General features: G+C 42.8%; 5 long non-coding RNA genes across 9 annotated transcripts; all 5 read right to left on the minus strand.

Annotated features, from left to right (window-relative positions):
- Positions 1-47,015: 47,015 nt before the first annotated feature.
- LOC134163766 (uncharacterized) lies at positions 47,016-71,129 on the minus strand. Of its 2 annotated transcripts, XR_009964837.1 has the most exons (4): positions 70,530-71,129; positions 58,692-58,863; positions 49,122-49,198; positions 47,016-47,214 (listed from the first exon to the last, which is right to left on the minus strand). It is a non-coding gene; the product is annotated as an uncharacterized LOC134163766 (long non-coding RNA). The 2 variants fall into 2 exon arrangements; XR_009964836.1 differs by lacking the exon at positions 49,122-49,198.
- A 55,545-nt stretch (positions 71,130-126,674) lies between these two features.
- Positions 126,675-237,563, minus strand: LOC134163791 (uncharacterized). Of its 2 annotated transcripts, XR_009964849.1 has the most exons (4): positions 236,923-237,563; positions 154,520-154,610; positions 141,722-141,902; positions 126,675-126,860 (listed from the first exon to the last, which is right to left on the minus strand). It is a non-coding gene; the product is annotated as an uncharacterized LOC134163791 (long non-coding RNA). The 2 variants fall into 2 exon arrangements; XR_009964848.1 differs by lacking the exon at positions 126,675-126,860 and having other exon boundaries at positions 140,582-141,902.
- Positions 237,564-239,142: 1,579 nt separating this feature from the next.
- Positions 239,143-243,371, minus strand: LOC134163792 (uncharacterized). The gene is made up of 2 exons (XR_009964850.1): positions 241,182-243,371; positions 239,143-240,016 (listed from the first exon to the last, which is right to left on the minus strand). It is a non-coding gene; the product is annotated as an uncharacterized LOC134163792 (long non-coding RNA).
- A 2,222-nt stretch (positions 243,372-245,593) lies between these two features.
- On the minus strand, positions 245,594-272,463 carry LOC134163793 (uncharacterized). Of its 3 annotated transcripts, XR_009964853.1 has the most exons (7): positions 271,349-272,463; positions 259,270-259,380; positions 256,088-256,165; positions 254,678-254,740; positions 248,480-248,642; positions 245,877-245,926; positions 245,594-245,706 (listed from the first exon to the last, which is right to left on the minus strand). It is a non-coding gene; the product is annotated as an uncharacterized LOC134163793 (long non-coding RNA). The 3 variants fall into 3 exon arrangements; XR_009964852.1 differs by lacking the exons at positions 256,088-256,165; positions 259,270-259,380; XR_009964851.1 differs by lacking the exons at positions 256,088-256,165; positions 259,270-259,380 and having other exon boundaries at positions 254,678-254,826.
- A 6,274-nt stretch (positions 272,464-278,737) lies between these two features.
- On the minus strand, positions 278,738-279,725 carry LOC134163767 (uncharacterized). Its single transcript, XR_009964838.1, has 2 exons — positions 279,271-279,725; positions 278,738-279,195 (listed from the first exon to the last, which is right to left on the minus strand). It is a non-coding gene; the product is annotated as an uncharacterized LOC134163767 (long non-coding RNA).
- Positions 279,726-279,935: the final 210 nt, after the last annotated feature.

A 279,935-nucleotide genomic window follows, 5' to 3' on the forward strand; every position in this document is an offset into this window, starting at 1 on the left:
CAAAGGCAGCATCTGCATACATAGTGGGGTACAGGCAGCACCACAGCACTGAATACATGCAACACCCCCTTATGCCTTGACACTTTTTACTTGTAAGGGCCAATGCTCCTGAGAAGTTAACAGCAATTTTAGACTTGTGTCCAAAACCAGATAGGAAACAAGGACTTTGTGGAGGCAGAAAATACTGTCCTACCCTACAGCTTCACTGCTGCTTGTCCCTGAGCACATTGGCTTTGTCATACTTCTCCTCACATCTCTGGAAGACTGTGGTGTTCACCCATGCATATTCACAGCTATGCACTGGTTTTCCTAAATTGTCTTAGAAAGACTGTTTAATTCAAATTAAATTTGTTTAACTAAGTTAACTTTGTTCAGGCCAATGCTGTGTTCTTGTATTCAGTCTTTTTCAAGTGTGGCCAAAGCCTCTGATGCTCTGTAGAAATTGAGTCACTCAGAAATCCCAAGGAACCTTGGAAAAAGCTGAGTCTACATTTGAAACAAACATGCTAAGTAGCTTGCCAAAATATCATGCCCAGTGTTGAAGAGATGTCATGCCTTAGGATTGTACAACATGTGACTGCATAATCACAGGGTAGGACCATAGGTCCTCTGAAGCCCTGAGTCCTACAGGACTCCCATGGGTCCTATAAAAAGCCTGTTTCCCATTCCCATGGCAAGAGCCTGTTGCAAGCCCTGTAGAAAAAACCTTGTCTATAGTCATAACACTTCCATTCTCCCCAGAGATGCAGCTTTAATATTTCTTGTTTTTACAAAACTGTTCACCACGGTAGCTCGCTCTCAAGAGCACCTCATCACCATCAGTTAATTCATCATTTTTGCTGGTCTTGTTAATCTCCCTCTCCCCTTCCACAGATAAACCACATTTAATGGCTGTGTTAAGTAACAAACAGTACGCCAAGGAATATCTTGCATACTTCAGAGGGCTAATGTCCTACCAGATTTATCGGGGTGTTTAAATCCCATTTTTAAAGAGTTCTCAGTTACTGATCTAGTGAATGCAAATTTCATAATGATTTATTTCAGAAGGGAAAAGAATGAATTATTATTACCTACTTTCTCAGTGTTTGTCTGACAGGCTAATATTTTGATTTCAAGTCCTCATAATAGGACTTTCTTCAGGTACAACCCTGCATGTCATCCAAGTATTTGCTCAATAAACATTGCTCTTAATTTCCTGGTTCCAGACATCACCAGCCCAAGTGGAGAGCTCAGCTTACACTTGGCAGAGCCGATGCCAATACACCTCCCTTCCCATCTGCTGTTTGTGCTAGCCCAGCAAAGAGATGATGGTTTCCACCTTGAGGACGGGTGTTGAATGCTGTCCATGCCTGCATGGCCAGGGTCTGCAGCCCTGCAGCCTGTGCTACAGGGGTAGCATGAAGCACACAGTGTCAGGTCCTCACCAAAATCTCACTGTGCCTACCCAGCATGCCCAGGCACTACAGAAACCCCATTTTGTACTTCTTCATTTATTTTTTAAAGCTGAGCCTTTGACCTTCTAGGTAGCAATAATTTTCTAGTCATCAAACCGGCATAAGGAGTGTGGCATGTGCCTGCCACAGACCCAAACCACAACTGAGAGTTTTGAATACCCTCTCTCATTAACCCCAACAGGACATCAAAGCCAGGCTCAAATGCTAAGTTCTCACTGTCTCAGCTAAACTTCTGTATTTTGCTGCTAATTATTTTTCAAGCAGGACAGGATGGCATGGCAGAAGCCAGATGTGGGGATCGGGTGGATCTGCCTGCATCTTTCTCTTAAAGCAAGCCCCCCTAAAATATAGAAGGGCTTTTCCCCTTGAAACCTGGGATTTATTAGGAGATCCTGTCATAGATAGGATGGGAAAATCCACAGCCAGAAGGCAGAATTACTGAAGGATTGTCCCAGAACACAAGCTACGATTAAGAACATACATTTCTCACAAACATGACCCTTTTTTAAATTAATCTCTTTACAGGTTTATTTATTTTTAAGTGCAGGATGTAAGTTCTCAAATTAGGAAGCACAGTGAAGGAAGCACTAAAAAATGTCAGCACAGGAAAATTTGATTTTAAAACTCCGTTACCAAAGTTAATCTGAATTACTTTAGGTTCATATTCAGCAATGTTTATCCAGCCTCCACCATACTTGCTGCTGCCTACTTCTGCCTCCCTCAGATGAACATATCCCAGGGCTATGGGCACTTGCTTTCAGCCATTGTCAATTTGCTTTTTGAGGGGCTGTTTATGTTTCCTGTAAAGAATATTTCTCATAGTGCTGTTAGGCTATTCCATGTCTTGGCACTTTAATGCAATCTTCATAAGCTCTGATCTCTTGCATGCTCTCGTTGAACCACTATTTTGTTCCTCATGCACAGATTTAAAACCCACCCATCACATGCTTCAAACATGAATAAATAAGTGTGTGATGTCTCAGAAACACAGTCTGATGAGAACTTTTGATGTCGAGATGACTGTGCCATCTTCAAGACATTAAAAATAAGGAATTGAACTTTTCTGAAATGGGCTTTTCGTCAAAGCTTTGCAGCATGAAATCATGTCAGGTTTTGCCATGCTCTAGAAGGCTGCCAGCTTCCCATGCTGTGCTCAGGAGAGCCAGAACCTGCAGCAGGGTACTGCTGTCGCTACCCTAGCACACCCCCTGCAATTCGCCACCTGCAATGCACCACCAGTTGCTGAAACAAGACAGAAATCAGGTGGTTTTCAAACACAGAGATTCAACAGACAGTTAAGTCTCCTGTAAAACACGCTAATAATTGTGACAAGCCTTTGTGTCTGCAGCCCCTGCCATTTTCAAACAGGAATCATATACGCCTACTGCAGACCAGAGCAGTCACTGACGATCGGGGTCTGATCTCATTACCCTGCTGTGAATCCAGCATAATTCAGTCACTCACGGCAGGTACTTTGGACTTGCACCAGTGTTACGGTGATCAAACTCTGCCTCTTTGCCTGTTTTAAGAATAATGTTTTGGAAAAGATGCCAAAATATCTTTTCTCCAGCACAGGCACTGGCTAAGAGCATGTCCTTGGTTATTAGAAATACCTCGCCATCTGGTCATTCTGATTTCAAATATTGCCATCAAAATTCGCATTGAGTGCTCCAGGGGGCACAGTGAGACCAAGCACCACAGCAAACACAGTGTTGTTGCCTGCAGAATGTTTTGGTCACTGCTCAGCCTGGATGTTGCCTGAGCCTGCACACAGGGACCCTGGCAAGGCTGGAGAAATGCAGAGCTGAGACAAGCTGTACTTGTCTAGTTTCATGCAGGAATCTCCCCCTTTGGTCTGAGCCGATGCCCTACATAGGCCGATTGCCCTGCCTCCAATAGCGGAATCGGGGCTTTGACTGCCTGTGGGGAAAAATGACACTTTTCCCCAATCCCTTAAAAGTATGGATGGGGTATAGGTAAGCCTAGCTTATATGGCTTTTACAGTTGTTCCTGAGTTAGAGTTAAAACTGCCTCAGTTGACAGGTGGTGGAGACTCAGACCTGCCACTACAGCACACGGTGGGCATGAGTTTTGTCCACCACAACCTTGCACATCTCAGCAAACCACCCTTCCCTTGCAGTCCCTACTCCAGAGACTGACAGCAGACTTCCCAGTGTGTTACTGCTTGAAAGTGCAACTAAGTGAGATCAGATGGGAGTTAAAGGAAGGGAAATAAAAGCTGATACGTCTGCATTCGCATACTGTCTGGAGAGCTAATTAGTCTTGGTTCTAGTAAACACACTTGGGGAGATGACACCAATCAGCCAAATTAACTTGCTATTTCCCTGGAGAATTTCAAGGCATTAAAGAAAAAAAACTGATTAGCATGCAATTCTGACACCAACGCAACTCTGTACATGCTTTCTACACACCATTGCTATTGGCTAATTATGGAAGAAATCAAAAGTGTCTCTGTCTTTCGAAAGCCCCAGGTTCCTGTAATAGTCATGGTCCTGAATCCCCAGGGTGCTTTTCCCTGTGGGATACCAGAAGCCATCAGCATCTGTAATTCGTTTGGGCAGTTTGCCAAAATTAGGACCCTACTCAGTCCTGCTGTGGAAGCAGGAGCCCACAGAAAAGATGGTGCCTCTCAGGGCACAGTCCCAGGGCAGAACAGGTGACGTGAGCTGAGGCAGAAAGAGGCTGAGAGCCAAAACAGCAGACACACAACTTGACCACCATGAAGATTGGTAATAATGCAACAACACCAAGTAGAGGCTCCTTCAATTAGTGACTATTAAAATTTTTTGCTATAAAATGGAGGTTCCTCAATAGTGAAACACCAAGGAGGACAGGAATCTGAGTGTACTGCCAAGTCCAAGGATAAAGATGCTGCAAGGATGCAAGGAAGCCTTGTACCACTGGGGCACATCAAAGGAGCCATGAAGGTCTGCAACACTGAAATGTCCTAAAGACCTAGTGCCATGCAACTAAAGCAGCCCTTTGAGAGCAACTGTTGTAACAGAGTTGGGAAGCCTGGATCAATAGGCAGATCAACAACAAACCTGTAACTAAGATGCCCAGATGTAACTAGAAGCAAACAAAACATTTTAAATAAAACAAGTGAATAAATATTGTAAATATCAGAACAGAAGAGATTAAAGACCTGAGGATAGTGAAAAGGCTGACAAAATGAAGTATAAACTGAAATAGGTGAAGAACCCAGATAGAGTGTTTAATCCTTTCATAAAACAGCACCATAAAAGGTCTTAAGGCAAAGCTGGTCAAATTTTTCCATCAAAACATCTCAATCGACCACTAAAAGGAGTAGTTTTATGTGATCACTGTGTCTAATTTTTTTTCTTTTACCCGCAACAGCTGCTTTCCATGAAAATTTTCAACATTTTGTGGAAACACCAAAAAAAAACCCAACCCTCTGTTTATGGCAACTAAACATTTTCAGACAAAAAAAAAAACAAAACATTTTTGGTGATCATTAAAGTTTTGAGACATAACTAATCCCTTTGTTGCCAGACACTGAATATTTTTTGGTTTTCCAATAAAAAGTCCAAACTTTTCTCTGGGTGATGGGGGGACTTTCCAAACCAGCATCACTTTAAATGTCAAAAGGGAAAATTCAAGCTCAATTCTGGCTTTAAGGAATGGCCAGTACTGAGCTCTTGGTAAAGAAAGAGCATAAGGGTCTGTTCAAAGGGCAAAACCAAGAAGAAAAGGAGCCTAAATCTGGACAGGGTGCAAACAGAAATGGAAAGAAGCAAGAAAATTTGGTGGGTTGGCCCTGTCTGGATGCCAGGTGCCCACCAAAGCTGCTCTATCACTCCCCTCCTCAGCTGGACAGGGGAGAGAAAATATAGCAAAAGGCTCATAGGTCAAGATAAGAACAGGGAGAGATCACTCCACAATTACTGTCATGGGCAAACCAGACTCAACTTAGGGAAATGAGTTTAATTTATTACCAATCAAGTCAGAATAGGATAATGAGAAATAAAACCAAATCTTAAAACACCTTTCCCCACCCCTCCCTTCTTCTCAGGCTTAACTTTACTCCTGATTTTCTTTACTTCCTCCTCTCCAGCAGTGCAGGGGAACAGGGAATGGGGGTTGTGGTTAGTTCATCACGCATTGTCTCTACCAAACCTTCCTCCCCCATGAACCTCCCTGGGCTGCAGAGGTATATCTGCTCCAGCACCTGCAGCACCTCCTCGCCTCCTTCTCCACTGACCTTGCTGTCTGCAGAGTTTCTCTCACATATTCTTGATCCTTTCTCACGCTGTTCTGCACAGTTTTTCTCCCCTTCTTAAATACATTATCCCCGTGGTGCTACCACTGTCACTGATGGGTTCAACCTTGGTGAGCAGCAGATCCCTTTTGGAGCTAACTGGCACTGGCTCTATTGAACACGGGGGAAGCTTCTAGCAACTTCTCATATGAGTCACCCCTATAGCCTCTCCACTACCGAAAGCTTGCTATGCAAACCCTATACAACCAGCAAAAAAAGAAAATCATTGAAGTTTTTAGGATGGGAGACACAGTGACAGATTGGAGAGCTGATTGAGAAGTTTGTTGTGGAAAGTGTCAAAAAGTCGCTTTGGATATTGGAGAAGCAGTTTGTAACTGAGAATCTAATGACTTGGAGACCAAGTGGTCACAGTTGTGAATACTTGGCCAGTCAATGGCTCTGGCTGCCTCAATATCACTGGTTGCTTTATAATGATAGAGAAACAAGTGGTACTTTTTTTATCTGCCTTTTCAGGGCAGGCATTGTCAGGCCAGAAACACTTCTTTAGCCTAGTGAAGTATCGTTCAGTAAAATAAATATATTATTGAAAAAAGTTAAATCAAAATCTAAATTCCTAACATTTATGGCAGGAATTTTATATGGTGCTGTATACTAAAAATGGTCATTTAAGGAAACTGTTCTGTTGGATTGGAGCCAACCCTTGTGTTCTTAGTAATAAAATATTTCATCTCGTTTCACCTCTTAACTTTTGATCTTGCAGCAGGTATCACCAGAAGATGGCAGGGTAAGCCAAGGCAGCTGTAAATGTCGTCATGCATTAGTATAGGACCTGGAAGTAATTCAAACCTATTCATTTCTGTGATTCTCCTACTTTCCTAGCACCTAGAAGCTTAATTTATAAATGCAATAGTAGCCTAGGTTAGATTTTTCTCATGAAATTTCAGGTTTAAGCATGGTGATGTAAATTATTCCCAGCAGCTGACGTGATAATAGAGGCCAAGTAGCCAAATCTTCTATAAAGGATAAAAACCATTCTCCATAGGTCCCCTATGTCCTCAAAAAACTTCACCAAGCCTGAAGAGAGTTAAAACATAACAAATTTCTTGGGATGAGGCTACCTTCTGTTGGGGAAAGGCTCGCTGGAGTTGATGGACAGGTATCAGAGCTATGGTAGAGCAGAAAAGGTAGGAAGAGGCAGAAAAAGGTTCTTGGAAAGAGAAAGACTAAAGTTTTGTATCTCTGCCTGTGTTAAGATGAAAGAGGGAAGCACCCCTTTGCAAAAGCAGAAACCAGGTCACACACGGGATTAAGGTGAATTAATTGTGAGGAAGGGAAGGGAAGGGAAGGGAAGGGAAGGGAAGGGAAGGGAAGGGAAGGGAAGGGGGAAGGAAGGAAGGAAGGAAGGAAGGAAGGAAGGAAGGAAGGAAGGAAGGAAGGAAGGAAGGTCGGTCTTCAGTCTGTTTCTCTTTCAAAATCTTTTCCAAATGGAGACACTATGTCTACTGAAGGATGTGGCTTCTTTGAGGGTAGAAGTTCCAGGTAAGGATGGAGCAAGTTGTACCTGGATGTTGTAAGAGCTCATTTAGGTATGAGTTTGACTTTCTCTTCAGAATCAGTGGAGATGTGATCTGTTCTGCCTGTAAAAAGGCAAAGGGAATCACAGCCGATGATGTCAGAAGATGAAGGTTAAGAACAAGTAGACATGAAGAGAAAAGAGGAAAGCATAGAGGGACACACATGCCTGAGTCCAAGGTTAATGGCAAGGCTATGCAATTCCTGAATTTCCTGTGGGACCAATCCCATTTGATTTACTTTAAAGAAGCCCTTCTTGCTTCAGAGAAGTTACTTCTGGTTCCCATCCTTGTGCATAAAGTATTATGGTCTTTTCATTAAGACTGTGCACAAATTTCACTCCCTTAAGTAAAATCCACGTCAGGCTGAAGTGCTGGCTGCAGGTTGAATTCAACCTTGCAAAATAAGCATTGCTCATTTTTAGTCTCAGTGTAGGGTGAGGAAAACATATAGTTCCTTCTGTTGTTTTGCTGCTTAAAGAAAACTGAAAGACGTTAATGTAAACTGTGAATTATAAAATCTTGAAGTTAATTAATTCTCCTTCACTAGCTTGAATTTTTAGTCACTTTCCCTTAAAGAGCATGACAAATTTAAAAGCCTACTTCCAAACTCATTTGGGCCAGTATAAATAAGGAGTAACTGCTCATGCGAATGGAATACACTAGTGTATAAGTTAGCAAAACCAGATTTAGTTTTACTTAAATTGGTGTTTGATGTACTACATCTAGTTCTACTCGTTCCTTACAGTTACATTGCAAGAGGTGTTGCTGTGCATTGCACACTTGCATAATAAGTAAGACTATTAAATAAACAGGGATATAACAAAAAAATATGAAGTTTCAGAGTATTCAGGAAATCATCATTTCCTGGAGCTGAATAAACATTTTAGAAAAAACTCACCCAGCAGGAAGTGGAGCTATCTGAAGTGGCCAGTAGGTTCAGAGGATGTGGAAAGGGATTTGCTCAGAGGCGTTAAATAAACAGAATAAAATGCCTTGGGAAATAGTTCCTTTTATTTGCTTTCTTGGCTAACAATGTTCATTTTACATTCAGCTTTCAGCAAAAGAGACACAAACAGGCCCCATGCAAGATTACCAGGCTGAGTGTAAACTGATACACAGTCTTCCTGGTTCTGCAGGCATCCTGAAATGATAGCTAAGGGAAATCTCACTGCCCTGCTCAACTCCTGAGCATGCTACCTCTGCAGATTAAGGATTTGACAAGTTAAATATTATCTAATCAACTATTTCACTGCTCTCAAATTTAACAGGTCCACTTATCTTTGGCTGAGCACCAGCTGACCTCTGAGTAACAGGAAATGATACAACCATATGTTGATAGAAAAGCCTGTGGCACATCAAAACCTGCTAACTGGGAGATGACATTAAACCTGAAGTCTAAACATCAGAGCAACACAAAGGAGGAGAATGTGAATAATAGTATTTGTGCTTAGATCTTTAGTCTTCCATCTTATTATACATATATGAAGATGAAACAGCATTTTGTGGATGCCATACTGGAATATCACAGAACACGAGGACTACGCTGCAGTTTTCAGCTCTAGCCATGCCTCAAGAAAACAGGCTTTTCAGTCCAAACCCTTGAGCCAGAATCAGATACAGCACAGTGAGCTCAGACTATAATGTTTCATTGTTTTTTCTCCCCCCGTTCTCTCTCCTTGCCTTAAATTGTGCTGAGCTTATATTCCCCCCATAAGACTGTAGAAAGAAATGGATGGTCTTGAGCTCTGTGTGGCCTTGACCCAGTCACCATGAGCAAAGTTTTCTATGGTTTCTACAGGAACGTCATTCCTATAACCCAGTAAAATCTGTAAGTTAAATAGAATTAGACAGCATGCATAAGGACATCAGGCTGGGGAGAAAATATGTATTCACAACTTTATGTGCCTAAATACCTAGTAAATTTACCCTTATTTTCTCTAATCCTCAGTTTATGATGTGTAAGACGGAGGCTGGAATCCCTTTATGCCTGAGGAACATGTGAGGTCTTCTGAGGCAAGAGCTGTCTTTTACTGCCCAGATACACAGCCTTTGGCACTGTGGGTCCCAGCATTGCTTGTTAATAAAATATTAGCAGGAACAATGCCACTTGAACCTTAATCTCACAGCATCTCTGAGGACTGACAGAGCCGTCTTTTCAAGGGATATGTCCCATGACTGGAATTGTCATTTATGGAGCTTCTGGAGAAGGGATGAAAGTGGGGACATAGAGAGAAAAACATAAGGCTTCTGAAAAATGAAGAGGCAGTGGAGAAGCACAGTGAAGGAAGAGCTAATGGGTGAAATAAAAATAAGGTGAGAGGTTACAGCAAAAGGAAGCCAGAAAAGATACATGAGGGAATTTGAGAAGAAGCAGAAATAAGACTTAAAGGGGTGAGAGACAGTGGACCAAGAGGCACGAGGGGAAAACAATTCCAGCAAGTCTGATAACAGACCTGTGGTGAGGCTTTACATGCTTTAAACAAGGAATATAGGCCCCTCTCCAGCAAAACTGGGCTTCCACTGCCAGCAAAATTGTTTTCACAGCTGAAATTGCACTACCAGTGAATGCCTGCAGTCAGACCATCCAGGTGCTCTGAGATACAGGCAGCATCAGACCCAACCCATCAAAGATGTGGGAATAAATCTGAGGGCCAGGAATGAGTACTTAGGCCCCTGCTTGGCTGCCACTGTGCAGAAACAAGAACATAAGTAGCCAAAAAAAGACTCATTCAAGGTATAAGTCATCAAAAATAAGAAACGGACTTTTTGACAGAAGACATGCTAACAAATCAAGTTCAGAGAGTAAGAATTAGCTATGCTGCGGGACGGACAAGGGCTCTGCAAGCTGCTGTAGAAGTCTGATACGTCAGTTTGCAGAAATGTCGTCTATTTAAATTTTTAAATTGGACTTATGCTAGTGAACTCTCCCATCTGAGCTTTTTACTAATATTGTATGAGCTGCAGCCTGCAGAGAGTCTCCAGTTTTCCTGACTATGTAGTTAATCTCTGGCATCCTCATGAACACCAGCATGATTTCTCCTCTGGGTTCCCAAGATTGGTAGGTGAATTCACCAGCAATAGCATGCACTAGACCACCACCAAGGTGCCATAATGCCTCCTTGATGCTCAGCAGAGCCAAGGGCAGGGTGTTGAGCACTGCTTGTTCTACATGTAGCTGCACTGACCTTGGGGGATTATTAATTCAGTGCAAATAGGGGTATGACAGTTTAGTCTGATGGGAAAGAGAGAAATTATCATCTAAACCTATTTTTCCAAGCATAGTTCCGACGCATGAGTGCATTATACAGCAAGGGTAGGTGAGATTTTCTATAAACAAAACAGTAACCCAAATACTACTGAGCATCTCCCCATGAATCTGTTCCAGCAAATGACAAGACTAGGCTGAAAGATGCCTTTTGGGGGCACCACATTCAACTCGCAGCTGTCGCAAGCAACCATGTCATAGAGTCTTTTTCATAACCCCTAATTCACTTATGTTTATCATAGTGATAACACAGAGTGTTATCTTACAGCCACGTCAAATATTCATCTTTTTATCTTGTCACAGAGGTTTTTGTGAAATAATCCAGGTCTTGGACTGGAGAGGGAACAACATGGCTGCTCATGTTTGTCTTGACCCCTGTCTGGTCTTTGCACAAAACTTTGATGTTCACTACATATAGCTAAACCCACAATCAAAACCTGATATGATTTAAAGTTATGACAGTATTCCACACCAGCAAAACTGAACCAAGTCTTTCTTTGCTGGATGATGATCATTTTAAAGGTAAGCACCCACTTTCCTGGGAGTCTTTCTGCAGTCAACAGCTGAACGACTGTGAGCTAATGTAATCAGGCTCCCATACCGAGCTCAGTGTGTGACCAGGACAATCCTCAACTTCATGTTACATAGGGCAAGACTGAGACATGGAGAAGCTCCCCTCATCAGGAGATGTTGTTTTCTCCATGCCCCCAAAGCATTCCACATGATGCTTATGCTGTTCTCCCTCTGCTAACCCCTTGCTTGAGCTGGGCTCCACTTCAGCTGTGAGGGAAGAGTCCCAGGAAACTGTTTTCACCACTTGCCCTGCCTTGAATTCACTGGCAATTGTGAACTTTCCCAGTTGTGTCAGTGTCGTGGTTTAAACCCAGTCAGGTAGCTTGTTCACTCACTCCCAGTGAGTGGTGCCGAGCTGACAACAATCGAGGTCCGTGTCCGTCTCCCCCCCCTGCCTCCCCTCACCGGGGCTCTCCCCTTCCCCGCTCCCGGAGGAACGGGGAGGAGGCGAGAGAGTGCAACTCCTATGGGTTGAGACAAAAACAGTCCAGCAACAAATCACCACCGCTACTATCAGCTACAACAATGATAAGGGAAAATAACAAGGGAAGAGAATACGATACCACCGGCCAAGAGAAACGAGATCCACCCGGAAACCCCTGTCCTTCCGGGTCACCCCAGTTACCCCTCACCCCGGGCATGACGTGCTGTGGTATGGAATACCTCCCCGGCTAGCCCCAGGCGCCCCGTCTCTGCTTCCTCACAGCCTCCCCTCCTCCCTGGCAGAGCATGAGCCTCACAGAGTCCTTGGTCAGGGTAAACAACTCAACAACCGAGAACATCGGCTTCACCAACACTGTTCTCAAACTGGAAGTCAAAACACAGCACTGTACCAGTTAACACAAAGGAAAAACATGACTGCTACTGCGGAACCCAGGACAGTCAGCATGGTGACAAAGCTGAAAGTCCATGGCATCACCCAGAAGAGGTTAATTCAACCAAACAGCTGGGCAGTTCTAGAGGAGCACCAGGAGGACTGAGTCTCTGAGCAACTCCACCCTGTATTTTCTCAGCCCACCTCTCTAAAACTAGATTTGAAGCTCCCCCAGATAGAAATCACAGATCCCAAAGGGTTCCGCTGACCAGCTAGCATGCTTAAGGTGTGAATCAGACGTGTAGATAAATGCACTTTGCCTGCTTTCAAATGTGCCCAAACACAACATGCAGAGTCAGGCAAGATACCTACTTGACACTGATTTTGCAGCTTTGGTCATTTCAGGCTCCATTAGCTGCTGGCCTCTCTGTGCTCACAGCCCATCGATGCTGCCAACAGCCCTCTGCCCTAGGTGAGGCAGAGTAAAAAAGATGCTCCCATCCAAAGAAGGTGGCGAGATATCTCCCTTTTTTGAAAGCCCAAATGAAAGGCAATGCAAAAGGCAGCAACATTTCTCCTGGGGAAACTCAAATCCCTTGTAAGTAAAGAAAAGAAGAAAAAAAAAGAAAAATCTGCCATGAACTCCCAAATTAGTTATATGCTTCCTGGGAAGAAGACAGCATAATTCTTTTGGTAAACCATTAGTCACCAAAAAACCCACTATTTCAGATTGGCTGATGACTTCTTGAAGTTTGACCAAATTCAACAAACTGGTTTTGTCTAAGCAAATTAAGACTGGTGTGTTTAACAATCAGAAACAGCTTGTTTAGACATTTTCTGAATATAAGCCCTTCATATTTTTGAAATATTTAACTTTCTGAGTACTTATAATCAAAGTCATGTAAATAAAGGTATGTTGGTAGTAGTTAACCTTCCACCCAATATCACAGTACTAATGTCCTCAGCCAAAAAATGAAAGATGCAGGTTTGAATTCTTCCTCTGCTTGAGGAGCTGCACTCATGTCTCAGAAAACTGCATTGGCCATCAGTCAGCGACAGCATGTTTCTGCTTTCATGGGTTCTTGTGGACAGTGCCACAATTTCTATAAACTAAGTGTCCTTTCTGATTAAAAGTCCTGACTTGAACTGAAGTCTTCTACCCCTTTGGAGGACAGTAGCCGCTCAATGTTTGTTGGCCCCTTTCAGTTTTTCCCAGTACTTTGCCAGCCCCTGCAATGCAAGATGCTGAGGATGCTCCAAGGAGGAGAGCACTGCCAGGAGATGATGACCAATGAGCTGGAGGGAGCCCTAGGCAGTGCACGCAGCAGACAGAGCTGCCTGCGCCAGTACACCGCGTGTTCCCTCACAGTCTGGGCAGAGGAATAGCCCATGGGTTCCTTTCAAGTCAAAGAAATGTCCAAGCTGCTGTCAAATTTATTTATCTAGCATTTAATTTTCTTGGTTTTTACTTCAGAACTCCAAGAGTAAAAATTTCTGCAACTTTTTACCCCAAAGTTTTGGTTGTTTTGTTGTTTTGTTGTTTTTCTTTAACTTCTTTACACTTTGGCAAGGAAAAAATCCTGTTGTTGGGAGAACATAACACAGTCTACATTGCAATTATTTATTTCAATTACTTTTCAGATGAGCCAACAAGTGTATTACTTGGTTATTTACACATTCCAGCCTCAGTGCCCTCGTTTCTCCCATTTCCATTTTATTTATATGTTGTCTGAGTAAGACAGGTCACTTGTTACCAAATTATGCCAGGCTTCTCTCTGGCATCTTCTACCTAGCTAGGTCTTTGTCATGGACTTCATCACTGAACTGCAGTCATCAGAGTGCCTGAGAGGGCAAGCTGTCTTTTCTCTTTGGGTAAGGCAGCCAGGAGGCTTAATTTGTCCCCAAGTCCCTGAAAATATTTGAAAACTTAACCTCACTAACCACTAACTTTCAAATTCATTTTGTACATCACCATCTGCATTTCTGGTAGATATAGTGGAAAATAAAGACTACATTTGTTTGGCATAAAAAGATTAACAGCCCAACATAATTTTGCCTTTTGTAACATGCTTCATTGTATAGCTGAGGGTGAAATCAGCTGAATTTCCCTCGTGTCTGACCATATGATCAGGAGGCAGCTACTGTGGGTTCAGTTCTGCAAGAGAACTCTTTTGAAGTCAGAAGTCAAGAAGACATTTGGGGGTTTAAATGCCTTTTTAATGTGGTCTCCTTTCTGTGTGGAGTACAGTCCACACTTAAAGGGCTTTCTATGTGCCTTTGAGAAATATGTTTCTTGAAACTCGTATTTCTTTTCTGCCATACAAAATCTGTGTAAGAGCTCCGACCACTTAGTAGATTCTCACATTCTTCAAAGTGTGTTCATCTTAACCATGGTCCTGTGAGGTCCCAGAAGCACAGGAGTTTAGTCTGGATCACATAATGGTCTAAAGGTCATGGTCTAAAGGCTCAATGCAAACATCTATTATAAATGTAACCAAGACATCTATTATAAAGGTAACCAAGACTTCTTTTTCTCCTTATTCCCTTCAAAGCCAAGGACATCTACTTTGCATTGATTTGATTTTACTTTTCATGGGGTAACCTCATTCTATCTTAATTTTGGAGCCATTGTTCAGTGAGAGCGCTGCATGCCTTGGGCAGGTACCAAGCTCACAGTGGTCAGGCAGGACGAGATCCCTGTACTCCTCCAACTACAGTCTGCAATCCTCAGGGGCAGAACGGGCATCACTGCACTCCAAAAACTGTCTTCTCAAGGAGACACAAGTGGGCATTGCCTCAAAAAGGACAGAGGGGTGCCTAACACTGTAACATTTGCTGCCATCTCTGGTCATGACACATCTCATAGAGCTGGCCTTAGGTGCATAAAGTCTTTGAGTAAGGCTTTGTCTTTTCTCTTATGACGTCACCATGTTTGGAAGATGGCTTCCTTGTGCCAAAATACTCACTAATGATACTTGTGCAAATCTGGTTGGCACCATCAATGAGGCCCACCATGGTAATGGAAATCCAGTGACTGCATGCCCTTTCTTTAAGACTGAGGAACAGGGGAGAGTATGTGTGGGTCTGGAATCACCTATTTCTCTCCCTCCTCAGAGACTTTCCCTCCCAGCATAATGTCTTTGGATGCTGTGTACCCCCAGGCTACAAAGGGGAAAAAAGAAAAAAGGGGAGAAAAGGGACAAAATCCAAACTGTTTCTGTAACAAATTTCAGTTTTAATAGTCCTGCCACACAGTGCGAGTACAACAGTTGAAGTAATTATGCAAGCATTCTAAAATATCACAGTGACATATGAGGGAATGCCACTTTCTGCACAGACTCCTTTGGGAGCTGCCAGGCTGCCACTGCCATCAGCAGTGTGCTAGGAGTGAGCACTCATGCACCTTCATTTTCACAGGGGATCAGGAGCTTCCAGAGTCCAGACAGGATGTCATGACAGAGAAACATCCTTCTGGTGTGAAAGTCCCCTTCATTTTTGGATGATCCTTCAACAAAAAAGATGAATTGCTACTATTCTGATTTGGAAAGATAAAATGTTTGCAATCTGAATGGTTCATAAATCAAGTATTTCAAACTGTGTGTGATATGCTGTTAAAGGATGTTCAGCCATAGAGAAGCATGGAATAAAGCTGGGGCTGAAATGTGTTATAACCTGATTGCTAACCCCTTTCCATGGATTTTGCCTAATATCACCTGAGAGTATCTGAGAAAGCAAATGACATGTCTTCTTTTACTAGACAGAATAGTTGTTATTTTAGCATTTATTTCACAACAAAGTCTGACTAATCCCGCAACCTTATCTTCAACTCATTACAAAACCACACAACACAGCAAGCCCATAACATTCCCCTGGATTAGAGAAGAATGAGAAACTGCCTATCTCCCTCACTGGGTGGGAGTTCATCACCCATATAATCTCTGTCTTTAGCACTGCTATTTCTGCAAATGTGGCCTAGGCTTGAGACGTACATGAACCTCTGAGGATTACCCATGCTTGGGGCATAGGTCAGCAGACCTAACAGGAATGTTTGGCCTTTCCTCTACCCAGTCTGCTTCAATGAACAAGATCTTTGTCCTGTGCAAAGGTGCCAGACGTGTTTAGGTTCTCATAAACAACTCCAAAACTCAGCCTGTGCCTACACCTGGTCATATGCTTGCATGCAAACAGAGAAGCCAGGATGTGGTATTCAGGAAAGACTCATGATTAATAGGCAACATTGACATGCCTGGGGACATAGAAGAGCTGTGCCGCATGAAGGCCCCATTCTCCCAGGGAAATAGAATATTTATAGGTTGGAGAGGACAGACTTGATTATTTACACAATGATATGTGATTCCTCTGACCAAATGTCTCCACAAAGAATAGATGTCCTCAGGCAGGACTGCCTCTTTGGGTCTGCGGTAAGAGAAAAAACATTTCTTGAAACAAGTGAGGAAGAGGATCCAGGCAACTAAAAGACAGACAGTCTTCCCTCAGTTCTTGGGAAAATTGTGGAGCAAGTCTTCATGCAGGTCATTTCACTGCACACAAAGGGAAAGAGAGCAACTTCAAAAAGCCAGCATAGATTAACAAGTATCAGGCAAACTCATAAATAACCTGGACAATGGGACATAATGAGCCCTCAGCAAGTCTGCTGATGACACCAAAATGGAATGTATCAAGAGTGCCTGATACACTGGATGTCACCTAGGGACCCAGATGAGCTTAAGTAATGGGTTAGAAGGAACTTCATGAAATGCAACAATGGAAAGTCCTGCACTGGGGAGGGCTAAACGCCTATGTCAGTACAGAGTAGGGGCCAATCCGATGGGGAGCAGCTCCACAGACAAGGACCCTGCTGAACCCAGCTTCACACTGTGACCTTGCGGAATTGAAGGCAAAGGACATACCAGATGTATTTGCAGAAGTTTGGCAGCAATCTGAGCAAAGTGATTATTCCTCTCTACTCAGGCCTTGTGAAGAAACATCTGGAATAGGGTGTCCTACTTTGGGCCTCTATCAGAAGTGAGGAAAAAGTTTTACAATGTTGGTGGTTGAGCACTGGCAAAAATTGCCCACAGAAACTGTGGCATCTCCATTTCTGGAGATACACAAAGTGTGACTGGACACGACTCTGAGCAACCTGATCTAACTTCAAAGCCAGCCCTGCTTTGAGCTGAAGGTTGGACTATGAGACTGGCGGAGATCCCCTCCAGCCAGAATTCTTCCATAATTCTATGATTTATGATAGCTCTTAGCAAATCCTATTCCATTACTCTGTTGAAAAAAATGGTCTGTACTTCTGTAAGGGGAATGTTTCAAGCAGTATCAGTACTTCCTATTGAAACTTTGGCAACTGCATATGTCAATATTTTTAAAAGGTTTTTTTAACATTGTTACTTTCTTTATTTTCCCAACTTTCAGGAGGAAAACAGATTATTAGTAAATATGAATTTTCTAAAATTACCTCATAAAAATGCTGGCAAAATATCTGTGGAAATACGTTGTAAAACAAGCAGAAAAAGTATCAATTTCAGATCACAAGGAATGGAAAGATTTTCAGAATGTCAAAAATAGTGAAATAATTTAACTAGCGCTATAATTTCTGTAATGCAATAAACATATGCATTACCTGCTGGGTAGAAACCATGAAGACATTTTCCATTTGAATTAAGCGAATTCAATCCCATAATTTCCATTCTTTGGTGCTCATTTTCCTTAAATTATCTCCTGACAGAGTTTCTTGGCAAATATGTTCCCTGGAACAATTCATTTTCAATAAATGTCGCACACATTGCAGAAAAGGCAATTTTCACTTTCATAATTGCCCCACATTCTCACTACAAACTGTAGCATGGGAACAGTAATACTGCATATAACCTATATGCAAGTCTGGACACATAAGTTTCCAGTAACAAATATTTCTGATTATTTCCTCACAAACATCCAGACAGATGAAGCTGGCCCTTCCTTCTTTGTTTATGCTTAGCTATACCTGCAGCACAATGACAACAGTTTCTTCTTGTGGTGTACCTGTCAGCGCTGCCAAAAAGCAAACACTTCATGTAAGAAAGCGATAGTTTTATGGGAGCACCTGGGAATCGAAACTCATCTCTAGCTGAGAAACAAAGAGAGCTCTGGAATATCAGAGTCTGCATCCTTTCCGCCTACATTACTTTGTAGGCCTGTATAAAGTGTTGTTAAGACATAAAGCAACCTAAACTAACTCAAAATTCTCCTGCTTTCTGGGGGTAGTTGGACTGGAGGATCCCTGTAATCTTAATTACTATGTATAATTACATCATATCATGGTGATAAAATGACTGCATTTGAATTGTTTTCTAGAGAGCTCCAGACACTGAGCTGAAGTAATGTCCATGATGACTGATATAGATATGGTACTATGGGTACCATAAAGCAAATGGTTAGCAAATATCAACTTGAGAGCAAACTCTGACCAAAATTGATTTGAGAGCAGAGGCATATCCTCAAGACAGAGTTAATAATCCATATATTCAAACACTTCTGCCAAAATCGTTATCAAGCTGGCCAGAATTGTGTCACTGCCCTTTCATTTTCTCCTTGATTGTCTGCATCTAAAACTTACTTCATCTTGTAGCTTGTAAAAGATTGTTCTTTTTAATTCTACGTACTAAAATATTTTTAGTTATGAGTATTAGGAAGCATGTCACTATGGAATATCAGTACCAAGTAATTCTTTCAGTAGATAGTAGTAAAAGGAAAAGAATGGAAATTCTTTCCACTGAATTAATTTAATTCAAATGGAAACATATACATAGAGGATACAGATTTTTTTTGTCAAGATAATATATATTTATATTATACAAATATATATATAAGATATATATTTATATAATAAAATTGGGTTTAGATCTTTCTTCAAGCAAGCAAAATGGCACTTCTGTTGTCAGGTTTCTTCTTCCTTCTGAATATCAGTATTTTGCTACTTTTTTTCCTGAAAATACCGTATTTGTATTATCACCCAGCTTTTCTCCCTAACTCAGTGTATATTTTTTATTCTTTATTTCCAAATGTTCATAGAGCATATACCATGCTAAATTCATAAAATGTGGTCTTTTCCTGAATTATTAACAAAGTTGGGAAATAATACATGTTTTAGAAACAATCTTTGCAATACCAAAAATCAGTCCAAATTTCTCAGTTTTCTGATCACTTTACCCACGTTTCAGGTTATGTGTGATGTTTAGGAATGATTCCATTTAATTTTTCAGGTAAGACTTTACTAGACTTGGAGAAATGCTGCTCTAAATTATAAATGCTGATCTTCAGCTTGCTTTAATAAGTACAATGAAGTCAATATGGTTATGTCTGCTTTCTCCAGCTGATACTTTGATCTTCAGTATAACATTTACCTCATTTTCTTCATCCACTAATTACTCTGAGCTATAAAAATGGTTTGTCTGACAATATTTAGTTTTGACAAATCAGTGCTAATTATTGATCATGATTTTATTGTCCTGTATGTGTTCAAAGATTATTTTCCTTATCAGATGTTGAGTTTGGGATTAAAGTACTTTAAAAAATGGTAATTACTAAGAACATTCATTTCTTTTGAGGATTACAAGTCTGCTTCTGTTCTTGTTCCAATTATTTCCCAGTGCTCTTATCTTTTAAAAAGTAGCTGACCATGGTTAGGTAAGCCTTTTAGCTGGCTAAGATATAGCTCATGTTGCCAAGCTGTTTTATCTTTACCCTTAACTAACCATGTGATGGAATTATGCAAAATTAGAAACATCTTTATTTTTAGCGAAACACGTTAAAAAGGTATTGTCTTGGTCTCAAATTGTCCATAATTACATACGTGTTCTCAATTCATAATGGACTTTTTCCCTAGGTTTTCCCTAGGTTTATCCTATTCAAGGATACGGATTTTGTTTACTTCATTGATAAAGAAGAGAAAAACTTCTCTTCATAAAGAAGAAAGGAAAATTTAATTCTTTTTCACTTCAATTCTCTTCAACCTCAACGGCTAATTTACACATACACACAAGTTCATCCAGTTTACACTTATCTCACACTAATAACAGTTACTAAATTGTTATAACAGCTTCTGAGTAGTCTTGGCTAGGTTTCATTGCCTTCTGCCTCTGCTGTATATTTTATTACCCTTGCTGTCCCATTGTGATTTGAAGTCACAATCAATGAAACAATCTCTGCTGAGGCTACATGTGCTCTTCAGTCTCTGTTTTGAGGACAGCTACAATCTGCTGTACCTTAATTCTCTTCCACTCATTGCAGAATTACAGAATTGTTGAGCTTGAAAAAGACCTCTCTAAAGCACTTGGTTCAAGCCACCCTGCTCAAAAAGGATCTCCTACAGTGGGCTGCCCAGGACCATTTCCAGACAGCTTTTTAATGCCTCCAAGGATGGAGGCTCCACAACCTCCCTGGCTGACCTGTGCCAGTGCTTGGTCACCCTCTCAGTAAGGAAGCGTTTCATGATATTCAGAGAGAACCTCCTGTGTTTCACTTTGGGCCAATTGCCTCTGGTCCTGTGACTGGGCACCACTGGGAAGAGTCTGGCTCCACCCTTTTTGCCCTTCAGGTATTTATTACACATTGATGAGATCCCTCTGAGCCTTCTCCAGGCTCAACAGTCCCAGCTCTCCCAGCCTTTTCCTCATAGGAGGTGTGCTCTGATATCTTAATCACCTTTTTGGCTCTTTGTTGGACTCTCTCCAGTGTGCTCATGTCTCTCTTGTGCTGAGGGGCCCAGAACTGGACACAGCACTCCAGGAATGGTCTCACCAGTGCTGAGCAGAGGGAAATTATCACCTTCCTTGACCTGCTAGCGACACTCCACTGAATGCCACCCAAGATCCCATTTGCTGTCCTTGCCACAGGGCACCTTGTTGGCTAATGGTTAACCTAGTGCCCACCAGTACCTGCAGGTGCTTTTCTGCCAAGCTGCTTTTCAGCAAGGTGGAACACGGTATATGTTGGTGCCCGGGATTGTTGCTCCCCTCTGCAGGACTTTGCATTTTGCACTTCCCCTTGTTGAACTTTGTAAGGTTCCTGTCAGCCCTTCTCTATAGCTGTTTCTCTCTGTTGGTTTTAAAGCCTCAGTTCTGCATCTGCTAATGCTGGTAGGATTTTCCCTATTCACATCAAAGAGGCCATGAGTAAGCTACTAGTTTCTTAATCAAACTTTTCAGAAACCAGTTATCTATGCACTCCTACAATGAGTAAATCTGTTCTTTGTCCTAATGAATCAGAGTAGCTTTTCATAGCCAGCTTCCCCATTATTCTCAAATACTCATTGAGCAATACAACAAACTCCATTAGAGACAACTAAAAGACTCCTTGTTGATTTCCATTGGTAGTCTTGACCAGGACCCTTCTGGGTAGTACTGCAACTGGTCAGCCTGAACAAAAAAAAAATGTTATACTTTCTTAGATGGATTAGAAACATTTTTTTCATTTCATATGGGAGGATATTTAGATGATTTTTTAAAGCAGTTTTCCTCTACTAGCCCAGTAAAATAAAGCTGCCTGCTGCTCTCATACATTTACCAGATTTAAGTTACTCACCTCTCCAAAGTCCATTAAGAAATTATACATTTTTATTTATTATTTCGCCAGACAGCAAAAATGCAAGCTTTCCTGCACTACTCCATCAATTACTTCATGGCTGGAGTGGAAAGGTTGCTGCATTCAGGGGCCAAAGGGTGACTTATCCTGTGCAATTAGTACAGCTAACAGAATCCTTGGCTTATTCAGCAGAAAGACGGGTATCTGCTAACATAGAGTCAACAAGTTTTGAAAAACTGTCTGTGAAGAAATGACTCACATTTTGGGCAGCACCCAAAAATCATATTTAAAGTGAAGGACACTTCAATTTGAAGAATGTAGCTGCTGTGATGTAACAGCAGCAGTGACTTCAGTAGCAGTTTTGGGAAGTATCAGTTTTCTCGATCACTTTGGGAGATGTGGAAAGTGGATCTTCAGTGAATGCACTGATATAATCTCAAGAAGCTCAGCTATAATCTCAGACAGTTGCTATGAACACCAGCATTGCTTAGTTCCAGAAAGGGGACTACCATCCAGAACTTCCATGCTACGTTAGGGGAAAAACTTCTTGAATTCAACCATTTCTCCCTGCTCTCTCCAAAATTTTCCACTTGATAGTATTTTAAGGTAAATTAACTTAATCCCTTAGAGGTTGTCATAAAGCAGTGCTGGTTGTGCTAAATAGATTGGGCCATTCAAAAATCAGTAGTAAATCCCTACCTCTGGGCTTCCTCACCCCAGATGCTTTGAACTGTGGAAACTGGTTTCAGTAATAAAGCCTTCCCAGGAAGATGCTCAGTAAAGGGAACAAAATGTTCCCATTCAGACCTGGAATGGCTAAAGGTGTCAGAATGAAGACCCACTTAGGTACATATTTCTTATCACACTGGTAGGATCTCTTTAATTGGGTTATTACACAATTGCAGTCCAATTAATATAAAAAAGAGGTAACGGTCTAAAAGAGATTCATCTGCTTACATTCTTATTTAAGGGTTCTGCTGTGGATACAGACATCAGGTTAATACAAAGGTTTCCTAATTTGGTACCAGTCTGATTAACAATATATATATATACTCATCTACTAGCATATTTGATTGCTGACCATGTGCTGAAATAGACTTAAATAACCAATCATTAGACTACCAGGCACAGCCATATATGCACCAATACAAACATTATAGCCTCATCTTATTTCTCCCATGAATATGTCTTACCAGTTCAATTACTACAGGATTTTCCAGGAGGAGCCTCTCAGAAACTGAAATAAAAGGCTGTGCAGCTACAAGCAGGAAGGCTGAGCGATATGACAAAATTTATTTTGCGGGCATGACTGACCCATGGAACTGAGTATATTCTCAAAAGATAATAAACACTAAGATGAAAGAACAGATTACAAACTGCAATATTTTTCTTATTAGCACAGTAAGAAATGCACTGACAAGAACAGACCTCAAAAGCTGCATGAACAATGAGGAATGAAAAACAGTGTTTGAATACAGTATTGGAAAAATATGGGAATGAAGTAACATCAGGGAAAAGATCATTAATAGCAAAATCAAGGACAATTTTCACATAGAGTTTTTCCAAGATGGCAGCTGCACTTAGGAGCTGATCCAAAGCCTACTGAATTCAATGGAAAGATTTAATTTCAATGGACTTGGGATCATTTTAGCTTTTGGCTGAAACAGTTGCATTACTCCAAGTTGAAAGAGAGAAGACTTGGCAAAAGGTAACTGAGGCTTCAGCACATTTAGGGTCAAAAGACCTTAATTGCTGGACCAATTCATCCCAATGTGATTCCACCATACCCAGAGGATATGCAGAGTCAGTTTTTTACTGACTGATGATGCCATGTGTGATTTCCAATGAGTTCAATGTGTAACTTAGGGTAGAATTTGACCTTGTGGATGTGACTGTACTGTAAAGTTTAATTAATTTGAATACAATAGTCCTATTGGTTTAAATAACTGCAGAAGTTTTTCCTAACACATTAAAAGGCTTTATTTTATGACTATACCTTATAGATATGAAATATAGCTCTCCAGTGATATGACTGTGAGATATAACTTTCTTCCCAACAGCTGCTGGTGGGAATTTCACTGTTTCTGAAATAAATATTATATGCATACATACCATACATGAAGGGAAAGAGAGAGCAATAGGAAATACAATGAGCTGACTCAAGATGTGTTATTTATTTGCACACATTATTAATGACCTCATAGCTCAGAAGTGGTGGAGGGAACCTAAGCCACTTGTGAATTACAAAAGGTCATCAGTAACTCATAGCAATATATGACACATCCATTCAGGCCATCCAGACTTACTCCATGCTTGGATCTGTTTATCTAACACCAGTTTTAGTTTAGTCTGTACTGTGTGTTGATTTCATAGTACATCATGTAGCAATGAGACCTCTTGGCTACACTCCCATATAAGATGACTAAGTTTGAAGTATAAGAAAACCTGAAACAAATTTTCAGAGTATCAGTTGATTGAACTGAACCACACATATCTACTTCCAATAACATATGTGATCATTAAGTAAAGTAACATAGATATATCAGATTGGGTGTGTGCACCTGCATCTGTAAAAACACAGTCACATTTCATACAGTTGAAACTCAAAACTTTTCCTTGCGCTTGTTTCTCTCCCTAAGAAACTGAAAGAACAAACATGCAACAGATTACTGTGATAATAATATCATAAGACACCCAAGTACTATAGAGACAAGCATAGTATAGGACTGAAATTAATGACAACCCAGTTTTTCACTGTCTTTAAGCTAAAAACCACTTTTTGTTCTCAGACATATATGTGAAACTGAATAGTTTGGTATAAACCATATAAAGACATGGGTATAATTTACCTCTGCTATTCTTAAAAATTGTACAGGCTACAGTTATATATGTTTTAATTATAGCTGCTTTGAGACAGCTCTCAGACTATAAACCATACTTGAAAATGTTATTCTGAAAAAATATTAGTCTAAAAGGGTTTCGACCAAGGGATCTTAATAAACTAATTGGAAAATACTAAATTCCTCTGCTAGTTCCTCTAATCCTGTTGGTGGTACTCACTATATCAAACTGACCAGGCAGTGCCCGTTATTGACTGACAAAAGTTCATGGCAGTACGCTAGGGCAGAGCTCATTTCTTCCAGCCCGAAGTACCCGTATGTTTGTTACTCGAGCTAATGGAAACTCAGTGTAGGAAATACATGGCACACCACATGGAGCCGTGATGAACACACATTTTAGGCAATGCAGCACACTTATAAGGTGCCTAATGCCAGCACTGTCATCACTACTCACACATGCAACTTCTCAGTATAGATCAGTATCCAAAAGCTATATGGCAAGACACGATGCATTTTAGTGACCTACAGATGTGCTTTTTGGGATGGCTGCAAATATTCAGGCCTTCAGACAGGCATCCACCTGGCTCTCTATCAGCCCAAACTCTACATAAACTGTTTTGTAGTGTTCTTACATCGACTTGGCATGACCAAAAAAAAGTCTCCAGACCAAAATCTCCTGAGCACTTCTCACATCACATGTGCTATTTAAAGCAGACAGACACTGAAGTCATTTATCTGCACAGTTGTTCTCCCATCTGACAAAAAAGCGCAAGCCAAAGGGTCTTTAATATCAAAGAAAAATTAACTCCACACACGCAATTCTTGGTCTTTTCAACTACTTTAGTCAAACTCTCATGGCAAGTGATTTCACATTTTATACAAGAAATAGAACATTTTGTTTATAAACCAGAACATGACACAAACATTGCTTTCATCAGAGCAGAACAGCTCTCAGGCAAGCGGCAATACAAAACAGCACTTTCTAAAAGCTGTTGGGCACTACCGCATCACAAGAGAAACTGAATGTTACCTATTTTCTGCCAGAAAAGGGAAGAAAACATGGTGCTGTCTTTTGCTGGCAAACCCGTCTCTTAGATTAATGGCAAATATGCCTATCTAAAAGTAGTATCATGACACCCTGCAATTAGTTTATGAGTTTTCTTCCTCACTGTTCCTTTTTCCCTTTTAGAAAGTGTCTTGCTTTTTTCCCTTCTTTGACCTCAAAATTGCCTTAAAATAACTGAGTTATCAGGTTACCGTAAAATTTTTTGTTGTTGTTTTTGTTTTTTTTTTTCTCCTTGAAACATGACAGATGATAACTTTCTCAAGGTTAAAGTAAAATCGTTGGTTGTAACATGAGACTTCATATCTTCCCATTGAGCAGGCTTTCCTTTGAGGAGTCTGAAGGAGACTCCTCGACCTGTGCCCAGTTGAGATGTTGTTGTGAATCCTTCTTCTCCACTGTAACACTGCCTGCTACACTGGCAGGATTCATCCTGTGAGTGTAACAGGATGGCAGTGCTGAAGACCTCTGTACAGCAATGCAGGACTCTGCTGAGTCAGACGCTAACACTGTTTGTGAGAAGACAGAGAAATTACTTTTGACTCATATCTGACATATAGACATTATTAGCTATGGTAAAACGTGGAGCCATGGTTCTCTCTGTAGAAGATCACAGAACCATAGAATAGTTTGGATTGGAAGGGACCTTAAAGATCATCTAATTTGAACCCATCTGCCACAGGCAGGGACACCTTCCACTATGGACCAGGTTGCTCTAAGCCAGTCCAACCTGGCCTTAAACACTTCCAGGGATGGGGCAGCCACAGCTTCTCTGGGCAATCTGTTCCATTGCCTCACCACCCTCACAGTAAGGAACTTCTTCCTAATAGCTAATCTAAATCTAACCTCTTTCAGTTTAAAGCCATTACTTCTTATCCTAGCACTACATGTCCTTGTAAAAAGTCCCCCTCCAGACATCTCCAGACAATGGCATCCTTCCCAAAAGGAGAATTTATTTTTCTTTTTAATTATTAGGCCACAGTCACAAGAGTAATCTCCAACTGGCTGAAGATAAAAGACATTGAATAAAAGTAAACAGAAGCCATCAGAAACTGAGGTGAGTGTCAAAACATAACGATGATCCCTATTGCAAATACCCAGAGCTGCAATCCTGCAAGCCCAGACCTGCAAACAGAACCACCAGATTTAAAGCCAGAAGGGGACGGTTAAGATGGACAAGGTGCTATCAGAATGAGCTTTAATACCTGACATGTTTCCGAAAGTGTTAAGCATAGAGTAAAAAAAGAGCATATATGCTCTTGCAACAGGATGCCCACTTGTCCTAAGCATTAAAGCCAGCTCAGAAAACCAGGCTATATTGAAGCTGCCTCTTATCCTGTGAAAGGATGATCTTCTGGGACAAGGGGAGATCATTTACAGAGCTCTAGAGAAACTCACATTTCAGCTACCAGCATTGCTTCTGGCCTGGGAATAAATTGAGGCCTGAAGTCTACAGTGCTTCCCGCAAGATTTCAGATCTTCAGAGCCAGCTGTAAAAAATGTATGTAAAAAAAGGCACTTAGCACTTCTTCCAGTTACTGCATGAGGACACTGGAGTCAGAGCAAATACTAGGAACCTGATTCTGACATCACCACGTTAAATAAATTGCTCTCTGTTAATTTAAATCAAATCACTGCTGATTTATCCTAATATTATATCAGAGTTAGGCCAATGAATTGTTCAATATGACTGCAGAAGTCAGGTGCTCTGCGTACAGTGTTGATAGGTCCTATACATTTACTTGAACACAACAAAATGGAATACACCAGAGCCTGACTAACATGATCCTGGTATGAGACCAGGATCGAAGCCTTCTTTTTCTCATCCATACATCACCACCACATTTTTCAAGTGCCACTGTCATTAAGTTAAAATAAAAAGCAATCCATCATTTAAAGCCATTACATACACATTTTTTGGTCAAAAAGATGACCTTTCACATAACTAGGTCTGAAAAGAGGAGCACCTTCCCAATGTGGCAAAGGGAACTAAGCAGAGGAATGCAGCACACTATCAACAAGTAATTCTATGAGCTTGGTCACTAATTAATTCTGATTTCCACTGGATTTGTGCTTCATGGTTGACTGAGCCTTCAAATAAATCTCAATTATGAACTCATCCTCATATCACCTACAGCCCAACCACAATAACCACAGTTCCCTCATTTTTCCTCACTATAGGACTCCTCAGTCCTTTACCACCACATTCTTATGTCTTTTTTACTCTCTCTTCTGCTACCTGTATCTTTCAACAACTCTGTCTAGCTTGCTGGTAGGCCAGGAGACATCAAGATCTTTGCTAGGACCAGGGCTACATGAACACAGTTTGGCTGGCCAGGACATACATGATGTTTGCTCAACCAGTTGGTCATGTGTCAAACAATTTTCCACAGCCCAGCCCAGCACAGTGCTTGCAGCTTCCCTGTGACAAATTCTGTCCCACATCTCTTTGGGAAGAAGAAGACAAGGCATGGAGGAGGTCAGATATTTGTTGATCCTCATGCTCTTTTACCATACTTCTTAGAGACCTTTTGCAGAAACTTTGTATATTGGAGACTTGATCCTCTGCTCAAATGATGAAATCAGCTAATGAATTGAAACATTATAGTGAGGAAAAGAGCTGACATACACACCTTCAGTGTGACTACATTAACATCATCTCCTTACTCCAAGAAGTACCATTGATATCCCACAAGCACACAAAAAACCCACAGATTTAGCAGAAAGTAGAAATTTTCTCACACAATTTCAAACACTTTCTAGCGTGTATTTTCCACGGAATTGCTCAAAACAGTGAATTAATGCACCATTCAAGCTAACAAATTCTATGAGTGGAAGAGATAGTTAAGTTAGCATTACCCCCCTTCACTGACTAAATCACCTTGGCCGACGGAACAAGATTTTCTTTAGCTACTCTTCATTTGTCAAATCTAAAAATAAAGATGATCAGAGCCACAAAATACCTATGATCTTTCTGAAGCTTCATGCAGTGTTTAGAGGAAGAAGAATTCAGTATGCAGATGCACAATCTTCTGCTAACAATAAAGTTCCAATTCTCTGGCAAGTCCTTTTGTCAATAATTACCCTTCAACTCCAGAAAGGCTGTTCTTTGCTCAGGCTTCTGCTGCTGTAGTAAACAATTGCTCATTCCTTGTTCAAGGCACTGCAACTGCTCCCAACCACTTTGAATTCTAGTCCATATTTTTGACCTTCAGTGTTTTTCTCAATTTAATTTATTTAGGCATTTGTAAGAGATGAGTGAATGACAACAGCTGATAAAGACAACAGCAGAAAGGAACTCCAGCTGAATAAGTTAATTCACAATCCCATTTGAAAATCAGGCTGTTCTGATTATCACCTTCCCCTCCTTTAGTTTCAGCATGATTTTTAGCAACCACACTTCTCACAAACTCCTAGACTCAGCAAATAATATTCTAAAGTAAAACCACTAAAAAATTGAAGCAACAATGTTTTAAACATAGTCTACTGCCCCCATCCTCTAGACAGTTGCTGCTAAAATGTGGATGGTATGGAAGTGGAAAGTGGAGGAATCCATTATTTTTTCATATGCAAATCAATAAGATTCAACAGAAATGCTGTGCATAATTAGAAAATAAGCATTCCAAAGGTGTATAGCATTTGGTCTTGTTCATGGTACTTCATGATGGTGAAGGTTTGGAAATACCTGCCAGCTCTTTTTATCCCAGCAGTCACTAAGGCTCTTAGCCAATATGCCAGGATGCTTTATCACCACTGGGAGCTCAGACTGGTCCACCTGTATTGTTACTTGAAGATGGAGAGTTGTCTTCTGGTAATTAATACAGTTCCACCTCTACGTAATTAGAGACATCCAGTGCATTCATTCTCATTAAAAAAGAAATGTGGAGCTTCACAATTTCTCCAGTTTGGGGCTGTAAAAGAACTTCAAATATCAGAATAATTTTCTAAAAGTAATGAGTTTCCTCATTCTAGTGGGTGCTACAGTCCTGGTAATAAAGCATCTTTGCTAAAAACTGCTTCTGCAGACTGATTCATTCTGGTGGCATGAGAGAGGGATTCAGACTGGGAGAGCTCTGCAGGGAATCTGTGACAGTCTTTCATCAGCTGCATATTCTTGACTTATAAAAACAAAAACAAAGGCATATTGTGAAGATCATGGAGCCTCATTGCTGGGCTGCAGTGTTTTAGCTGAAGATTTCAGACTCACATACAACAGTGTGCTTGAGGAAAGGGTGCCATATAAACTTAGAATGAAGCGGGAGATTTCTGTCTCCATCGCTGTCTGTACAAATCAATGAAATCTCAATTATCGTCCCTTGAGGCATCTTTTCTTTTAACAGACCCACTCTATTTCTTTGAAGTGGCAAGCAGAGACAGTGGCTTGCCTCTCTGGGGTAATATGCATAATGAATGTGTTCACATACAACTACCTCCTTTCTTGGCATATCTGCAGGATACTTGCATCAGATTCTTGTCCAGATCATACCAGTGTAAATCTTGAATAATTCAAACAAGAATCATTATCTTCTTTCAGCTGAGAAGAACAAGTGGCCAGCAGGCTCCAACAGGAGACTGGCCTAAACAAACTCTGCAAGACTTCATCATAGAATCACCTGAGAGAAACATCTTCAGAAGGCAATCCTAGGCCACTGAGCTACTAACTTAGATGACATTGCCTCGCTTTCCAAATTAGTCAGAACTGGGGAAGAGACAGAAGCTTGGGCTACAGCCCACCTTCCCTTTGTTTTGCATCCTCTGACGCTGTGGGGCCTCCTGGGGGGAGATTTTCTGCTCCTTCAAGTGTGGGAACCACAGGCATTTCTGGCACTTTGCATGCAGCACTTTCAATATACTCTCCCCTCTACTCACACCCACATTAAGCATAAAAGACAGTGTTTTCCATCAACACATCAAAATGCCAGTACTCTGAGAAGAAAAACTAAGGGGGGAAGGGGAATTCAGCTGTAGAAAATGAAACCACTGCCGTCAGCCCATTGAAAACTCTCCTAAAAGCTTTTTTCTTCCATATTCCCTACCAGAGTGCCAAACAAACAGTAATTAAAATATATATTATGCTCAAAGCCACAGATTATTCTTCCCACTGGATTTCTTGAGTGGTTCTCTTGTCTTCTTGCATCAGTGTTTCAGACTGTGAGCTCTCTAAGACATGACTTTCATTATCTCTGGGTCATTAGCAGCTCATAACTCACTGTCAGATAATACTGATAAAGAGAGACAAAGGGCAGACCCTTTTCAAATTGTGGAGCCAAATGTATTGCACTGCATTGTGTAAAGTCAAAACTGTATGCATTAGTTACCAAGCAGTGACAGTGCTGGGCACTTGGCTTGTTAAGAAAAGTAGATGGCACAGCACATTGCTTTCAGCAGTGGGATTCACACAGCTGTTCAAAGGCAATCATTGAAGGCCGGGTTGGGTCAAAGATGGGTTGGCTGGGATATTGGTCACCAGAACAGAATCCAGACCCAGAATAGTTCAACTAGGGTAGAGTTATATCCTCAGAAAAATCATCTAAAAATACCCCAAAAACCTCAAACTTTGCACTCCATGATGACCAATAGGAACCACAAGCCACAATGATATGTCTGAACTCTTGCCCCACTTTGGAGATTCTGCACTGAATGTAGGAGATGCCTACAGCTACCCACAGCTTGCAGTGTGCTCATGGGATCTGCTGCGAAAGTTACCTAGGAAAGCAGGCCTGGCCTCAGTCTTTTAATAATATCAGCATCGTGCAATGAAAGTACTTTTAAAAAATCATAATATCCTAGCATCCACTTGGGAAGCAGAAGGCCAGGCTCCATTCTCACCCCAATCTGAAGTCCATCCATGTCTCCTCTTTCTGCCATCAAAATGGTCTCCAAGAGCTATTCTGTCCTGTCAGCATACACACAACAAAACCAGCCAACTTCATCCAGAACAGAACATATGACATGTAACCAAGCAGACAGGCTCTCATGACTATGTCGTTATTGATCCAGGGTCTATCTGAACACAAATTCGTGCATCGTGCATGGAGCACAGGCCAGCCCTCAGATTCACCGCACCAGCTGAACACCCTGACCCTGAGCAGCCTGAGTCATCTTCCCACTTGGTTTTCATTCCAGCCTTATGAATCCTACATTATTTGCAAAACTGTAACACCACTTCAGTAGGAAGATTTGGAAGAGACCTCCCACACAATCTTATTTTCAAGGGCATGATTCGAGTTATTCCCTAGTTCAGTAGTAAATGTGGTTTTAAATGCCCTCAGGCTGATGGCGGTGGTGTACTCAGCTTTGTTGCTCCTTAGGTGTAGCACCTAACTCACAGCCTAGTATGTAAAGGCACTGATGTTGTTGGTTGTTTTGTTGTTGGTTTTTTTTTTAATGAGACAAGAACTCATTTAAAGGCTGATGGTGAGCACACTCTTGTCTCATGTTCACTCTGCGTGGAGCATGCATGAAAAATACTTCTCTAATAGTTGGGGACATGGGGTAGCAAAAAGAACATGTGGTTCTAGTCTTTGATCTAGCCTAGGTGCTTTCTGGGACAAAAAGGACATGGCCAGATGAGGAACCTGCTGAAAGAGCGAGTTTGAATAATCATAGATTTTACTAAACCTGTCAAGGTGACAACCACCTTATTATAGACCTGGCACCATGTGGTTTTGTTGCATTCACCAGACTCTTCCAGGGCATGAGCACTTACCTACAAACCTCACCCAGTCAGCTAATGCACTTCCCTTCACCATCACTGAACTTTTAGCTTGATAGAAACAACCAAAATGCTGACATCAGGGTGTGAAGACCCTCTAGGATAGCCAGTGTCCTAAGAAGCTCAGCTACTGGACTGCACTGAGAGCACCATACATATTTTTGGCTAAAAGGTCTTCAAATGAAATAACTTCTTCCACATGACTTTCAGAACCTTGTTTGGTCAACAGAAAAAAGTTCAATATTGTTACTCAGGAATCTATTTTTTTTTTGTTTATTATCATGCCAATAATTTTTCTTTGAAACTTTTTCTTTCCTTTCTTACCCTGTGAACTCTTATTATGCTTTAAATCCTTCTCAGTTAAAAGAACAAGAAAGCAACTTTCAGTTGTGATCGTAGACAGACACTGCTGAGCCTTGTTTAACTGGTCTGGATTTTGTTGCTAAATATATTTTTAAAATGAATGCCACATCTTTGCAAGGTTGCTGGGGGAAAGAATGGGAATAAAGTATTATACAACCTACTGAAATCTTTTGTTACTGTCGTGTAACATGCCACTGGCATTACATTTTCCCTCTCCCAGTACATATGCATTTGATGCCAGATTGTTTAAAAAATTAGAGAAACTCCTGTTTCTGGAATTAGCCTGCATTTATATAATTTTATGGAGAAAATTATCTGGCAAATTTCTGAGTGAAAGATGGAAGAGTCCAGCAAAGGAAACTAAAAAGGAATGTTAAACTTCTTAATTCAAAGGAGTTAAACTTGCATCTGTCGGAGGTGAGCTTGTCCCAAAGTGGAAGGGAAACAGTACAAAGGGAAAAAAGAATGAGAGTGAAACACATGTATCTAATGGGAAGTCGCTGATCAAGTTTAGAAACAGGGGAGTAGGACTGGTACTTTAATATGTTAAAGGATATAGCCATCTTAACTTAGGCATAGCCTATATGTTTGCGCAGGTAGGTGGCAATTCTACCATTACCTGGTGAAATATGAACAACACAGATTTGTCACCCTGTTTTCAGAACAAGGAAAGTGAATTGCTTCTCTGATGGACACCTGTAACAAAATGGAGGTGCTGATCCCTCCCAGATTTCAACAGGTTCCAGATACTATGAAGCACAGAGTGACAGAGGCAGAGATGGAGACTCTTGAGACTCCAGGGGGAGTTTCATGGGATTAGAGGAAGATTTCAAGTGTGCAGGTTGGCCTGAACATGCTTTGGGTGTCAGGCACTTATAACCAAGAGGGAAGGAAGGGTATCTGAAACAACAGTGCCTTCATTCAGAAAATACACCTTGGATGCTCTGGAAAGAGAAAATTTAAAAAGACAGTTTGAAACCATAGGCCTCCTTTTTCATGATAAGGGTCTGCTGCCATCTCCAGCTCAGTTGTCACCATTGCTAAGAGTCTCACAGCTTCAATCTGGTGAAGTAAACACCATAATATTGACATGCCAAATGGTTCCACCTGCACTGCTGCACTGAGTGACCTGAAGAGTAGCTCTGAGACTAGGACAGCCAGGAGCCTTTACCACTCACCTAGAACAACACCAAACCTGACAGGCTACAGAAACCCCAGTTCTGCTACTCCCTGGGAGGCATTTAATATCTGGCCAGGGTTTACAGTGCCACGCAAGGGCAACTCTACCTGTCACACAGGCAGTTCCCAGGTTTCTTGATGGCCATCTGTCCTTGCAGTTACTGGATCAGGCTGGAAAGGCTTGAAGGCACCTACCATCCTTCCTAAAAGAGTCACGATAGTGCAAAGGTAAGAGGCATGCTCTGACAGCCCAAGCACAGCCTGTGCCACTCAGCCCTGAGACTGAGCACACTGCTGGAGTCAGGATAGGAATAGGTCCCTCACCAAGGAAATACAGCAGCTGCAATCCCTGTCCTTTCTGTAACTACCTCTATGCCCAAACCACTAGTTAAGATATCACATAAGCACATTTTTCCCTCAACAAGCCTTCCCTGTGACTGTAAGGTTATAAAGGACAGATAAACTAATGAACATTTCAGTGCTATTTCTAAACACATTTGTCCCAGACATTTTAAAAATGTGTATGAAGGAAAGAGGTTTGATTATTCCTCCAATGCACACATAACACTACCAGGAATGAAAACAGGGCTCAACAGCACTGCTCTGAAGATTTTTGCAGCTGAATGATCAGACCATGTTTTGTGATTACGGACAACAGGGAGAAAGAAGTTCTTCTTTTTGTTTGTATCATCCACAGTGCTGCTCCTGTGAAAATACAAGTCATGAATGACAGGGGTTGTAAAGCAGGGATGCCATGGGATGGTGTGAAAACGGAGCTGCAGATAGACATTTAATCCTTATATCATTGTTTTCAGTGGGACAAAGCAGAGCCTGGGATTAGAGCATGGAAAGAGAAGGCATGTTTAGGAAGGTCACTATTTCATTTAATCAATTGAGTTCGGGGCAAGGTAGGGCAGCTGGGAAAGAGAAATGGAAAATGTTTTTTAAATGGCTTTATTAATCATGACAGGATCTACTGCTGAGAGGTGGAAGAGAAAAACATTATTCTTTTGACCAGTATTTTAAAACAGTCCCTTCTTCAGATGAACACAGTAAATGAGTATTCCTTCAAACAATGGGTAGGAAGAAAGACTTTAAAATTGATTTCTGGGACATCCATATCTTCTTTCGTGTTTTCCTATGTCCATAACAGAAATAGTAAGGGACACTGAAATGAGTACTAGTAAATTTAGTAGTAAATTAAATATGCCAAGGACCAGTCTCTGGCTCTGATGGCAGCAGGCTGCAAACAGCCCACATCTGTATTACTAACTTCACTTACTCTCCAAAATGGGATGGTCACCACCAAACTGCTCATTTGGAGTTTCTCCTTCCCTGTGCTAACTCCAAACCCACCAGCCAGGAGCAGAGGGTGACAGCTGACTGAAGCCAAACCCATGCTAAGGACTCTGCTAACAGTTTAGCACTATGGGCAATCATTTTCCTGTAGCCAAAGGGGCTGGAAATATGGAGCCACCATTCAGCAGCAGTCAGTAAGAAGGATCCCACTGGACCTCACTTCCAAAACAGCATACCCTACAGACAAACTCCATTTAGCTCAATCATCTTCCCCTTTGCCTATGGTTGAGATGCAGGAGGTGGCAGTCTTCCACCCTGATCATTTTATGCCAGTGGAAACTTCCAGCACAAGGCCCTACCCAAGGTACCTGACAGAGATGTAAATGGCTCTCTGGATCTAAATTTACAGTGCAGACTAGTCAGTCTTCTGGGAGAACAGAAGTGGCTGGCCGGCCCTTGACCTGCCTCTGCTCAGGAGTGGAATCTGGAGGAAATGGGGATGGTGCTCAACCAGTGGGTCTGCAAGTGTGAGAATCACTGACTTCACAAAAAAATCTCCCTTTCAAAGGAGACAGAAGGGTGACAGCTGTTACTGCACCTCAGCAGTTGCATTAGCAGTGCTCCAGTCCCACTGTTAGCGAAAGGACCCTGTCCCAGCCCCACTCCATGGAGCAGGGGCCATTCTCCAACAAAGCCTATTTATTCATCTGTTAAGGGTTTGGCCCTCCATGTTTAATCAAGCAAAGCTTTTGATGAGAGCTTTGCCTGAGAGGGCTCTGCAGGATTTTGGCTTTCCAATTTAATGGTTAACCAGCTCCAAGCCTCGACCTTCAGCAGGACCGAGGAGCTCCGTGCAGATGGGAGACTGCTCCTTCTTTTCTTGTGGTAAAATTAAAAAGAAAAAGAAGCTCATACATCATAAAACGTGACAATTCCCAGAGTAGTTCTTTTGGGGCTCCTTCTACCAGAGTTGTAACACTGCCAGGCAAAAGGAGAAATGATGTTAATCACCCAAACCCTAGGCAAACACTATATCTTTTTTGTGAATCAAGTTTAAACAGAAGTTATGCAGGAAGGACCAAGTCAAAAAACACTTTTTCCAGATGTCAGAAAAATTGAAACACACATGAGGGAAAAAAGCAGTGTTACGAACTTTTAGCTTGATATATCTGGTAGGTGAAAGAACTAATACAGTAAAGAAAATGTTTGCATAGTGCTGCTGAGTCTGCTCTAGACTATAATACTGGTCGAACAGCACTTTCACCAAACTTTTCTTAACCATGCTGCTGTTTGAAAAGCAGAAAACACTGGGAGGGGGAGAAAAAGAAAAATCTAAATGTGAATACAAAGTTCTATTTACTGAGATAAAGATTGAAGAAATAGATATAGATACAGAAAATGCTCCTGAAATATGTTCCTTGTTATAAATAAACCATGTTGCCAGCACTTAAATAAAAAAAAATAAAGTAAAATCCCTGTTGAGAGTCACAGGGGAGCAATACCATGGCCAGAATATCTGCTGATGCAGCTGAACTATGCTTAAGACATCTGCTGAGATGAAACTACTTTGTGAATGGAGGTATTAGGGAAAAAAGAGTTACTTCAACAAAAAAGCAGCCAGTGTGTGAAAACAAAACCACACCAAAATGTAATGGAACGTGTGCTTCTACAACTGTAGCACCACCGTACAGTAGTTATTCCATCAATCTACCTGCCTTAGAAGTGAAGCAAAAGATTGTAAAACAGGCTGATAAATGCAGAAACCTCCCCCACAGCACCGCTTTCTGCAGAAATCTCAGATCCTGAACAGTTGCCAGCTGTTAAAGTGAGAATCAAAAAATAAGTGGGATTCAAAGACCGTTTCTTTGGATTCCTTGTCCAGCTTGCCACCAAAGTGCTGAGTTCAGAGCCCCCGAGCTCTGCCTGTTCCGTTCATTCACACCCAAGTCCATGGGAGCAGCGCAACTCCCAACCAGTGCCCCGGGTCAGAGTTATGCCGCCAGTGGCAGGCAGGAAGCACAGAATGCAGGCAGCCGGCAGGTATGTGTTGTCCGTGCCGGCGTGAGCCGCTTAAGCAAGGGTGTGTTTTCAAAACAAGTTCCTTAACTTGGAGCGGCTTTTACTTTGGTTTGCGAGCGGTTTGATGTTGGCTTCACTGCAGCTGATTCTTTCATGGCTGAAGCTACACCAGGCAAACTGCTTGACCAGAATGGACAGAAGCACCTCATTTTAATGAAACTGGTTTAAAACCCAGCTTCAACAAAACACAAGCAGTTTCTCTGCACAAATCATATCTTGCCTTTTGAGGGCTGCAGCCTTCCATTTAATTTTTACAATGAGTACAATTATGTGCACTTCTGCTGTAAGGAAAGTAGGAATTCACGTTATTTTTCACTTTAATTGCAGTATGAACTCTTTTAACTCCCACTTTGTAAAACACTGCGTAACTATTATTAACAATAGGTCAGGGCTTAACCAACAAAGGACAGACTGGCAGATCTAATGCACACATACACTGGAGATATAATTCAGGAATACTGAGGAATAGGGATCTCCTCCTTCAACCAAACTCTCACTTGGAACAGCAGAGGGTTTCTGTAAGCCCCCTTCTCCCTGAATACCTTTCTCTCTGGTTTCTTCTCTTGACATCTAAAATTATCACAACATAGCTGTTGTCTCAGGTGTCACTCTATAAGCATCTTCACCCTGACTTGCTGTTTTCCCCAGAATTGCCTACCACAAGCACTTAAAAAATAGTTTCCAGCCACCATACGTAGAGTCCCCATGTTCCCCTTTTCTGCCAGTCTAATAATATCTTTTGCCTTGATTCTTGGTTCGTCATGGGTTGAAAATATAAATCAAATCCAAGATTATCTTCCAAGTCTTGCTTGGTACTTGAAATATTTGGTATAATACTGCAGTAGGAGATGCACAACTTTATTCAGGACCAATTTAGCATTCAACTTCTATTCATTGAGCCTCTTACTCATATGTGCCTTGAGTATGCCTTGGACAGACTCCATGCATCTTCCTGGGGTTATAGGTCACCTCAGTCTTTCTTCTTGGTGCTGTTCTGCCATACATAAATCACCAAAAGCTTCACTGTGTAGCAGGGGGGCTTAGATGTGTTTTAATCTTCATGGCACTCTGTGTAGGAAACTGGTGCCAGCAGGAGATGCTCCATTTGCACTTGTGTCACCTAGTGGTGAGGGCACAGCCTGGGGAGGTCAAGATCTTAGTACAACAGGACTAGAGGTGTGTACATGCCATGGCCATAGTATCATAGGATAAAAAAAGCACATTTCCCCTGTTTCCCATTTTGTTTTTCACATCTAGTCCTTTTTCTTCTTTGATTTGCTCATAGAATCATAGAATCATTAGGGCTGGAAAGGACCTTAAGATCATCTAGTTCCAACCCGCCTGCCACAGGCAGGGACACCTTACGCTTAACCATATCACCCAAGGCCTCATCCAACCTGGTCTTGAACACTGCCAGGGATGGAGCATTCACAACCTCCCTGGGCAGCCCATTCCACTGCCTCACCACCCTAACAGGAAAGAATTTCCTTCTTATATCCAACCTAAACTTCCCCTGTTTAAGTTTTAACCCATTACCCCTTGTCCTGTCACTACAGTCTCTAAGGAAGAGTCCCTCTCCAGCATCCCTATAGGCCCCCTTCAGATACTGGAAGGCTGCTATGAGGTCTCCATGCAGCCTTCTCTTCTCCAGGCTGAACAGCCCCAACTTTCTGAGGCTGTCTTCATACGGGAGGTGCTCCAGTCCCCTGATCATCCTCGTGGCCCTCCTCTGGACTTGTTCCAACAGTTCCATGTCCCTTTTATGTTGAGGACACCAGAACTGCACACAATACTGCAAGCAGAGTAGAGGGGCAGGATCACCTCCTTCGACCTGCTGGTCATGCTCCTTTTGATGCAGCCCAGGATACGGTTGGCTTTCTGGGCTGCAAGTGCACACTGAAGCCAGCTCCTGTTCATCAAATGGGGAAATGTCATCTCTTCTTATATGAGATATGCTACTCACTCCAAACCACATCCAGGGATTTACTTCAGCTAGGAAACCTGGGAGAAAATTCCAGGTGAAGCTAAACCAGTTCTATTGCCTGATTTTATTCCTCCAGAGAGACCTAGGTGGCCAATCAAAAACCCAGTTTCTCAAACATTCCAACTGGTACCTTTTTACCTGTACAGAAGGGTGAGGCCCTGGTGTCCCAGGTGTGCTATGCATTGCACAAACCACAAAAGGTCATGAGCTCTCAGAAGGAGGATCCCCCAGATAATTCATCAACCAGTGGCAGCTTTTCTTCTGATGATGCAATATGTGAAACTTAAACTCCCTGCTAGAGCATTTTAGTGAATTAACAGCTCAGAAAATGCTCAAAGTCTCCTGTTTGTGTGGAAAGCAGTTGTAGCCTCTCTGATTTACCTCTGGTCCCTTAAGTAATATTCAGTAACTATGGTAAGCTGCATTACTAAATACTTGACAGACAAAAAAAGGGTAATGACAGTCTTGTCACAGCAAGTCTTGCTATGCCTGTTGCTTTTCCTTACTGCCATTGCCTTCTGGTCCTGTTTGCTGGGAAACCTGGCTCATCTGCTACTTTTGCAGAACAGAGTAATGCAGGGTTGGGGGATTCCCTGCTGGAAGAGCTATTTACAATTTAGTTGTAGTCAGCACAGTTTGTACAGGGTTTTTGCTACATGTATATATGTGTGTACACTCTCTCCTGAACCTAAGGTGGTGCTTATATGGCAGCCTGCAAAACAAAATAGTAAGGACAAAAATAAAGCTTCTATGTGGGTACTTAAATATATCTCTAAGACACAGACTTTTTATCACCTGCTGATGAATATGAACGTAAGAAACATACAGGCAGTTAGAAAAAGTATACCAAAAAGCAGCTAAATGTTAGTCATCCTAAAATTATTGGAAGACAAAAAAGAAGACATTTTGTATTAGGTATACCTTTTTGGTCATAAACAGAGAATAGGTGATAACATTATGCAGATGGTCTGTATCATGTTTTGATAAACACTTAATAGAAATGCTTTCAGTTCTCCTACCACCAAATAAGTGATATGCAGATAGTCTTGGCTTAGTGGCCATTTCAATGGACAAATTCAGTGGGATTCAATGTTATGTTTATCTGTATTGGTTGCTTATCCATGTTCCAGTTCCATATATAGTCCTTTCAAGTATCAAATACCTGCTAACTTAAATGGCAATCCAGAACATAAAAGTTTTGCAACTCAGTCAGGGAGGTTGTACTTAAACCTATTGTAGGAGTGCATTCATATCAAGAATATCTTATGACCTAAGATGACTGTTCCAAGATAAATACCTTCACAACAGACAAGTGATGTCTGACATCAAAATGATAAAAGTATTTTTTCTCCTTTCTAAGAATCACTGTATGTTGCAGAATGACTCTAAGAGCAGGACCATAGAGTTCTGGAGGACTGTGCAAGCAAGGCAGGGGGGTGGCCCCCACAGGTGGCCAGAGACCGGACCTGGGAGGAGAATGTGGAGGAAGCTGTGAGGGGCTAACCAATACTGTTGTGCCAAGAAGGAGTGGCTGAATACCACTCCTATATATGTGTGAACTGCGTCACAAATAAACTAGAAGTTGCTTATCACCCATATTGGGTTGGCCTGTCTGCTTCTCCTCGCCGCTTACAAATGGCGCCCGAACAGGGACGCGGACTACAGGGCCCTGGTCGCTGGGGACCCGGATTACAGGGCCCCGACTAGCGGGGACCCAAATTACAGGGCCCCGGCTAGCGGGGACCCGGATACAGGGCCCCGGCCAACGGGGACCCGGAATACAGGGCCCCGACTAGCGGGGACCTGGGATACAGGTCCTCGGTCGACGGGGACCCGGATACAGGGCCCCGACTAGTGGGGACCCGGGATACAGGGCCCCAACTAGTGGGGACCCGGATACAGGGCCCCGACTAGCGGGGACCCGGATTACAGGGCCCCGACTAGCGGGGACCCGGGATACAGGGCCCCAACTAGTGGGGACCCGGATACAGGGCCCCAACTAGTGGGGACCCGGATACAGGGCCCCCCGACTAGCGGGGACCCGGAATACAGGGCCCCGACTAGCGGGGACCTGGGATACAGGTCCTCGGTCGACGGGGACCCGGATACAGGGCCCCGGCCGACGGGGACCCGGGATACAGGGCCCCGACTAGCGGGGACCCGGGATACAGGGCCCCGACTAGTGGGGACCCGGATACAGGGCCCCGACTAGCGGGGACCCGGATTACAGGGCCCCGACTAGCGGGGACCCGGATACAGGGCCCCGGCCGACGGGGACCCAGATACAGGGCCCCGGCTGACAGGGACCCGGAATGGCGAGTGAGCGGCGCCGGCGGCTGTGGCTGGGAAGCGCTGGCAATGCTGCTGCGGTGGCATGACGGACCCCGGGTGCTTGGACTAACCGAGAGGAATCCGCCGCTGGGGCGAACCAGACACTGCTGCGTCGGGAGGCCGATCCGGAGACCGAGATTACAGGAGGACCCAGAAGAAGACGATCCGGAAAAGGCTGGCCATGAAAATAGACCAAGAGGTAGCCCTGGACTTATTACAGTGGTTTTTATAAAAGCGGGGAACTGAGCCTTGAACTTTTTACAGTGCTTTTTATAAAAGCGGGGAATTGAGCCTGAGACTCTAAAGCAGCTAGCAGGTCTACTGCCTGTAGGGAAGGCTAAGGGATTTTTTTTTTTGCAGATCCTAATACAATATTTGAGGAGAGTGAGTGGCGAAAGTTTGGTGATGAGCTATTTGACTCAGTGCTTAATGATTATAAAAAGGCAAAGAAACTCGGTAAACCACGGAGGGAAGTAATGAACTGTATAAAAAGATACAAGGCAGAAAAGAAAACTGCCGCGGTAGCAACGGAGAAACTAGGAACAGACGTCCCCGGTCGGTTGAAACCGGGGGAAGATTACAACTCGTTCCCCCCCCCCCCAACTCGCGGGAGCACAGGGTTTCCCACCCCGCACCCCCCCTTTTCCTTTTCTCCCCCTCCATCAGAAGGTGCCGTGGAGGAGGTGTAACCCCCTGCTCCCCCACCACCCCAGTTCCGAAAGTAGGGACTTTGAAAAGGACAGAGAAAGTATATTAGAAGGTATACGCATGATAAATGTCGAGGAATCCGAAAGAAAGAGGGCGGTGCCTCGGCGCCGGATCGATTGCGGCGCCACTGTGAAGCACGCAGTAGAAAATAGGGATCATGCACTAGCGGGAGATTTAAAGGAACCGCGAGCCTCTCCAGCCCACTACGCCCTAGAGTGAAAAAATTTTTGACTCAGTCACGGAGGAGCCAGGTCTGCAGATGGCCACATACCGAACGAGATACATCTGATAAGAAAGACACAGCTGCGAGCAACGGAGACCCTGAGTTCGGCGCAGGATCAGCCCCCGAATCCCCTGAATCCGAACCAGATTTATATCCTCTGCTTCCAGACCCTGACTCATTGTCTCCCAGGTCGGTCTGCTCAGATTTACTGGCCCTGGAGATGCTCAGTTGCAACAATGGGTAACAGAAGATGTGATCATTACTGGTGAATTTTCTGCAATGGGCATCTTTGCATATCCTGTGTTTACTACACAGCAGGTGGCTAAAGAGTGGGAAGCTCTTGATCTCAAAATAGTTAAGGAGGCCTGACAAACAGTGACCACGTATGCGTTAAAATCCTCTTATGCTCAAGCTGTATATGTTACGATTTTTTCTTGCAATTGACGGGGGAGCCCATACAGTTTCTCTGTGATACTTATGTACTAGAAGTTATAAGTATGTCCAGGTTTCTACCAACCCTTGGAGACCTCTGTAGATACTGCTGGCCACTTCTTCCAGCACAGGCTGGCCACCTGTGTCGGAATGAGTGTGCATTTTGGTCAGCATTAAAGCCCAAGCCTCATACGATGTGGGGGAGGCGGAGCCTCTGCGGGGACGCCTGCTAAGGTTGAGCCTGCCACCTCGCACTGCAGTGATGCTTCTCGGAGCTGGTTTGCTGTTAGTCTCCCCAGGGTCCTTGTGCCACGTTCTATACGTGGGACTGTAGTGGGAGTAATGATGGCTTTTGAAGGGACTTAAAAGAGGGGGGGAGAGAGAGAGAGTAATGATGTTACATTTAACTTTAACCTGTCTAACCTGTCTACTTCTGAAGAACTGATAACCTGGGGGAGGGGGTATATTTGTGTCCTCCTGCCTACAGGTCCATGGCGGCTGTCTGCAAAGTTTGTGGAGCCCTGCCATGAGCTGGACAGATGAATGGAAAAACCTGATGCCTCAGCTACAGGAGCTGACCGTGATTACCCCAAGCAGAATGAGATAGAGGAGGAGAAAGAACAAATAACTGCAAAACATCACTTGGGGGCAACTGAAAAGTAACATCCTGAATATGTGTGCTTGTAAAATAGCTATTATTAGAGGTTGTGATTTTGTGTATAAAACCACCTGTATTTACTAGCTAGTTGCTAATAAGAAACTGCACCTTGTATTGTATAGATTTGTCACTTGTAAAAGAGATGTTAGAGTATGGAAATTTGCAGTAGCTGCTAGAAAATGCTAAGGCAAAAGCTAGAAAAATTTTAATACAATGGTAGTCTTATAAAGCAGGTGATGGAACAAATTAAGAGGGGGGGAGAATTCCACTGCTAAGAAATTTCTTTGGCTAGTCCCTCACTGCCATCAGCATCTTCAACATGCTGCTGCACCCTGCAATAGTTACTCTGCTAATGTAAATATGTGTGTGCCTTGCTGTAGTAGCGACTTGTTACTGGATGAAGCAGGTGAAACTGTGCATTGACAGCAAGGTGCAAGGACTGAGGCTGACCAAATGCCTGCTACCACAATCAAGGGCAAGACTGGGTTGGCTTCTGTGTTTGCCACCAAGAAGAACCTTTAGCTCCGCTGTTGGCTGCAACCCAGCAGGCGTGGAGCGGTGGGGACACACGCCATGCCAGACCTTGATGTGAAGGAACAGAGAGCTATACAGCCTGTTATCAGAGAGCCGTACAGCAGAAAAAAAAGGGGCAGGCCCAGGCAGCCTCTAGTTGGCGTATGTTGGGGATATAATCTAGCCCAGATCCCCTGCTCAAGTAGGGTCACCCAAACCATATATAAAACATAAAGGGGGAAGATGTGGAGATGTATCATTGATTAGGTTAATCATCGTAGCTATTAGACTTGTTTATAGTTGTGTGATAAAACAGGTGAACAGAATAACCCATAATGCCTTGCTTGCACAAAGAAAAAGGGGGGAATTGTTGCAGAATGACTCTAAGAGCAGGACCATAGAGTTCTGGAGGACTGTGCAAGCAAGGCAGGGGGTGGCCCCCACAGGTAGCCGGAGACCAGACCTGGGAGGAGAATGTGGAGGAAGCTGTGGGGGCTAACCAATACTGTTGTGCCAAGAAGGAGTGGCTGAATACCACTCCTATATATGTGTGAACTGCGTCACAAATAAACCAGAAGTTGCTTATCACCCATATTGGGTTGGCCTGCCTGCTTCTCCTCGCCACTTACAACTGTAGCTAATTTTCAATGCTTAGAAACACTCATGCAGGCAATATGCACTGCGTTCGTTGTGAGTAGGTACATGCTAATCTCTCACATTAGAGAGCACCATGTCCCAGTGGCACATTCTTCACTCACCTAAATGCTTCAGTGAGAAGAGAAGGGCTCTTTATACAGCTCAGTGCTGGAAACTGGAAAAATAAAATCAATCAAGAAATAAAGAAATGATGCAGAGACAGAGATGCTAAGAATTTCCATTAGTATAGGTATGCTGGTCTTTTCCACCCAAACAAGTCTTCATGCTACTGTAACTATTCAACTGATTTTACGTCAAAAGATTCGGCCAGATCTGCAAACATTTTTCACCACATTTTTGTGGTTTTCACTCTTTCAACCCATTTTCTGCTATGGAATTAATTTACAAACAATGTGTCTTGTCCTCCAAGTAATCGTATGTGAAAGATAGATACCCTATGCAGTGAAGCATTTCAGGCCGTTCGTGACACCCAGTCTGCCCCCTGGAGACATGTCCTTCTAAAAACTGTGTTTATGTTTCCATTTTTATATAGTATTTGAAGCTGAGAATTTTCTTATAAATGCTTGGCATAACCTTTTCATTAACCATGGTATACTTCTCACACAAAGTAAGAGGCAAAGAAGAGAAAATTATATGAACTTATTTGTTTATGGTGTTTATGTCATAGAATATCTGGTATTAGCTTTGATTTAAATATCCTTCTGACATGCTAGAATTTGTAAAATTATTTTGATAAAGAGCATTTGGCCTAGACATCTTGATGTGTGTGATAGTAGCACAATAGTTCCTGAGAATTAAAGTATACCATTTTTTGACAGAAGAAAAATTTTTTGGTGGTATTGTAGATGGCGTCTAGTGTCACGTACCTAGGACTAGCAGTACTACCTCTAGTATGACAAAGCTAAAACCATGACACACTTCCACCATTTTAAGCATACTGGCACATGATTTTAGAAGCATTGCTTCAGACTAGGATAAATATAGATACCAGACACAACTCCACATTACTTGTCCTACCTCTATAATGAAATTTAGGGAAAGGCATATTCCCATGCACTCCCAGAAGTTGGTAACAGCCTTCCTGAAGGGTGGGTTTGATCTTCGGAGGCACACGTTTCCATTGCAGCTTTTCTCAGCCTTTTTGCACAGCTCTGTTGGGAAGTGCCTTAGTTGGACCTTCTGAACAAGCTCTTGTTTTCCTGCAATAAATAATCTCTGCTTATTCAGTTCCACAAGAGATTCACAAGCTCGCTCTGCCCTCTTCCTCCTGTTCTGCTTCTGTTCCTGCCACCTGTCCCCAGAGTTATGGCTTTGGCAGCTGAAATCCACCTCTGTCTTCCCCCTCACAGTCAGCCGAGGGCACTGAAAACTGCACCAAACACTTCCTTAGCACCCATGTTACCACGCAAGAGACATGCTGAAAGTTGTAGAAATTATTCAACATATGGTTTAGACTCATGGGGGTTGGTCGGGCACCAAAAGCAGAGATGCCAGTAAGAGAGCAATGCGGTTCAGGTTCAAGGTTCAGACAAGGGAAATAACTAACCTGAGGTAAGGAAAACCAGCCTTTCTTGTGCTATTACTATAGAGGAAGTTTCATGGAGAAGTCTGCTTTTCAAACAGAAGGGAGATCCAGACAGGAAGAAAATTTGCAAGGACAGCTGATAGTGGAAGAGGAAGATGGCATTTAGGATTTGCAAAATCAGCAGGCAGTTTTTGGATACAAGTAGCCCATATGGATGGGAGTATCCCTAACAGTCCAAAAAGAGGAGGTGATGCAATTGCTGGGTGCGTTGCTTGCAACCAGCATTACTGCAACAGAGCCACTCCAGACAAAAGCTCATACATGGTCCTTGCAAGGTCCTTCTTACTTCTTTGTATGGGCTTTCCCCGTCTGCTGCCAGTTGGGCAGAAAAGAAGTCACTGGAAAGCCTCAAGTCAGCTTCAGCAGTATGACAAACGAGATGCTCTTTCTTCTTCCTACTCCTCCCCAGGTCTGGTGTGTGGGGCCCAGGTTTTGGAGGTGTGAGGAGGCCATGCAGGACCCTTGGCCACCCCTGGGCAGGCATGAGGACAGAAACCCCTACCCTGGATGCCCACGGCAAGCTGCGGTGCACCTGACCCGTTCAGTGCCCTCAACCCCAGCATTACAATCAAAGCAGAAAATCAGGAATCTTCATCCATGGCTGAGTTTTTTTTAAGCCTGGGAGTTTCACATTTTCTAGATTTTCTCCATGACCACAACAGTTAAATATGTATTTCCTTTTTAATTTAACCAGTGCTGGACACCTGTCTTCTGAAACTGGGACTTTAATTCCCCCTTGTTCCCAGCTAGTCTCTCCCTTCTGTATCTCCTCCTCCTCCTCTTCCTCCCCTACAGCACCCCAGCACTCATATTTAGGAAGATTTATGCTGGAGCTGTCAGCAATATATTAGGAGCAGAAGGTGGTATTCAAGTAAAGGCCAATGCAGTGCAGAATTGCAGAGCTGGATGCAAGAGCAAACAGAAAGGAAGCACTTACCATAAGGTGCTTTGCATCAGAGCTGGCTGTACATTTTTCATCTAAGCAAATTTTCACTGAAAATTATTCTCTTCTTGGTCAAACTTTTCATGAGAGGTGTCTGCTTTTGCATTTTGACTTCAGATAACTGAAGGCTACAAAACAAAAGATATTCCAATCAGCACAAATTCCAGCTTACAGCCAAATTGTGTTTGACAAAAATCTGTCATTTCTCAGGGAAGAAAAGAACCTTTTTTCATCCAGTACTATTTTATCAGCCTACAGTATACAATGCCTATTGTTTTTAGTGCTGTTAAACCTCTTACCGTATTTCAGTACTGCAGCTGGCCATCATGCTTGTGTTTGTATATTGAATATCTGTGGGGTAGATTACTTCATTGCTTTGTATCAGTTCCCCAATTGGAAAGGGGACATACGTCTTGTCTGCTCAGCTGATAAGCATAGTGACTGCTGTCTCTTACTGCGCTTGGGTACAGTGCCACCTAAAATGGGTCACCAGTTTCAATGGGTGCTAATGTTGTGCTGATGTCATGCAAGCAATAGAAAATAATACTCTTATTAAATGAGTATCTTCTTTCAGCTCCAGAGCAGGCAAAGAAACACATGCTCGGAGTTTTTTTCCCAGAAACAGGCCACATGAAACAAATCTCCCTGGTTTTCTAACAGTGGCTGATGTTCATAAATCTATGTATGTCCATGCTGTTTGCTTAGCACAGTGAGGACAGGGGTATCATGTGAGATTATTTGTGCACTAGTGATAAATATCACATTGGTATGAGGAGAACTCAATACTCATTCCTTCCCATTCCTTTTTTTTTACTCCTTTCTCAAAAGTATTTTATTTTTTCCACTGCTAGTAGGAATCTCCATTATATAGTAGTGCCATTGCATGGTAGCTGCTCTAAACATGCTTCCCATCAGCAGGTCTGAGCTCAAGTTTACCATGCAGAGGAACTGTATTTGCAGGACTATTATCCTTGAGTGCTCTTCCCAGAACAAACCAGTTTAGATTTGCTGTCTTCCCCCAGAGGACAGAGGCTGGCAGAAGAGGTCTGGAGGGGCTCCAGCAGTGCTAGCATGTCCCATCCCCATCATAGCTAGTGCAGGGCAGTAGGAAGTTTCTGCCCAGTCTGCCGTTCATGCATTGACCAAATCCTGAGGTCTCCACAGAGCCACTGTGTAACAGTACCGATGGTACCGAAGTGTGGATGATACTGTCTGCTTGCTTTACTCCTCCTGCCTCTGCTTTCAGGTCCTGAAAAGGCTCTTCCACTGGCTTCCCGCTGAACTTGAACCCTCAGACAATAAGTAATGCAGACCAAGTTCTGGAGGTGTGCAGGAACAGTTTAGCACTCAGATTCGGGACTGAGCTCTAAACAGATTGCAGTAGTTTGGTGCATGTAAGGGTCCTGATAGCAAGGGATGTTACAGTCATACAAAACTTGCTGGCTCCCTTGCGTCTCATGTCTACGTATCTGTTGTAATTGGCTTTGGTTGCATCTCTGAACTTTGCCTAAAGCACGTAACACTCATGAATCTGCAAAATTGGACTGGAAGTCTCCAGAGAAGAGGATTACCCAGGAGAATTTTAGTATTTCCTGCTTCCAATTGGGCTGGAACCAACACAAAACCAGCTATAACAGTATTTGGCTCTTGCACGCCTGGTCCCAGCCAAAAGGCAGGAAATTTAGAGGTATGTAAAGATGAAAAATAAATGATGGGAGATTGGGATGAGGAACAGAGCCAAGGTTTTGAGAAACTAAAGGGGAAAAAAAATCAGTTGGGTCAGTTCTTATTTGTTTCTGAAGCATTTTGCTAACCTGCAGGGCTAGGTCCTCCCCTCTGCATGACACCTGGACTTTCTTACAAAAGAAGAATCCCTAAAAGCTAGATCTGGGGGCTTTGGCACTGTTTTATACCTCCCTGAAACAGAATAAAGCTGCCAAGTCAGACTGGGATCTACCCCAGAGTTTGTATTAATTAAATTATTTATTTAGCTGATAATTACAGGCTCCCTGGGCCTCACTCTCCTTGTACTCACACAAGTACTGTTTGGAGACCTCTGCTGAATTCAGAGGAAAATGTAATCTTCTCACTGTTCTTCAGCAGACCTGGCAACTGTTAGAAAGGCCGTAACAACTCTACATTATTACAGATCCATACATAAACACAGCATTTCAGACAGAAACCACCTATCAAGATGAACAGTGGGAAATTGTTTTGTGTGCATGCCTGGAAATCGAGTGTTTAGATGTAGCACCGCAGTTTTTTGCTGCTTGTGACCTCCCTCACCAGCACAACAAATTGCAATTTGTCAAGGGCAGGGATGGATTTGTACATCTATGGAGCATCAACACAGCCTCTTGGGCTACTGGTTGCATTACATAGTTGCATGCAAAATAGAAAATTGACCCTTTTAATAGCAAGCAAGGACTCCAATAGCAATTACAGGGCATCCCAAGCAGTTTGTACCTAGTTACATTAAGGTGGTGATGCAGATGGCAGGAAGAGCCCTGTGGTTGTGGAGGTACCTGGCAAAGTGCTACACTAGCCTCTCTGGATAAGTTCAGCCCGGCTGGCACCATACTGTCTGCACCTGTCAGGAGAAAGCCTGCTTAAGGACTGCTGCTCTATACTCAGAACTGTCAGTAGCTTCTTCTCCTCTCTTTGATACACTCAGAATTGTATCCTGGCCAAGTAGGCCAGGTTGAAGGGGGCTTCAGGCAACCTGGAACCACATGATCCTTTAGGTCCCTTCCAACCCAAATCATTGTATGATTCTATGATTTATATTCTTAGAGCCAAACCTACATATATTATGTTTTTTTGCCTTTACTCTTGGGCTGGGTAATCCAGTGTAGACTAGGTGCATGAAGGTCTCATGTGCCATTACTATTTGTATAAAACACCCTGACCTACTAATAATAGTTCACACTAGGTGATGAAGGGGCGTCTCTTTGCTTTTAAGCTATCTATATGTGACTGCAAAGTGTGTAAGTGCAGCTCTTCCCCAGAGATAGTGTCAAGCAACCAGCAGCTGAGGCTGCCAAGGAATTTGCTTCTACAGCTGGGAGAGAATGTGGATAAGGATGATAGCTCTGGTCAACACCACTGATAACCCCAGTTGCCTGCTGCATGCTCAGCACCAGGCCATTGGGCAGCATGGGGGTGGTAACTCTGCAAAGATCCTGCTCCTGGGTCTTCCATTTCCACAGCCCTCTGGCAGATGAGAGGACTGATAGCTCTCAGCTGTTTCTGTATTTTGGTATGCAGCTCAGAAATCTGGCTATATCACTCTGTTGAGTCAGACCACGTGTATCTTGATAGCTGGGGATGTTCATCCACTCCTGAAGAGAGGGAATAATCTAATTAGATTCTTGCTAGCCATAAATTTGGAGTAGTCACAAGTAACGTAAATAACTGAATATTTTCAGCTGGGTTTCATATCCCTGGAAGATAACTGTCTAAATGTTTGGGTATTGGTCCTCTAATTAGATACATGTTTTCCTGAATCCATTCTATCATGTGGAAAAAGACTTAAAAAAATTGGTCTTGAGTGATAGCTTGCTTTAGTCTTACAGTACAGTCACCAAATGAAAGTTCTTTTAAAAACTACTCTAGTCCCAGTTTTCATCCAACCAAGAAGGGCCAAGCCCTGTGGGTCTTCGAATACCAGGGGTCAAATTAAAAATGAGACTGCATATTCAAGAAAAAAAAAAGTCTTGGTTTTAGACTTACAAATAAAAGCACAAATACCCTTGGTTTAACCTTCTTGTAACCATTTACTCACAATGTACTTACGTTGTCATCCAAATGCTTAAACAGAAAAGCTTTCCCCCATGGCAGTGACCTTCTCTCTGTTTTCTGAGGTCTTGTTCCCCACATTCACATGTCAGGAGAACATATAACTCCTATAGCATGGGCTACCAGACCACCGCATTCGTAGTTTTACTACATTTCTGTCAAAGAAAATGGGCAATGGCTTTGCCTTCAGCTGTCTCTTTTTACTGGCATCTTAACTTCAACATCTTTCACCACCTGGGGCTTAAGAGGCTTCTTAAAATTGACAAAGGACAAGTCCAGCTCTCTTTTTCCATAAGCCTGTGCTGTGCAGGTCCCACTTGGTTATCAATGGCAGTGTTATGAAAGTTCAGCAAGGCTAAACACTCGTTAACTACTTACAAGCTTTTTTGGCTCAGCAAGTAAATCCTTCAACAGTTCTGCTTGCTTATTCTGCTATCCCATTAGACAGGATAACTTTTGGGCTAAACAAGAAAGGTTTTCACAGCCATGTGCCTTTGCAAGCAGAAAATTCTGACTGCTTAGGGCACATTTCTTGCAGAGCCCAGGTGGCTATTTATACACAACAGGTTTTTCCATTCCAAAATCAGAATGCAACTCTGAGTTGCATAAGGTATCCTAAGGACCACAGCAATACAGATAATAAATAATCATCTCACCCTAACACATACCCTGAGGTCAGGAAAGCAGATTGGTTGTTGTTGCCACTTCTTGGAGAACACCTGCCTCCTTTTCCTTCAGAGTACTGGCAGAACAGGAGTACTGAACTAGATCTACTGATGGCTGGTGTTAAGGGGAAATTCAGCCAGCATCATATTATGATCACTTTGGCCCACCTTAATCTCACTTGAACTCCAGTTAAGTCCCTTGTGAACTTTATGACCAAATCACTTTTGGGGTCCAGCAAGAGCTAGGAAGCCCATGATTTAGAAATGGCAGTGGAATTTAGGTCAAATGATGAGTCTTATTGTCTGTAAAGTTTAGAAGTTAAATCCATACCTGGATGAAGTAAATTGTCATTTACAACAAATATCCATCAGCACTCTTGCTTCGTTTTCAGTCGGGAGCATCCCTGGGCCTGGGTAATAGGTTTGTAAGTTTCTAAGGACATGAAGGAGAGGCTTTCTGCAACCTCAGTAGTACCTGCAGTGTTTCTTTGGCATAGTGAAAGCTGTGAAAATGAAATATTCCTTTTGCTCATTATATTCCACCTTCAGAGTTTACCAGTGCTCCACACAGTCACTAGTCTCTGAAGCAGATCAAAGTCAGAATGTTCAGATCCTTTTCTGTGGCATGCACCCTGACTAATCATTGTACCTATTACTTCTGCAGCTAACTCCCTTTCACTGGAAACTCTCAGCTGAAGTCAAATTCTGTTGAAGATGATCCATGGATCCATACACTTCAGCTTACAAATTTTTGTTTTCTTTCTTCCTCTTCAAGCTGTTCCTACTTTTCAGCAGTTTCTATAATCTTTCTTCCTTCACCCAGTTCCGATCCCTGCTGGCATGTCTAGTAGCCTGTCAACCTCCATTTTCCCTTCTCTCTCCTTCTGTTTCCTTGCGGGACACCCTTTTGTCTCCAAAACCCCTTATATCATCTTTCTACTGATCACTGCTAAATCTTCTCTTCCCCAAACCAGTTCCTCTTAGCTCAGGTTCACATCTTTGATATTGCTTCACTGACATCTTGCCACTCCCTTGGCCTAGCTGGCAAGAGCAGACCCATTTCCCTTCCTGTGCCCTCTTCATTCCTCCAGTCTTTCCTCTGTGTGGAGTTTCTACAGTCTGGACCTTCTTCATCTTCCACATAACCAATAGCCCTATCTTAAGTTTTATACCCAAGTCATCTGAAACTATATCTGTGTTTTCACTCATTAGTCAGGCTTGTGAGAGGTTTGGATTTCATTTACATCTAGAGAATCACAGAAACATAGAATAGTTAGGGTTGGAAACGACCTTAAGGTCATCTAGTTCCAACCCCCTTACCATGGGCAGGAACACCTCACATTAAACCATGTCACCCAAGACTCCATCCAACCTGGCCTTGAACACTGCCAGGGATGGAGCATTCACAACTTCCCTGGGCAACCCATTCCAGTGCCTCATCACCCTCACAATACAGAACTTCTTCCTTATATCTAACCTGAACTTCTCCTGTTTAAGTTTGAACCCAGACTGTATGGGACATTAGTTGCCTCCAAAGCAGTGCTTTGAGGTTAGGTGGCAGGTTAAAGTCTAGCTGCCAGCCCAATGTGGGGAAGAATCCTGCCCTCCTCAGGGTCTGCATTGAGGAGGGAATGTTTGAGAAAGAACCAGGAAGAAGAGCTCTCCAGCCCAACTATATATCAGCAATACTGGAAACACCATGAAGTTGGAGGAAAGTTCACTTGATATAAGGCATTGTTTAAACTGTGAAGGTTATGTATAAAACCAAAGCTCTGGCATGGATGGTATTCCACTTAGAAGTATCTGTGTCCAGCTACTTAGGGTTTTGGAAGAAGTTAAAATGGAGTTAGGAGAAGGGTGCCTTACAGGGTTTAGTTTTGTTACAGTCCTCTGTACTCCCTTCTCATGCCTCTTCAGCCCACTTAGTAGCAGAGCTCACCCTCCTCTTCCACATTCTGTTCATACTCCTTTTCCTCCTTGAGCAGCCACTGTGCTTGCAGGAAAAGCTTGGATAGGATTTCAGAAACTTGGGTAGGATTGGAATTCAAAGGATTCTCTCCTTTGATTTTTGTTCACAGCTTCAAACTCATCCTTTGTATCTTCTAAACTTCTGTCTTTGATTTGGACCCAAAGTACTAGCAGTAGCACCTTTACTGGTTACTTTTCCCTTCTTCTAAAAATGATAGAAAACATAAAAATAATCAAAATATGTAAAAAATAAAAAATTGTATTAACTAAAACTAATTAGCACACTAATTTCAATCCACTTTCTTGGCAAAAACAGTTACATCTAGCATTCTTCTTCATTATTTTCATAATTTCTGCCTCATAAGAGAAGCCACTGATTAATTTCAGTAAAATCAGGCAGATGTAAAGAAACCTCAAAATATTAAGTTCAAACAATTGCTTAATTTTAAGTAGTGCAACTGAAGCTATGAATTCAGTGATTGGGAAATCACCAACTAAAATGAGGAGAAAGACACTAAACAGAACTTCTGCCTATGGAAAAGCTGCAGTAAGAACTGATCATCTCTCAGACTGTATGCTGCTTTAATAATACTTACCTAGGTTTCCATTTCTTACTTTTAAGCCATGTGTTTAATTTGTTGGGGGCTTTCCCTCATTTTCAGGGAAGGCACTGATTTCACTTGTTGTAAGCTTTTATTTTCCCTTTCAAAAGCCAAATATCTGGTCATCCCAACAGTCTTGTGGGGAATTTGTCATGCATCAAGCTGCACAAACTCACAAACTTGGCCTTAATTTTTAGACCATTCACATACTGGTCTATTGTTTCTGCAGGAGTCTGATATCTGGTAATAAATAAAAAATTACATCCAAATGTCACATATTTCTTGGAGCTGAAATAGTTCTGGAACTGATCCATTAGTAAAGTTAACTTTGTGTTATCCTTTTGCATCACAGAGATGAGAGTACTTCCAATACATCATGCCCAATCACATGAAGGAAAGCAGATGCTTGTCATTTTCCTCACCATCTTGCTGGTACATAAATACCGTTCAAGTGTTTGTCTCCCCCTTGTCCTATGTTAGGATAAGGCCTCTAAAATAACCCCGTTTGTCAGGGTGCCATATGTCTGATATTCTCACCATCAGTCCAGTGTAATAACAGTCCAGCTGTGCTGGGGTCACAGACACTTTGTCCAGGAACAAAGGCAAGGCATGAACTAACATGGTGTTTGCAATTGCTCTAGTCAGCTCAGCTAGGAGAGTGAAGTCCTTGACATAAATCAGAGTACCATGTAAACTGCTCTAATCTGGTTAATCTGGTACCTCGCAGCAGTCACATGTATCACTATAATGTTTGCCTATGCTAGAAAACCAGATCATTCAAGAAAAAAGACCTTTAAGAGTTAGGGTTGCTAACACACTGCTAAATACTCAACTCGGGCAGATACCATCATGTTTAGCATTGTGGCAGCTGGTCAGCCCATGGGTTTAACCACAACCAGCTGATGTGATGTTAAACACAGCAGTCCCTGTCTGTGTTCAATGTTTAGCAGCATGTTTAGCATTGTCTTAGTTACCAAGATTCCTTGGGGTTGTGTTTTATCATGATGCAATTTTCCAGTGTGGAAGAGCTCCAAAAGGATAGATTTTACAACCATTGGAAGATAGGTCAGAATATAAAGTGACAAAGAGGAATAGGTGGGTTTAGGCAGTATGCTTGGCTTGTGGCTATTGAAGAGATCTTCCTCCTACACGTGATATTGCCACAGGTACAATCCCGGGAAAAGAGATCCTTTGTTTAAGAAGGAGGCACTGATAGCAGGTATTTTTCCCTGATGGGTCTTCCATTCTGGAGCAGCCTCCACCTTTTTTTAAGAAAAACCTCAAATTAACTGACTTGGGGGCATCCTGGCAGGATGTATCTATTTTCTTAGTTTTTATTGGAAATGACAGGTTGAGCGAATCAAGATGGCAAGTTGAGGGAGCCTCCTGCTTTGGCACAGGAGGCACTTTGTTGCAGTAGAGCAAATCAAGATATCTTGGATTTTTATCCATAGCTGTGTGTATATTTAAAACAATTACCCAAGTGTGTGGAGTCATCCTGATGGGTGCTTTTTAAATAAACATGGAGAAATAGCTGAAGCTAAACACATTACGTCATCATATAACTCCTGTAGTTTGAATAGTCCGCTGAGCCTCTTCCCAGATATTTAAGGAGCAGCAGTATTCTGCCCTCAGATAAACTTTGGAGAAGCTTGGGCCTGGGTTAACAACCAAGTTTTGAATCTTGCCTCCTTTATCTATTAGGAAATAAAGTCAATCTTTGAACAGAACATTCCTGAACTTTGAGAAATTATGAGTATGATTCAAATAGGGTGTTGGACCTTCGTTTCCTCCAATTTTCTTCACTCAGAGTGGTGGGTCCCAAGGTGACAGGTCCTCGATTCTTGAAACAGTTGCAATGCAATGGGTTACAATGGATCCTTAGATTCTTGATGCAGGTTCCTGAATGAACCTTGAAGCTCTTCTGCCAAACACTGCAAAACCTGTCCAGCTTTGCAAAAGTAACCTCTGAACAATATATCTAACTATGCCCTGTGCCCTTCTTTTGCTTAATAAATAATGGAAAATTTTAAGGAAAAGAATTCATGTTCCTGAAACATTAAAATTAACTAAAATATGTAATGTCAGGGAATGTAAACATAAGGCACCTTTTGCTAGTGGCATGTCAGCTCATAAAGGCGATTCAAATTTAAGTGAAAATAAGTTGTCTTAGAGACATGTTTTAGAAAAATAGTTGTTTATTGGAAAAATACTTTCCGCCCTTACATTTACAACCATACTGCCTATGCACAACAGGACAAAGAAAAACAAAATTCCATTGACTGACATTTTCTGGCTTTTGAGTAAAACAGGGCAAACGATAGTTGGTGGCTTGATCCAAAGTGTCATGTGAACGACAGTGGTTCAGATGTAAGACCTTACTATTTTAATACAGTCCCAAGCAAAATATAAATAAATAGTTACCTTAGTACTTACATGGTTTAGGAAATTAGTCTATAAATTGTTATTGCTTACTATTCTCCTAACTCGTCTTTAGGAATAATACAGGGATGTTGTACGGGAGGCTAGGGACCAGGTTAGGAAAGCTAAGGCCCAGTTAGAATTAAACTTGGCTAGGGATGTTAAGGATAACAGGAGGGGATTCTATAGGTACATAGCAAATAAAAGACAGACTAGGGACAAAGTGAGCCCTCTCTGGAAGATCTCAGGAGAACTGGCTACCCTGGATTTAGAGAAGGCTGAGGTTTTGAATGACTTCTTTGCCTCGGCCTTCACTGGCAAAGGCTCTGACCACACCACCCAAGTCTTGGAAGAAAGATGCAGGGACTGTGAGAATGAAGACCCGAGGCCCACTGTAGGAGAGGAACTGGTTCGAGACCATCTTAAAAATCTGAACGTGCACAAGTCCATGGGACCTGATGAAATCCATCCACGAGTCCTGAAGGAGCTGGTGAATGAAGTTGCTAAGCCACTGACCATCATATTTGAGAAATCATGGCAGTCAGGTGAAGTTCCTGACGACTGGAAAAAGGGAAATATAACCCCCATTTTCAAGAAGGGGAAAATGGATGACCCGGGGAATTACAGACCAGTCAGTCTCACCTCTGTGCCTGGCAAAATCTTGGAGCAGATTCTCCTGGAAGGCGTGCTAAGGCCCATGAAAAACAACAAGGTGCTTGATGACAGCCAGCATGGCTTCACTAAGGGGAAATCCTGCCTGACCAATGTGGTGGCCTTCTATGATAGGGCTACAGAACTGATGGACGGGAGTAGAGCAGTTGATGTCATCTACCTGGACTTGGGCAAAGTGTTTGACACTGTCCCACACGACATCCTTGTCTCTAAATTGGAGAGTCATCAATTTGATGGATGGACCACTCAGTGGATAAAGAACTGGCTGGATGGCCGAACGCAAAGAGTTGTGGTCAATGGCTCAATGTCCAGCTGGAGACCAGTAACGAGTGGTGTCCCTCAGGGATCAGTGTTGGGACCGGCCTTGTTTAACATCTTTGTCGCTGACATGGACAGTGGGATTGAGTGCGCCCTCAGCAAGTTTGCCAATGACACCAAGCTGTGTGGTTTGGTTGATACCCTGGAGGGAAGGAATGCCATCCAGAGGGACCTCGACACGCTTGTGAGGTGGGCTGATGCTAACCTCATGAAGTTTAACCATGCCAAGTGCAAGGTCCTACAGCTGGGTCGGAGCAATCCCAGGCACAGCTACAGGCTGGGCAGAGAAGAGATTCAGAGCAGCCCCACGGAGAAGGACTTGAGGTGTTGGTTAATGAGAAAATGAACATGAGCCAGCAGTGCACGCTCACAGACCAGAAAGCCAACCATATCCTGGGCTGCATCAAAAGGAGCGTGACCAGCAGGTCAAAGGAGATGATCCTGCCCCTCTACTCTGCTCTTGTGAGATCTCACTTGCAGTATTGTGTGAAGTTCTGGTGTCCTCAACATAAAAGGGACATGGAACTGTTGGAACAAGTCCAGAGGAGGGCCACGGGGATGATCAGGGGACTGGAGCACCCCCCGTATGAAGATGGGCTGAGAAAGTTGGGGCTGTTCAGCTTGGGGAAGAGAAGGCTGCGTGGAGACCTCATAGCAGCCTTCCAGTATCTGAAGGGGGCCTATAGGGATGCTGGGGAGGGACTCTTCATTAGGGACTGTAGTGATAGGACAAGGGGTAATGGGTTAAAACTTAAACAGGGGAAGTTTAGATTGGATACAAGGAGGAAGTTCCTTACTGTAAGGGTGGTGAGGCACTGGAATGGGTTGCCCAGGGAAGTTGTGAATGCTCCATCCCTGGTGGTGTTCAAGGCCAGGTTGGACAGAACCTTGGGTGACATGGTTTAGTGTGAGGTGTCCCTGCCCATGGCAGGGGGGTTGGAACTTGATGATCTTAAGGTCCTTTCCAACCCTAACTATTCTACGATTCTATGATTCTATGAAGACCACTTCTCGAGTACATCTGTACGTACTGAAAATCTCTTACTTTAGACATTCTTTTTGAAAACCTCGACTGTTGGACAGTCGTCTTGATGCAGATACAGCAAATTATCTGTTCCTGTTTGGTCCTTTTCAGCAAGCCAGCTGCCAGATAAGACTTACCGCAGTGCTTTTGTCACTTGTAGATCTACGTCAATGTGGTTGCAAATTCTGGAAACTCAAGACATGAAGATAAACTCTTGTGTGATGACGTTTCATGCTTTTCAGCAGGGAACAAGTCAGACAGGAGCCAGCTGAGAAAGCCAGCCACCCTTGGTCCTGGCAAGAATAGGTCCTGCAAGGAGACAAAAGGAGTCTGTAGGCAAAGTTCTGGTTTTCTTTTGTTTTGTTTAATTAATGTCCCAGACAATTATGTGAAGACAATATCTGATTTATCAAGCAGTTAGGATATTATCAAGGCTTCCAACACAGCACCGTCATATATACTGTGGTGTACATAAAGGATATCATCTCAGGAGCAGTTTCAGTAAGTGAAAGGGTTGGAAGCTACGTAAGGTAAACAAGGCTGTTGGGAGTTTTTTCCTGGTGTAGCCACACTTACCGTTGCCAAAAAGTAGGCAAACTTTTGCCTCCAAAAATAAAAAGTGATTATACTCTGTCTAACCAAGCCTACTCTTAACTACAGCACTGCCTATCACAAACAGAAGGGCAGATATGTATTATGTGGTATTATTTTTGGAAAGTTTCCATTCAGGAGTTTGCAAGAATAATATGGGTGTGTTGCTGGTGCAGAGCTGAGTGTCTCCATGAGTGTGAACTCATGGTCCTGTAGACCACTGCATTATTATCTTTGCAGCTTTGTATGGGCACTGGACACTGATTTTTTATTCACCAGAGTATCACCCAGCTCCACTGACATCTGTAGATGCTTCTGCACAGACTCCAGTGATGATTCCCGGAATGATGATCTTTGCCTAGCAGATCACATGCAGTCAGCAAGGCAAGAGACTGTGTACTTCCCTCCACATTCAGCTATGTTTACCTATCCTCAGACAGGCCCCTGTGATACTTCTTCTGCATCTGCTCTGCCCAGACTTTTTCTGCATCACTAACAAGGACAAACTTTGGTCCAACTTTCAGTCTTCTGTGCAATCTTGAATAGGGATGATATCATAAGCTCTGTGACAGGAAGAGTGGGAGTCTCAGCATGGCTGGTTTGCTAAGGTATCTTTGGCTGAAGACCAAAATCCTAGCCTGCCTTCATTACATGTGTACATGAGCAGGTCTGATCCCCGTCAAAGGGTGTTTCATGTCTGTTTTTCAAATGGTGAATAAATAGGCTCTTACACCAGGCAATTTTAATCTAATTTTGTCTCTGCTACTGGCATACTGCATGATCTTGCAGAAGTCACTCCATCTCTTCATGCCTCTGTTTCTCTGTTTCTCCTCCCCATCATCCTTCGACACTTTACCAGTTGAGATGCTCAGTTTCAGGTGCTAGGGTATCACAGGGTCCCTAATGTGCTTACAGTATTCAGCCCTGACTATAATTTGGAACTCCTGGCACTTTCATGCCACAAACAACAACAGCCCAGTATGGGTGATTGCAGGTTTTAATTCAACAGTAAATGAAGGGGTCCTGGATGTGTGCTCTCTTTGCACTAGCAGTTGAATTCTTTGTGTGCTGCTTCTGACTCATCCAGATGGGTTTTAAAACCAGAAATTACAAGGTAGGGTGCAAGTTGCTATAATGTGCCTGGATGCACACTCTTAACTTGTATGCTTTACGAAGTATCCTAAGCAAGGGCATGTTGAACTTTTGCCTGTTAGGCACACTGGCAGCTTGTCAGGGTCTCAGCCAATTTGAATTAATTAATTAGCACAGCTACGTTATCCATCTGGGAGCCCTCCAGGCTTCAGGTTCCAATATGCTCTGTTTCATCTTGAGGAGGGGAAACACTGTTTAGTCACGACAGGGCACTGCATTGTGGCATTTGGGCTCCATGGGTTCATCTCAAGAATTAAAATGGGCAAACAGCTGCAGGCTATCACATAGCACTTCCTGGGTGACTGCTTGGTGATGTGCAAGATGCATAGGAGAGATGGCTGGATCTCAGTTTTGTGTTCCCCGGCGTTTCAGTTCCCCACTAGCAAAATGGCAATAGTAACACATAGGCTTCCTGGCTAGTCTGTTATCTGGAGCATCAATTATTTAGAGGAGCGTATGTTTCCAATATTTTTCAGCTGCTAACCAAAACCACTGTAAATCTCTGAGTTTGAGTCAAACACAGAATTTATATAGCAAGTATTCACAACAATGCTTGTAGAGATAGCAAAACACACCCAATTCCAGTAACCTAAAGAGGAGTCACAATTCTAACCCTGGGATAAACTGCAAGTTTCATTTGTTCTCTTTAAGTAAACTTTTCCTGTAATATTTCTACACATTGCAAAGAACAGTCACTTTTCTCAGGAAAAAAAATTCCCTCTTGCTAACAAAATTGTGAGATTTGTTCAGAACAGCCAAGTCAAAAACATGGGAACAAAATTTTTTGAAAAGAGGACTGAAACAACCCCCAAGTCACAGGTACAACTGCTTTGTCCAGCAGCTGTCTGTTGTCTAGAGAGTGTCATATTTCATAAATTAAATACATCTTCCTTGTAAATATGTTAACTGTCTTTTGACAGGCCCCAACTATCTTCCCACAACTGAAGTGCCCCAGGCCATGGCAAAGACACAGCATTTTTTCAAAGTCCCACCTACTCTCATGCTTCTTAGGCATAGCATTGCTTTTTCACTCTGTTTTCCAGGTCACAGATGACACAACACAGTAGTAAAATATTAGCCAGTTATCACAGACAAGAAGTTTTGCCTTGTAAATCCTTTTCCACACTCAGAGTTGCACTGGTTTAATTAAAGGTGTGTTTTAAAATCAAATTAGTTAAGCCAGTGCAAATACTGGAATCTATTTAAAGTAGGTTTGTATTGATTTAGCTTAATCTGATCAGGAAATGACTTAAACTAAATTGACACAGAGCAGATTTAAATCAGTCTGAGTGGCCACATCTTGTGTCAGTTTAACTAAATCATTCTAAAACCAATTTTGTGTGGACCGCTGTTGTGCTACGGAGGATGAGCTAAAGAGGTGACTGAAATAACCAGATAAATGAATGACAATTAGGACCTGATTCAGCACTGCAATACTTCCGTGTAAGTCTGCTGTCACAGTGTTGTAGTTGTCCACAGTTGTAGTAAAACTCGGAATGGAGCATGGTTTGATAGCGCTTCCTCTAGGCATTTTGTAAGGTTTCCAACCTTAAAACGGGACAAGCTATTTTGGCTTTTTTTTAAATAGCCCTGGCAGTAATTCTCAGATACAGTAATTTCCTGAGTCTCATAGTCATTTTTCATTTTTTATTTAAAATTTCTGAAAACTTCAAGCTTAGAGTAAACAATAATATTAAACCTTGCTTGACTCCTTTTAAGAATTATTGCTTTCTAATCGAGGTTGACAGTCTTTCCTTTCTAACACAAATGAGGTAAGCACATTTTCATAAATAGTGCATTTCCATCCAAGATCTGCTTTTTTAATTATGCTTAGGAAAGCAAGGGGGGAGGGGATATCGCATTTTCAAATAAAATTCCCCTAAATGAAATCCTACAGAAGCTTAAGGTCTGAGGTAGGTTTCTTGTGGTGCTTTTATGTTGTAAATACTGAGGTTTTAGATTACTTATTTAGCTTTAGTCACCAGCAGAGCTAGCTTTAAAATAAAATGAGAACACTGAAACAGCTGTAGCAGTGTACATGAGTCACTTGGACCTTGGCAGAGATGTGAACATTAAGGTAGGAGTATCGCTGCTCTGCAAGCTTACCAAGACACCTTGTTGTTGGGTGTACCCCCAGGCAAAAAATGAATGATATCTGCTAGTCTCATAACAAACACCATGCTGCAGAAAACCAAGCAAGGCATATCAGTGATTTTTTTTTTTTTTTAACAGGTGGTCACCAGTGTTTAGGGGTTAAATAGGTCTTCCAGTGCTATTATAGGCAGGCAACAGGAATGGGTATTGCAGAATCAGATGTGCATGTTGGAGGGTCTGTCCTGGTGACCTGCATGAAGAGGGAGGAAAAAGACACTTGTCTAGACGAGCTCAGGCTGTAACAGGGGTGGCAGAAAGATGAATATAACACTGATAAATTGGGTTTTTTGGAGGCTTCACTGAAAATCAGCACAGATGGCTCTTTCACCCACACCCTAGCAAAAATTGTGATTTATGGTTGGAGGCAGCAAGTATGTTGCCATGAATTATGGCAGTTTAAGAAGCTCACATTTGTAATTGGGAGCTGGCAATTATTTACCATGAAATGTGATCATTACTGTCAGGTGACGATGACATTCCCCTGCTTTATGCATTCAGTAACTTTGAAGACTGCATGAACTCTTTGGGGGATGGAAAGAGGAGAGCTGGCTTCTCTCCATCACCGCTACCAAAACGGGTGTGTGTTTTGGCAGTATTTTTGCTTGGAATGTTCAATTCAGATTAATTTCAACCTCTACTGTCCCAAGTGTATGCTGGTGCCACTAAACATACGTTTGCCAACTGTGAAGTGCAGGTCATGTCATTCAGCATGGAAGTGAAGTGATTCTTATCTATCTCCCCTGTGTGTACCTTTCAGATTAGCTCCACTGAGATCAATGGCATTACAAGTGTTTAAAAGCAGCAGTGGTGAGAACTGTTCTATTCTATTCTAACAGTCCCCAGAGAGGCAGTAGATTATCAGGCAATTTGGGGTGAGAAACTGTGATTGTTTGGTCATTTAATAATCATCTTAAATAAAGAGGCAGCATCACATTCTGACTGCAACCGTTCACATAAACATGGAAGCAGCTGGGAGGTACTGGGAAGAAAAGGTCCTTTTCTCTCCAGTCACCGCTCTCCCTACTCAAGGGATCGATTTTGTCTGGAGCTGTGTGAAGCAAGCCCATGTTACAAATTTTGGGATGCAGGTCCTTCTGAGACTGTGTTGTAGCTGGTTTTTCTTTTTATCTAATTCATAGCAAATACATATGACTATCACCAGTATTAATCAGAGATTTCATAGACTTAGATTTCATAGATTTTATTTCCTACTCTTATGAAGTTAACACATTTTATTTTCTACAATAGAAGACAGGCATTTCTATATTTTATATTTTCTTGTGTACCTGGCATCTTAATTGTCCCTTCCATGTGTATATTGTAAATTCAAACTACTTCTGAGAGTTTCTTGATTCCCATAATACCAGCCTCACAGTTGTGTAAGGACAGATGTCTTCTCCATTCTACTAACTGATTGATTGCTTATTTGTTCGCCTGTGACCTTTCAAATTTCACCTCTTTATGAAAACATTTTCAGTCTTAGGAAGAGGAACATCCTGAAAAGAGTATTCATGCCAAGAAAAAGAGACTAATTTTATTTTGCTGAATTATCAAGTCTCTCAGAAAAAAATTACAACCTTCATCCTTCAAGAAAATACAGATGGACAGACCACATAGGGATTTGCTCCTACACAGGTGTAGATTGCCACAGTCTGGTCAGCCCAGAGGTACCATTTTCCTTTCATCTTGGTGCAACCTTCAGTGAAAATCCCTGCTCTTGGGCAATCCTGTTTTACCATCTGCCTTTGCTCCTGAGCAGCCCCATTCAGCCAGACCTCACTCTGACAGGTATGTAAACATTCAGTTAACAGAGATGCTGACCTCTTCAGGATGTAAGTCCCTTACTTGAGTTACTCTTAATTCCCTGCGCCCTGTTTTTGCCTCCCCCAAAACTGGTAGTGCCTTCATGAGACTGTGAAAAAAGCAGAGCTAGGCAGACAGCCCAGGAGATTGGCCCATGGGCTCCCAGTGACTGCACAGCATGCCATTTGCTGGATGGATGCTGTTATACATGTTAATAGATTACTCCTCCGTTGCTGTAATTTTTAAATTTCTCCATCTATATGGAATTTTTCAGGCACATTTCATATCCAGGTGGCTTCCTTTGTGCTTTCACCATAACAAGTACCATGGGGGAGCAGGGAAATAGCTGCATTGCCCCTAAAAGTCTTGATTATTTTCAGACTATAGTTCTTTAAGAAATAGGCTGGTCTATGCATAGTGTGCTAGGAGGTAAATGCACACATGTGAGGGAGGAGAACTAGTATTTAAAACCCATAGAAGAAAGAATTTAGTAACAAAAATAAAATGGGAACTACTTCTAAAAGTAAGTTCTGGATTATTTTGCATTTTTAAGGCATAACAGACTCCATGTCTTTTCTCTTCATGCAATATCTCTAAATTTGCCTTAAAAAGGAATTTAACTGTCAAAAGAATAGCTGGAAAAAAAATCATTTATGCCTGAACAGCTCACAGCAGATATGAAAAACAAGCAAGAAAGAATAGTCTTTGTCCTGCTCATTACTTTGCCATATTGACAAAGTTCTGTGATGTTTCCCTAACAGCCACCCTTTTAATTTTTTCTCAGTGACTTTTTCATGCAAATGCCTGCTTTGGTGCTGTACCAGTGAGTCAGAGCATCCTCAACTCCTGGGACTCAGAGCAACTCCTCTAAGACTAGGCAATGCCTCAGTCCAGTGCTGGGTTATCATCTGGAGTGAAAGCCTCTTCTGTGCATTCCAGCACTTGTTGGGAAGAGGAGACATACTTTTGTATATACAGTGGTTGCTAAATCTAATGGTGTGTTATTGTGCAGACTTTCTGACCAGCTGTAGCTTTCTATGTGTAAGACCCTGTTGTTACTGTCTTATGCTTTATTTTAGGGACATTAACCTGCCTGTATGCTTCTTCCAGTGCCTTACAGGTAACCTTCCATGCTATGCCAAGCTAAAGACTCCTCAATAAAAGACTCTTTGTCAGACTTCATTTAAAACATTTGTTTCTAAATTCTCCTCCTCTTTTCTGCCCTCTCCCATACCCTTTCTCTTCCTCTTTTTCTCCCTCTTTCTTGGCTTTTGCTTCTCTGTCTCTTCTCTGTCAGAAAGGGTACCCACCCAGGAAGAAGGGTAAGGAGATATGACCTGTGATCTCTGCACTGTTAGGATCCCTCAGTGGTTTGCTGAGAGCACCAACGATAAGTTCCCCCATTAACAGAAGTGGACTAGGCAGCAGCCTCTTCCTAAATTTTGAATCAGGGCTCCAGCAACAAGCCTCAGTTTAACTAGGTTCCTGTGTGTTGGAAAAGGAGCTGGTAAACAGGCAAACCTCCTCCACTCCCCATCACCAGCACTAGCAACAGGCAGGATCTAGTTCTCAGGCTGAAACAGGAAAGCAAATAGACACAAATCCTGATGTCAGGTGGGGTTGCCATCAGAACTATAACCAGCCTTATTCTTTCCTTGTTAGAGCTCTTGAGACAGGAGGAGAGGAGAGGAGAGGAGAGGAGAGGAGAGGAGAGGAGAGGAGAGGAGAGGAGAGGAGAGGAGAGGAGAGGAGAGGAGAGGAGAGGAGAGGAGAGGAGAGGAGAGGAGAGGAGAGGAGAGGAGAGGAGAGGAGAGGAGAGGAGAGGCCAGCAGGCAAGAACACAAGCAAGGAATTAAACAAGACACAATGTAAAGAAAAAAGCACATAAAGAAAGTGTGTATTGCTATTGGATTATTTCCGGTCATCTTTTGTCCCTTTACAGTTCAGTCACAACATGATGATCAACATTTTTCCTAGTTTTCCAGGCCTTCACTGGCATTTTTTCACTCCCGATATCATTCAGTACCTTTTTAAAAATCTTTTAATCCAAAACATTTCTCTCTATACTACAAATGACCTTTTTAGAGCATTTTTTCACCTAGGTGCAGCCATGCGTGGTCGAGCGTGATAGAAAAATTATCTGGAAATAGGGCCCTGGGTAAGGTCCAGAGAATCATATCAAACTAGTAGTGCTTTCAGTTACACATTTGATGATAAAGGTATGTGAGGGCCATGAGGCATTTGGTATTGGATAGTTGTTTACCAGGACAAAAATGTGAGGAGACAGTAGATCAGTGTCAGGAGGAATTAGACCTGTCGTTATGCTGACCTTTCACTAACCTGGAGACTGTCGCTTCTCTTTTCTATGCTTTTCTATCATTTGTCTGCTTTCCTCCACAAAAGTCCTCAAAGCATGCTGCGTGTTTATACATTGACCAAAAAGTGCCAGCCTGGATTAATGACTATTGCAGATGCTATATTGTTGCATCACTATATTGGAAAACAGATTGCAAGAACAAATTGCCCTTGTTAGGTTAACCCTAACAGAAGGGAGAGCACAGTCACCAAGTTCTTCACACCCAAAGCTGGCCAAGGATATCACATGGAAAATCACACATCCAGTGGGACTGTACACAGGATTTCTGACCCACAGCATTCATGCTGCTCTTACTTGGGCTGGCCATGATCCTGTGACTGAGCAGGATTGTTGGCAATGATCTCCAGGAACTTTCCCCGTGAACAGAGGGCTTCTTCCTGCCAGGATCATCACCTTCTTTCTGACCCCACTTCTCTTTTCCATTACTTCTTCTTTATGGGACCCCTTCCTTTTGGGCAATTCTGCTTTCCAGGAGACCAAGTCCTAGATTTCACAATCTAGAAAGTTCATGTGCCAAAGCACAACATGTGATCAGTCTTCTAATAGGCGTCTCTGGCCCACATCTCTTTATTAACTGGAGAATTTAGGACATGTTACTTTTGTTTAGCCCACAAATTGACAAGCAGCCTGTACCAGTCACTGCTAGTAAGTAGCAGGCTTCTGCTTGAGACTTCGAACCTCATTTTGGGGTATTCACACACACGCATACAGTTATCTGCTGCCTGTTAGAATTCACAGTTTAAGCCATTTTCAACCCACAGCATCCACAGTTCCTGTCCAGTGCTGGATTAGTTGGCCAGGAATAAAGCTTGAGCTTTGAAGATTTTCACTTAATTGGAACATCTCCTCTCCCACTGAGCTCACTGGTGTTCAGTAGGGAGCTGGATTTCTGCTCACACTGCTCTCCCCAGACCTTTTGGTAGGGCTTCTGTACTGCCTGCAGAAAATCTGTAGGAGCTAAGTGTCCCTGACACAAGTGAAATTCAGATGAACTTGGCCAACTTGGGCTCATGGGCTGCTCTTCACCCAGAACACAGGAAAAGTTATTGGTCAGCCAGAGTGAGGGGAGTGGGATTTTTTCCCAGTTTGGACTGAAATTCATGACAGAGATTAATTTTATTTCTTTTAACCAGAGGAATAGGCTCTGACCTGGTGGAAATCCTGTGACTCATGAAAAATTCGCGAGACCCGGACATGCTCCACATTCCTGACCTATTGGAGCGCTCCCACCAGAGCTGTCATCACAGAGCCAGCCATCCAACTAGGAAAGGGAAACCATACCATGTGGCTTACAGTTAGTGTCATTTCTTAAATGTTTTCGAGAGAAATGACAATATGCCTGAAGTGTTTCCAGGGTGAAATATGTCAACAAAATTATTCATTATGAATAATTCTTCCAGCAATATTTCCTGTCACACATTAGGATCAAAAAGTGGAAAAGGATGTGAGAGAGAAAGCAAGAAAGAAAAGAAGGAAATTCTCCTCCCACACACTCAGAAGATGTGTCATTTCTGGATTGCATCAAACAGAAAGGAACCCAATAATTATGATTTCACATTTCCAGCAGAACTAAGCCCAGTCTCACACAAATAGCCTCACTAGTTAATATGCTGCTAGCCAGTCAACCTAACCCTGAACATGCTATAAACAACAGACCCAGCAGGCTACCAGTGCTAATTCTGGTTGTGGCTAGCCCTCATGTTTAGTTTTCATTAACCCTGTATAACTCAGGTGTTCATTAAACCTATTATTCACTTTATCTTCTAATGTGCTCATCTTGATGTGTCTTCAATGGTCAAAACCCAGACTGCATGTTTACAAAATGAGAGAAGGTTCAGGGGCATCAGCAAAGAGCCTGATTAAGTTAGCTTATGAAATTATGACATCTTACAGATATTTTCCTTTATGTAAACCTGAGCCTGCTATGGTTTAGCCAGGAACAAAGCTGCTGAGTGGCCTTCTTGTGAGCAAGAGTTGACTTCTGGGATAGATGGTCCAAGTCCTGAAATACTTGGCAGATCTGAGCTTTGTTCCCAGTCAGAAATGAAGCAAGATTTTACTTGCTTGACTACTACTTCTCAAGAGTTGTGAGACCTTCCCCTAGGAAGCACCTCATTTTTACAGTGGTTTGAGTTAATAGAAGTGCACAAAGCCAGAGCAAAGCTCAGACTGACATCCCTGGAGCTGGCTCTGCAGAGGTTTGGCCACCTTTTCAATAGACACAGAGGCATTCAAGTTGCAAGAGCTATAGAACTTTCAGCTCAGTGACCCTGTCTATGCAAAAGACTGTTGCAGCAAAACTGCTCTGGTAAGAAGTCTTGTTCCAAACTAAAGTTCACACAGCAGTGAGAAACCTGCATGAAGCCAGGTCCTGAGCACATGTTTAAGTCAATGTAAGCAAGCAGACCTTCTGATGTCAGAGGAACTGCTCCCAGGAGTTACTGTACTTGTGTGCCCAGGTCACTAAGCGCTGGATGTCAGCGTGTCCTGCAGCAGCACAGTGGGTTCACAGCTAGGAGAAATTCTGGTTTGCATAAATATTTTTTTATTTTTAAAGTAGTATATCAGCTTTTTCAGTGTCTCCCTGAAAAAGGAGATTCCTGTCTCACAGAGCACAGCAACAAAAGGGAACATAGAGATTTTTATAGCTTTTGTCATCTTTTAATGTTATTTTATGAACTGTGGTTATAGCAGTTTCAAATTGCAGCCATTGCTTGCTGCTTTGTTTCTACTTATCGGATTCAAAGCCAAAATTAAAAGTAGAGCTAGCATGTTTGACATGCTTCATCCTGTGTAAGAGTACAACCTATAACAGCTAGGAAGAAAACATTGAATTAAAAAAAAATAAGGAAAGAAAGAAAAGGAAAGCAAAGCTCTTAGTTTTAGGGAATTAATATTCAAAAGCCACGATACATGGCTCTGAAAGTAAGTGGAGTAGCTGTACATTGCAAAGACTAGTGTATGCCTTTGACATGCTAAATAATTATATCTCCTTATAATGATGTGTTAATGTAAGGGGAGTGATTTTGCAAAATTTTATGCCTTATTAAGGAAACGATTCAAGCCCAGGAAATGTGCGGGTTAAGTACTTGCTTTCATAAACATGGGTTATGGTGGAAAAAAAGATTTTAGATATTATGTGGAAAAAATGCAGTAAAAAGCGCTGAATTAGCCCATTCCATTACATTGAATTGTTCAGCAATTATGGTCATCCCCCAGCCTAGAAAATTAAAGTATATGATGAAAACCCAATCTAAAGATACTCACTGCTCTCCTACTGAAGACATAGCATATCATTCCTAAAAGACGCTTAGGGCTTCAATCACCAAAAAAAAGTTCTATGAGGAATAAGTTTAAACCAGCTATAGTCGCAGCCCGGTGCTGCCCTCCTCTCTTTCCTTTCACTTCTCGAGCCACTTACACAAATAGGAATTGCATCAGACTGTGGAGGGCTCAAACATGCTCTTTGGAAGTGGAAGATTTCCTGCAAAACTTTAAGACTGCAAGAGCAGGCTTTTGTGCTCTTTGCTTCGAAAGGCAGGATCAGGCCACAAAGCAGCATGATAGGGATGGCCCATCATGCTAGGGAAGGAAAATGTGTCATGATCTGATCTGGATGGAGTGGAAGAAATAATTGGCAAATATTTGTTTGAACTTAAAAGCCACTTTGTATTTCACTGCTTTCCCTGTGCCATCATGTTCACTCACCACAACCATCTTGCTCCTGGATGGTATGTAAATGAATGGTCATGAAAAGTACGCTTTTCATGCACCTGCTTGAGCAGTGTCTGCAAGTCCTTTTCAGGCTGCAGAGCTATCTGCAGCATGGCTTTTGAACGACACTGATTTTCTCAGTTCTATTTATGATCTAGTGTTTACTAGAGACGTTCACACCTACTGGGTATTAGCTTAGCATATCTTTCTCTTTCAGCTCCAAAAGGCACTCACTGATCCTTCTTTTTTGGTTTCTCTCAGTTGCCTCTCCCCAGTGTTTAGAAACAGTAACTTTAGCCAGATTTTTTTTTTTTTTCCCTAAATTTAAAAATAATAATGTGGCTCCTCACTATAAAATGTCTGTCTCCTCCACTCCCAGCCTCCTGGGGCTGCCGTGGGCATGGTCTGCAAATTAAGTGGAGGCACTCAGCCCTCAGTTCAGCTCTAGTCAAACATTAGCTGCAGTGTTTACCCTTGTGTAATCTTCAGTTTTGCATTAATTTAATACTGCTCAGCACTTTTTTAACATATTCAGCAACTCCGTGGTACATAGTGCTTTGTGTCTGTATCTCCCCCACCAAACCAAGTTTTGATTTGTGACCAAACTCATCAAAGTAAGATCCTTGCAATACTTTTCTCCCTCTACTTTGATCTTTACATAATAAAAAAAAAGCATGTTGCTTTATGTGGTAATTCAGCTATACTCTGAGGGTTTTTTCCCCCTTAACTTCAAAGAGAGCAAATAGGAAATTGTTTTCATTTTTCTTTCACATTTTACAAACAACATGTTCTAGTTGTTTCTGAGCAGCAGAAGAGAGTAAGCATCTCCCAATTAATAATTCCCAGGTAATATCATGGCCTCTTGTAAGCACAGATCTCAAGAAATTCAGTTCATAACACAAACAAATAAAATTCTCTTTGAAGTTCTGGCTAAAGGACAGCCAGAAACAGAGTAGGAGCACATCATCATTCTTAATCAGCTTTCTATCTTTGAACCTTCTTCTGAGCAAAATAAAACAAACAGAAATCTTGGAGTATTTAGTTAGAAAGCCACTCACCTCCTGGCTTCAAAACTGCAAAATCCGACTGCACTGGAAAGAGCATCAACTAATGCCACACAACCCAGAGGTCTCACCCCAGCCCTGTTACAGGTAATCCCACAGAGAAGAGGGAAGAGATTTTGCTAAAGCAAGGACTGAAGTAAAGTCAACACCAGACCTCGGGCTTTTTGGCTGTCCAAATAAAGATCTAGCATTTCACACCCACCAAGGACACTTGTATAACTCCCACTACACGGCAGAGCGGGCAATCAGGCTCTTACATCAGCATTTGAATTGCATGATCTTTTCTCAGCTGGTGAGGCACATCAGCACATGCCTCATCCCACCTACACTGATATTAATAACTCTGCAAAAATCAATAGCTGTGTGATGAAAAGGTTTCAGGCTTTGTGTTTTTTTTATCATGTGGGGGCCCACGCAGGATCTGGAGAGGACCCAGAGGACCAGAACACAACTGGGACAATTTCCACTCCACATCACAGTGCCCAGGAGAGGAAAACTGGCAGCAACAAGGGCATTTAGGCTGAAGTTATGTTATACAGAGACACAGAGTCCAAGAAAAAGAGCTGCTTGAGCTCTAACACTCCCCCTTGCTGCTGATTTTTCTTCAAATCCCTCTCACTGTGCTTCTCCCACCCTAAGGACCCAACATGCCTAAACTTGGCCCACAGGGAGGCAGGGCTGGCTCAATCTCTGGCATGCCAAATTTAGTACAAATAGCAAAAATCCCAGAGCAAACAAGGGAAAACACAGAGCTTGCTGTTCCTTGTACATGAGATAATTCCCTTTAGCTTATTGACATACATCGCTTTGTTTCTTCTCCCATTTAGGAAAGTATACAATTATGTGCATGGCCGGAAGCACCAAGCCAGCTCTACTGAATGGTACCCTAATGGCTGAGGGCTCCCCATGGACCCCCTTGATCTCCTCACGCCTGTCTGAGGCTCTGCTCAAGTCAAAGAGATTAAGGAAAAGTCAGTGAGAATTTAGGCATGCCTGGCTCCAACAAGCCGTTTGCACCAATTCACAAAGGAAAAACCTTGGAAGTGTTTCCAAAAATACAGGCCAGTCGTGTGAGTTAAGGCTGTGAGGGAGCCTAACGCGCAGACTTTCCCCATAATCAGGGTTTACCTCAACTCTGGTTATTTTGTAAACTCTGGTTTCTCAACAGAAACGGCTCATCATGCTACACCCCAGCTCAACAGACATGCAGAAAGCTTTTGTAAAGAGCTAGAAGTAGAACAACCGGCTGTTGCTTTCATGAAAAGTGTTTGTTAGCAAACTATCTCATCATTTTCGAAGCATTTGGGTGGGCGGGGGAAAAATATTAATAATAATTACATAAATGGGAAGCTGCCAGATTGATGACGCTAAAAAGCAGGGGAGTATTTCAGGCCATGGACAATTACCAGTGTGGACAGTAGCAGCATAGCTGTCCCCACAGTCTCTGATTAGGGAGCTGAGAAGGAGAGCCTGGGCTTTATCCTGGAGGCCAGTGAATTATTCAGAGCCAGCCATTTCCCAGATTGTCCTTTTTTTTTTTTTTCTCTTTTGATTTGAGGAGTGAATTTCTGCAGAGCCCTCATGATTTCAGGGATTTGTCAGAATTGTTGAATAACCCTTGGCCCATGGCCCATGACCTGTCTGCAAACTATTCACATTGAGGCTGCACAGGCCAAGCAGCATGAGGGAGGTTAGTGTTAGGTGCAGGCTGGGGCTGGAGGCACCAAAACCAAGGGAAAGAACTCACGCTGGACGACCACCACCCCAGCGCTCACCCCAAAGGCCAGAGTGGTGTTACATGTCCCTTAGCTGGTGGGAGAAGGCAAGACCACTCCTGTAGCAGAGCTTGGTGGCTGTGCAATACAAGCTGAGCTTTTTGCTGCTTTACTCTTGGAAACACATCAGTCCATCCATGCAGACTGTGCTGCATCCCCACAGCTACCAGAAGAGACACAGACTGTATGTGCAGATGTAGCCATGGGGATCATCGCTTTTCTCTATTGCTTTTCCCTACCACTTTTGTAATCAGAAGTCAGGACTCAATACCTGTATTTATTTATTTAGCACTCACTAGGCTATCAAGCTGAGTTTCCATTACAGAGGGACATGAACTGCATCACCAAGAATTTGCTTCTTAAAAAAATCGGTCACGTTTTTGTGAGAAAAGAAATGCATGTTATTTTGACTTGATTGATGTTACCACAGGGTAGACCCACCAAAATAATATGGAGGAGAGACAGTGACTCCCCTGCACCACGATGACTAATAAATCAAGGGCAACACAACCTGGATCGAATTCAAACCCCCGCAGACTCTTGACTGTGTTACTGCCAAACCCTGAGCAGCCCAGTCCCTTTCTCCCTCATCCCTCAAAAATATGTTTAAATTGTAAACACAAAGTTTGACTGTTTGCTAAGGAAGTGGTTATGGTGGGAAAATAATGCCACTGTGGAGGAAAGAGCAGGAGGGTTTTACAAGATGCAGTGGGATTTACCATCATCTCCTGAAGATCAACTTTCTCACCCCTTTGTTATCCCTTTGCTTTTGCTTTGATTCTTACTGAAATAAAAGTCCCTTCTCTGGCTGTGGACAGGATGGTATGCAAAACCCACACAGGATGACTGCATTGTATTGATATCATGAAAAAATATCATCTTTCCTTGTATTCATAGTCCTATGAGATCTCTGGTTAAACATGTGGCCTTGTTTAACCCCTGCTTTATTCTCCAATGCAGCTGATGTAATTACAAACCAAACATATTTTACACCGTGTTGTAGTGTACCGACGTATCTCCTGTTAAACAGAATAATTTCTTGCATGGAAACTGGGATTAACTTTCCCCTTTGAGGACATAAGACTGTGAGCTGGTACCTAGCTATCTATTCTGTGCAACGATACCCATGAAGGCACCACAAAAATCTATAGTAATGTATTTTGGCTGCTCAGATCTTAGCAGCATGTTTATAGGACCGAAGTCATCTCTCCATTGTGTCCTGTGGAGCTGTACCAGGGACAGACTCCCCCTAATGAACCACTGGTGGCAGAATCAGAAAATTCTCAATAATGGAGCAAAGCAGAAAACAATGCTGGCTTGTTCCTAAATCCGCAGCGCTCACATCATGTATATCTTTACTCAGTGATGCAGGATGACTCACAAAAATGTTAGCTCAAGATATATTTTAAACTCCTGAGCTAGCACTGTCCTGAGAAGAAAATTCTAATTTTGCTTCCTGTGGGCATACTTTTGAGAGCAGATTATAAATCTGAGTAGTGAAAATTGCACTCCCTTTTTTTTCCACACAGGCAGTTATGGAAGATCAGGATTTTTCACTGCAAAAACAGCAAATTGCCCACACAAACAATTTACATGCACACCCAAAACCACACACCCAAAATCCCATGCTCCTGTTCTCCACCCTTGCACAGTGTGTTGCTCTCTTTTCTTCTCTGGTTGGTCTAAACTTGGCTTTATGAGATTGCCCCTAGCTTTGCAATAACGAATCTAGGTCTTTCCATCAAGGCAGGAAATATTTGCTCCCTAAAACCAGCAGAGCCTGTTCCATTTCTTACTGGATGCAGTCGTGTCTGTGCATTCACCCAGTGTGTTTTAGCTGGAAAGTTGTGCTGAGGCCATTTTGAATGTCTAGCTTTGAATGTCAGGCACGAAACAAGTTTGAGGAAGCTGGTCCTGCGGTGGGACACAAGACAGCACTGAACAAGCTACTGCTTCCAACTGAGGTAGCATAGCTGCCTTCCCACACTGCCATGTCCATGCTGTCTAGTAGGGCCTGCTTTTCTCCTGGGAATCTCTTCCCTCCTTTTAGACCCAGCTCAAGGTGCCCCTCACATCACCTGATCCCACCTTAACTCCCAGTTCCCCATCCCCTGTCAACTCCACATATGTCTTCTTGTTCTTTTTAGGAGCAAATCAAGCACTTTTCTCAAAATAATTAAATCCATGTACGCTTCTAGGAAAAGCTGACTTCAAGGACTGCTCCCTAAGGAGAACACAGGCAAGATTACAGCTGCTTTAGTTTCTTACAGTAGTGCTGTGTTGTTTCCCAGCAAGCTTTCTGAATCACAGTATCACAGAATGGTTGAGGTTAGAAAGGACCTTGAGAGATCATCTGGCCCAAAGTCCCTACTGAAGCAGGGCCACCTAGAGCTGGCTGCCTAGGACCATGTTGAATCATCTTTTGGATATCTCCAAGAGACTCTACAACCTCTCTGGGCAATCTCTACTACTGCTCAGTTGACTTCACAGTGAAAAAGTGTTTTTTGATGTTCAGAGATAACCTCCTGTGTTTCAGTTTATGTTCATTGACTCTAGTCCTAACTCTGTGCACCACTGGAAAGATCCTGACCTCATTTTTGCCCTCTCCCTTTAAGTATTTGTATATACTAATAAGGTGCCCCTGATCCTTCTCAAGACTCAACAGTCCCAGATCTCTCTCTTTCCTCATAGAAGAGATGCTCCATTCTCTTAATCCTCTTTGCAGCCCTTTGTTGGACTTTCTCCAATACATCCCTGTCTTGCACTGAGGAGCCCACAAATAGACACAGTACTCCAGGTGTGGTCTCTCTAGTGCTGAGTAGATGGTAAAGATAACTTCCCTCGACCTGCTGGCAACACTCCTTGTAAAGCAATCCATGATCCCATTTACTGCCTTTGCCACAAGGGCACATTGCTGGCTAATGGTCAAATTGGTGTCCATCAGGATCCCCAGGTGCTTTTCTGACAAGCTGCTTTCCAGCTGGGTGGCCCTCACATATACTGGCGCCTGTGATTTTTTTCTCCTTGTGGGCATGCTGAGCACCTCACTAGGGGTGAGTAATGCTGTTCTCCTGAAAGCAAAACAAAAACCCTAGAAAACAAAAGTATTTGCTTTTATTCAAAATTTCTTTCAAAAATTCAAACTTTGGTCCAAAAAAAGCAGGAAGAAATAAAGACTTTAGAATTTTCCTGAAAAAAAACCTCACTTGATGGGAAAGTCAGATTCTCAGCAAAAATGCAACAACAAAAGACATCTGTCAGATGATGAATTCCATTCAGCTACATGGGCTGGATGAATATGGCTGGCACACACAAACCAGAAGTGTCTCCTTGGAGGGACAGAAAGGACATCCTCCTCTTTTAGCCAACAACACATCAAAGGTAAGGGAAAAGCAAGTTTACTTTCTGACCAGAGGAGATCACCAGATCATGGACTCCAGCTGCAGATATCTTCTGCATGTCCCTCAGCTTTCATCCTCAGTTTTTAAAAACTGACTGATGCAGAAGATTCAACCAGATCACAGGGGAGGACACATGTCAGCAAGCAAATGCAGTCATGTATTTTGCTTGTTATCTGCATTTTTTTGAATCCCATTTGCATGAAAACTTACTCTGTGGTCACTCCATGTCAAAGAAAATAGGACCATGAGGCCATCTAGGCGCTAGTGTAAAAAGTATTGCCCATGCCTGGAGATTAGCTGTCTGTTCTGCTCAACTGTTAGGACGGACCCTGAGAAATTTTTCAGGTTAGTCAGGCCCTGGCTAAGTTTCAGGGACATTGAAGAGGCCACAATGGACACTGGGTATGAAAAATTTGGGATGTGGCTTTGTTCCATGGCAACTAGCACTCTCCCATTTAGTTTTCAGGCATAATTCAGGAGCAAGGAGCTGTTCACATGGGAAATTTGGACAGGTGAAACACTCCAACAGGTAAGGAAGTGGGCTGTCCTACAACAACAAATGGTCTTAAGGACATTTGTTTACCACAGTAGAGAGACAGCAAGGTGAGCCAGTGTTTTCAGTGGTCCCAGTCCTTAGGGATGTTAGTCCATGTTGCAAAACCCCTGTGCAGCACATGCATCTGGCATCTGGCATGGCACTAGAAAAGAGGCATGCTTCAGGTCCAGAGACTGGTACAAAAGGTGCAACACGCAGTGTTTCACCTCCAGCCCACCCCACCTGTCCTGGGTTCAGCAGTAGCAGTCGTTTTTCTACTTCTTAGTAGCTGGTGCAGCGCTGTGTTTTTGACTTTCAGCCTGAGAACAGCACTGACAACACCGATGTTTTTAGTTGCTGCTCAGTAATGTTTAGTCTGACCAAGGACTTTCTGAGTCTCATGCTCTGCCAGAGAGGAGGGGAAGCCAGGAGGAAGCAGAGACAGGACACCTGACCCAAACTAGCCAAAGAGGTATTCCATACCACAGCACGGCATGCCCACTATATAAACTGGGGACAGTTACCCGGAAGGGCTAGATCACTGCTCAGGCGGGCTGGGTATCAGTCGGCAGATGGTGACAGGTTGTATTCTCTTCCCTTGTTATTTCCCTTATCATTATTATTATTGGTGGTAGCAGCAGTGATTTGTGTTATACCTTAGTTACTGGACTGCTCTCATCTAAACCCATGGGAGTGATATTCTTTCGATTCTCCTCCCCATCCCTCCGGGAGCAGGGGTGAGGAGGAGGAGGGGGATGGGAAGTGAGCAAATGGCTGCGTGGCTGAGTTGCCAGCTGGGCTTAAACCCTGACACCAGCCTACTACTCCTCCACATGACACATTTGAAATGTAGGGTAGATTTTATGGGCTTTGTAGCCATGCTGTGTCAGCCCAGACCTACCTTGCCACCATCCCCAGGGCACTTTCACAGACAGAGGGATGAACACTAAATTTATTCAGCATTTTGAAAGATGTTTCTGCCTAACTTGGACCTCTCATCGCCTTCTGAGATCTTTCCTTTTCTCCACTGAGTCCTGAGGAGCTTTGGGTGGCTGCTCAAGTCCCTCATTTAGAGTGACCTTAGAGATAAACTTAAGCCAACGTTTCTGAGTGATATCTACCAGTAAAAGGCTCTCCTCTCCTACAAGTCCAGACTGTGCACTCGCTGCAGCTTACAGACCAGTTGTACAATTGGTGCGTGTCATTCTTCCCTCCATGCATCTCAAGCAAAGTCTGGCCAGAACAACCAGCCCACTCTGATACTTGGATCTGGCAGGGTTAGACAGCCATACTTCACTTTTTGTGTTGGAAACTCAGCACATGCTTGCTGGAAGGTGTTCAGCAATTCATGATCTGACTGCTTTATGTGGTATGTCTTTCAAAAGCTGCAAACACTGGCGCTACTTGCATTTAGTAACAAAAAGAAATCCATCATCATTTTTCAATAATTAGTGCATAATCGTATTTAAGCAGTGTATCATAATTAGCTTCTCTCTCAAGACCCCTCTCTGCCACACACAGATTCAGAACATCTTTATTTTCTTATAAAAGGCATTAATCTTTACAATCAGGCTTTTTTGGCTTCTTTTTCTCCTCTATCTCCACCCCTATAGAAACTGTCTTCTCTGTGTGAGTCAGTTAGACAAACATACAGAGCAGTGCCTAGATTTAAACTTTAAATCTGATGGCATTTCAAAACAGACCTTCTGCTATAGTTTGTCCAAAAGTTTGTCCCTGATTTGACTGGTCTTCTACAGTACACAATGTTGTGAACCCATACAGTGTTTTCTGCGCATAAATGTGAGTTGCTACTGCTGAGTAACTCATTCTGATCTCTGCTGATATTTTGTTTGATTTTTTTTCTTTTTAAAGTAGGTTTGGTGAGGAGATGGAAAGGAGGCTCTGGTTTTTGAAGAAGCTTTATAGTTTCCTTGCACCAAACTGCTGATGCTGTGTGTGACCATCACGCCCATAAGAGCTGGAGTCTAGCGTGCTGGGAAGAGGAAGGTTAATCTGCCTGAGTCCAGCCACCAGGCGTAAGGGAAGAGGGGAAACTGATTTCAGAGAACTATTCTTATTTATGCTGCACATGAAAAGGGAAGCTGTCCCAGGCACACCATCCCTCTGAGCTTAGGTAGATTTCAGGGGGTCAGGGGAAATACGGCTGGACTCGAGCTCTGCCTCTCATCACTGGATGTTTGTTCTGCATGTAATGTTCTTTGCTCTTGAAATTTATTTCAAGGTCAGAGAAACTTACCTTCTGTGTATATTGGGTTGAGGCATATTTTGTTAGCAAAATTTATAAGATGGTTTGTTTTAACAGTTGTTACAGTAGATTGATTGGGTAATATTTACTTGTGCTATAATTATCTTATTTCATAGTACTGAATGTAAGGAGACAGCTAGGCACACTGAAACCAGAATAACAAAAATCAGGAGGTTTGCAGCAGGAGGCAAGGTGTTGTACTGTATATACTGTTGTGTCTTGTTATTTATATCAAGCTAAACTTGTTTTTCCAGCTATTTGTGCAATTGACCAGCTACCCAATAAATTACATCATTTCCAGCCCTGAATGGCACCATGACATGTTAACTAGGAATTTAAGCACCAGAAAATAATCTTGAGTGACTTAAAAGTACAGCTATAAAAGCCCAATGAAAGCTAATTTTCTGAGGCAGGATGGGGTGGGGGAGAGGTAGGAAACAGACAGGAGGAGGAAAGGAAGGAGAGGGGCTAGGAGGCAGAAAAAAAGCCTCATGCCCAACCAGATTCACAGACATACACGAGTTTTAACATTCCTAGTTTAAAAATACATTCTCTGTAAAAATTTACTTGTAGGTTGATTGATCTCTCCTCTCTTGGCTGATCCAATTCTCAGCCCTTCTCATGTTTTCAGATGCGGATGAACATCTGCTTAGAGGTGAATTGCAAAGAGCTCATGCAAATATGTGTAGCTATACATGGCAAATGTCCCCAAATGGACCTGTAAAAGTAGAGATGTATTCCCCACATTTATTTTACATTTTTTGTATAAAGGAACAGGCCAATGTGGAAAGAAAAAGGAATTCAAGAATTATGGTTTTGTTTGGGGTTTTCTTTTAATTAGACTGGCACAAACTTCTTAAACCTTTCATGTAAATGATCTCACAACGACACCATGGTCTGAGACAGTGAGATCAGGAAAGGCTGGCACCAGCAGGTACTTGGTCAAGGCTGAACAGACCACTGGGCACACTGAGTGCTCAGCCCAGGCAGGGCTGGAGGGTGTTAGGGTTCCCTGCAGCCCACTCACCCAGGATTTCTCTGTCTGGGGTTCACTAACATGAATCTAGGAAGCCAGAAGGATCCCCAAGTCCCACAGAACAAACACAACAGAGAGAGCCTCTTCCAAGGTGGTGTCCCTGTAGGTGGCCCCAAGGCAACAGCCCAGCAATGAAGCAGTGAGAAGGATCCCTAGGTAGAAGAGGGCTGTCTACCCTCATCCCATCACAGCCCTAGGACCAATTTTGTACAGCCTGCCACCAGGGTTTGCTCCCTGAACCAAGGTTTGCCCCAAACCAAGACTTGTGTAAGCTTCAGTTAATTTTACCTTAAGAAAAAAGAATCCTGCAATTGAGCTGCCTGCTTGACTGCCTGTCTTTCAGCCTCCCCTTCCCTTCAGTACAAACACCCTAATAGATTTTGATTCCAGTTTCAGCTAACGTTAAGTGAAGAAAGAGAAGATAGACACGAATTTGTGACCCCAATGAGGGAAGGGTGCACCAAACTCAGCTGTTATATTTGGCAGGGACAGCCCAGGCAGCCAGCACAGCCTTTCTGGCCGGCAAGTGAGCACACACTCAGGCTACAAATGTGCTCTCAGCTATACAGTGCCTCTCAGCTGGAGGGGAGCTGGGATAAGCCGCAGGGTCAGGGCATTCATAGTCAAAAGAGTCAGGTCTCTATGAGACAAACCATCACTGGTATAAAATCTCAGAATATAAAATGGCACAACAGGAATTATTCACGGTAGTTGTGTCTCCTTTTTATTTTTTTTGCATGATCACTCACAAGAACAGAAGTGGTGACCTCCCTTCAGTCAGAAAACAAGGTATCAGCACAATACCTCCTGGGGATCCCTGGTCTTGGCTGGGAGCAAGGTCAGCACCTCCTTCATGGATAGTGCAAGCAAGCACGTTGACTTCAGTGTTCCCCAGTTTCTCATCCGAGCAAAGAGCAACCAGAGTTTCACAGCATGCTGAAATAAAGGGATGCCTGGAAGAGCCTGCAGGCTCTGAGGATCAAAGCTCGGAGCAGTCGGTTTCCAAAGGACCGCAGTACCTGTACGTAACTCATTGTCTTCCTTCTGAAATCCACACATTCACATGCCGTAACATCCTGGAGTGAGTAGATTTATAAGCTTCCTCCAGCCTTCTGTCTCTCAGACAGCAGGGTGCTGGGGCAAACCAGTGCCATACACACTTTCTTGTCAGCCCTGCCACTTACCACACATGCTGACATCTCTGCAGGCAAGGATGGGGACTTGCGTTGTGCCAGGTTCTGCTCTCGGCTCCTTTTCCCCAAGGTCAGTAGGTTTGCCCCAGTGTAAGCAAGAGTACAAAAGCTGGCCCTTTATCAATGGGGTTTGGTGCTCTTTAATGGGATTAGCCAGTTCCACCCAGTGCTGGTTGCTACAAAGGCTTTTTCTCCTGTCTCAATGACGTGTTACATCTTAACGTGTGTGGTCATATCTGCAGTCGATTTGTGTAGCTCTTTGTTCTTTGCACATGTTTTTATTGCCTAGGGGGCATGCAGCAACCAGCCAGCAAGCTTTTGTGGTGCCCAGTTTACTTGACTGTTTATACAGTTAATACACTGCAGCCAAAATAAGAATCTGCAATATAAATTCATTGAAAATAAAACTGTATGACAATTGCAGAGCACTTTTAGGTTGTCAGGATGTAAAGGATGTAACACTGCCAACATCCCATGGTATAGCTGAGGTACATATCATTTAACTTTAGCACCCTACTTGCTTGGCAGCTAGATGTTTTGCCCCCTGCATGATAAAATTATATGAGAAGTAACACCTTCATAGGGCAATTCATCCCCCCTCCTTTAGACACCTACTGAGGCTGAGATGAAGCACCCTGTAGAGGTCCCGCTAATGCTCTCCTTCCCCACCAAGGATGGAAGGAGCCTCACACAACTAGTTTTTCAGTGGCCAGTGCCAGGGTATGTGCATCACCCTAGGTATCATATAATACGGGACTGTTCAGGACTCAGAAATCTCAGACCTTTCTCAGATAAGCTCCCAAACCACTGCTAGAGGGTATGAATATTTGATCAATAATGACCTGAAGTGCATGTGGACATTTGGCTAGAAACAGCATAGAAGTAAAATGATCTCTGCCTACTGCCAATAGATATATGGTTTTCCCCCATCACAGACCATTTATCATAAGACCGTGAATCAGTAAGCACCCTTACAAAAGTGCTGGCCACTCAACAAGGCATGAAATGTCTCCTAACCATGGCACGCATTATTCTAGTCCAAGCAGCTTTCACAAAGAAGCATTCCCTGATGAGGAGTATACAACAACCCTGTTTCAGTCAGTGCATCCAAAGTTGGGGGAATATTCATGGAGACATCATCAAGAGAGCTAGGGTTTTAGATCATTTGGAACACTTTCTAGAGAATTGTCTGAAATAACTCAAGTTTCAAAACAGTCATAGAAAAATATTAGTTATAAAAATTGAAATTTTCTATGAAATCCCATTATTATAACCAACCATAAAACATAAAATTCAGGAGGAACATTTATGTCTCATCACTGTTGTGAAGTGAACTAGAAATTCCTTTACCTGAAAATAACAATTTGTGTGCTGGCAATCAGAAAAGTTCATCCTTCTATTTTAGTTTTGAACTCTTACATTCTGAACACTCTTTCTTCTTTCCTCCTCTTTTTAACTTCTTTCCAATTTTTCACATGCAAAAATGGAAAAGCACTGACAAAAAAAATGAATCTTCCTTTTCCCAAGGTAAAAAAAAAAAAAAAAGAAAGAAAATAAACATGATTAAAGGATCATGAAATGTTATCTGTAACTGTAATTCTATATAGCAAGAACAGAAAAGTCTTTTGGGAGTTTTGTAGGAGAAATCAGTGCTTTGCCTTAGCCTGCCCCGTTCTGGGAGATCCACTCAATATGTCCAATGTTTCAGTGATGTCTCATCCACCCCTAGGCCCCCTCAACAGGGGTATGGTTGTGTCAAAGCAGCTCAACACCTTCATGTCACTTGAGAGCCTGCATGTGACTGGGCAAGGTGTGCTTTGGGCAGCTTTGTATGGGGCAGGGCTGCCTCTACCTCCCTTCTGCCAGGAGTGCCCAGCTTTTGGGTGGGCTGGTTGGTTCCCCATTATGGTGGCTGGAGCATGAGAACTGGCATTTCCATCCAAACCCATCTCACATGTGCTGTCTTGTAACGGCAGGCACTTTTGAAAGCATCCCCAAACCATACAGGTTAAGACATAATAATCAAACTGGAAACTTTCTGGCACTGCTTTTCTACACTCTAATCCTCAGTAACAGATTAGCACACCAAAGCCTCTAAGCAAATGTAATGACTCCTTCCCTTTGCTCCCTCCCCTCAGCAAACCTATGGCTGGAAAACCTATAAATGTGATATTTCAGCTTTTTTAAGCAGCTTATCATGATTTTCTGAAAGTCTGGCCTCAAGACTCTAGATCCCCTTCTTAATAACTTTTAATGCTACCATTATGTAATTGAATCCATTTTGTCTGTGTGGTGGGAATATTATTAAACTGTAATTCATTTCACTGTCTTGAGGTACTTGGACTTCTATGTTTAAAGCTGAAATGTTGAAAGGTTTAAGGAAAAAAATAGAAAGGAAAAGAAAAGAAAGGAAGAGAGGAGAAGAGAGGAGAGGAAGAGACGGGAGGGGAGGGGAGGGGAGGGGAGGGGAGGGGAGGGGAGGGGAGGGGAGGGGAGGGGAGGGGAGGGGAGGGGAGGGGAGGGGAGGGGAGGGGAGGGGAGGGGAGGGGAGGGGAGGGGAAGGGAATGGCAGGGCAAGGGAAGGGAAGGGAAGGGAAGGGAAGGGAAGGGAAGGGAAGGGAAGGGAAGGGAAGGGAAGGGAAGGGAAGGGAAGGGAAGGGAAGGGAAGGGAAGGGAAGGGAAGGGAAGGGAAGGGAAGGGAAGGGAAGGGAAGGGAAGGGAAGGGAAGGGAAGGGAAGGGAAGGGAAGGGAAGGGAAGGGAAGGGAAGGGAAGGGAAGGGAAGGGAAGGGAAGGGAAGGGAAGGGAAGGGAAGGGAAGGGAAGGGAAGGGAAGGGAAGGGAAGGGAAGGGAAGGGAAGGGAAGAGAGAAGAGAAGAGAAGAGAAGAGAAGAGAAGAGAAGAGAAGAGAAGAGAAGAGAAGAGAAGAGAAGAGAAGAGAAGAGAAGAGAAGAGAAGAGAAGAGAAGAGGAGGAGGAAAAAGGAAAGGAAAGGGGAAAGTGAAAACATCTAATCATCCAGTATCTTCCATTACCTGAATTTTTCCACAAAGAAAAATTATCAGTTCCTTTATCACCCCTGTTCTTATATTTCTTACTTTTTACCATATGTGCACAAAGCCCATAAGGCTCCTATTCATTTGTCAGAGCTTCAACCTTTCCCGATATGGGGAGATTCTTCGTTTTCCCCATTTGCTGAGTCTTAACTTTTTTGCCAGAGAATTTTTGGAAATGCAATCATGTCAGGGATGGTACTTTTTTACATCTGTTGCCCCCTCCATATTAAGTGCTTGGCTTGTGGCCAGCCATCTTACAAGTAGCCATATTATTATTGAAACCACATGCTCATTAGTGAGGCTGGCACTGGCTCAACAACCACTGTCCGAGGCTAACATTATATTCCATTATATCCCAGACAACAGGACAGTGTAGCGTACAGTTTGCTCAGAAGAACAAACAGTCTCAGCTGACAAAATCTGAATCTTAAACTGTCAGAAATGCAGTCCATTTTCTGTCCCTTTCTATGTGGGCTCTGGCAGTTCAGCGAGAGATGAGTTTTGAAAGAAAATACTGTACCACTAGCTTATCTTCTTGATTTTTAATTTCAAGGTTTGCAGGGACAGCAGGAGTTCCTGGGCCCTAATCTAGTGGGTTTAATCACTTTATCCCTTGGGAAGCATGGAAGAGTATTTCACTTAATATACAGGAGTGACTCATGATCATTGCTTTCAATTAGGAATATCCTCTGGGATTTCTGGGAATGGTGTTCCTCTGGTAGGGGGAGGGAAAAAAATAAGAGGGAGAAACACAGACAGAATCAGACAAGTTCAAACTAACTTTATCAAGAAATGTATTTCAAAGAGGGTGAGCTCCCACTTTTCCTCATACATCCTTGCCCAGCATAATTACTTGCACTGCTCTATAGACATTAGGTTTCTTAGATTAAACCAAGGATTTATGTGAACTTCATCTTGCACTGAAGATCTCGCTTATTTATCTTTGATGGCCATGTAAAACACTTGCTAAGGTCAGAAACCTCACAGGCTGGAAAATTGACTGGGACATTTTCAGTGTTTCTGTTCCTGCTGGAAATAGCTGCAGCTGAAGGTCAGTTCCTGTTTCTCCTGCTGTAACAGGTATTACACCAATGTCTGCGTGCACGAAGTCTCAGGTGCAATATAATATTTCTCAAAGACTTCTGGACTAGCTTAAGTTCAGTGATTTCTTACAGCACTAACCCTATTCCATTAAACTACTTTCATGCTAGTGACAGGGAATTGCAGAAATATACAGGGTTGAATACAACAGGTTTTCAGGTCCATACAAAAAAGTAAGACCATCCCACTCCCATCCAAAACATGAGAGGAAAACACTTTCCTTGGGTTTAAGTGTACCCATTCTTGTGTGAAATTACTGTGTTCTGTTCCCAGAAGCAGGGATAAACTTGCATTTATCATAACACTGAAGAGAAATAAAGTCTTACACAAGAAAAGGTCATTATAAATTTCTGAAGTTCAGAGTTTTATAGAGGCAAGACCCATTTGCAGGTACAAACTAGAAGAAGATAGCAAATAAGCTCCTTTTCTTTGAGGAAGGGAAGGGTTAACCCTGACAAATGACATGCTAAATTTAGAGTCATTTTTGCATGTGGTTGCATGTCTAGTTGGAACGAGTCTGCCAAAACTCATTTTACTTATGACCCTTTACAGCTAGCAGAGAAAGAGGTCCATTGTTTTCTTTGTATTAGCAAGATTAAAAACACAGTCCCCCCAACTGAAAAGGCAAGCACTCGAAGCACTGTCTGAAGCAAAAAGAAGCATTTTTAATTCTTAATAAACCACATACAGACACACATCTATATGCATACATCCAACACATGCAAGCATATGTATATCCTAGAGGGCCGGATCTCATTCTATAAGCAGCTACGTGCCATGTGGGTGAAAACAAAACAAGAGAAAGAGGGATGCATCTCTCATTGGCCACCCTTACTTCAAATGCTGCGGCAGTCTTCCCCTCATAGCCCTCAGGAGGTGCCTTGTACAGAGGGTCTGTTACTGCATCTCAACCAGATGTGACTGGGGAAAGATACAGATGTGTCACTGACCTTCTGGCACAAGTAGCAGGCACCATGTGTTGTGGATGGCTCTCTCCCTTTCATTGTGTGGGGTGAGAGCAACTTCTGTGGGTCCAGCCAGCAAAGGGGCATTCACCCACTTCTTCTTTGGCAAGCACTTGCTGAGGATGGGATTGGTTGGATGTAGATATCTATGTCTGACCTAGTTACCACAGTGCTTATTTGGCAGTGGAGGGAAGGGAGAAACAGACACTTTTGGACGTGCTTTATCTTGCTCTAATGCAGAATGTCTTGAATATGTCTCCATGGGCTCTAAGGGGAACTAGATGACTAACGCAGGTGTGGATGTCTCTACACTTGACATCAGCAGCTAGCCAGGATGAATCTTGCCCTGGATATTTCACTGTTCTTCATATTTCTTTGCTACAGGTAGTCTTTGCCTCCTGCCTGTTCCTGATGAGGAGCTGGCCTTGGCCCTCCCAAACTTTACTCTAGCTGGCAAAACTCCTGGAGAAGCTCCCCCAGGGTACAACCAGCTAGGAAAGGAGTCAGTCTCTCATGAAAAATAGCAGAGCAGCTGCACAGCTTTTCTGTGGGGAACACAGTGGCTGAGCAGCAGAACTGTAATAATTGTATCTACCTACACAGTTCTTCAGTTCGCTATCACTGGTAGAAAACTCATTCCTCTTTCCTCTCATGGTAAGAATATTTATCTTCTGTCTGCAAGAGGTGCACATTTGCACAAAGTGCTTGGTTTTATTTGAGGCCATTGAGAGCTTTCATGGAAACAAGGTAAAGCTGATAGAAAGAAAAAACGTCTTGCATCATACGAGCTGAAATGGTTAGGAAAAAACAGATGAGGTCCAGGAGCTGTTCATTAGTTCAGAAAGGAAGGCAGCAAACTTCAGAACTAAATCTGGAACGTGAACAGTTGCTCTGAATTTGGCTGTGTTAATTAGTGAGGTGTTCTGAGAGAAAATATAGTTTCTACCAGTTGTGCGAGAAGTTATGCTACTGAGAAGAGAGGTCCCTATAGGACAGATAGTCAAAGAGAGAGAGGTAATTATCACCAATGTAACACCAAAGGGTTAGTTGGAAGGACCTGGAAAATTACAATGTGCACAAACCAACTTCTCAAACAGTTTAGGCAGAATTTAGTCACCCATGTCCAAATATGTGATCCACAAAGTATTTGCTTAATCCTTTAGATGTCTGAGAGTCTGTAAGCACTTGAATTTGGACAGGAAAGCTTAGTCTGGCGTCAACATTTCTGCTACAAACCATGCCCAATGGAACCATGATACTGGCTGAGCCAAACACTTCCTCTCCATCTCTGCCAAAGACTGAGATTCGTGGCTTGTGCTTCAGTTCATGGAGGCAGGATCCAGTAAACATGTTCAAAGCACACCTAGAGTTCCCTGACAGTCATGAAAGCTTGAGATGCTTTGATTAACAGGAGTGGTAGTGACAGTCTTATACATAATGGTTCATCAGGTAGCCTATGATACCCCCGAAGAGTACGACAGAGGGTAAGTTCCCTCATCTTTGGTGTTCAGACTCCATATCACTCACTCCAATGAAGGTGTCCAACTCTGGACCACATCAATTGCTGGTTTCCCTGAGAGGCAGGTAGAGTAGCTCCCACACCTCCTGATGAAGATGAGCCCCTGTGCCAAAAGGAAAATGGAAATATATGAGGCTAGAGGAAGGACAGGCCAGGCTTTGCAGCTTTCTGGTCTGGGCACTTTCCCCAGCAATGGGGGCTCCTGAACTCTCGTTCTTGAATTATTTAGGTTTGGCTCAGCCAAACCAGCAGGACTTCTCAGTGTGCACAGCTGCAGAGTTGTAGGAACCTAAGAGCTCTTTTGGCTCAAATTTTGGAACCTGGTGACAGTTTAAATCACACATTAGGTATCCACATCTTTCTTTGGATTTTGCTCTACAGCCTTATAGGTATGTATCCATGCCAGGGGCATTTATGGACCAAAAGGTCTTCAGATCTGCAGACATTCTTGCTGCCAAGGAGCTACCACATAGTTAGGTCCTGTCCCTGATGCCTTATTATTCCATCTTTCCCTTTCGGCAAATTCAACAGCCCACCAAAGTCCACCAGTTGCCAACAGTTTTTAAAGGTGCTGATGAATGCAATCCTCAAAGTGCTCACATGGAGAGGAGGGCACCAGCACTTCTCTCTCATATCCATACTCCTGAGACATCTTCCTTTCACTTCAGATGGTCGCCAGTGCATGATCAGTCTCCAGATGCATCAAAACCAAGTTCAGTAAACAAGAAGAAGGTTTTACATGTCTCACACCCAATATAGAGTAGCTTTTCTATTTATACATTCATTGTCAAGATCCCACAGGTCTTTCCACTACACAGAAAATTCTGTACCTCTTCAATGCCCTCTATCTTCCTGATCTCAGTGATGTCCCAGAATAATGATTTTCGTAAGTTAAATATATGCTGTGCAATCGATTCTATAAATTTTGATTTGCTGTCTCAGTTTCACTGAGTGTTCCTCTGTTTTATTTGTTGGGTTTTTGTTGGGTTTTTTTTGTGTGTAAGGAAAAAGGGTAAGGAAGAGCATCTGATTTATCTTCCCAGTTCTATTAGCTAGCTTGGATAGCTCTACCATATACTTTCTTTTTCATTTCCTCTCTAAATGATCCCAACCTTTTCAGTCTCTCTTCATATGGAAGTCATTCCATGCCTCCAATCTTTTTTTATTGCCCATCTCCCTATCTAGTTTTACTGTTTTCTCTCCAGGGCAGGGAGACCAGTGGTGAGCATGCTGTTCCAGGCAGCTGGAGGAGTACCATTTATGCCATGACACAGTGGGATACAGCAGTCTCAAACTGTGAATTCCATTTTGTATTTTGAGTCTCCATTTTGTACGACATGCTGAATGTGTCTAACCCTGAGCCAGGACATGGAAACATGCTCCAGTACAGCCCGTTGTCAAGGAAAGGTATTAGACGTTACCCGAGAAAGCCATTTCATAGAAGTCTGGACCCAACAACAGCGGTTGGCTTTGAACTGTTGGCCCAAACCCAAAGGAAAAATAGATTTTAAACAGAAGGTGCTGGCATGCCTGGTGGATCTGCAGCTTCACAATCTCTGCACATGGCAAGAGGAAAGATATTTCGCTTAGCTGGAGGTATCACTCTCAGCAGCTTCAGCTGCTCATTGCCATGTAATGAACTACTGGTAGGAAAAAGAAACCCCTCATGTTCTGGCTGATGGACATATCTCAGATTCATTAGAAAGGTGAGGTTGTATGGAAGGAAAGGTGTAATCTCAGATGTTTGTCATGAGGCAAAGTTTTGTGGTAACTTTGAAGAGAAAAAATATGTGGAACTACTATACAGCAAGGAATTGTCACCAGATTAGCTAGTCCCTCAATAAATTATCTAGTAGGTGGGCTAGAATTCCTGTGATTTAAGCACAGATTTGATCTGCTATGAGTCTGGTGGCCACTACTTTGTATGGTAGATCTACTACATTTTACATTGTAGATTTTATTCATACAAACTTTTTCTGGGTTTTGTTTTGGTTGGGTTTGTTGTTGTTTTTAATTATTGCTGTATATAAATCTGCCTTTGTAGTAACCAAGCCTCTCCCAGTCAGTCACATCATTATATCTTGCTTTGCCAATGTGGTTCATTCAGCAGTACATGGGCTGGCCCTGCTCACAAGATATTTCTATCCAGACCCGCACTGCCCTTTCTCAGAGGATGCACTGTTTGTAGGGTACTGCCCCACACCCAGAGACTTGCCTAATACTTACAGCCTCCACTCTTCAATCCCACCTCCCCAGGGCATTGAAGGCATCTGCCCAGCTTCACATGTACAGAGTGCAGCACAGACAGCTATGCTATTGGCACAGCAAATAAGCCCAGTAAGCACAGTTTGGAAATAGAAAAGCACTCTACTTGCAGAAAAGGAAGGCTGCCACCCGTTGAAGGCCTTCTGAAGCTTTGGATGGAGCACTCAAAGCACTGGGTGGAGCATCGCACTGTGCTGGGGAAGATGGCATAGAAGAGCTGTCATTTGGACACCTAAGAACTGCCTCAGATCTTTCATGAATCTCCCTAGGAAAGCATCTTCATTCCTCTCTAGATTCTTCTATACTTACTCCTGAGCCTTTTATTCATCTTATTTCCCCCTCACACGATGTTGATCCCCTGAAGACTCCATAATGTTCCAGACCTGTAACACCCACCCTACCTCCATCTTTGCCTCGTCCTGCCAAATAACCTGCAACATCAGCAGTCAACCAAATTCATGACAAAGAACAGCAAAATTGTCAGCTAGAAACTTGTGGAAGAGGAGGGGAAGAAGTGACCTCAAGGCTTCATAAAAGCTGAATCAAAAACAGACGTGAAAGAGTGAGTGTTCTGGACACTAGGAATGGCAAAGGCTTTGAGGCTTGGATATAGGAGCATAAGTGAAAGAGGGAAGTGTTCTCCAAATAGCAGAAGCAAAAGGGAAAAGCAGAGAGAACGGTACTGGATTCCTTATTCCCTGTAGTCGGAAGCTGTTCTTGGCACTTGCTGTAGGCTGTTACATGCTTTGCACAAACAGCAAATAAATATTTCAAAAGAAAAGGAAAAAGAAAAAAGAAAAACCTTTCAGAACAATGTATTTTCTTCCTCTGTAGTCAGGCTGGACAATTGTTTCTGAAACACCTGTATTAGTTGCTGACTTTGAATGGCCAGGGTTTTTTTGCTGTTTATGTCTAAGCTAATGTACTGAACAGTAAGTCACTCCTTCACACTGAGAACTGGAGACCCATTTCAAATCTCTGGATTTACCGAATTAAAACAAGTGAAGAACAGCAATGGAAAGCAGGGATAATGAATCACTATGTGCAATTATTTGGTCAATTATCATTGCACTGTAATTATTTAATATGCTTTTGTATAATTTATAGGAAAAAAGCAAAGCCTCCACAGTGCAAGTCAAAATTACAGCAGTTTGTCTTTTACTAAGTATTTTGTGACACACAGAGTGGAACTAGCTTTTCTGCTGGCCTGTCTTGTGTCAGTGTAAAGGAGGAAGGGTCCTGCATCCCCTCTATGGGTTACCTTACACATGAGGGCCAAGATCCAGGGGAAAAGTTCCTAGTTATGAAGGAAATGCCAGGACAGAAAAAGAGGTAATGGCCTTCTGGTCATGCCATTAGTAGGGTCATCCTCATGAACAGATTAAAATCACTGAACTAGAGTCAAGAAAACACTGGGGAGAGGATCGAAGGGTGAAACACCCTGATTAACAGTCACCATTGGTGCCTCACTCCAGAATTCAGACCTGTGAAATCCCACTGAACTTTTGGATAGCTTTAGAGGCAGTTTAGAGCTGGCTTCTCCAGAAGAACCTTCTTCTAAAGGCATGTTGGATAAATTCATCTCACCACAAATGTGGGTGAAAGAATCAACAATTGCAGCTGTACCACAGAACCACAGAATGGTTTGGGTTGAAAGGGACCTTAAAGATCACCTAGTTCCAACCCCCCTGCTATGGGCAGGGACACCTTCCACTAGACCAGGTTGCTTAAAGCCCCATCCAACCTGAACTTGATACTTCAGATGTTTTTATTGCTCGGTGCTTCCAAAGATACAGCTCCTACACTGACAGTCCACAAGCAAAAATTTTGCTTTACAGATGCAGCCCACAGGCCTTCTTCAAGAGATGTTCTTCATGTTTCAAAACTGCCTCCTTTGTGCACAAGCTCAGTGGAAGACTATTTGTCATTTTTACTATAAGTAGGGTTCAGCATCCACTTCTGAGGGTGTTCAAGCCTCCTTTGAGAGAATTCAGATACTAGATCAGACCCTCGGTTGACGAAAAGTTCAACATGACCCAACAATGTGCACTTGTAGTCCACAAAGTCAACCATATCCTGTGCTGCATCAGAAGTAGCATGTCAAGGGACGTGATCCTCCCCCTTTACTCTGCTCTCATAAGATCTCACCTGCAATACTGCATTCAGCTCTGGGGCCCATACCCCAAGAATGACATGGACCTGTTAAAGCAAACCCAGAGGAGGGCCATGAAGATGATCAGGGGGCTGGAGCACCTCTCCTCTCTCAGCCTGTCCTATGAAGACAGGCTGAGAGAGCTGGCCTTGTTCAGCCTGGAGAAGAGAAGGCTCCAAGGAGACCTTACAGCAGCCTTCCAGTACCGAAGGGGTGCCTACAAGGAATCTGGAGAGGCACTATTTGGTGACATGTAGGGACAAGACAAGGTGTAATGGCTTTAAACTGGAAAAGGGTAGATATTAGAAAGACGTTCCTTACTGTGAGGTCAGTGAGACACTGGAACAGGTTGCCCAGAGAAGTTGTGGATGCCCCATTCCTAGAAGTGTTCAAGACTATGTTGGTGTCCTGGGTTCAGCAGTAGCAGTCATGTTTTTCCTTTGTGGTAGCTGGTGCAGTGCTGTGTTTTGACTTCCAGCCTGGGAACAGTGTTGGTGAAGCCGATGTTTTTGGTTGTTGCTAAGTGATGTTTACCCTGACCAAGGATTTTGTGAGCCTCATGCTCTGCCAGGGAGGAAGGGAAGCCAGGAGGAAGCAGAGACAGGACACCTGACCCAAACTGACCAAAGAGGTACTCCATACCACAGCACGTCATGCCCGGGATGTAACTGGGAGTTAGCCGGAAGGGCTGGTAGATGGCAGGGTTGGAGGAGGTATCGGTCAGAGCTTGGTCGGGCTGAGGGGGGTGAGTTATCGGTTGGCTGGTGGTGAGATGATGTATTCTCTTCCCTTGTTATTTCCTTTATCATTGTTATTATTGGTGGTAGCAGTAGTGATTTGTGTTATACCTTAGTTACTAAACTGTTCTTATCTCAACCCGTGGGAGTTGCATTCTTTTCGATTCTCCTCTCCGTCCCTCCGGGAGTAGGGGGAGGGAAAGAAGGGGGGAAGTGAGTGAATGAGTTACCTAACTGGGTTTAAACCACAACAGTTGGATAGGGCTTTAAGCAACCTGGTCTAGTGGAAGATGTCCCTACCCATGGCAGGGTGGTTGAAATTAGATGATCTTTAAAGACCTTTCCAACCCAAACCATTCTATGATTCCATGATCTGTGACCTGACCAGGAGATAGTGAGATTGTTTCTCCTAATTAATATAGCCCAACTAATATACCCTGGCTATAAAGGAGATGTGGGGACAGTGAAGGAAGCAAAATTTGTGGGCTTGCTCCTTGCATATGTTACATGCTTCTGGATAAAAGGTGGAACAAGGAACAGCACTCTCTTTTCAAAAATATTAGCTTGTTTTTTTTTTTCTGGAGGAAGATTTTCAGAACTAGTCACAAACCAAGAGCATGAATTTCATTCTGTTGCATCATCACCACAGAGGCAGCAGGCATCTCGTCTCCATTTAGTCTGATTTGCTAACCCAGAGACTGTAGGAGACATTTCACACCTGCTTGGCAGGCTCAGTTTGGCAGGAAAAATAAACCCTGCTCCCTCAGCACAGCCGCCTGCACTGCAAGAGACTCAAATCTGCACCACCAAAGCTGGAGCTTGCCCCAGGGTTCCTCACATCCCTAATAACTAGAGAGCTAGGCAGTATCTTTTCCCCCACTTCTCCAAGTTATCATCAGTCTTCTGAGGCGGAAAGGCTGGAGAGAGCCAATGTACACCCTCAAAACACTATGAGGGAGGGTAATAAATGCCTGGCCTGGAAATTCTCTAGCAGACACAGACCTAAGTCAATAGTACCTGGCTCTAAGATTCATTAAAGTTACCTTATAAAACTTAGCAATGTAAAGAGGCTCAAAGTGGAATTTATAACCTAGCTGAAAGTGTTTACTTACACTGACCTTAGTGTAAATGGGAATCAGCCTGGTAGACTCTGTAGATCATGAGGGCTTGTATAAGAAAACACCCACACTTGATTTGAAGGAACTACTATTAGCCAAGAAATCACAAGCAATAATTCTCTTTTAGAAGAAATGAAATAGCTTATACTCATCAGACCAGACAATCCTCTTCAGGGGGCAAGGACTGTAACCAACTAGTCTCTAGTAGAGATTTCTAAAGTGTGGGATTTCCAATTGCTTGTGAAAACCCACACAGAGTTGCCAGATAACATTTATCACCGCACACAGGGAAAAAAGATTAATTCAATGGAAAAAAAAAAAAAGACCAATATTTTTCTATTAAACCTGATGAGGAGGGTGAGGAGAAAGTATCTCCCTTCACTACTGTCTTCATCACATACAAGGAAGTATAAACTTGTTCGATACAGGAACACTTTGCTTCAACAGTTATCTGCTGAGCTGGTAAAGACAGTAACAGGAATAAATATATTATTTGATATTTGAGATGAATAGATTATCTTACATTTTGAAAGCTAAGCAACATAGCTTTACCATGTACAGAACAGAACAGAACTTGGCTGCAGTCAGTGCCTTGAGGAATAGAGTCCTTCTGGCAATCCCATTCAACAGCGCAAGAAACACCCAATGGTCCTAACTGAGAAAGCTTTTTCCAGAAAGGAATTGTAAGGGAGCAACAAACAATGCCTTTCCAAGCCCATCTTTACCCTGAAGAATCCTTCCACATTGCTCTGTTCACTGAAACACACAAGAAAACAAATGAAAAAACTCCCAAACTAAAACCCCCCAGAAAACTCTTACTGACTCATTTAGAAACAGTCAGACAGGGTTTGGATGTTCCTGTTCAACCAAACTATTGCCTTAAGGAGCAAGCTCTACAGTCATTTTAAGTTCTGGCAGATGAAGTAAACATATTCAGATCCAAACCACATTATATTACGTGTGTGCCTTACTGTGGATCAAATGCATTAGTGTTTTCGTAATGTGTTTTACACATGAAGCAATGATAACACATCTTTTTTGCACGTACCATAATAAGGCTGCAGATGACTGTATGCACAGAAACCAGAAAAATAGCTACATCTCTGTACTCAGAATCAATGTGTATCATTCTCTCATGTCCATTGTAAAACTACAATGAAATTAATTAGGAGCAGAATGATGCCAAAGATGCAACATAACCTTGTCACTTCTGCATCATGTCCTGAATATATTCATTCCGGTGCAGACAAAAATTTGACCTGACCTGTGTTTGCAAATCCTCTTGCATTCACTTTATGTAAGTAGTTTTGCAGCAATGAATGTTCACTAAAAGTCACCTAAAATTAGCATTGCAGAATATTTGTGCAAAGTCAAGTTGAGACATGTAATGAAGCGAAATTGCACTTGAGAAAAAGATTCTGAATGCTAAACATACTCATTTAGGGAACGTTCTTTGCATCCAGCCAAAACAGGTTGAATTTCAAATATCAATATGCTCATGGCCAACTGATTGCAAACGAGCTACAGACCAAGAATTACTCATAGAAATTATTTGATTAATTACTTCGAATAAATTCCAGTAACAATCAAATGCAAGAAAACTGTAATCAGATGATGGAAACTTTGTGAACAGAAGAGATGAAATTTACTGAATTACTTATTCAGAGCTATTTGTCCAGCTCTGCCTGCTACCTTACAGTAATGGAAAAGCTGTAGGAAGCTTCTTCGGAGGCAATAAAAAGTAGTTGGAGGAGTCCTTGTCTGGTTGTCCTGCCACAAAGCCCATATTTCAGGACAGCTATTGTAGAAATACAGCTGGGTTTACACTGCTGGCACAGGGAAATGTATACTATTGAAGGAAACTACTTCTTTTCCCTAAAATAAAAAAAAAGAAAACTTTTTTTTAGCATATATTTTGCCCATGGAAGGATACAAACCATTTTTAAAATAACCAGTTCTCTGAGCACCACCTTTTAAAATCCCTTTTAAGCTTGTTATTATAAAATAGCTCAGCTGTTCAATAGAGGGCCAGAAGTTTTAAAGGGGCATAAGAAAGATCAAAATTCGGTCCTTAGTTGAATTAGTAACTTAAGTAACTTCAAGTAACTTCTATGCAAGCAATTGCTACCCAAGAAAAGAACTGGATCCTCTTCTGAATACGTCTGAAACCCAATTACTTTTGATTGAATGACAAATAGGGAAGATATACACTTCCCTGGAGCTCACATCCACCTCTTCAAAAGGCTCAGCGTTTCTCACATTTACTTTCACTACATGGTACCTCTTTCCTTCATCTAAGATTCTTGGCTCTGTACAAGGATCTATGCATAAGGAAGAGAGATTGTATCGCTGTTGACAATAAAACTGCAATGCAAAAAATACAGCAAGCACTTTGGTTTATGAGTGCAAACAAAACATTTCACTTCAACACACTGAGGACAGATTTATTTTCACTTGTTTCTTTATGAAATGGCTGCCTATACCACTGCATACATTTGTACACATATGCAGGCATATTAGAAAAGAAATCATGCTGGTTCTTGGTTGCCCCCAGGACTGCCAGAGTTAATGTATGGTCCAAGAAGAGTTTTCAAATGGAATTTTAACCTTTTCTTCCAACAGAGATTCATGGATTCGATTCCTGTCATCGCTGAAGCCAACAACAAAACTATTGTTTATTTCTGTGGGAAAAGGATCAGGTCCTTTATTTGCAATTTTGGCTTTTTTCAGAATCATGTATTTTTTTATTAAAAGGAAATAAATCCCTATCTGCATTTAATCACACAACTAGCATGAAAATGAACTCAATGAATAAAAATGTCAGGAGTGGGAAACGATACGGTTCTCTCTTAGCCAAGTTTTCTGTCTAAATTTAGCCTGCCTTTCTGGATTTACTGCTGTTATTAAGTGAATGTCCTTTTGACAATAAAGCAGGGCTTCTTGGATTTAGACAGTGTTGTGAAGAATATGATAAAGTGCTCTGTGATGTATGACTTTGATTGACTCGAGGGACCTTACTGTTTCGATGCTGTGGTCTGTTCTTTGTTCGTTAGATGAAGACTTTCTGTTCATTTAATACTCAGCTCAGGACCAGAACTTGGAGAAAGATGTGTGTAAAGATGTAGAGTACCTTGTTTCTGCCATGCTAACATGATGAATTATAGTGTATTAAGGAAGTGTTGACACATGTGGGAATAGGCTCTTGACATGCTTGCCAGTAATTAAGGCACATTGTATGTAAAGTCACTAAAAAAAGTTGGAGGCTTATTCTTTGTTATAGGGGTGGTTTGCCAAGTGGTGTTATTCATAGTCTTGATGGAAAATACTTGTATCTTCAAAATTGTTGTGGTTCACACAATATTGAAGGCAACTGACAGAGATTCATTAGTATGAAATTTTTTAATGTTTCCAAGAGCTGGGTAGGTAATCATTTTCCTGCTAGAGAGGAAAAAAGTGCGCTAAGACCAGTGTCTTGCTGATAAATCACCTGAGCACTACCAAAGCAGTCACAGGGCTTGAGGAGGTGTTACTCAAGTGCAAGGGTTTCTGAATCCTCTGCGCAAGCACCCGGAGCCTGCCCCTGAGACCTGCTCTCCATCTGCACCCCCTCACACTCATGCCCAGGCCCATGAATTCTCCACATTCAGCTCCCTGCCAGGATGCCAAAGACCGCCTCTGTGCCTTGCAAGGAACCAAAGCCACCCTCCCATGGACCACAGGGTCTCAGCCAAGCCTCAGAGCACAGTCCTCATGCCCACTGCGGGATGCCCCTCCTAACCCTGGGACACTGCCTGTTCATCTGCATGGACCTTTCCTTATATCCAGCCCGTGGTTGGATATAAGGAAGAAGTTCTTTACTGTAAGGGTGGTGAGGCACTGGAACAGGTTGCCCAAGGAAGTTGTGAATGCTCCATCCGTGGCAGTGTTCATGGCCAGGTTGGACAGAGCCTTGTGCGACATGGTCTTGTGTGAGGCGTCCCTGCCCATAAGTAGAGGGGTTGGAAATAGACGATCTTAAGGTCCTTTCCAACCCTAACCATTATATGATTCTATGACTCTATGACCTAGTGTAGGTTTAGGGTCTGAATTTCCTGAGGTCTTATAGTGGGTAAGATAAGCATATTACTCTGTCAGGCACCTTAGCCAGGGTATTGATCAAGCTACCCACATGATACATTATGTTATTCTGCTACCCCATGCACATTCTGCAGAAGTTTTTCTACTTCTCCATGCTCCAAATGGATGAATCTGCCCCTTTCCTACCAACCCAGGCACTGGTGCTGCTGACATGAGGCTTTTTTGTAGCCCAAGAAATATCTAAACCTCTCTTGGCTTTGTTTCTATCATTGGTGAAAGGTGTGAGCCTCTCCGTCCCTTGGAGGGGCAGGGTCCAACAGGGAATTAGCACTGTACCAGTTCCTTAGCTTCCCTCAGGGAGTCTACTGAGCTCACTGTAATGCAGACAGGCATATCCTCTCTTTCTTGCTTTAGGATATTTTGCTTCCTTTCCTTCTGAATAATTTTCTTGAATATTGAAATTACGAGACATTTTAGCCAACTCCCTGCTAAATCCTAAGATATGCCCTGTTTCGATAGTTTCAAAATGTGTAATGCATGCATTTAGCGTAAAGGTTTTACTCAGGGACTTGGTAATTAGTATAAATGCTGAAAAACTTGGGCTGCAGAGAGAATTTAGTACTTGATTAAAAATTGCAATACACCACTGAAAAACAGACATTAGAGTGATGGAAGAGAACCAATAGGCAGCCAGTTACTCAAGCATTTAGTATGAATAAATGCAAATCTCTCAATGTGAAATTTCTCAAAAAGACTGTGTACAAGTGTAACTGCTGAATGCATCTCGGCATACTTACAAAACCAAATGGTACCAATATTGACTCTAAAAAGTACATGGAAATGCAGCTTAGCAGGTGTCTCAGGTTTGTGTTCATGGAGGCACAGTTAAACTCTCCGGAAAATGTGACATTCTGTTTTTCAAAACCACCCTTGGATGCTGGGGATAACACCATTTATAAAGCAACCAGACTTTCTCAGACAGAACAACCAAAGAACAAACCCCTCATAAGACAAAAGTAAACTGGAAATTATTTAAAAGGATTTTTTAGTCTTTCTTTCTTTTCCACCTTCTGATACACCCTTCAATATCAGAACTTTCCCCGGAAGATTTTCCTTCAGTCCTGTTCTTAGACATAAATCCAAATGCCTATTGATTTATCCAAAATATTTAGTTCAATGAATTATATTATTTACACTGCCAAGTTCCTTTATATCTTTCCATTGGCCAGCATAGACTCCACAGAGCATACCAGCCAAATATATAAATTTTACATGTGTTTCTACTAGAGCAATCGGACTCAAAATTAAGTCCAATTAGTTTTTTATTCTCAGGAATTTAATCACATCTACCACAATATGCTCAGTAAATCAGAGTTTTATATCTCTTATTTCTCTTGGGTTTTTTTGTCCTACCTCACTAGAGATTTACTTAAACATTCATCTCCTGAGACTATTTGAACCTTCCAGCTCTTTAAGGAAATGATAAAGAAAAAAAGATGGAGAATAAAATAAAATCCAAAATGGTGCAACAGAGGTAGGTAGGGAACAGTACTGATGCTTCTCAAGTACCAGATCCAAGGAGCACTCATTGAACCACGAGGCAACCAATTCAAGGCAAATGAAGATACAGTTTTTCACACAGTAGAGGCCAAGTACCATAACTGATTGCAAAAGATGTTTGTGGAAGGCAAAGGTATAAAAGTGGTCAAAAAGGGATTTTCCAGATTAGTGGAGAATAGGCCATTAGTGGCTATAAAAATGATGGCTTAGCTGCAACCTGAGACAGACTGCGGGAAGGGCAGAGGGGGGAATCATCCCTCCAGCCTGCCGCTCTCTCTGCTATTACCACTCAGACACTGTTTACTGCTCTTCAGAAAAATATTAGGTTGTGGTGACTTTTGATCTGACCCAACCAGTCTGGCAGTTCCGATTCTCCTGTATTTGCAGCACGAAGGTGTTATTTTGGGTGGCTTATTGCACAAAGATGCTAGACTTTAAAACTAAAATAAAAAAAAAAAAGAATAAAACATAATATACACTGTTATACTGTGGAAAGGCTGAAGGTGCGCTCTCATCCACAGCTCTGGAGTCCTTTTTGATCCTGTTTAACAAGACATAGAAGACATTTAAAAGGTTCCAAATGCTGCAATGAAAATGATTCAAAGAATTAATAGCGTGGGAGGGAATTTCTACAGGAGATATAATTCAAAAAAGAATAAACAGGACCATTTATTTTACAATGGACAAAGGAAAACATATGTTAGATATATATAAAATACAGTGTGTGTAGAAGTCCAAGAATATGTTTCTATCCACACTCTTATAGAATAAAAAAAAATTGCGCTCAAAATGTAACAAGTGAAAGAAGACAGATTTGTTTGTTATTCCCAAATACATTTTGAAGATTACTATATGCTACCACATATCTTTGAAATAAATATATCCAGACCAAACAGGTTTAACTGTTTTCTTAGGGAAGGGCTTTTTCTGTTCTGCATGTTCTTAAAGAGTTTCAGCCCTGTTTTCACTTGAAAAAAAAAAATCAGTGCCATTGACATTTTTGATTTTTCAAACTAAATTTCAAAATGCATTTTTAAGCCATATTTTTTAGCAGTAAGAATAAGAGTTAAGAAAGAATCTTATTTCCCCTCAGCTGGCATTGGGTTTTGTATGCTTTTTTGTTCAGTATTGGGCTGTTTCAATGTTATGAGAAAAAGATTTTAATCAAAATGGGCTAAACACAAGAACATCAACATTGTTGCAATTTAACATTCAGAAATCATTTTGAATTCTATTTTCACAAAAATGCGAAACAAAAAAGTAAAGAGGATGATACATGAGGGAATTCTTCATAACAGACAATTCCTCTTCTGGAATTATCCATCAAAGTAAATGCTTTGAATTTACTTTAGTTCATAAATTTCAAAAAGAGATTAGAGACAGAAGGAACAGGAGGACCATGCACATTGAGAAGTGGTTATGCAGAAGGGAAGAGCCATAAATAGTTCTGTTTATCAGCCATTCATTAATTATTGCTTTAGTATAATTTTAGAGAATAAGCAGGTAAGCACAGAAAAACTGAGTTATGAGTAACCTCCAAAGAAGTTTTGTAGCTTCTGTCAGTGATGCTGGGATGTTAGTGTAGATGAATTAGTAATAAAAATATAACTTAACAGTTCATACATTTCTAGCAGGTATTTATGCCTATTTTGGGGTTCAATCTTGTAATCCTTATTTCAGAGAATAAACAGTGTCCAACAAAGAAAGAAACACTGGTGGACCATATCCTGGTGGTCACGCTTGGACTTTATTGCATCAAAACTTTAACTGAAGGTGGTGAGAGTTTTGCCTGAGTAAAATCCAAGCAAGGACTTCCAGGTTTGTCCCAGTGGGACTGCTCTCAGGAGTAAGGGTTGAATTGTTATACCACAAAATACCAGCTGTAGTTACGTTAACCAGGATAAAGTTTCAAGGGATATCCAATCCCAATTCCTCAATGTAAAGCTAATCACCAGCTGGACTACAGACCAAATTTCCCCTCTGGTGTAATATCACACAATTATATGTATTATGAGGGTTTAAAATCTGGCATTGGCTGTGCTATTGTTGGAACTAGGAGAACCACTCCAGTTCCAACAAGAGGCTATTCATCTGCACTAGTTTGTAGGTTAGGGAAGGTTTTAAAATAGGAAGTCTTTTCTTATGCAAATAGTGTCATAGTAAGAAACCAGGGGCCTGCAGACATTGGCCTGAGGCATCACCAGATCACAGAGGATGAGCATCACCAGGCCCACACACCAGAGCAACCTTCAAAACCAGGCTTTCATGACACGCCAGTGTAACTAAAACCTTAAGGTTGGGCCTCTACGCAGGAGTGAGTTTAACTTAGATTTTGTATCCAGATCCTAAAATATTTCCAACAACCCTCCCATCCAGAGAACTGGGAAGAAGGAATAAAAACTGAGCAATTAATGCTAATAAATTGCTCTCCGGAACGATTGTTTTCCCTTTCATTGTTTTCCCTGGATTCACACGTGACTGTATTTGAAGTATTCAGCAAACTCTTTGTACAAACAAGGAGCACTCTCACTTTTGATCCATGACTCTGGGTTGTTTCAGGACTCTGCATTGGACATGTAAGCCACATGACATTGGTTTGTTTTCTACCAGCTACTACATCTGACTTTAGCCTAAGGCTACCCTGAAGAGAAAGAGGTTCTTCTGTGCCATATTGTTAAAAGATATATTTTTTCTTTAAATCAGAGACTCTTTTTTTGATGACCAAGGAGCTGGCTCCTTCCACTCCTTTCATTTTTGAATTTTCCAGTGGAGAAATTCCCTGTAAAAATATTGCATGTATTGTCTGATGTATATGAGCTTCCTGTTCTTAATCATGTCACACACACTCCCTTGAACTCGCTGGGTACCTAGGGATGATCACTTCCCTACATCATTAATAACCTTTGGGAGCATCCTGCAAGGCTGACCTGAAGGGTCAGGATGATGAAACAACCTCCTTTACTTCCAGCATGAGACTTTACCCTGACATGCTTTCTGTATGCACAACCAATATCAAGAGGGCTTTCTAGGATAAATACTAATGTATGAGTTTTCATGATATTTCATGTAGGAAATAGGAAGATGTTGTCAAGCTTTCTTGCAAGAAAGGGAAGCTGAAGTCCAGACATAATTTCACATCCTCCCCAAGGCTGTGGTTTGCAGGAGAGTATCACCGTGGAACTGCAGCACACTAGGCACACCTGTAGCCCCAGCTATTTCTACTCTTAAACACTGGGAACTTTTTTTTTTCTGTATGTTCTTCTTCCACCTACTTTAAGAAAAGCAACCAACCTTCCAGAGTAAAATTTAAATACAACAAAAAATACTTTGACAGGTGCAAAGAATAATGTAAGGCTTTCAGCAGTCAAGTATCAAAGCTCCAAGTACGTACTCCCAATTTGTATCACTAAGGTTTTATATACATAGAATGTTATAAACACAATTCCCATAGGTTTAAAACAATAACCAGGGTGGAAAAAATAAGATGACAATATGTAGGATAACGCTGTTTCGCAGCTGAGTGGAAAATGGTGTATTGATGAATACTTTGGATAACATTACAGTTCCAATTCAATACTTTATTTCCCCAAAGTCAGCAGGGTGCTTTTAGATAGCAGTTACAAAAGTTACATGACTCTTCCAATATAGTGAGTTCAGTCATTCTAATGTCTGAGTTCAGCACAGCACAACATACCAGAAAATGGATCATCTAGAAAGACAGTCTAGCACATGCTCAACATACTAAAAACTGAGGAGTCCCCAGAGTAACTGAATAGAGAGTGCCCTTACAATGAGGATATTTTACAGGATTTATTTTCATCATTTACTATGTTTCTCTGTTATCCAGTATAAAAAATCTGCACCCATTTCTTGAAAAGTCTGCAGATGACACAAAAATCATGGAGTGGTAAATAATGAGAAAAGCAGGGCTTTTGTACAACCAGTCTGGTTTGTATGGTAACCTGAGCTCACTAGAAAAAAACAAAAAACAACAAACAAACAAAACACACCATATTTTATTGCACACTTAAGCATAATTCTGAATATCCTTAGTTTGTACACTGAGGATGCAAACTATATTTTAGAAACAGAGACTTAGAAAAGGATTTGGAGATCACAGCTGATAACCAGCTGAGCTGCACAAGAGTTCCCCATGCAATGCACTGACAAAGAGACAAAATGTGATAGTGGTATGTGCAAGCAGGGAACTATAAAACACAAGGATGGAAAGGCAGATGCTCACTGTTCCTCGGAACATTAATAGTAGGGGGAGAGCAGGTCCAGCTCCAGTGTCCATATTTTAAAAAAATACTTCTGACAAACTGGAAAGAGTTCAAGAAAAAATTACAAATATACTTGTAATTGGCAAAAGCTACTAGTGAGATACTAAAAAAAAATCTCAATTCATTTTATTTATTCAATTGGAGAATAAATGGTGATTTGCCTGTGGTTTATAACAGAGCTGGCAGGGTATTCTGTCTTAACAATAGAAAATGAAATTTCCACAAGAATTTCTATAAAGAAAAAATAATGTTAATTTTCCTTCAGGACAAGCAAAATGAAATAATTCACTGTAAGCCACTCCACCTCGATCTGTTCTGTTTGAGGAAACTTTAAACTTTACCTTCTTGTGAACACATATATCTGTGGTGTAGGTACCTGTTTTCTCCTACAATCCAGCCACAGGGTAATTTGTCATTTAATTCAGAGTTGTATATAACATTACAGGAGCTGTAGTCCAGCCAAGAAGCCTCTGCCTAAGTTGAATAAGGACAGAGTTTGTTCAGGCTATAATTCCCAGGAGCAATGCAGGATTACAGGAAAATATTTGTTTTTAATATTGAACTGACACAAAAAAAAGCCCTTGTCAGCCAATTCAATACATTCAAACAAGAGTCCTACATTAAAGAAAATTACATTTTTGTTTAGATTTGTTTTTTTGTATGTTTCCATTCTGAGTAATCTTTATGTTAATAAGGCGCTTTTTTTTTAATAATTTGGAGTGAAAACAAATGTTGACAAGTTGCACCTGCCCACTGTGTGAGAATTCCAAATTTTATTCGGTCTTAGCTTGCAAGTAGCTGTATTATATTTCTGATATCAGAGGGATGTCTGAATTAGCAGACAGAGACACGACATCCAGTAGGTGGAATCCGACACTAGATTAATCCAAACTAGATAAATGCCAAGATTTAACAAGGGAGGGAGTTAAACACTGCGACAATTTAGCTAGGAAAGGGATAGACTCTGTACAATGTGTGGTATTTAAAGACAGGCTATCTCCCTATCTGTTCTAGCCGGTGATTCAATCCTGCAGGCTGTGTTGTAACAGATAATAGCAAAAATCCCTGCAGCCATAGCATCTAAAAATCCAGCAAGCAGTTTTTTAGGAAGAGAAACTACTAGTAACACTCTGTCTTTAGGGACAGAGAACAAGGATAGTCACATTATACCACGGAATACCTTCTCTTGTCCATCCATAATACAGATTCAGTGTAATTAAACATTTCATAGAAATACCCTATAATTGGTCTGTGGTTTGAGGCCTGACTTAAGTCTAGCCATCGTAACTGCTGCCCTCTCTCTTGTGCTTGAGGAGCATTTTTCTTGCTTTCTTACTTCCCTGGTGCCCAGTTCCCAAATAGAAATGGCCTATTCTGGCTCCCAGAATGAAGGAGGGCATTTAAAGCCTGATGAGAATATTTTTAAATGATTGGTTTAATTATTATAGAATTATTAAATGAGAACTATGTATGGCCACTTAGTAAAAAATGTAAGTGAAAATAATGTTGTCACCATCACTCACCTCCAACCGTGTCACACTATGAGTTGACTCCTGTTTTCTGGGGGATGTTGACACAACAGGCAGAGATGAAAGCCTGTAATAAAAAGAGCTGGATATTCTAAGCTCAAATTAATCCATCCAGAGGACAGGAAAACCTCTTTCAGTAACAAAATAGGCCTCCTTAAGGTCAATAATAGCAGACTTCAGTGACTGACAGCAGTTTAGTGAACACAAAGGAAGTGTGACTTTTCCTTTTTCTTTGCCAGGCTCAATAGTTTTGTTTCAGCCTGCCTGTTTGCTTACAAGAAAAGCCTCTTGTTCAAAATGTATCTTTCCTTGAGGAAGATATTCCAGTATGCCAACTGGATTGACTCTGCACTCACTGCATTACCAGATAGCCTTTAACATGACAAAGTGTTGGAGCTATGTGTGCAGTGATATAGAAGAGGCTAGTTAAGGTTTCCAAATATATGGCATTTGAGCAGGGACAAGCCCTATTGTAGGTTTTCCTTCCACTATTGCCAAATGACAAAACACTAAAACTTCGGCAGCACACAGCACCATTAAATTGACTGATGGCAAGAAGACATCAGAAAACATGGTTCTGTAAATCTTTCCCTGCACACATAAAAACAGGTCTCAGATTCCCCTGCCCCCTACACACATACACATGCATCTCATAATTTCCCAGGAAACCCAAATTTCATTACATTTGTAGCACTACCTCACAAAACAAAGCCCTGAACTTCTTATTATTCAGATACTTGAGCAATGTTCATTATGAATTCTCACAACTAATTTCTCCTCTTTTGAAGCATAGTAGGAAAAAAAACAATCTCCCACTTTAAAGATGTGGAAACAAAGGGGGAAAAAAAGAGGCTGATGTCACCAGGGTTTTGGAGACAGAGCTTGTGTGAGATACAGCTAGAGGCGAGGGCTCACATATCCAGGAAAAACTCTCCCAAACATCCATGGGAGCTCTTCACCCACAGCTGAGGAAACAATGAAAACTCAAAATTTCCCGGGTCTGGTCTCACTCTGTGCTCAGCCCAGGCTGCTCTAAAATTAGACCTGTTTTACAGACTCAGCTTCAGCTGCCACAGGAAACACAGGCAGCACATGCCAGTCTTGCGAGATTATTATTAATGACAGGGAAGCAGTCCTGGCCTGGGGGCAACCCTGAGCCCCAGCAGACCCGCGGTGGGCAGTCCCTGCATGGACGCACTCACCATCTGCAACGACTGAATGGAGCAAGGGTGGAGCAGCACAAATGTTGTTATTATTAGCCCTCACAGGGGATTTTTTCATACAAGCTGTCCGTTTGTTTGGTAAATCCGAAATGGCCAGCAGAAACATACCACCATCAATGATGCTCTTGTTGGAAAGACTTCCTCAGACCCACCATGGCGTTTTGAGGAGGAAAAGGCCCTCCTGGAGAAATCACAAGCCACCCTGAGTCCCGCAGGAAGGTGGAAGATGAGGCCCATTTTCCTTCATGACCTGACCCCCAGTTTAGCTTTAAGCAGAGTTTGGGTTAGTGCAAGCAATGCTCAACTGAGTTTGCAGGCATAACAAGGCAAAAGAAAAATGTCTGGATAGGAAGCTTTAGGTTACCCTCTGCTCATGCTCCTGCCCAAGGGGGGACACTGGTGTGACCTGTACAAAGGGTGGCTGGACCCTGCTCCCAGCACTACCTATGCTGCCAGGACAATTCTTATACCATCCAAGGCCTAGACATACCCAACAGGGATCCAAGGAAGGAGGGGGCAGGCACGTATTAGTGCTGTAGGGGACCCTCTCCTGTTGTCATGTCTCCTGAGGTTTTACCTTCTCACCCATCATCAGCCTTTTCTCCTGGTCCCCTTTATGCCAGGGAGGGACCCAAATGATCTTCCTACCCCATGCTGCCAGAGGAAAACAGCAGCACATTGTGAACCATGCTATGTGTGGGAGCTCCATGAAGCATGATATTTCTCAGCGGTACAGCCCCTCTCACATGCTTTCTCCCTGGACAAGGTGGCTCCAAATGTGGAGCTTTTACCAAGTTTTTCCTAGCTTTTACTGAGGCACTGTAGTAACAAAAAAAAATATAGTGATTCCCCAAGAACTAGCTGGATCACACTAAGAAATTAAAAAATTAACATTTTTTGCAGTGCTATTTGGAACATATAACATTGATGGTCCTGAGTGTGAAAACAGAAGCCTTTGTAAGGCTCATGAAAGGAGGGCCAGTTTAATCTTTCACCCTCAGAAGCAGCATGCAGAATCCCCCGGTTTCCAGTCCCTCGCTTTAGAAATGTTGGTTTAACTGCTAACGCAGAGCCCCGACACAGAACATCAAAACAACCCCTCCAAGCCTTCAATAAACAATGAGAGTTCCCAAAATAACTTTCTAGTTTTTTATAATGTACTTCCATGCATCAACTTATGTGACCTTGAACTGGTATCATTTCTCACTCGGGAATTTTCCCTTAGCATTTGTTTCTGTGGCTCTTGAAGTATGAAGAATGAAGTGCTGGACTCTTACACTCCTTCATTTCCTCCTTTCATTTATTTTGGGTTTGATGGGGAAAACATATGACTGAATATGTCACTACAGGTAGACAATATGATAATCACTAGTTGATAGGTCAGTGACTCCAAAAACTGCTGTAACTTGTTCATTCTCTTCTTATATCATGAGACTGGAGGGGTGGAAATAAAGGCACTGCTTTTGACATTTGTTTTTTTCCTTTACAGAAATGCTACAGCCAATGTCCACTGTGTACAGGACGTCTGAGACAGAGATTTTGGAGCATGGCAGGTTTCTTTCTTGCTTCTTTACAATCAGTACCCTAAACCTACTTTCAGAGACCTACACAGAAGGCTGTTTCTGTAGACTTGAAGTGTTCATTCGGAAGATACTTATGGGTCTTAAAGAGATGTTGGTCTTCATGAAGCAGTTGCATCTTCTCCCAGGATGCAAAGAGTGGATACAAAAGTCCCACTATCATCTTTCCTGTAGAAAAGGCAAGGTCAGACATCAGCCACACCCTCCTTGTGCAAGGGGACCATGATGTTTGGCAGAGGAGATGAGATGATCTTTGGGCACTGAGTCATGGGAATGAACGGCCATGGAGGAGGTACAAGAGCTGGTCTTCCCACGCACTTCCTTACTGTCACCTCTTTCAAGGCCTTCTGTTGCTCTTGTTCCTTTTTTGCTTGTCACTGCTGGGGTCACCTTAGCTGTCAGCTAGTTCAGCTGGTAGCTGAGAAGAGACAAAGGGCCTGAGCCATTCATTTTCCTGCACTGGCAGAGGACAGAAACTCACCAAGAGATGCAGTGCCCAAGCACTGGAAGGGCAAAGAAACAAAAGTCTGCCAGACCAGCCTTACCCACCTCCTAACTTGACTTTCAACACTGACAACGGTGCTATAGGAAGGACAGACATGGGCTGCATGGCTGATCCCTGCTGAAAGCATCTGCAACTCCTGTGCAAGCTGACACTTGCTGCCTGCAGTGTCCCTGGGACTCCAAATCCCAAGGCCCTGGTTTACTGCAGGAGCTGTGAAGGACAGCCTCAGGCTTCACAGCAGGAAAAAATACAAAGGATCAAGTATACAGAGGCACCTCATAAAGCATCCCTTCAAACCACATGTGGATTTACAGGAGGGAAGTGAATGGCCCTCAGGGGGCTTTTGCTTGCCTATTAGTACTGGCCAGCACGGGGTGCATGCTGAGACCCTGGGATGTAACTGACTATGCAACCCCATAACTTCTTTCAAGCACAGACAGGCAGCTGTGCACGTATCTCTGGGCTGCAGCAAGGATGGATGGGGCACAGCAGTAGGGCAATAGCATCCTCCAATTTCATTTCCACTGAGTTCGTTAACAACTCTGTCCAGCAAGGGCTGTCTTAGCCCTCATCTCCTCAGGTAAATGTGGGGCTGGGGAGCAGGCATATCCCTGTCAAACAAAAAATCCTTAGATAAGCCTAGAAATAGGTAAAGGCATGAAAAGAAGAATAAAACAATACGGCAATAAAAGAAGGAAGAGCAGAGTGGAAGAAAAGGAGCAAGGAAAAGTGCAGGGCTGGAGAGGGAAGCTCTTTTGCAGAGACAAGGCGAGGTGAGCAAAGTGAAACCTCTGGATCATATGGGGATGCGCAGGAAGAAGAAACATAGAGGAAGGAGAAGCATAAAAGAAGGAGGAAAAATAGGAGATAGGGAGAGGTAGAGGAGAATAGGGATCTGGAGAAGGGATTTAAAAAAACATAACAGTAAAGAAATTCAGGGCAGGGGAGGAAAACTATGTACTAGGGGAGCTGAGTAGGGGACAGAGCAGGAGGAAATAAGTATCCAGATGAAGAGAGATAAAAGCAGAATGGTTCCAGAGGAAATGAACTGGGCATTCTGAAATAGTGTCAGACATAAATAAATCCTGCAGGAACATTTGGACACTTGGAAAAATGGGAGGAAAAATACAGTGTGATATACAATAGCGGGAATAAGTGGGGTGATGGAAGGGGAAAAGAGGGAAAAACAACAAAGAGAGAAAGAGGGAGTGAGCCAGATAGTCCAAGCAGTCCCGACATATTTACATGCACACTTTGAGGTGTTTGCTCTAATGAGCAGTTAGGGCGACAAAGAAAGTACAGAGTAATGCAATCACATCATTTATATGGTCAAGAGGGGATTTTGCAAGCTGGGAGATATATGCACACAATAATTGTGGGTGAAAGTTGGGAGGCCAGTAATTACAGCAGTAAATCATAATCCTTTTAATAGATTATCAGTTTGATACCCAAGCAATAAATGCATACACATATGTTTTTTGTGCTTAAGAAGAGGCAGGAAACTTGACTGCTAAAACGAAGGGAAGGGAGAAGTTCATTTCTCTCTTTTGAGTGAGAGAGTGTAAAGAAATCCACTCCCTCTCTCTCTCCTCCTCTCTGTGATGGCCATCATTACTAGAGTTGGCTGGGAGTTTCACAGCACAGTATTTTCTAATGGGAATGCACTTACTAGGAAAGTGAAATTTTCCACAGGAAGATTTTGAATTTGCTATAGAAAAAAATCCTATGAGAAAAAAATGAACCAAGTGTTTCATTTTGGGTGACTTCAACTCAAGCCAGAATTTTTAAAAATCGATATGAAACTCTTTATTACATTACTAGTAGTGGAACCTGGACATTTTCAGTTGTGAACAAAGCTTCTTTGAAATTTCACAAACCAGTTTACTCTAAATTTTGCTACAGTCACTGTAGCTGCAGCTTTGTAGTAGGAAACACACCTGTGTGTGTGCATGCTTGCAAGTGTGTATATGCATTTCCCCATACGCAAACAAACAAGTGAATAAAATTGGGGGAAATAAAGACAATAAACAAACATTCAGAGTTTATCCTAATTTTGAGCTGATTGCAAATGAAAGTCATTGTGTAAGCACTCTACCAGGCCATCTGTGTAGTTCTGTTTTTCTGAAGGGATTTGGTGATCCTCTGGCAGGGAGGGATAAGGGAAGGTTGTTAAGCAGTAATTTAGACCATGTCTTTAATAAGAAACACCAACCCATGTTCTGAAATGGTGAAGGGTAGGAAATCTACCATAACCTTTAGTAAGCAGTTCCAGTGATTAATCGTCTTCGTGTTTAAAAATACACTGCTTTCTTCTCTTCTGAGGTTGCCCAGTTTCATCTTCCAGCGGTTGGACCTTATCACATCCTTTGTCTGCCAGAGCAGAAGAGCAAGCTATGATCAAATTTCTGTTCTGCGTGTACATATTTATAGATTGTGATCAAGTCACCTCTTAATCTTCTCCTTGTTAGATAAACAGAGAATGCTCCTTGGGTCTATCACAATAAGACATGCTTTCCAGACCTTTCATCATTCCCATGGCTTTTTTCTCTGAACCTTCTCCAATTCATCCAGCATCCTTCTTCAATTGTGGAAGTCAGCACTAAGAACAACAACCCACAGTGGTGCCAAAGGCAGATGAAGCCTCCTTCTTCCTATTTAGCAGTCTCCAGACCAGCTCTATGGAGGACAGACTTCACCAGCAGCTCCTGCTTGACTCACATGCAAAACTCTCAATCCCACCTTCTTTGTGGATCATTTGATAATTTAGGTATGGCTAGTGATTCCTGGAATCTTCCTGAAACCCTACTAAAACACCCTCCGCTTTTGTTTAAATTCAGATTCTCAAGTAATCCAGGACATTCTTTATTCATGTCTGCATTTCATCCCGCTGACTTTTTTTATCCTGCATAACTCTTTAGAAACAATTATATGTAAATCTCCAAGACAAAGCTCTTGAATAGCAGATTAGCTATCATTTGTTTGAGTACTCCATTCACAACATCAAGAAAAGCATAAATTTCCACCAGAAACTGTGTTTTCAGCCCAGTCAATGTGCTGTCATTTAACCCACTTTCAGTGTGACAGGCCAATTTCATATCTGTTTAAGTAAGATTTATAATTAAGGAAATATTTGTTTTCTTAATCAGATTTTCTTCATGTGCCAAGCTAAATGACAAAAAGAATTCAAAGTAACTTCTATCAAATAGTATTAGATGTGTTCACCATAACGATAACCTGATTTGAAAAAGATATCAAGTTAGCTGCAGAAATATTTATTAAAAGGTTTTACTATGATAATCTCTTTCACAGAGTTATTAGCAGAGTCCAACATCAACCTTAATTTCTTTAAGACCAGAGAAAGTAAAATGGAAATGCACATGCCTGGAGTTCTCATCCCATACATGCCTTATAAATAAAACTGTATCTTTCCAGTCCTCTTAGATTTTTCTTGTGTTCAATGTCTTCTGGAAAACCATTATTTATAGTCAAAGGAGTTTCTTGACTTGCTCTTTTCAAACTTGTGGACAGAAGTTGTTCAAGGCTCTCATTTAACATACCTACTTTAGTAGCTGCTGTTTAAATGTTTTCTTGAATTATTGTTGTAATGGAAAATACATCACCACTATTGCAGGATTATATATTTTCAGCTGTCTTTTTCCAACCAACACAGAAAGCTATTCTTGTCTTTTCTGTGTTAGTATAAATAATTCCACCATTTCTATCCATTCAGAGAAACATCACTGACAGGTTTTCTTCCCTAACGCAAATTAAAAACTCCTTGTCCTTAACTCGTATTATCTTTGACTCTGTTGGGCCAATACCTCTACTTACATTTTTCTTTCTTCCCTTACGAATTTATCACTGTTCCTGTCTTCTGATTTAGATTAATTTTTGTTGCTTCACTTTTTTCTTCCAACTGTTACATGTGGGGTTTTGTATAATAGAACAGCTTTCACTTAAGCTATGTTTTGTTTTACAGCAAGTAGGGTTTTTTAGTAAAATGTTTTTAAACAGTTTGCAATTATCATTCACATTTTTCTGTTTAAATTCTCCCAGTAGATTTGGCTTATAATTGTTTTCAGCTTTACAAAATTGGCCTTTTTGAAGAACCAAGAATGTATATTACTGGTTCATATTTTACTCTCTTTGTACACAAATATAATCAAGGCACGATCTTCTGCACATAGCAGGCATTTGCTTCAGTTCTGTAATCAATTTCTCTCTATCTGTCATAATTAGATCAGGTTTTTGCTGAACTTCAGTGCATTTGAAATGCTAACAGAAGAAATAAGAGCTCTGCTTAGTGGTTAGGGGAGCTTGAACTGAAGGCTCTGCTCTACATTTGGCAGAGAGGAAGTCTGGACCCTTGTGGTCCTGGGTGAGCATCCTAGCGTCTGGACCCTTGTGGTCCTGGGTGAGCATCCTAGCCCCTGAATAAATGACCCTTTGAACTCACCCTCCTAGTAAATCTAGTCCTTGTTTTTCAATTTTATTCTACCTTAAAAAGTAGTATTAAATGTTCCTAGATGGTAGTTAATATTTGTGGTCGAAGTTGCATATTCATTTTCTTATTATTCACACCTAGAATGAGAAAAATATTCAGATTAAGTCGAAAAGATGTTTTTGTTAAGTCACAAGGAAGAAAAAAAAAAGACAAAAAACCCCTCACTGTTCATATTTATGTAATTGTAACCAACCACTTAATATTCTACTCGTATGAATTATCTCACCCAACTTTGGTACCACTGCATGAAACATATATCTAGTTTCCCAGCACTGAATGGTCAGCAATGACTGAACATGTTGGCTTTATGTCTTGGACAGCTTTATTCTTTACTTACTCTGGAGTCTGATTTTCTACTATCAAAAGTATATCGTTCCCCTTCTTAAACTTCTTTTTCATTATGACTTTAATATCTGGCTATTCAAACCAACCACTCCATTAAAAGATTGTTTCCCTTTCCAATGAGTAAAATATATCCAAACTTTGCATGCTTCTCTTCTTAAAGAAGGTAGACAAGTATGCTCAAAACCATCCTTCCGTCTTTAAAGATGGTCATCTTGCAGCATCAACCTGTGTGTTACTTCCCCACTACTTTCTTCAGGTTGTCTCTCTCTGCTTTACTGGTCAAAATTAATGTCCTAGGAGACCACATGAGAAATTCATGTCTGTCATCATAGTAACTTTTCCTATGAATTCAGGGTGATGAAGCTTAACAAGACCAGTGGTTCAAGACTTCCTCAGTTTCTCCATGTCTTTGAATGTCTGTACTTGACTTTGTTATGCAGTACCATCCTTTGCTGAACCTCCATCACACCATTCATACAGAGGCCTACAGAGGTCCTCTCCCTTCAACTGAGCTACATTTATGCTTGACAGTGGGTCTCAGAGATTTTATTACATATGCCTGCCTAAATGGCCACAAGTCTTACTTTCAGATGGATAACTTGCACTCATCATCAGCACTTCTGCCATTTCTGGTTTAGTCCTGCAGCACATCCTTCACACAAGACTGCACTGCAATTTAATTGGAAGCAGGTTGTGGTTCAGGAGGCAGTCACAGACCTGGTATGCACATCTCTGTTCTGGGACCCAGGTCAGCTACTTTTGAGTAGCTTGACTGATTTGAATATGATGGTGTGGGCCTAGGAAGTCCAGAGCCTCCAGGGAAGACCCTTCATAAGACAAATACTTGGTGATGTATCTATCAGAGATGCAGGCATCAGAAGCACTGGCAACTGGATTTTGTTCCACTCAATAGAGCAGAGAAGGTATAGCCAGCAAGATACTCCCCAAAAGCTTCCTAAGCTTCATAAATCCCTTTCTGTAGTCTGAAACCATCTGTATTTATTGACTTTTAGGACATGCTACAAGACCCATGTGTTGGAGCAGCTCTTTGAGGAGTCTTAAATAGGACTGGGTGATGAATGGGGCTCCAGTGTTTATTTACTTCAATTTGGTAGAAGCGGTGAGTCAATTATACTGCATTTTGATTTTGCAGTTGCAAGTTGGCAGAGTACTTAGACCCTACATAGGAACATATTTTACTTATTTTCAATATCTGAAAAAATATTGAATAAATAAAATGATGCAGTTGTTGTAAGATTTATGATGTCCTGAATTTTCCAAGATTTTAAGTGGTTGGGTTTGTACATGACGTGTTAGTCAAGTATGCAGTCCATTACCAGTCTTGTCTGGCTTCCCAAACAAAAGGTCTTTTGTTGTGGTGAATCACAGAGAAAGCTTTGCAGGTCCTATTTTTATGATGACACTTATAAGCAGGAATCCCCACAAAGTCCCATCTCCCTTCCTGGAGAGGAAGGGTTAGGATTCAGATAGCAGATACAGTGCTGTCAGTCCTGCAAAACTCAACACTGAAAAAAAAATAATAATGCTGAATTACTTCACAGTTTTTGCCATCGTTTTTCTCATAAGTTATCCAAAGCATCTACATCATTCAGCAATGAACAGACAGAACTATAAAGTCTCTCAACACCATTCACCTAGTTACATGCCCCATTAATTTTCCAGTCAAATTAATTAACAAGCTGATTGCCTCCTAAGCCAAGCTCAGAACTGACAGGTCTCTTTGTCCCAGTAACGTTGACAGTAGATTTATGCAAAATACTCTTACTTAATAAAATAAACTGGATAGGTACTCAGACACATCATTTACCAATGTTGCACAGCCCTGTGAATGCTAACATCTTCAAAGCAGATACTCACTTCAGCGAACTCCTCGCTTAAGTGTTCCAATAAAATACATCCCAAAGTCACTGTGAGCCTTACTGCTTGGCTTCAGTGGACATTGGAGTAGTTTCTTAAAAGATTTCAAAGCTCAACAGGTGAGCTTTTTGAGGCTTTTCTTACTGTTAGGACAAACTTTCCTTAAAATAAATTTTTGTGTCAGGAAGGCCCTAACAAATGACCAACAGGGCCACAAAATGCTTAGCTGATCACAAATCCTTCCATACCAAACAGAAACCTTCTAGTATACTGGAAAGCCACAGGTAGGTCTAGGAAATTCTTAAGTAAAGCATTTTAAGGTAAATATGGAAATTAATATATTAGAAAAGTATTGTGTTGGGTGATTTATTAACCAACGCAATCCAGGCTGTCTTACCAATGTGCCATCAAATGCTCTACGTTCTTCCTTAAGCTTATCCTAATGTGTTTTCCTTAAGGCTCTTTTCCACTTCCTTAGTTCATGAAATAAAGTAACATTAGCTTGTCTCAGTGTTAACAGATGTTGTGAGGAATTATTTTCAAGTCATTCTTCTCCTGTATCTCTCTGTATCTTTTAGAAAAAGTGCAGCAAATTTTGAGACATTTTGTCCAGAAAAAAAATCCGACAAAACTATAGATATTTACACGACACCTTCACTATCATTAAATAAACTTAGCACCAAGTTAAATCATTGCAGGCAAAATATTTTTAAAGGTTTTAGAAGCATCCCCAGTTCTCCCCTGAGATGGCAGAGCTCCAGTTTGGGACACAGTTTGTACATTTTAGAAAACTCCACATTTGGAAAATCAGAGAGGGGTAAAATCTCAGGGTGGAGAGAGGCCATTGCATTCACCGGTCCCTGCCTTACAGACACAGTAACAAATCTGAAGTTTCAGGAGCACAGCAAGAGGTTCTAGGAGATGCTGTTTGATTATTATTCTTCTTCACTCCCCAAATACAGCTTTCCTAGAAAAGAAATTGTAATCTCAGTCCAGTTGAGAAGAAGGAACCTGTAATGTTTTAGAAGTGCATTTCCAGTAAATTCAGGTGATCACCCAAAATTTCAGCTGAAGCCAACATGATGACAGCAACGCTAAGGATCTTCCCTGATATGTATGGACCCAAAGTTCAATGAAAGCAGTGGAAAAAAATCAAATGTGCTTCAACAGGCTGCTGTTTAGACCCCTGCCATTTCAGAAAATGCTGGAAGATACTTTCTTCGAACAATTCATCTGAAACTTTTAATGTCATTTTTTTAATTCAGGTGATATAAATACAACCAGACCATCATGAAACTTTCAATTTCTTCTTTCAAGTTTATCTACAGGGATTATGAATTGGCCTGAGCATCCAGTGTGTGACACACATGCTTCAGCAGGCTGGCCCCAGAGCAAGGACTTGGCCAGGACGCAGAACCATTGCCACCAGATTGCGAACATCAGGCTTTCCTGGCGGGGCAACCAGGGTGGGAAGGAGTAAGCGCTATCACGAATTCTGCTGCACCAGGGAGCTCAGGTTGCAGTTCCAGGCATTGGGGATCATCCATAAGTCCCTCTGTTTTGATGCACCTTTTCTGTCTTAATGACATTGAGATAACAAAAGTGGGATTTTGTCTTGAATACTGTCCTGGGTTTAGCAGTAGCAATTTTTCTCCTTCTTGGTAGCTGGTGCAGCGCTGTGTTTTGACTTTCAGTCTGGGAACAGTGCTGATAACACCGATGTTTTCAGTTGTTGCTAAGTGATGTTTACCCTGACCAAGGACTTTGTGAGGCTCATGCTCTGCCAGGGAGGAGGGGAAGTCGGGAGGAAGCAGAGGCAGGACACCTGACCCAAACTGACCAAAGAGGTATTCCAGAACACAGCATGTCATGCCCGGGGGGGTAACTGGGAGTTACCAGGAAGGACAGGAGGGGCTTCTGATTCAGGTGGTATTGTATTCTCTTCCCTCATTATTTTCTCTTATCATTGTTGTCGTTGGTGGTAGCGGTGGAAATTTGTGTTGTACATTGGTTGCTGGACTGTTCTTGTCTCAACCCATAGGAGTTGCACTCTTTCAATCCTCCTCCCCATCCCTTTGGGAGCGGGGAAGGGGAGAGCCCCGAGGGGGGGGGGCCTTGATTGCTTCCAGCCCAGCACCACTCACTGGGAGTGAGTGAACAAGCTGTCTGGATAGGGTTTAAACCACAACAAATACCCACAGTTTCCAGTGAAAAGGCCTCACATTCAGTTTTCATTGTTATCAGGGAGGGACAAACCCATCCCATTTCTTGCTTATAGAATCATAGAATAGTTAGGGTTGGAAAGGACCTTAAGATAGTCTAGTTCCAACCCCCCTGCCATGGGCAGGGACACCTCCCACTAAACCATGTTACTCAAGGCTCTATCCAACCTGGCCTTGAACACTGCCAGGGATGGAGCATTCACAATTTCCTTGGGCAACAAAATAGAATCATAGAATAGCTGTCTGTGCTGTGTGAAATTTACAAAGGCATTTGTGGTCACACAGTCCCAGAAACACTTAATGGAAAATGAGTTTACTTAACTATTTTTATGGTTTGTTCTTGATTCAGGAGTAAGTACGTACAGTGGCTAGCACTCTCATTATTCTCAGAGAAAGCCTTCATTGAAATAGGACTGGGTACAGATCAAAATTTCCTCTGATTTAGACTCTCCACAATTCCTCCAACATGAACAACAGGACCAAAGCAGATTCATGTCAGGGCAGAATTTGTCCCACTGATGTCAGCCATTTGAATACATATAGAATATGCTGTAAAAACAAGTATTTATGAAGACTGGGCCATGAATGTGTAGAGACAGGGCTGAATCATATTCTCATCCTGAATGACTGATGACACCCTTTTATCCAAACAAAAGAACTAATGTCTACTGGAAGGATAGCCTGGGGCAGTATTGCTTTAGGAGAACAAAGGCACTTGGTTTTTTGCAGCATATGCAGTAAGAGTGCCGACAGATCAAGCAAAAAAAACACAGTTTAGCTAAAGAACATTTAGATCTGCCTTGTGTATGGGACCAGGGGTCTGGCATTTACAGATTACACATTGGTTACTGAAATAGAAACTGGTGACAAAAGTTTGATAACAGCAAGAGGGAAAGAAAAAAAGGAAAATGAAATGCACAGTTCTCACATGTGGTCACTGATGCAGAAACATGGTTCCAGCTTCACTTAAAGGCCCACAACATAAGCAGGGAAGCAATATCTGGTCTGATGGCTGAGTGGGGAAGAAGGAGGCTTTAGCACTGAAAGACTTTACGTTTTGTTTTACATGATGATATCTTCAACACTTCAGCTGAAGAAAGGTACTGCAGGAAAGAGCAGCTGTCAGGGCAGTCTTTAGTTCAGAAGAAAATTATTTTTTAAAAAAGTTATTTACATGTCTGTGAGCACCGAGTTGTCAAGGTATTGTCTAAGAAACTCCCTCAGATGGTTGGACTTGATCTTAAAGGTCTTTTCCAACCTACTTGATTCTATGATTCTATGACCAGAGAGAGCAGAGCAGGCAGCTCTCCTAGGCAAGGGCTTCATCCTTCGAGCTGTGAAGAATATCTTCTTTCTCTTGCTAGGGGGCACCACAGCCTCACATCACCCTGGGGTTGTTTCAGTGCCCACCTCTACACTCACATGGGAGCGTCACCAGCTGCAGGGAGTGAGTCCTGGCTGGATGGCATGAGTCCTGGCCACAGGGTCTCCCTCCACCTTGCCAAAGGAGAGTTTTCTGAAGATGTAGGCAAGAACTGGCATTTTTGGGCTGACATAGGGCATTTTTTTTATGAAAACTTGTGTGGGGTCCTGCAACTCTGATAATTTTTGTCAGGCTGTTGTCTCTGCAAGCCACCCTCAGCCTTCTCATGCTCAGCCGCGTGACTGCGCACTTGTTCTTCATGAGCACTTTCTTGTGGAATGAGGGCCCCTGAGCACATGCCCCAGGCATACAGCATTCATATGATTTATATGTGCATTTTATACCACGTATGGGATACATATATGTAATGTGGCCATGGGCCTGCCCTCCCCAGATGACAACATCGCAGTGCAAACATCACAGCATCACTGATGCCAAAACACAAACATCATAAAACAATCATCACACTATTGAGGCCATAAACATCAAAACATCAACCAAAGCCCTAACAGGCTTAATTCATTCCTTTAGGCAGTGCTCCAGGAAAAATGACAAAAATAAAAGAGAAAAAGGCCAGGGTGCGTGGGTAGGTGGCACATGCAGGTGGGGAATGTGGGCACCCAAACATCCCCTTCCCCCCATGGTCCACAGGAGGTATCTGCACTTTATTAAAGCTGGCTCTTCCTATCCAGGATTCATGCATCTCAAATCAGGATAAACTCCTGTAACCACATTAGTCAATCCAGACAGATTCATCCATTACTTAATGCATTACTCAGATTTCAGTAACAGAAGGTATGTGATCTGAAGTCAAGTTCTGTTATGCTTGGATGAAAATAAAAACACCAAAAAAAGCTCTTGGTAACTGCACCTGTGAGACAAGATTCACTGATCTGGGGAATGATGGCTAAATGTTTTCTAGCAAGTAATTAAAAAAATATGTGTCTTCATTTACATTAACAGCTCTGTTCATATGATCATGTCAAAGGCCTATTTGACCAGCAACAATCTCTCTCTGTCAACAGGAAGCAAAGGAACTTTTTCTTCATCGTTGTTTCAGCAACTAGGTTTGGTTCTGTGCAGTTGTTCCTACAGTAGCAGGACAGCATAGAGGATCTTTGGCTGTTCACCAGGAAAAAAAGAGTCAGAGAAAAGAAGCAGGTTGCTGAAGTTAAAGCAAGGAAATCATGCCCGCTATGTTATGTCAAATTTGGTTTAGAGAAGAAAAAGAAGAAAGAATGATAGAAACAGAAAAAAACAAAGATGACCCTTAAGGTCATTGTTAAGTTTATACACACCCACACTGTGACCCCTAAGCACAGCAAAAGCTAGGAGATCTGCCAGAGTTCAGTTCCACCATTGATCATGGCTATCTCCTTCTCTGCAGCACATTTGCAGGCATCAGGCCAAGGAACATTGCGTGACTATATGCTGTGGTCCTGGCTACTGATATTATTACAGAACTGCTAATGTATATGGGGCTTCACCAAACTCTGCAAGCAGCCCTAAAATCTGCTGTTGGGGTGACACGTGCCACTCAGATCCAGTAAAGGGGACCCTGTGAGGCTGACTGTAAATGTCACTGCAGACATCCAGGCAGAGTGTTTGGGAAGAAAGCCAGGAGGTGAGTTTGTGGGACTTTGTACCCGCAGTTTTGTCGATGTGTGTGTTGAAATCTCCCAGGATGACAAGTCAGAGTATTTCATCACCATTGTCAACAAGGTATCAGTGAACTCCTTTATGAACCCTTTAGTCTGTAGAGGTCTGTAAATGAGCATAAAACTCTGTGTTAGCTTTGGCTCAGGTTCCTATTGTCAGATGAATGAATTCAAACTTTACTCTCAGCCTCTACTAGAGCTGCCAAATCCCACCCAGAGGAGTTATCTGGGGCAGCAAACTGCTTTATCAAACCTCTGTGCCCCTGCACTTAGCTGTTTGCCAAGTGCTGTGGATGACCTCTTTGCTTGGCAGAAAAGTCCATGCACACCCAGCAGGAAAGTTCACAAACCACATAGATGCTTTCTGACCTCGTTCACCAAGTACCAGGCAGACTTCCACCCTAGAGGACACTATATTCACTCATCAAGGGCTATCAAACACGCCAAGACTGTAATCTAATTGTATGGTTTGGGGCTTCAGCAGCTCACCTGCAAGAACCAGGAAGTATTGGATTTTTACCCTAGTGCGCATCTGGCTTCTTGTTTTCTGACTGGTTGGTTTCTTCCTTACTTTGCTCTGAAGTTTGGCCACAGCTGAAGACTCAGTGATCAAGGGTACTGAGATATCACAGGAATTGGTTTCTTCTTGGGGTTTTGAGGGATTTTGGTTTGTTGGTTGGCTTTGCTGTTTTGGTGTTGGGTTTTTTTTAGTGAAATGTGCCCTTTTCACATGTCCTGACATAGCAGAAGTCACTCCAAACCTAACTTTTAAAACTCCACTGTCAGCTAGGAAACATCTGTTCCATGTAGCTGTCACAGAAATCCTATCTGAAGGTCTCAGACCACCTGAAGGCACCTTTCTGAGACCCATTCAGCCTGTATTCCCATCTTGTCTAGGTCTGCCAAAAGACGGTTTGGGTCCTGCCCAGGTGAGTGGGACCCAGATTATGAAGCCAACAGGAAACATGAGTGCCAGCAGCATCTACTGCTCCATGGCTAATCAGACAACCAAGAGTGCCCCTGACTAAGTGAGCAAGACAGTGATCATGCTGCTAAGCAAAGAAAAGCACCCTTTTTGGATGCTTATAACACATGGGTTATGTAAAAATAGCAGCTAGTCAGCAGCAGTGTGTTGCTCACATGTGTGGGCAATATGAGAACAAGTTTTTTTTGAAGTCCCCTTTCTCTTATTAGCTCCGTGCCTTTGATTTTATGTAGGTTATCCAAGGATGAAGGTTATCCGAGGACTTATTTTCAGCAACAGATATTTTTAAAGGACTGGAGGTTATCTGAGGTTTAGCTTGAAAATAACAGTACTTTGGAGAATTTGCAGCCCCGCCTAGTATCGTTTAGTTGAAGATATGCCCACATGCACAACTAGGCAATTCACTCTGGTAATTTAACAGCGTTGTTGAATTCCTCACTGATGCAATGGTTCCACTTGCCAACTTTTATAAATAACACTTTCTAAAAATCTCTGTTTACCCAGGACATCCTGGCTAACAGTGTTTTGGCACAGGTTACTCGTTCCTTCATTATTTTGTAGCAAGACCTCAGCAAAGCAATCCACACAGACATGAAGCTGTCAGCCCTTACAAAACTCCACTCAAAACAGTGAGTAAAATGTTCCTCAATGGCAGTCATTATCAAACTATATTAAATCATTTCTTCAGCTTTGCCCTCCCAGAAGGTTAAATTTCACAGTCTCAGGTTTTGTCTTCAAGGAGCCTAACAGTCACAGACTGTGTCATCTAAAAGCTCACCTAAAGCTGTAGGATGAAGGGTGGTTGACAAGTGCACTCCTGACATATTACAACTACTCGCAACAGATCAAAATCCCATCTGGGCTCAGAGGTTTCCTACAGGCAGATCCTGAAAGTGTGCAACAGACTCCCCAAAAAACTAAGAGGCTTGATAAATCTCATTATCAGCAGCTCCATAAGAAAGTATACATTTTTTTGGCTCCTTTTTTTGTTAATAAAATCCCAAAGCAATGTTGATGAAAGAAAACAGAAACTGGAAAAACTGTGACCCCACCTGAGACACTGTCACCATGCCTGCTGTTCTGCATGCTCCCAAGGAGAGGAGGAGGGAGCCTCATGCGACAAAGGTAGGTCTCCTCGTCCCAAACCAGCTGTACTGGGCTGGGATGCCCTGGTGATGAGAGCTGTGCCCTGAGCAGGTTTTACACCAGCGTGCCATGGTACATCCCAGGCCCTGGGGTGAGCTACAAGGACCTTCTCCTGTAATGCTTCAGGCAGCCTCCAAAACCATAAAAACAGCCACAAACTGTCACCTTGTGTCCCATCACCTCTGGGGAAATGTTATAGTAGCCTTCCAGTGCCTAAAGGGGGCCTACAAGAAACCTGGAGAGGGACTTTATACAAGATCATGTGATGACAGGACAAGGGGAATGGCTTTAAACTGAAAAAGGGTAGGTTTAGATAAAATTTTAGGAAAAAATTCTTCACTGTGAGGGTGGTGAGGCCCTGGCACAGGTTGCCCAGAGAAATTGTGACTGCCTCAACCCTGGGAGTGCTCAAGGCCAGGTTAGATGGAGCTTTGAGAAACCTGGTCTATTGGGAGGTGTCCCTGCCCATGGCAGGCGGGTTAGAACTAGATGAGCTTTAAGTCCCTTCCAACCCAAACCATCCTGTGATTCTATGATTACCTCCATGTAAGCAAATATCAGCAACTTGCCCTTTCTATCAAAATCCATGTTTGCTTTTGCTTTAATTTAAGGAGAGGGTACCGATGTGTCTAGAAATAGCATACTCAGAGGTCAAGAATTCAATCTGTTCTAGAGAGGCCTACTGCTGGTGCTCTTGGCAAGGCTCATGCAGGGCTGCCATCAGCCAGTCCCCAGGAAGCACTCTCGCTCAAGGAGCAAGAGCGGTGCAAGTGGCCAGCATTCAGGCTTGGCTGCTGAACCAGTAAAAGGTTTTAAAAACGTCAGCTCAAATCAACCTAAATCATTTTCCTGAGACATAAAAGGATGGTGGGGAAACTGAAAATTGTCCCTCATTTCTGTTTCACATCTCATTGTTTAATTTTCAGTCACTGGAATGAAAAGTAGAAGGAACAAAAGGCCAGACAGGTCTTATCCTTTCCCTGTCCCACAGAGCAGCAGTCAAGGAGTCCAGGATATGAGTTATCCAAGTTCCCTTATGTTTACCCTTTTTTTCTGAAAGGATTTGATCCCCACTTACCCCATCCATTTCTCAAGAGCCTCAGAAATCTTCCTCAGGTCTTTCTGGGCATGACCTGTTTTTCAAAGCCAGCTGGTCCCCAGGAGAGACCAAGAGGTTATACAACGGCGAATAGACTCATGAGGGCTGGAGATGTGGGTTCAGAGCCATTCAGACACAACTGCAAACCTTAGTGGGCTGCCTCACACTTTCTGAGCATGCCCTATAGACTTTGTGATTGCATGAGAGCTTTAGGATATTGCTACAAGTTTCAGGAATGCCCCAATGCATACACAGCTTCCAGACCATGGCTTCATGATTCATTCAAGGATGACTGCAATCTCGTGAATGCAATATTTGGTTTCATATTGATTTTTTAAAAACTTCAACTACATTGGAAGGAGACAGTCCATCCCAAAGTCTCAGGCTTTGGCCCAGTGCTCCACATGCTTGAAATCTCTTGACCGTGTTTGGTATGAGGCTGGTTGAAGACTGGGAAGACTGTGAGAAGTTAAGTGTCACTGTAGCCCAGCTCCACAGGGTACTAAGCAGCATCATCTAATCAGGAATAGCATTTTGAGGTTGTTGTGTATGATGCTGGTGTTGAGTAAACCCTTGCATTACTCTCCAAAGGACAGATACAAGAAACTTGGAAGAAAAAGACAGTCTTTCTAAAAGCAAGAGTTAAAAAAAAGCAATGAAGATAGTAAAGCATCCTGCTGAAGGCACCGGTATAGCAAAGGGCAACATCTGCATTTTTCTTTAGCCCACGCTAAGATGAGTGCAAAACGACACTTTGACATGTGCTGTGAGGAAATTGTTAAGCATCAAGAGAAGGCAGAGAAACAGTCAGATTTCCCTTTGGACAGGATGCCACAGATCCAAGTTTAGTCTTCAACATCCTCACACCCTGGGCAGCAACCAGAAGCCCTTTAACATAATATTGGTAGATATGGCTTTCCTAAGTTACAAAAACACAGCCAGGCTGCAGGGGATTCCCTGTCCCTCTGAGCAGTTTGTGCCCATCTGTGTTGCTGATAGCAAACATTTTCACATCCAAGAGAAAATGAGCAGTGTTTGCAAAGAAAAGAACAGCAAAGCCAAGCCAAAGAGGACCCAGTAACAAGTTAATGGTTATTTTTCAATGAGTGCCTATTTTTAGTAAAAGGTGGTAAAATGTGTGTCATTGTGAAGGTCCATACATGTACCTCACTTAGAAACATTGGTATCCTTGTGGCATATGACCTTTGTTTCCACGGCAATTTTCTTCAAGATATGTATCACTAACTCAGTGTGTTTTCTTAGATTGTAATGCTTATATTAGCATAACAGTGTCTTACAGCATCACTGCAGCTAAGCTTGTGTCATCATTTCCATTACAACTAGCCCTCTTTGGGACTGTTTGGATGAAGCAGGATGTGTAGAGGACTGTTTAAGAGGCAAGTTTCAGTCTTGATTTTGAAAAAGTTGTTCTTGTTAAATCAGAAGATGGCCGGGTTTCTTATCCTCACATTTGATCAATCATGACTTAAATCCTATTCTGGGCAGTGGATGGAATTATTATCTTCTCATAACTAGGAAAAAATTTTGCCAAATAACATGATTCAAACATGAGGTTTGAAGTATGCATTGCTATTCCTAAAGACCCAACTCTTGGCTTTTGTGAACATCCAAGAAGCTCCTATTTTCCTATTTCCTATCCTTCTGTGTATTCGTTTGCTGCTGTGTTAAAATAAAAAAAAATAAATAAGTAAATAAATAAAATAAAAGGCAATTTCAGAGAGAATCCAGGGCACAGGAACTTTAAAGATTCCCATACCCCAAGTCAAGTATAACAACTGCAAAAGTATTAATTTTAACTAATATTTTCAGCCAATAACTTTTCATGGTTATAGGCTGAATATGTATATTTAGCTTACATATATATTATACATAAAACATATATAATTTATATATACATATAAATACATATTTACATATAAATAAATAAATTTATCAAATACTTTCAGCTATATAACCTTCAAAGGTTTTAAGCCCATGACAAGATTCATAACATTCAACAAAGTAAAACTGACAGCATTAACATTGTATTTAACAAGCAGAAGCTCAGAAAACTCTCCAGTCCAACCCACTAACAACTGCAATTTAATCAGGGATTCTGGCTTGCAGTATGATTACAAGTTACAGAAAGGACAGAAGCTACATCCATGGCAGTCTGGGGTTTTTGCTGGGTACTGTGCACATATTTAACAAAGAGGCAGTGCAGTGTTAGGAGTGTTTATGTACAGGCAGTTCAGACGAGTAGAAAAGTCACTGGAGGATAAAAGGGTGGTTGTGATTATGTAAAGGACTTGCAGATACCTATTGGAAAAGAGATCTCAATGTAAATTAAACAGTTCTGACTCAGTCTATCACAACTGGAGAGCTTTTGAAATATCAGGTTTTACATCATTTGGGGAATACTTTTCAATGTAAATCTCTAAAGGCAAAACGAAAGCGGACAGTAGTAAAATTCACATATAATCAATGCTGATGGTGTCTTATGAGCATAAATATTTCTCTAATATAGGGTATTGTGCTAATGAGGGCTAGATGTAACATGTATTAAGAGCTGCTTTACTTTAAGAAAGCCTTCATCTGACAGAATGGACTTCATGCATCTTTAATAGTGTACCAAATGACAGCCTCAAATATTCTTTAAAAGAGAGGACAGACATATTGTGAGATACCCATAGGTGTTATTTCTCCCTTCCTTGTAGATGTTCCTTTGGTGTAGGGGAATAAATGAATTGGTTTCCCTTTAGAGAAAGAAGGGGAGAGAGAGTCATAATTTGTGAGTGAATGGTAAATAAAAACTCTTGACTGCAATTAATGGACCTACAGGAGTAGTCACAAAATCTACATTACGTTCATAAGACTTGTCACTGCAAAGATACGCAGCTCTCCTGATAGACCACAAGAGGTTTAAATTGAAATAATGTCATGGACCAGGGAGGAGCCAGACCCAAGCAAAAAACACCCATCCCCTACCAGGCACCTGCAGAGGACGGGAGCAATCAGGCTCTCCTTTCCCCTGGGGTCTTACTTCTCCAGCCAGGGCACTAACACAAAAGAATGGGCAAGCTCTGATCCCTCAGCTCTGGAGAAAAAGGTACGTGCTATCTCCATAGCAGAAGAGGATTCAGAGGTGTGGAGCTAGAGCAGGAGGTCTCAATCATGCCACTCAGAGCCATGTGCCAGAGCTGCAGGGTGGCTGGAAATGCTCACAAACACCCATTTGCTCCCTGTTTCCTCTTCCCTTTTTCCAGTCTCGGCACATCGGTCTTTCTGGGCTTGTTTTCAGAGGTGCCTGTGGATTGAAGGGGCAGCCTAAGCACCTGACTTCAGCAGTCTGGATTGCCCAGCTGGGTAGTGCAGCTCCTGAGCTATATGCCAAAAAGTGAGTCTGGCTCTCACCCTGCTCCCTTGCAAGGAAAGGGAACACATGGCTTTGAAATGTAGGGTTTGCGAAGCACAGACTGATTCTCAGCACCCAGTCATGTCTGTAGCACCTTTGCAACTGGCTCATTCCCGTTTAACAGCACTGTTTCTTGAAAAACACTATTCTTTTCCCTCCTTGGTTGCTTTATGGCTGTGAATCTCAATCTCAACTGAAAATAATGCACATCACAGACTTGTTTGCAGTGGCTTCGACATGCCAAGCATTTTCATGCACATTAATAAAGCAAAACGTGAGAACTGGCACAGCTTTCTCCTAGTTCAATTTGTGCTTTTAATACTTGTTCTGCAGATGCAAGCCTTACTGTCAGGGCTTATCCTTTATTAGATGGAAAGAAGCTCTTCTATTCTTATAATGCGTTTCATTGAGAAGCAAAGCCACTTCTCTGCATTTATGTAAGTGCAGAGCTAAAATAGAGACCAGCATGATGCATTTTAAACGGAGTTCACATCTGGTCCAGAAACCACAATCAATTTATTGCTGTATCTGAAACATTTTCAGCATCTGTCATATAATATATTTTCACACATTTCTAACAAGACATTTTCTTGGACATAACATAGACAGGTATATCTGTCAGTTCAATTTCATGCAAACGAAACAGAAGAATTTTTGGCATGGTTTATTATACTGTCTTTGGAGCAGTGTAACTATCATGTGAAAAGGGGTAATATTTAAGGATGCCAGAAGCTCAGCAATTTCTTCCAAAATGTGGAACTACTGACTACACAGCAGATTTTATTTTTTAAAAATCTGTACCTTCCTTTCTTTTCCATTTTGATAGAATCCATTATCCAATGTATTTGAGAGAGGTGCATAATATAAAACCTACCTTAGCCCATTCTGGGAAATCTCACATTTTATGTTTAAGTGGAATCTTCCACTCATGATGGCCATTTAATCACAACTTTATTCAAAGTTTTATTAAAAATTAAATGGCAGTACAAATCATATTAAAATCCTTAAGAGCTTCACGTTTTCACCCAAACCTGTCACAGGCTTTCCCACACAGAACCACAGATGTATCAAATAGCTTGACAGCTCTGCAGCCCTATAAATAGGCACGCCAGCTTGCCCCCATATTGGCCCCAGTACAATCATTTACCACCTCATTTTTGGCTACATAAACTGCCTCTAAGCACTTTCTCATTTGAAAACCCTAGGGTTCCTGTAAGAGCACTGCATCAGCACACAAAATCCTGCACTCCTCACCCTTCCCCCTGTGCTCATACAAGATCGTACACAACCATTACATCTCTGATGAGACAAATAAAAGGCAGCCAGTGGACTGGGCTGACTATGATGCCCTGCTGATAGCTTACTTAGTTTGTTTGCTCTTTTTTATCTCACTCAAGTTGAGAGAAGATGAAGCTTGTCAGGGCATAGTGGGGTACATCCACAAGCAAGCAGGTCTGTGCTTTTGCTGTAAGTGCGCTAGAGAAATGGGGAATCAGATGGGCCTGCTGCATAACAGTCCCTGATCACATGAGGAAGACCCTGAGATGATTATGATCTGTTCCTATTACATTAATGTCTGGCACAATTAAGGGTGACATTTAGCTCCTAGAGCTGAGAAGGAGGACCACGTTTGACTATCAGGAACAGCGAAAACAACATGGTCCCTGCTTGGCAGACAATGGCTACAAAATTGAGCAAACCAATCTGTGACTGCAGAAAGCCTGCAGACAAAACTGGCGGAGCAGAGAAAACTCTGTAAGCAGTGACTGAGGCTGTTTATGCCACCAGCAGGAATCTGCTAGGAGGCCATGGTGCCACAGGGCTTAGTGACACTGTGCAACAGGACACCATGGGCTGGAGAATCACAGCTGAGTGACTGAACCAGGCTATTGGGGTTTGATGATCCCATACCAGTATTTGTCTGGTTTCTGAGCTTTGTAGCAGGGCTTTTCCATCAATGGAGAAAGAGAAGAGTCCTGTGAAGAGGGGAGTAGAAGGCAGCACCATCACAGGCACTCCCATGCTTCCTGTGCCTCAGCGATACTCAGAAGCTTATTTTCTCATGCCAAAATCAAGTTGGGAAATGGCAGTGCAGGAGCCAAGGCAGGGTGAGGTGGGTGCATTCTTGTGATAGGATGAGGGGTGATGGTTTTAAACTAAACAAGGGGAGATTCAGGATGGATGTGAGGAAGAAATTCTTTACAGTGGGGGTGGTAAAATAGTGGCATAGTTTGCCCAGAGAGGTGGTGGATGCGCCATCCCTGGAGACATTCAAGGCCAGGTTGGATGTGGCTCTGGGCAACTTGAGTCAGTTGAAGACATCCTTGCTCATTGCAGGGGGTTGGACTAGATGACCTTTGAAGGTCCCTTCCAATCCAAGCTGTTCTACTATTCTATGGCTCCTGTTTGCTGGGCTGCGGTGTCCTCAGGCTGGTTACCTCCTCTGAGTTTCTTCCCTGGAAGCTCTAGAGAAGCCTTGAGTCAAACATGGAACTTGAAAAATGTGCCAATTTGACTTACTGCATTTTAATTTGCAATAAATGTTTTACTAACATTCTGCATAAGCCTGTGATGGTTTGAAAGTCTGCTTTCATGAAGCAGTATTTATCCAATTTAAAGTCATTGTGCTCTAACCAGACTCATTAATACTATCATTATTAATACTATCACTCTTGTTTTGTTTTTCTCCACTATTAATCCAGGTTTTCACAAGCAGATTCTCTGAAGACATTTTATGTGGACTTGGTACCACAGTAAAAATAAATGTATTTCCAGTGAATTTGCCACATGAAGCTTGCCAGGTCCTTTGAATAATTTTAACCATTTGACTACTAAACAGCGTAGAGGGTATATGGTGCTGAGAAATTCCATATCCCATATATGTCTAATTAAACGTATGTTACAGTGTTGGTATCTTAGTGATACATTGTTCAAATAAGCCCGTAAAAGTTACAATGGCCTAAGACAACAAAGGGTTAAAGAGGTGTACCTCACACTGCGGCATGAGCTGAATTAACAAGAAAGAAAAGGAATTTCTTCATGGGAGAAATGAGATGGTATCTGACATATACTCAGAATCAAGCTTTTCCAATACATATTTCTTTTAGGCTGAAAAAGAGGGCACTGTACTTCACCTGTGGCTTTGAAGGGCTTTAAGGTCCCCATTTAACAGCAATGTTTTAAAATAACTGCATGTTGGCTTTTAGTACCAAGTTATTCAATAAAGTGCAGAACTGATGGGTTACAGAAAATCGCCTGTGGAAAGAACAGATTTTTATCTTTCTCAAAATACTGTGATATGTTGCCAAGATTTATAACTTCCCTAGAAGCTGGAAATCTAACTTTCTCCAAAGGCACGGAGAAGTCAATGACTGCTCTGCAATGAGAAAGCCAAATCCATGGAAGAAAACAGATTGTTGAGGAAGTGGAACACTTACATCTATTTACACATCTGCAGCCATTTGGGACAACTGACATTCAGAAAAGAAAATTCTCACATCTTTCTCCCACTTAAGCCATAAATAGCTAAGACAAGGTCCTCACCTGTCTTAAATTTTGCTGATGTGCTGTAAAGAGGTCGCAGGCAGTCAGGGGCTCACTTCAGAGGCAGATGAAGACAGGGGCTGCAGATGGGTGGTGCAGGGTGGTAAGAGACAGTTGAAGGGGTTAGCACATCACCCAGCACGTCCCATGGGCAAGCGCCAGGTGAGCGGGGCACTCAGCATGAAATCTTGGCACACTGGAGGAGAGCATTTCTGACCATCAGGCTGTGATTTAAAAGACAAGTCTGAGCCTGTAGCATAAAACAGATAGGCCTTGACAAGCCATATCAGATTAGAAGCTGCACAGTCGTGTTTCAGGTTACAAGTATTTTGAATCAAAATGCAATGATCAGTTTCCCCCCCTCCATTTGTGCACTTCTGCAAAAGGTTTTTACTGTCTCAGCTTTAAATATTGATGCTGAACATATGCATAACATGACAATCCGCAGGCATTTTGTGCTTTAATTCTTCAGGGATAACTCAGATGTCTCCAATACCACGCATGCTGCACCAGTTGTAGTTTAGTGTTAACAAACCTGGGACCCCTGTATTTCTTCAGCTTTTCTTCAAATCGCTGTTCCCACACATTACATTCGTTTCCTGTCACTGCACGGTATTTTGAACTTATAGGAAACTCACATGTTTATCAGTTTGTTTATGATAAGCCAAATTTGTGAGTTAAGGCATGACCTTTTGGACACCTTTTCAGAGAAGAATATGGCACATACACCTCCAATCTCAAAATGTGGTATTGTCTGCCATAGCCAGAATTATGAATGAACTTGAGGGACAAAAATTCATTGTATGGTCTTTGCCAGAAAGGTCTCTGAAATTGTTTCCACTGCAGCTTCTAACCAAAAGGCAAACTAACCCCTGCATCTGAATCACCTGCATCTGCATCAGCCTCAAGTAGGTCTGCTCACTTTCTCTATAACTTCCTGGGGTTTGTTTGTCAGGCTGGGATCCATTCCATTGGGTATTGCCCATGTATCTAACACCCAACCCAGGATCTCCCAAGAGGCTGCCTCAGGCTGTAGACCTCAAAAGGTTCAAAGGGAAGGATAGCCTTTTTTTTACTGCATGCAGCTCTGACTGATTTGCCACAACTGTTCAACAAATGCTGTTCCTTCATAGGAGAGGTTTGGCTAAGTTGCACTGAAGACAGTCATGTCTGGCTGAAAGACAATGCAGAACATTTTTTCTCATGCTTGCAGCATCAGGACTCAAACTCATGAGAAGAACTAAGCAAATAATTGCTTTTTTACATCTCACTGGCCAAAAGTTATTTGGGATTGACCAAAACCAAACAATTTTTAGTGTCCCCACCCAAAACAAAGCACTTCAAAACTTTAATCTAACAAAAGGTTTGTTTCAAACAAAAGTAAATAAAAAGCCTTTTGTTTTCCTGGGGAATGGAGAGAGGAAGGGGAAGTACTTTATTATTTTTTAATTAAGGCTAGGTCAGCCTCTAAAAATAAAGATCTCAAAACAAATGCAAGAAATATTTGTTTTCAATTATCAAGTCAAAATGTTTTGATTGCTTTTCTCCTTTCCCTCTCAGAAAACGTTAATGACTTAAAAGAGCATTTTCAGCAGGAAAAGAAAAAACAAAAAAAAAGGCACAAAACCTAGATCAACTCTTGAAGTGTTGTTTTCAAAAAAACGAAAGTCCTTTGCTGTGCTGTCACTCAATATGCAGCCTACAGATGACTGGGATCAGTACCACAGTTGGGAGTAGTCTCCAAAACCATTGCAAAACAGGGTGCTTGCAAATCAAAATAGTCACAGTTTTCCATGCAACCAGTGGGGTGCACAAGTGTTTGCTGGGAGACAAAGGTCAGAGCTGGCTCCGTACTGCTGCAAGTTCCCATGAGGATCATCCTCAGGGTCCCCAGTTTTTCTGATTAACCTGTTTATTAAAATTACAGGCTTGAGTAAACCAGCATCATATTGTGTACCTAAATACTGACTACTTTATGTTTCTCTCCCTCTTCCCCTTCCAACTGGTAAACACCAGTGCGTCACAAGATGGCAGTAGGTTTTGGGGGTTTTCTTTTTTTTTCCTGAAGGGTGAGGTGATTGTTAGACTGAAGGAGGCTGCTCTACTGCATTAACTTGGAATTAACTGCGTGAACATACCTGGAAATTATCCAGTAATGAACAGAGAACAGAAATACAGAGAAGGCCTGTTTCTCCTCACTTACTCTGATCTGTGCATGGGCATAATAACCGTGCATGTCACCCAAAGCATCTGGCAAATCTCATCACAGTGTCAGACAGTATCTATATCCACCTCTGCTCTGTTCAGGGGTAGTCATAGGCCATTAGAGGAGATGAGTCCCCCCCGCAGACACATCCAATGGCTAATGCTAAAAACAAATACAGAAGCATCCATAGTGTTCTCCCCATTCTCAGTCCACATAATCTATCCAATAATTATGTAATGCCAAAGGATTAAGTCATCCCAGAGCTCCTCTTCTTCAGCTAAGAGATTTAATTCCCAGGCTGCAGGGAGAAGAACCTTTCTTCTGTGGCACAGCAACTCTTACATTTCTTCCTACAGCCTGGTCAGGGGAGACGGAGAACACCTCTTGAAGGAGATCTGTACCAGAAGAGAGGGAGCTTGTGTGTTGAGAGATGGAAGCTGTATGCATAGATCCCTTCAGGGCTAGTGGAAATGCACTGTGCAACCTCTTAGCACACCTTTCAGACCATGGTCCCCTTAACATCTAGAGGGACATCTCCTGTACTGAGTGGTGAAACAGGCACCACATCACCCAACACTGACAAGACAGATAGGAGCAGTTCTGGACAAACACAGCAGCACCACTCTTGTGAAACCTAGTGAAGTAACAGCAGTAACAATAGTACAACAGGGTACAATCCCTGTCTGGGATTTTACCATATTTTCTCTTTAAACAACTAAACCCTCAGCTGCTCATTTACATCTCTGGGCCTTAGTATCCAATTCATTGCAGAGAGTGATCTGCCAGCTGATCCCAGAGGGGTGGGAATGCTCACAAAAACTTCCAGGCTATGACAATTCTCACCTCAGCTGGGTCCATACATTATTAAGTACATTAACCACCTGAAATGAGGTTGTAGGGAGGTGGGGGTTGGTCTTTTCTCCCAAGTAACAAGTGATAAGACAAGAAAAAATGGCCTCAGGCTACACCAGAGTAAGTTTAGACTGGATATTAGGAAAAATTTCTTCACAGAGAGAGTGGTCAGGCATTGGAACAGGTTGCCCACGGAAGTGATGGAATCACCGTCCCTGGAAGCTTGCAAAAACTGTGTAGATGAAGCCCACTTAGTGGTGGGTAACAATTGGACTTGATGATCTTAAAGGTCTTTTCCAACCTAGTTGATTTTATGACTGTATGATTAGTTCTCAGAAATTGGAGTTGTACTTTAACCACCATGAGCAGCATGGATTCTTTGAGGGGATGCAGCTATATACATTAACAGGATATATTGACGTGCAGATGTTGCGATGAAATTCCCCAGTCTGATTGCTTTTTGTAAAAGCTGTGTAATAGGGAGTGAAAAAAAAACAGTTTTCCAAAGGGCCCCAGTTAGCAGTCATAGGCATCCCTCTACCCCTGCACCCCTGCTGACCTCTCCAGTGTGTTCTCAGATGTTTCATTTCCCAATACAGACCTACTCCACTGAATTTCCATCATGCAGCATGAAGGAAAGAGATGTAGCAGACACATAAATATGACCTGGGACCTTTTCAGGTCCTGAAAGCTGTTTGTGGAATGACTAGATGCGTTGATTTTGTTCTGGGCAAATCATACCTGCCAAAGGATGATTTTTTCCCAGTGGAGCAACAGCTATCAGTGAAGGGCTGCTGGAATTGGAGAGGCAGAAAATTGATGATCAAATTATCTTTTTTTGAGCCACAAACTGTCCTTTCCACATCAAACCTCAGACATGGCAGTAATATAAAGAAAACTTTCATATCTGGAGCAATGTGTTACAATGGAGCAAGCTGCTTTTCAGGGCCGGAAATCTGGCTTTTATAACAAGCACTACTGCTAAAGATCTATTTCAAAGGGCATAGAAAAGCACTCACTAGCCAACTTAACCTGAAATGTGAAGTCAGATAGACTGTGTAAGTTCAATCACTAAGGCTGGTGAATAATCAGTGGAATGAAATCTCTGCCCAGAAAAATACCCTGTCTATGGAGTAATGCTGCAGACACCCCTGAACAGATGGGACCCAGAAAGGTCCATGACATTTAGAGATGAAAATAGCTTTTGCAAGAAAAAGCCCACAGGCTTTTTCTGCAGGCCTGATTCTGATCTCACCCTGCTGTAAATCATAAGTCACTCCATTTAGGATGGAAGTTGAGTGAAATCAATTTAGGACCCTTAATTTTTAGGGAAGGATAATTATTTTATTCCCTCCTTTCCCATTTAAAGCAGTTCCTCAAGCATCCAGCTGGGTGCAGGCTGTAAAAGATCATTTCTCTGGACGAAATCAATCCTCCCGCATTTAAATCCCCTGCCCTCTAGTAAAACACTTGAAAAACGTGTAAGAGCTATTTTTGTTGGGGTATGCCCAGTTGTCCCAGACATAATATAGACTGTCTCCCAGTCCAAGATCAACTCAAGTGGCCACTGTGAAGCTGTGAAGTCAGAGACATGCAGCATGGGAGCACCAGAAGTACCTTTTAAAACAAAAGGTAGGTCTTTCCCCTTTCCATGTCAAATCACCTGCAGCAGGTGGAGATTCATCTAGCAAGTAGCTGCACAGCCTGTTGTTGGCCTCTGAAGACATCTAGTCTCTGAAGGGCTCTTTATTTAGATCACACCCATTTTCAAAGCAACTCAGTTTCTCTGTGGGAAACTTAAAAAAATTACTGCAAGATACATTTCATCCTACACCTGTCAGGGTAATGTTGCACATCCTGATCTGTGTGAGAGACAAGCACGCTCACAGACCAGGCTTGGTTTTGAGCCAGACACCACCAATATTAAAATGTGCAGCTTGTGTCCAATCCAGCGTCCAAATTGAAATTATTAAAAAAAAATTGCACAAAGCTCTTTAGAGAACCTGTGTGATCCCTACCTCGGCGCACCCTTCAGTCGCTGCAATAGCATTAAACCATCTCCAAGTAGGGTTAATTCTATCCTTATGATTTAAGTGAAAATGTTCTTTCTTTCCCAAGCGAGCTTCTAAAGTCATGGGAACATATTCTGCTGCCTTCCTGACATAAATCAATGGATATATTGAAGGGACAGGCCAGAAAATATATACATTTCTTGCCCTTCAGCTCTATTTCACCCATAAGTGTTTGCCCACATTCTGGAACAGAAGAAATGTTTTCTTTCCATTGAATTTCCCACTTTACTATTTCTACAAAAGTTGGCCATCACCACATGGTTGATATTAACAACTTGACCCAGAATCTGCTAGGAAGAGGAACTCTTTCATGAGAACGACACTTATAATCCACCCAAAAATACCTACAAACAGAATAAAGTGAAATAGAAGTGATTCTTGTTCTTGAAGGTACTAATACAAATTTCTTTCCAGTCTGGCTTTCATTCGAACATACCTTTACTTAACACATAATCGACAATTTCTTCACCTTACTTCTGTTCAGAATATGCACAAATTCATCATTTTGAATACAACAAAAGATAAAAAATGATGAAGAACCATGCATTTCTTTACAAAGTATGAACTGTTACAGTTTGTAAATTAAGGCTGCTGGAAAGTGCAAGTTTATCCTCCTTTCAAAACTATCATACAGAACAGTTACAGACAATGATTCAAAAAGGAGGAAAGAAGAAAAGAAAATAAAAAGAGAATTAATTACATGAAACATACTGTAAGATCGTAGAATCATAGGATAGTTAGGGTTGGAAAGGACCTCAAGATCATCAAGTTCCAACCCCCCTGCTATGAGCAGGGACACCTCACACTAAACAATCTCACCCAAGGCTCTGTCCAACACAGCCTTGAACACTGCCAGGGATGGAGCATTCACAGCTTCCCTGGGGAACCCATTCCAGTGCCTCACCACCCTAACAGGAAAGAATTTCCTCCTTATACCCAATCTAAACTTCCCCTGTTTAAGTTAAGTGTCCTATCACTACAGCCCCTAATGAACAGTCCCTCCCCAGCATCCCTATAGACCCCCTTCAGATACTGGAAGGCTGCTATGAGGTCTCCATGCAGCCTTCTCTTCTCCAGGCTGAACAGCCCCAACTTCCTCAGCCTGTCTTCATAGGGGAGGTGCTCCAGTCCCCGATCATCCTTGTAGGCCTCCTCTGGACTTGTTCCAACAGTTCCATGTCCTTTTTATGTTGAGGACACCAGAACTGCACACAATACTGCAAGTGAGATCTCACGAGAGCAGAGCAGAGGGGCAGGATCACCTCCTTCAACCTGCTGGTCATGCTCCTTTTGATGCAGCCCAGGATATGGTTGGCTTTCTGGGCTGCAAGCGCACACTGAAGCCGGCTTATGTTCATTTTCTTATCAACCAACACCCCCAAGTCCTTCTCCACAGGGCTGCTCTGAATCTCTTCTCTGCCCAGCCTGTAGCTGTGCCTGGGATTGCTCCAACCCAGGTGTAGCACCTTGCACTTGTCAGGGTTAAACCTCATGAGGTTGGCATCAGCCCACCTCACAAGCGTGTCAAGGTCCCTCTGGATGGCATTCCTTCCCTCCAGCGTATCAACCGAACCACACAGCTTGGCGCCATCGGCAAACTTGCTGGGAGCGCACTCAATCCCACTGTCCATGTCAGCGACAAAGATGTTAAACAAGGCCTGTCCCAACACTGATCCCTGAGGGACACCACTCGTTACTGGTCTCCAGCTGGACATTGAGCCATTGAACACAAATCTTTGCATGCGGCCATCCAGCCAGTACTTTATCCACTGAGTGCTCTACCTACCAAATTGATGTCTCTCCAATTTAGAGACAAGGATGTCATGTGGGACAGTGTCGAACCCTTTGCCCAAGTCCAGGTAGATGACATCAACTGCTCTACTCCTGTCCATCAGTTCTGTAGCCCCATCACAGAAGACCACCAAATTGGTCAGGCAGGATTTCCCCTTAGTGAAGCCATGCTGGCTGTCACCAAGCACCCTGTTGTTTTTCATGTGCCTTAGCATGCCTTCCAGGAGAATCTGCTCCAAGATTTTGCCAGGCACAGAGGTGAGACTGACTGGTCTGTAATTCCCCGGGTCATCCATTTTCCCCTTCTTGAAAATGGGGGTTATATTTCCCTTTTTCCAGTCGTCGGGAACTCCACTTGACTGCCATGATTTTTCAAATATGATGGACAGTGGCTCAGCAAAATCATTCACCAGCTCCTTCAGGACTTGCACATGGATTTCATCAGGTCCTATGGACTTGTGCACGTTCAGGTTCTTAAGATGGTCTCTCCTACAGCGGGCCCAGGGTCTTCATACTCGCAGTCCCTGCATCTTCCTTTCAAGACTTGGGTGGTGTGGTCAGAGCATTTGACAGTGAAGACCGAGGAAAAGAAGTCATTCAGAACCTCAGCCTTCTTCAAATCCAGGGTAGCCAGTTCTCCTGATAGCTTCTGGAGAGGGCTCACTTTGTCCCTGGTCTGTCTTTTGTTTTCTACGTACCTATATAATCTCTTCCTGTTATCTTTAATATCCCTAGCCAAGTTTAATTCCAGCTGAGACTTAGCTTTCCTAACCTGGTCCGTAGCTTCCCAGACAACTTCCCTGTACTCTTTCCAGGCCACCTGTCCTTGCTTCCACTTTTCATAAGCCTCTTTTTTCCTTCGAATTTTCCTCAGCAGCTCCTTATCCATCCAAGGAGGTCTCCTGGCCATCCTGCTGGGATGCAACACTCCTGAGTTTGCAGTAGGTGATCCTTGAATATCATCCAACAGTCTTGGGTCCCCCTGCCCTCTAGGGCTGTATCCCATGGAACCTTCCAAAGCAGGTTCCTGGAGAGGCCAAAGTCTGCTCTCTTGAAGTCCAGGGCAGTGAGCTTGCTGCACACTCTTCTCACTGTCCTGAGGATCTCAAATTTGACCATCTCATGATCGCTGCATCCAAGGCTGCCCTGGAGCGTCACATTTCCAACCAGCCCTTCCCTGTTGGTGAGCACGAGGTCAAGCATGGCACCTCTCCTTGTCAGCTCCTCTATTACTTGCAGAAGGAAGTTGTCTTCTACACAATCGAGGAACCTCCTGGATTGCTTGTGCCGGGCCGTACCATCCTTCCAACAGATGTCAGGGTGGTTGAAGTCACCCATGAGAACGAGGGCCTGCGAGCGTGAGGCTTTTCCTATCTGTCTATGGAGTGCTTCATCCGCAGGTTCTCCTTGATCAGGCAGTCTGTAACAGATCCCCACAGTAATGTCTCCCATAGCTATATTCCCTTTAACCCTGACCCACAAACTCTCTGTGGACTGCTCACCTGTCCCCAGAGTTCCATACTCTCCAGCCTATCTCTAACATAAATAGGAACTCCCCCTCCCCACCTGCCAGGCCTGTCTTTTCTAAAGAGCCTGTAACCTTCCATTCCAACACTCCAGTCATAGGAGCCATCCCGCCATGTTTCTGCGATGCCTGTTATATCATACCCCCGTAGACATGCACACATCTCTAATTCCTCTTGTTTGTTCCCCATGCTACAGGCGTTTGTATGGCGGCATCCGAGCCGAGATCCAAATGAAGCCTGCTCATTGGCTGGAGCGGCTGGGATATCTCTACATTGCTCCGAGCATTTATTATAAGTGCTGGCAACTGACTGGGTGTGTTGGGATGGAATGATGCCCCCCTCCCCCAACACATATAGTTTAAAGCTTTCTTGACCAGTCTGGTAAGCCTCCTACCAAAACCGCACTCGAAAGCTCCAACAGCTCCCACTAGACCTGGCCTACAAACTTGGGTCCTGTGTTCAAGACACCCAAACCCCTGACTATGGCACCAGCATTCTAACCATTTATTAACCTGGCTAATCCTCCTAGCCTTTCTGGGGTTCTCCCCTGTATCCTGGAGAATTGACAAAATGGCTATCATCTGAGCTCCAGAGCCCCTAACCATCTCTCCCAGGGCTCTGTAGTCCTTCTTCATGTTCTCCAGGCTACTGCTATCTGTATCACTAGCCTCCACATGGATCACTAGAAGTGGGTAATTGGGATTATATTTAGGGTTCAAAGAACTTGGGTGGCCCATATGAGAAAGATGTGGAAGGAGGAATGATAGTGCAGTGCTGTGGTCCCCGTGGCTTGCCTTTTGCAGTGTCAGGGCTGCTGAAGCTGTAGCCATTGTGGCTCTCTGAACCCTAACCCTTATATGAATGGCAGGTTGGAGCTGAGGCTGAGGACCCCAGCTCCATGGGTTTCCCAGATGAGAAAGATGTGGAGGGAGCAGCGTTGGTGCAGTTCCTCTTCCCTTGCCATGCCTTTTGCAGTGTCAGAGTCCCTGGAGTTGTAGGTGTTTTAGATCTCTGAACCCTAACCCTAATCTGAACAGCAGGTTGGATCTGAGGCTAAGGCCCCAGTACCATGGATGTCCTAGCTGAGAAAGGCAAGCAAGAAGCAATGTTGGTGCAGTGTTTTGCTCCCTTGGCATGCCTAACCAGTGCCCCTGAAGTCCCTGTTGGCTTTGTGTCTCTCTGAACCCTAACCTTAATCTGAGTGGCTGGTTGGAGCTGAGGTTTCCCAGCAGCATTTGTGGCCCTGATGAGAAATCTGAATTCAAGTTAGGGTTATGGTTCTAAAGAAGCCCTGAACCAAAATGCTCCTGGGCTTTGCAGACCTGTGTGAGTCCTGCTCTGCTAGAGACCCATTACTCTTTTTGTGTCAGTAAGAAGTGCTTTGCTGAAGGTGACATCTGGGGAGTCTGGGTTAGTGCAGAAGCGTTACTCTAGACCCACTGTCAGCATTGCATCCCACAGCTGAGGCAACAGTGTTACCCTCAGCCATAACCACCTTGTATCTCCTGCAGTCTGTACACAACTGACACCTGCTACTGCCTATTTTTGCTCAATTCAGCCACATTGCCCACCCTTTTGGAGTCTCTCCACTGTTTCCTCAAATCATCAAACATCCCACCCTATACAACACTCGCTAGCCCACTGCCAGTTTTGTATTTGCTTGACAAGTAAAACAAACTAACTTTTTCTCAGTAATTTGGTCTCAGACCTCATCCACAGTTAATAGTTCCCTATGCAAAAGAAGGCTCCCCATACATATTTGCTATGTATTCCACCGCTCCAAAAACATCTCTGTCTGAAAATGACCTTCTTACAGGATGTCCATTCCATGTGCTCTGCTTTCCTTGGGATTTCCTCCCTTGTCAGTGCCAGGCAATATTTCTTTTTGACAAGACTGAAATTTGCTACAGAAGAGCAAAAATGAATTTGGGTTGAATTTGTCTAATCCAGTTTCTGCTGGGGAAAAAAATAAATAAAAAGGGTAAAGTATTTTAAAAGTGATTACATTTTCAAAGCAGCATTCATTGTTTCAAAATTGACCAAAAATTAACAGTCAGTTCTGGGGGCAATTCATGAGTCTGTTTTCTATCTAAGGAGTTGAGAGTGATATTTTACAGTATGAATGCATGATAATAACATGTCCAAAAATTGCAGCTTGAGATCAGTTTTGAAAACAAACCTATTCATATTTTTACATCAATTTTCCAAAATGTTGAACGTAACTGAATGCAGCTGTCACTCTTGGAAACAGGAGTAAATTATCTGCTGTGATCAGCTGTAATCTATTTTATTTCTTATTGACTCATGCTTTGACAACCTCTGTAGCAAGGTGACTGTAAACACTGCTGCACTGTTCCTAGATAGCACATCACTGCAGTGATAGCAGCCACTCAGGGATATTTCTCTTTAAATATAAAGTTTCCAGGTAGTAAACAGGTTGTCTGAAATATTTTAGTTGATGTCCATTATTATGTATTACTACTCTGATTTTTCCATTTTTATTTACATTGACATTTTCACTTTTCTCAGAGGTGCACAGTGAAAGGATGACACAAACTACAAAATCTATTTGGGTATTAGGGAAGAAGATCTCACCATGAAGGTGGTCTGACGCTGTCATATATTGCCCAGAGAGGTTGTGGAGCCTCTCCCCTCAGAGATACTCTGAATTTGATAGGGCATGGCCCTTAGCAACCTGCTCGACTTCAAAGCCAGCCTTGCTTCGGGCAGGCGTTTGGACCACGTTACTTCCAGAGGTTCTCTCCACCCAGAATTATTCTGTGATCCTGTTTACTTGTGTGTTAATGTCTCTTTAACAGTTCCTGTCCCCCCATTCAATTTTTCAGCTTTTGAAAGGTTTTCTACTAGGGTCTTCTCTAGCATCTCAGGGATTCTGACACCTTGAGGATACACAAGAAATCATTGGATTTGTGAGTGAGCCCCTGAGGACAGGTTTCGTTGCTGCAGTATGTCCCTCACTGGGCTGACACCAGACCCAGACCTTACCCTCTGTGGCCATTGAGGCTGTGCCAGGAGCCCTGGTCCCCCATCATCCTCCCAGAGCTCAGGAGAAGCTGAGCCTCCGATATCTGCCCACATCCCAGGCATCCAGCACACGTGAACAAGACAGTAAAGCCACCAGGTTTGGGCTGCCCTTCTCTGGCAAGCCATTGAGCTGAAGCAGTTGCTCAGCAGAAGTTTGAGGACTGGTTTATTTAGGTAAAATGTATCCTCACTGAACAAATGTCAGTGTCCAGACACGGTGAGAGCAGAGAGAAAGCTCAGATAGAATGTGAGCTGAGAGCACAACCATGATCCAGCACACCTGGAGACATGGGTAAAACTAGAGAAATTACTTTCTTTTTCCTTCATAAAGCCAAATAATTTATTTCCTGGCCTTTGCATTTTTATTGCAAGCTGCTACGTGTACATGGCTTTGTTTATTTGTCCTATAGCTTTATAGGTGGACACTTTTGTAATTTAGGGTGTTTTTCAGTGATATGTGTATAAAATTGAAGTGGGCAAGTGGAAAACATAAACAGAAGGAAAGATTTTAAGAAGTTATTTGAATTGGCCATGATGTTCTTCCCCACTAGCTAGTGAGGTTTTAATTAGCATTGAAAATCATAAGTAACTGGAGATGAAAGAGCCCTATTAGGTCACTCAGTCCAGTTTCCTGCCAGTTCAGAATTGTGCCCAACAGTGTATTTCGCAGTGTTTTGTCAAGTCCAGCACTAAGCCTTTTCATTACATGAATAATATGCTTTTTTGAAGTAGCAGGAGGGGAACTGCTCACAATCCAGCTCTAGACACTTTTTACAGTTTATAACAAAAAAGAATGATAAAGTGAAGATGCAAGCCAGTATAGAGATTTATATGCAGGACTCCTTGCGGAGTATTTATTCTCGTTATTCTTATAAGGGAGTTCACACGTGGCCCAGTAAATATGAACAATGAACTAAATGTCGTAGCAGGGATTGCGGGAAAAGTGTTTAACTGCTTCACTGAAATTATTCTGAAGGGGCCCAAAGAAGGGGGAGAGACTTAGCTGCAAAGCCATCTTCATTCAGCTCCTCCTGGCCTGGGTCAGCCCTTGTCCCACAGGAATATCATGCACAGTTCACTCACATTTAAAAATAAAAAAACAAACCAGCAAGAATTAAAAACAAAAACAAAACAAAAAAAAAACAAAACCCAGCAGAAACCCTCAAGGGTATATATATCGGGGGACAATTCCCATAAACAAGCAGCTGGCAGTGAGTTGTCAAAAAAAGGTGAAGGTTTCTAATAGACCAATGAGTCAAATCAGAGATCAGGATTGCTAGTGTGAAAACCACATTTTGGTAGATGGAGACAAGAGATCCCTTCACATCCAATAGCAAGACATCATTAAGATTTCTTTAAAATATCTATAATGTTTTTCTAATAAGAAAGGCCTTGCACAGTCACAATTCTGTGTTATACATCACTGCAAATAAAAATTACAGACAGTAAATGACAATAGCAGTTGATCAAAAGGACATCAGCATGGACCAAAAAAAGCCAGTCTCAACCACTAGCCTTCTTAAATACAGTTTTATAATGACATAGCTATGCATACAAAACTTACTCATAGAATTATAGAATGGCTTGGGTTGGAAAGGACCTTAAAGCTCATCTAGTTCCAACCCCTTGCCATGGGCAGGGACACCTCCCAATAGACCAGGTTGCTCAAAGCCCCATCCAACCTGGCCTTGAACACTGCCAGGGATGGGCAGCCACAGCTTCTCTGGGCAACCTGTGCCAGGGCCTCACCACTGTCACAGTAAAGAATTTTTCCTAGTATCTAATCTAAATCTATTATTTTTTCATTCTCCCATTCCCCCTTGTCCTGTCACTACATGCAAGGGTCCTTCTCCAGTTTTCCTGTAGGCCCCCCTTATGCACTGGCTGAACAAGCCCAATTCTCTAAGCCTGATTTCATAGGAGAGGTGCTCCAGCCCTCTGATCATTTTCATGGCCTCCTCTGGACTCACTCATGCAGGTCCACGCCCCTCTTCTGTTGGGGGACCCAGAGCTGGACACAGCACTATAGGTGGGGCTCACCAGGGCAGCGTAAAGAGGGAGAAACACCTCCCTCAGCCTGCTGGTCACACTCCCTTTGATTCAGCCCAGCATACAGTTGGCTTTCTGGGTTGTGAATGCACACACTGCTGGCTCATGTTGAGGTTTTCATCAACCAACACCCTCAAGTCCTTTTCCTCAGGGCTGCTTTCAATTCGTTCTCCACCCAGCCTGTACTTCTGCTTGGGATTCAGTACTACAGGTCTATCCAAGTGGAAAAAGAAAATTAGAAGCAAAATTGACTAGGAATTCAAAACTAAGAAACAAAATTTAAATGGTAAATAGAGTTCCTTAGATAGCCAAAGCCATAATGTCATAATCAAGAAAGATACTGACTGACTAAAAGGCTACCCTAGCGAAGGGAAAGATGAAGTTAGAAATAAAGGAGCAATATATGATAGAAGGGTGAGGAAGGGGGAGAGCAACTAATGTAAACTTAAAACTGAAGTATAGAAAATTAATATGGAAGTATCAAGACATAAGGTTAAAATACAGCTAATAATTACAATAAAGGATATTTAGAAAACACACAATTCCTTGCAATATTTAAAAAAAAAATATTCTAGATGATGTCTGAATTGCATAAAAATATACAAGGAGGCAGAAGTTTTGAACATCAAGTTCTGGACTATGTGTGGAAAGCAGAATAAAATGCAAATACCATATTCACATCACATGAATAAGATGAGGAATATTTGACTCTATCACAATAAGAAAAACATTGAAGATCTATTAAAGATAATAATTTTTATATGAGAAAGCCCACAGAATGTACACCTGAAAGTGCTTAGACTTCTGCTTAAGGCAGTAGTTATCTAACTTACATTCAGTTTTGATGCTTCTTTGAATGCTGGAGCCATTCCACAGGCTCAAAGAGTACAGTAATTTGCCAAAGCACAGAAAGGGAAGGCCATGTGGCACAGGCAGCCAAAATCTGGGCAGCTGGATGTTAATCCTGAGCAACATTTACAAACTGATAATTCTATCACCAAAGAACGAGAAGATGACAATATAATTCTTGGTATCAGTACAGTTTCAAAGGGAAATGGCCTTGTCATCCTAAGAATGAAGTCAGACTGCTGTTTATTAGGTTATTACGTGTCCAGTGTACATGTCAACTTCTAGGGTGTGTTCAGCTCCCTAAAATTAGCATTATATGCAGTCAGTAAGGGCTGCATTATCTGAACCAAGTGCTAACTAAATGACATATCCAAAAGTAGTTATCAGCAGGTGAATTTTCCATATGGTGCACCTGATGGAGAGCTCTGCAGTGATCAGAGCTCGGCTACACTATTCAGCTCACTTTTCATCAGTGGCTTGGGAGTAATAAAGAATGTTTTAAAGCAGTAAAATGCAGAGCAGCACACCTAAGAAGGAATATAGAGCAATGTGACAGTATGAGAGCCCTAATGTTCTTCAGGTAATTCACCAAATTTTTTCCTCATCAAATGGCTTTAACCCATAACTATGAGATGGTTAGGTCAAGCAGAAGAGTCCTCAAAGGAGATGAGAGCTCCAACTCTGTAGCATGATGACAGTGTTCAGCTGCTATATGGACGCTCATGGTCAGATTGCATGGCGGATGACAGCACTACAGCTCCAACAGAAGAAGTGTAACAGCAAAATCCACACAACATGTCTTACTTAGGTAACAGGGATTGAAAATCGAGTCCTTGGCTGGGCTGCAGATGTTGAAGGACGACACCTTCTCATGCTTCAGGAGAGGACCCCAATCATCTTTCTATTTGTGAGCTCTTTGCAGAACCAGAAACTATTTTAAACCTCTTACAGGTGAGAATGTACCAAGCAAAAAAAAAGTTTTGTCATGAGTTCAGTCACTGTATCCGCCTACAGATGTTAAAATAGCAAGTTAAGGGCAGAGAGAGGCATGTGCCTAGGCATCACCCACAAATGGATTGTGAGAGGATGCTCACAGCAGGCCTACATCCAGGTCTAGGATTTAGAAAATTTTCCCTGCATTCTGGCAAGACAGAAAGAAGATATTTTGCAGTTCTGTCATTCATCTGCTTAAAAAGGTAGTCAAATATAAAGGAGGATGCTGAAAGACTTTAGAAATGTTTTTAAAGGAAACACAAATTGCCTTATTGAGAGAAAATCATAAAGCAGAATCTGTTTACATTATTTCTTTAACTGCTAGAAAACGGACTGGGATGTGACTTGACTACAGCATACGTAAGTACCTTATTGGAGAGAAAACACTGTATAGCAAAGGGCTGTGTCACCTGGCAGGAAAAGGCATAACAAGAACCAAAGTCTGGATTCAGCTCACAGCCAAATTCAGATAGGAAACAAGGCATGATTTTTAACCACTGAAACAAAGTACCAAGGGAGCATTAATAGTCTGCATCTCTGAATGTCCTCAAATCCAGGCTGGATACATTTCTGGGTTCTGTGATTTAGCGAAGCTCAAACATTACTGGGTTTAGTAGGAGGCTGACTGGGTAAAATTTAATGGCTTGTGATATACAGGGGGTCAGACTGGCTGATCTAATGGTCCCCTCTGGCCTTAAATTTTGTGAAAGACTTCAGCTAACTAGCAAACCAAGTGCAAACGACCCAGTGGTTGCAATATATTGCTCCATGTGCGGTTGACCAATTTTAAATAATTAGTTATTGCCAAATCCTTTCTTAATCATAAACAGGATTAAAAAAAGAAAAACTACACAGAAAAAAAGAAAAAAGGGCGATGAAGTTAGTCCCTGAGAGTGGTTGACTCGGCTTTAATCCAGATAAAAATTACATCAAACTCCCCAGAAAAAAAAAAAAAAGGTTGCAGGTCTTTTTACAGAATCAAATCTAGATTTTTACAAGAACAAAAATGGCTCACATACTTAAGAGCCCACTTAGTGCTTGGCATAGACCTATTGCCTTCTACACTGAGTGAAAGCACACTTCAAGGGCACTGGGGATCCGATTACTATCCTGCAAAGTGTAGGGGCTGGCTGAACAACCCCAGAGTAACTCAAATACCAGGGAACCTGGCCTATTCCCTGTCCATAAAATACATAGAAAATGATCCCACTCCCTGACATTTTTTCAGCTGGGACAGCTGCTATAACAACTCAGAGCTTTTCAATCTCTGTACAGAGCTCATGTGTAACCTCTTCAAGTTTTCAGCTTGGAACTACTTTTCTTCCAAGCTCATTTTGCTGGAGCAACCAAAATCACTCAGGGAAAAGCTTTTTGATAGCATCAGGAGCTGGGGGCCTTAAATCAATGATGAATTTGAAAGGTGGGGAGGGGGACAAGGAGCAGGGGGTTAGGGTAGAAAGATTTACAGCGAAAAGCAACTTACATCTTGAGTCTGGTCCAAGAGGAGCCACAGGGGGCTGGTGCCAGTCATCACTGATGAAAGGGTTTGGATTTGTCAAGGAGAAGGATGCTGTGTAAAAATTGCCTTCAAAGCCCTGGTGAAATAGCATTAAGGGGCTGGTCCTTACAAGTTTTACGTGAGCAATGATTTCGGATTTGTGCGCTCTAGGACACATAACAATCCCCTCCTTCACAGCCCACTTCCACAGCAGCCCTGTGGCTCCTGCTAGGGCAGCACTCCCTGCAAATCCAACACAGGCTGCAGGGAAATGCTGTGTTTAGAGAATCAGCTGCTTCTACCCTCACCGCTGGATTTAACTGGTTATCAATGTATTCCAGCCACTTGACGCTCTTCATCACCCAGCCCAGCCTGCTAGCTTAATTTTTTTCCTGGTGGAAATTTGCTACAGCCTCATTTTGATACACCTCAAAATCCTCTCCATGTGCCTGCTGATGGGGTAGAAAGCCCCACAGCCCCCCCTTACCCAAGAGAGGGCTCAGCAAGCAACCGCAAGAGCTGCTTCACATTCTTCTCCTAAACCCTGCCAGCCCCTCAGTGCCCCTGGCTATGCTTCTGTAACATCAAGGTATGGGGGGGACTAGTAATTTGTAGTACATTACTAGTAACTGTAATTTGCTTGATTTAAGGGGCCAATGGGGTCCCCTCTCGTGTCTGGCATAGGAATGTTACCTTTGGCTATGCTCATACTCAAGGGCTGAAGTTTCCATCAGCAATTTAAAAGCCTTATAATGGAAACAGAAAAGGCAGAGTTGATATAAAATCTCCAACAGTGAAATCTGAAGCATTTAGCAACTGAATGCAAAATACAAAATGCAAACACTCTTCCAGCAACCATACACTGTTACCTTTTGACCGAAGTAGTCAGTTAATATTCAGGGTCTTATTCTTCCCAGTGGGCTGGAGAAATTAATGTTAGTGCCAGGTATTTCTTTGATGCAATACTATTTAGTTTGAAAGACTGTAAACAGAGTCTTATTTCATTGAACAAACATCAAGCAGCAAATTTGCCTCTTTTCAGTCATGTTGCACTCAAAAATGCTTCTCAGACCTAGAGTGCAAGGTCTTCCTCGCTGTCTTCTTCTAGGTTTCACTGCTCCCAGAGTGCTAAGCAACTTCACTCCATTTGTCCAAACCCCCCCAGGAAGAGCTGGCAGCCCCCCAGGTCAGCTGCTTGGCAGCTCCGCACCCTGCCTGCATGTTGGGTGGTGGCTCCTGCTGCTTCAGCCCTCTCAGCCCAAAATACATCTCCCTATATTCACCCCAAATTAGGAAAGGCCAAACCCGGCACCAGTCCTCGCAATGACTGTCAGGGCAGCAACCTCAGCCCCACATATCCCTGGTCTGCTCCTCTACCTGCCAGGCATCGAGCTGTTCTGCGGGAGTCTGGCTTTTCACAGGGATAAATAAACACCCAGCTGTGAGTTCTGCTTCACCCCACAGCAGAGCAGGAACTTTTCAGAGGCATTCATGAGATGCTTAGAGTTTTTTAGCAGCTGCTGTAACCCTGCACTATCACTTCAGCTGCAGAGACATGTTCACCACACCTACATCTTTGGGGAATTTCCTTTTGTTTCACTTTCTAAAATGTCACCCTCATAACCTGTTAGGTTACAGGCCTTCGTCTCCTCACACCATCAGTCCCAAGGCCTGAAGACTGAAATTTTAAAGTCTTGCTCTGCTCATCTGGACAGGTTCTTAGGGACCTCAACACCAGGACCAGCCCTGGATTCCCAGTCCAGGTTTTGCACTACATGCCAACCTAATTCTTGGTTTCACTAGGATTTTGATGGCTTATTGGGTTGCAGCCATGGTAAGAATCAAGCTCCCTCTGGAAAGGAAGCAGCTTATCTGTGCCATGAGACCCATAGCTGCCCCAAGCTGTGGGCTAAGGAACCTGCAGCACAGCTCCAGCAACATGAGAGATAAACCCAGGTTTGAAGCATGATTTCATTTCTGGGTGCTTTTTTCCTAGCTGACTTGCAGTGTCACCATTGGCATAAACAGCCCTGACTTCTCCATCAGCTATTTCCTTCTTCACTTCCTCTTCACCAAGTGCATGTTTTTCACATTTGTATAGTACTTGCAAGCTCAGAAAATCTCATCTGACTGTGACTGAAACTCTGGCACATAGCTTGATTTTCCCCCCCCCCCTTTTGCTGAACTAATTTTTGCATGATATGCTGCCAACTTCACTTTTCCCCCCTTCCTTCTATATAAACAATATTCCTCTTCCAGATATTTCTTACACATTTGATAAAATGTGTTGCATACATAAGATGACTTTGGCTCAATTTTATGAAGATTTGGCAAAACACAATATACTAACTCAACTTTGATTCACTAAAAAAATACATGTCATTAAGAGCTGTATATACTTCTGATTTTAGCATACAGCTGTGATTGACTGTTTCAGTTGTAAGTGATGAAGACATGGCCAAATATAAATAAAAGCTGTACACCACCTTTCAAAGATGTGCCTTTTGTTTATTTTGTAGGAATGGATTAGGTTCTAAATTTTTCAGGAGGTGTTGCTTCACCAGTGGCACTTCTGCAAGTGCAGTGGTGTTAACCTTGGTTCTCTGGCCAGATTCCAGTGTAGTTAATTATATTCTGCACACTGTGAAATTCCCACATAATTTTCAATTAAGGAAGTTATTTGCCACTTCTCCCACTCTCTGAAAATTACTGGTAAGATCTGCTGCATACAAAATGGCTGCTCAGCTCCATCCCAGCAGTGACTGCATGCTAGCCAGCCCTCAGACGCAAAGATGACTTGGCTATAAAAGAAGTTTAAAACTTTATTCTAATTGAGGTCAGTGGAAACTCTCTGGTCATGTACTTCACAGGCAAAAACAGAAGGACAGAGGCTGGGAACATATGAAGACATCTAAAGACCTGGACCTCACCTTGTTAGGGCTACTTGGAGACGATTTGAACCCAAAATTAACTTGAATAACAAATTGGTTTGGCATTCAAAGCCGCTTATTTCTTGTTAAACAGAGGTGTGATGGAAGGATTATATCAAGCTGTTAAGGTCTCCCCAAGAAGACAAAACATTCAAGCTAATATTCACACCACCCTTTCAAGGATCTCCCCAGGCTGGGTGGCCTCTGGCAGTGAACTTTCCTGGCGAGCACACTGCTTGCTGGCCGAGATATCCTCAGACACAGCCAGAGATGCTTTGCCCTTGTCTTGCTATATGTACACAGTGTCCCAGCAGACTCCAGTCTTGTTTTCAAGCCCATTAGCCACCCCAGGACATTGTTGTTGCTCATGATGGTTGGGGAAGGGCAATGGGAAGGAGACTGTTTATGGGACTGTGAGCCCATGTCAATAGCTCAAATTTCATGCCAGATAGTCAACACCATGCCTTGTTCAACTGGTGAAGAGATTTTTCCAAAATGGTCAGGTCTACCATCCCACACCCCTTGGGGTCTAGCACCTTCAGCATTCACTGACAAAGCTGGGTCATGCTCACAGAGGATTCTGCCAGGATCACTGGGTGCTTCAGTCTTAACAAACTACACCAAAAAGAGAAAAGCCCTTCTATTTCAGCACTGGGAGAAGGATGCGTGCTGGAGTGCTCTTGGCCAAACCAAGGTTGACCTTGGCCACTGACTCAGAAAACACGTCTGCTCAAGGACAAGGTTGTGTCTGAAGTCACATTCCTACATCATCATATTCTCCCCAGTCTCTGTCTACAGTGGCTTCTACCTTTCTACTTCTTCCTGGCCTTAAGACACAAGCTCCCTTCCAGCCCTTCCAAGTTTGATTCAGTCCCTCACTATTAAATTAACAAATATAAAATCATAGAGTCATAGAATGGTTTGGGCTGGAAAGGACTGTAAGTCCTTTCTAAGGACTCATCTAGTTTCAACCCCTCCTACCACGGGCAGGGACACCTTCCACTAGATCAGGATGCTCAAAGCCCCATCCATCCTGGCCTTGGACACTTCCAGGGATCAGGCATCCACAATTTCTCTGGGCAACCTGTGCCTGTGCCTCACCATCCTCATTGGGAAGAATTTTTTCCTAGTATCTAATCTAACTCTACCCTCTTTCATCGCCCCTTGTCCTGTTACTACATTCCATTGTAAAAAGTCCCTCTCCAGATTTCTTGTAGGAAAATTTTCTAAGGAAACTTTTTTAAGGTTTCGCTGGAGTCTTCTCTTCTCTAGACTGGACAAGCGCAACTCTCTCAGCCGTCATAGGAGAGGTGCCCCAGCCCTCTCACCATCTTCATAGCCCTTCCCTGAACTTGTTCCTATAGCTCCATGTTCCTCTTATGTTCTGATCCCCAATGTTGGATGCAGGTGAGGTGTCACAAAAGTGGAGTAGAGTGGGAGAAGAGCTTGTGAACAGATCCCACCCCTCACTTTTGCCCAAAGGTCACACCTGGGTACTCCCTCCCACCAGGTGGAGACACCGCAGAAAAAGTGTTCTTACCTCCCTACTATTACACTCTCACTCCTGAACTCTATTTCAACATGACTCATTATTTCTAAGATGTTAAACAGGTAAATTAAATTATCTTCAGGAGGAGCTGACAAAAGCCATCGTCTTAGTGAAAAAAGAGTGGTGGAAGAGCCCAATCTGGCATTTCTTTCTACTGACAATGCCCTCACCGTCTCATTTATTAAAATGTTCTAGGGAGTAGCCCATTCCATGTCTTTGTCAACATAAGGAAGGTCTCCCAAGGCATTACGTTATATTATGAATTGCTAAAATGGAGGTTGGCTATGCCAAAAGTACTTTTCCAAATACAGTCACTGTTTTGAAGGCCAAATTGTTCAATAATGGCCTACATCTGTCAAACAGGGGCACTGCCACTGACCAAGTGATAAATTTAATCCATGAGAAAGCTCAGAGCACATAAACTATATTGTTCCCTATCCAACTAAGCTAGAGAGTAGTTAACTCACTGTGAAGCCGTTATTTTATAACATCTGAAAAAATGTTCATAATAACGATTCTGTGGAGACTGTTTTAGAAGTGGGTATAATATTGGAGCCCCTGTGGTAGTGACTCCCTGGGAACAGCCCCTTGTAAACCATTCATAAACAACATGAGAGGGAGAGCTCTGTGTGTGGTCTTGACTTGATCTTGCAACTTTGGGATCTGAACAGCTCAAGGTGTATCCATTTCATAATTGCCTTATTTGTTTTGAAATCTCTCAGCATCCTTCAGATGACCTTCATAGGAGTATGAGGCAAGAACATTAATTATTATTATACATAAATCTAATGCTTATCACAGAGAGGCCCTCAATCTCTGCTGGACGGTCTATGCATTACTGCAATAAAAACAAAGTAATACTCCCACTAATTACAAAATGAGTACTTAATCTCTCCGTCAGTAAGCCAATGTTGCCGGTGTGGCTCACAGACCTAGCCCTGGTGACTGGCAGACAATAAATTCTGCAAATGCTACGTGACAGACATCTGTTTTGAAGATCCCTCTCAGCTCCTTGTCTTCCTATGAGTTTCTCAAAATAACTTGGTAAATAACCTGCTGATGGTGCAGTGCTGGCACCGCTAAAATTGGTCCCTACTTGTCCACACAAGCCCTGGGATTCCAGGACTTCGGCAGTCAGAGCATTTTGTGGACATGCTGAGTATATGAAGTGACATACATTGCAGTTTCTTGGCTAACCTGAATTAATGGTGGCATTCAGAACACCCTAGCTTGTAATTTTGAAAAGGTGACCTCAAAGGCCGCTGGTTCAGACAGAGGAAGAGACAGTGTTCTCATTTTGTAGCGCTGTGATGCAGAAAGTCCCAGCAACAGAAAGAAGTAACAGATAGCTGTGAAGCCAGCATTTTTTAAGTTTAGTGGCAGAGGCAACCTCAGGTACCCAACTTTGCAAACTATTTCCTCTCCCCAAATCCTAAATAATATAAGAAATAGCAAAGCTTTACATCAGAAAGTGAAATACTTTGAATGAGTTTTTTATAGCTCTGAAAAAGTCAGCCTGACACTTTACAGAACAAACAAGAAGGTGGCGTCCTTGCTAGAAAGATGTAAATGTTATTTCAAAGCTTGTTTAACAAAATGCTATCAACAGGCTATGAAAAAGGGGAGAAAGAGTAACAGAGATTACCCCAAAAAATAGTACCTGGGCCTTGTTACAGCAGGATGGGATATCACAATTTCTGCTAAAAATACAGATAAAATGTCTTCACAGAGATGTGGGACTTCTTAAAGATCTGAATGAAAACACAAATAAGAATTATCTCCTCAATGGGCAGTAAATGCAATCTCATCCTGCCATGCTTATCTTTTTACTGCATAATCAATAAAATCAACTAGGAAAAAAACTGTGACAATTATGGCAATTTTTTCTTGTACAGCCAGGTTTGACATCATCTGATGGGAGGTTAATTAACAGTTAACTTGGACAGCACAATTACCTACTGAAACCACATTGTTAGACCTCTGGCTGAAACTAACTTGTAACTTGAGAAGGATTTGCTCACATCTGGCTCTGGCCCATGTCAGAGACTGAGGACTTTAATGGCTACTGACTCCTGCAGGTATTTAGATAAGTGTTGTGGGTTGCTGCCTCAGGAAACCAGACCCATTTTTGCTCCTTGCATGCAATTGCTGGGAATATCACCTGGATTTGTTCTGCTCTGGAGACAGATAACAGTAATGACTGGCTGCCGTGGACGTATCTGCACAGCAGTGGCCTGTTGTGGTCCAGTCCTGCACACACGGGTGCAAATGCACCCAGCAAGAAAAGCAAGGATTTCTCCTCGTTGATATCTAAACATCAGTTACATAAACACAGGATTAACTCAAAGGAAAAGCAAGCCATTCTGTTATGAGCTCTACAGGAGACAATGGTCAACTCAGAATGTGAACTGCACTTTCCCACTGGGACTCTTCTAATTAATTTGTATGGTGCCTCATGGGTATACGATTTGGAAGAAACATCCTCAACCCATGTCTGTATAGCTTCTCAGTAATGCTATGCCTGTGACTGTTGCCCTGAAGTGCAAGGACTGGTGCAGAGTATTTTCTGGGTGAGCTGTTGTGGTTGCGTGTTCATAACAGAGGGTCTGACTGCATCTCTCACACTTTCAAGTCTCAGTGTTTGCACAACCTCTAACAGAAAAAGAGACTGTTTTGCTTTTGAAAACTAACTAATAAGTTGCTCCTCATAGCTCTGGCAGTTAAAGCCTACTTCTAAGACCCAGACAGTTGATGGACCTACAAAAAAAGCACTAATACTCTCCATTTGTGTCTATACTACTAAGTTAAGTTGTGCCTGGAAAGAGTCCTGAGCCTTGGTAAGAGTCCTGAGTCCTGGAAAGAGGTATTATCCCTACTTTTAAGCTGCTGGAGTGGCCCTATTATGGCACAGTTTGGGCCTGTGCCAGCTAGAGTGTCCCCCAGGCACGGTTTGGGAGTCGGAGGGTGTCCAGGGGCAGGTGGTCCACACACAGCCCCCAAACACCAAGATACCCTGCCAGCCCAGGCACTCCAGTCACTGAGTAACAGGGCTCAGACCCAAGCACATTTCATGTACTAACACACATGCAGCCTCAACTCCCAGAAGAAAAATCTGGTTTGAAACTGTCAGAAAATATAAAAAAGAGCAGATGTGCTTAGTACTTGATCATGAAAAAAAAAAAAAAGTTTAAACCCAACACTTTGCAAAGCAGAAAAGAAAAAGGTCTCTTGAAATGCTACTGGGTGTGTTTTATACAGGAAAATGTAAAATTATTTTTACCTTGATTTCAAATGGAATTTTATTTTACCTTTTTTTTTTTTTAGAGTTTTCAGATTAAAGTGCATTCTTGCTTTCACTTTCTTTGTTCCTGTCTGCTCTGATTTTCTCTACTGGAAAAAAGAGAAGCAGGGAAGTGGAGGATAAAAAAAGGGGAGCTCTTTGGGGTTCTGCTCTCACTTGTTTTTCTTCTGTTCACAAGACAGTAAAGAAGAATAAAACATTTCTCCTGCCAAAAAAAGAAACAGCCACAAAATCTACATAGCTGTTCAAAAGAAGATGGGAAATAAGAAAAGAGAAATAGACAGAGGGCTTGGGCAGAGAGAGGTAAGGCACTGGAAGCAAGGTTGCATGTAACGGTTGACTGGAGATGAAATCCATCTGGAGCTGACCAGCTGCTTTGAGTGTTTGCTCAAGCTGTACCAACATGATTTGAACAATGAGTCTTCTGCTGGTCTAGGTCCAACCTCAATTCTTTAGCTCAGTCTGCACACTCTGGACGTCTGCATCTTTAACAAAAAATAATCATTAAGGTGAAAAGAAGAGTTTAATTGGGCATATGGCAATCTCAAATGGAAAGGATGGAGACAGAGCCCTCTTTCTGTGGCAAAGAATTTTGTTTAGTTTCCTATCTGGGGAAAAGAGACAAGTGCTGTACAGCATATACAAAAGGGGAAATAGTGTGATATTGGCCAATAAAACAGTCAGAAAAGAAAATCCAGAAAGCCAGGAAAGGATGGACACCAGTGATTAATATTAATCAAATCAATTAAGATCCATTGAATCAGCAAAGTCACATGTTTGATATTTTATTGCATTTGCAAACTGAATCCTGGCACGACTAGGAGTGATTCTGCCTATATACAGACACTTTTCTAGAGACATCTGAAGTACTACACACAGTCTAGGGCCAGATCCTCTCTATTTCCATTTCTTACAGGAGAAGATGCAATGTAATATGTCAGTTCCAGAATTAGGTCCACTAATAGAACTCCAGCTCACATTTATCTTGATTATGCACTCATTTAATTTGATATTGTATTAATCTGGAAAATTCAAAGGTAATTCACTTTGAAAAAAAAAAAGTTGAATAACTGTAAAGTTCCTCAGCTCTTTGCAAAGCCTAAAATAGAGTCCATTTCTCCAATTGCAACTCCATCTCTGTATTTAGCCAAGCAGTATTGCCATGCAAACACTTGCACAGTGGCATTAAGAGCCATTGGCTTGAAGAAAAGCAATAGAGACAATGCAAAGCTGAGACATTGCTAAGCATTTTGCCATTTGTGGCTGGTCATACTTACACGAAGATTACTTGTGCTCTGCTCCAGTTATTCAACTGGAATCACTAAGACTGAAACCCTGGTCACTATGTGGTCTGGGTCCTGAGAGAATAGAAGATTTTATACTACACTGCATTTTGTAAACAGCAATTTGTTGCACACAAGAAAGAGCTTGAATATTACTTATCTTGATGTAGATTTCAAAGTGTCAAAAAGCCAGGGCTAATTAAGGTTCAATAACAGATTCAGTAATTTGAAGCCCTTTTTTTTTTTTCTCTTTTATTATAGAGAAGAAAAGCAATGGCTGTTATGTCCTAATTTGTAAACACTTTATTTGATGGTTGAGACTGGAAAGTATGTTAGTGTTGTTTGTCCTGTCAAAGGCTTTGGAATGGTCTGAAGTCTACAGAGCTACATCTGTTGTTATTTACTGGCGGGGGGGGGAGGGGGGGGCGGGGGCTATTTCTAACACAGTTTATAAAAGGAAGAAAAACTTAAACACTGCAATTAGAATTTAATAAGGGGGACTTCTTTCTTCTAACAGAAATTAACTAAGCCTTTCTTTGAACTTCCAAAAAGAATATGTATCTTGTAACACTCAAACCCAAAATGTTCTTCAGTTTTCCATCTTGCTTGTGGATGCAAATTCTTGTGGATGCTCAAGTTCAGAAGTGGACTAACAGTGGGAGACCTAAGCTCAGCAACCACATTTCTGTCCTTTTCACGATCTTACACCATGGAGGTGCCTGAACATCTTCCCAGGAGCACCCATCACTGCAGTGAGCTGCTTCCCCCATCTGCTCCTCGCAGGACAGAACCCAAACCCAACACCCAGCTTCTTTCTGTTGCAATTTTAAGCATAGAGCTGGAAAAGCAGTCTGCCCCTCACCCCCCAGTCACCAGCAATCCACAATTATTAACGTGGTTTTACTCTCACGACACCTCAGTGAGGAAGGAAAATTTCATACCTGTTGTACTGGAAACTGAGCCAAGGACTGAAAACAGGTTTGCTGAATACCATCTTAATACCCTGCCCTGTCTGCTATTTGTCAGCTTTGACGGCATACCTGCTGCTGTGCCAAAGCCCAGCCTGAAGAAAAGCCCTCTCTTTCCATCTTCCTTCCCTGCAGGACAGACACAAAAAAAGGGCAACCCACCATCTGTGCTTTTGAGTGCTCCACAGGTCTGGCAGGAAGAGCGGGATTTTAGCATGCAGTTAAATAAGACACAGCCTTCTTGCAAAAAAAAAAAAAAAAGTGTTGGAAATTACTCCATTCCTAAGGGACGGACTTAGAGGTAGAAACAAAGCACAAAGTAGGTAATGAAGAGACCGTCAAGACTGGCACCAGCAGCAGAGCCCAAGAGTTATACGGGATGCGTGGAGAAGAGCTTTACACCCACTATTTAAAGAAAGCACACCCTTAGAATAAAAGTGATGATTTAACAGTCACAGCCATAGACATGGAACATATATTAAGCAATTATGTGGAAACACAACATGAAGAGACTCAGGGATAAAGAAAACAGAAGTAGAGGGGAATCCCAAATCTTAGCCTCCTCCCAAGCGGAAAAAATGGGCTATATAGGAAAGAGAATATCAGCTTGGAGAAGTGAAATACAAATAATGAAAACATGTCTCTTCAGTGTCTCTGTGTTAGCTTTATGATATTTGGGAGGAAAATTCCTTTGTGAAATCCCTGCTCTGTTGAGAGCCATGGAGCTCTGCTTTCATCCCGTCTTTGTGACACTCCCCAAATGTGGAACATTGCAGACAAATTTTTAAATATTCTGAGGTAAAATTCACGCAGGTCACATACTTGTTGGCTGTAAAACCAGTAGGGATCCAGCCTCCTGGTCAAATCTAAAAGCCAGTATTTATAGCAATACCAGTACAAGACCAATTCATTTTTCCCTTTTTAAAAAGAAAATGAAAAAAATAATATAAAAAAAAAAGGTTAACTAAAACCTGAAAAAAATATGCTGTGGTGGTGTTTTGTGGGAGCCCTCATGCAGATCTCCTGTGACTCTTCCCCCTTCTGCAATCTGAATTCCCTTATTATGCTGCATTTCCCATGCTCCACAGACTTTGCACTTGTAGAGAGGAAAAGGAAATCCCCTCTGGTCCATCATATAAGAGGTAGTTCTTCCTTTTATTTTTACCTTTCTTAGAACTAATTCAGAATATAATGACAAAATGAGTACACCTAACCCAAATTACAGTAGTGTTATTTTAACCTGACATCATTTCAGTCTTTGCCAATGCACTTGGGCCTTCTAACAAAATAATAAATAGGAAGCACACATAGAAAACTGATGTTTGCACTGAAATACCAACATTCTGGCCGTGGTTACCATCGTGAAATGTCAACAAGCACTGGTAAGTATTTTGTTTTTAGTGTTAGCAACACCTGAATATACGTGAGAGAAATCCAGCACAATGTACTAGCAAACCACATGAGCTGTCTGCAACATTTTGTATGAATTATTATGCTAACAGGCAATTTAGTCATTACAATATGAGAAGTGAGTGCAATTCAATTTCCTTATAATTTCTCTTTTGCACATTTTAATTAATTTTTTATAATTATTACAGCAGTAATGTTGCTCAGTACTCATGAATCACAGTTAAAAAAACCATTTCATGGTTTTCCAGATTCTCAGCCTTTTCTTGGCCCTTTCACCATACTGGTGGCATAAAAAAAACGTATAAATCTAGTGCAAGAGACACTACAAGCCATCCATCTTCTGTGACACATTCCATATTCCATTAGTAATACGTGAAGGATCCAGGAGACAGGTGGGATGTGTCACAACAGCTAAGTACAACTTACAACAACCCAGTCTGCCTTTAGGAAATTACACAGTTCAGGCAGAGCAATGGAGGGTGTGAAGCCATCTTAACCTCATCTCCTCACTTAGCCCCTGTCCTACTTTGGATGCAACCACAGCATCCATTAACAACACTGAAAACTCCTATATTACACTCTTAACAGACTCAGAAATGGTCTGCAGTGCAGAGTTTCCTTTTGAAGGCAGGCACAGCTCAAATGTCCTGGGAAACACAGTCTGAGATACACCTATTTCTTGGTAAAACCAGCATCCCTGATATGCTTTTAGGGATTGAACAGCATTCCTTCAAACAGCCCTTTTTCTTTCAGTTTTCCAGTCTTAAATTTTCCCAAGTATACCCAAACTTCAACAGCTTGCTAGAAATCAAGCCAGAATATTACCAGTTTATTAGTGAAGGTGATGAGTGTTCGATAAAACCAGATCCATTAAATATTTTGGTCTTCAGTGTAATGAATATTTCAAAACAGCCACATGAAAGTTAACAGTCACCATAGAAAGCAGCATATGCTTACACAGTAGGAACAACAGGATATACATTTAACATTCTTAAAAACTCATCTCTTGCAGAAACAGCTCCTTCTTTAACTGTTCCTGTTCTTTTTGGATTTTAAAACCCTCTCATCCATGTATTCATTGTCATAGCCTTGAAATTTCTTTTCCTGATGAGTGATTCCACATTTGCTTTACCTCTACATCACAGTGTCATCTTAACCACAGAGTTGCCATGCCTTCCTTTTTTAAGTATCTCATAAAAAATGGACTAATCAGGAGACTTACAACTCAAACATCTCATCCACTTTGCAACAGTCCAAAATAATAAATTTGTGTGCTACAGAATTAATGCTCTTCACTGTTCTTTCACAAGGAACCACGAACTTCTCTCTCAAAATTTATCATTAAACCTTTGCCTCCAGAGTGGGATGCTCACTTCTGTCATTCCAAATACACCTATGGCTGTTACGGAAATGATGTCTTGACAGGAATCTCAGAATAGTGTTCCTAGGTTAATAATTCAATCTTAAGTGTTGTGATCTAACATATACTGTCTCATAATCCTTAAAGTTCATGGCCTCACTGTGATTTAGAGCTTTTAAGTGAGAAGAGATACCACTTAAAGGAATCATGCAGATATGCTTTGTTTCAGTTTTATGGGAAAACTGCAATCTGTGATGGCTCTGATGGCCCATTCTGGATGAATGGAGCTGAGCCTTTCTCTCTCACCCATCCCTCCTGGAGCCAGAGAGTGTCCATGGTACTCATTAGGAAAACAATCACAACTAATACTCATGTTTCAAGCTTCACCTGTACTTATCAAGTGCTTTTGTAAGCTTGGGATGAACAGCTTTGAGGTCAGTCTGGAAATAATTTTCCTCTGGGCAGGCTTGGAAAAGCTTGCTATATCTGCTTCTCGAGGGACAATGCATCAACACATATCACCTCAATCCATACAATCACAGCAGAACAAAAGGCTTCCCATTCTCCACCAACAGCACTCAGGTTTTGACAGGAGGAATATTCCTCCCTGTCCTGGGAACTGAGTAAAATGTGACAGTTATGAACAGGATATTGGGCATAATCTCTGCAAAATCTATGAAATGTGACTTGGCTCCAGAATTCAAGCACATTTACTCACTATTTGCAGAGTTTGGTTACTGCCTTCTCAGTCATCGATAGCTGATACAATTAACAGGGTAAATGAATGTGACAACTGGCTCCTCCTGCACTTGCTCGTACGTGATGCCAGTTGGAAAGGATCAAAAACTACCACACAAATTATCACAGGGACAGTTGGATCAGGTGTGTGGGGTCTGGCTAAGATGGGGTTCATTTTCCCCACAGTGGCCCTCACAGTGCTGCTCTTCGTATTAGTAGCTAGAAAGATGTTGATAACACACCAGTGTTTTGGCTACTGCTGAGCAGGGCTTACACAGCAACAAGGCAGTCTTTCAAACATTCCCCCTCATCAGTACAATGGGGGTGGGCAAGATCTTGGGAGGGGACATAGAGCCAGGACAGCTGACCCAAACTGACCAGGGGGAGAAGGGGGTGGACTCATTATTACAACATTTGTCTTCTGGGTAAACCACTACATGTACTGAAGCCCTACTTCCCAGGAAGTGGCTGTACATTGCCTGCTGATGCAAAGTAGAGAATAAATCTTTTGTTTTCCTTTGCTTTTATGAATGGCCTTTGGTTTTCTTTTATTAAACTGCCTTTATCTTGACCCATGAGATTTTTCCTTCTTATTTTCTCCTCCATTCCCCCATTCAACTGGGAAGGTGGGTGATTGAGCAGTGTGGTGGGCACCTGGACTCCAGCCAAGGTCAACCCACCATATCAGGAAATCTGATTTGCTTTGTAAAAGGTATGAGAATATAGGCTGAGGAAGTTAGTTAAAGGCTGTTAGATGTCTTCCTTGATTTAAACTAAAAGTTGAGCTGTTTTTTCCCATGTCTAATGTTTTTTTCCCATCTGGTTTTTCCCCAGTCCAATGTCACCACATCATTAGTTTGAATCCTTCACAGAAAATAAGTAAATGGTAAATGATGCTTCATACCGTATCTGTGGTGTAGCTGGTAACATGAGCTGACATCACCAGATAGAGAAAGGCACGGTGGCAATGGCACCTCTGTAAAGCAGTACTTCAGCTATGGGATGTAACAATAATTTAGGTCCTACTTGTCTTTCTCTTTTCTCTTTATTATTGTGTTGTCCTAATCAAGACTCATAATTAGTTGTAGTTCTAGTTCTCCCCCTGGATTAATAAAGCTGCATTTTTAGTTCATTTGTGACCCATCAAATTTTCTAGCTTCTAATAGTTGAGCACAATCAACCCAATGCTTCCCAAGACAGCTGTAGGCAATAGAATGATTTTAATAAGTTTTGAGCACTCATATTCTCCAGTGAAGTCAGAAAGCTCTGCAGGTATTTCACACCTCTAGAAAACACTACTATGCCTGACTTGACACGCCATGGGTCAGTATTTTACCAAATGTTTTCACATCTGAGTACACAAAGCAGTTATTCAGAGAGATACAAGGTAAGGCTCAGAAAAGGCTACCTTAGTGCAGTTATTTGATAGAAGTAATGTAAAATGCCCAAGTATGGAAAAGATCTTAATGGAGTTCAGCAAGGTTTTGGAGAAGGCATCCAATATGTCTGAAATATATATACATATATTCTGTTCTTTGTCATTTCACTGCTGTGCTTGATGATGTGCTGAGCTCAAGTTCAATGTTCATTGACATTCAACAATGAAAAACCATTAATCAAACCTTATAAAGAAATAAGGAAAACGTAGCAGCCCTAAAAATGTCAAGCTTGACTTCTCCACATTTATTTTCTTCCTCTATATAAATCAGAGTTCAGTTTACGCTAATTGTTGTGGGTTGAATGTAAAAGGTATGTCTAAGCAGCCACTGAATGTTTGAGCTTATTTCAAATATTTGGACATATTTGGTAAGATTTTCAGACTCTGCTCCATCTCTGTCTCTTCTGCTCTGTGGGAAGGCTGTTTCTTAACAGCTTGACAGTCTTCTCCAGATTTCCCCTACACTGGGTTGAAGTGGGTATAGACCATAGCTGGGGCTCTCAGCCAGACTTACACTTTCAGGGCATTAATTAATCGCTTTCCTTCCCTTCCCTCCTACCCAGATCACTCACACATGGCGGAGAAATGCCATTTAGTATCTTATCTGCAGTCTTTATGAGAAGGAGATTGGGGGTTCCTAGTATCATCCCCAACAGAAAAGTGAAAACCGCATAATAAACTCTTTTCCACCAATAGCACTACTTTCTTTGTAAATGGCAGACTGTTCTATTATCCATGTAATCTCTAAGATGATCTCTCTGCAATATTTCTTCAGTTCTTGCCCTAGTGAAGCTCAAGCTGACTTGATGCAGAAATTAAGAAAGTTCCTGCTATATCTTCTTGGGGAAAACATGAAGGATTTGAATTTCCAGGACTATTGCCAGGGCAGCTTGTGAGCAAAGCAAGATGGGGGTGCTAGGAAAGCAACAGCAGGAGCATTCCATCCAGAGAAAAACTATTGCCTAATCACAGGCGGGTCTAAACCCAGCCCTGATGCACAGGCAGGAGGCAAGAATATCTGATCCTCATGTGGCAGAGTGGCTATCTGAGTGGGATCTTCTACAGAAACCGAAACGTTTCACTGTGACTATATGTATAATAAATGAATTATAGAAACAGAGATTGCTTGAGTAGGGAAGGCTCCTGAGCCATATGAGACCCTTCATTAAACCCTTCTAACAATTTGCTGCTCCTGCTTTTCTTCCTACATCATCTCAGCCAAGGAATGAGTGTGGGTGGGAAAAGAGGGAGCTCCCCATGGCTGCCCCATTGTCCAAAGGAGGGGGCTGGGATAAAGGCAAAGAGAAAATAGCTGAGCCTATTGGGAAGTCCACATCATCATTACCTTTTGACACATAGGGTTGCCTACCCAAATAAATGAAGACAAAAAAAATAAATCTGAGGAGCCTGTTCCTGCATCTGCAGATTTGCCATGTGAATTTGGGCAATTTCTCTAAATCCTCTGTTTCTAAGATACTCTATTTGTAAAATGGAGCTAAGAGATGTTGTCTTTTAGAAAGCATTTTCAAAACCTTATATGAAAAATGCTTAGTGGTACATCTCATTTTTACCAGTGCAGCTGTCCTGCTCAATATATTTCTTCTTGGAGAAAGTGTGTTCTACAAAACAAAATAATATGTTTTCTTGGCCATGTTCCTCTAGCACATGAATACAGTCCCCAATTCCACTGAACATTGTAGCAGACAAGCAGAAGACATTGTTTGCAAAGTATTTTTGTCTTTAAGAAGCAAAGGAAATTAATTGTTTTTCCAGACAGTCCTGTAGTCAAGAGTGAGCTCATGCAGAGTATTGAAACCACACCTCTTCAAAAATATACATATCTCACATTTTATCTATATTTTATCTATTCTGCACTTCAGCAGCCCACTTTAAAACCCTTCAAGAGTCATTGGTTTTGACTGGCTTTGAACTAGTCATTCATGCATTCAACTGCATGAATTTCCATTATTAACTGAAAACAAGAGCTTCACTTAAAAATGCAAAAACTTCTCATGCTTTACTCTCTAGTTCTGTTCTGCAAACCCATGCATGTCTGCCCACAAACAGCAGCTGCCACATCTCACCCTAAATATACCGTGTCCAACTGAGCTTTTAAGCCTCTAGCAAAATCTTTTTGAGAGATAGCATAAAATGTAGGAAAGGAGAATTCCTCGCAGCTCATAGTGAACTCCACCAGCCCTACAAAATTCAGAGACCATCCTACTTATACTTGAGTACTGCTTCTAGTACCTTGACAAATTAGGTCTGGGCTCAGCAGTGATGGGAGACAGTGGACAGAGTGGTGAGCTGCTCCAGATTGCCACCGCCCCTAGAAGTGTTCAAAAAATGTTTAGATGCCCTTAGTGACATGGTTTAGTGGTGGACTTGGCAGTCCTGGGGTAATGGTTGGACTTGATGATCTTAAAGGTCTTTTCCAGCCTAGCTGACTCTATGATTCTATGCAAAGCACTGAGTTCTCCTAAGGCTGTACTCCAAGAAAATTAATTGTATCCCATCCAAACCAGGACACCAAGTCACCACACAATGAAAGTAACAAATGTGCCTTGAAATCCCTTTACAAATTTTACAAATGACACATGATTAACCAAGATGCAACACCTCCTTGCACCTCAATGAGCAATAGCTTTTTCTGTAAGCATGAAAAAATATCATCTAAAATACTGAAACATGGTTCCCCACTCAGATGTAAGAGATCTTTAACAAAAGAAACCAAAATTTTGCAGAGCTGACCAGCATTGCTGGCATCTAGTAGCGCCCAAGGGCACCAACTTGTGCTGCCTCCTGTTTCCTGAGGATATGGATGATTCTTCATTTAATGACAATGCTGTGGTGGAACAGCTATTGTTACTGCAGAGCTGTATAGGGGTGGATTACCTCTTTGTTTTTTTGTGGAGGATTTCTGTTTCTTTTGAACGTGTCGTTGAATCTTCAAGGTTCCTGCATCAATGCAAAACCTCAAGACACACAGTAGAAAAAGTTTTACACAGACCTAGTACACAGTGGGGAAAGAAGGTGGATCTTGAAAGGCAGGTTATTTTTGTCCAGCTACAAATGACAGTAAGAACAAACCACAGCCTGCTGTATGGAGCTGTTCTTTGCATGCCAGTTTGGGGTTTTTAGTGAAAACAGTGAAATTTCTTTCTGTAAGACAAAAACAGGGATCTGGTAGCCACATGGTCAACCGAAATGCAAATCACAGAAAATACTCTCTTCAAAATTGGTGGGCACACTACAAGGTCAGTGTCCTTTATTCCCTTTCATCATATTAGCCCTCTGAAGCACCAGGCAGAGAAGGAAAACTGCTTGTGAGATGCTCTCCCAGCCAGGAGAAGAGAAGGATTATCAGGAAACAGAGGTTGAGAGTGGCTGGCCCACAAGCACAGCCCTTCAGCAGTTCCACCAGCCCACCGTCCTTGCTCTGACGGAGCAGCCACTGCGTCCACATGGGAGGAAGTCGTGGCCCAGAGATACCTGGCATACAGAATTATGCACCAACCCTGCCAAACCACTCCAACCCCATTCTCAAACCTCTCTCCAGCTTCCAGCACTATAAAGACTTCACCACCCCAGTTTGGCCCAAACAGTCTTCAGTATTTTGGCCTGCTCTTGAGGAACATATTACTTTGGTGGGTTTACAGCAGTTTACAGGTACCAGGCATTCTAGGAGCAGTTACAAAGAGCTTGACAGAGTGAAGCTGCCATTTCCACTGGAGTTTAACACAGGAAGGCCTTTTTCACTTTTACCTTTAGCTTTTCTGCTTCTGTTTCACTCCATGCTTCTGTTTCACTCCATACCCACATGAAGGTCAGCTACAATAACTGCCTTTTAAGCAATGCTTGCTGATCTGACTTCTCCTACCTGTTCCTTCTCTTGAGTTAAACTGTAGGCATTTTATCTAACCTTGATAACGGTTTCAGTCACAGAGAGAAGTTTAGGGAGACCCTTCTCTGTTTTTCTTGCTTCCCTCTGAAAGAGGAGGAAAGGGCAGAGGAAAAGGATCAAGCAAACTTAACGATAGCTAAGCCCCTCTGTTATAGCTTATACACATGTAACGGGTAACAGTGCTTGCCCCTTGGACTAAAACTATACAAATTTCCTCTTATTTAGCCAGTCTTTCCTCCAGGACCTCCCCAGAAGGCCCTAATCTAAATCAGATCTGGATATTCAGGAAACATACAAGCCACTACAATGAGCAAAACATTTGCGAGTCATCCAGAGACTCAATTTCCTTCCTAAAGGAATAGCACAACAGGATTTATTTTGTAAGGAGAAAAAAAAAATCCGTTCTAGGTGCTCACAGTAGGTTTGCTTCCTCTCTGTCCAAGTCCCTCCTGAGCATCCAGGAGCTGAGGACAACTTTTTCACTTTTTAATAATTTTTTTTTATCACTACCTTGTCCACTTCCAAATGTGGAAAAAATTCTAGCATAACACTGCTAACACCAAATAAAAACTTTAGTCATTTCCACCCTCTCAACAATAAAGAGAGAAAAGTGATGATAGTAGAATTTTATTGGCTTTATTTAAACAGGCTTCTTCTCCCCCAACAATACTGTGCTACTACTATAAAACTTTTCTGACACATTACTTTAAACTAGTGCATGGACATGCCAGCTCTGCACTTCAGGAGCTACAGTTCAATGCCAAGAGCTATTAGTCACATTAAGAAGTCTATTCACAATACAGAGGATACAGAGGAGAGTGCCTGTATCCTCCTGCCACCAATGCTGCCCTGTGCCCTGTCACCCTCCCTGGCTGCAACCAGACTCATAGGGCAGTTAAGAGAGGTTTTCTACTAGCAGTTGGAAGCACGAGAGCTGCTGGGGAGGGGGAAATTTCTTTTCCCCTGGTTTTAAGGTGGATGATGCTGCAGCGTTCTACAGGGATTGCTGCAGTCAGCTGAGGACAGGTGATGAGAGAAGGAAAGAACAATGAAGTTAAGCAAACAAATGTCTTGTCTAGGTCTGGGGAACTTCTAGTCTAAATACATCACTATCCTCCTTCAGTATACATGTGTGTGCTGCTCATCAAGACAAACAGGGCCTTTCTTTCCAGCCCCTTTGACTTCGGCAAGGATTGCACAGCTGGGATGATGACTTGTCTGCTCTTATTAAAACCACTTTTTACAAGTGCTGACTGTGTCTACGTGTTTCTCTGAGTCATTTCTTCAGAGGAAAGAGAAAAATAGAAAATACTTTAAGACCCAATATATTGTCTTTATGTGCTTATGCCTATATTTAATTTGAGAAAAAGATATCTTTATATATATTTTATATATGAATATATATTTTATCATATATATAAATAATTTAATATATATATATTAAAAATTGTGATCTATTAAGTAACCACCCTGGCTGTTTGTCTGTCTACATTTTTCCCCATGTATGGGAAAAGACAAGAGAAACTGAAATGACCAGCACACTCTGAAGCAAAGACACATCCTAGCCAAAGCAGAAGGAATATTCCAGCAGAGACAGAGACAGAGGCAGCATCCAGATGGATTCAGAAAACCCACATGTATGACTGTAGAGAAGTCTTAACCATACATATAAAATTCGCCTATCAGTGGGCTCGTTTTTGTTTGTTTCTTTTACTTCTCATTTAAAACAAACACATTCTCCTGATGATCTCCAGCAGTGCCCATTTCTGACATAACACACAAGCTGAAATACAATATGGAAAATGTGTACACACACTTCATAAGAGAGGCTACAATCTGCTAAAGTGAATGTTGCATCCATATATCAATTGAAATGGCCTACAATTCAGGGAGTAATTGTTTTGAAACAATCTCACATGAATTCACCTTCACGAGATTAGAGGCTGATGTCACCATGAGGGTGAAGTCATCAGCAATGACTTAAGCTCATGGGATAATGCCAGAAGAACTCGATGGGCTGGCCGTCGTGCAGAGCTTAACTCCTTCTGAGCACTGAGGAATGCTGAGAACTGTTTACCTCTTTTGTTGCAGCATTTCCTGAGTGGGTTTAGCACAGGAAAGCTTACAGTTGACTAATGGGGACAGGGAATGAAATCTCCTTCCTACAGCACTGCTGGTGATCTCTGGAGATTTTAAAGCCATATGTCTGAATTCAAACTGAACTTTAAGACAGAGAAAACTGGCAGTAAACTGTGAGGATAATTTTGTGATGTACGGTCAATACTAACTCATGGGAGTAATCCCTGCTCATTTTAGGTCACTGGCACAGTGGGATTTGGCAAGGGGACTTGGGCCCAGCTTTGCCTCATTAGAGACAAAAATTTAGAAAAGAGATGTGGCCCACAGAGACCATGGTAAAATTCTCACAGGCACCATAAGCAAACTGAGCTACCCATAACTACACATGGTGTGGCTGACACAAAGCCGTACCAGGTAGCGGTCTCAGCCCAACACGAGCTGGGTGCTCTCCTGGGGTAATAGAACAGCACATGATTTAGAGTCAGTGACATTAAAAATCATTGGAGTCATCTGGAAAGTACAGATATTTTTATTTGACTGTGTAATGCATGCTTGTGTGGGAGTGGTGTGAGCTTGTTCTATTTACAGTCTGTGAGCACTGAGGTGTGACAAGCCCGCTTCGCCACTCATTCATGACACTCCCTGGAGATGGTGAGGAGCTCGGACAAAACAATAGCAATCTGAAAGAAGTAAACCTAAGAGGTGGGCCTGATCCTGAGCACAGCAACATTCACCAGCTCCATGTGCCTGGATGAGGCACCCAGCCTGGATTTTGCAGGAAGGATTTTGTTGGTGAGGTCAAGTGACCTTTGCCAAGCTCAAGAGCGCATGCTGCACTCACTTCTGATGTACATGTTCTCAATGCACACAATCAGTATGGCACCTAGGGCAGCTTGTCTGGCATTGACAGCATTTAAGGGGGCTCTGAGGCCTCACATTAAATGCTGCAGTTTCATCCACAGCTGCAGAGCTCAGGTGGGCTCCAAATCTGCTGAAGTCAGCTTTGCTTTGCTGGAAATAAGATCAGAGCTTGGCCCTTTGTCTTCTTATGTTTTTTTACTTTTTAAGCCAAATATTTTATTTAACCCCCTCTTACTCTGCAGCACTCTTGTAACTTGTTCATGAAGCTTGAAAGAGAAAAAGCAGGGCAGTCATTTTTGCATTCTCCTATAAACCAAGTCTGTGTTTCAGGTTGAAAAGCTAAAGGTTAAATGTTGAAAGCTCCTCCAACAGTACATGCTGGTCAAATTACAAATATGGAAATGCACAAGTCCAGCCAACAAGACCTTAAGTTATGAACTTTTCAATGTGGCTTAGCTAGTTGCCCATAGGCCAGATCTTGCTAAGTAGGTTAACCCATCATTTTTCCAACAGAGGAGATAAAGGATGGCTATTTGGGTCACAGGCACAGCCAACTGTCCCCTGTACCTGCCCAGGTCCCAGACCTGGTGTTGTCACAAAGATGTGGGAGTACTGCCTTCTCCAGACATAGAGGCAGAACAGCCTGGGCTGCCAGATCCTCTAGCCATGTCACTGCAGTTCACAAGGGAAAGGTGATCCCAGAAATAAATTGCAGCCCTTTTGGCCATCAAAATGAAATCACCTGAACTTAAAAGATTAATGTTTTAGTTTCAAAAGGTCTCATGCTTAGCAGCGTGTTCTCCTGAAGCAGGAAGCATTTGTTGAAGAAAAAATCTACAGCTGTAGACAAAAGGACTCTACAGTGGTTTAGGGTAAGCTTGTCTTTGTTTTGCAGTACCCAGACAGAGAAATACTGAGTGGTTCAGAAGTGTACTGCAGTCAAACTATATGATCCTTCCTTCCTTCCTCTTCCACTGCACTCTCCATCCAGGCAGCTCAGTTTCAAAGCAGTCTCCACCCTGAAAATGGATTAAGTATGAACTGCCACACGTGCTGGAACAGAAGACATCTCCCACACAGGTAACTCACACTTGCTTTGAAGAAATGAAGAGTCCACAGACTGGGGGATAGCTCGGTTTCTGCATTTCCTATTTAGGCTCTGTGTTCTGGCATCTTACCCAGGCAAAGTTTCTGTTGTTCCTGTTGGCACAGAAGGGAAGACAAAGCACTCAGTGTCTTCTGAAACACCCTGCCAGAAGGCAACTTCTGAGCTGCATAACATGCTGGCAGTAAAACAACAGATCAGGGCAGAGCCAAGAGTATTGCTGTGGTATCCAAGGAGTGGGAGCTACCATGCCTTCACCCCAAACCCATCCTGACCCAAATCCAAAGAACAGCTGTCCTGTAGGGCTTACCTAATTAGCATAGTTGGACATTTCCTCTACAAATCTCTAAATAGGCTCCTTATCAAGAGACCCTATGTATTACTTAAAAAAGGCTCCAATTTCTACAGTGCCAAAGTTGGACAGAAGTGCAGGGACCTGAACTCTCTTTACAGCTAGTGAAGGTGAGGGAGCTCCTCCAGAGCTCAGTTTGAGTTGCAGGAGGGTTGGCTTGACCTCTGAAGTGGCCTAGCTCCTTTCACCGATTGCAGAGGGACCTATGGGGGACTGAGCACCTGATGGAGGTGCCACAGGTAAGCACCTGAAGTTTGCTGGAAGGTGACATGCATTTCACGCCCTGGGAAAGCAGCTGGCACACACTTGCTCTGAGAGACTCGGACATGGGTTGTGGTACCCAGTTCCTCAGGACACTCAGAACCTTTCTTTCAAATAGAGGACTGTGGTGGGACAGTCTGAAGGCAAAACAGGAGGTAATTCTACCCCTCTTATTACCCTAGTTTGCCTTACATAGTGACCTAAACTGGAAGCTTACAGAAAATATTGAGACCTTGTATTCTGCAAGCCAAGTCCTGGAAAGGGAAATTTCTGCAATCTTAATTGCAATTTGCTGTAGGAGGTCCAATCCCAGACAGTTCTCAAAGGCTTGTGGCAGCTGACTTATTATTCTATCACGCTTGATAGAAATACAAAATTGCATATCCTTCCTAGTAAGATGACTTCTTGGGCTCTGGTGCTTGCTAGCTGTCAGTGGATTATATATTGGATTTTTCTGTCAGCATGTAATAAAAGGAAAGTTAAAAAAAAAAAATTAAAGCAATACGTTAAAATAATTCCATTCATATTAGGTTTTATAAAACCCACCAGCTAGTTTAGATCTGCCCATGTATGGATAACTGAATGAAAAGGAAGAGTTTACCAACCCCTCACAGAGCTGTGTAAGGCTTTCCATCAATTTATTTTTTATGCTGCCAGGGAGAACTGGGGATTTCCTGCTACCAGCAGTGTTCACACACTGTAAAGGATCAACTCTAGATTTTGCCCAACTCAAATACCCAGAGCTGCGGTAACTTACAGGAGAAGCTTATGTTTTGTTTTCTCCCAAGGCATTCATCAGAAGGCTTTCCCCATGCTATCTGGCTGAAGTTAGCCAGAGAAACACCAAGAAACTACTGTGAGGAGGCCTTCCCCTTTCTCCTCCTCCTTCCTCTCTACCTCAAACTACATGTAACAGAGCAGAACCATATGATTGTCTTAAATGCCTTAACACTGTATTTCTCAGAGCTTGCTATCCACCATGCGAAGTTATTCAACCTACTAAAAGGTGACACTATGCAGTCTTCCCCAAGCAAAATATGCACATTCAGCAATGCTGGGCGCTGATGGAAGCAACAGGATGCATTGCACACCATGCAGCATGTCATGCAGCACGAGGCACATGTTTTTTGAGCACTGCAACCATCTTACTCCTGGTCCCAACATCATACAGGAGCCAGCTTTCACATAGCAAGAAAAACTGATTACACATCTGATTGAGAAGTCAGCACCAAAAGGATTAAGCAGTTCAATAGAGCTACTTTGCTGGTAAGATTTTAGAGAACTGAAAATGGTAGGAGGGTTAGCCCAGACACATATCTACTCTCTGACTCAGAAGAAGAATCTCAATTGTCATATTAAAATATGCCTGAATTAGCAGAGCTACTTAAAAATGATCCATAGCTCATATTGTATCTAAATCTGTGCAAATAATCTGGTCTTTAGTTCCTTGGCAAACAGCAAGAAGGAACAAAATCATTTTATTTTGGGTCAAACATTATTAATTTTAAAGTGTATTTAATGTTAAGTATGTTTATAAACAAAATGCCATTTTCAAAACAAAAAAAAAAATTATTTAGAAAACAACCTTTAACATTTTTTAAAGGAATCAGCTCTTTTTCAGCCAAAATAATTTGATGAACTCAACACAAATTTTGCCAGCAGCTTCAGTAACCCAAATCTCCATTGTTTGCTCCACATAAATAGAAAGACCAAAGCATTTCACTCAGTTCTAGTTACAGCTTTAGTCCTGAAAGATGTCCATGTTTCACATGTTGGATATGTTGGATGTGGCACACTGTTTTTTACTTGCTCTTAACATCTTCTGTGACATTAGGGAATTGAAATAGTAAACACTGAAAAGGAAACCTTGCTTTTTGTTATCTGATCTTTAATCCTAGCTTTCCCCTTTGTACATTATATCTAGGGAGCTATGTTTTTCAAAAACATACAGGAAACTCATCTGCTAATCTGTCAACAAGCCACCCATCTGTAATGTCTGCTCTACATTTGTTTTGTTATGTCACTATGCACTGAATGTTTGATGCAGATGTTTTGACACGAGTGGTAGAGTAAAATGGAATTTGTTGCTTCCTACCACCACTTCCCTCAAAAGAAGATTTAGTTAAACAATAAAATCTGCCCTGCTTTTTAAAAATAACAGAGTACTCCACGACAATGAGTGACTTTTCAATATCTTCACGGGTGGTGCTCCCTTGCTGCTTGAAGGAAATCACACCAGCAAACAGTATTAACACTACAAACCTATTATATCTCCTAAGAAGATACAGAAGAGGGATTTGACTCTGATTTGATATTTATGTCAGAATCCACTGCTCACCTTCTGCTAAAGACAGGCAGAAAAGGTGGCCTTCAAAGGGCACCTCCCAGATGAGAAGTAGCACTCAAAGCCAAAATTAAATGCTCCTGTCTGCCCCATACATTGCACTAGTAATTGTGCCAGACATCTTACCACCTGAGGATGGATGGAAAGACATCTGCTTTCTTTCAGACAGTGCCTTACACTGAGCACTGGGCTGCTGCTCGCTCAGCCCAGTTTTTTTTAACTGCTTCCACTTCAGGAGATAGGAAGGAAAAAAAAATAAACAAATCCTTCTCTCCAGCAAATATTGCATAGGCAGAGTGGTTCATGTAGAGATGATTGGTGGGACAAGCAAAACCATAGTTTCATATTTAGATTACATTGTCAACAAGTCAGGAGATAGTTCAAGGAGTTTTTGTAAAGCATACCCTTTGGTAGGAAACCAAATCTCCTGGGCACTACTGTGTTGGTGGATCATAACTCGGTGGCAGTCTTTATTTAAGACACCCCATTGTACATAGGAAAGAGCCATGGCTATAGACCTGCTAGTGGACAGGATCCTGGCATGCGATGTGGAAGGTGTAGATGGGTACTCGTGGCTGACCCAAGACACCAAGCCAGCCTGGCTTCCTCCTTTCCAGAGAGTTCCCCAGGCAAAAGCCAGAACTGAGGGCTGTGTTTGGGAATCCCTGCTAACAGCAGGCCTGGCAGGTGAGTTTAGACTTGAGAAAAAACTCAGACCAATGCTTACGTGGTTACACAGGCACATTGTAAAGGTAAAGAATCTTCCCATTGAACTGTACCTATGGACCCCCCCAAGTCACTGGGTTGAGACAGCCTCCTCCTGGGCTCTTGGTCCTAAATTAGTCCAAAGTGGATCACATCCTGCAGTACCACTTTCTCTGCAGGCTCTCAGAAATCCCTAACAACGTTCTTAGACTAGGTCTAAATGCGGATGAAATTAGCTCAGCCATAGTGTCAACACCAGTACACTTTACACTTTTTTTAACTGCATTCCTAACCCACTTCACTCCAAATAGGATCCTCAAAAACATTCTATTTTAAATTTACAGTGGAGAGAAATAAGTCACCATCACACTTCTGAGTCTGGTCAAGGTGTCCCCAGAAGCCATCCAGGGACAGGCCTTTTAGACATGAGAAAACCCTCAACCTGTAAAGGCATAAAATGAATTCACAACTGTGAAGATGATGCCACCTGGACTATTTCCAGAAGCACTAGGACCATCATAAACTCTCACATGGCTGCCAGCCAACAGCTTGCAGCTGAGGCAGGTTTTCTGTTATCCAGCTGGGAGCATGAGATGCATCAGGAGAGGCAGACTGGGAGTACGGGAAACAAGGAGAGAGAATGAAGAACTGCTGATTTCTAGCAGAGTCTCATTGTATGACTAAGTTCGGTAACTAACAGACTTGGTAATATTTTTATTACCTTACACCACCTCATCCTCTGATCCAGATCAGGTCTTCAAGTCATTGCATCTCCCCACCACTGTGAGCATGACCACGCTTGATTATGTCCCATTTCCTGTTTTTACATCCACATTTCCTTAGCGTGCTTGTCACATGAAAAATAAATGTTAAACCAAAAAGCCATTTTTTGGAACCACCATGTTTGCTGGGGAGCTGTCTCTGTTTCCTTCTGCTTGAGCTAAATGACTACAAGGATAGAGGAGCAGTATGTCTCTTGAGAGGGATCGCTTCAGAGTTTTTACTATAAAAAATGTAATCTGAGACTTTGAAGGAAGAACTGACGACTTTCTAGCTGCATTTACTGTGCCAGCTGCTCTTCTGATTTCATAGTATAAAAGACTGATAGTATCAAAGATGTATATCCTTTTCATATAACTGTTATTATTGCAGCTTATCCAAGAAGTATACATTTGTGGAGGAAGGAACTGCAATTATCTGAAATGTGCTAGCAAGCACTGCTTTTCTGGTCAGGGATTCATAGTCATTCTCCCATCCCTAAACCTGCTCTTGTAATTTGGAATTGGAGGGGAGGCTCTGTGGATTTTCAATCGTTTGCCACACTGTACAGCCAGTTCAAGCTAGTGAAATTAAAGAAGGGCTCCGGCAGCTTCAGCTGTTTCAGGGTCGGAGAACTGTTTGGTCAAATCAGAAAAATCACCACTGATCCATTAAAGAGAACCATCTATGTAAGTGCTGAATGACTCAAAGAGGAAATTAAGAACTAGCAGGTGGCACAAGAAGTTGTATATGGCTTCATAAGCACCAATTTAATCTGATTGGCTTTTCCCAAAATTAACAAAAATGCCAATCACGTAAATCAAGATGAAGCTGTTGCTCACAAATCAGTCTCTTCCTGGGTGTGCTTTAACTTTGAACTCTTTTGAATTTGCCTCTCTGGGGCTTCTCTGAGGAAGGAAGCATTAAGTATCAGGAAATAAATGCAATGTCCAGGTGCACTTTCACCAGAGTCTAGGGGCAAAAGAAAATGGCTGTGCAGGGCATTGTGCCTTTCCCTAGGCACTGTCAAATAATGCTGATCTTTCCTTCGTATTGCTATGTTGCATTGTAGACTCCTGTCTCTTGTGCCATTCTCTGTCACATCTTTCAGCATTTCTCCGCCTCTTGGAAACCTTCATTTAAGATCCCTTTTCAGTGGCTGCTCCCCAGAATTCTTTCAATTTCAATATTCCCTCTCCATGTGTCAAAGGGCCAAGAGGGTAGCTCTCCTTTAATTCTTCTGACTGAGTGGGTTCATCTACTTCAGGGTTTCAGTTTGGATCTGGAGCATACTTTGAAGTGAAGCTCCATGCTCTCATCACTTAATGTGCATTGGTTCACATCACAGAGTGTGATCTCAGAGTGCAAAAACTGGGTTCCTTTCAAACAAAGCTACTGCAGAAGGTGTGCCTATGGAGCCAAATTACTCCAGCAGCTAATGGGAATGTTGTGCAAGGCCCCAAATAGGGCCAGTGCAAAGTAAATGTCCCTGAAACGTGTGGATGGATGTCAGGATCTCAGCCACAACTGTTTTGCTTCACAAATCTCCTCTGTATCTGCACTGCCTGCTAATTCAGATACAGTCAGCAAATGCTATAGTCTAGTATAAACTGTGAGCCTAAAATCTTTAAAACTGGTGTAAAAAGAACTTACTTAAAGCAGTGGAAAAGCTGTCCAGCTGTTGCTATATAAACCTTATCTTTGTGTGAAGACAGTTAACCTGCAATACAAGCATTCCCAGAAGCACAGCTTATTTCTGGTGAAACCTGAGTTTACATTTGGTCTTTTACTAGTATAAATATTTCAGTGAAACAGGCCAGATCACAACAGGCACAGTTCTCATGGTAAACCTTCAAGCCTAAGCTGTTCACAGAGTGAATGAGATTCAGTCCTTGATCCATGGCCTAAGTGACTGGCATAAAAACACTGCAAAACTGATCTTCTGAAGCCTGAGGAAGGTTGCGTTCCCCTTAAAACAGATCAAGACTGGGCAGAACATCAGAAGGATGTTCATCACTGGGGGAGAGCAAAGTTTGTGGCCTCTCCTGAGGATGTCTAAAACTATGGTGATTAGGGAACAGGTGATTTTGTATGCTAAAGATTTAAAAGCTAATGTTCTTCTAACAGCTGATGGGGAAATTACCATGAGGAAAACTCCCCTTTAAGGAAACCAAACAGTGTGAAACTTCCTCAAAGTTACCATCTAACAAAACACTAATTTTTAAGATAGGTGGGTTGTCATGTACGACGTGACTTTTGGGGCTGGGCCTGCTTACCTTTTCACTGGCTTTATGCTGATGTGATGTTAGTTTACTACAGTACAGCTATTCCTGACCTACAGTACTGCAGGTGTTAAAGGATCTGGCTACTTAGATGTATGGATACTTCAAAAGGCATGAGGCAGATGGATAAACAGAGTTACTCAAGGATAACACTGATCTCTTTGAAATATAGTGTGGCATATCCCATTTCTATTATAAAATGAAAAACTACAAAGAAAATTAAAAAAAAACAGCTGCATCTCCATTTACAGGAAGATATTTTACAGGATGTGACACTAGTGGGAGCTGGCAACTCTCTCTGTTCAAATCCACAGATCTAATACCATTTCAAAATCATTCCCTATACTATTGCCACCATGCCTCCTATTCCAAGAAACTAAGGCTATGACTTAAGAACAAATTCATTTTGAAGGAGACAGTTACTAATGTGTAAGCTCATATGTTGAAGATGTGCTTAAATGCTTTCCTAAAGTCGGCTCTAGAACTGGTAGAATATAAAACCCAGTGCATTCATTTCTAGAGGAGCCATCCTCATTGCACACATTACTGTACCTATTTGCTCATCATCACCATTTACACAAATGTATTCATTTACCTCAGTATTATTACTTATGCTAGTGCTCCTACCTGCCCCTAGCCAGTAACCTTTGCTCTTTACAGCATGTTAGTTTTGAGCCCAGTTTATTTGTTAAAAGTTTGATTTGGCAGTTCAGAGAACAGAAATAATGGTAGTCATCTGCACTGTACAAATAAAGAACATTAAAATGCCACACAGAGTAAAATGAACAGGGCATGCACCAAAAACAATACCCAGAACACTTGGCAGATGTTTGCTCTATTTAAAACCAGAGTGAACTTCCAATATATTTGCAAGCAAAGAAGCTATGTTAACATAATTTACTCACACAGTATCACAGTATGCTAGAGATTGGAAGGGACCTCGAAAGATCATCTAGTCCAATCCCCCTGCCGGAGCAGGAACACCTAGATAATGTTACACAGGAATGTGTCCAGGCGGGTTTTGAATGTCTCCAGGGAAGGAGACTCCACAACCTCCCTGGGCAGCCTGTTCCAGTGTTCTGTCACCCTCACTGAGAAGAAGTTTCTTCTCAAGTTTAAGTGGAACCTCTTGTGTTCCAGTTTGTACCCATTACCCCTTGTCCTATCATTGTTTGCCACTGAGTAGAGCCTGGCTCCATCCTCGTGACACTCCCCCTTTATATATTTATAGACACTAATAAGGTCACCCCTCAGTCTCCTCTTCTCCAAACTATAGAGACCCAGCTCCCTCAGTCTTTCCTCATAAGGGAGATGCTCCACTCCCTTAATCATCTTAGTTGCCCTGCGCTGGACTCTCTCCAGCAGCTCCCTGTCCTTCTTGAACTGAGGGGCCCAGAACTGGACACAATATTCCAGATGTGGTCTCACCAGGGCAGAGTAGAGGGGAAGGAGGACCTCTCTCGACCTACTAACCACCCCCCTTCTAATACACCCCAGGATGCCATTGGCCTTCTTAGCCACAAGGGCACAGTGTTGGCTCATGGTCATCCTGTCGTCCACTAGGACCCCCAGGTCCCTCTCCCCTACACTGCTCTCTAACAGGTCGTTTCCCAACCTATACTGGAACCTGGGGTTGTTCCTGCCCAGATGCAGGACTCTACACTTTCCCTTGTTATATTTCATCCAGTTATTCCCTGCCCAACTCTCCAGCCTGTCCAGGTCTCGCTGGATGGCAGCACAGCCTTCTGGCGTGTCAGCCACTCCTCCCAGCTTAGTGTCATCAGCAAACTTGCTGATAGTACACTCAATTCCCTCATCTAAATCGTTGATGAATATATTAAATAATACCGGTCCCAGTACTGATCCTTGAGGCACTCCACTAGTTACAGGCCTCCAACTAGACTCCGCCCCATAGACTACAACTCTCTGGCTTCTCTCCTTCAGCCAGTTCACAGTCCACCTCACTACCTGATCATCCAGACCACACTTCCTCAATTTAGCCGTGAGGATGCTGTGGGAGACTGTGTCAAATGCTTTGCTGAAGTCAAGGTAGACCACATCCACCGCTCTGACATCATCCATCCACCGCGTTATTTCCTCATAAAAGGCTAAGAGATTGGTCAAACATGATTTCCCCCTGGTGAAACCATGTTGACTGCCCCTCATAACCCTCTTATCCTTGATGTGCCTTAAGATGGCACCAAGGACAAGGTGTTCCATCACTTTCCCAGGGATGGAGGTGAGGCTGACCGGTCTATAGTTACCCGGGTCCTCCTTCTTGCCCTTTTTGAAGACCGGAGTGACATTCGCTTTCCTCCAGTCCTCAGGCACCTCTCCCGTCTCCCAAGACTTGGTAAAGATGATGGAGAGTGGTCTAGCAATGACTTCCGCCAGTTCCCTCAGCACCCGCAGGTGCATCCCATCTGGACCCATGGATTTATGGATGTCCAGATTGCTCAACTGGTCTCTAACCCATTCCTCATCGACTAAGGCAAACCGCTCCATTGACCTGACTTCATCTAAGGTCTCAGGGGTACAGAGCTCTTCAGGACTGCCTGCAGCAGAGTAGACAGAGACAAAGAAGGCATTCAGTAACTCTGCCATCTCCGTATCTTCTGTCACCAGGGCCCCCATCCCGTTCATCAGTGGGCCTACATTGCCTCTGGTGTTAGTTTTGTCTGCCATGTATTTGAAAAAGCTCTTTTTGCTGTCCTTGACCCTTCTCGCCAGGTTTAATTCTAAGGAGGCCTTAGTCATCCTAGCTGCCTTCCTACATCCTCTAGCAGCAGCCTTATATTCCTCCCATTTACTCATGGCAAACCATTTAGCTGTTCTACTCTGAAATGCAGCCAATACTGCAAAAATCCTTTGAATTTTGAAGCAAATTTCATATAAACTTAGAGATCACTTGAAGTAGGCATTGTCTGACATAACTTTACACAATGGGTTTACATCTCTTCGGATGACTTTTGGTTTATATTAACTTTATTAAAATTATTTGTACTTCGGTGATTCCTGTGGTCCCCAGGAATAGACTAGGACCCCATTATGTGGGTACTGTATGGACACAGATGAAGAACCTGCACAGAAATGTTAAAAGTAGTGTTCAAGTTGCACTGTCATTACAGTCTGAATATGCTGTGCTTTAGGAGTGACTTTGTAAGCATTTTTTTCAAAGCATCTACCACTCAGATAATGCACTGAAATACCTTTAGGAAGTGAATGCATGATAGCATGCATTCATATTAGTAAATTATTAGTAAATTTAAAACTCTCTCCCATATTACACAGTAGCATTAGACCTTTTGACTTCTGTTAAAATGAAAACATCTCAAGACTGTTACACTTCTGACAAGCGTTTTTTAAAGAATAAATGAAATAAAATAATGTAGAGAACTACATACTCTTATATTTTAATTACATAGTTGTGTCATACTAAATCATGACCAGGATTCCTAAAAAAAAACGGTCTCTGAAATAATTCTTCATTTATGATTCACACAAATATGTTTTATTGTTAGCACTCTGCAGGTCAAAGAAAGAACATGTAGAAAAGCTGGGGAGTGTTTCTTTGCCCACTGGAATGAGAGTTCTGTGAATATAAAGCACAAGAGAAGCCTCTTTATTTAGATGCCTCTTTAGTAGCTGAGTCACGTACATATTGCTGGACATGAAGGAAAGTTTTAAAACAGCCTGGCAAAATCTTGCCTCCCAGGGGTATTATTTTCCAAACTGAAAATATCATGAGTGTTTTTGTTATCATAGTGAATGACAGGCAATGAGTTCTGTACCTTGGCGGGCACACGTCCATGACAATTCTGCAGAAATGCTTTAAGATAACATACCAAGCAGAAAATAAGCAATCAGCTAACCTTCTCAATTTTTACACAAGTGTGTGCCTGCTGTCCTCCCTGCCAGCACGCCTGAGCCCCTCGCTGCCTCCCATGGGGGGTTCCATTGCACGAGAGGCAGCATTGCCATTGCCTGCTTCGCTGGGACCGAGGAGGTAGACACAGCATGACAGCACTAGAAGCCAAGAGCCATACCTGCACCCAGAGCAAGGACAGGGTTCCTTTCACCTGCTCCCCTGCCTCCCCGGCTCCTGTCTTCCTGGAGCAGGGTAGATGACCTCAACAGTGGAGGCAGTGCCTGCTTTCCTTCCAAAGTCTCCAGGTTGGGAGAGGACAGGGCCACAGCATTAGGCAGCTGGGGTGCCAGTAGTAGGGACGGAGACTACCTCCAGACCAAATGGGAAAACCTCCAGGAGAACATGACAGCACAGGCGTGGGGGATGAGGGGCCACCATGAGGTGAGGACAACTCAGACCAAGGGTACCTGCCAGGATGCTGAGTCCACCATGACACCTCTACCCATGATGGGTCCCACCCAAAAAGTGAGGGATGCTGCATGGCTAATAAAGTGCATTGCATTTGTAACAAGTTCTGCTTACGTCTAAGGCATAAGAAAAGCTGTAAGAGCTCAGGCCATCTGGAGCAGGATCCCATTGTGATCCCAGCAAGGACAGGGTGAGACATCCCTTGCCAAGCTCCCAACTTCTTCATCTCATGGGTCAGGGACATCTGAGTCTGCAGCTTTCTTTGTCCTATCTCTTTCACCCTGGGGGGACTAGGTTTGCATCCACGACTCAAGATATGGGAGTACTGAGTGTTTATACAGGTGGATGATGACAGTTTTTCTTTTATTCTGTGCTCCTTTTGTAATAACCTCTAATGCTCACTTTGTCTTTCTGACCACTAATAAGCAGGGAGAAAATTTTAACTCTTTCTTGAGCGGCAGAAGATAGATAGAGATGTTATGCTGCATGTTATGTACATAGTTCATCTTATTTTTCTTCTTATGTCTCACCTTGCATATTTTGTCAGTGAATTCCTAGTCCCTGCTGTCCACTTTTCTGCAAGCATCGTCTCTTCTTCATGACTCAATCACTCGGCATTGTAAGATCTTCATGCAACTTCTCTCAATTGCCTTTAGCTTTTTTAACTACCCATAAACATTGCTGCCTTGGTACCATCTCTTTGACTAGGCCATTTATGAAAATACTGACCTATAAAGATGCCCTCAAATACATTCATTTGTGTAAATCGTGTAGATGTGTTAGGGGAGGGGGGCATCATTCAATCCAACACACCCAGTCAGTTGCCAGAACCTATAATAAATGCTCGGAGCAATGTAGAGATATCCCAGCCGCTCCAGCCAATGAGCAGGCTTCATTTGGAGCTCAGCTCAGATGCCTCTATACAAACGCCCATAGCATGGGGAGCAAACAAGAGGAATTAGAGATGTGTGTACGTCTACGGGGGTATGATATAACAGGCATCGCAGAAACATGGTGGGATGGCTCCTGTGACTGGAGTGCTGGAATGGAAGGTTACAGGCTCTTTAGGAAAGACAGGCCTGGCAGGCGGGGAGCAGGAGTTGCCCTTTATGTTAGGGATAGGCTGGAGAGTATGGAACTCTGTCTGGGGACAGGTGAGCAGTTAACAGAGAGTTTGTGGGTCAGGGTTAAAGGGAAAACAGCGATGGGGGACATTATTGTGGGGATCTGTTACAGACCACCTGATCAAGAGGAATCTCTGGAAGCACTCTATAGACAGATAGGAACAGCCTCACACTTGCAGGCCTTTGTTCTCATGGGTGACTTCAACAACCCTGACACCTGTTAGAAGGACGGTACGGCCCGGCACAAGCAACCCAGGAGGTTCCTCGATCGTGTGGAAGACAACTTCCTTCTGCAAGTAATAGAGGAGCCGACAAGGAGAGGTGCCATGCTTGACCTCATGCTCACCAACAGGGAAGAGCTCGTTGGAAATGTGACGCTCCAGGGCAGCCATGGTTTGCAGCGATCATGAGATGGTCAAATTTGAGATCCTCAGAACAGTGAGAAGAGCGGGCAGCAAGCTCACTGCCCTGGACTTCAAGAGAGCAGACTTTGGCCTCTTCAGGAACCTGCTTTGGAAGGTTCCATGGGATACAGCCCTAGAGGGCAGGGGGGCCCAAGACTCTTGGTTGATATTCAAGGATCATCTGCTACAAGCTCAGGAGTGTTGCATCCCAACTAGAAGGAAGTGCAGCAGGATGGCCAGGAGACCTTCTTGGATGGATAAGGAGCTGCTGAGGAAAATTCAAATGAAAAAAGAGGCTTATGAAAAGTGGAAGCAAGGACAGACGTCCTGGGAAGAGTACAGGGATGTTGTCCGGGAAGCTACGGACCAGGTTAAGAAAGCCAAGGTCCAGCTAAAATTAAACTTAGCTAGAGGTATTAAAGATAACAAGAAGGGATTCTACAAGTACATAGCAAATAAAAAACAGACTGCGAATAACATAGGCCCCCTCAGGAAGATATTGGGAGAACTGGCTACACTGGATTTGAAGAAGGCTGAGGTTCTGAATCACTTCTTTTCCTCGGTCTTCACTGGCAAAGGCTCTGACCACACCACCCAAGTCTTGGAAGGCAGATGCAGGGACTGTGAGAATGAAGACCCGAGGCCCACTGTAGGAGAGGAACTGGTTCGAGACCATCTTAAAAATCTGAATGTGCACAAGTCCATGGGTCCTGATGAGATCCATCCGCGGGTCCTGAAGGAGCTGGTGAATGAAGTTGCGAAGCCACTGTCCATCATATTTGAGAAATCATGGCAGTCAGGTGAAGTTCCCGACGACTGGAAAAAGGGAAATATAACCCCCATTTTCAAGAAGGGGAAAATGGATGACCCAGGGAATTACAGACCAGTCAGTCTCACCCCTGTGCCTGGCAAAATCTTGGAGCAGATTCTCCTGGAAGGCGTGCTAAGGCACATGAAAAGCAACAAGGTGCTTGGTGACAGCCAGCATGGCTTCACTAAGGGGAAATCCTGCCTGACCAATGTGGTGGCCTTCTATGATGGGGCTACAGAAGTGATGGACAGGAGTAGAGCAGCTGATGTCATCTACCTGGACTTGGGCAAAGGGTTCGACACTGTCCCACATGACATCCTTGTCTCTAAATTGGAGAGACATCAATTTGATGGATGGACCACTCAGTGGATAAAGAACTGGCTGGATGGCCGAACGCAAAGAGTTGTGGTCAATGGCTCAATGTCCAGCTGGAGACCAGTAACGAGTGGTGTCCCTCAGGGATCGGTGTTGGGACCAGTCTTGTTTAACATCTTCGTTGCTGACATGGACAGTGGGATTGAGTGCGCCCTCAGCAAGTTTGCCGATGACACCAAGCTGTGTGGTTTGGTTGATACCCTGGAGGGAAGGAATGCCATCCAGAGGGACCTTGACACGCTTGTGAGGTGGGCTGATGCCAACCTCATGAAGTTTAACCATGACAAGTGCAAGGTCCTACACCTGGGTCGGAGCAATCCCAGGCACAGCTACAGGTTGGGCAGAGAAGAGATTCAGAGCAGCCCCACGGAGAAGGACTTGAGGTGCTGGTTGATGAGAAAATGAACATGAGCCAGCTTCAGTGTGTGCTCGCAGCCCAGAAAGCCAACCATATCCTGGGCTGCATCAAAAGGAGCATGACCAGCAGGTTGAAGGAGGTGATCCTGCCCCTCTACTCTGCTCTTGTGAGACCTCACCTGGAGTGTTGTGTGCAGTTCTGGTGTCCTCAACATAAAAAGGACATGGAACTGTTGGAACAAGTCCAGAGGAGGCCTACAAGGATGATCAGGGGACTGGAGCACCTCCCGTATGAAGACAGCCTGGAGAAAGTTGGGGCTGTTCATCCTGGAGAAGAGAAGGCTGCGTGGAGACCTCATAGCAGCCTTCCAGTATCTGAAGGGGGCCTATAGGGATGCTGGGGAGGGACTCTTCATTAGGGACTGTAGTGATAGGACAAGGAGTAATGGGTTAAAACTTAAACAGGGGAAGTTTAGATTGGATATAAGGAGGGAATTCTTTCCTGTTAGGGTGGCCAGGCAGTGGAATGGGTTGCCCAGGGAGGTTGTGAATGCTCCATCCCTGGCAGTGTTCAAGACCAGGTTGGACGAGGCCTTGGGTGATATGAGTTAGCGTAAGGTTTTCCTGCCCACGGCAGGGGGGTTGGAACTAGATGATCTTAAGGTCCTTTCCAACCCTAACGATTCTATGAGTCTATGAGTCTAAATTAATAACTTCTTCCTTGACCTTGTTTCCCATTTTTTAATCAAACACTAATCTGTATCTCCACACCGATTCCATAACTGCTGATTGTCTTTAATACTTTTGAACTGAATAAAAAAATATATACAATCCAGTGTTTTGCTGGGCAACATTAACCTGCTGACTACTTGTGGACAAGTGTCTCTAACCATAAAGTTAGGCTATAGCCAGAGTCTTGAAAGAACCTGCACATTTAATGCAAATGTTTTTAAGTTTTCTGCCTTTAGATAGTCCTCAGGGATATCATAACAATAAACAAGGAAAGCAAAATTTTCATTCTGGCCTGAAGTATGACTTTCAACTTACATGTGCCAAGTTTTGTGAATTAGTTTATTCTCCTGGTCATGTCAGCATGCAGCGTAGATGTCGAGTTACCTGATTTGTGAGGATAATCAGTTACTCAAATGACCTAACTGCACAATTACTGGTGCTGGCAGATTACAACTGGAAAACTAAGACCAGGCCATAAAAATTTGATCCTTTGTGTCCATAGTCATAATAAAAGTTATGGTTGTGATTGATTATAGGAATATGAAAAGGAAGAAAAAGAAAAAAAGAAAAAGCTGGTTTAAATTGCATTGTATTCTCGCATTTAAGGAAAATAATGATTGCAGTTATCTTGACATGTTTATCACTTTGAGGCTGAGCCAGTCATTATCATTTGAGTTCATTCTGTCCTTTAGCTGACAAATACAATCAAGTGCTATAAAAGTCATTATGGCTTACTTTTGCAGCTGTAATAAAACAGGAAAGCAAATACAGTAACCATTTATATTTAGGACCTTAGTCCTTGCACACATCCAGTAAGACTGAGGCTTGAAAGTTTAGACAGAAAACAAGCCACATTCTTAACTTAGTTGCACAGGTTTTATTCCAGAATTGATCTTAACAGCAGTCGTTGTCATTTGTGGGAGAAAAAGAGAAAACTGAATCAGAGAAACCATGTATTATTGATCTCTTTTGTTTGCCAAGGACTAGTCTATACTTTTTTAGCTTATCGGCTTTTTTCTTTTGGAGTGCGCCTCAGAGGTCTGAAATTGTCCCCTGGCTGCACCTCGTATCTGTTTTCTTTCCATAGCACATTTTGCAGCTAGTCTTTCTGCAGAAGTGTCCTCCTGCAGGGCTGCCTTCTCTGAGCACTGCTCCAGCAGTATGTGCTGACTGCTGCCATGCTCTGGTTTGTGCTCAAACCCTAATCCCGCAGTTGCCCCCACAGCCTAGACTGATGTACCTCTGCATTGTGCTGTACAATGCTGCATACTGCTCCCTTACCAAAATGATGCCAGGGTACAGTCGGATACTGCTGCCAAGGGTAGCCCAGACTTAGCCTTAGAGATGTCCGTTGCTCGCCCATTTTCCCTGTGGATATATGCACCAGTTCAGCTGTAAGGTCAGAGTCATACCTACCACGGGTCCTACACTCATAGGAGGGATGTGGGATTTGTTGTATGCTTCAGTCATGCTCCTCAGACAGGACCAGATGTACATCATTTTGGTGTCAACTTGCATCTTCCCTTCAGAGTCTGCTGCTGCTGTTCTACCCTACAGATTGAGGGGCTGAAACAGTTGAGCAATCTCACATACCTCACATGTTTTGCCTTTTTCCTCATTCATCGTGCTTGAAGAGGCTTGAAATATCTCTTGGTTTTGATCGCAGAAACTAAATCAGGAACATTTTACACTTCTCATTTAGCTTTCACAGTGGAAAAGGTCAGATTGAAACTGTAACATAGCTGTGGACACCTGCAGCATCAAAAGACACAGATGGCCTTTGCTTGCATTTATAAAGAGACAGGTGTGCACCAAGAAGTGAGAGCAGTGGGTTTCATCTGGTTTTCTCATTCCAGAATGTGGACTTTATAAAATCTAAAAGCATGCCAAACAAACAGAGAAGATAAATTCATGACATTGAAATATAACAAGGGGCTTCAGGGCTCATCTCAGCACTTCACACCAGTGTCTTCATAGACTCACATCCTATCAGTGATATACCAGGGAGTGCTGGTTTGGGGGGATGACCAAATTCAGCACATTGAAGGATCAGATGTAAGTCAGCATCCTCAGAAGAGCCAACCTCATTTACAATGGGCTGGAAGAATATGAGAAAAATATCATATCCAGGACACTTCTTCCATGGTTAAACACCCTCTAGATGATTCACCAGAGCCTGTATTTGTCTTAACTCTCTTAGAGCTAGAATCCATGGCTGATGATAAGTCTCCATACCTGACATTTTCATGGAACAAAAATAATGACAAAGTACCTGTGACCAAATGTCAGCCCTTATAACACTCTATTATAACTGCCTGATAGACTGAGGTTTTTCTATATTCATACAGTGCTATGGTATATTATGGAGGTTGAAAGCAAGAACAATGAGAATGGCTCTGGATGAATTACCACCACCTCCTTGTTCTCATCTTGGATGTGTTAAGAGCCAATGGTCACATTTTTTTCTCTGAATATTCTTTATATTACCTTTGGGCAGCTCCTAGAAGCAATGCTGAGGACTGGGGGCCAAAGGCTAGCAACAGAAAACAGCCAAGAGATGTCTTTCAGGTGGTACCACAAAAGCATGCAAAGAGTTTATGCCTGCTTCCCTAATACCATGGAAAGAATGTTTTCGGTCTGATGGATATGTTGACAGTCTGCTGTTTTAAAACCCCTTCATTTCAGCTGCTTACAAACTACACTGCTGGAAAAAACTACAAACTACACTGCTGAAAAAGCAGGAGTTAACCAAAGCAAACACTTGGTGTCAAGCAACATGATCGTCTGTAAACACCACCAGTCCAGGACCCTTAGCAAGAAGAACCCTGAGTAGCAAGTCCAGTTAGATAGGCTGAGTAAATACATTGCCACAAAATACTGACACTCATCTGAAAAATAGAAAAGAATCTCACCTCGGGAGAAATAAAGACTTTTACAGCCTAATGCACCAAACAGTGCCAGAAAAGCTAGCAGGGATCAGCTCCTAGCAGCTGATCCAGTAACCATTTGTTCAGAATGGCATTTAACTAGAACAAAACAAAAGGTACTTCTAAGCTCCTTTCCCTATTTCTCCTGTGAGCCTCAGGAATATAGCCACATGAAATGCTTCTGCACTGATTGGCAAGTTTCTGTATTGATTGGCTTCAGAATCTGATTAAATAAGACAGAGCCAACTAATAAGAGCCACTAGAAAAATCTACTGGAGTATTATCTGCTGAGATAAACTCCCAAAACCCCAAACCAGTCTATTTAGCAGATCTTTTATCTAAACATATGTTGATATTGCTGACAATACTGTGCACAAACAAAACATGGGGTACTAACAAAAGGCCTTTGTAAAAGAGTGACTACTGTCCTGGAAAGAAAAAGAAAGCAGATAGCCTGGACTTTAAATTCTGAAGTAAGAAGTGGAAGAGTGACATTAACACCTGCCGTTCCTTACCTGTAATTCAAACTCTCCTCTCTTGCCCAACGAAAACTCTAGGATATATTTGTCAGATGCCTCACGTCCCATCACACTGACATTAGTTGTTACCTCCTTCTTCAGAGGCTCAGCTGGATATTGGACACTCTGTCTAACAAAAATGCTTTTCTTAATCTGTGTGCTCTGCTTATCTTCCTTCTTTTTACTTTGTCGTGTTGTTTTTCAGCTATTGTACTGGATCGGCCTGAAGCCCTCCCTCGGTTTTCACACTGCTCTTTTGGAAGTGAAAAATCTTGTGACTCGGTAGGGGTTTTGGCTGATTAAAACCTAAGGGAGGCAGGGCAAAGCCTGGCGTTTGTGTTCAGCTTTCCCCTGTTCAGTCCTGCTTTCAGCCTTGTCATTCCAGATCCCTGTATTTCCCACAAGGTGCAAATACCAGCTGTTGGAAGTGATTTGGGGGTATACAGGACATGAGGGGAATGTCCTGTGATACAAGATCTGTTGGGATCTGGAAGATGCACAGCACTCATTTAAGGCAGATATCCAGGAAAGAATCAAGCTCAGCCTTGAGCTCATGCATCAACCTGAAATAATTAATAAGCCTAAAGGGGAAAAAAGGAGTTTGAACAAACTGTATGCTCTGAATTTCCTCAGAGGAGTTTGTCTGGGAAAGGCAAGAAGCATTCCTCACCCTGCTCTGGCTCACACTGACAGGAGGTTAAGCCACAGGGATGTTCCAGTGTACTGAACTAGGCAAGGGCTTTTCAGAGCTGTTATCTATTTTAAAGTAAACATTCCAGTGTGTATTGTTATCACATTTTGCCTTGCTCTAGTCATTTAGGAAAAAAAAAAAAAAAAAGGCTTCTGAATATCACTTTCAGAGGGCATTTGTATAGCATCTGTCTCCCATAAAAATACATGTATATATATATTGCCTGCCCACTCTTCTGCTCAGGTTTTTATCTAAAGAAGACTTTATTGCCCAAGAAGGTAACTGCTCCTTGAGACTGATGAAAAAGGCTGATTATTGGGAATACATGGGAGATGGAAGCCACATTTAGTATTCTTCCTTTTAGGGCTGTCATCACCCCAGTTAAAGGCCTCTCACACAACATTGTAAGTCCAGAAACTTGAAATCACCCAAGAAAAATTTCAGATGGTGACAGACAGCCTTTCCCTTCATTTATGGTACTTCTTGTTAAAAGAAGAGTTTCTGTGCACCCCATAATCCGCTCACAGGCCTTATGGCCCCAGATCTGGAATGCTGAAGCTCCCTGCAGAGCTCACATGGCACAGTCATGGCTTGGTTTTGGTTTGTTTTTTTTTTTTATTGAGGGTAATTAGTATACAGATTCCTTAGATAACAAAGCAGCAGCAAAGCCGAGTGCATTTCTACTGCCTCAAAACAAGAGCTGCAGGAAACAACCAACTGGCTGTTTCCCATCCTTGGCCACCGCTGAGATCCAGGTAGCTGAGCAAAGACGCAAAGCTTTATTTCTATTTAGTTCCTAACACAGCAGCAGTATACACTCAAAGCTACTGTTATCTTAACAATCCTGTAATAAAAGTTCTGCCTTCCATGCCAGTGCAAAGGTTATCAACTTGTTTCTGAAACACAAATTCACTGTAAATCTCCAGGATTGCTGGGACAACTGAGGTGGCCTCTTTGCAGGTGACAAAGGGAGAAGGCTGGTCTCCAGAATGTTGAGCATCTAGCAAGGGGGCTGAACTCCAACCTCACATTCCCTACAAAGAGAAAAATGTTGATTTATGTGTGCCACTTCACACAGGCTATTGTGCTTTTAGCTATTGGAAATCCCAGTGATTTGTATCTCTGTTACGGTGTCGCTCAGACTTGGAAATGGGAGCTTCTTGGTGGGATAATGCATAGACAAGTCATTAATATGATGCTTATCCTGTATTTTGCATTCATTTTGTCTTCATCTGCCTAGAGTATGGGCAGGTTTTCAAGGGCTCACTGCCCAAGTAAGGGTAAAGAAAAGGAGTATTCAAGTGCTAAGAGGAGCTCAGAAATCGGCTGGATTTGCTTACTCACTTTGGTGCTTTGGCAGGAGCTGGGCAACTGATTGTGGTCTCCATGTCCTTTTAAAGAATCTGGCCCTTAATACTGTGTAATTTTTGAATGGTTTATAATTACCCACAAGTTTAAATCATAAGTAACAAACAAGCAACAACTAAAGATTTCCTTGGCTGCTGAACTTTGAAAGCTGCTGTATTTGTTTCCAATGACTTACTTACATCTAAACTGCATGATTCAGTTGTCTGTGTCTATGATTTATTAATGAGAACAAAAACTTGAAATACACATTCAAGCAAAAACCTAGAAGGTATAATATATGTTTTCTAAAACTTAAAGCAATTGTTAAAACACTCAAGAACTTTGTACCTTAGATATGGATGAGTCAATTCTAACACAATGTATTAGCAAAGAATAGTTTCACATGCTGAAACTGAGTCACACAATATAAACAAAAAATCACACAGTATAAATAAAAAAGTCACCCAAAAATAAAAAACACCCTATATTCTGTGTTCAGGAATGCTTTGCATCCTGAATTGGACAGAACAAATGAAGTCAAGAGTTTGCCTGCAATCTTTATTCAAAAGAAACTGAGCTGAAGTTGAAATTGGCTCAGCAGATAGCAGCTAGTAGTAGGACAATGGGAATTGCATCAGGTCGTATTTAAACCATGTATCCCATGATGAATTTATTCACAGCCAACAAAAACAAGAATCTAACATTTTGTTCTCATATATGCTGTGTGCTCTAAGGGTGTCTAAAAAGTCCATCTGTTGAAGAAGCAAGGCACCGCTGGGCTCTGTTTTCTTTCCAGATCTGCATTCTTGCCTTAAAGCAATTGTATTCATTGACACTACATTCATGAGTTACTTAATTTGGGCATACTGGAAAAAAAACAGAACACATTTGCTACTAAGTGTGCCCTTTCCATGTGGGAAATCATTAAAACCTCAGAGACATTTCAGCTCTGATGGGAGGTGTCTTTCACTAAGTTGAATCAAACCATGCATATGAGAAAATGTTGACAGAATGCTGCTGAGTTGTAAATGGTCTACAAATGTGAAATTGTTCTGTGTTAACTGTGGTGTTGCTTAAAATAATATTTACTGATGATTTATCTCCTGAAGTCACATAGGTAATGATTCTGTTTCCTTCATTTCTGTTTTCTCTTTGTACAATAAATATGTTCCCTGAGAATTAACGCTATATTGGATCCCGTCTTTTCTTACAATTATGCAAATAAGTGAAAATCTCATATAGTACTCTGCCTTTGCTCTTACACTGAATTTTGGAGCTAAACTGCTTAGCTGGGAAGTAAAAATTGTGGTTTATGTATTGTAATACTGTAAAGTGAAAACAATGTAGACTTTAATTATGGTGTGGGGCTTTTGATTGAGACCTGCTTGTTTTGACAAGCAAGAAAAAGTACATTTAGTTTGCCTGTCCAATTCTAAAATGAGCTTGCAAGGCAAGAGTTAAACAGGATAAACCTGCTCAGTATGAGCAGCAGTTCACCTGAAGCTCCCCAGACCCTTTCTGCATTAGGCGCTGTCTAAAAGCACCCAATGATCAAAGGGAAATACAAGAATCACGTCAGCCGTCCTATTACCTTCAGACGGCCAAAAGCATGGAATATCTACAGAGCTCTTTCGTGATCTCTAAGTAGTTTTTCAATTTCTACTGAGTTCTTAACTGGGTCAAATTCTAGTTGCACTAAAACAGAGTTCGTTCTGTGAGCTGTGTACATCACACACACAGCTGTACATTCCCACCTCTGCAGGGACAGGCTGTCAGTCAGCACCTGAAGATGCAGCCCTGTCTTTCTACATTTATTTCTGTATTTTATTAATAATGTTGTGCTGTGGCCAACAAAATCAGAAACAGGCTAGAGTAGAACTTTGAAGTTAGCCCAGTCTTTCTATGAAAGTTGGGTTAAACTCTCTGCAACTTCTGCTGGCATGAAGAAAAAAGATGGTCTTACAGCTCAGGCTGTTGAATGCTGCTTTAAAGAACTGGATCTATCCCTGCTGCTGCAGCAGGTTTTCTGTATGATGTCAGATTAATGAAACCAAACTTGTCACTCGAGTTCACTAATCACTTGTTCGTTTTTTTCCTGCATGCTCAGTTTGATAATCAGAGGTTGAAAACATTAACCACACACAAATGCAGATAAAGCCAGTGGAAACATGCCTGAATACAGCTGTACTACGTAATGCTGGAAGGGTGAGCTTTGTCTCACCCAAAACCCTGATCTACACTCCACCTATAGCCTATGAAGGAAAAAGGACAGGCTTGTGTCTGTCTCACTATGCACAATCCCTCAGCATACACGAGGCACCGACAGGAGGGTCACTGCAGGCTTTCAAGACAGGGCACTCAGGTGGAGACAACCCCACTGGTGGGTATCTCTCTGATGATGAGCTGATACTTTCCCTAGGAGGTTCAAAAGTGTCATGGTAAATTGGTCCTGATGTTAATTTTTTTTATATGTCTGCTCCCTATATGTAGAATAGAGGGTATCCGGAAGACTTTATGAAGATTACTTTTTTATAAAAAGGACATGGAACTGTTGGAACAAGTCCAGGGGAGGGCCACGAGGGTGATCAGGGGACTGGAGCACCTCCCGTATGAAGACAGCCTCAGAAAGTTGGGGCTGTTCAGCCTGGAGAAGAGAAGGCTGCATGGAGACCTCATAGCAGCCTTCCAGTATCTGAAGGGGGCCTATAGGGATGCTGGGGAGGGACTCTTCATTAGGGACTGTAGTGATAGGACAAGGGGTAAAGGGTTAAAACTCAAACAGGGGAAGTTTAGATTGGATATAAGAGGAAATTCTTTCCTGTTAGGGTGGTGAGGCACTGGAATGGGTTGCCCAGGAAAGCTGTGAATGCTCCATCCCTGGAAGTGTTCAAGACCAGTTGGACGAAGCCTTGGGTGAGATGGTTTAGTGTGAGGTGTCCCTGCCCATGGCAGGGGGGGTTCGAACTAGATGATCTTAAGGTCCTTTCCAATCCTATCTATTCTATGATTCTATGATTACTAAGAAGAGCGCAAGAAAAAGACTGTCTTTAAACCAGAGCACACACTGCAGAAGATGTGGGGTCACACCTCAGCTAGTGAGGATAAAACAGCTCACAGAAGAAGCTGCTCCTTGAGGGAGGCAGCAGAAGAGAAGAGTACATCACCTGTACTGAGGGTCAGCACACACAGGGACCAATGTTTCCTAATGGGAGTGATTGATTTTGCAAGTCCTGCAAAGGCCTTTTAATCTGCTTTTAGTACACTGTGACCTCTGTGTATTTGAGCCCATCAGCTGAATGTTTCTCTTTTTTCAGCAATAAGACTGCTGCAGAGACTGCAGAAGGTGACAGATGTAGTTGTACCTTGCATTGTAAGGAAAGTACAGACTCCTATATGACCCTTGCATTTGTACCAAGTATCAGCTATGTGAAACTGAAAATACCCTTACCAAAGATTGAAATTGGCTTCGTTTTATTGCATTACCTCCATTCTTCCCCTGATTTATCCAGCCACAGAAAAATCAGCTTTGAGCTGTGAGAAGGGACATCCACATCCTACTCATGTAAGAGGGACTATTATTCATAAAGGCCCAGCATTTAATCAATATGGCAACAATTGTCTACCATCTGTACTAGCTTACATTAGCATGGAAAAAAGTAGTCAGAATCCCAAGTGATTCAGGCTTTGAGAGCGGTTTACACTGAAGTTCCAGGGCCTCCACAGCTCTCAGATCTTTGCCAGTGCCTAATCAAGGATTTTATCTTAACCAACAAAGCCACTGATGGATTAAACCCAAACAACATCTCCATGACATGATGAGGCAAGTCTAATTTACTTGGGCATGCAACAATGCCAAAACTTTTCTGCCATAACCAGAAGCAGGGAGCAGTACATAAAAGCTCAGATTTAAAAGAATATTAACATAGATATGAAAAATACAACTTAGACACCAAAAAAGAGCAGCTCCTTGAAGTCCCACATCAATAGGGTTTGAAGCTCCCAAGTCTGTAGAGACTGAGTCCCTCAAAGCAACATCACCTATTCATCAGTAAAATACATCAAGGACAGTCAGAACAGAAGAAAAAGAGGATCCAAAGCTTACATTTCTCAACAAAATCAAAATACAGAAAAAGCAGAATTCCAGAAGCTTCCACAGCACAGTTTTTGTATTCGAGTCAAAGCAGGAGCTTATCTTGGAATTTAGAAAGACACTAAAAATGGTAACTTTCACATCTATTCATGTTTCCAGGAGAACATCCAAAGGGCATAGCTCCTCAGCAGCACCTTAGTGAAACAGCCAGTACTTGACATCCCACTGAGAACTGTCAGCTGCACCATTTGGCCCTGGAACTTTAATGAACTACATAAATTAGTAGAGTGTAATTGCAAATATGAGCCAAGAACATTCTGAAATGGATTCTTGCTGAGTCCAAAGTGGGGTTAGGATGACACGTTTCTCCGACTCCTGGAAGCAAGAGGGAATTTTAACCATTCATTTCCATTGCCAGTTTGCCCTAATCCAGGATTTAATCCTTTTCCTGCAGTTCCCTGAGATTTGGAAACTTTTATGCAGAAAACCACTCCAAACCCCTCAAACCCCTTCTTTTGAGTTCCCTCAGAAGAATGGCTGTACAGCCTCTAGCCATCCCTTTCAAAACCAGTCCCTGCACAGGGAGGGTAAGATTAGGCCTTTAATGAGTACTTCATCCCAGGGATCGATTTTTGGTAATGGAATCTCTTTTGGTTATTTTTTATTTCCTTCTCTTTGTTATTTTTGTATTTTTATTCCCTTCTTCTTTTCTTCTTTTTTTTTTTTTTTTTTTTTGTCCTGGCATGTTTTCCAGACCCTGGATCCCATATTTAGTTTCCTGAACTTCTCCAGTATTAGTTCTAGCCACCCTGGTTGCCTGCCATAAGTATCAGTTTCCTTCCTTCTGGTTTGGGGGTAGGGAGGGAGAAAAACTGTTTCCAGGCCAAGCAGCAGTGCCACTCTGGAGATCATTTGGCAGGTTGTACAGTCTGAGAATGAATCATTGCCTGCAATGCTTAAATCTTCCTCAATTTCTCACTTTCTCTTTTCTAGGGAGTGAGGAAGAGGTGGTGCCAGAGGCTGCTACATTTAGTAATGTGCAAAGTAAAAGTAAACAGTTAAGATTAAAATTAACTTGACTGCTATTCAGAAGCCAGTCAAATGCTATGACATAATGTTTGTCAATTACTGAAATCACTAATTTTTAATAGAAATTACTTATTTTTAGTAGATTTTATGTGAATCAAACCATCTAGCAGTTGTAGCCTGCTTCCTACAAGATGCCTCCAATTCTCTCCTGTACCACTACATAACTAGCGGTGATTTATTATTTTCTTTGTAGCCTGTGCTTGGTCTAACTTGCTCATTCTCCATCTGCAGTTACTGCTTGATAAATTCCCCCAAGAAGCTGTCTTTTCTGAATCCAATTTACTAACCCTCTCCTTCAGCTTGAAATGGTGCTTGCAAGCACATAGTTTTCTTTCAGACTGTGCTCTCAATCTTACTGTAGACCCTTACATAAGCACCTTAAATACATGGAAATTATATGCAGTGCCTTAATGGTTCACCTGCCTTCACTCCTTCTTAAAAAACCCTTTTTCACTACTAAAAGGTAGTTTAAGAGAGCAGTGGTTTAATGCTCACAAGTGCTGATGTAGAGTCACCAGCAGAGCCTGGACTTTCAGATCCAACATGGCAAATAGCTATAGCCAGCTTGTGGTACCTCTGCTCCGACGGACTTTGCACTTCCCAACACAGGCTCAGTCCTGCCCGCACCGATTCTTGTAGGATAAGAGTACAGTCTGAAAAGAAGCAAGTATGTTTCATGTCTCACCTTTCAAGGGTCAGTGCTTAAACTCACAAATCCATTCTCTTTGACATTATAATCTCTAGTTGTAAAATGGATTTAGTGGTTTAACATTAAAGTTTCAGGCACAGTTAAGGAAGCAATTGCAAAAGAGTTAATAAGCAAAATAGCTTAACAAACTTTGGCAGAGAAGATTGAGAAGCTCAAATGGTCTCTTGGTGAGAGTTTAAACTGGTGAGCCAGTTTAGCCCTGGCTTTTGTAGTCTTTCTGTTAAAAACTCTCTTAACTTATTTTTGATTTTTTAATTTGATCAGCTTTACTACTCCTGAAACTTAGAGACTTTTGAGCATGGGAAAAAGCCAGTCAAATTTCAGATAATCACTTTGCAAGCTTCTGCTGGTACATCTCAGACCTGTTGTGCAATACCTGTGTCGTTTAACTCTTGGACCTCTGCTGAACAGTCATGACAAATGATGTGAGTCTCTGTGGTGGACACAGATGCATTAAGAAGTACTAGAAAAATACCAGATTCATTTTGCTGGTGATCCCACACACCATATACAAACTTTTGTCAACAGAGAAGGTTGCATTCATGTCCCCATCTTCCCTTTCCCCTTGGTTTTCCAAGGTTTGTGTCTGGGATGTTTGACTGAAGCATATCTCAGGGCACAATCACTGGATGCTCTGCAGGAGGTACAGGGATTCCTTCACTGGCTCCTCAGCAAGGGACCCTTCTGATGATGATGTTAAAATGGTGGCAGAAAAGGTCTCCCTAACATCAGGTCACTTCTGTAGGCAAATCCCTTCTCCCTCCAAAAATACAAAATACACAAGTGTAGATGAAGAAGCAGGCGAGAAGCCTGACCTAGGCTTGGAAGCCCATCCCCTCCAAATGGCCCTCTGCAGTAGTATCTGTGTTTGCTGAGACACGAGGAGTGAACATGGAGAAACTCTAGTTAATTAAGCCAACGTGTAAAACTGGCTGAGGCCTCCACGCTTGCTAAAAACAGCAACTCCTCCACCTTTGGAAAGCAGAGTCAGCACTCCTTCCTACACTGGCTCAACTCCCTTGACTCAGCTCTACTTCGAGCCCAACACCTGCATACATCAAGCTATTTCAAAGAAAACAACACAAGGTTCTTATTTTATCTCTTGTCACTCTATATTTCTGTTAAATATGATCAAGAAGTCCGCTACACAAAAAAAATTAAATCAGTCATTGCTGCCTGTACTGTGGACATCTGGCCAAAATGTCTCCCCATTGCTCTGTTCTGTGGTGACTGCTGGAAAGGTCAGGCTTATTATTCTGCACCATTCTAGTGCACAATGGGACTACATTCCAGGAAACCACAATAAAGGGAAAATCCTCTCCCACCAAACCCACTTCAAAGTGACTGGGCTCTTCATGTGAAGCCAAGGCTACCTAGGTACACGAAGAATGCTAATGTATGACTTTTAGCAACAGTTATAGCAGATTAGTTGACAACAAAAAAAAAATCTGAACTCTTGTAGGAGATTGAAAATTTTAAATAAGTAAAACAAAATCTCTTTTTCAAATACAGAGATATTGTAGGTCAAACACTATTGGCAAGGAGATTTTTGATGCGGACAAACAGAGCCAAAAAACAGATGTGCACCTGTTCTCTTAAAGCAAGACACTATACACACTGCCGCATTGGGCATTCACTTCATGGTTAAGAGACGTGAAAGAGGAAAGAGAGTTCTGTTCTTGAAAACACTCTCACAATGCATTCACCTTAATAGCCATTTCAAGATTACAAGCAAGAGCACCAATTGATTAACTCACTGGTGACACTATGACAGCTGTTGATGCCAAGTGACAGTCACTCTGTGCCAGCATGACAGGTCAATGTTATTGTTACCCAGCTCATACGTGTTTTCCCTAGAGTGACTCCCCTCCCTGTCCTTTTAATAGAGACTCCTGACTCCATTAACAAAATAAAATGAAGGGGGGGGGGATGGGGAAAAAAAGAAGATAGAATGAAAGAAGACAGCATTCTAGGACCTAAGCCCAGGGCACTCCAGTGCAAGATGGGGTGCTGCTTGAGACAGTATGAAAGTAGGGCAGCAAGAAAAATCTCACAGCAGAAATGTGTCAATGAAGCTCTGAGACTTTCCTCCAGTATGCCAAGATGTAGAGAATGTGACATAGCATTAACTTGGTGCCTACATAGGCAAGGTAGGACTTCATGTCCTTTTCAGAGTATGGATGAGAGGAGTGAATGAGAAATGCTGGACAATAACAGCAGTGAAGAAGAGTTTCTGAAGCAATTTGATGTGATGATGTCAGTGGACTTGTTTTGGGTGATAATACAAAAACTAATGGATACAATGGAAAGCTTTGCGGGGGAAGCTGCAGGAGACAAGTCCGTCAGACCAGGGATTGGCTCAGCAACACAAGGGGGTGTCAGACCCTCTCCAGAAAATATAACAATAAATTTGCTAAGGTGACCACTGTGGCAATTGGTTACCAATTAGTAAATATTTTATATATATATATATATATATGGCAACAATCTTCCAAAATAGAAATTCTGAAGAACTGGAGGGCAAGAAGATGATAACCAACACAGTCTGTTGCAGCTACTGTTTCTGAGTTACTTATTTTGCATGCCCAAATGTGAAGCCTTTTAAAAGGCCTGACTCTCAGAATAACTGAAAAGTTCCTTTTATTCAGTAAGTGCATCATGATGGGCTCTTGGATGTAGGTAGGTCCTTAAATCATCAACCTATTCCATTTGAAAATCTTTTGCTTATATATTTTTCAACTCCAGAAAGGGATCACCCACTCCTGCTACCTCCCCACAGTAAATCATTGTTATTCCTTTTTTCGGATTTGGGAGGTTTTATGCTATGGAGTTTGAAGATGATAGACATGAAGTAATCTCCTGTGAAATAGCCTGCTCTCTGCCAGGCAGTCGTTGCTCATGCACTGGGAAAATAAGGTACATCATCCCGTATCTACACCATACACTGCCTTTTTTGGCAAAATCAAAAAATGTGACTGGCACCTCTCCACAGCCAAAGATGACATTCACCACAGTCACCCCATCCACTGGCAAGCAACTGCTGAAGCCTTGGGGAGGGGGCAAGCCCATAAATCCAAGACCTTCCTTTCTCTCCCAGACCACTTAAGCACCAGGCAGCCCTTGTCTAGAGCACTGAAGATGCAAATATCACCCTGCATTGGAAAACAAAGCCACAGGATAGCTCAGTTTACACACAGGACACCAGTTACTGGGAGAAGCATGGCATTCACCTTGGCTCTTTGGGGGAGAAACCACAACAAGAAGAATGATGAAAGCTAAGTGATCAGGTAGGAGAAAAGACAAGAAAGAGTGAGCACAGTGTGAGCTTCTGTCATGGTTTAGCCCTAGCCAGCAGCTAAGTACCATGCAGTCACTTGCTCACTCCTGGTGGGATGAGGAAGAGAATCAGGAAAAAAAGGTAAAACCTGTGGGTTGAGAAAAGAATAGTTTAATAATTGAAATAAAATTGAACCAGTTAAAACTTAAACAGGGGAAGTTTAGGTTGGATATAAGAAGGAAATTCTTTCCTGTTAGGGTTGTGAGGCACTAGAATGTGTTGCCCAGGAAGGTTGTGAATGCTCCATCCCTGGCAGTGTTCAAGGCCAGGTTGGACGAGGCCTTGGGTGATATGAGTTAGCGTAAGGTGTCCCTGCCCACGGCAGGGCGGTTGGAACTTGATGATCTTAAGGTCCTTTCCAACCCTAACGATTCTATGATTCTATGATTCTATGAAAATAAAATACAATAATCACAGTATCACAGTATGCTAGAGATTGGAAGGGACCTCGAAAGATCATCTAGTCCAGTCCCCCTGCCAGAGCAGGAACACCTAGATAATGTTACACAGGAATGTGTCCAGGCGGGTTTTGAATGTCTCCAGGGAAGGAGACTCCACAACCTCCCTGGGCAGCCTGTTCCAGTGTTCCGTCACCCTCACTGAGAAGAAGTTTCTTCTCAAGTTTAAGTGGAACCTCTTGTGTTCCAGTTTGTACCCATTACCCCTTGTCCTATCATTGTTTGCCGCTGAGTAGAGCCTGGCTCCATCCTCGTGACACTCCCCCTTTAGATATTTATAGACACTAATAAGGTCACCCCTCAGTCTCCTCTTCTCCAAGCTATAGAGACCCAGCTCCCTCAGTCTTTCCTCATAAGGGAGATGCTCCACTCCCTTAATCATCTTTGTTGCCCTGCGCTGGACTCTCTCCAGCAGATCCCTGTCCTTCTTGAACTGAGGGGCCCAGAACTGGACACACTATTCCAGATGGGGTCCCACCTCTAATACACCCCAGGATGCCATTGGCCTTCTTAGCCACAAGGGCACAGTGTTGGCTCATGGTCATCCTGTCGTCCACTAGGACCCCCAGGTCCCTCTCCCCTACACTGCTCTCTAACAGGTCGTTCCCCAGCTTATACTGGAACCTGGGGTTGTTCCTGCCCAGATGCAGGACTCTACACTTTCCCTTGTTATATTTCATCAAGTTATTCCCTGCCCAACTCTCCAGCCTGTCCAGGTCTCGCTGGATGGCAGCACAGCCTTCTGGCGTGTCAGCCACTCCTCCCAGCTTAGTGTCATCAGCAAACTTGCTGATAGTACACTCAATTCCCTCATCTAAATCGTTGATGAATATATTAAATAATACCGGTCCCAGTACTGACCCTTGAGGCACTCCACTAGTTACAGGCCTCCAACTAGACTCAGCCCCATAGACTACAACTCTCTGGCTTCTCTCCTTCAGCCAGTTCACAGTCCACCTCACTACCTGATCATCCAGACCACACTTCCTCAATTTAGCCGTGAGGATGCTGTGGGAGACTGTGTCAAATGCTTTGCTGAAGTCAAGGTAGACCACATCCACCGCTCTGCCATCATCCATCCACCGTGTTATTTCCTCATAAAAGGCTAAGAGATTGGTCAAACATGATTTCCCCCTGGTGAAGCCATGTTGGCTGCCCCTCGTAACCCTCTTATCCTTGATATGCCTTAAGATGGCACCAAGGATAAGGTGTTCCATTACTTTCCCAGGGATGGAGGTGAGGCTGACCGGTCTATAGTTACCCGGGTCCTCCTTCTTGCCCTTTTTGAAGACTGGAGTGACATTTGCTTTCCTCCAGTCCTCAGGCACCTCTCCTGTTTCCCAAGACTTGGTAAAGACGATGGAGAGTGGTCTAGCAATGACTTCCGCCAGTTCCCTCAGCACCCGCGGGTGCATCCCATCTGGACCCATGGATTTATGGATGTCCAGATTGCTCAACTGGTCTCTAACCCATTCCTCATCGACTAAGGCAAACCGCTCCATTGACCTGACTTCATCTGAGGTCTCAGGGGTACAGGGCTCTTCAGGACTGCCTGCAGCAGAGTAGACAGAGACAAAGAAGGCATTCAGTAACTCTGCCATCTCTGCATCTTCTGTCACCAGGGCACCCATCCCGTTCGTCAGTGGGCCTACATTGCCTCTGGTGTTAGTTTTGTCTGCCATGTATTTGAAAAAGCTCTTTCTGCTGTCCTTGACCCTTCTCGCCAGGTTTAATTCTAAGGAAGCCTTAGTCCTCCTAGCTGTCTTCCTACATCCTCTAGCAGCAGCCTTATATTCCTCCCAAGTGGCCAGCCCCTCCTTCCATGACCTGTAAACTCTCCTCTTCCACTTGAGCATACCCAGCAATTCCCTATTTAGCCACGCAGGTCTCACGGCCCTCTTCCTTGACTTCCTACGTGTCTGGGTGCTCCGATCTTGAGCTCGGAAAAAGCAATCCTTGAATGCCAACCAACTATCTTGGGCCCCTTTACCTTCAAGCAGCCTTGCCCATGGGATTTCCCCTAGCAATTGCTTGAAAAGGCCAAAGTTTGCCTGCTAAAGTACTGGGTTGCAATTCTACTTGCTGTTCTACTGGTCCTACCACACAAGATCCTGAATTCCACCATCTCGTGGTCGCTGCAACCAAGGCAGCCCTCAACCCTTACTGCTTCAACCAGACCCTCCTTGTTAGTGAGGATGAGATCCAGCAGCGCTCCTCTCCTGGTTGGCTCATCCACCATTTGCAGGAGGAAGTTATCATCCATACACTGGAGGAACCTCCTGGACTGTGGCTGGGTTGCTGAGTGGTCCTTCCAGCAAACATCAGGGAAGTTAAAATCCCCCACGACGACCACGGCCTGTGACTGTGAGGCCGCTCTCAGCTGCCTGTAGAAGGCCTCGTCAACTTCCTCACCCTGATCTGGGGGTCTGTAACAGACACCCACAACAGTATCCCCCCTGCCAGCCTGCCCCTTAATTCTCACCCACAGACTCTCAACTCGCTCGTCATCTGTCCCTGGACAGAGCTCGGTGCATTGTAGTTGCTCCCGCACATAAAGAGCAACCCCACCACCCCGCCTGGCTGGCCTGTCCTTCCTGAAAAGGACATAGCCCTCCATGACTGTATTCCAGACATGTGAGCTGTCCCACCACATCTCTGTAATTGCCACCAGATCATAGTCTCCTGACTTGACATAGGTTTCCAACTCCTCCTGCTTATTTCCCATGCTGCACGCATCAGTGTACATGTATAATAATAATATCATAATTGTAACAGAAAGGGAGATAAAAAAAAGAGAAATAGAAATAAAACCCAAGTGATGCACAATACAATTGCTCAACACCCTCTGACCAATGCCTGGCTCTCCCCCTAGCAGTCTTCAACAGCTCCTGGCCAATTATCCCAGTATATATACCAAGCGTGACATGCTGTGGCAGGGAATCTCCCTTTGGCTAGTTCAGGTCAACTGTGCTTCACCCCAGCTTCTTGTGTTCCTCCTCACTGGCAGAGCATGAGACTGAAAAGTCCTTGACCAGGGTAGGTGTTACTCAGCAACAACTAAAACATCAGTGTTCTCAGACTAAAGCCAAAAAACAAAGCACTGTACCAGCTACCAGAAAGCCAAAACCAGGACAGCTTTAAATAGAATATTTGTGTCCAAGTTACAGTTCTGAGGAGTACTCTCTGGTAAGAGGGTGCAAAACCAGCGTTTACCAGCAGCTTGTTTGGCCTCTGATCTAAATGCAGCGCACTCTATTTTCTTTGTAAATTTGTCTTGCATTATGTCATATCTGCTTACATTTTAAGACTACCTAAGGAGTAAATAATTTGCTGTTTTCAACAGCCATACTGGGGTTTTCAGTCTGTTATCCATTTTTAAATATCAGGCAGTAAAACTGCGCTTGTTTTTTTGGCTGACATCCTGGCTAATGATGTACTGTGCCTATTCTTTGGTTGTGGAGGAATTCTCACATTATTTCTGGGGTAAGCTAATAATGAATGTTACTCAGAACAAATTTGAAGTTTGTGCTTGTCTTGCTGCCAGCATAGGAAATCACATTATAACCATTATCTCAATCTACCTCCTCCCTCTCAAGCACATTTTTTTAATATTAATGCCAATGCAATCTAAATCTTAAGTAAACAGCGCTTACTTGGTATGAATTATATTACACCCACTCCCTTTAATAGTGTCAACATGGCATTTGTACTGGGGGTAACCACCTTGTTACTTCACCTTCCCAGTTTTTTTCTGAGGCACCACCCCATTTCTTATGTTCAGCTCTATGCTCTTCTCTGCTTTGCAAAAAATTCCTACAGTAATTCCCATAAAATGAACATGCCTTAATTGTGATCATTTAAATAGATTAAATTGCACTTTTTAGCCCCAGAACAAAGACAGAAACAACTACGCATCATGTCACAGGTCATATCTGTCACACTGCAAACACAGTAGAGTGAAGTAGAACTGTTCACTATCAAATCTTCACTTACATACTTGTATAAAAATAGAGCCTTCAAGACCAACAAAATACGTCTGGAATCAGAGTGCTGCAATTAGGGTCTCATTCACAGTAATGCCTGGGATAGCATTAAAAGAACAGTCCAACTGACTGCATTCAAGCTCTGTTAGGTAGTTGCATTCATATTTGGGATCCAACCCTCCAGGGCCTTCAGAGCTCCATTTTTCTCTGATGTGGTTAACAAAGAGTGGAGCATTTTTAGCGTGACCAAAACTTAGTCATGCCTCAGTAACTTAACTCAGATTCCACATCTTCAAGCCTGAAAGTAGTTTGAAGGGCACAATTTTATCCATGCCATCCATAAAGTGTAATTTAAGCCTGTTTTCCTGATCGCCTTGGATGTTGTGGTGTGCACAAATCACCTACCCTGCTAATGTGCTCAGTGCTGTCCAATAGGTCATAAATCCTATGGCTGCTGCCATCCCGTTATGGTGCATGGGAATTTTCCTTTAAAAACCCTTTTCAGTGTTAGCACAGTGAAACTTGTATTCTCCCCACTGTCAGAACCAAGGCTTTCAAACAGTTACATAATACAAGTAACAGGGGCAAAACCACTATCTACTTTTACGATGGAACGTGATCAGTGTGTGAAAAGTCCGTATGATTTGGTGACGACAGCAGAAGCAGACGGGACTGAGTGACTCAAGCTTTCCTTCCAGGCCCCTGTTACGGTGAGGGCTCCCAGGGGCTCTCCTCCTGATATAAGATAGCGCAGTTCTTTCCACTGACGTGGAGTTATGTCCAGCTCCATGAAAACTGAGCTTGTTCCTTGATTTGTTCCTCTCTGAACATCAGGTGAGTTATGGCAGGGGAAAAAAAGACATTTCCTTTCCCCCTCATCTCACTGCCCAAAACCCAGTGGCAAAATTCAAAAGCTGAAAGCAGCTTCTTGATGACTTCCAGTGACAAGACCTCAAAAGAGAAAGACAAACATTAAGAAAGCAGAATATCTGACTGAATATAATCCAAAGATTTTAATTTCTGCCTATGCTTTTCCATTTCCCTAAACTAGGTCCAGGTTTCAACTGTACATACAAAAGCTATGTTACTGAATGGGGTTTGAAACAACCTTTTTCTCTAGTTAAAAAACAGAGCAGGTCAAGCAGTAATAAAATGAGATTCTTCTCAGCATCACAACACCTTCTCAGCTAGCAGACCTCCTTCATGACTGTTCTTGGAGCCTCTTCATGTTACTACTGGAAGCTAACTTGACTTTTAAAACTCTAGTCTTATACAGCCAAAGAAAATAAGAGGCTGAAGCAGAGTCAAATATGCTCATGAAACACTGTATTAGAATATGCAAAATCATGTGTTACGTGAGTGCCACTGAGGTCATGGCCTGGTGGCACAGTTCTGCCGATAAAAAGAAAATTCATCTTGTTGTTGTCATAAAAGAAGGTAAAAATAAATAATAAGTAAAGCCTTGCAGTCTTATTTTACAATTTCAGGGACCACTGGTTTAGAAAAGGGTGTGCGTTTGTGGGAAGTGAGGTGTAGATGGATGAGTGTTTTTATAGCTGAGCACAACAGAGAGGGGTTTGAGAAACAGAAGATGCGAACCCACAATGGAATGAGCAGAGCAATTTTTATATACACAAAGTGTTGGAAAGGTGAACCATAAAGAGAGAGAATTTAGTAAGTTACAATAAAATTCTCTCCAATATTAACTACTTCATGGCTAGTGGTACACAAGCTTTCCCTTTGCTACATTGAAAGTGTACCACTTCCGCAGTTAAGAGGAACAGACTTCACAGTAGGAGATGTCCACAACAGTAAATTTAGCAACTTTTTAAGAAAATGTATGCATGGGAGTGGTCCCATGAAAGCTCTGATCTGTCCCTTGGAGACCACATTTTTCTGGAGTGCAATATGTTTTTGTGTGTGGCATGCCAGCACCCAACCCACATTTTTTTCCATGAAGTGGGTGTTGTCTGGGAGCATTCTCATGGGATGTCTAGCACTGCAGAGCCAGCCTGTACCAGAAATTCCCTCTGCCTTAGCATCCTGATCCAGCTTCATGCTTCCCATCCTCCCTCACTGTGTTTCTTCAGCTCCTCATGCTCTTGCGCCTTTATCTTGTTAACCAACTTGCTACATCTGCCCACGGAATTCTCCTCCTGATGAAAACCTCCTGCATCCAGCTTTTCCTGGTCTTGCGACTTATCTGCTCTCAGACATGTAGACATAATATGGTCTGAGAAGTTCAGTTTCTTCTTTGAGGCCCAGTCTTATCTCCCAGACAGTGGTTTATGCAGTAGGTTCCCTAAGGAATTTTCCTCTTCGCACATGGAGTCATTCCCTTGGCCAAAAACTAATGAATGTGGCACATCTCCAGACTGCACCGTAGAGACAGGCAGGAAGGATGCACCCTTGGGCAGGGTTCTCACACACTCAGACATCTACTCTGAAACATGGAAAGAGGCTTTACTGTCGGTGCAGCTCCCTTACCAAATGGGTGAAGTATCCTACTCTCTCAGCAAGGAACTTACAAAGACAGTTTTGCTTTTTTTAAACCTATATTCAGTGTCTGCAAGGTGGATTGAGGCATTTCATACCTCAAGTCCAAGGCTCTGTGTTTCCCCCCTATCAGTATCATCCTGCAATCACCAGACCCTTAGTGCTGATCCTGCTGTGGGCAGTGTTAATGACCCATTGACTGCAGTACCAGAAACATCAGAGGTGAGTTTCCTGGTCTCTGGGGAAACATGGAGCAGGTAGGGCATGTTGGCCAAGCTCAGGGTGTCATGCTCTACTCGTCAGAGATATTGGCCCTTTTGCATAAGTTCCCCGTGCAATTTGGGGGCTCCAGGGTGTAGCTTGGACACCAGTTGCTCACGGCTCTTTCCCCCATGTTCTTGGAAGGATGGTACATGCAGTAGTGCTGGGAAAGATAGACCTCTGTTTTGTAAGAAGCAGCATGAGTTGGAAAATTCAGGCAAGAAACAAACTCTTCCAATTTGGAGACACAGAATCATAGAATCAACACAGTTGGAAAAGACCTTTAAGATCATACAGTCCAACCCTTACCCAGCATTGCCAAGGACACCACTAACCCACGGCACTAAGGGCCTCGTTTACACGGTGTGTGAACACTTCCAGGGATGGTGACTCCAGCCTGAGGCTTTCAAAAAAAACATAGAATCATAGAATAGTGAGAGTTGGAAAGTCCCTCCCTAGCATCCCTATAGGCCCCCTTCAGATACTGGAAGGCTGCTATGAGGTCTCCACGCAGCCTTCTCTTCTCCAGGCTGAACAGCCCCAACTTCCTAAGCAGATCTTCATGCAGGAGGTGCTCCAGTCCCCTGATCATCCTCGTGGCCCTCCTCTGGACTTGTTCCAACAGTTCCATGTCATTTTTATGTTGAGGACACCAGAACTGCACACAATACTCCAGGTGAGGTCTCACAAGAGCAGAGTAGAGGGGCAGGATCACCTCCTTCAACCTGCTGGTCATGCTCCTTTTGATGCAGCCCAGGGTATGGTTGACTTTCTGGGCTGCGAGCGCACACTGAAGCCGGCTCATGTTCATTTTCTCATCAACCAGCACCCCCAAGTCCTTCTCCACAGGGCTGCTCTGAATCTCTTCTCTGCCCAACCTGTAGCTGTGCCTGGGATTGCTCCGACCCAGGTGTAGGACCTTGCACTTGTCATGGTTAAACTTCATGAGGTTGGCATCAGCCCACCTCACAAGCGTGTCGAGGTCCCTCTGGGTGGCATTCCTTCTCTCCAGTGTATCAACTGATCCACACAGCTTGGTGTCCATGGCAAACTTCCTGAGGGCACACTCAATCCCACTGTCCATGTCAGCGACAAAGATGTTAAACAAGACCGGTCCCAACACCGATCCCTGAGGGACACCACTCGTTACTGGTCTCTATCTGGACATTGAGCCATTGAACAGAAATCTTTTCGTGCAGTCATCCAGCCAGTTCTTTATCCACCAAGGGGTCCACCTATCAAATTGATGTCTCTCCAATTTAGAGACAAGGATGTCGTGTGGGACAGTGTCGAACCCTTTGCCCAAGTCCAGGTAGATGACATCAACTGCTCTACCCCTGTCCATCAGTTCTGCAGCCCCATCATAGAAGGCCACCAAATTGGTCAGGCAGGATTTCCCCTTAGTGAAGCCATGCTGGCTGTCACCAAGCACCTTGTTGTTTTTCATGTGCCTTAGCATGCCTTCCAGGAGAATCTGCTCCAAGATTTTGCCAGGCACAGAGGTGAGACTGACTGGTCTGTAATTCCCCAGGTCATCCATTTTCCCCTTCTTGAAAGTGGGGGTTATATTTCCCTTTTTCCAGTCATCGGGAACTTCACCTGACTGCCATGATTTCTCAAATATGATGGCCAGTGGCTTCGCAACTTCATTCACCAGCTCCTTCAGGACCCGCAGATGGATCTCATCAGGACCCATGGACTTGTGCACATTCAGATTTTTAAGATGGTCTCGAACCAGTTCCTCTCCTACAGTGGGCGCAAGGTCTTCATTCCCACAGTCCCTGCGTCTGCCTTCTATGACTTGGGTGATGTGGTCAGAGCCTTTGCCAGTGAAGACCGAGGCAAAGAAGTCATTCAAAACCTCAGCCTTCTCCAAATCCAGGGTAGCCAGTTCTCCTGAGAGCTTCCTGAGGGGGCCTACGTTCTCCCTAGTCTGTTTTTCATTTGCTATGTACCTGTAGCATCCCTTCCTGTTATGCTTAACATCCCTAGCCAAGTTTAATTCTAACTGGGCCTTGGCTTTCCTAACCTGGTCCGTAGCTTCCCGGACAACATCCCTGTATTCTTCCCAGGCCGTCTGTCCTTGCTTCCACTTTTTATAAGCCTCTTTTTCCATCTGAATTTTCCTCAGCAACATCCACATCTGAGATCTGATTAAGGGTCATTTCTCACTATTAGCTGCCCAAGGTTGTACTTATGCATGTTTGGAGTTGAGCTGGCTCCCCCGTCAGGCTCCAGAGCTGTGGGCACAGCTCACAGGGCAGCAGAGCAGCTCAGCAGGGGTTTCTGTGTGGAGCCAGGGGCTGCTGGTGTGCGATTACCTTGTCCCACCAAGGACTGGATGGTATATCTGTTGACATCAGCTGCCAGCGGTATTAGTTTATCTTGCCTATTTACACATGCCCCAAGCCCAATAACTGCTTTTCCTGCTGCACCCTCCTCTCGCAGTGCAAAGCACGAGATCAGCTGTCCTCCCTTCTTGATGAAGAGCTACCTGGTGGCAGCAAGTCCCCTCACCCCACTCCCTGGGTCAGCTGGCCCTCCCTGGTCACAGACATGCACCCATGGCTCAGCCCTCCAACTGCAAGAGCAATGACCTAATTTTGGTGTTCTTCCTTCTGCTACATGCACCAGCAAGACCCATAAATAACCCCCAAACCTCAAATAACCAGCATCCTCCCCTTTTCCTGATAAAACGCCTGTTTCCCCAGGAGTGCAGCTGCAGAGATAATCTTTTCCCAGTTTTCCTCTAGAGGGACCCTTACCTTGATTTTAGTTTTATTAGCTGTGATTAAAACACATTTGAGTATAAAGAAGCCTCACTAAAATCAAGATGCTAAACCCGCAGAGATAGTGGCACGGTGACCATTCCTACCACAGGCTGTCTTAGAACCGAGGAGAGCCCTGCGTGTGTGAGGAATCAAGACAGAACCACTGCAGTGCAACTACTAAGTTTTGCTAAACCATACAAAGCAAATATATTCGTGTGTTTAGTCTTAAACGTAATTAAATGTTTCAGTAGCAAATTAAGTGAAGAAAATAAATCAACCACATGTTTCTAGATACTGGGTACATAAATATTAAATCATTATAAAAGGCATATGAAGAGGAAAATGCAAACATTATGCAGATTTTAATTTCCTCAATTATTGCTAATTCCCCCTGAGCCCTACATTCATTCCCAGTGACTGCAGACAGACTAATCACTCAAAGCAGGACACCATTTAATAAGATGCAGCAGCTGAAACACAGAGTTTGTCACTGGCCCCGTGTTGGCATTGTCAACACGGTGGCACTGTCGTCTCAGTCAAGCTCCTCAGCCACAAGTGACTGTGGTTTGTGACTCCCATGTCTGCAGGTATGTAGGTGATGTGTGTTTCACACTGCTCTGCAGTCTGGGGAGATCTATCCTTCAGCATCCGCCTTCTAAAGCCTACAGAGTTCTATTTATGTAACTCTCTCTCTGGAGGAAAGGTGCTGGGAAAGCAGCCAACAATAAATGGAGTGGGTGTGGGAAAACGAAAAATAAGTAAGCAGAAATACTACATAAAAGAATGACCATATGGTTTAAGCCACGAGCTATGTAAGTCACAGCTATAAAGCTGTGTCTGATAAGAGATCCAGCAGAGTACGTGCGTACAGCCAGAAGCTCCACAGAGAGGGTCCCGGTGGGGGTCAGGTGTGGGGATTGGATGGGGGCTCAGAGAACTCCACCAAGCCCAAAACAAGCCAGAGCGAGCCCAAAGATGGCTCTGCCTTCTCCCAAATGGCCACAGACCTGCTTTGCCCATCCACAAACAACATCCTGCAGCCAACACCTGCCAGAGCATCTGTTAACTGGCCACAGCATGGAAAAAGAAAACAACCACCGCTCAATCCTATACATTGCTCTGCTTTAAGGACTGATAATTGAGTAGACCAAGTTGTTGACTCTGGATCAGGAAAACCATGTACACTCTCCTTGTTCATGGGCTTCTTAAGGCCTCTCCAGCGATGTTCAAAGCAACCATCAAAAGAGATAAAGAGAAAACCTATTGCATAACTCTTCTGTCATTCAGTATCATGTAATACACAGGCTGAAACACAATTAATGGGCAACAACTGTATTTCAATAAACAAATTAGGATCTTAGCTCTTCCAATGAATCTTGAGTACAAGGGCTTCAAAGCAGCTTGCTGTCCTGACGCACACCGCTGCGAGATGGCTGTGGGAAGTGCTCCAGCTTGCTGTTTGCACAGCCCTGCTAGCTACCTGGTCCTGCCTTTTAGAAGGTGGGAAACACTCACATAAACTGAAGCAGGAATTAAGGCAGACTGCAGCAGGAACGTCTGTATTGGGTGGTGTATTCAGTCGCTTTGGAAAAAGGGAGTCAGTTGTCACTTCTTAACCTGCATCCAGATGAAATCAGGCACCTTAATTAATTGATTAGTTCCTGCATGCTAGTCCTCCAGCCTGTTGGTGAGAGAGACTCCAGGGATGACAGCAGTCACTCACCAGTGGGGTGTTACCGGCTTTAAAGGAGAAAGCACTCTTTATTCAAGACAAGGTACTGAGATACTATTAAAATCTGACCTTAAATAGCAAGGATAGACTGCAGGATGAGAGGTGCTGACCCAGATGTGCCAGTTTCCCTTCTTTCTGCAAAGGGACCTCAGATTTGGATGCTACGTCTGGTCAAGGTGAACTTGCATCATCACAGCAGAACACTGCTCCGAAGCTCTCATACTGTGGCATGAAGTCCCAGTGGTACAGGCCTGTCCCTCACATAAGACATCTCTTTGTCATCTCACACCACATTACAAAATAGACTCCTAATGTTGCCTTATCCATCAGCACACAGCACTGAACCAGAATTGAAAAGGTCGCTCCAAAAATCAACATTGACCTACCACTCAGCTTGGACAAGCACCACTGCAGAGGGTTTCCTTCAGCTCAGCAGTGGTGCTGGAGGTGAGAACAAAGTGGGCAGATTTCATCTTGTACCCCACCACATTTGGAAAAAAAAGCGTGAAAAGGATGGAATGGGAAACATTTTGTTTGTGCCTGATCACGCCTGTGGGAACAGTGTGTATAAGCAAGTCATTTATCCTCCTCAAGCTTCCTGTGGCAACTAGAAACCAGATAGTTTGGCAGATGATAATGAAATGAGTAGAGGGCAGATTGGACTCACTGTTATATGTATAGCACAGTTCAGTGCCATCTGCGGAGCAATACCACATTCGAAAGGAATGAAAAAGCTGAAGAAATAGCTCATCAAACTGAGAAAAGGGGTGACAGACAAAATGATTGCTGCTTTACAAAGGCCATTTCTTCTCCTGCCACTCCCACAAACGGGCTCTAAAACTGATGCAAGCAATAGAAGCAATTTCTAAAGAGGGCAGTTCTGCTGCTTATGAAGATGGATCAGAGAATGGAAATCTGATATTGATACAACTGTTATATATGGTCATCAAACCAGTACTCCGCGGTGTATTTTGTGCAAGACGTGGTTTTTTTTCGTTCATATGCCCTCTTTTTTTTCCCACAAAGACTTCTTATTTACAGGATTAAGTGCAATTCTTGCTGGATACTTGTTCAGAAAATGGAATTTTCAGTTGTGATTGTTAATTCTATTTTTCCATTAAAAGTGATTGTTTCCCAGACTAGATTTCAACTTTGCACTAGGAAAAAAAAAAATAAATTCCTTAAACCCAAAGCTTGGGTTTTGATCCAAATCCAGCTGAAATTCAGTTCAGTTTGAATGTTATCTTCTCTGAGTTGAACTACTCTATTTTAAACTACCTCTTCTTCAGTGTAAGGTGACTGTCTACACAGGGAGACACCAAGATACCCTGGAGCTGTGGCATAGCAGGGATGTCCAACCTGTAATGGAAAAGTGAGACATCATAGCTTCAGTAGTCTATCTTTAACAGCACTGTAATTCCCAGGAAGCACCAACATGTTATGCTGCAAAACAGAGTTGCCATTTACAGCTGAATATAGTCACATTTTTCACACCTAATGAGATAATTTAAAGGGGAATATGATGCAGGTAGTGGCAGGGAAAATAATCACCCCTCTGTCAGCCACATGCAAGGACGTGTCTGCCCTGTGTAATGCAGTATGGTATTTGAGTTCATCCCACTGGAGTGCCTAGTACCTCAAGCTTATCTACGGTCATTTGTGGTGGGGCAGAGGAGAAAATGGGAGAGAAACATACCTGCTGACTGGGGAGATCATCCTAGACCACCTTCAGGGGCTTGGAGAGTGAGACAGGTAGGAAGTGGGTGCTTGTTTGGGGATGGCTGCAATGTGATGCTTCACACAGTGAAGCAAACCCCAGGATGAGCCATCAGCCTTCTCCCTGTTGCAGGGTTGCCTTTCCCCCCCCACCCCGTACTCCTGCATGCACCCAGCTTTTCCAGTGAAAACCTCAGCTGGGATTTCCATATAGACCACCACTGAAATCCCAACATGTAGCTCAGCTCTAGGGCAAAAAGCTGCACACCACTCACTGCTCTTCAGAGACTGCAAGTGCACTCTGCTGAGTCAAAAAAAAAAGCAGAGGAAACCAGGATTACTTCTGGCTCGAGGTCGTACACATGACAGCAGAAAAGTTTCACCTTTTCACTGCAAGGTTTCATTTCCTGCGCCAAGCCCATGTCAGACATCACAGCAGGTGTCAAAATCCTCTTTTTGGAGTTTTCCGTTCCAAAAAGAAGTAAAGTGGTGCTTCCAGGAGGAAGCTGCAGGCTGCTGTCCAGTTTGATGTTTGTGTATTTTTAAAAATGAATGAAAAATGCTCTGGATGGATACTGAGTAACAATATGTAAGCCTGAGGCATCAGATGGTTAGAAAGCTGTATTCAGTGTGCACAGATGTAATTCACTGTAAGGAATATGTGACACCACACAGCAGTTCAAAGTAGCAGGCTGCTACTAATTACTATGGTCTTAATGACTTCATCCATCAAACTATAACATGTTCTATAATTATACAGCACAGCCATATGACAACCAAATGCCCAACCACTGTTTCATAGGAGATAGTTACACAGCAAAATTCTCTGCTGATTACAAGCAGAAAACTTGAAAACTAACCGTGTTTTAAGTTGTATGAGCCCCCAAAATGACTTTTTTTTTTACCGTTTTGTGAGGAGAAAAGGAAAAGCATTGGGGACCTGGGAGGAGAGAGGTTACACACAGATAAGCTAGGGAAGCTCTGGTGAGATTTGTCATCATACACATCTGGAATGTCCACAACCCACCACGATTTGGACCAGTTAAGAACACCAGGAGGACATACCTTGGCCTAACAGAGTTGTGTTTCTCCACAGGGACCAAACTGTGGCCAGAGACCTGCCTTGCAGGCAGACATTGGCCTCAGCATCTTCAGAGGGAGCAGTAGGTGGGAGGATGAAGTGCATCTGTGACAGATCCTGAACTTTCCTGCAGCAGTGGCAGGGCCTTCCCAGGGTCTGGGCACTGCTCACATCACCTCCACCTGGACTGGCAAGGCCTGTATCTTGACTCTTTCCCTCTCTAAGATGAACATGCTTGCAGCATCTACCATCAACAGTTACCCTCGTCCCCAGCCAGACAGCACACTCCAGTGCACGTATATCCCACCCTGGGAAGAGGGTGTCAGATTAAACTCAGACAGATGTTATTCACACTGCTGTGTGAACTACAGAAAGATGCTGTGGTGCTAGAGCAGCAGAAGGCAGGGGTCTAGCCCCCGGTTTTCTGTAGCTTCTCTTTCCTGAGATCCAGTCCCTTCATCATTTCCGTGCACATGATGACACCCTGCTCAGTGGCACAGCATAGATGGAGGTAAGCATAATTCATCCACTCATCATTTGTGTAATGCTGACTTCACCCTTTTCCCATACACATCAAAAAGGTGTGATTCCCACGTTTTCATTTACTATTTCACCACTGCTTTTTTTCCAGAATCGCTATGAAGGGTGTTATACAGGAACCTAAACAATAAAACTACAGATAATACAGAGTATGTCAGGATGAACTGCATATTCCCAAGCTAGTAAACTGTGAAACTAACATTGTACAGATATCCTGCAGCAGACACCTGCAAGCCCTAGAGCTGACTGCTGGCTGGCTGATCAAGGCTGTGGTGGGTCCAGATGCACTGAGCTCTCCTGTCCTCAACCCATCACAATGAAGCAGAGGGCTTGTTCCCACCTTATAAACTTAACTTGCATATCAGAATCAGAGGGCTAATCTCCCTAGAGTTTCTCTGTAGAGTTGAATGAGTGAAACACTGAGTAGGTGAGTTTATGACCTCTTCTATTCACTGCTAAGTTGCGTGTGAGTGCTGATTTGCAAGATGCACTGGCACAAGGATGTAAAGGATCATATTTATTAAATAGCATGAGAAAAACACAGGTTTAGAAGATACTGGTGAGGAGCACACCAGAACTCTTATGTCTCAACTAATCAGAAAATTACTAAACTTCTTGTCCCTAATTTGGGAGAGATGCAACTTCTGGGAAGGGCATGACACACACCCGGTCATGCAAGCTGAGCAGGCAGTCTCCAGAAAGCATTAAAGAAGGAAGATATCTTGCAGGATACTTTAGTCTTCAGCAGAATACGTTCTACATATTGGCAGAGTCCCCAGGTACAGCACTAGTTCAACAAATTTTATCAATCAATTGTCAGCTTTACCAGTCCATGTGTTTTCCACACAGATATCGATTACATTTCAGCAACTTGACCCAGAGACCTGCACTCCTGGTCCAGAGATGCAAGTTACTCATCATACAGAAACAACCAAAAGACTGGGACAGTTGAAAATAGCACTTTTTTTCTAGGTAAATCAGGAAAAAAAACATTTTATTTAAAAATGGACATCACATAAAGTGCTAGCTCATTCCTGTTAGAATTTCCTAAATCTTTAGAGTATTTCACAATTATTGGCATAAAATTTGCAGTTCATTAGTATGAAAATTAAAATTTAAAGTGTTTCTATTCTAGTAGTAGATAGTGGGAGTATTTACCTCTATGGGTTTTTTGTAAGATTAATATAACCGCTGAGAAAGAACAACATAAAACAATTCTACTTCATCAGTTTGTACTTTTTTGCTGAGTGTGACAAGGTCCAGTACTCACCTTGGTGGTATTTCTGCCTTCAGAGTGCTGCTGCCAGGCTTTCTTTCCTATCTCCATGGAGTCACTGGCAGCATTAGCTACACTCTCAGAGTACCTCAACTACAGTGACCATAGACTCTCCTCTTTTTGCCACCTTTCCTCTTGTCCCAAGGCTGTCTAGAACTTCACCAGGACAGTTGCACTTCCCTGGGCCTCCTCTTCTCCTTCTGATTGTCAAGTATTTTCAATGGCCATGGAGCACGCAGCTTGCTGGAACTCTATTACCAGAAATGCCCGTACTGCTTGGGTTTGTCTGCAGAGCCTGCACAGTTCGCTTATGGCTCTTCTGGTTAAAACACATGGTTCAGGGGGACATGGGGCAGCACAGGAATATCCTGGAGCTCCTGAAAATGTTTCGTTGTTAAACACTATCTCAAAAATATTTTCTTCTTTTTCCCACAGTTTTTTTTGCCCTCACACCAAGCCATTGCCCTACACAGCACAAAACACTTCTTGAACCCTATCAAGGTTTCTACCTGGACTTGTGCAAAGCGTTCGACACTGTCCCACATGACATCCTTGTCTCTAAATTGGAAAGACATGAGTTTGATGGATGGACCACTCGGTGGATAAAGAACTGGCTGGATGGTTATAAGCAAAAAGTTGTGTTCAATGGGTCAATGTCCGGCTGGGAAAACAGTAACAAGTGGTGTCCCTCAGGGATCGATGTTGGCACTGGTCTTGTTTAACATCTTTGTCGCTGACATGGACAGTGGGATTGAGTGCGCCTTCAGCAAGTTTGCCAAGGACACCAAGCTGTGTGGTTCCGTTGATACGCTGGAGGGAAGGAATGCCATCCAGAGGAACCTCGACATGCTTGTGAGGTGGGCTGATGCCAACCTCATGAAGTTTAACCATGACAAGTGCAAGGTCCTACAGCTGGGTGGGAGCAATCCCAGGCACAGCTACAGGTTGGGCAGAGAGGAGATTCAGAGCAGCCCTGTGGAGAAGGACTTGGGGTGTTGGTTGATGAGAAAATGAACATGAGCAGACAGTGTGCACTCACAGCCCAGAAAGCCAACCGTATCCTGGGCTGCATCAAAAGGAGCGTGACCAGAAGGTCAGAGGAGGTGATCCTGCCCCTCTACTCTGCTCTTCTGAGACCTCACCTGGAGTATTGTGTGCAGTTCTGGTGTCCTGAACATAAAAAGGACATGGAACTGTTGGAACAAGTCCAGAGGAGGGCCACGAGGATGATCAGGGGACTGGAGCACCTCCCGTATGAAGACAGCCTCAGAAAGTTGGGGCTGTTCAGCTGGAGAAGAGAAGGCTGCGTGGAGACCTCATAGCAGCCTTCCAGTATCTGAAGGGGACCGATAGGGATGCTGGGGAGGGACTCTTCACTAGGGACTGCAGTGATAGGACAAGGGGTAACGGGTTAAAACTTAAACAGGGGAAGTTTAGATTGGATATAAGGAAGAAATATTTCCTGTTAGGGTGGTGAGGCACTGGAATGGGTTGCCCAATAAAGTTACAAATGCTCCGTTCCTGGCAGTGTTCGAGATCAGGTTGGACGAAGCCTTGGGTGAGATGGTTTAGTGTGAGGTGCTCCGGCCCATGGCAGGGGGGTTGGAACTAGATGATCTTAAGGTCCTTTCCAACCCTAACTATTCTATGATTTGCTGGGCTGCCAAGTGGCCATTTATTTCTACATGTTAATGTTATCCCTGGCAACTTCTCACGCCCACACCCATATAGCTTCCTTGCGTGGCATTTTGTCAGAAGTTTAAATGACTGAAGTCATCATGTCTTGCCTCCTACGTACTGTCCTGTTGATGTCACAGAGTGATCAATACATACAAGCACAGGAAGAACCATTTGCACCTAAAGTAGTCAGCGTGGTTAACCATGGTGACCTGCTTCTGCACAAAACAATGAGTTGACGTCTCACACCAGGCCACCAGCAACCATGACAATGTGACACAATGCTGTCCCAGACAGCACAGCCCAGGCAGTGGTGGCTCTGAAAGGAAGGAGATAAATTGCCCTTGAAGTATGGGGAGGTACCCGGTGCCACCAGCTTGCTCCTGCATAGCTGCAAGAGTAAGGCCCCTGAGAAGACTGCATCAGTCACTATTCTCTGACATGAGGACTCATAGTATCACAGAATGGTTTGGGTTGGAAGGCAGGTTAAAGACATCTAGTTCCAACCCCTGCCACTAGACCAGGTTGCTCAAAGCCCTGTCCAACCTGGCCCTGAACACTTCCAGGGATGAGGCATCAGCAGCTTCTCTGGGCAACTTGTTCCAGTGTCTCATCACCCTCACAGTAAAGAACTTCTTTCTAATATCTAATCTATCTAATCTTTTTCAACTTACAGCCATTCCCCCTTGTGCAATCACTACTTGCTCTTATAAAAAGTCTCTCTCCTGCTTTCCTGTAGACCACCTTTAGGTCTTGTCACACTTAAATGGATTTTTCCTTGGCTTATCCTACACCTTGTTCTTTTTTTCATTCTGTGTTTGAACACTGGCAAATAGTGCAGGGAAGGATTGCCTTAATACTGGGGTTTCTGCCCTATGTCACCTCACTAGAGCCATGTATTACCTCTGCCAGTTTGCACCAGGTCCGGCACAGCCAAGGCTTCATTTTTATGAAGTGTTTGACATGAAAGGAGACTGTTAGGTCTAGCTGTCTATCACTCAGTAGTTTGGGTTGTGCCATGGGGTTGGGTTTTTCTGCCTGTAAGGCTGTGCACACTGCTGAAAATTATATTCCACAGCCAGCTCTTGAGCTGACCCTCAAATAGGCACTTTTTGCACCTCCACAAACTTTGCTTGTGTATCTCAAAGCTAAGCCTTGCTGGTTGTTCAGCTCCCTCAGGACTTTCATGTTGCGACTGCCAATTGCTCATCTAAGCCCTGCCTTTACCTCAACTATCACTCACTGGTGTCGTTTACATCTACTTTCATTTTCTAAGGAACAGATGAACAGAAAGAAGAAAGTGTTCATAGAAGGTCCCTTTTTCATTATTGTTCCTATTTAGAAAAATCCCATATGCATTAGGAGTTTCTCACAGTTGCTTTGGTGGGTTTGTGTTGGTTCTGTTTTTACATCATTAATCCAAGGTAGTCAGTCCCTCTGTCCACAGGTAAAGCAGTACACAGTGTTCCAGAGACTGCGCCCTCCACCATGGCTTTCTATCTGAAAACAGGAGGGGAAAAGTTTCAAAGAAGGGATTGCTGCTAGGAGAGCACTAAGACATAAAATGAGGACCAGGGACAGCTGGAAAGAATTACCTCACCCAGCATCCTGCATGTGTCATCCTTCTCCACCCCTCACTCCTTGTGAGCCTTCACACCAACATTTTCCTCCTGCTGCTGGCACCAGTGACTCCCTCAACCATTCCCACTTGCACTTGACCTTTATTTTTACCCTACAACAACAAACAAATCGTACCCCTGAGAGCCCAAAAGGACACACAGTATAAGGCACGTTTCTCATCTCCCAGTGCCTTCCCAAGGCAAGCACCAACATCAGCTGCCCTGGTTCACAGTGAGCAAAATGGTCAGAAGAGCCTAAAAATGGTGGAGCAAGTTGGAAAGCAATGAACTGAACCAGCAAGGTAAAATATGACTACCTAGTCAAACTGGATATTACTTTCTTTGCCCTTCAAAGAAAAGACGAGTGGAAGCGCTCTCATGCTTACAGCCAATCTTAAAGAAGGGCGCTGTGGTATTACATCAGCCACAAGATTACTTTGCTTTCAATATCACTACTCAAAGAAGAGTTAAACACACATAATAAGACTACATCACAGAGAAATCATCTTCTATAAAAAACCTGTTTCATAATAGGTAACTCTATTACCTTTCCTGCCTGAAAGAGATGATGAAAAGGGGACTCATCACCAGCCACACTGTCTCCAGCATGACAGGCCAATGTGCAAGTGATATTTCACTCCACTTCATGAGTAAAATTGGGAATTCGTAATTCTGCCTAACATAGGAGGACTTGAAAGCACTTTGGAGGAAGCTCATGGGATGTGATGCCAGGCAATGATATCACGGAACCAAGGGAGGGGCATTTTAAAGACTAAAACAATAGACTTTGTTGGGGCAAACCTCCAACACCGGATGAAAGACGGGTCCAATTGTGTATGTGTGCATATGTACATACATGCATACACACACAGACTCGGTGGAACAAGCATGTGCTTAGCTTAACGTAGCTATCAATAGTTGTGGCACTGCATTTCTCCCAACCTTCACTAAAACTGTTTCAAAAAAAAAAAAAAACAAGCACATCACGATACTCAACAAGTTTTGCAGGAGCAGTTTAATATGTAGCTTCATTAAATCTCTACATGTTGGGCTGCCATAGCTGTATCAACAAGCAACAAGCTGTCACCAAAAGAGGCTGTTTCCATGAAGCAACACAGCAGAGCTCTCATGATGTGTAGGTCAGATGCTTAAGCAGAGCCAGGCCAGGCTCACTGCCCATAAAGGCAAAGGATGAAAAGCACAGGGAAGAAAACAAATAAACAGATGTGTCCAGGCTGTGGTGGTCACACGTTTTGTCTGAGTTGCCAAGCGTGACACCGCATCCATCTACTTACCTTCCTGAAGAAAGCGTAGCCCCTGTTAGAGCTCAAAGGCAGCCAGCTCCTACCAGAGCTCCCCTGTCTGCCAAACCAGCAGAAGGCAAAGCATTATTTTAAACCAAGAACAGTGAGGAACAAGATGTTGTGAAGCAGGGCAGCTCTGCCTGCAGGGAAGCCTTCTCACGTCTCCATGCCCTTTCTCTCTAAGCAGGCTTCTTTTCCAGGGGAGAGAGACAAAGGGCAAGAATCTGCCCTTCTACATTCGGAAGCTTAACACTGAAGCCTGAGGTTGTTATCCTTTGCAGTGGGTGCCCAGAAACTGATGTATCAATACAGGGTGATACATCTGACTTGTCTTAGATATGGCTTTGGCAGTGAGATGAACATCAAAGCTTGGACAGATGAATCCTATTCAAGGCTCCAAGCACCAGAAGACACTTAGCAATCTCTTTTTCTTCCACAGCTTGGAAGCTCTTGTTCTTGCAGAGTGCAACTTTCCTTGCTTTGCACTTTCTGTCCACTCTCTTGAAGATCCAAAGCCCCATCAGTTTGTGCAGGCCCATGGCTAGAAGGAATTGTGCAACCTGTAACTGCTGCCTTCTGATTTCAAAAGTCCAAAGGACATCTTAAGGAAGATAATGGGTGTCCTGCACATTAGAAAATGGTTCCTTTAAGTGTGTTTATCACAGGAAATTATACCATCCAATAGAGACGGGTCAGAGACTAAAAATCAGCAGACCCAAGCTCCACAGTTAGTTTACTAATTATCAAATATTTTCAACTCTGAAACCCATTTTCTTAGTCTAGAAATTGTGAATTGCGACTTCAGGTGTTTAAAATACTTGAATGCTGCTTAATGAAAGGTGACAGAAGGGAAGAATTTGCTGCTCTTACACCAAATCAACATGGGGATTTTTTGTCCCAGAACACTTCTTTCATGTTAACGCATTTGCTAGACTTCATTCAGTGACACTTTAGAGTGGGTTACTAGGGAACTCATCATGCAAATCTCAAAGAGAAGAAGGCAGAGAACCCACTGCAGGAAGGAAAAAGAGGGTGTGCTTGGTTTGGGTTTTTTCTTTTATGACTCAGTTGCTTATGAAAGAATGTGGGGTGGTGTGGGGGGGATCTGAGAGAACAAAGTGATCATGAAATGGCAATACTCCTGAATAGGAGTAGAACTGTGACATTTCATTTATCCTAGGCTGTGGGCAAATGCAGGTTCTGAAGAAACAGGAGCTACAGAAAGCTGATTTGTTCTTGAAAATCTTAAAACCCTTGCTTGTAAATAACTTTTTCTAAATTTCTTTAGGAGTGCTTCTTTTTGGCACTAACTTGGATGGAATTTATTGTTGAAGGATCTGAATTCCGGCTCCTTGTGTTTTACATGTGTAACACCTAAGTGAAGAGCTGTGTGCTGTGAACACCTTTGGGCATGCCAGCCAACTTAGAAAAGGTGACTTGGAGCTTTTCAAGTCTTTTTAGTCTTTTTATAGTTCTCTGTTCTTCCCCTCAGCGTATTTCCTGTTTCCTCATCCTGTAATAGTTATGTACACTTAAACGGTGGATCAAACACCTTTTGAGCTGTTGTTGTCAAGTTTTATTAACATTTCCCACATTGTTTCCTGTTTTCATACTAATACCCCAGCAAAGGTCTGCATAAGTGAGCAATGTAGCTGGTCAGTATTCAGCTACCCTGAGTGCTGGCAGATCACTCTTTTCATAGACCATCAGCCATCCCAAAAGATATTAAAATGATGTTGCTGCAGCCATAAACTTAGTAGATATTAAAGGAATAATTTCATCCACCAACAACGTTCACCCAGCTTTGAGGGAAATGAAAGGCTGGACACAGACCTAGGCCAGGGAGTAACAAAGGGTGCTGCATGTGCCTGAAAACACAAGGGAAGTGTATGTTGGTACGCAGCCTTTTTCCAGCCTGGTATAGGAACAATGCCTTTCACAAAAAAATGGAAAAAAAATGCCATTTTGTTCCTGCAAGCTGCAGCACCTCAATACCATGTTCCATTCCTGAGGTTACATTTCCAACAGTGCAGCGTCTCAAAGAGCACTGGAGACAGGCACTCATAAATTTAAAAGAATAAGAAAAGTTTCCATAAACTTCAAAGTAGCAACTGCTTGCAAGCATCAAGTTCTACTAATACATAGCATGCAAGATGCCCAGTCTATAAGTGTGTCATGCCATAGGAAAACTGATTGCCCAAGTCAGCACCATGCAGCGACTTTATGGTGGCTGTTAACATTGCTTTCCCATGCAATCTCCCTGCAAAATAGAGCAATATTTCTCTATGGTAATACAAATTATGTGTGTCAGTAGGGGAGAACAAATCAAGTGCTTTGTGTTAGCCAGCAATATTAAAAGCAGCGGACACATCAAGGCGTATTCAGAATTTGTCAGACAGTGACTGAAAGCAGTAGGAAAAAAGCCTACATTCTCCCACATCAAGCTTCAACAGAGTTTGAGGGAGGGGAGTGGAGCTTTACATGGTTTGGGGCTTAGAAAGAAGCCAGATCACAAGAGAAAACCATTTCAGATCCAGTAGGTCTGTGTTTCTAACCAAAAGTCTGTGTAAAAAAAAAGGAACAGAGAAGTGTGTTTTTCACAATTTTCTCGTGGTGTTTTGCTAAGGCTGTTACTTCACAGGATGTTCTATTGTCTTCACTGCCACAATGCACAGAAACACCCTGCAAGCCACTGTGGGCTCTGATACAGTGCCTGGCAACATGAAAGATGTGTTTTTGCTTTCAAGACCAACAGAATGAAATTCAATATGTGAAAGCTTTGTCACCCACACCTGGCAGGCAACCTTCCTGGTTCAATAAGATTTTGATGTAAAGGAGAAAAACCACTAAGCCCACTGCATCCAGATTGGTGTTTGCTGGACTCCTGAAGTCCTTTTGCTAAATCCCAGGATTCAGCCATAATTGTGCTCTTTTTTGTTTCCCAAGGTGCTTTCTGTGAACTAGGAGGGGATGGAAAGAGGACCACTGACTTTTTAAGCTTTTATTTATTGTGCTGGAGACAAGCTATTTTTCCAAAAGTATTCACAGCTGGGATTGCTGTGTAGTCCTGGGCTAACACTAGAAAAGAAAGAAGCTTTTATGTGAAAATCATCAGCACAGGCCTGGGACTCCATGAAGATCAGCATGTCTTTGCTCTGGTGGCCTGAAATAAAGGTCCAGCATAAGAAAGCAGGAAGACCAGACCTTATACCACAAAAAACAAGATCCTTTTGTTTTCAAGTTGTCAAGCACAAGTCCCTTTGTGCTCTTTCATCTGATGGGGCCTGAATTCCCCCATTCTCCTTGAAGCAAGTTCCTGAAACAGTGGTGGGTAGACATGAGAAAGGGCTGGTGACCAAAGATCTGAGACTACTCTACAATAGGAGCAGACCTAGGGATATGCTTAACTGCACCAAGACCTATGGCCGCTATTTGTCTGCACATCCATAGCATGTGACAACTTAGGTCAAAATGGGCATTTGCACCGGGCTGACTTTGCGGAAGTAAGATCAGCAAGCGCCTCTCACATCAGGCTCCCCCTTGAGCCAAAACAAAGAGGTCCTTGTAAAGAATAACTTCAACAGCCCCTCACCGGTCATGCCTGTGTGCACCACAGCCTACTCCAGACTGGGACATTAGATGCCCAATAGAACTCTCAAAGAGGTGCAAGATGAGCCAAAGTGCCAAAATAACATCAGTATGCTAGCAAGCCTGCATTCAGTTTTAAGGCGGCTATGTTTTGCAAGGGGGGGTTGAAGGTACAGGGGGAGGTCAGTCTGTGTCATAAAATGTCGGTAACATTTTTATACAACCAGAAAAAGTCTTTTGGGGTTTGGTTTGGTTTTTTTTTTTTACACCTACATAGTCTATACGTTATCTTTCAGATGCCTCAAAAATTCCCCTTAGCACTTTTATCATTCAGCATCACTCCAGAGTTTAGTCAGCCAAACCATACCCTTTTCCAGTTAGATGAATTGCATCTTGAAAACAGCACAGCCACTAGTATCACATCGTCCTAGAGCTGAGCCACATGATAGAAATCTCTATCCTGTTTTTCTACAGAGATGAGTAAGATTTTCCTGTGCAATTAATTTATGATATCTTTCCGTGTATTTGTGTAAATATATAGAACAAAGATACCACTGCAAAGATAACAATTTGCCAAAGTGCTTTTTTGCATTCTTTCAAGTGTGGTTGTTTTATTTGCAGTTTACTGTATTTTAGTCATGTTTTGACATTTGACGAATTTTCATTGAAAATAGACCGCGTACTAACAACAGAACCAGACATAAAACTCATAGTAACAAGGAGTAGCAGATTTACTATTATTTACTATTTATTATTGTAATCTTAAACAACAGATTTACTATTTATTGCATACATTTATTATGTAGTAACATTAGAGTATTTGAGTAAAATGGAAATAATTGTATTTTTTTAATGAAGCTAAAAACATAATTTACTTGCACATATGTAACAGTAATGACAATAATCATGATAAATATTTTTGGATGGGTTTTGCCACTTGCAAATACTTCACCCTCTTAAAGACAACAGATCTATTTCTATGAGTAAGTCCTGCATGTTGCAAGGAAGGCTGCAAATTCTCCAGTAACACAGAGGTGAAGAATAATTTACAAAGACGTAAGAAGACAAAGTCCTGATTGAAAGAAGCCTAAGTATTTAGAGCCAATTTTCTATTGTCCACTAGGCCATTATCACTGAGATCTGGACAGAATTGGGAATTCTGTCAGTCTTGGCTTCGATACTTATTTAATAATCCAACAATTAACTTCAAACAATCAAGCAGACCAAAATACTCTATTTAACAAGTGCTTTTACAGAATAAGGGTTGCCTCATGATAAGATGGGGTATATGACCTTATGGAATTTCATGCTGTCATCAAACAATGGGATAAAATTGTCTCTGATTCATGAGCAGCAAACAGGGGGCATAGAAAGACCGGAACACGCAGAAATACGGACAACCAGCTTGATCTACGCCTGCTGATTTTGGACAGGAGGCATTTGTTCAAATGGATTCATTTGTAATGGAAGACTTTTCCTCTTCCCTGGGCTTTCCTGGAAGTGTGATACTTCTAATCTCTTGCAGTGATGTCAGATTTTTCAGTAACATCTGAAGCTCTGCAGCAGGGGAGGTCACAGGGAGGCTGTTTGGCTGCTCAGCGTAGCCAAGCCATGCTCAGCCAGCAAGACACTAACTCAGCTCCACTGCTCTGAGCACACCTAGCACAGACCTTCCTCCTCTTCCTTTCCCCTTTTAGACATCCCTTGTGCCTCCCAGCTTGAATTTTTCATATTCAAAATAAGGCTGCTTGCAATTGCAGCTGCAGCTGCAGCTGCAGTCACAACGATGCCTCCTCCCAGTAGTGCAAACCCTTTGCTTTCTGTCCTTCGGGTGGCCTTCTGCAGAGCCATACATCCCATTTATATCCCCTGGTTTCTATTGTCACTCTTTGATAACTGTAGGACACATTAAAGTAGTGCAATTCACTAAGGACAGCTTTCTTTTTGCTCTAAAACAGTTGAGCAATGTAACATTGCCCTTGTTCTCACCCTCTCTTCTCACCTTTTTAGGATTCATTGAATTCTTCATTAACAGACACAGACAAGAACCATCTGCATGTCCTATAGATGCAGTCCATGTGTGCCAGCAACTCCATGTCCCATGGTGCACTCCAGCCAGGAGCACCCCACCAAGAGCAGGTTCAGACACAGGGGCTGACTGGACCTGACAGAGCATGATGTGGAAAGGCAAAGGGAAAGGGTATCCCATGGGAAGGGTTTGGGAGTTCGAATTTTTGTCAGCTTTGCTTCAAATAATTAGCACTGCTTTGGAATGCAAGCTGTGCAGTGGATAGGGAGTTGTCTGGTTACACACACTGAGGTTTTCTCCACGTCTGCCAGCAGTATCCAAGATCCCATACAAAGCACTGTTCTCCTGCACATGGTGTGGGACTGTGGTCCTTCCATGAGGCTGGACCCTGCCCTAGGGCTGGGCAAAAGTGCAGGACTCTCCAGGAGGGCAGTGGGCAGGGGCTGGCTAGGGAGCAGGCAGGCACATGAAGTGCAGGCACGTGGGTGCCACTGTCCTCCTGGCACCCAAACATGTTCCATCATCTGGCACACTTTGCCTGTGCAAACAGGTCAAATTCAGGGAAAAGCAAAACCAAAAATGGCCATTTATTTCAGAAAGGCAGGTCTAAACATTGTCTTTTCCCCTTCTCCCACCTCTGCATAGCCCCCTCCTCAGAGCAAGGGTGAGAGAAGTGGTCCCATGCAGTGGGACATGCTGCAAGAAGCATGGGCATGACACAAATATCTTCCCAATGAACAGCATCTGTCCTACTTGCACCGCACCATCACACAGTCAGATGTGCCTGTGCCATATGGAAACTAGGTTAAATTAAAGGGGTGTAGCTCTGTGAACCTTCACTTCAGCATTGTTTTGCACCTTCTGGATCAATACCTGAGGGTTTTGGTCAGTTCTGGTCCAGGTAGAAGAAGGTCTACAGGAGGTTTGCCTGAGTAAGAACTAAAGCAGGAATTTGAGATTTCAGCTGCTGTGAAGGGAAAAGACACCTGGAAAAGATGTTTTATCAGCCTAAAAGTGCTACTGTCTGTGGTTTGTACTGTTTTTAGCTGACACACCAAAGCCAGACTTCCCAAAGGATGCATTGGAGCCTCAAGCCACAAAGCTGCCAATACCCCACCTTTCCAAACACTCCTACTCTCCCTGTCACAAAAAAAAAAAGCCCAAGTTAGCACATTGTGCTGGGAGCAGGTGGTTGTCCCCTACCAGTGCAGGCTCAGTCCCCATCCCTCACCCCCTTCCTCCCTGGGGCAGCAGCAGCTCTCACATCCCCTTTCTGCCCAGGGACAGGGACCACCTTCCCCAAAGCCTCCAGGGACATGATGCACCCCAACATTAAAAATACCATTGTGCTAAAAGATGTGGGAGAGCTGTGAGCAACCTGAACCTTAACTCTGGGCAGGTTACTCATGACTAACTCCTACACAGGCCAGATCTTACTCAGCAAACACCGGGCTGGGGCCTAGGTTGCGCTTTCACAAGCAGTTCAGCCCACTGAGAGTGAGAAAGGGTGTTTCATTCCTTGTGGCAACAAAACAGTAAAGAGCTTTCTCTGGTGATGTTGTACCTACCATGCTTTGGGTATTCGCCATTTAGCCAGGGAGAGGGGACTTGTGCAGCCTGGGTCCCTCATTAAAGGGAATATTGACTTGCAAAAGGTGATCTAAGGTTTAACTAAACAGAATTTAATCTAAAAAACAGCTTGCAGTGTTTCAAGCCAATTTGCAATTATTAAGCATCATTATCAATCCATTTTGTTCTTCAGACCATCAGGAGATACTCTCCTACTGACTTCCACAAGGTGCATAGGAGCTGGGTCAGTAAGTTTACGCTGTCTGTAAATTCAAGTTTTGTTACAGGTGATATATTTAAGTGCTGCTTGTTAATAAGAATGCCAATGATGTTGTGCTGCAGTATCTGTTGTTCCACGTGTATCCATCTGTAGTATGGCCATCGGCACCAATTTTGTTTGCCTCACCCAAACTGTGCCTGCTGGTACTAGTGGCTGTTTAAAAACAAGCCCATCAGCAGATTCAGAATATTCTTTCACCTCTGTTTCCTTCTTTTCCTTCCTGAAAAGCTCCTTCTAAAATGCTGTTTAATACATCTAGAGAACAGCAGAAAATTAACATCGTACATTTGTGATTGAAGCCCAAATACCAACCGAGAAGATTTTGAGATATTAAAAATGATGTTTACAATGTGATAACAGCATTTTCCCAGTGCAAATGGTACTGTTAATCATAAAAGCCAACACCTTAGGCCATCTCTACTGAGCACAACTTATGGTATTGGTCCCGAGGGAGCACGAGTACTCCAGTGCTCAGTGGAGGAGCTCTGGTATAACATATCCACTGACCTGCACTTGAACCTACCACTTGCTGTTTTCCTCTTATAATCTAAATCTGGAAATGTGCTGTCTGGTCAGTAGCATACTACCAAATAATTCAGTGAAATGCTCTGGATGCCATAAAAGCGTGCCTGTGCTTGCAGCGCCGTAGAAAACCAACTTGTAAAATATAGCCAGAGCGCAGCTCGCATCCGCCACCGGTATCGCAGGCAGCCCATGTGCTGCTGCGGAGGCACCTCTGTAACGCAGCCAGGCAGCAGCTGTGTGCATTGCAGACATTGCGGGCGGTGGGTGGCTGTCTGTCTGTGTGCTCAACAGCTGTCCCCACTGCCACGCCAAGCCAGCACCCGGCCTCCCCAGAGAGCACCCCGTTTGGCTCAGCCAGCGCCGATTCAGAAGCACCCTGTGGGAGCAGTGACACTGCTCGCACCCATCCTCCTCAGTGGGGTCTTGGGGGAAGCAGCCACCTCTGCCAGCCTCAGGCACGGGAAGAGCCCAGTGCAGTGTTTGCCTCTGGGTAACTCGATCAGCTGCCACAGCCGTCTTTGTCATAAATGACTACAGACACCAACTATTTACTGGACAGATTTGTGTTAAAAAATACCAGGCAGTAAACTGCAGATTTGGAATTTTGCCCTTTTTATTTCCCAGCCCTGAAATTTAGTTGAATCCATTCACTTTGGTGAGCCTGTACGTCTGTTGCCTTTCAGCAAATCCTGTGTGTTGATCCTGGTTGTGCGAAAGGCATGTGCATGTTTATGACATTTGTAAAGGATGGCATTAATCCATCCACAAACCTTCTTACTTTATGCCATTTGGTAAGAAAAACGGAGTTTAGTATTTGTTACGAAAAAAGCCCAAAGGCCTAAATTTCCTGGTCTATTCAGTCTGCCATCAGCAGAGGGATGCTCTTGGCCATGTTTGCAGAAGCCACCACCTCACAGTGTGAGGGTCCTGGGGCAGGCCAGCACCTCAGAAACATGAACCTTCAGAACTGCATCTTCTCACTGCAGTTCAGAGACTGTTGTAGCAGCTGTAAGACCACCAAGGGCTTGGATGGCAGTGAGCACCGAGAACACTGGCAGCCGGAGGGAGCCAAGTGCGTGATCTCACCTAAAACCACCTGAAATCAGTATGTGTCTTTCAATTGACTTCACTGATCTTTGCCTCCCTCCCCAAATGAGTAACAAGGATCCCCACAGATTAGGCAACATGCATGCACAGATAGCCACACAGTTTTAAATGTGCTTACTTATGTTTAGATACTTTAAACTTTCCTGAAGAGACTGACACTCTCCATGAGTCGTCATGGGTTTGCTTCTGGGGTGTTTTCCAGTTTCATAGCAAAAATCCCCACCAGCTATTTCAATCACTGCATTGAGAAAGGAGTATTTTTCAATGTAAAGGGGGGGGGGGGGGGTCAGGCTGTATATTGCACTGACACTTAACATTAAGCAAACTGTTTAATCTTCTCAATTTATAATGTGTCACTTAGCAAACTTTTAAGCAGAACTATACACTTTGCTCATTCTGACTAAAATACTGGATTTTTTTAAAACCATACAATATGCATGAGAGCACCAACTGAGCAAACAAAACCTTCTTTTTCCTTCCCAGGGTTACTGCATGAGCTCTACTGAATTTTCCATTGTGATGCGCTCTGGCTGCAGAGGCAGGGCTGTGACTGTTTTGGGCATAGGAGGTGGCTGGGCTGGGCACACAGAGACCTGAACTTTTAGGACTATTCTGGGAGTACACAAACCATGAATGTAGGGCCTGAGTTTAAAAATAGCCTCTTCTTTACAACCGACACTCCAGCTCAGGACACAGGGACTGCAATGAAGCAAATAAAGATTAAACAGCTTCAATGCAGGACTTGGAAACCATAGCTCTAAACCCTTCCGCAACATAGAATCATAGAGTGCTTAGGGTTGAAAAGGACCTTAAGACCATCTAGGTCCAACCCCCTGCCACAGGCAGACTTAATGTCATGCTGGACAGAATTCTTCTAGGCTTGGAAGAACAAAAGAGGATGGGAAAATGAACAGGATTTGTAAAACTCCTTCTCTGATGGTGTTTTGTTGTTGTTTTTTCACATAAAAAAAATTCACCCTTCTTCTTTCCTCTCTCTTCATCTGGCAAAGCAGCTCTGCTGCCTCCAAACAGGCGCAACCACGGGTTAAGTATCAGGGCCACTTGGACAAGCCTTCCACATTGCCAGGCTAAGGTCGTTTCTCAGCTATAACGCTGCTCTACCTTATGCAGAAATGCTGTTTAAAAGCCAACTGAAAGAGGAAAGGAAAACTGAGTTACGCAAAGAATTTCTGTCCCTCTTGCTCCATCTGACCAAGCAGAATAGAGAGGCAAGCAGAAGAGAAAACAAGCTCAGAGGAGTCTTTTCTGCTTTTCTGCTGTCTGAAAACCCCCTTGGCATTTCCTGTGCACTAAAGATAACCTCAGAGCTCACATCCAGTGGCAGCACAAACATCATGTGTCTCAGCACACCTGACGCCCTTGCACAGCTTTGTGATATTAAAGTTGCTCCATTTAGATAACAGCGAACAACAAGCACGGGTACCCACTCTTCTCAGCAGGCCTTCAGGGCTTGGCAAGGGGACACAGGGCGTCTTCGGGACCTCTTTATCCTTGGAAGAAACCAATTAAGAAGCCAAAGGACATAGGTAGATCTGTTGTTTCCAGTGAGGCTGTGACCCAATGCTAGAAGCAAACCTAAATGATAAACTACACACTGCATGAAATTATTCAATCCTACACCGTATAAAGAAGCGTATGTTAAGAAGTGTCCAGAAACAGTTATTTTCATTACTCACTGAGGACCATCTATTTAGCAACTGATAGATTTTGGAAGTCGTTTCATCAGCACTTGCCAGACACCCACTTCTCTTATCAGACCTCTGCTCCCAGGGAGGGCGGGTTGGGAGAGCCCTCCTATGCTCACAACTCCTTAGATCACAATGAATTCTTTATATTTACAAAATCTTTATTAGCCTCTGGAGACCTCAGATAAAGACAAAAGACCATAAAAATGTCCATTGGAGGTCAGACCAAAGGTCCCTCTAGTCTAACATCTAATGCTGGCAATAGCAGATGCCTAGGAAAGAATACAAGATTAGGGCAAGCCTATAATAAAGCTACCATGACATACTCTCTCAACCTCCAGTGATTTGGAGGTCAGGGACTTCCTGACCCAGATATGGTATGTTCGTGTTCGAGGGCAGAGAAGGATTTGAACCTCTATTCCAAGCATTTGAATGCTACGGGAAAAAAACACTTAACCCAGCTGGTGAGAGAAATAAAATGCTCACTGTAAATACAAAGCTGGTGGAAACAGACCAAAAGTGCATTTCCAAGCCCAAAACATTACCTCTAAGAAAACACTCAGCCTTCTGAGGCCAAGAAGCATCTTTTAGCCTGAGAGGCTCCAGATGCTCAGCATTCCCAGGGCAGCGCTCACCCAGATCCCTTCTTCCTTCAAGCTGATCGCCCAGAAGAAAATGGGGAGGATGAAGTAGGACCAAGCCATTAAAAGCCTTCCCATTAAATAATTCAACTAGATGCTAAAGGCTCTTCTCAGGAGAAATCTCAGGTTGGATAGTCAGGCATCAGACCAAAACGGTATCTTATACTGGGAAGTGGTGGGCAAGTGAATCATTTACTGGCCAAGCACAGCTGTCCTGGATGCAGTTAATGTAAGGAAGTAGCTGTGACCTTGATGTCAAGGGGTTACCATGGTGGCCCAAGTGCAGACCAGATCATCAGGCAATGCCCATGCACTAGCACGCATATGCTGATGGTAGCCCAGGGCAAAATGCTGCCACATCATGAACTGCAGCATTCGGACCCAGGTCACCAGGACAGATATCACAATAGGTCTCGGTAGCAACAACAACAAAAACAAGCACGGGTCCCTCCACCACATGAAAGGCTGCACATTCATTCCCTTGCAACATTCTGCAGGGGCCCGGCACTCACATGAAAGAGCAAGAGCGCATCAGACGTACTGCACTTTTCTCTGCCAGCCACCACATCCCCTATCGAAATAATTTCCTGTTTTATTTGTAAGATTGCTGTTGTCATAAGCTGTTGCTGGGGTGGGGGTGGGGATGGGAAGGTGGTGTCTGACCAGAGAGCACAAGAGCCTGCTGGATGAGGGTCAGCTTGGCTGCTGATCCGTGGTATGGCACTGTGGTGGAGCAACACCATGAGGAGCAAGGGGAGGGTAATGCTCACTGCTCCATAGCATGTCTCCTGGAAAATCAAGGAAGACAGGCTTGATAGGACACAGGGAGAGAGCCTCATCAAAGCTTTGACTACAGAGCTGATGTTTCAGGCCCTTCTAGTTGAAGAAAAGCAAAAGCTGTGTGGGACAAAAGTACCTGTTTGAGGATGAGTCTCACTAACTAGAACAGAGATACAACACACAAATCCAAATTCTAGCATCAAGAGCTACAGCCAGCATAGCCATCCCCTCTCCTTATGGTAGGCATAGCAGAAAAAGTAAAAAAAGGGAACTTCAAACCAAAAATGGTGCTAAATCATGTTGTTAAGCTACAGCAGCTGCATTATTGCTGGTGTTACCTTTGCCTCTGGGTTCCACGTTCATGTTTCATTTACACTGGGACAAGTCAGTTGGTCCACTATAGCCTCCTATTGGATTTTTTATTTGTCTTAAAAATACACAGAGCAAGCGGCAGTTTGAGCGAGGTGCAGGTCAGATGGGAAGGCAGGACTGAAATTAGCAACAACCCAGCTGCTGGAAATTATTTTGCAGGCTCTGGAACAAGCTGCTCAGTTTCACTAGGGGCCACTGCGCAGCACAGCATTTGCCCTTTCCACGGGGCTGGCAGGAAGGACCAGCGTCACATCACGGGCACAAGGAGGGAGGGGGAGGAGGATGTGTTTTGGGGCAATAAATTGATTTTTGAAAAGCCAAGACTTTTGTTCAGAGGAACTTTTCAGAAATTCACCAGCAATCCGTTTCCAAAGCCAGAGTAACTGCAAAATTCAGCGCTTTTTTCTCTTTTTTATGCCAGAACTCAAGTAATTTTCATGGCTGTGAATCAGAACATCTTCATTCTTGTGGCATGTTTTTCACTTTTATGAACACTAATTTCACTACATTTTTAGAGTGGTGACTTTAGCCACAGCGTGGCTGCTGCTAAGTTCCCACGGCTACCAGTAGGCCTTTTATGTGGGAAATCTGTGGGCAGCAGGGAGCCTCCCTGTTTGTATCAATATGAACTTCCCAAGCACATCAGCCTGACATTTTCTCAGCCCGAGATCCAGAGCACACATGCTCTCACTTAGAGCTCTCTTTTCCTAAGCTGAAGGACATGTGTGATCATTTTAATTCCGACAGTTTTCTAGGAGCCTTTTGCACACACAAAATTCCTGAGGGTTTTTTTCTCTTCCGCCATGCAGAAGCCCAATCCTACGAACTGCTGAGTGCCACTGCAAGGCACTAAGGGACTACAAATCCCAAGAGATGTAGGAAGCATCCTTCCAAGACCCTGAGTACTGCAGAGGCACCCACGTTCCCTCTCCACCATCACAGATGGGGCTGTTGGTGCTGGCAGGTCATCGTCGGCACAGCCATCCCGCAAGTTTCCCAGCCTACACATTCCAGAGATGACCAGACATAAACATATCTCCTGCACTTGCATACTGGAGTGTTTTCTGCAGCTGGGTAATAAGTTGAAGAGCACATTAAAAGCATATATATTATCTGCCCAAACTAAAAAATAAAAGCTGATTATATTTTGTTCTCAGAACATAAAAATGCGGTGGGAGGGCAATGGGTGAATCGCACGGCTTCAGCTTTATTAGAGATAATATACGGCAGGAAAAAAAAACAGCTGTGGAGAGACACCTTTTAGCCAACATTTAAAAAACACACAACCCACAGACATGACAGGACCATGCTCAGTGATTTCTAGCTGACTATTGCTTCCTATTTCCACAATTGCAACCACACTAGCTGTGGAAAGGTTTCAGGTCCATAATCACTAATGATGGACATCCATGCTCAGGAACGTGAGGCACTGGGAAGCAGGGAAGCAGAAAACCTCCACCAATTTTTATCACTTTAGTTACATTTATCACTTCAGTCAAAAAGGCTGCTTGTCAGTGAGAGATGCTCCAGCTCTGCAAGAAGCTGAAGCCAAAGGAAATCTCCAAGTCCTGATCTTTCAAAACCCTCATAGCTCCCCATTTTTGATCCAAAGTGTTCAACTACTTTATGAACCCATCCTTTGGCAGCCATTGCAACTTCTACTCCTCATACCTGTGCAAGTGAAGTGCACATGACACTGCTCTGGGCATATTCCTCAACGTCATGCCACATGTTCCACAAGAAGACAGGAATATTGTGAGATACACTGCTCTTCAGCTAGCAGTGAGAATGTTAACATAGAATTTACAAGGCTTGAAATGAAAGAGAAAATAAAAAGCTGAAGGTACTTTCACAGTTGTTGCAGCCAGGATAGTCCAGGGCTATAAATGTGGTGAGGTTTATGGGAAGAGGTAATATCTTCCCCAAGACCAACACATATATCTGGGGGAAAAATAAGATAACCTTCCTCTAGATGAAAGCTATCACTGCTGGGCTTTAAAGTTCTCCAAGTGTGACTGCTAAAACTCGGAAACTGTTTCCTCAGGCAGAACAGGGCTTCCCCAGACACTTGCTAAATGATGACTTTAGAGATGCTACGTTTTGGCAGTGCTTAAACCATGACAGTCAGAAACACTCAAAGACATCACAGCTGGGTAAAATTCCTGCTGAAAATACTCACCAAAGGCTAGTGCAACCAGTAGTAAAAGAACACCCAAAAGATTTCTCTGCTGTCTATAACTTAGTCCCACTTTGTAAGGCAGTCTCGGTGTCTGTGTGTGCACATCTGTGCCTTTTCCCTTCAAAAAGTGGCTGAACTCCTTGTCCAAAGGAGCCAAATGTGACAAAGATATCAAAGTCACCAGCATTTCTAAAAGCCAAATGAAAATATTTTGTCTAGTAGAAGAGAGGACACCCATACACAACCTCTACAAGCAGTCGCACTAAAAGTAGAGCTGTGGTATGAACCTGACATTATGTCCTCCAACACCTACTGTAGGGGAAAGAATCTGTAACACTTCAGTAGGGAAATGGCTTCAGCACTGATTTGTACTCACCCATTATACAAATCCATCAGGCTTCAGTGGTCTTGATGTTCAACTGATTATTTACTGACATTAAGAGCGTGTTCATTTGCAGGGTATGGGGCTGGAAATAGGGTTTTGCTAGGTACCTCATGGTTTCATCTCATTGAGTCAGTGGCCACTCTTTACTGACTCCCTGGCCTTAAATAACATCAATCCCACAAAGGTGCCTGCAGGCAGGAGTCATGTGTGGAGGTGCCCTGAATGACAGTCTGGTGAGAGAAGCTGAAAAATGAGAAATGTGCAGAAGAAAAGCAGAGAGCAGCAAAAACAGGGCAGAAGGTAAGACAGAAGGATGCAGGAGGTCAGTACTTTGGTCTCTGCAAAACTGGTAATGACTTTTTGGTGTCAATTTGTAAGAAGGGAAAGTGGGTGGCTCTAGAAACACAGTAAAAATGAGATTAACTTGTCTACCAAATTCTCAGTCATCCTTCTCTCATAACCACTGCCAGGAAGTATTAATAACCCACCTAAATTTAAATAGAACAAAAAAGAAAATACTATACAGTGTGGCTCGACCACAAAGAAACCATGAATTTGCTCTTTTAATAATTAAAAGTGACCCAGCAAATTTTCTAGAGCAATCATCTCTAGTTCATGGAATAAAAGGCTATCTTCACTGCCCATGTATGCATAGTGTGCTGCATTATCTGACCAGATAATTGCATCATTTTGCCTGTTTGGATGAAATTACATTTTGTGAGAGTGACAAAGTAATTCCCCATGCACCAGTTATATTTCTGCTTAGAAAATCCATGCAAAATTATTCCATTCATGGAAGAATTGCAATGCCTTAACTACCTACTTGCTCATATTTTGTAAATTATAGAAGAAAAAAAAAAGCTCATTGCCTCTGCCAGCATGACACAAATATTTCACTGCATATGACTAGGGCTGACAAAATTTCCACCCCAAGCCCTTTTGAGTTCAGCCTGGGACATGCCTTACAGACTTCTCTTTGAACTTTCTGCTCTGCAGAACCAGTGTGTTCCTCCAGCTCAGCTAGCGCTGTGTGTGCTTTGACCTTCAAAACCAGATTTCTAGGTTATCTTCACCCTTGGATATTTTAATGTACTTACTTCACTGAATGGGAGAAACGTCATTAATACCTGTGTCTTGAGAGTTCTCCAGCAGGTAATATCTGAAATGTAGCTCTCTGGGAGCTATTAGGAGAAAGACTTCACCACTTTTAATCCTTTGCAGCGCAACCGCTTCACACAAGACAGTGAGAGTAAATACTGTGCAAAATGAGTAAAGATGGCAGGAGTGAGTTTGCAGGCAAAACCCACCATGAGTCAAACTGTCCCCCAGCTACCACATTAAATCATGCCGATAGAGGTGAGATTGCGCAAATGCCATGAAGACAGCTTCGGTTCATTAACATCTGAGAGAGCTTTTCTCAGATATGAGTGTGGTCCCAGATCTGAAATCCATTAAAACCTTGAATCATTCCGGATCTGGCTTTGAGAAAGAAGGACAGTTACTGGTGTTGAGTGTGACTGCATGTATTGAAGCAACCCAAGTCATTGAATTCTCAGTGCTGCTGCAATGGAAACAAAGAAGGAAGCAGAGCTGAAGGGACTTCTGAGAAATGTTGCAAACCAGTTAACTGGACAGGAATTGGAACAATCTATCAAACAATACGGAAAGAGACTGGTTCCTAGGGATACGCCATGTACAGCCATTTTGTTCATACAGCGCTTTTCAGTGCTGTGTATGAGACCCATACACAAGTGTTACACTACTGAACAAGAAAAGAAATATCCTTTAACAATGTCCATAGATTAAAGCGTAATTGAAGTAAAAAATTGCTTTTGTTGCTGTACCACTGTGCTACAACAGCTCTTGACTAAAAATTAGTAATGTATTGCTTACTGTGCCTACATACCACATCTCAACGAGTCTAATTTCACTGATTTTAGAATCACTAGCCTTTGCCTTTTATCAGATAGAGAAAAGGGAAATTAGCACTCTCTTTGTCATGTTTCAGAACAAAACTATGAGCTTTGAAGTTATGCATTTGTGAAAGAAACCATCATGGGCTGTTAAAACAAGTTTTTGGTACTGAAAAGGTTAACTAATTTTGTTTCACTGATAAGTTTATCTATGATCAGAACTGAGTCATACAGAAAATACTCCTACAAGAGCTGACCTTTTACTTGTATCCCACACTGAGATAATATTATACTTAAAATGGATATCAATAAGAACTTTGTTTGAAAAAGTATATTTAAAATAAATTACTTTTAAATAACAGAAACTGTTTTCAATTAGCCCTGTTAAAGGAAATCAACTACAAAGTTATGTATGCTTTCCTATTTTCTTTATATAAATTATACCCAGGAGTCCTATGATAGCAGCACTGTACAAACCATGCACTACCTTTATATTTATTTCTTATCAAAATAAACTTAACAAATTAGATTTGTTTTTACAGCACTTTATATCCAATAATGACAATGTTGTATTGGTCCCAGGATAAAAACAATGAAAGTAGCAGCTGAATGGTATTTTTATTAAGAGTTAACAAAAATGTCTTATGCAAACAGAGTGTATAAAGAAAATTAATTCCATAATTCCTCATGATGAAGGCATCATTCTGTTTTTCTTTTTTACCCACAATATCAATCTCATTTGGAAAGATCATTCTGAGGGGAAAACTTTAAGTTTTAGCATTACTTACTCAGCAAAATGATATGGCTGAACTTAAACATTGCTGACTGCTAGGATTTAATATTAGGACCTGGCAAATGTTTTGATAACTTAATACTTTTTAAAAGAAAACTTGTTTGTTACCAAAGATTTTGGGAGCCCAGAAGAAATATAATCTAAAAAATAAGAGAAAGCGCTAAATATCCAAAGCAATGTTTCTTCTTTTTCCCATTTTTCCATTTCCTCTACTTTGAACTGGTTCCTCCATGCTAGCAATTTAGAGGCCTTTTTATTGGTGGCAGATTCAAGTATCTCTGAGATATTCACCGTACAACTCAGCAAGAGTCCATGTTTTCCTCCAGCAGTGGCAAAACGGCAGAGCTAATAGTCTGGGGCTTGTTACTAAAAATGAGTCCTTATAAAAAAAAAGAAAAAAAAACGCAACCATTGTTTAGAACATGTGGTTTGCTGCTATTAAGTTAATAGTGGAAAACCTCATTACTTTTAAAGTTCATTTTATTTTGTGGTGGGATTGTTCTCTAGGCTGAAGCAGATTTTCTCTTAAGCAGAGCCTCTAATTCCACCTTACAATCTTCTGTTCAACAAGTCAGTCTTTGCTTGGCAAGATGCATGTTTTAAGTCAAAGTGCTGAATTAAAAGGGAAAAAAAGAAAACAAACATTTTCCCACACGTGCCTCTGGGGCTGCTAGCAGGCACTCGTGTGTCATATTCTCCAGCTTTTGCTCTGACAGGAGGAGTTTTCCAATAAAGATCTTGGGTTAAAGGTGCTCTTTGAGCAGTGCTAACAAAGTTTCTGTCTCTACTGAAAGATTAGATGCTGCTGAGGGCTCTGATGAGGTCAATTAGAGGTTGGATAAATTCCAATGCCAGCTCCGTGCAGGTAGCACCACAGAGAAGCAGAGATGCAAGAAAGGTGTAATATGGTTTGATGGAGCCATGGGTTCTGAAAAGCAAAGTGGCCAAACAGAGAAGAAAATAGAAGATTGCAAAGGCTTCTAGTTCAGGTTTCTTCTCAAATTTTGGAAGCATCTAATCTGAGTGTTCATTGAGGCTATAACGATTTACAATAACAGAGAACCAAATCTGCAATTTGAGAGGAAAATAACCCCAGGCAGAAGCCTTGCTTACAGCTTGCGTGCTATATATGCCTATATATATATATCTCCTACTTACAAGTTACTATGACTCAAATCTGAAACTCTCGTGGTTTAAAATACCAAGCGCAATTCAGAGTCACACAATATTTGTGTTCCACCAACAGCCCAATATTTTTTCAGTTACATATGTTCACACCATATAAAATTCACTCTTGTGTAACTCAGTCTTTGAGCTGTATTTCAAGATACCCTTAAACCTTCAAATTCAGCCATTCCCCTTGCACTCTGCACTTTCCTAGGTACCAGTTCAACATGAAAAATTGACATATGAATAAGCAAAATTTATACACACCACACAAGATCACTGATTATCTGATGATGGGGTTTTTTTCCTGAATATCACTCTAGCTCTTCTCAGCAAAGTTGCCAAAGCCTGAGATCTACATCTAGAAGCTGACTCACTTGGCCTCACTGCTGCTCAGGTCTTGCTTCTCCATCAGTGGTAATTCTGGAAGCTCAGGAGTTCAGTCCCTCAGTGTTTTGGGGGAATGAAAATGGATCAGCTGCCCAGCAGACAGAGGAGCCCTGACCAGTCTGAACTCATACACGCTCAGCAGTGACTACCAAAAGTAGCTCTGTCTCACTGCAGTTCACAGGTTTGCTTCAAGCCAGTTATACTAAGCTTTGCAAAAGCACAGCAGACGGTTGCTCATCGCTTCACTGTAAGTAAGAGTACCTCGGGAGGAGAGGTCTGATCTTCAAAGGGCATGAGCACCTGCAGCTCCCATACCAGCTCAGAAGAGCAGCAGGTGTTCAGCATCTCTGAAATACCAGGCTTTGAACTTAAAACACATGAATGCTTGGATAACCTTGCAGAGGTGGGGTGACTCTTGTCATGTAGAGATTTAAATAATTAGTTCAGAGCTGGATACAACTATAAACCACATAAGGGCCAGGATTGGCCTCTCAAGTCCCTTGTTTTTCAGACAGATGAAAGCTGTATGTAACCAGCCTGGGACTGAGAAAATTTCATCTCTTGGCAGATATCTTAAGTGTCAGCTGAGATGGAGAGTGAGACCTTGCTTGGGCAGAGGGTGACGCTTTAGAGCTGCGGTGTTTCTCTGTTGGTGCAGTGAAACCAACTCATTTTTGACATCTCACACGCATACAATTGAAAAGTGAGCTTGTAAAAAGGGGTTACTGCAAGAGCTGAGTGAAACTAGCTTGTTCAGTTCGCAGAGTTTTTGTGTTAACTTTCTTATGTTTTGTTTCGTACAGTCGTATACCCCAGGAGTTTTGCTTTGAGTTTTAGCTTCAAAAAAAAAAGCAAAACTGATTGTAAACCACTGTATTTTGACTTTTCATTTTGAAACTGCATCTCTCCCAGAAAGTTTCAAAAGACAAAGTGCAGAGTACTGGTAGCCTGGGGTTTAACTCAGCCTGTGTTCAAGCTGTCAGACCGAGGGTCATAGACAAGATTCGCTTCCGTGCAGTGATGCTGAGACCTGGCTTTTCCGTGCAGTCTCATGTCTGCTATGAAACTACACAAAACTACCCGATTTTATGTAGTTTCTTCCAGGAATAACAGGCAAAGCCATTCCAGAGTTGTCAGATTAAACTAACATTAAATAGTGGCAATTAGCAATTGTTATTTTTAATAGATTTGTTTCCAGCTAGGTCCAATAAAATTATTATAAACATTCACTTAAACAGAAATCCAGAGATACAGATAGCACTATTTACTGGTAAATGAATGCTGTTTGCTTACCTTCACCTTAACAGACACAATTTGTCAGAAGCAGTAGGGTAGTGTCCAGAAACACCTTCCTGAAGGAAGCTTTGAAGAAACACCTACCTAAACATACTTTTATCCTTATTTTATCCACTTCCACATTTATTTTCTTAGCAGCCCTTCAGCCCAATGGTTAACACATTGGATTATCATTCCTAATGGTCACAGAAAACCATTTCTGTCTAATTTACAACAGCACTGATTATCATATTTCCACGGTCATCATTTAACTTTCCACTATATTAATAACCAAGACCAGTTTTACCTAGTGAGTAACCTGACAAAAAATATTGCACGCTTATTTCTCTTTCTAACCATCAAAGGTCACGACAATGACTCCGGGTATCAGCATTTTTCCTGTGTGATTCACTTACACCAAGAAAACCCTCTAGACATATATTCTTTTTTTTTGAATTCCAGCTTAACCATGAGGATCAACAGGTCCCTTTCTCTGTGGGTGGTGATAATGTCAGTACACCACTGCCCAAATAAGCTTTCTCTATAGGGAAATGCTAACATTTAATTCTTTAAATTTAAACCACATGTATTTTGGTCTCATAACTGCACTCTGTATTAACTGCCTTTTGTTATTAATTTGTATCACTAAAGCTCCTAACGAAACTGGTTATTTAAATTGGAAGTGTTAGGTGCAGTAGAAATCTAAAATTTGCCTATAAGCTATAATAGATCAAAATATTTAAATATTAACTAAATATTTTACCTAGCCATTGTAAATTCATTTTCAGAATTAATAATGACACAGCTCTGTGTATGTTCAGTGTAAAGCTGTGTCTCAGAAGAGCTGTTCTTTTCAGCCCATTTCAGGGAACATAAACAATGGCTTCCAAATGGTTTCTATCTCTTACCTTCATCTTATTCAGAAACAAGAGGTGTCATTAAAGTGCTGTCTGCATGAGACCTCCACCAAGAAGAGCAAATTATGTGTGGGTTGACCACATCCAGTTTTCCTCCTGGTCCTGTCTGGAAGAGTTACTGCCACTCTATACATTCTCTGCTTACATTGCTGTAGGGTGACCGCAAATACATAGCTGCCAATGGAGTAAAAATGTTGGTATTTGGGACAAATGCTCAGGGACTTCTTGTTCAAATGACACAAAACACAGTTAGGATTAAGTGCAACAGTTTCCCCAAACTGAATTGTTCCTCAGTAAAATGTAACACAACTGCAAATATTAAAAAATGAATAGACAGATTAGCTCTAAAACTGCAATTACACTAAAAACTAGTAAGGGTAGAAAGACCATAAAATTTTTTAGTATTTTCTGTAATCTCTGGAAATTAAACAGTTTATTTAACATTCACACATATGATTTAGATAATATTTGCATAGTTCTATACTTATGATCATTATTTTAATTATACATTTCACGTTTCATCGTACAGATATTTAATGCATATAAACCGTAAACCTTTATGTTGCAAATAGCAGAGTTTAGATACAAGCACATTATCTTTTGAATAGCATTTTTTGAACCATGTGCCACCTCCCAGGGACAAATTCATGCTGCCTTTTTTTTTTCAATCTGAATTCTGCAGCTAATTCCATAAACTACATCTTTCACTGACCAGAGTGTGCTTCAATCTCCTGGACTAACACTAATAAAAGGAACTTTTCCCACTCTGGCTGGGAGAGCTTACTGGGGCCTGGTAAATCATATCAAAAATAACAGTCATCTGAGATGGTTCCAATAACTCAAGAGATATTCTCTGGGCTTGGCCTCAAATGTCAGGGTGCTTAGGTTGTAACTCTCTGAGGCTTGCCATAATGCACATTCTTTACAATTTCACAATCTTTCAATTAATTCCCAGTCCATAAACTTTTATCATGTGCCCTGGTATTTAGTAAAAATATTAAAAATGCCGTTATACCCTTCTTAAGGGACAAACCATTCCCAGTTCTCTGTAGGAGCCTTCCTCCACCTTCATTCAAGCTCAGATTCCCAGTGATCAGTGAAATGAATGATACCAAGAGGGTATCTGTTTCTTTCAAACCACTGAAGCCATGCCTTGGGGGTTGGTCCTGAAGAAGCTTGATAAAGACTTTAAAAAAAAAAAAAAAAAAAAGAGTACATGAAAACAGTTCTGTTTCATTTAGAAATGATAAAATTACTGCAGTGCCCCACTAAATCAGATTTCATGATTGCTTTTTAAGTGACCCAACTTCGTGCCTTTTTCTGTAACAACTTCATTTTCTAAACTTCTACAAAAGTAGTCCAAATTCCTATCGCTCGTAATGCTAGTGACTGATTAAAAAAAGCTCATGGGAGAGTGTTCTCTATCCATACAACCCTAATTAATGCCCATTTATCCAGAATGTTCTATCTTTCAATAGGTTTAATTTCATTTTGAAGATGAGTTATGTATTTTATATGCATACAATTTATAATTGGTATAAATTATATACAGCAAATTCTTCTTTTTATAGAACAGTTCAGTACTTCTCAACGTCACATTTACAATTCATATATAATTACACTAACTAATATATTCAAGGTTTTTAACTTCCCTCTGATTCAGTAGACCATCAAAACAGGGTCTGATTAACATAGGTTTCTAATTGCCTATGTAATTAATGCAAGCATTTCTCTAATTACCTCTATCTGAGTTCCCTGGTACCTGAAATTACTGCTTTCTTCAGTGAAATTAGTCTGCTGCATCATGCCTGAAACTGAGGAATTAAGCTTACTTTTGCCAAACTCTCAACAGTTTTGAACATCAGACTGCTGTGTTCCTGATGAAAAGCCCCAGATTTCTGGCCAGGACCTTTCATAGTGTGTACCCTCAGCAAGAGCAGCTCCCAGCTCACGCACAGGTTCAGCTCAGACACCGTAATTCAAAACAGATTCTTGATAGCATCCCACTGAACACACTAACTCTGTACTTGTTAGATACAAAATTATTTTCCTGGCTCTACGTCTTGTTAAACTTAAACAAAACACCTCGGATGGAATTACCTTCACAGCTGTGCTATCTTTAATTTTGTTAAGCATTTGTAGAGGCATATTATCTTCTACATCACTTATCTAAAGGACAAATTCAAATGCCTAAAAGAAGGTACTTAATGTCTGCTGAAATACCCTGGAGCATGCAGGGCTGGAAGAGATGATGTGGAACTTACAGGAGACTCACACCTTTAAACTAGCAGTGAGAGGCCAGGTGGGATACCCAGGGGCTCTGAAATGACACAGGTCTGTGTTTAGACACATGTGTTTCTTCTAAAATTAATAAAACACTAACACTGAAAAACAAAAAAGACTAAACAAATTTTTATATGATTTCACTTAACTAAAAGCATGAAAAAAATTTAAAAACTCCAAAGAAATAACTTTGTCTAAATCTCATACCTTACTGCATAAAAATGTCTCAGAGATCATCACCACTTGCTACATAGGTCCTATAGAAATAAAGCACATCATGAACTGGTCACATTCACAATACTTTTATACTTTCTAATTTCAAATTTTAGAATACCACTATGTTTCCAAAGTTAAATACCCAAAAAATCAGAAAAGGCTTCATGCAAACCCAAGACTACAGCTTTTAGCTATTCTAGAGTGAAGTTATTAATTCTAAATGTATATACTATTTTGTCTCATTCAGCAACCAATTGCTTGATACGGGTCACAAGACAAGCGTTGTGACATCGGTAGTTAAATGATGCCCTGATAAAGTTATGGTTGACTACAGTACAATCATTTTACATCACTTTGTTGTGATTACAAATTCTAAAAATGTAGAATTAATTCCCACTTCAAGGTGGTTCTTGCAGCGAAGCCTTGGAGCTTGTTCTCATAGTTTTCCTCAAGCAAATTTCCCTTTGATTCCAAGAAGAGTTTTTGGTGGAGCATCACATCAGAGTAGCAAATAATCCTTTGTAGTAGCATTTCTAGAAATGGCTGAGGAAAAAATTAGCCTGGCTGGGCTAGCCAACTGGAAGATGACTGCATTGAAGGTACAAGAAAAGTAGATACAGTGCTAAGATGGATCAGGTGAAGTATTTCTAACAGAGTGCGAAAGCTGTTGCATTAATGTTGTATGCAAGGCAATAACTAAGGGTACACACTTCTGCTTGCCTTTGTTTAAAAGCAATCAATTGAGCTTAAGGTAATGCTGGGGCATAGAAAACTAAGCTTCTGAAAGAAAACATCCAATAGGATATAGGGTGGGCAAGACACCCTCTGCATGGATTTCACAGTAATTTTGCTTTTCATTGCCAAAAGACTAGACTTGGTAGACCAGGAGCCCTCAGCAATGAACCAGCAGGATCTTGGTTCTTTATAACTCAGCCATAGTTTTCTCACTCTGATTATGAAACACCAAAAAGAGTCTCTTCATATTAAAAGAGACTGCAGCTAATACCCAGATGGACACTTAAAGGAAAACATAAATGTTACAACAGACATTAAAATGATTACATGATTATTTTCTGCTTGAGGCTTATTTATGGAGTAGAAAATGAAATACTACTTTTGGTTACTTTAGCCTAAATCCTAAGCAATTCTACCGGTTTCAGTTGCTTCAATAGGATTACTTCTAGTTCACCTTGAAGTAAATGAGAGCTGAATTCAACATCTTAATTCTGTGTTTCCTTTGGGGGAACTAAAGCCAAAAGGCCACCATACAGATCGATGAATATCACTGATTTTATAGTCATGGACAGTGAGTAAGCAGTGGTGAACATGTCACAGAGAACAGCAGAAAACAGAAAACAGCTTTAACTAGACATTGGTTTGCCTTACTAACCATCTGCCCTTTGTTGGCTATATGGCAGGATTACATGCTGCACAAAAAATTAATGAAAAATGCAGACCAGCCAACTTGCTTTTGGTTTTGATTTGGAGTAGAGTATCCTTCAAAAGCTATATTTTAAGCAAACATTTTTTTTTTTCTTGTCACAGCCAAATTCTCCAGTTCAGGAATTTACAATATTTTCCTTTTTCCAGAATGACACCTGCTGGTGGGAGAAGCATGGATGAATTGCAGATACTTTATAGGTTTGATTGCAGCTAACCTGACATATTCTCAGAGCATGCTCAGCATCTGTGTCCAGGTAAACTATTGCAAATAAAGACTTGGAAACTGTAAAGGTGCTATAAGGAGTATCTTGCAAAAGTAATAGTTTTCCAATCAGATTTAAAACCCTCCCTATCTTACACAAAAAAGCTGCTGTGCTGCTTCAAACCATCAAGTGCAAGTAAAACCAGCTGCTAATGCAATTATTGGTGTTTAACACCCCAAAAGATTAGCATCTCAAAGACAAGTATTGTGCACATGTTCCTGACTCCGTATAGGAGGACACTGCTAGGAGAGACAGAAAGCAAGTTGTACCTTTGCCAAAGCTGTGACAAATACTCTTCAATACACCAAGCAGCGTTAGGCTCTGTAATGGGCTTCCATATTCATAGCACCTCTGTTTCCTGGGTCTATTGGCATAGCCTGCCCTCCAGCTAAATTGAAGCCAGGCTTGAGATTTTGATGCTTTCAACACATTTGCAGCAATATTTCCAAAAGTGATTTCCAATGCTAAGAATACCCTTATTAGGAAGGCACAAATTTATTTCCTCTTTCTGAGATGCCAACTATCCGCCATATTCTATAATGGCAAGCAGAACAGTAGGTGCTCAGGACCCTGAAGAAAAGTCTACAGTTGGACTCTAAACATCTAGAAATGTGAATTATTGAAGCTACTCTAGTATATTTTTGGACAAGAAGTTGTGGTAATTTTAAGAAATCAGATTTTGAGACCTTTATGTTTTAAACATGACTTGCGAAGAAATATTTGTGGAAAAAAATGCTCACTTATACAGAAAACAGTATTACAAATACAATTCAGAATTAGAATTTAAACAATTCCTTTGAATTATTTAGAAGAGCATAGGCAAACATACAGATTCAAATGCGCTCCCCTTGGGTCAATTATTAATATATAGGTATTGCTATGGCATACCTCACTAACATCAGAAGGCAAACTGTCTTGTTGATCACAATATTTAGTGGCATTAGGCTGCAACTCAGGAGACTTGGTTTCTGTTCCTGGATTTGTCACTGGTCTTCTTTATGGCTTTGAGCAGATACATGGCTTCACAACTCTGTTCCTTCAGTTCTCCCATCTGTGAAAAGAAGATAACATTGCTTTAGTATGATAGTTAAGTGACTGATTTACAAAGATTTTTTTTATTTATTTTGGTAAATGCAAACACGTGAAAAGGGAGTACATTGGTGTAAACTAAGGCACTTTAATAGACTTCCAATGGATAGTTTAGATCTGGAGAGTTTCTTTAAACGTATTTCTTGTGAAGTTCATCAAAACTTCAGTCCCACCTCTGGTTGTACATACTTCTGTTTATAAAGTCCTTGCTTATCATATATGATTACAACTATCAAAAGCTGGAACCTTATCATAATTTTGATTTATCCTCCGTAACAAAGCAATGACTTCATAAGGAGCCCAGCTACATCCCAACATCTTCAGAGTGGGGCTTCAGCCCAGGGTTAAGTACTTTGCTGAGAACAGAAGCAGGCTGGAAGCAGAAAGACTGATATAATCCCCCAACCTATGATAGCTTGGCCTTCTCCACAAGGTTTGAGCTAGCTGAAAAGCATAGAAAAATGCAGAAAAGATGCTTGTGCAGATATGTTCCTACCTTTTACTGCCAGAGCCTGAGGAGATTTACTGAAAAAGGTTTTCTAGCTGCTCCACTTAGCTCAAGGAGTGTCTCCTTGAGTATGTCATTGCCAACAATTGACTGACAACTGTGTTATAATGCAGCAAAAAGACCCTTCTTATCCCAAAGTGATAGCACTGCTTGTCTTGTCAGAGTAAAGGTCAGCTTGAGCTTTGAGATCAGGTTACTGCTTACCCTTAAGTAGTCTTTCCAGCTTTTAATGCCACACATGGTGAATAAAATACATGCATCGGACAGACACAGCCTGGGATTCAAACAAGCCTCTGCACAAAGATGAGAGCTCTGAATCTGGCTGAATTTGGCAGAATTTTTCTGCTCTCTCAACTCCACCTATTGAGCTCACATGGCATGGAATAACCCGGTGTTGGGATTACTTTCATGTCCCATTCTTTTTATTTCACCTAGGACATTCTTAACTTAAAGCTTTTAAGCCTTGCTTGCCAAATCATTAGATATGCATCATCGTCACAGATCTATCCCACTTCTTAGTAAGCAGCTACTAGGAAACTGGTTTGGACCGAAGCACTGCAGCTACAGTGTTTTTAAGCGCTCTCATCACTTCTGGTAATGTGTTACCAGCATCATTTCCCACAGAAATGCTCCTATCCCTTCCCCCCATCAAACAACATATGCCCTATGACCAGTCCCAGCTGACCCAAACTCCCTTAGCTGCTAAACCATGCTATCACCAAAAAGCTCCTCCTCAAATGCCTCTGGCTTAAGCTGACCTCCCTGAGGATAGCGCTGGGCTCTGCAGAAATGATCTCCAGCGTCAGAGTTAAGCATTACTTTAAACTGATCCACACGGAACAAGAAATAGCAATATATCATGCCATGGTTTAATTTTCTCACTAGTTTTGCATGTGTAGCTTTTCCTCTGCATGATGGACATAACTTTTCTTCCTCCTGTAACCGGCTGCCTCCAGCTTTGGTTGATTCTGTACTTCAAAGAGTACTTTCTTCCCCAAAAAAGACTATGATGTCCTTTTCTTCTCTCATTTGTATCAAGCTTTCTTTTTTTGTCTTACCCACATAAATTCAGTATTTGTAAGGGACTTTATCAGCATGTACTTTTCCGTGGCCTCTCTCAAAGGACCACAGAATCACAGAATGGTTGAAGTTGGAAGGGACAACCAGGGGTCATTTAGTTCAACCTCCTGGCTCAAGCAGAGTCACCTAGAGCACATTTACTCAGGATCGTGTCCAGACAGCTCTTGAATATCTCCAGGGAAGGAGCTTCCACAAGCTCTCTGGACAATCTACTCCAATGCTCAGGCACCCTCACAGCAAAGTTCTTCCTCATGTTCAGGTGGAATTTCTTGTGTTTTAGTTTATGCCCATTGCCTCTTGCCCTACCACCTGGTACCACCGAGAAGAGTCTGGCCCCATCTTCTGGACACTCTCCCTTCAGATAATTCTATACATTGATCAGATTCACCCTGAGCCTTGCCCCCTCTCCTCTCATCTTCTCTTTTTCTCTCCTCTCATATTCTCTTTTTCTCTCCTCTCTACTATTATCTCTTCTTTAGGCTGAACAGGCCCAGGACCCTGAACTTGCCTTTGTTGAATTTCAGAAGATTCCTCTCTGCCCATCTCTTCAGCTCATCTAGATCCCTCTGACTAAAAGCAAAGTGCTGCAGGGGATCAGCCACTCCTCCCAGTTTTGTATCATCAGCAAACTTGCTGAGGAGGCACTCTATCCCTTCATCCAAGTCACAGATGAGTAAGTTAAACAATACTGTACGCAGCACTGGCCCTTGGGGAACACTGCTCTAAGAGAAATTCCTCTCCTTCCAACTGCAGTCCTTTGCAGCCAAGTCAGAGGGTTATTTCTAGGGTTCAGTAACTGCTTTGGGCTGCACAGATACTGTGAAGACACTTCTCGGTGCACAAGCACTTGTCCCACGAGGATGTATACCAGGTAGCCTACATTTTCTGAATGCAACTTACCCTATATTGACCTGAAGAGACCTGAAAGGCTCAGGTTTGCAACTGGGAAAGTATGCCCGTTTCTTCAGAGCACTAAAGGCTGGTGAGTGCTGGAAGTCCCCCGTGTACAAGGGGAGCACACACAGGGGAAACACTAAGAAGTGTACTGCTGTGTAGAGACCCAAAGCTCCTGGAAACCTGGACCAACCCATCTGTCTGTACTGCCTGTGGGACAGATCTGAACACAGCCACAAGTACATGCTGCCCCCACCATACTTGAGGAAAGCTCACTATGCTCTTGGCTGGGCAGTCTCCCTGCCCAGACCATGGAGCAGCAGAGGAGGTGTACATCAGCCCCTCCTTCCCTTTAGGAAAGGTTAGTGCTATACAGGAGTTTGACCCCCAAACTTGATACAGATCCAGAACCACAAGAGCGCCTCTGCACAGAGGAAGTTCCTGACTGTTGCATATTTTTGCATTTCTATTTTTGCATTGTCTTTTTTTCCCTTCTACATGGTTTCCCTTTCTCTGAGTTGTCACTTTACAATCCTACCCCAAACACCAGAATTATATTTATGGTTTTCCAACTAAAAACATATACTTTCAGCCAAAATGTCATATATTTTAAACTCTGATAAGAGAGAATCTATGCTGTGCATGTCTTCCACGTCTGCACATGACTGCAGACTGCACAGGGTGTATTGTCAGTCCATGGAGAAAAAAAAGCATAGCTACCTGACCCAAACTAGCCGGTGAACTTGATCAGAGAATTGCTATTTCACTACTCTAAGCCTTTTTATATCCCCCCAACTTCCTTGTTTGTCTTCTCCTTCTCAGAGAAAAATATTTTCTGAGGACATATTAAATATGCTGCTGTACCATAGTAAATTCTTCACTGAGATCCAGAAAGGTTAGATTTGAAAACATGTCACTCTTCCAGCAAATCAATGAACCAGATTTCAGATTTGCACACCATGTTCAAGGGCTTTTGGTTTTTTTTTCTTGCTTTTTTTTTTTCAAATTTTTTTTTTCCTATTTACTGTATAGAAATTTCTTTCCTTCAAGAACTGTTTCAAAGCTTTGCACCCCAGAGGTCAAACGAATAGGCCTGCTTCTGTCCATGCAAGTCTCTCCTCCCTTCTTACACAGCGAAACTGTGCTCTTGTCACATGGTCCCTTTCCTCCTTATGAGACATTCACACAAATAGTTTCATACACATGTTCTGCCTGAATTCTGGGTCAACATCCCACTCCCCTGAGTGAAGCCCATTAATTGTCCTGAGCTTTGCTCCCTCATCCGCTGGTTATCTGCCATTCCCATACCCACAGTAAGCCTCCAGACTGCCCTGGTGCTAGATCACCATCAGTTTATCCAACACAGATTGTAGTTCATCTTCACAGCACAGGAGCCTTTCTCTTTCCCACATTTTTTCTAGAGGAAGAACTATTTGGTATTTCTATCAAGCTGATTTCATTTATTTCCTTTATTCCTACATACCCTGCCTTCTGAGACACAACCTTCTTTGCTGATCCCTCTTTTAACTCTGTCCCTGCACTACCTGTTAGCATCTTTCCTGTGATGATTACCCACTGAATTAGATATGGTGCCTTTCCCATTCTTCTGCTTAGGATGTAAGTTCTAGGCAGTTTTCACATGAAAACTTTAAAAACTCTACACCTCCTCAATATTTTGACCCCTTGTGTCCTTAGTCTGGATTACTTCAGTAATTAATTCATGTAGTTTATCAAAATACTCCTTTTCAAAATCAATCCTGCAGTCCTGCTTCTGTTTATTCTTCTACGTAATGTGAACACAGTAGACTTGTGAGTACTTGTTTCAGTGTTTCTTTTGTTATTATTCTTCCACAGAAGCCATGGTGCTCATCAAAACTATGTCTAAAATAGGACTGGTTGAGAAATTATTTGGTGAAGAGGTATTTCATCTACCATGTTTATGGATGCCCTGAGAAATAGGTCCCTACTTCATAGAATCACAGAATCCCAGGTCAGAAGGGACCTCAGGGATCATCTGGTTCAACCTTTCTAGACAAAACATGACCTAGACTAGATGTCCCTGAATGCTGTCCAGACAACCTACATCTAGGAAGGATCAGTCTCCCATAAAGATATAATTCCCAGATGTAATTTATTTCTCTATACGGCAGAGATCTCTGTTCACGTCTAGATGATAAAGATTAACTAAGGACTACAGCAGCCATCTGGAATGTTCTCTACAGGTTCTCTTCTAACTAACTTTTCCCAAAGTCATTTCAGCACAGACAAATTTTGTGTTAGGTCAGCAATAAATCCTAATAATTGCTTTTTTCTTTTTTTTTTTCCTTCCTTTTTTTTTCTGAGGGAGAATTTATGACACACTGTTTTTTTTGAGAAAGCCAACATACAATATTTCCAGCTTAATCCCAAAGCAATTGCATCATTGGACAGCACAAACCCCAGGGCTGCTGGACTCCTGGCTGCCTCAACACTAGGATACCTCAAAAAAAGCAGCCACCTGTAAATTAGGAAGCCTTGGGGCTGGGTAGCCTAAAGGGGCAGCAGCCTGAGGACTCAGGAGGCTTGGGAAGGGTGTCTAAAAGGCCTGATCCTCCACCAGCCTGGTAGGAGGCACGGGGAGGAAAACAGAGAACTGTTAGCCCACTACGTGGACAAGGTGAGCTGGTTATGCTGGAGCCAAGGGAGACCTGGAGTGGGGGAACCAGAATTTACTCCTTAAGGGGCGACTTTACTCACTTTGTTATTTTCTACCACACTGGTGGTCTATCAGCCCATCAAAGAAGTGAGGGGTGGCTGGTGGGAGCCACAGGACAGTGCAGCAGTCCCCCATCTCAGCTCCCTCTGGCGCTTCAGTGGAGCTGATGCACCACATGGACAGCATTTTTACTCCGCAAAAGTGGCATTTGCCAACTGAGCATGGCTGCGCCCAAAAACTTCTGATGAGCTCTTGCCCGCAGCATGCTACCGGCTCCAGTTACCAACACAATATTTAAATCTTTCACAAGCATTGAAAATGTGAAGCAAGACCAGCATTTCAGCCACTAATAAGTAATACCTCTGAAGCAGACTCAACAAGAAGCTTGTGGGAATTTTTGTCTAGCATTATTTACTACTACAAATTACTTACCAGATCTAGCCTGTTCAGACTGCTGTGCTTGTTACACTAGCAGAAAAAAAGCTGAATTCTGGGAGTCTTTTTTTGTTGTGGTGTACTCTCACTCACTCTCACTAACACCATACAAAAATGATGCCTGGAACTACAATAGCATCATGGAAACTTTCCACTACACGTCAGCGATCCTTAAGGGAAAACATGTACATATGCACTACAGATATTGTATGCATTTCCAGGAACCTTGTTAAAATAGGTCACATGTAAAAAAAAAAACAAGTCAATTAGGAAGAAAACTGCTTCATCAACTTCTTCCGTTACTCATACGATAGGGCAGATAACAAGACCAAAACCAAAAGTGTAATTTTCAAAAGCCTTTTGAAAATCTAGCTGGATTTTCTACCTTGTTACCTTCATGAGCCACACAGACAATGAGCAGTCCATGATCTTTTGACACACAAAACACCTAAAGTAGTGACAGGTTTCAGGATTAGGTCCAAACACTGAATTGTTTAATTCAAGAACAAACCACATTGTATTTTGCTTATGCATCTGTAAACAGAATACAGTATGATGAAACAGAAAAGTCTCCTTGCGGTTTTGTGTGTGTCATCGTTGCCACTTTCATAATTAGAGGACATAGGCTACCATTAAAATCAAATGCAAAGTTCCCATTGACTTTAGTAGATGTAAACCAGGCATTAACATTATGCTTTTCGGTTTTCTTGAGGTTTAAACACCTCATAAAATAAATTTACAGATGAACTAGTAAATGTATGCTTACAAAGAAACCTCCTAAGGACTCCCCAAAGCCATCTTTCTAAATGCTGCTCTTCATTCAGTTTATATCATCAGACAGATTAAGGGACTATCAAACAAAGGTGCATAGATCAAGAACAGCAATAAGAAATGCTGAAAATACATTCCAGAAATATAATTCCAAAAATCATTTGACATATTTGACAAAATGGACTTGGAAGAGGGTTTTATATTATGCGACATATTACATAAGCTCAGAAAACCCTATCTATTTATTTATCTGCCTATCCATTTCAGCAATCTGTAAATGAAAACACATACAGTATATGCACCCAGGGTTCTTTTCAGGAACCCTTTCAAAACCATTCAAATAAAAATGCAAGAAAAGCTAATTGAGAAAGACAGAAAAAGTGAGGGGGAAGAGAGATTCTAACCAATGGGAAGTCAGAAATACTACCATCCGGAGCTGACACTTTCTTCTTTAGAGCTATGTGCCTGTTGGGCATAATTTCTGATCTCGCAGACTTTCCACATGTAAAACTCCAATTGACTTCAGTGCAAACGAATGAACTGCAGGATATAATTAAGCCTGCTGAGGTCTGAAAACCAATCTCATTTACTGCCTGAACATTTCTGTGAATTTCAGAGATTTTCAAGATAGTTTGCTTCATTCATTGCCAAATAATAATTTATAAATAATTATAAGGTGTAAATATAAATAGAAGGTTAAACATTAGATATAAGGAACCAACAATTACCTGACTTAATGAAGGTAGTATTAAATCAAACATCATACATGACATTACCAAAGAAAGAGTTGTGATTGATGGATGACATTTGCACAATCATCTTGTTCCAGATACTACTGGCACAAGCAGAAAGGTGCTTTTGACAATTAATAACCACTTGGGAAGTGTTTGCCCATTAGCAAACAGGAGCATGGTAGAAGAAAGGATACTGTCCAGCTCTACAGAGAGAAATTCAACTATCTTAACCTGGAGACCTTGTTTTCTTTTACTGTCATGCCCTGCTTTATTCAGAAAATACTTTGTACCTTCTCAACAAGTGGAGTTCTACAGTTATCATCCACCAATTCTCTTCAGTGCTGCTTCATCTCCGGAACAGGCTTGTACTAGACAGGGATGAAGCCATATGAGAAAAAAAACAGTGCAATCACAAAACTAGGGTCAGTGTTTCAATGCAAGAGTGTTTCAATGCATGAGAGATCATTCTGTTATTCTTAATTTTAGGATACTTGTCCATGTAGCTTGAACATTATCTCAATGAGGTGTTTTGCATATGCTTGATTTTAAAAACAAACTAATCAAGATTGCTTCCACTATGTGCATCATGCCCACACCAACCCATTAACTAGGATGGTGCCTTCAGGCCCACACAGACTAATAGAGAAGCATACAGTGAAGAATCACAGAACCATGGGCATTAGATCACAGAACATGGAACATTAAGTCAGGAAGGATCTCAGGAGCTCATGTGATCACACACGCCACTCTTTGTAAGGCTGATTTCGACATTTGATGTGGTTGCTCAGGACCTTGTTGAGGTTGTCCAACCCCTAAGTGCATTCAAGCTAGTGGCAAAGAGGAACTACACTGAAGGCTTGCCAACAGCACATGGATGAAAACATTTGGGAGCCCCAAACAGGGGTCAGACTCCCTGCTCTCAGTTCCACTGAAAAGCATCGCTGCAGCTCAAACTAACACCCAGGGACAATACTACAGGGGTTGTCTCTGGTTTGGCCTCTGGTGCAACCAGCTCAGTCATTCTGTGAAGATGCTGTATGGAAAATCTGATCATGGGAAGGAGCTGTGCAAGGCGGAGAAGACAAAATCTGGAAATATTTGCTGTTAGGCTTTAGTAAATCTCTGTGGAATATTTGGTAACCGTGGTTTTTTCCATGTCTTGAAACAGCTGACCAAATTTGAAAGGCTTTGTGAGTATGGCAAAAGGCACATACCAGACTCAAAGGCAGAGAAAGGTCTCTCTTTGCTCCACAACCTTTAAAAATACAGGGGTAAGATTTTTCTTTTTCTTTTTTTTTACATAACAGAAAAACATAATTTTTACTAGCCTTTTCTTTATAAATAGGTCAATCACTTTTCAATTAAAAAGAATAAAAAACCTAGAGACTGACACTGAATAACAATAAATTTAGCCCAAATACATTAAATTTGGCAAAGCTCTGAAAAAAATGAAAACAGAATCTGATAACAGGAAGTGTTAAGAAACCTTCATCATGGGCAGAGCTGCCCATCCTGCCTGTAATATTGCTTGGTAAGTGCTCTGGAATCCTTAAAAGTGAACAGAACCACATAACTGAAGCTGCTGGACTGCATTTCTCTGCTCCCCATTTCTGCTGCCGTATCTTACTGTTAATTATTGTCCTAACCCGCAGCTGGCTGGTGGAAGCACCAGGCAAGTATGTTTTCCTCTGGAACTAAACTGCAGGAAAAGAAAAAATTCTGACTATGCACTGCATCAGGATTAAAGGCACATTTTGAAGTTTGCTTCCAGACAAAATGCTGGTGCATTCAAACCCTATTAATGTACAGCGGAGGGAGTGCCAAAGGACAAGAGCACTCCACAAATACAGCTGCAATTCCATGAAGTCAGAGCAAACAGCTCCTTGCCCACAAGATGAGGTAACTAAGAGATGTAAGTGTAACAGCCCACATAACCCAAATGGATCTTGAAGCTATCTGGGCTGTGAGGCCCCAAAACTAACAGTACAAAACATATTGTACGTATAGCTTTTGCATTCAGCTTGGATTTTATTTGTGGATTTTATTTAACAGTTCTAAATCCTGATTTTTTAAAAGTGTTCTTCCTACCATCATCATTATTATGGGCTGGTTTTTTCTGAGCTTCCAGTATGCATCATCACTGGTAAGGGACTGGAGCTGGTAAGGGATCACCAGTGAGCTCTCTATCCTCTTGTACTCAGCAGAAATTTGCTACTGATTTCAGAGGAGCAAAATCTTCACCCCACAGGAAATCAAGGTAAGTGGGAAATAATACTTGTTTCATCTTATTAAATAGTAAAGCTCACACTTTTCAGGATCTCAGTCCACAGACATTTCCTTTTTCTGTCAGAAAAATACAGTTGGGAGGATATGTAACATAAAGTACAAAAAAGGTGCTGTAACACAGGGTGAGACAAGGGGGGCAAAGCTGTAAATTCCTTCCATCGACATGGTAATCTGTATTTGTAGAAGGCCAATATTGAGCAGGCAGTGAAAACAGAAACGCATAACCACATCACATCGTTCCACTGCCAGGAACATTCATACTAATTTCACCATCAAACACACAGTATGATTACTTAAAGCCTTTTTTTTAACCAATCCTACTTATAAAAACAAAATCCTCAAGATGGTATAACTTCACATTTTCATATTCTGTAACATGAATATACATCAAATTGGCAACAATCTGCACCTTGTGTACAAGCCTCCTTCAGGGTCATTAACATGGAATCAACTCCTTGCAGTAAGTAAACACCTATTTTTCTTGGGGTTTATGTTAAAATTTGAAAATTAATCTTGCAAGTAATTTTGAACCAGCAAAACAGGGCTGACAAAGCAAGCACTGTAGTACGGTATCTTTTATTAGGCCAACTTAGAGCTCAAAAATATGCAAGTCTCCTTGACCACACACAAGTTCATGCATGCAGAACTCCAGGCTGGACCCATAAAATGTATTAAACTACTTTGTCACTACAGGTATATATAGTACATATGTATATAATGCATATGCATACACATTTTGAAAGTCTTCAGAATAAACTCTTCATTGATAGAGGTTTAAAATAACAATTCTGAAGGACTTCTGTGGGTTGGCATGTAATCTTGCTATATATCACCAGGTTTCATGAAGAAAATTTAGCAGCACACAAACCAAATCCTGCTTCTGATTTCTAGTGAGGTCTAATTCCTATGAAAAACTCATGACTCTTAGTAATAGTGTTAGCAACCATAGGTTCTTTGCTGCTAATAATACCAATGGCAAAACCCAGCAGAGATATAGCACTGTTTGTGGTTTACATCAAGTGTTTTACAAGGAACAATACAGAGTCAGTAACCTTGTAACATATATACTTCAGGATTCTATATGTAGGTAAAACCCACTCTAAACAGATGTCTCTTCTGCATCAGAATTCAAATGTTTCTAATGTTACTACATGTCCACAACAAGGTGTGTGCATAACCCACTCACCTCTGCTTTTCATCCACAAGCATGTAAACAGATCACCATTCAGTTCCTCAGCAGCACTCAGTCCACATGATGAGCCTTCCACCCAGGGAAGAGAAGGGATGGTTGTGGGAGCTACATACAAAGAACATACCAAAGAATTACAGTATGAAGGCAACCACTTTCTTCTTTCTTCAAGTTCTGGCACCTGTGAAACTGTTTCTGGGTGTTTTGTCAGGAGTGCAGTCACCCCAGTAAATGCAAGCTGTTCATTGGAACAAAGACTGAAGAGTCAGTGTCCTTCAAGCCTTTGTGCCACCAGCCCAAGTACTGCCTCATGAGTATCAGTGATCGTGTGGTGGTTCTACAGTCTTCAGCTGCTGGAACTCTGCCAGCACATGCTGTGGCAGTACCTTATGTTCTAGTTGTATATGCCTTGAGATGGGCTAGTGGATCTAACCTGATAGCATCAAATGTGGCTCTGATAAAGTCTGCTAACCCATTTCTAGTGAGTTTGAAGTTGACGCTACATCTTTTTAGATTTGATTGTGAATAACAAAGGCTGTTTGAGACCAAAGAGCGTCACAGATTTGCAGAAGAGCTTTGTCTGGCTAAGGCAGTACGTTCATGAAGGATCAACATTTTGATCCTTCTGCTGGGGAACTGGGTCATGGAAAAAAATATTGGTAAGTGGATATAATGATTAATAAGAAATCTGAAACCACCTTTAGAATAAATTTAAGATGTGGCCTCAGTGTTACCCTATCCACCTGAAAATAATACGGAGGATTAGACATAAAAGCTAGAACTTTATTTACCCCTGAGCTGAGGTAATGGCTACTAAAAATGTGGATTTCATTGACAGATGATTTAGTGAACATGATGACAGACACTCAAACATGGCCCCATTAAAGATAAAACCAACATGCTTAAATCTCATGAGGAGGGATTTTTTCTTATTGGTAGAGAATGCATGTCAAGACCTTTAGAAACCTAGGAACCACACAGTGAGAAAAAAAAACAAAGAATCAGCACTCGTAAGTGTCTGGCTGAAGTTCCCACTAAATGGACTTTGATAGATCATTTTTAACTGACAACAAAGGCACCAGAAAGATTGCCTGGATTGTAGCTCCTCACTGAAATCTGCGATGAAAAATACTTCCTGCAGCCAAATGGAAAGTTAAGGAGAGAACTTTCTCCCTAGAAATATGTTTTTTGCGGATACAGAGTGAATCTAGTCTAGAGATACCATCTAAGAATATCAATATCGTCAGGGGCAGAAACAGGAGATGTACATATAGCATCAGACAAAAATATTGGGACATTATGTTCCTTTAAGATGCCAGCTTTATCAGTGACTGGGAAGATACTGAAGATCTAACTACTAAAGTTTGCTATGCTTTTGCTTCTGAGACTTCAACCTCCACTGCCTGTTGCAGTACCAGTTGCAATGCACAGGCCCAGCTGGCCTCAGTGTTCTGTCTTTTGCTGTCTGGTATCAGGGAAGGTACTGAAAGGCTGACTAAGAGCTGTCCTCCCTGTCTCTGTGGGCCTCAGCAGCCACTGACTGCTGCTACAGTTGTGGTCTTCTGGAAACCCTGGTCTTGGGTGCAGCTGATGACAGTGGGTGACTTCAGCCCTCCCATTAACAGGACATTAGAGGAGAGAAACAGACACTTCTAACACGTGTTTCTTCTTATCATAAAGTAAATGCCAAAAACAGGTTGGATGAATAATTCCCCAGAATTACCTCATAAACTTTAGCAAGATGACATGCTTAGATACAAACATCCATACTGCAGACATCTACATTTAGATTAGAAGAATCCCACCCTAGACATCTGCATTTCAGAAGAGTAAAAATTGGTGCCTTATGGCACAGATGCATACAGGAGGTGGTATTACCATCGTATTACAGTCTTCCACATTACAAAGACTAACAATTTTGACTCCCAAGTCTTCTCTGAGCATTCACAATGAATGTCAAACTGCACATTTGGAAGGAATGTGGCCTACTCCTCAAGAGCAAAACGTAGATCATGGCCACCATGTTACCCTTCTTTCACACAAGGCTTAAAATCTGGGAATTATATAAAGCTCACCATTAAATGAAATTGCACATATGTTAACTACAGTTTTATTTATTTGCCACAAACACCTGCTGTAACAATAAATACAGAAATGAAGTACAGGAGTAACAAACTATCCCTGATTAATATGCCCAAAGAAACACTAGGGCTAATCTGCTTCTTTGCCAAGGAACTAAAATGTAGAGATATGCAAGGTTTGAGACTGCTTTTCACCCCTGGATGGAGTCCTGTGCAAAGAAAATACATGTTTTGTGATTTAACAAACTCAGGGAAAAATAAGCTTTTCCTGTTGCTTTGTAATAAGATTCCTCCATAATATTTTCATAATTAAAAACTAGGAGTAGGCAGGTGAGAGGCAGAGCTGTTCCATGCGAACAAAGAGATGAGAAAGAAAGGCATAATTGGGGCTCCTACTTCCAGTTCCTACTGCACAAGCTATAAAATCACTGCAATGTCTTTCTCGGAGAGCTTTAGTATGTTATTTCATACTGTCTTCCAAGCTAAAGTAGGCCTACAGACCTCCTTTGATATGTTCACACCGAATTAACATCAATTAATGATGAAGGGTACAATGAACGATCCGTTCAGGTGACCAAATGTAGATGCCTACATAAGACAGAAATGAATTATCTCTAAGCTCCATTGATTGTATTGATTAGTTTGACTACAAAGACCATTTAGACACCTAACTCACATATGGACACCTACATTTACTCCAAAGGTAAGTATCTAAAATCTCTCCCAGTTCTCACAACTCACTGGCAGATAGGTGAATATTCCAGACTAGGTAACTAAATGATCTTAACAAAAGGGAAAAATGCTCTGAAAACAATGGGAGGCAATTCTACTGAGACAGAATAAAGCTCTACTCTTAGGCAGCACCTGAAGGATGGGAGATGATAGAAGCAGTTCTGAGAAAAAAATTAATAAACTGAAGATCAATTAACAGTATCATTTATGAAAAAAAGCAGTCATAATATGATGGGATGTACACCTGACACGGCATATGAAGGAATCCTTACATTCTGTTTGGCACAGGTTACATTACACTCAGTTTTGGGCACTGCACATCAGGAAAGATGGAAAATAAATGTAAAGCATCAAAAATGCCTGGAGATCAAGAAAATAAGTTATTCTCAAGCCATTTCAAGTCAAGATCCAGAAGAGGTAACAATGAGCTTAACTTGGAGCAAAAGAGATTCAAGCTACAGATCAGGCTTACACATGTGACACACACAAGTAAAAAAGGACAGTTTTCTAAAATGACACTAGAGTGAGCAGCTTTGTAAGATTCTGAAATGTCCTTTTTTGGGGACAGGTTAAAGCAGGAAAGCAGGTTAGTCAAACATGTATTACGGAGAACATAGGTTTATTCAATTTAATTTTGCTTTGGTCAGAGGGAAGGAGTAATGACCTCAATCTGCTCTAGCCCTGCCTTCTATAATTCTTTGATAACAACCCATTTTAGAGATACAGAAGCAAAAATATGACTTGCCTACATGTATGACTACAAGTGTGGCACATCCAGAATTAGGACACTGTGGCTTATATCATTCTTTTAAATAACACCAGCCACTAGTATCAGCATATTCTTAAAAAAAAAAAAAAAAAAAAAAAAAAAAAGAAAATCTTTTAAATAGCCAGATTTTTAAAATAGATCATAGGATCATAGAATAATTGGGGTTGGAAGGGACCTTAAGGTAAAAATCATCTAGTCCAATCCCCCTGCCATGGGCAGAGACACCTTTCACTAGACCAGGTTGCTCAAAGCCCCGTCCAACCTAGCCTTGAACACTTCCAGGGATGGGGCAACCACAGCTTCTCTGGGCAGCCCTTGCCAGTGTCTCACCACCCTCAGCATAAAAAGTTTCTTCCTTATGTCCAATCTAAGCCTACCCACTTCCAGTTTAAAACCATTGCCTTTTCTCCTTGTCACTACAGTTTCTCTCCATCTTTCTTACAAGCCCCCTTTGTATATTGAAAGTCCACAATAAGGTCTCCCAAGAGCCTTCTTTTCTCCAGGCTCAATAACCCCAATTCTCAGCTTTTCCTTATAGAAGAGGTGCTCCAACCCTCTGATAACTTTTATGCCCTCTAGACATCTTTCATCTCCTCTGAACCTGCTCCAGCATTTCTGTCTTGTACTGGGGACCCCAGAGCTGGATGCAGTACTGCAGGTGGAGTCTCATCTGAGCACAGCAGAGGAGCAGAATCATGTCTCTCAGCATGCTGGCCATGCTTCTTTATATACAGCCAATGACATGATTGGATTTCTGGGCTGCAGCCACACACTGCCAGCTCATGTCCAACTATTCATTAACAAGTATCCTGAGGTCCTTCTCCGCAGGGCTGCTCTTGCTCCATTCGTCCTCTAGCTTGTACTGAAACTGGGAATTGCCTTAATCCCAGGTGCAGGACTTTGCAGTTGGCTTTGTTGAACTTCATGAGGTTCACATAGGCCTACTCCTCAAGCCTGTCAAGGCCCCTGTTTATGCATCCCTTTCCTTTAGTGAATGAACTTCACCAGTAAGCTTGGGGTCATCTGCAAACTTTCTGAGGGTGCACTCAATGCCACTGTCCATGTCACTGATGAAGGTATTAAATAGTTATTAGCCCCACTATGGACCCTTGAAGGACACCACACATTATTGGTTTCCACTTGGACATAGGAGCATTGACTGTAACTTTTTTGACACAGCTACCCAGCCAGCTCCTTATCCACCTAATAATCCATTCATCAAACATGTGTCTCCAATTTAGAGATAAGAATATTGTAGGGGATTGTACCAAAGGACTTACAAAAGTCCAGACGACATCCATAGCTCTTCCCTTGTCCACAGATGCAGTCACTCAATTGAATAAGACTTCTAATCAATCAGGCACGATTTGCCCTTGGTGAAGGCATGCTGGCTATCTGCAATCACCTTCCCTGACTTCCACATATTTTGATATAATCTTCCAGAAGCACCCACTCCGTGATCTTAGATGGCTGGAGGTGAGGCTGACGGGTTGCTATTTCCCAGCATCCTCCTTTTTTAAATATGGGTACATTATTTCCCTTTTTCCAGTCACCAGGGACTTCAGCTGATTATCATGACATGGTTTGGCATGGTTTAGTGGGAGGTGGCCCTGCCCATGGCAGGGGGTTGGAACTAGACGATCTTAAGGTCCTTTCCAACCCTAACTATTCTATGATTCTATGATGACTTTTCAAGTAACACAGAGAGTGGCTTGTCAACTACATCAGCAAGTTCCCTCGGGATCTCTGTGATGAACCTCATCAGGTTCCATAGACTTAGGTACGTTTAGGCTCCTTAGGGGGCCTCAAACCTGATCTTCTCTTACAGTAGGAGGGACTTTGCTCTCCCAGTCCCTGCCTTGAAGTTCAGGAGCTTGAAAGATGTGGGAAGGGAGATTACCACTGAAAATTTAGCCAAAAAGATAGATAAGTACCTCGGCCTTCTCCACGTCATTTGTCACTCATCTTCCTGTCTTACTTGGAGGGGAGGGAGGAGTGCAACTTGCAAATTAAAGTAAGTGCATAAGTACATTATTGTTGAATCTGTAAATACTGTGTAATTTCACTATTTTAATGTACACAAATCACACTCACAGTTACTTAGCATAATTTAGCACACATCAGTTACTTAGCATAATACATATATTATGCAGCAAATAGTGATACAAAACTGTGCATGCAATTTCACGCAGTATTTTTGTATCTTTTTAAGTTGCCTGTAAAATCCCTGAAACAAAGAAAACTCAAAAGACTGCAGCAGTATTATCTCTGTCGTATGTAAAGATCACTTTCATTTTCTTCAGTGTCTTCCCTGCAGAATAATCCTAACACAGACCCAGAAGTATGATCTCATTCTTTGACTTTTTCCGAACAGATGGGTTGGGGGATCACCATGAAAACTGCAACTTTGCAATCTTCTAACATGACTGTTAAATCCATGTACCTTCTCAGAAACTGTGCCAATCATTTGCACCGAATTAAGGCAATTTTCTGGCATTATACTTCAATTACCTTGGAAAAATACTCTGTAATTTGTTCTAGATGACCCAAGCATATACCCACTATTTCTGTGGGGTCCTACAGCAATACTACAGAGCCTCCCAGCAAAGTAAGGAGCCTTCAGGAGGAGGAGATTTACAAACCAGGCAATTAACATTTTAAAGCCAAGTGTTCTTTTACATCTGTGTGGGCTTCACCTGCCTATGCTCCCTTCTGCAATGAATTATCATGGTTAACTATTTCTCAGGAATTCTTACCAAGTTTTATAATTTAATTGAATTTCCCAGTTCAGTTTCGGGACAGATATCTACCTGCATCATAGAACTCTGGGGGAAAAGTCTAGCAAAAATGGCATGTCTGACAGAGTCTGATATATACAACGTCTCTTCTCTGTGCCTTGTGAAAACCCCCTTCAAAATCAACGTTCAGCAAACTGGGGTTTTATATCCTAAGCTTAAAAGACTAGTCACACATGCTACCAGACTTTCAAATTTGTGACCTTATAAGATATCAAGGTCATCAGATCTATCAGATTACAACAAAACTCCCATGCTGTTTTCAGCTTTCACAACCTCTCAAGCAGCAATGTAGAAGCCACTGGCTCTAGGAGAGGCACTGCCTTTTGGAACTCTAACAGTGACACTCACCATCCAGATCCAACTGCAGCACAAGCAGTTCAGCCCTGTTATCAGGCCAAAAACATGCTCAGGATTTGTCCAGACAAGGAACTTCGAGAAAATTAATCTGGATCCACCAAGTGAAATGAACTGTATGATACTGGATTTACACTCTGAATAAGTGAATAGGGTGTTTAATACTATTTAGTAAATTTGCATTAGAAACCTATTAACTTTCATGTCTCACAGATAGGAGTCTTTTGTGCTCTGTGACAATGGCAGTTTCTTAGTATGAGCTCCGTAATGCCAGCCTTAAAGCCTTCCTTTTTCTCAAGACTTTCTCAGAGCTAGGAGGAGCTCCACCTAAACCTGCAGCTCTTAACCAGGCATCAAGAGGAATCATGGCAGTTATGAGAGCAGCAATCTATCCAGATGAAAAGCTTATGCTTATATTTGGGGTTATAACTAGAGGCATTTAGATATTGTACATTTTATTAGTGCCCTCCTGATATCAAGCTTTCCTAAAATTTAGATTAACGGTACATCCCCAGTGAAGAGATATTGTCCCTCCCTCCACAAGAAGTAAGAGACCAGAAGTGACTCATTATGTGTTTGACTCAAAAAGCAGAAAATGCATAACTGAACAGTCTAAATACAGATGTCTACACCTGACCTGTCAGATCATGCTCTACACAAATGGGGCACAACTCCTCTCTAAAACAGACTAGATGAATTATGGACTCGAAGTACCTGCTTCTCTCTTCTGACTATAAAGAGGTGTGATGTGACATGTTTTATGCTGTACACCTGTAAGGATAAATAATGACCGTCAAGATTTTCCAAATCCTGGTTTGATCTTGGCATGCCGTGTAAGGATGATCAAGTTAACGACTGTAGGTTTCAGATCTCTGGCTGCATATTGTATTTCCCCTGTCCCTCTGCAGGACAGCTTGTGTGCATTGTCATTACATATCCAAATGAAAGCCATATTTTAATGGTTTATTTTTCTCTTAGTGTGTTCCAGAAATCCAACTGTTTTCTTTTTCTTTTGCTACAAAGGGCGTCTGAATGTCACCTGGCTCAAGCGCTAGTGTCTCAAGACACCATAGCCACTTGTAGAAAAGATGGATGGAAAAAGGCTCTAGGGCAGTGTCTGACATCAGATTGCTCTAGCAGCCCCACTGCACAGACTGTGACACTACATCAACCCTGACAGATGTACTTCAGCTTGTGAGCCCCTGGTTTGATTTCAGTCAGGTTGATGCCTCCCTTTACAGGCAGTGCCTTTGGTGGAGGTGATAATTTGAGAACTGCTGCTCCAGGCCTCATAAAGGTTTGAATTGAGCGTATACAGTCTTTTCCAGATTACTAGACTAGATAGTGACATACTAATCTAGTTTCCTTCTGCAACAGGATAACAGATGGGAGAAGCAGGAGGTGTCATATCTTGACTGGTTTTTATACTGACATGTATTCTTCTACCTAAGACAGAGAAACACAGTTTAGAGGAAACTAGCATGGGATGAGTACAAACTGTCTGCGAAGTCATTCACTAAAAGCATTTATCAATGGTTAGTTATTGAAATGAAAGGATGTATAAGCTAGGATTCCCCAGGAATCTGTGCTAAATTTAGGTCTTCTCAGTATTTCCATTAACAACCTGAACAAGAGAAGATAAATTATGCTTATTCATTACTGCAGATAATCCCATGCTAATAGAGTTTGCCAGCTCACTGGAAGATAGGTTTGAAATTCAGATTACCTTGACAAATTGGAGAAATAGTCTTAAAAGCAGGTGCCAAATCAAAACAGAGTATACAAAGTCCAGCACTTTCACATTGCACAAATACAGGCTAGGCAAGAATTGGTAAGACAACAGCCCTGTTTCCACAGGAGAGGAGCACAGACAGGATATAATCAACTACACTGCTGCATTTAAGTGAAAAAAGAAAGCTAACCCCAGAGTGGGATATATAAAGAGTCAGACAGCCTTCAGGAGACTTGAGTTGTCTGCTCCCTCACAGCAGCCAACTCTCAGCTGGAATACTGGGTCTAGTTTGAGATATGTCAAAAAGAGGAATTGGATGGAGTTCAGGAAAGAGAGGTTAAGAATTGTCAGAGGTCAAAAAAACATGACACCTATGGAGAAAAAGCAAAAGGATTGGCATGGTTTAGTCTATAGATGACTACAGAAAACACACCAAGACTTCCAACATGAAGGATAGTTAAACGCTGGCATAGATTGCATGGGGCTGGGAGGGGGGGGGGTAGTGGTGGGTGTGAAATCTCCATCCCTGTATCATGGTTTAAGTCCAGGCAGTAACTCAGAACCACACACCCACTTGCTCACCCCCTCCCAACCTCCCCTCCAAGGGGGGGGGGGGGGGGAGGAGAATCGAAAGAACGTAAACCACATGTGTTGAGAGAACAGTCCAACAATTGTTGGACAACACCCGCTGACTGATACCCAGCCTGACCCAAGCAGAAATCTGCCCTGCAGAGTAACTCCCCCCAGTTGCTATACTGGGCATGACGTGTTGTGGTATGGAATACCCCTTTGGCTAGTTTGAGTCAGGTGTCCTGTCTCTGCTTCCTCCCAGCTTCTTGTGCACCTCTGCACTGGCAGAGCATGAGAAACTGAAAAGTCCTTCATCAGGATAAGTACTTTTTAGCATCAACTAAAACACTGGTGTGTTATCAGCATTATTCTCGGAATAAACCCGAAACACAGCACTGCAACAGCTACTAGGAAGGAGAAAAAATAACTGTTAAAGCTGAAAGCAAGACACCCTGGATGTCTTTAGGAACAGGCTTGACAAATGGAAAAGACAGCGGGTCATCAGTGCATACGGAGAGGTTCATTGAGGTCCTTTCTAACACTGTTTTCTAGAATGCAGTCATTCTGCATCTTCTAAACATTCTGTTGTGAGTAGTTGTGTTTAGAGTAATTGTGCAACGACCAGCATTTCTCATTCAGCATCCTTGGAGCTGAATGAACCTGAGTTTTTTACTTGTTATAAATTCAGTAAGCCCGCTAGTTCTCAGAGTTCACTGCACTAAAGCTAAGGCAGTTAGACAGCCTGCTTTTATAATGCTTTCATTGCATAAATTTGCACAGCTGCTACCTAGAGTCTACACTATTGCTCAGCACCACTTTGTTAATTTGGAATCCAGATCTGGTGACTGATTTAGGAAAACAGTTCAGCTAATCCCTAGTGAATAGAAATCCTCAGCCTAAGATTGTATGGCTCACTAGATTCCCACACGTGCAAATGCAGCAGCTGCCTTGCAAAGGGAAGTTAAAATATCAAGCCCAAACGTTGGGGTTTTTTCATATGACATGCTTATTTTCCTTCCTCAGAGACAAGGGCTCCGAAAGGAAGGAGTAGAGATGATCACAAACTTTTCCAGTAGCCAACTTTTGTAGCAAGGTGGCAAGTGCACATACGTATTCTAGAAAGCTCCTTGAGGGCAGCAATTCTGGCAGTAGAACATTCAAAAATGTTCTGCTAAAAAAATTATTCTGCTAATTAGCCTCGTCTTGTTTCTTCAATCAGCCAATATAATTAGCATAAGTATGCATGTGATATCAGTAATCCATATATTTTAAACGATTTCCATATAGTTGCCTCCTGTGTGATAACACGTTCAGGCAGAGTACTGTAAATTGCAGATCCTCAGTGAGAGCTTCTGGGAAGTCATTCATTGTTATGGGAAGCCCCCTGTGCAGACCCCTTCCTGCCTGATAGGAAGCCCTGGATTGACCCACAATCTGTTGAGCTTTGGGAGACTACACAATGCTGATTTCTTCACTCAAACTTGGCATGAGGTGAGCATGCAGCTGATTTTCCTGGGCGGTTGAGACAGGCCAGTCAGTGAGACACATATTACAGTACGTATACTGTACCTGCTCCTGCAGTAGCTGTCCACATTTAGAAATAAATGAATAAATGTAATGAAAATAACCATTTTAATTATGACAACAATGAAAAGCCATTTCTTCCTCCAAATTATTTTGAAGATAACTGCTCTCAGATAAGTCCTTTAAGTAGCACTGTGTAAGTGAATGGTTCTAGTGCAGCTGAAACTAGTTTTTACTGAAGACAAGCACAAAACTTCCACCTACCCATACTCATGAGAATATCCCTCACCTACAATTCTTTCTATCATCATATTACTTACAATATGAGTTTTGAGAGCATTATGTACATTGCCTGGTTATACATCAATTTATATATGACCCTGGATATCTCAGACCTATGCTTCCCTCTTCTCATTCTTGCTATGCCCTCCCACCCCACTTTCCCCTTCCTATACTTTCTTCCAATGTTTCTGAAATTTCTTGTTTTTCCTTCCAAATGAAGTTACATGGGATTAACCTTGGAGGTTCTTTTCAGCAGACTGATACTTCTCTCCTATTCTCAGGAACAAAGAGATTTACTTATACACTAATCTCACCTCCTGCCAATTACAAAATGGAGTGCAGTTCTCTAACAGTGCAGTGCAGGACACTAGACCAGAACAGCTGAAATCCCTTCATTGGAAGCTGGATATCCTTGTCCAGGTTACTTCCTAGTAAATGTACATTTACAGGTGCAATGACAGATCTTTGATATAATGCCTAAAAAAAAAAGAATGAGGCTCAAAATCTAAAGCTACTCAGATACTTACCTCCTATTACCCAATGAGAAATATCTAAATAGGAGTCAGACACCCAAGGATCCCAGATGACATTTGGGGATCCGGGCCTACAGTCCCATCCGAGCTCCCCAAGCACCAAGTAACTCAGGATGTTCTCAGGTGGGTGAGATTTTCATATGGAAAACTTTGCCAAAGTTTCTGATCCAAATGCACTTCTGGACAGTGAATTAGGTGTTGCTGCTCCCTCTCCCAAAAGCTGTATCAGAAATAGCCAATGTGTTCTAGAAATGGTTGTGTGTTACAGGTAGAAAGCAAGGCTCTATACAAAGATGCATTGATTGTGTTAACTTACAGTTTTTGTAGTATCACACATAGTTGAGTCACTTGAACTGTAGTAAAAGCCAAGCTGTCTTTAATAAGGTAACTATTTTGTGATGAGCAAACACTTTCTGTATATCATTTTACACTGAAATTCTTTTAACAACTAACAAGATTTCTTATAACATTTTGTAGTTTTATCTGTCTTGCTTACATCCTTAGGCCATCCTGGCTATGACGTGAGTATGACATTTTATAAGCATGCTACAATTCTCCATAATCACTGTAAGTCAGTATACAGAATAGATGGTTTCTGGACTCCCCAAAGATTATCTTATCCACATAAGTTTATAAGCCAAGTAGGCAACATACAAACAAGAACAGGGTGTTACAGCTAATAAAAAGAATTTTAAAAATACCTGTTGAAGTGAACAAATGCTGATCCTGAGGGGACATTCTTCTCTTTTAGATGTTTTTCCCCACAATTTTATGTTTCTTTGTGGGGAAGAATGACTGTAATATGAGGAAAAAAAAAAAAAAAGTGGTACAGTACCTGTAAGCTAGATGCTACCACATGCAGACTTCAGGGACCTAGCCTCTAAAGTAGGATACAAAGTCCCAAATCAAGTGCTTCAATTTGCTGTGAAATGCATGAGAAAATCTGGACTCTCAGAAGAGTGACAAATACTCAGTTGCACATTAAGTCATGCAGAGTAAGGTGATACAATAGGCCAGGTGTGTGAAGCTTCTGAAATCTGATTTCTCTCTAGAGTTTACACACCTTGAAGCAACCACTCAAAACCAGTCTGAAGCCTAGGCTGGAACCTATGATTGTCCTTAAGCACTGATCATTGCTAGCATGAGTGAGCACCTCAGCAGGAACACTACTATTACTCTTGCATGTTGCAGATCTCCCTGGCCCCAAACACGTCATTACCCAAACTCTTTTCATTTGTATCTATGCAGACGTTTCTCCATATATTAGCCCTTTAGTACGCTAATCATTTTGGTTACTCTTCCCTGAATTCCCCCTAAAGCACTTATTAATTTATGATAAAGAAGTAATATTAATTAATCTGTTAAAATGAGGAAATAGACATTCAGATGTATGCAAAGAAACATTTTTTCTCTATTTACTCTTAATTTACATCTTTATGAGTCAAATCCCCACTGTTACATTGTCAAGTCAAATAGAATTTCACTGGTGATTAAAATTGCACAAAACACACACCTTTAATGAATTTGGTCTGCTAAATGGCTAAGAAAGAGTATCTCTAAGCAAAAGTAATGAATAAAGTATTTTTTCAGAGACACCGGCATTTCAGAGTGAAAGCAATTGTCAATTTCAACAGATGAGTATCAATACTGTTGATAACTATGTATAACTCTATACAGTAAGTCTATTCCCCTGGAACTGTTGTCCCACACTTACGGGTACATGAGGTACTCCAATAGGTTTCAGCTTGCTTGGGAACCCTAAAAGGCCACAGCTGAGATGCAAATATAACTCTGCTTTTAAAAAATAATTAAAAGGAAAAAAAAAAAAAAAAAAAAAAAGAAGTTCATGAGAGTTTTGGGTTGGTTTGTGGTGTTTTTTTTTTCCCTTTAATTTCCAGCCGACGGGCCCGATTCTGCCACCACAAGGGAATGGGCAGAACAAGGGCTGCTAGAGGGAGCACGCCGGGTCACCACCGAGCTGGGGGGAGCCGCAGGGGGTGGCGGAAGGGGAGGGGAAAAATCCCCCCAAAACAAGGGAGCAGACCACATGGTGTATCAGGTGCAGCCGCAGAGAAGCCAGGCGGGAACGAGGTTATCTATCTGCCGCCTTTCCGAGCTCTAGGCTAGACACTGATTTTTACGTGGAAGAGATGCGTGATGGGTCAAACAGACAGTAGGGCAGCCCCGTGTTACCGGAGAGCGCGGAGAGGCGGCGGGTGGCTGTGAGGAGCCCGGAGCGAGCTGCAGGGAGAGGCCGGTGCCAGCTCCCGCACGCCGGCCCTTCCCGCACGGACCTTCAGCCGCGACCCCTCGGAGGGGCTGTGGCCGAGGCAGCGGGTGTCCCCCCCAGTCCACCCCTCCGCGGCCCGTGCCCTGGTGCGGCGGCGGTGCCACTGTCAGCTGCCCCCGTGCCTGTCCTGCCTTCCCTGTCCTGCCTCTCCCCTGCCCGGCCCGGCTGCTTACCCCTCCTGGAGCTGCCTTCTCACCGCCTGCCCACCACTGCCCCAGCTGTCCCAGCACCATCCCAACTGTTCCGGACAGCCCCCGACTGCCCTAGCACTATCCTAACACTCCCGCGTTATTCCAGCACTGTTCCAGGACAGTCCCAGTACCATCCCAAGATGTCCCAGCACTATCCTAACTTCCAGGACAGTTCCAGCCTGTCCCAGCACTACTCTAACTGATCCAGCGTTATCCCAGCACTGTCCCAGGCTGTGCCAGGACAGCCTCAGCACCATCCCAACTGTCCCGCCATTGCTCGAGCACAGTCCCAGAGTCCCAGCACTGTCTCAGACCCCCTGAGGATCCATCTTCCTCCCACAGATCACCCGGGTGGCCTCGCGCGAGGCTGGACCCCGCGTACCACTGGCCAGGCAGCACGACAAGGGGAGCTCGTCCAGCACACCCCTAAATGACAGTCCCAGAGCCACGGGCAGGGTTGATCGTGCCCCGGGACAGCCCACGGCCGCTGCCACCACGACACTGATGGGAGAAGGAGCTGAGGGCTCTGCGGATGGAACCCTCGGGTAGCTTCGCAGCCCAGCTGTCGTGTTCATAGGGTTGTGGGCGCGGGGAAACGCCAGCAACTCTCCAGCTCCACCATGGAACTCCGAGCACTGACAAATCTGCAACTCGGGTGTCAAGTTTGTAGAAAATGGCCGGACACAAATCTCTTTCGCATTTTTCTCCCGAAAAATAACTAAATAAACAAACAAATAGACAAATAAATATTCTGGGCCCAGGAGATAAATGACTATATCTGGTGGTAAATACTGACCAGCAGCAGCAGCTTGGAGGAGAATCACCCTCACACCACCAACGTTTTAACTGCAGCGTTTAGAGGAGAGGAGGGGAAACGCTAGATCTTGCGAGTCGCAACCGCCTGCACGCCACTGGCCTCACTGGCTCCAGTGTCTGCGAGGAAAAGATAAGAGGCTGGTGCAGAGGAACAATTAAAACAAATAATAATAACGAAGAGGCACTAACGACTTGGAAGCAGCCGCGGCCCCGCCGAAGTGCCAGCCCCGGCTGGGAAGCGCAGCGCAGGTGTCAGCGGCGGCGGTGCCGGTGCAGCGCCCGGTCCCTCTGCCCGATCCAAGGCGGCCAAGGGGACACGGGAGGAGCGGGGGGAAACGCACACCGTCCTCATACGGTGAAAACCAGCTGCCCCGCGGGGAAGCGTGAGGGCACGGAGAGCGCGGCTCGGCGGCACCGCGGCCCACGGGCCGGGCGGGGGGCACGGCGGGCTCCCCGGGGACTGGGGGGGAAGACAACGCCGAAATCCCCCCAGACACAGGCGGTTCGATTTCAGCGGAGCGGCGTGGAAATTACTGTCATTCGCTAACAGGTCCTGAAAGTCTTTCTTGCGTTCCAGGCAGCCAGAAGTTACTTTTCGTGTCATTCCCGCCGCTGTCCTCCCGTATTTCCAACATACCGGAAAGTTTCCATCTGAACAACTTGAATATTTTCCAGTAACTACTCATTTTCCCGGAAGCCAGAACTAGCTTGGGAAGCAGCTCTGAAGCGGGCTGCCAGGGGCTCCCCGCCCCGCTCCGCCTAACCCAGAGCGGGTGTAGGCATGGCCCCGGAGCCGGGACCCCCCCGCCTCACCGGCACCGTCCGAGAGCAGCACGGGGATCGGGGGCTTCCTCGGAGGAGCGAGAAACCCAATAGAAGCAACCAAAGGGCGGTTGCATTTGGGGGAAAAGAATGAAAACAGAAAGGAGAGGGGAAAAAAAAAAAGAAAAAGAAAATAACAAAGAAGAAAAATAAAAAGGAAAAAATAAAGACCACAAAAAAAAAGTTGTTCCTGCTTTTTTAACAGCCATATCCCAACTCTTTCCGACTCTGAACTTTTTTCCTTAATCGCACTGCTTGCCCTTCTGCTGAAAGGAGGTGATTCTTCGCTTCTTTCTATATTTTAAATAACTCCTGATGTGTCGGGAGAAATAAAAGTACCAGCAGACACACAGCGAGCGGAGGATTTGTGTTTGGTGGTTTTAAAGACGAGATTTTAAGTTGCTTGATTTAATTCTGCCAAATAGGAAGGTAACAGTTGTCTGTAGAGCTCAAATTACCTGAATTTACACCCAAATCTACGAGAAGTTTGACAAGAGACAATTCTGATAACCCCGGTGCCACTGAGGTGGGAGAGGGACTTGGGGGGACGCATAAAAACATGGGTTTGAGGATATCCCCGAGGAAAGGGGTGTCCGAAAACGGGGCGCCGAGAAACCTGACATCGAAGGGATGAGAGGGGTGTTGAGTCTGGCACGAAAGCGAGCCGTCATACTGAGATTTAGTTATTAGCAAGGCAAATCTTCGGACTGGGGAACGAAATGGGAAGAGAAACTTAATATCCGTGACTGGGGAGGAGAAGTGAGATTCCCGGGCCCCTGGTGCCCGGCAGGCACTCTCCGGGCAGAGCATTTCTGGGATGACACCCCCTGCTCCTGGCCAAAGCTCTGAAATAATTAAAGTTTAAAAATATATATATATATATGTGTGGAAAAAAAAATCGGGAAAACACAAGTCGTCGCTGGAACACCGCTCTCCAAACCCAGGTTACTGTATTTCTTTCGCTAAGATCTGTCATTATTTGCTGTATGTCCTCCGACTAGTCAATCATAATGAGCAGGTTTTAAAACCTCCATTAATTTACACAGAACGAAACCACTTTCCAGCCACGCTGGAAAGAAGAAGAAAAAAATAAATGGGGGGAAAAAAAAATCCAAAACCTCTATTCAATTAAAAATAACGATTTTGTTCTTGGACAGCTACCAGGTTTTCGCTCTTACCATCCCGGGACTTTGATTTAAGGTCGGTAACATCCTGTAAGGCTACAATCCTTCCGCATCCATTGCCATGGTGCCCCGCCAGCTCAGCCCTGCCCTGCCAGGCAGCACGGAGCTGCCCGCAGCCTGCCTGCACAGCAGCTTTGATCGCAGAAAAGAACGTGATGAAGCGCACGGGGTTCATTAAGCTTTGCAAAGATCCAGTTGGTACGAGCAATAAAAAAACACATCCCGGTATTTAGCGACCTGGTTGCATACGCTGAGTATAGACAACGGGGTCTGAAGAAATAATGAAGAAATTATGCGGCTTTAAACACACCCAAAAAAATGTTTCCAGAGCGAAAAAGAAAAAAAAAAAAATAAATGTCCAAAATACCTCAGTGGGGATCGAAAAAAAAAACCAGAATCTTCGTTTTGAGGCGCAGAGCACGTCCGTTCCCTCCACAGGTTTCCCAAAACCCCGCTTTTCGAGCCCATTCTGTGGATACAGAGGCTACAGGGAGGGGGCTCGCCCCACCGGGGCTGCCCGGGGAGGGGGCGGCGGGTCCCGGGGCCGCCTCGCAGAACCTGGGGGCTTGCAGCCTGGGGAAGCCGCGGGGCTCCCGGGGAACTCCCGAGCAAATCCCTTCCCAGCGGGATGCCGGAGTCGCTCCCGCTTCGCTGGAAAGGGAGCCGCACCGTGTCAGCCCCGGCACTGCCAAATCCCTTCTCACCCCCCCCCCCCCCCCCCCCCCCCCCCGCGCTTCCTCCCCCTCTTCTCCTCCCGGGCTGTATCGGATTTTTATCTTTTTATTTATTTATTTCACCCACCCTCAGCACAAACGCCTTCTCCCCCGCCTGCGACATCTGGGGCTTGTGAGCAAGGAGAGCTCTGAAGCGGCGGTTACCACCGCGCTCTTTCCGTGACACCACGGGGGAATTTTGCGGGTTCTTTGAAATAAAATAAAATAGAATAAAATAAAACAAATGATACGGGGAAGGCGCTGACTCCCTCTGGAGAGGGTTGGCAGCACCCGCCCAGAGGTGGCTGCGCCACCGTGGCTCGTCCCCACGTCCCCCCGAGTCCAGCTGCAAACGCAGCTGGGAGGGAACGGGGCTTGGCGAGGAGCCACCTCCCCGCCGAAACCAGCCCTTCCCCGAGCCCCAAACCCAGAGCCGGCGTTTTTCCGCCCCGCTCCCCGCCCAGGGGCACCGGGATCCGCTTTCGATCGCTGGTTCCAAATTTCGCTTAAGAAAGGAGACTGAAATATCACTACTGGGGAAAAACGCACTGCTGCTAAAAGTTTAGTAAAGAGCTTCAAATCAACTCCCCACCATTGTTGGTACATAGGAAATACATAGGAAATAAGATTTAATTTCTCTGACCCATTTTGAAATGCGGGGTGTTGCCGTACTTGGCCAATAAACCCCTAAAAGTTTGCAAAAAAGTACGAGGACTAATGATGATAACACCAGAAGCGGCGCTTGGACTGGTGTGTAACCCCGGCAAACGCCTGACGAGAAAATCCAGGCGCTTGGAGCCGTTTTGTCGTTTTACTTTGCTGTCAACGGAGTGTCGGTAAATACGAAGTGAGAACTGGGGGAGGAGAGGGCAAGGGAAAGGTATCCAGGGCTTCTCTCCGAAAAGCAATGTTGGGCTTTTTTGAGGTCATTTCACCTCGATTCTTTCGTCATTTCAAATATAAAACCAAGCTGGCTGGGTGGTTTCCACAGCCCGTCGCCTGGCTGGGGCAAAGCGGTAACTCCGCGTACGGTTTACTTGAATCAAGTTGGTAAAACGCCCTTGGTTCTTCCCCTGGTGCCGAGCGTTAAATAAAATGTCGCGCTAACCGTCCGAGCTGGATTAAACTAAAAGTATTGAGAATGTGGACATTGGGAGCTTAATCGTTGCTACTTTCATATTAGATTACAGGAGGAATATGGAAAGCTGTTTGGTAAGGTTGTGATAGGAAATACAATTTCCTTCGCTATCTTAAGAGCAATGTGCAGCACGTAGTAACTTTTCCCTATAAGGCATCTATTGCCCTGTGCAGGAAACAATCGGTAACCCTGCGGAAAATAAAGTATAGCTCTTAAAAACTTGGGAAAAGAACCAACTTTGTACTCCGTTTAAAGTATCTTTTCCCTTCACAGACCAGCTGGTAAACCAGCCCCGAGGCAGACACACTGCTCTGCCCGCAAACCTGGGGGAAACAGCACCCAAAAACTAAACAAGAAAAAGAAAAACCCAACCAAACCCAACCACCCCCGAAGGCGGAGGCATTCCTGCCGGCAGAAGTGAAACCGTCTCGATACAGGCGGGTTTATTTGTAAACCCGGGAAGCGGCGGGGGAAGGGAAGGGAGGGGAGAGGAGAGGGGGCGCCCCCGGGAGCGCGGCCGGAGCCGCCGGGGCCGGGGCTGCCGCTGCTGACTCGGAGGAGCGATGTAGGTCAGAACGAGTTCCCTCAAGTTACCCGAGTTCGAACAATTCAGCTTTTCTTTCGAGGCTCCCAACGTGCTGTTGCAACGCTCCTGAACTCCGGGGCTCCTGCCGCGGTTCAGCCCCCGGCTCTGAGCGTCTCACCTCCTGCCCCTGCCCTCCCTCGCCACTGCCAGCACACCCTACGTTCATTTATTTTGTTAATCTTTTATCTCACAGACGTGGGTTTGTTGGTTTTGGTGGTGTTTTTTTAAAAAAAAAATTTGTGCCAGCGCGTCACACTCCCCATTTTTTACTAGATTTAGAGAAGCAGCAAGCGAATCGCCTGCCTACTCCCCATTCTGCACGGCTTCTTCCAGGAAGGCTTATTCAAGGCTCGTAGTTTGGATCTATTCTTTGTTACCACTAGTTACTACTTTCCACCACCAGTCAGTTTTTACACCATCACTTAAAGAGCTATTAACAGAGTTCCCTCTGGCCACGGGTTTTGTGCGCAAAAGATGTCAGTCTTTTGAGCGACACGGAGAAATGTCCGTCTTCCAAATGGGCGATTTTCGTTATTTTATTTTTTGTTCCTCCTTTATTTTATTATTTTTATTTTTTTTCCCCATAGCAGAGTGGGAGGAGAGGAGCCGCAGTCCACACGGAGGATGAGCAAGCGCCGTGTCCTGTCGCAAGAACAGCGAAGCGGGACTGAGACCTCGCCGCGAAGCGCGGAGCTGCGGAGGAGAGGCAAGCCCGGGATGAGGGGACTCTCCAGGACAGGAACCGCATTCAGAGACTGGATTTTAACCCATCGGAGCTGTTCCCAGCCGTTAACACCGCTCCCCAGCGCTACAGCAGGCAGGGGCCGTGAGCGGGTTGAGGACATTTCCGAGGGACTCCCACTCTCCCCCAGAAAATTATCACCAGGAAGGCAGCCACTGTCACGAAGCACAACTAAGAGGGGAAATCATCCGCCCATACATTTCACAAAAGCGAGCAGTGGGGGGAAAAAGATAACCCAAAACTCGTCCCGACCGAGAGCTCTATTTCTACCGGGCATACGCCCCGTGTGTCCATCGCGGGTGTTTGGGGCAATCGCACACCCAGCGTCGCAGTCGCGCAGGCTCCCAGTCTTCCCCTTCCCTGCCGTTGCTCTTCAGCCCCGGCCGTGGTGCCAGCGGGCGAGGACTTCCCTGTCTAAACATAGACGGTTTCGCCGTCGGAGCAGGATCCCCGCGAATGCTTCCCCGAGCAACAGCACCAGCGGCCCCGCCGAGCACCGAGGCCGGAGCCGGGAGAGCTCGGGCAGGCTCGGACAAGCCCTGCCCCGGCCTCCGCCCGCCCGGGGCACGGCGGCTCTTCCTCCCGGGGCGGAAGGGGCCAGCCCTCGCTCTCAAAACAAAACCCTCCCCCCCCCCCCCCCAAGACGGGTGTTGAAATCAAAGAAAGAGAGAAGACGGTGTGTCTGTGTGTTGTTTTTTTTGAAGCTCACTGCCCTGCCCGGCCCCGCCGGCGGAAAGCACCCCCAGCCCCGCGGCATCCAATGGCGGCGGCCGGGGGGCCCGAAGGCGCTCTGGACGGGGAGAGGG

Source organism: Pezoporus occidentalis, unplaced genomic scaffold, assembly GCF_034315485.1.
Source record: "Pezoporus occidentalis ecotype Australia unplaced genomic scaffold, CSIRO_AGI_Poc_V1 ctg207, whole genome shotgun sequence".
Classification (NCBI taxonomy): Eukaryota; Metazoa; Chordata; class Aves; order Psittaciformes; family Psittacidae; genus Pezoporus; species Pezoporus occidentalis.